Source organism: Lagopus leucura, unplaced genomic scaffold, assembly GCF_019238085.1.
Source record: "Lagopus leucura isolate 7727_CA_CO unplaced genomic scaffold, USGS_WTPT01 Super-Scaffold_100008, whole genome shotgun sequence".
NCBI lineage: Eukaryota > Metazoa > Chordata > Aves > Galliformes > Phasianidae > Lagopus > Lagopus leucura.
Genome location: NW_024962265.1, coordinates 23,315,096 through 23,590,864, shown reverse-complemented (window position 1 = coordinate 23,590,864; position 275,769 = coordinate 23,315,096). Strand labels below are relative to the sequence as shown.

Genomic DNA, 275,769 nt, shown 5'->3' with positions numbered 1-275,769 from the left:
CTGTGAAGATTGAGCTTACCCAAAATTATCCTGGAAAACTAACAGTATGTCTGCAACACACACAGTTCTGAACTGTATTTGCTAGGTATCCTGATATTAATTTAGAGCAGCACGGTTTTTCTAAGATCATTAAAAAATTACTGAGAGAATTATTTTAAAGTATGTTTAAGTCTATATCATAAATCTAAGAGAATGAATATATTCAAAATAAATCTGTCAGCTTACTTGGATAAACAAAGGGAAATCCCTTCTGTTAGCTCTTCCAGGCATCTTGAAATAGGTTTTGTTTCTTCTTAAAATTGAAGTGGTTTGGAAAGAGTCCAGGCAAACTCATTTGGGGTTATCTGTCAGAAACTACAGAGTTCTCTGCAGTACTTGAGGGATCTTTCATCCACCAGAACTGATCTACCAAGTACTTCATCTTCTTTCTTGTCTTTCGTTCTTCATAATCATAGTGTCATAGAAAAGGGTTGAAAAGGACCACAATGATCGTCTAGTTCCAACCCCTATTATGTGCAGTCACCAACCACCAGACCAGGCTGCCCAGAGCCACATCCAGCCTGGCCTCGAATGCCTCCAGGGATGGGGCATCCACAGCCTCCTTGGGCAACCTGTTCCATTGTGTCACCACCCTCTGAGTGAAAATCTTCCTCCTAATATCTAACCTAAATCCCCCCTCGTCCTATCACTATCCACCCTTGTAAACAACCATTCCCCCTCCTGTCTAATATCAGAAACCATCACAATGTGAAGGTTCTTTGTGCAAATATCCATCCAATATTATGGTCTGTAGACAATGCTAACTAGGAAGACAACATCTGAATTGTGGTGATCAATACAAACAGATCCTTATCGGTGGGCTGAACAAACTGATATCAACACAGTACTCCTCCCATGCGCTCTCTTCTGAAGTTTCTGTAGTACTCACCATCATTGCCTTAAAATTTATGTAGTCTTACATTCTAGTGTGTAAAACGTGAAATGGTGTTAGAATAATAACTTCACTGCAGGGAAATTGGTGGCCATGAGGGTTAAGAGCCCATGCTGAAAGCCACTAACAAATGTCCATCCTTAATGTAATGCTTTTTTACACTGTATATTTTTCGTACTGTGCCTTTGCACCACTCTGCTGAGCAGATATCATAAAAGAGACCCACTCATTCATAAAGTACAACATACATGAGCAATACAATGGTATCTTTCAGACAGGATTCAGACTGTCATGTCCTCATTTTAGTGAAAACTAAAGAAGTCTCTACCACCTGAATGACAAACACAGGAACTTTGTTCAACATCCATACATTCACTTACAACCAGTAAATCAGAGACCACAATGTGACCAGATAATTTTAATGCTCAATCTACTCAATGATATTTTCTACAGAAGTTTAAAATCACTCCTCCCCACCCCGTTGCTTAGTTATACACTACCCCTAAGAGCTGGGTCAGATTTTATGAGCAGCATTTCTGAAAGCTGGACGAGCCTTCTCTGGAAAGAAGCCACCTGCTTGAAGCGCTCAGCTCCTTTAGATCTGAAACGCTTCCCAGTGTTTTACTTCCCAGATGTATTACAAATCCCAACTATTTAAGCATTAAGTGATGGACTGGTAGAGTCTCAAGGGAACTTCTATTTAGTGCTAAAGCATGGCTGAGATGTAGACTGTGTCAGTCAGAGACAGAGAGCACTGCTGCTTTGCTTTATCTGCAGTTTGCGATGCCACTGTTATATTTTTCATGTACATGAAAGGTATCCAAAACTTTTGATGTTTATGTTGTTGAATGAGTTTTCTTTAGATATGGATGGAATACATAATGCATCCTCTCACAGATCAAAGCTACACTAGAGAATATGAGCGCTGTTCCTCACTCTACAATATTTATATTTCAAGACAAGGGGATACTGATAAAAGGCAGCTTAAAGAGGCAAATGCTAGTGCTGTGAGCAGCTGAGATAACGTCAGTACATTGTTCAGTGTAGAGCTATTATCCAATAACAGGCACAAAGGCAAACAACTCAAAAATCAATCACTCTGAGAGAGACTGGTTGAGGAAATTAACACCAAAATCACCCATGATTAAGAAACACTGCAATACTGGGAGAATTCCCCAATAGAAATATCATCACAAAAGCCTCCTTCGTCCCTCCTTTTTCTGCTGCTTCTAATTGAACACTGCTTTGTTTAAGCAGCTAGTGGTAATTTTCTCCCACTACGATAAGGCCTAATGCCAAGAAAGCTGACCAGAGAATGAGCAGAAAGGACCGATGTAGGAGATAGGAGCTTCCCTTTGTAACCACACTGGTAAGTATAATAAATACTACTGCCTTGTTTGGAAATTGGATTCTTTTCATCAGTACATTTCAGAGCACTCCAACAGACATGTAGGGCTGGAGGAAATGTCAGAAAATGACTTGGCCCACCCTACGTCACTCAGACCAGATGAATGCACATAAGCTGCTTTAGCAAATGTTTGTCCAGCGTGTTTTCTTAAAAAATAACTGCCCAAGCTACAAGGATTTCAAGACCTCATTGTTTGTGTAGCACTAATGTTCTCCTGGACAGCTTTTCCAGATCTCCCCTGCTGCATAAGGGTTAGGGTCAAGGTGCCAGCTTCTCTTTTGCCTAACTCTGTCTACATAGCAAACAAACAACCACCACATTTGCAGAGACCTTTTGACAAAGTATATCCCATATTAATCTTTTCTAAGGTAAAAGGTTTTCAACTCTCACTTATATGCTGTCTTTTCTGAACAAGTTAGCTTTCTTCTTGCTCCCAGTTTATCCACATTTCTTCAGTGTGGTGCCAAGGATGAACTCAGTACTCTCCATACTTCTCACTGCCTCATAGAGCGATGAGGTCAGCAGCTCTGGTGCTCGTGGCTTAAGAAAACCACCAGTGATATAGCCCAAGTTGTCTGGAAAATCAAGGTGCTACAGAACACGGCTTCTTTAGAAGTTTTGTTCACACATACATACAGATCAAAAACTATTGCAATAGGTGTTAGCAGGGCAAATTAATCATTTGTTTGAGGATCTTTCAGGTTATACAAGTTAGATGGGTCTGTAATTCTCTGAGTCCTCTATTTTCTCTTATTAAATATACATCCTACACTTATCTTGGGACAGCATGCCTTCACCAACTCATTCTTTTGTGCTCACCTCAGTTGAACCATAGCAGGCAGGAAAATTGCCTCACTGGGAGGACAGCTTTCACCAAGGAGAGTGATGGCAAAGCCAAGAGCTGGGACTCAGTTGCATCCCCAGTCCATATGTGCATATGCATTCTGTTATTACACACTTGTTCTGTCTCTATTTTAATTAAGTTTGAATAGCTTGCATAACTCAACCAGCCAGTTGCAGAGAACCAGAGATTTCTGGTTTTTAAACAGTGCTGCAAATCACAGAATTTCTTCAGCACTCTTTCGTGAGATGGGTCAGATGGAGCCCAGGCCAAGGGCGAGGAGCACAGAAGAACCAGGTATACAAAAGAGACACTGACTGTGCTGTAGTAGGATGTTAGAATATTTTGAAAGATGGAATCATCAGCCTTTGGCAGGAGGTGTGCTGGGATTCACTGTTTGCAAGGTTACGCAGACAACATTGCCAATCTCTCCCACACATCAATCCTGACGGGGAAAACATCCATGGGCCCCAGCAGGGGACTCTCATTTGCACTGCCAGAGGCATCAGCTGTGATGGTGCTCAGCAGGTGAGGGATGCAGAAGCAGACCTCTCAAAATCACGAAAGTGAATCGTTCCTCTTTAGTGCCTGCACTGTGATAAGGAGTCATACAGCAACAAAAACTCATGCCCGCGCTCGCTGAACATCAGCTCCCTCTACTGTAAGGAGATCGTTACACGCCACTGTCCCATCCCACCACCTCCCGAAACAGCCAATTTTACCCAACGTTCATTAGAAGCGCTGCTCTGAAGCAGTGGAAAAAATGCATCCTGCAGAACAGTCAGGCAGAAAGACAGCATGGATTTTTTCTTTTCAGATCTTGTGGTTGTAATAATTGGGTTTTCAATCTTTCTGTATGTTGCAAATATCTGTCTCGAGTTCGTCTCAAAATGAGAATAAATTTCATGATCTTAATCTAATATTTTACAAACTACTGTAGACTGCAGTCCATGGATGGCTCTGCTGCAAGAACTGCAGCCTTGCCTTTATTAGTCGCAAGATTTATTGGTGACAGGAAATGTAATGGTGTGGACCCTAAACCCTGCTGATCGTTATCCTACTCAGATGTTTTGTCTTCCTGGAAAGGTTAAAAATCCAACAAGGCTCAGTAGCTGGTGGCCATGCCTATCTGTATCGAGGGCTGTTCTTGGTTCCAGCAGAAATTAGAGATGTTTGCAGTGCAGCTCAGTAACACAGTCCTATTAACTGATAAGATTTACTCGAAAGTAGGACTTGTAAGGACAGAAATTGCTGTTCAGTCCAGTCTGAATTTAATTAACAGTTTAAACCCAAAATTATGAAATGTTGGGTTTGTTCAGAGAACGTTAATTATTTTTTGTATTAATTTGGCTTTATTTTTTAATGTTAGACTGAACAAAAGTTTAATTTCAAATTAAATTATTGGTTTTACTTGGCATGAGATCCAATTAAATGATCAAAGTATCAGTCAGCCAAGAGATGAAGGAAGATGAGGAAAGCAGAGAGGCCCTGAGACTTGCACAAGGATGGACAGCCAGAGCCTCTATGAAATCATAATGTAACGGAGAGCACAGACACCAGATAAGAAAGAATACCAGCAACTGAAGAAGTGATCAATAGCCTATCCATGAAAATGGCCCATTTATTGATTGTAAAATAAAACAAAATAAAATAAAAGGAGCAGGAAGAAGATATTAAATTAATAAGACAGGGATGGAGATCTGAGTGTTGGGACTCTAATTTGTTGGAACGTTGAAGAACAAAGAGAAGGTGAAAGATGAAAGAGAGAACGGATGATAATATGATCAAGACGGGTCAGCTCAGAGACAAGGAAGCATGAAGGGCTGGGCTGAAAGCACTGGGAGTGGAGGCAGCATACATCTCAAAGTAAGGCAGCTGAGAGGTGGTTAGAGCTACCCTAGGCAGAGGAAAGGGACAGCAGCCAGGAGCCCAGCCTGGCAGGTGATCCTCACACGTGGGGCAGAGGGATTTCAGAATCCCGGCTTCTTGCAGCATCCTGCATCCCCTTGTACACAGGATCATAGAATCATAGAATTTCCTGGGTTGAAAAGGACCACAACACTCATCTAGTTTCAACCCCCCTGCTGTGTGCAGGGTCGCCAAACACCAGACCAGGCTGCCCAGAGCCACATCCAGCCTGGCCTTGAATGCCTCCAGGGATGGGGCATCCACAACCTCCTTAGGAAGCCTGTTCCAGTGCATCACCACCCTCTGTGTGAAAAACTTCCTCCTAATATCTAACCTAAATCTCCCCTGTCTCAGTACAGAGGGTCACTGTTTCAGCCCTTTGCCTTCTATTGTCCCTAAAAGCAGACAGTGACTGAAAAGGGATGAAAAGCAGAAAGTGAATTTGATCAATTTCAAGTCGACTTTGTACGATGCCTTCGATAAGAACAGAATAGTCAAAGCAAATAAAGCTGCTTTGAAATAGGAATTGACAGGCCAAAATACAGCAAGTACAGGACAAGAACTTGACCAGAATTATGCCACAACTCATTAATCTGTATAGTAATAATGTTTTAAAGACAGCACCGGTATTTCAAAGCAGAAGGTCGTCTGGATCTCCAGCAGCTCACTATAAACCCCTTACAGCTCATTGGGATCGCTGAAATTAAACTGCCTCCACCCAGTAATTCTACTGGCATTTGATCTGCAATTGGCTCAAAGTTAAAAATTAATTACCCTTCCAACATATTGATTACACGACTATATACATAAAAGCAGCAGCCCAGAACAATGTACACTGACCCTCTGTTGGAACAGCATGTTTGTTTTCAAAGGGAAGCTAATTAAGACAAGTTCCCCAGAAGAGGGAGACAGCGGTAAAAGCAAAACCAACAGTGCCATCTAGTGCATAGCTGTGCTCGTACACGGTGTGCTCCTTTATCGCAGGAATGCTTGGGAAGTGTGATTTTTCAACACGCAGCGTTCAGCTGTGTGAAGGCAGCCGGGCTGGGATTATATAGGCTTTTTAATAGCTTTTAATATAATCGCACATAAAATCTCAATAATTGTCTGCTTGATCTATTCTTTTTTCTTCCCCTTGAAACTGTGTTCAAACTACGGCACGCTCCTTAAATTCTTTCTGCCTTATTTTATCCTGTCTAGGAAATCCAGATTTCAGTTCTTCAGAGCAGGTTTCTCTTTTCCCAATCTGCTGATATTTATCTTCACACCGGGAGTCTTGTGTATTCAGGATGACTTGTATGACTTGAATGGCAAATAACTATCAAACAAGAGAAAATTGGGGAAATGGTTTCAAACTAAAAGAGAGGGGAGATTTGGAGTGGATATAAGAAAAAAGAATTGTTTGTTTGTTTGTTTGATAAGGGTAGTGAAGGATTGCAACAAGTTGCCCAGAGACAGGAGGGATACCCCATCCTTGGAGACACTCAAGTCCAGGTTGGTTGGGGCTCCGAGCACCCAGATGGAGCCGTAGGTCTCCCTGCACTGCAGGGCAGTTGGACTAGATGGCCTTTATGGTCCTTTCCAACTCAAACGATTCCATGTGTTTGATCAGTACTGTTGTTATGAATTGACTGAAATAAAGAGAAGTCCTACATCAACAATAGTTCTCAGATTTCCAGACTGCTGGTGCTTCAAGGCAATTACACTGGAACATTTATTGTTGTCTTTAGATGGTATCTTTATAATATGCTCCAAAATAGTTTGGATAAGAATCTCTGGATATCCTTCATGGCTTTTTATTAGATGCGTATATACAGATACCAACAAGCAAAAATAGAAAGAAAGAAAAGACGAAACCACTTTCTTTTCTGTAGAGTAGCATCTGTTCAGGATCTGCTAAATCCAACATTGGCTAGTAGATCTGAATCACCTTTTAGCAGAGAAATTTAAGCCATTAACGCTTTTCTGACCGTGTGTCACGGGCAAAGCATGAAGGGCTCGCTGGTAACTGTTCACCTCGAGCAGCTGGTTGGTATCCAGCCCTGTGAGGAGTCCTTGCAGCAGTAGCAATTTCACAGAGTCGCTCAGATTTTACTGTCACCTGATTTTATGCTTCATGCTTCATTTCAGACGCGCCGTCTCTCTGACTGATTCAACATTTCCTCTTATTAGAAACTATTTCCTTTTAGGAAGAGGGAACCCTGGCTTTTTTTTCCCAAAATTCTGTAGAGCCTTCATACCGCATCCATACCGGCATTGTTGTTGGCACTCAGTGCTCACTCACTGCATGTTCATTGCCAGCTCTCAGCATAGATTGCCTTATACTACAAAAGAGAGCCTCATAGAGGCCGATGTCCTGCAGCAGGAAGAGATTGAGACCTCCACGCCAATTGCTTCAGACTCCTTTCTGCCCCAAGGACTCATGTTTCGCTGTGGGTTTCTGCATCCACAGCCTGGTGTCTCTGATCTTTAATCCGCATGAAATAGAGCAAGGCACGTCCCAGATGACACTGGGCAAACAGATAGCTACAGCACCAAAAACAGGAGTGTATCTCTGGGATTTTGCAGTTTAGTCAAGACTGAAATTCTTCTCTTTCTTCATCAGTTCCTCTCCTGACATTAGGGGAATTACTTTGCCCACACCCATTGCAACAACTTCACTATTTGTTTTGGTTTTCCTTTTGTTTTGCTTTGCTTGGCTCACAGAAATCCCCATACGTGTTAATACATAACACAAAACCCTCTGGGGCAGCCTGAGACTTGGCTCATTTCACCCTTTCCCTTCCACCTGATACCTGGGGCAGCAGTAGCCTCATGGCATTGACTTGCAGGACTTGCCACAGTCTGGCACTCCAGTAGCTCTTCCATTGCACATGTTATGAAACCCACCTTTGCCAGGCTAAGAGGGCTGGAATAAATTTTGGTTTGCTAATAGCCCATTTGAAAAATCCTTCCTTGGAATACAGCCCATGATCAGAGGTAAGCAGTACTGCCCAGAAACTGCAAGGTTCAATAGGGTCAAAAGAAAGAAAACGGCATGAGATCTATTGCCCCCCCTCCTCCCCACCCACCCTCTCATTTTCCCATTCCTTTCCTATTTCTTGTAGGCTGGCAAGAGCATCCCCACACACAAAGCAGGGAAAAATGGTGGCAGCAGCAACCTGGTGTGACTCAGAAAAGGTTGTGGCTATAACTTAAGGCCAAACTCAGAAACAAATAAGCAGTGATGAAGACTTAAAAACTGACAGAAACGAACAAACATAGGTCCAACCAGCAAGAGCTACATGAGCTAACAGACAAAATACAACATCCAGGATAGTGCTAGGATGCAAGAGGAAATTGGACTCACCTACATCAAGTCTGCAAATACACCCAGCTAGGCTGAGAAACAGCTTCTTATGTCATCGTGTCAGCAAGCAGTACACAAAATAGCACTCCGTGTCCCACCACCTCCTGCCTGTTACCATTTCGTATTTTTCATGCGGTATCAAAGTCCCACATCCTGCCACCAACCTGTCAACGTTCAATTTTCATGAAAGCTTTTTGTCTTCTCCTGCGTCGCACTTTAAACACCTATAAATGCTCCTTGATGGTCTCCATTTTTATTTTTTTTTTTTTCCTAAAAATGACTTTTGATATGAAGGCCACAGTAATTTGAAGAAGAGCAGTCAGAATAGAGATTCCTTTCCCGTGCTGGATAACATTACCTTACAGCTTTGGATATCCTGCTTCTCTTGGTATCTCTTTGTTATCTCATCCTAGTGATCACAACAGGGATAAGATTCTTTTTTTGCCAAATACCTTGATCCAATGTGAGAGACTGAAAAGAGAAGTTCAAACTCTTCCGCTGAGGCAGGAAGTAGCGCACTGTGTTTGCATTAACTTTCCACAGATTGAAAAGAGCCCGAGCTTACCATCTGGAGGGAAAGCACACGAGGCTTTCCTTCAGACTAATGAGCTGTACCAGTCAGGGGCATCATTAGAACAGCAGCAATGGATGTTAAAGCAGGTACAGAAATAGCAAGTATCACTCTCTAAAAATGCGAAAACTGCTTAAAAAGACATGTGAACTGCAAGTATGTGCCATTTCCAGGATAAAAATCTTTTTTTATTTTTTTGGCTCAGAATAGTTCATCCAGATATTGCAAATCTTTAGTGAGGTATTGGATACTACCAAATACAGTTCTGGTTCTAATATTTTCTATCGCTGTAAGGGAACTGTTACGTCAGGGTCGGAACTGATGATTGAGCGCCTGATGAAGGAAGTGCCTGACCCAGGGAGGACAGGTGGAAGCAATTCATCTGTGCTTCACACCTGACTAGGAGGGTCCACCCAACCCCTCCCTGGGCTCATTTAAGGGCTAGCCTCCAAAGGAAGATTGTTGCCTGGATGGAGGCTGTTCCTTGACAAGTAGAGCTCTTTAGAGACCCTCCTATTAGTTGGGTGAGTTAACTTTTTTCTTTGTGTGATTATTGATATTCCTGATGATGTTTTGCCTGGTTTCTTAAAGAAAGAAGATGTCAGAAACAATTTTACTGCTTCCAAGAACCACCAATTGCCAATAAGCTCACATAAAATGCGTGTTAAGGAGCTAGAAAGAGCTGACGTTTTTTCAGAGTTAAGATGTTTTACTCCTGTATGTGTATATTGAGCAGGAAGAAATGAAAACAGCATAATCTGACCTTTAATCTTTTTTTATGTTACTTATATTCTGAGTTACCATTCTTGGCCAAAAGATTATTTCCCGGGGTGCTGCAATGGGATGCATTTCCTCCCGTGTTGTATTAAACTTCTGTCAGCTGGTTTTCTTACTTGTTAAGGTACAGGAAGAAGGCAACTTCCCTACATCCCAACTTACTGCAACAAAAAAGCTGTCATTTTTCTGTTTGTTACATACTTCTCAGGAAGTGATCAAGCTATTATCAAAATGGATTTGTCATAGACATAATCAATAGCGGAAATACTCAATGGACCTTTGTTCCATGTAAGCTGCTGAACAAAGTCTATCTTCATGAAGCCTATGCAGTTGCCCAGGGTGGAGTATGAAAGAAGCATGAAATGCAATGATGAATAGTTCCCACACTGTACTCTGTTATGCCTGTGGTATTACTTGTGCTCTTGCAGCAGGTATCTGCACCACTATATAACTCAATTCGGTGTAAAATGGACCTCAAAACAAGAAAATATTCTTTTTTGGAATCAAACAAGATGTTACCTCAAGACAACATATGGACATGTAGAACTTGCATTTGCCTTTGCACACACACACTCAATTGTAGCCTCCTTCCTTGATTTCTGATGATCTAGTCTTAACCAAATTGGCCTATGGCTATCATCACTTTCAGAATGCAAGTGGGTGAAATCTTTGTTCTCTTACAGTCACATAGAGACCTTCCAATTTCCAGAAAATTGAGAACGATGCAATTATAGTTATACATTAGAGTACTTTAGGTAAAGGACAAGGGAAAGACAACATCCTCAAAATTATTTGTACATATGAGGTGTTTCCATGGCATCACTGTATCGTCCAGTAAGAGGTGAAAGATGTCCCAAGTAAACAGGTCTAGTGCTCTAAAGGCAAAGGTAACTTCTGCTGTGGAGTTTACACTCCTATTATAGGCAACTTGTATCACTCAGTTCTTCTATGAAATGGTGCAGAGAAAAAAATAGGTGCATGAGACTTTACCAATACACAACATGGTTACTGCTTTTAAGGAATCCTTTTCTTATAAAGGACTGGGGTATCCTATGAGATGCTGTAAGAGTTGCTTTTGTTCAAAGACAGTGGTTGGTACTGTATGTAACAATATCAGAGAGAAAACCATTTTAGCGCTATGCGCATTTCATTTATTTTTTTTTAACACTTTTTTTTGTATCAAGCTCTTCCAATGAACATATTTGTCACTAGATGACACAAGATCAAATACGAAGGCCCCATAGTGTCAGGAAGCTAGAAGTAGCATTGTTTTTGAGTGATGCAGGCACAGAAAATCTCAGCCATCGTATTTTCTTGTATGGGTTATCTTAACTGAGATTTTATCATAAGAAATTCATTTCTATAGAGAGGAAAAGAAAAATGAACTTGGACTCCTCTAGTGAATCTCAACCTCATTATACAAATCGGCACACTTACCATTTCCTGTTGAAAGAAAGAATTGCTAAACAATGTCCCATTATAAACAAATCCACTTAGAATACTACACTTCTTTTTTTCAGTAGGGAATAACTAAAATATAAACAGGAACCAGGCTCAGTGAGAGGGAAGGAAAGGAATTTGTGTGGTTTCTCATGGAGCTTTTCAAATCCTGTTGGCTGCTCTACTCCTGTAAGAAGTTTATGGCTGGGGAGAGTAGTACTCCAGCTCCTTTGCTTTCCTCAGTTTTATTTGCTTTCTCTTGGCACCACTGCTGCTTTTTCCTGGACCTCCCTTCTCTTCCCAACCTATCAATGCATAGAGTAAAGACAAACAAATGCTGTACACAAAAGAAAAGCTAGATTAATGTTTGAGAAGTCTGAGATGTTTTCACACATGCAATTAAAAGCCCTGTTCAACTATTATTGAATGTAGAACCCTCATGCTTTGATCCTCCCACCTCATAATCCCAATCTCCTCTTGCTTTGCTAATCCTGCTCTACCTCTGTACTACTCATAGCTACTAATAAAGCATTCCTGATGTTCAAGCAAGAGTTACTCTACAAAGAAAACAAAAACTGTTACAAAGTCCTTCGTGGTTAAACATGGGATTTACCTCCTTGAGCAAGAGTTCCTCAAGGAGCGTAGGGTAATGGTGAATTAACTATCATCTTTTCTCCCTTTAATTAGCCTTGCAAATTCAGCCCTGTTTTGCTTTTCCCTCAGCCCATGTCCCCATTCCTCAGTCCATACCCTCTTGCCCCTAATCTTTTTGCACTGAAAGGGGATTCAGCTCTCATAACATAGGCCCCCATGTTTAAACATTTGCATCTGAACTAGGCACCTCATCAGAAGCAACAGTCTTATCTTAAATCAGGCATCTTAACTAGGTCAAATGAATCTCACCCCTGGCATGCTTATATCTCCCTGTTGATGTGATGGGAACCCAGGGTCAATAGCTCAGACTCAGAAGTTTACAAATGAGGCACTGAAAAAACTCCCCAGATAATCTCATACTCACAGGTCTTCTATTTGACTCTGACCTCTAATCAGTTAATGCCCATTTCAACTTCAGTAACTTCCCTGGTGCTCTTTTTTTTTTTTCCACAGCCAAATCCCCTTTCATTTTGAAGGGTTTGTTGTGCTCCAGCTCTCTTTTTTTGGCTCTCTCGTGGAGCTACTTGAGTTTCTCTCCATCAGTTGTCAAGCTGGAGAATGGTTAACAGAATCATACCCTACAACATCACGTGGGACTGCTTCAGGATCTTCCTGCTACCTTCTTCTACAGCACAGGCCATAGACTTAATTCCTTGCTGAACTATAGAATTTTTCTTCCAGAAAAGCATCAAATACTTGCTCTACATTTGCTAGACCCAGTGCTGTTTTGGCTAAATTGTCCCAGTGATCAACTACTCTGTAAGTGAAATTTATGTCTGTCTGTAGCTTGAAAGTATCCTGTTTCAATATCTGGTCATGTCATACTCTACCAAAACATCCTATTAGCAACTTTCTGATCACATAAAACTTACAAACATTTAAGCTTTTTGTTGATAAACTAACCACATTGAATTGCTCACGTTTTCCAGTCTCTGATTATTCTTTCTGAACCTTTTTCCAGTTTATCAACGTTCTCGACACCCTCTAGCTGTATGTGGAACTGTATGCAGCTAATTTATGTACCTTTGAAAAACAGCATGCTAACATATATGCATGTTAATATCATTCTTTCCAAAGTTCTGTCAAAGCACAAGGCTATAATATAATTTAGTAGAAAATCAGTAGCACAGACTAATGTTTAAATTAGAAACTTTTCCACAGACACTGAAAAAAAATGCTAGAGGAAAAGATTCCAAGTAGTCTTTCAATTTTTCCTGCAAACTTTGATGCTGCAATTTTAAACCTTAAAATTGACTGATATTGGCAATCCATCTGACACCAATAACTGCAAGAATACTTTTAGGATGCCATTTTTCTTCACCATAGTGAAATAGATCATAATCAAATTATTAAGGCATTCTGTAATAAAAGAGGTTTATAAGCAGCCAATAACCTTCCTTACTCAACAGTGCTCCGTTTCTGCATTTCAGAAGGAAATCAGCATTCTGTCTGTCATCAGAGAATTTTGGATGAAGTGCTTTTGCAAATCTGACAACTTTATCACACAACACATTCAAGAAGTCGAAGGGCAGGTGAAGAAAAAGGGGGGCAAGTAGACAACATTTTTAAAAGCTAACACTGTAGGCTTTAAGTGGTTCACACACTAGAACAGCAAAGATAACAAATGTGCTGGGAGAAGCCTACTGACACCTACACAGTGAGTGAAGATTACATGCTTCAGAATCAACAAAACATCCAATTTTTAGCACCTCTAAAAATCAACATGTAATCTGGATTATGTAAGCATTGCTTCTTCTAAAACGTAGCTCAGAGCTGCCTAGCTATTTCCTTGTGCAGCATTTCATCCTCATCATCTTCTTTTTGCCTCCACCTCTTTGCAATTGCTGCTGCCACATAGCCCACTGAGGCTCCCTTCAAAGACCTGCAACTTCCTCTCTCTGCTGAGGCAGAGTAGCAGCCAACAAGACAAAGCTGTACTTCCTTCCTTTGGTTAGCTGCTTTTTGGATGCTCAGCACTCGCTCTTTTTCACCCTCCATTTGTGCATCCCTATCTCCGAATATAGATTCTGTATCACAAATAATCCCACTCTGAATGAGTAGACTTCCTTTGGTACCTCTTGCTCTGGGGATAAGTAAGTCTTGTTGCAAACAAGGAGCTACTGTTATGCGTTTAAGGTGAAGCTAGGAAACAACATGGCTATCAACATTGGTTGCTCCAAAAGTAATGCCTCACATTTATTTCCAGGGAAATTATAACAAAGAGCACAGTAACACTATTGAACAGAGCAAATTCTCAGCAACAAAACATCATTTTTTTCAATACAGTCACCACTGGTATATATTTTCACCAGCAATAAACAAGAGCTTTCATGCCTCACTCACAAAAACCTGCACCAGTGCTGGTGACCCACTGTCACACAGCTGCTGTGATGGTGTCACTGCTGAAACACACCACCCACTACCTCACTGTGCTCACATCCACTGATTTCCACAAACTTATAGCAAGCATTGATGAATGTCAATGGGTTCAACTTTTTTCCACTTGGAGAATCCAATGACACACCTTTGCTACATATGCACTTCCATGTCAAATGCCCTTTTGTCAGACTGCCCCTCTGCTGCCTGCAGGGCAACAAAATGTAACAGAACATTGGTAGAAAGTTTCAACCTCTACTGCCATACCACCACCTCTGGCTGTGGGCCAAACTAACAAAAACAGGAGACATTACTCTCAGAGCAGCCTTCATAATTCCTAAAACATAGATACGTGTCAAAAGAAAGGCAAACCTAGGACTGTGAATTTGAATTACATAAGGCAAGATATATAGTCGACTATTCCTGGAGGGGGTGGGATGGAAAAAGAAGCTGAGAAAGCTCCCAGGAATAGAAGCAGAGTAGGAAGCCACAGAGCAAGCCTGGATCAAATCTGAATGCAATGGTAAAATCGTCCCCTAAAACATAGCAAAAAAAATCCACTCTAAATGTCAAGCCTGTCACCCAGATACTTACAACATGCATAGTCATAAACATAAAATACGATGCGAAATTTTAAAAAGCATTTTAAAAAACATTATTGTTGTGAAACATAATGTTGTGACAATCTTAGAAATGTCACTGAAAAAATCTAAATATCCTCAGAAACAAGACTTCCACAGATGGTGAAGGGCTACTGAGTCATTCTCTTGAATACCTGCTGCAGCCTAAAAGATTGTGTTAGCCAAGGAGGAAGCTCAATCTAAAGTCTGCGCTAGAATTAGACTTCATTATAGCTTTCTTCCCTACGTGGCTTTAAGCATTTAGTGTAAGGATTTAGCATTCAACTCTTGTAGAATAAACCTGTTTGCTTTAACTGTTAAGGTTCTGTAAGGTAAAAAGAGTGAACTGGGAGGTTAGCAAAGATCAGATACTGCTCTCCTCTTCCCCCAAATATAGATGCAAATTGGCAGGCAATTCTCAAGGCCCTGAGATCTAATATGTATTTGGCAACCTCAGGAATTGAAGTATGCCTCCTACCAGCTCACAGTAATGTGAGGATTTGTATTGAAAGATGTCAGGATGAAGGGAAGTGCTTCCCACAGAGAGGGGCAAGTAGTAAGGACAGCCCTGCACCCCATTCCAAGTGCTTCTCCTGCCACATAGCTGGCAGCAACATCTGAGCAGGTGCAAAGCTCAGCCCAAGTCCACCACTGACCTCAGAAGCATCCTCTGCATTAAACAGGTAGGTACCAGGTACACTTCTCATTGATTTGTCTTTTGAGCACATGCAAAAGGTCAGCTATCAATCAGAATAATGGAAATGTATTATTATTTTTCCTTTTTCTGCATTACTTATCTCAGTCTTTGAGGTCAGTGCAGAAGCCAAGAGGAAGTGTGCTGTGCTAACCACTAGGTACCATTGCCCACTTGACAGTCTTCAGGATTGCTTTAGCACAGAAGCTGTTTCTCTGAAGCCATTTTGACTGCCCAGCAAAGAAACTTGAAGGATGGATTGCTGGGCTTTTTCTCCCAGTTCTAATCAAGGGTGGGGGTCTGGGCCTACAGAGTCGCTACCAAAAGAAATGACAGAAGCAGTGCAGCAAAACAGCAAGGCACTTGATCAGCAGCTCTACAGTGTTTGATTAAATTAAGTAGAACTCAATAGCTGCTTTATTTTATTTTATTTTATTTTAAATTGTCTTTCTCTCTTTGCACCAGTAAACCACACACTGCTCATCAGACAGACCGGGCAGCCCAGAGTTCCAATGTGGGATTAGAAATTCATTTAAACGTGGGCTGGCTAGTTAGTAATTGCATGTTTCACTTTATTGCATGTAACTGTAGTGCAAATTAACCTTTGATCGATGTGTAGAGACAGTGGCACGTCATAGCATAAGAGCTAGTGGTTGGAAATTGAGTTCGCTCAAACTAAAACAGCAGGTGAGGAAATATAACTTCAGATAAGATGCAGATAAATTCCAAACTAACTCAGGCATCACTGCTTTATTTATACTGCAGTCACCCCCTGAGGAGATATTTTCTAAGTTACTTTTTAATCTTGGCATCATTAAGCTTCCCATCCTGCGATTTGCTCTGCATCTTCAGAAATATTTTTAGTTCTCCTTCCTTTAAACTCCCTCTGAAGTGTCCATATTCTTCCTGAAAAGACACAAAATCACTTCAAAACACTGAGTCATAAGGCAAGAGCAGTACTTATTTCCACATTATTCTGATTATTCATTTCCCATTAAGTCCTAAGGTCACAGTAAAGCACCTGCCAGTGTAATATACAGAAGGTTCCCACTAATATCTGTGATGACTAAATAGTCCTCTCCTGAATCATTCCTCTCACCATGATAAATTTCTGCAAATTTTAAGTAAAAATCCCTTGTTTAAACACAGCAAAACCAGCAGCTAGATATCGTATCTTATGAGAAAATCAGTCGTTTATTTGCCAAGACCTACCTTCTTGAGTGATCCTCTTTTTACGTTTTAAATAAAGCAGTTTCCTTGGCAATACCCCAGTAGCTGGCAAATCCCAAAATCAACACAGACCTCCCCAGCTGGTTTATTTTAAGACTCCTGCGTAGAAATTATCGATTCCTGTTGCGTGAAACTGAATGCTATGCAATGCTTTCCTTGCTACAGACCATTAACTGTAGTTGTTAACTCCAAACAACAAGTAAGAGATGTTCCCAAACCAAACTACGTCAAGACATACCTTTCTTGTTTTATGCTTCACTGCTTTGCCTCTAGCAAGGACCTCATCACATATAAGGTTTGTTTGTTGTTTATTTTGTTCCCAACATGAACAGAGTACTGTTCATTACCTTTGTCCACCATGGCTACAGATATTTAAAATCTCTCTTCAACTTTTCCAAATCAGACATGTTGCCCAAATTGCACATTCACTGACTTTTTCATTTCCATCTTTTGTTTATATATTGATTTTCAGTGGCATTGTTTTTCCAATTTTCCAACGCCCACTTGACCTGCAACAACTATTTGCGCAGTATTGCTTTCTGTTATTTAAATACAACAGTCCCCTTAGGGCATCTGGAATGCTGCAGATACTGGGAATATTTTGCTGTACAGCACATGACAGTATTAAGCAATTTTATATGGCAGCTGTTGCAACAGAGATGGATGAACCTCAGAGCATACCAAGATCTTTTGCTAGAAGGTGACTGTATCATACCACTAATTATAATTGACTTAGATCTATCTCAACATCTGTACATTTTCCAGTCAATGATCTGCTTTTCCTTGTCCATCAGAGCTTGGGTGAACACACTGTGCTTAACCAAGAAGAAACTGGTTTTTTAATTCTTTTCATAAAATTATCACTGTATGCGAAAGTATGCCCTGCCATACTTCCTTCACTTTGAAACAATGATAAAAACTTAATTCCTCCCAATACTAGGAATAAATCCTTAAGAATTTCACCTTACTCTCTAGCAAGATTAGGTGGACCATTGTAGATCATATTTCATTTAACGAATAAGAGCTTTAATTATCTCATTATTCCAAAACATGGACTTAGTAACAGCTAATAGCCACTCTGGCATAACATACTAAGCCTCTTAGCTTTTCAGTTCTGAGGAATAAGGTATAACCATCAATTCCAACATCCTCATCACAAGACCCTACCCACAAACTTAATTATAATAATTGTGTGATCTTTCTCAAGCTCCAAATTGTCATTTTGGTTTCCTGGTACTAATACAACTGAAAGGTGTACCCAATAAAAATAATGTAATGTTTGGATTCACCTCATAGCACTGAAGGGTTGTCATTTTTCAGAATGTGGAATGAGGATTTTCGTGTTATTTCATGTGCATGTGCTATTGTACCACTCAGGAAACTGGCATCCCTATCAATGAGATGGTGCTTACAATCGTTTTATTCAGCCTTTATCCCAGTATTCCACACAAACCAAGCAGCAGAACTTGGCTGGTTAACTCCCTCATTTCCCATGTTTTCTCTAGTTGTCACTGAGAAACAGGAAGGGTATCTCAGAAATATCATCTGACTCTTCTCAGCCTTCGGCTTCCTTTTTCACCACAGCATTTCAGCTTCCTCAGGGCTTCCTTCCGTCTCTCTGAGCCCGGAGCTCAGACAGTCCCGCCAGGAGGGCGCTGGAGGGAACCACCGCCTGAGCAGCGCCTGACAGGAGATGAGGAGCGCTCTCAGCCACCGCCAGTTCTTCTACCATCCCCTGGGCTCCTGGTAGATAAAGACACTAAATTTCGTGGTCCCCAAACCCAATAGCAGCCCCCAAACCCAAGCGCCATCACTCCCCTACACTCTCCATAGGCTCCGAGCACACACCTCCCACCGCCCTCCCTTCCCGCAACCGGCTCCCGCCCCAGCAGCGCGCATGCGCAGACGCGCCGCAGCCGTAGGGGCGGGGGCGCCCTTCCTGCATGCGAGGGCGGAGCCGCGGGGCGCCGGACGGGAAGATGGCGGACCTGGAGGAGCAGCTCTCAGATGAAGAGAAGGTAGGGATGGGCGGCACGGGGACGCCGCTCCCCGCCGCCGAACCCCGCTCTTCCCCGGCCTTCTGAGTCGACGGGCCGCGGGACCGTCGCCGTTCGGGGCCGCCTCGGCGTCCCGGCCCGTCAGCCGAGGGCTGGAGGAGGGTCCGCGGGCGGGAGGGAGGGCAGGGCCGGCCCGGGGCAGCTCCCGCCGCTCCTTGTAGGGTGCGAGGCGGACGGGAGAGCGGGGCCCGGCGAGGCGGGATCCCGTGTGCGCTGGGGGCGGCGGCGGTCGGGGGACGCTTGGCGGCGAGCCGGGGGTAGAAAAGGCTCCTCCGGCCCTCCTTCCATCTCCGCTTCCCCTTTCCCGGGCCTCCTTTTCTCCCTAGGGATGGGGCCGTACCTCGGCCTGGCCCCCGAGCCGGGGTGCCCTCAGGGAGGAAGGGTGTGGGGTGAGGAAGGCTTTCTCGTTTCTTATTAGGCGGCGGCAACGGAAAGAGGCTGAGGTCGGGGATCAGAGGGTCCGTGCTGTCTGGGTGTGCGTGTGTGTGTGGTCTCTGCTTGTGGCCGTGGGAACTCCTCCGGCTTCAAGCAGGTTTTCATAGGACATTTCTGAAGGAGCAGCGTGTGTTACAAGAGCTCCGTTACCAGCAATTTGTGCCTTCCCCTCAGAACCGGCTTCATGGCAGCTGCCTGCTCAGCGCCGGGCTGCGATGCTTTGTGTGCATGGCTCACATCTTCACATAGTGCACAGTTTTATGCATTTCTGTCCTAAAAAAACACGGACTGTTGTGGCAGCAGAAACTTTGAGGTGACTTAACTGTTGGAGACATCAGAAAAAAGAAATGCTTTAAACTTCTCTGAAGTTAGAAGATAGATGTCCAAAATAAGATAGATTCTCTGTACTTTTGTAGGTTGACAGGGCTGTGTTTCAGGAGCTGGAGAGGCATTGGTGGGCCAGGATGTTGAGTGCATGCATCTCTAATTTCTGTTCCCAGCCACAGGTTTTGAGATTGGTCCTCTATCTGGTTCACATTCACATGTGTTATATGTGGCAGTCTGTGACTGTATTCTTTCTAGAATGTACAAGTAACTTTAATCCGCTTGATAGAGTATATGCCTGAACATGCTGAGTCTGCAAGTTAAGATCACAGGGCTGGAGGATGGCTAAACTTAGCAAGAACCTCAGGGTTCACCTGGCCTGAGCAGGTTACCCGTGATTGCATCTAGGCTGCTTCTGAAGATCCCAAAGGAGGAGTAACCTATGCCAGCACTCGGCCAGAAAGAGCAGAAGTGCTAACTTCCTTGTGCCAAACAGAACTTCCTGTTTCAGTTTGTTCTTATTGCCTCTTGTCCTGTCAAATAACGTAAGGTACAGTGATGCTTTCTTCTTACCTCTATGTGAGCTGAGAAGCACTGCCTGTGCTTGAGTGACTGATGAAATTAAGTTCTGAACTCTCTTTTGTCCTTTAATTGCAGTTTTTTTTCTCCAAATTGGTGCAGGCTTTCCGGAGGGCTCCTCCTGTCTTCTTGTAATTGAATAAAGTCAGCATTTTTCCATTGCAAATTTAAATGGATTCCTCTATCCATTTCAGTCCTTTATAAAATTGATCGTTCTACATGATTGGAGTTTTCCAAGCCTGACTGTATATTTATTGGCAACAAAACAAAGATAAATAATGCTGCAAGCTCATGGAAAAACAAATAAATATCTATGCAGATCTTGTGTTACTTCCAGATTTTAATTTTTCACGGAAGAGGCATGTGAATTCGTTTTCATGAATCTGAACCTCTTAGAAGGTTTACCAGTGTTATATATATCTCCATGCTGAAATAAGCATTCGCTGTGTTCAGTGGCTCTCACTAGTGTTTGGAGAAGCTGTCTACGGACTTATATTTGACTCTGACACGTAACTTATTTTAGGTAGCCTTTTAGCAACGCTTTTGAAAGCACTGATATATTTAAGTTGTGCTGTCATTTTACAACAAAAATGTATACTGCTTAAAAACTATAATCATTTTCTGGTGGTATTAAACTGATAAGTTTGTGCACTCTGAGTTTTCTATGTAGAAGATATATTCAGTTTAAAGCATTTGGGGGATCTGAGTTACTGCAAAATGAAGTGAATAGATTTGCCTTCTACTGAGCCACTAAATGAATACTGTATAAGGAATGAAATTTAGGTGTGCAAATACTTTGTATACATATATATCTTGGACTTAACTTCTTCAGTTTAATTCATTCCTGATGTCTCAACTAACACTTTCTGTGAATGATACAGATTTTTTTTTAAGCTAACATTTATGAAGCTAGACAAGATTTTTCTTAAACACTGAGTTTTAGTGAGCTGAAATAATGCTGCTGGGTAGCACGTGGAAAGCACTTCTCCCTCATCTAACAGGGACTGTAATGTAAATCCAGAAGGAATGCTGCGCGTACAAACATTCATTTTCACAGGGAATAATCATATTGTTTCTTTGTGTAACTTTCTCCCTTTATATGAAACAAAGGGCTTCAAGGGCTGACAGACAGTTGGTGATGCTATGGGAAATTTTGATAGAGATGTGGTATCACTTAATCCCTCACTGTAGCTACAAGTTATTGAATTGTGCTTGGTTTGTGTCTTCCTCTGTGTGCAGACAGGAACTGTAAGTGCTGCAAAGGCAGAAAGAAGTGCTTAGTTTGGGTAAGGGAGCTCTAAAACCAAGGAAGGAGAAGGCCAATTGCGAGAAAATGTCTTTTCCCTGTTCAGGATGGTGTATCATAGGATTGAGTTGGAAGGGACCTTTAAAGGCCATGTAGTCCAACGTCCCCTGCCATGAACAGGGACCACAGCTAGATCAGGTTGCTCAGAGCCCCGTCCAGCCTGGCCTTGAGTGTCTCCAGGGGCAGGGCACCCAGCAGCTCTCTGGGCAGCTGTTGCAGTGCGTCACCACCCTCATCATAAAAAACTGTTCTTATATTGCATCCAAATCTCACATTTTTATGTTTGAAACTATTTGTTGTTTTGTCGCAACAGACCCTGCTATAGAGTCTGTCTCTTTTTTTTATTAAAGCCCTTTTTCAGACACAGGAAGGCGGCTCTCAGGTCTCCAGGAGCCTTCTCTACTGCAGGCTGAACAGCCCCAGCTCTCAGCCTGTCCTCAAAGGGGAGCTGTTCCATCCTAGGGATCACCAGGGGCTGTCCAGTACTAAAGACAGCTTCTTTGAGACACAGTGGTTTGTGGTGTTCTGTAGGTCTCTGAAAGTAAAGAATGTTTCAGTTAGGTGGAAAAAGAAAATATTATGTTTATGTTTCAGTCTGTAAATAAAAATTAGATGTGAGAGGTGGAAATATTGAAGTCCAGAACTTTTAAGAGAGACAGCTGTGGAAAATCATCACTTTCCTTCACTTCAGAAGTAATTTGTCCTCTGATTAAGTCTTGAATAAAAAAATCTATTTCTTTATCCAAGATATTTGAAGTAGGGTTTTTTTAAGCCCAGTAACCATTTTATGCAGTGTATTTATGTTTCAGTTCCTGTACAAATTGCTCTACCTGTGGCTATGTCAAACTGATAAGCATATATAAGAACGTTTTGGTTTTTTTCTATGAGCTTATTAATGTGTATATACAAACTGCAATTTATTTACATGAATGCAAGCAGTGCTTAACAGAAGGGATTATTTTCATTGTAGAAGATGTATTCGTTAATGTAAATACTTATTAATAAATAGCAGCACACACAAAATAGGGCTGCAACTGTTTGAATCCGAAGGATGTTCTGTAGTCAGTGCCTTTTGGTGACTCATCAGGATGTGTTTGCTGTAGGGTTTTTTTTTTGTTTGTTTGTTTTTTCTTATTGCAATGTAAACCCCCCCCCTCACTACAAAGCACAGGAGTTAAATAGCCGTTGATGTGGAGGTAGCCTGAGAAAACAGAGATGTCTTCAGTGAAGAAAGGGGAGAGCATTGATAGGAAGATAGAGAACATAACGATGTTTTTTAATGCAAAAATAGCTCACATTCTTTGAAATGCTGAGCATGGAAGTGCGTGTGTTGTCAAACATGGGATCAGAAAGGAACCCCGCCTCTTTCAGTAAGGTTTTGCCTCAGTGTAGTTCTACTCGTTCAGAGAGGCATATTGAGTAAGGTGGAGTTTAGCAGTCGGCCAACTGGCTGGAGGTAAAACAAAACTTCCCTTCTGATGGGGAAATGGTCCCATTTGTGAAAATGAACCCACTTTGCTACCACATATTTCCAGGTGCATTAGATAACTTGACAGTTTTTTGAACTAGGTGTGAAAAGCTGCACAGCTAAGTATAAATACGCTAGCAAAACTCTGCAGTGAAATTCATAGTAGTTAAGGAAAACTCTTTTCTCTAGTAAATGCTTTGAGATGAGAAGTCTAAACCAGTAAAATGCATTGTCTTGTGTCAAGGCTCTGTATGTCGGCAGCAGAGCTCCCTGTGCAGGGGCAAACCAACCCACCAGCTCAGAAGCATCAGTAGGCTTTTTTTAAAGATAGTTATTCTTTTAAAAATAGTCTGGTTTTTAAATGCTGTTTAGTGAGTCAATTTGTGCTCTAAATCATTTGTTTTGGGAGGGTCTGAAATCTTAACTTTTGGAACTACTCCAAACGAGACTTGGAGACTATAGAAAACGAGGATCAGAACATTTTGGAGTAGAAGCAAGATTTTAATAGTCAGCTATGGATATGATTGCGCAATAATCTGTAACTGAAAGTGATGTTTTGCAGATATTCTAATGTTCGTTCTTTGTAGTTTATAAATGTATACTTTGTAGTATATTAAAGATGTAGCTTTGCTAATCTGTCTTGCAGGGGAATCTTGTGAGCCCTCCCTCCTGTTCTTGAAGCTCTGAAAGGAACTAGGAATGCTGTAGCATGTTCCTGTGGCTGACTGAAAATCTTCTAATAATTAAATGTGAAAAACACTCAAACAGTGACTGTGTTAGTGTTTGTTTAGTTTAGTGTGTGTTTAAGTTAGTGTGTGTTTAAGTTATCACATTGTGGAAACAGTCTCATTGTCAAAGTTAATATTTTTCCATGAGTGAAACAGAACAGATGCTTTGTAGAGGGGGTTGCTTTCCTATAGATGTAAGGTTCAACTTAATGGTTGATAAGACTTTGTGACAATTCTTTAGTAAGAATGAGGAAGTTGAGAGTGCATCTCAGACTGCTGTGTAATTCTGAACGTGGCAACCTTCCCAAGGCTTTTTTATGTCCATAGCTAAGGGAGGGAAATGTGTTAGTGTGACTTAGAAGAAGATTTTCAAAAACGCATCGCTACTCTTGAGATCAAAGGACAGAATCAAAGCTGTAATCGTTTTATCTGTATGAAAATGTTGAAAAATTGATCACTTACTGTATGTATAACTGCAAATAATAGTTTATTTGTGGAGTGGCAAGCTGGAAGAAACTCCTGGAGGTATCCCAAATGCTGCGTTGTCCAGGCAGGCCAGCTCAGATTACGTTGCTCAGGAACTTGCCCTTTCAGATTTGGGTACTGCTGAGGATGGAGGCTGCACAGTCTGTGGGTAACCTATTCCAGTGTCTGACAGCATTCACACTCAGAAACTGTTCAGCGACAGTTTCTCATGTGGCAGCCTGTCTGATCCTTATTGTTTATTTTCACTACGTGTCTCTGTAAAGAGGCATGATGCAAAGCAAACTTGCCCGCATTCTAGACAAGTTAAAAACAAAACAAAGCAACCAACATCTGAGACTTGAAGATGCATACAAATGAAAGCTGTTATTCTAAATCAAAGTGATTTTAAAACTGCAATTCATATTTTCTTTTGTTATGAACAGTTTGAGGAGACTGTATGCTTCCACGCGTTCTGACCGCATTGTGGACTGCGTATGTATGAGTGCACCATCAGGAGCATGGCTCCTGCTTCTGTGCTCACAACAGCTCTTGTGGAAGCTTGCTACCCAGGGAACCTCACCAGTTACATTTATAAGGTTAAAAAGAAAATAACTCCAAAATAGAGAAAAGTAGTAGAACAAGTTACTGGCTGATCTATCAGTACTTGAAATGGGAGAGAATGAATGATCTATGATGTGGTAGGTGAAGCTTTCTATTGCTCAGTAGCAATCATCAACCTACAGTTCTGCTGTGAAATATCATCCTTGTTTGATTTCATTTCTGCAAACCAAAGAGGAATGGTATAAAAATTCTAACCACAGTATATGGCAAATCATTATATTTTTCTCAGACAGAACTGTATTAATCTGAGTTTTAGTTTCTGAAAACGAGGTTTTAAAAAGTTGGAACAGCATAAGCAGAAATGAAAGCAGATTTTTCAGAGCATGGAGTTGCTGTTTCCATTGCTGAGTAACCAGCTTCCAGAATGCAAGGCCCTTCATAACTTGCTGCTTAATTTGACCGAGTGTTAAAACTTCAGAACTGCAGATTAACTTTGAGAGATATTTTTAAGGCACTGTAGTGGCAGGGGTGGATTTGGGTATGGGCAAGGTGGCATCTCAGTCTGGGAGTAGGTGTTCCTCACAGAGCAAGCTCTGCGCTTCTTCCTTTTTACTCCCTGCTGCTCTTGAATCCAGGCTTGGTATCCTTGGAATAATTAATGTTAAATGATGAGCTTGAACTAATAGGAAGGCTCACTTCAGAAAGGTTTTACAGTGGATGAATATTCTGCACATGTAAATGGAGGATTTGTCACGTTGTGATGGATGCTGCTCTGCAGCAGCTGCTGAGAAAGAGAGGCCTGGTTGCTGGAACTGAGGAGTGCTTGCGTTGGGCTTGCAGAATGGCGTGGTTCTGCTTTGGGGAGGTGGAACTACCAAGTCTTTTGTGTAGGTTTGGTTAGCCATGCTGTATGCTTTTAACTTCTCAAACAAAAGTTAAGAACTTTGCTTTACAGTAAGTGTAAGATTTCACGGCTGTTTCAATTCTCTAGGAATGAGTCTTGCAAGGAAATGATGAGATTTTTATGGATCAGATAGATATCAAATAAGCATCAGAAAAATACCTTGCTGCTTGCCTTCTAGTGGTTGCTGGGTAAGAGCTAGCTGTAAATCTACATCAGATCCTTTGTCAAATCATAGGGGGGTTGGGCTAGCTCCTAGCTGGCTGCCCAACGTGGTGTTTTGTGTGCTGGATTGGTTAAAAATGTTCAGGTTTAATACTATGTTGAAGTGTGCAGTACCAAAGAATAAGTTTTGGTGATGTTTTGAAGCATGTTGAGTGCTTTAGAACACAGATGCAGTTTCCTGAGAGCAGGACTAGATGCAAATTTATTGGACACACCTCTGTTTTTCAATTTGCTGTTGTCCTCAGAGATTAAAGAGCTGTTAGAAGCACAATGCATGAATAAAAAGCTGGATTTTGTATAAATTCTGAACTTGCAATGTTCTCAATTTTTTCGGCTGTTTTGGTAATTTCCTGGTTGCTCATATGTATGAGCTTTCAAGCGCATACCTGGAAAAAGGACTACAGAAAAGATAAATTGGAGTAAAACCACTGCAGGAATAATGTCCCAAACTTGTAGTGCAGAACATGTGGTGCCATCAATAGTTCTGGAATCCCCTTTGTATGTTTGTTGTTTTCCTAGCCTGTTTGTTCTCTAGCTCACTGCTGGCAAGGCGCAGGCTTTCAGAGAAATACAGATGCAGGCAAAAAAAGATACATTCCATTCCCTATAGTTTAATTAGCAGCACTTTTTTTTTGTTCACAGATTTTAGTAACTGATGGTGATAGCTGAAGTTTCAGGTTGATGTTGATGGTTTAAGGTTTACAAACAAAACATATTTTGCTAAGTTCAGTACTGTTCTAATGTTTCTGAATTAGTGTATAGGAAGTGGGTGACGTTACAGAGTGAAAGCAATCAACACTTTTCAAGATGGTTATTTTTTGTGAAAATAAATTTCATCATCTGAGTCAGTACTTCAGATAGGGCTATTGCTTGAACTGACTACTGCTGACTGCTATCTGAAGTACCTCATTGTCTCATTTTGACTAGGATTTACTTTTTTCACTACTATTAAGAGCTGGTGGTGTTACGTGCTATTAAATACTTGTGTATTATTTTTAAAAATTCCATTTTTAAGTGAAAGGATTTATCCAATCCAGTATGATATGGCGTTTTTGTCCCCAGGGGCTGACTTAGATTGATACAAGGATCTGTTCCTTTTCTCTTTATTGTTTCAGTTTACAGAATACTTGCTAAATGGATTGAGGAAAATATTTGTTCTACAGATTTAATGCAGCTTCAGGCATCAATATGAAGGAAATGTCTGTTCATTTAAAGCCGTTGATGTGGAATGTGCCCCTCCTTTCCTGTGCCACAGAGCCACATTTTTGCTGTTCTCTTTCTCAGCTCTCCCAGAAGAGAAGTGCATTGAATGCCATAGTGCATTTTTTCAGTTGAGGTTGGAAGCAAAGCAGTTGCAAACGTCATTTTCATATTCATCCCCTCCCTGCCACCAAAGGCAGCGAAGCCTTTGCTCCGTGTCTCTGTGAGATGCTGCACATACCAGAATGCTTCTTTGCTATTTGGAATCATATCCACAGATGTGAATTTGTTTTCTTGAGAAGCTGAGGAGATGGTTTGCTGCCCACTCGGGGTAATCCATTTCTCATGCATGTTCTCAGAGCTTGTCTGCCCCTTTGAAGGCTTATTCATCTCACCAATCTGCTGGCAGCAAGAAGCAGCAGTTCTCTGAAATTCTTACAGTGAAGGAATTGATTGCTGTGTTCTTGCCACCTTCTACAGCCATTTTTTGCTTCATCAGTTTGCTTCTCTGAATGCTCACGTAAGTAGACAAGCAGTGCTGATACAAAGGAGTTTGTAGATTGGGTTCATGGGGCACCCAGGTGAGAGGGGATGGAGATTATTTATTTTGGTGGCAGCAGCACAGCAGATCAGTTTATGCCATTTGCAAAACACCCCCAGATCATTTTTATTTTAAAAGATGTATCATAATTGCTGGTGGAACATTCTGAGGAGTATCCAACCCTGGTATTTAATTAACTGAAGCTAGTGAGTTCCAAGTATGTACCTTTCTAAAGAAAGCCAGTTGCTTTTTTTTGTAGTTGTTTTAAGCATTGAAGGATTCACAATCTCTGAACTCTTCTGATGTTTGCAATGCTGACAGCTCATCAGCCATTGTATCTTGTAAGTGATTTCTAAGGTAGCTGATTGACCCTTGGGCTGTGTTCCATGATATTCTACATGCATCAGTGCAAAGTGAATTTTACTTGGTACCAGATACCAGAGCACTTTAGTTGTTCATTGGGCAGTGAAGGAGTATCATGAGAAAAACTGCCGTGGATGAACTCAAAACATGAGTTCGAATCAAACTCAGAACTTGATAAAGCTGGCTAAGTCTTCTGCTCAGTCCCACTGTCAGTAGTGCTGATCTCCGACTGACTTGCATGGTTTTGTCTGTGAATGACAGGTTTTTCAGAGGATTGAAACTTCTTCACCTACTTGGAAATCTTAACAGTGTCAGCCTTCCTGCAGCTATGGGCTAGCTGTGAGAAGCCCCCCTAGCTGCCTGTAGATAGAGCTCAGTGGGTCAGGACTGAGCCATTTGCTCAGTTGTCTGCAGAAAGGCTTCCTGAGCCAGCGAGAGCCATGCCAGAAGGCATGGCAGTGGGCACCAGACTCTTGGGGCCCTTTACTGCTCCTAGAGAAGGAACAAAGAGCTCCCTTCTACTAAATATGGCGTCTCACCTGCTTGTTTTGCCAAACGTAGATTCACCTGTGAGTATGAGATTTGGTTTTACAGGGAAGTGGAGGCTCTCTCAGGAACATAAAATGCACGATGCGTGATGCCTTATTCATTGTACAATAATTGCTGTAATTGCTGATAAAGGCGACTGCTCAAGCAAACTCCTTTCCTGTGATCAGCAGCAAAGTTGTCATGGCTCTATAGGGTGAGATTGGATTACCGAGGTTTTTTCTCCCACTCCACTGTTTTTGGTTTTTGTTTTTTTTTTTTTATTTTTTTTTTTTTTTTTTATTTTGGTTGTTTTTTAAAGATTTTAGTTTAAAAGGGTTTTTAGTATGTACTCACAGTTTCATTGTTATTGCTGTAGAGCAGTAAACTTTAACCTGTTATGAGAGCAGAGGAAGGGTGGGTCTCCCTGCTGCCATGAATCTGCAGCTGAACTTGCAGTAAGTGATGTGCAGGAAGGAATAATGGCAAAGCATGTGGTTTCACAGCATATTGCTTACTGGTGTGTTCTTCCTCTGCAGTGTGGCTGTTCATTGAAGGAACTGTCAGGCTGCCTGACAAGTACAACTGTAATTCAAATAAGTTAAAGGGGGAAAAAAAGAAAAGCTGACTAAGGTTGTAATGCCTTTCTTCTTGTCAGGTGTACCCTGGCCGATGGCTGGGAATGAGCGTATCTCACAGCAGAGCTGACGCTGTAGCACGGCGTTGTGAGAGCCCTGCGTGTCTGAGCGTGTGTTCATGGCCATATATAGGCACAAGCAGCACAGAAGGTTGGGCTTTTTCAACCAATGTCAGCTTCCGATTTGTCAGAAACAGGAAGAGCGGTTTGGGGGCATTTTAAGTCACTGCATGTGACCTTAAATTCAAACAAAATTCATGGTGGCTCAGTCTGGAAAAGGTGAAGAAGGAGGATCTGTGTGTGTACCTGGGTGATGGTGTGCCTTGGGAGAGATTGGAAACAAAGGCAAAAGGATGAAAGCAAAACACTGTTCAGTAAGTGACTGCTTTGTCCTTGTGTAATCTGAACAAACAGCAAATACTGACATGCCCGAATCTAGGTGCTTGTTTGTATAACAACTGCTTCAATCTCTAACAAGAGAAGTAAAGTCTGATAGCCACACTCATTGCATACAACAAAGCTTTCCTTTTCTCCTTCTTTCATCTCGTCAATCTGAATTTTTACCTTAGCTGCAATCATTTTCTACATAGGAATCAAGCTTTTAACTGATGTGCTGGGCAGTATTTGGTTTCACTTACACTGAGTGATTCAGTCTTGCTGACTCTTACTTACTGATCGCAGGCTGCATTTCAGTCCGCACTGTGAATTCTGATCTACAACTGGAAATAAAGCATCTGCAGCAGGGGTTGCTTCTCTTCGTAATGCTGAAGAAGTTGTGTTCACTTACGATGTGTCTATTGCTTGTCCAAATTAATCCTCAAAGCTGCAGCAAGTTGCAGAAGCCTTTAGGAAGATGTATTTAGATTGGTTTTCTGCATTCAGTTAATTAAATACAATAAATGTGCACTTAAATGCAAAGAATGATAGTAAAAGCTGCCCACAAGAGTTTTTGGGTTTTTTTTGTGAAGCACTGATCATTAGAACTTCTGAAGTTTGCAATTTCTTGCAAGCTGTTTGGAAGACTTCTAACTAAAACAGTGACTGTAAATCTAATCTTGGAAACTACAGCAGGAAAACACTGCTGTGGTGTTTTAGATGATGGTTTGGGAAAAACTAGAGTAACAAGTTGAGACATATAATGTATTTTCTCAGTTCTGGCTATTTGAGATTTTGAAGGAATGCTCAGTTATAACCTGGATTTTTGCTTCTTGCTGCTGTTCATATGAAGTGCTCGTACTTTGTGCCAGCCTGCGTTTCTCTTGAATGAAAAGCGTTTGTCCCTTAGACTTTGAAGTGCTGTGTTCCTTGTGTTCTGACTGTGAAATCAGTTCTGATCAAGTTTTAAGAGTCTCGGTGTCTCAAATGACTGGCATTGCTCACAACTGTCATGCATCCCTCTAGGCTTTAATGAAAGCCCTAATTTCCTATCTGTACTGCATTGCACTTGGTGTTTCTTAGCTTATTGCTGTGTGTTACAAGTAATGTACTTTTGCTGTATCTCTATCCTTTTTTTCTCTTATTATTTGTCTAAATAATTAACTAAACCAGCACTTTTCAGTTGTCTGCTCCAGTGTTGTAACTCGTGCTTTCTGGGGTGGTACCTGAGCCAGTGGTTTCTTGTTGCCAAAAGGGGGAGATGTTGAGCTCGGTGAGGCACGTTGGGAGCACATTTATTTCTCCTTTAGTGTTAGTCTGGCTTTGGAGCACAAAGTGTGCCTTCAGTGTGTCTTTTGGGAAGGACTCTCTGGCAATAGAGAATCCCTAAGTGATCTTCAGTCTTGTGTGTCAGATAAGAATACTGGATAAGTACTGATAATAAGTTAATTTGGTTTAACTACTGAAAAAGAGGTGGGTTAGCTGTAATAGGGCTCCGTTCGCATAGGTAGGTTAGCAAAATACAGAGCAGCTGACTGATAGACAGCAGCTTTCTGGCTTCTGCAGTTATGAGTGTACCTTACATGTCTTGATTTGCACAATGGTGATTATTTAGAAAGTGGTGTCTATGATGAATTGCTGCACTAAAGAAAGTCGTAGTGAGGAATTTAATTTGCTACTCAGTGTTCGCTGAAAGCAATATCTTGCTTAGTCTGTCCTGAGGAAACATGTGTTACTATTGATTTCTTCTGGATAGATATTATTCATACTACAGCAAATCTGACAATAAGAAGAAAAGCAGTTTGTATTGCTAGCAAAAAAAGAAAAAAAGAAAAAAAAAAAAAAGCAAAATCAATGTAGCATTACCAGAACAGCTGAAAACAAGGTATTACTTGGGTTGCAGTGCAGATTTCCTATATGACGTTGCACATATTTGCAGTTCAAACCACATGGTTATTTGAAGTGCAGTTTGAGCATCTGAGTTTTCCTTTATCTTGCCCCTGACTGTGTTTCAGAGCTCAGGCTCTCTGGAGATGTTGCCTCTGAGCATGCCCAGAGCTGGCCCAGCCATGCCCAGGATGAGCAGTTCTGGGGTCAAGTCAGAACCTGCAAACTGCCCCCTCATCCAACACGCCTCCATAGCTGCTCCTCGGTGTGAGCCCATAGTCCAGCCTAATTCCAGGCTCTGGTAATTGGTCGCTTGATTCAAGTGCCCTGGCAGAAGAGCCCAGAGCTCACCTTGCCCTTCTCCATCTGGAGCAGCCCATTAAGGCAGTTCCTTAGCTGGTGTCTGTGCTCTGTGTTGGTTTGGTCTGAGCACTGAACTGCAAACAGTACGGGGTGCCCCTGCTCCTGCAGGGCGGTGGAGCAGCGTGCCTTCACTGGGGAGAAGCACCCAGTCTGCTGGCTGGGGTGATCTCTGGTTTATGCGAATGAGATTAAATTCCTTTGTGTCAAAGAAGGCAGTTGGGTTTATCTGGGTGAGTGCTTTAATAAGCTGCCATAAAACAAGGCACTCCCACCTAGCTGCTGTTTCTCCTTCGATGAAAGAGTAAGCCCTGTGGCACTTACCTCAGTATAATGCAAAATATGCGTTTACTTGCAAAGAGGAGTTCTGACGTATGCGTTTGAAGCAGCAGATAAAGGCTGTCAGCAATCCAAAACACAGCATTCAATTGAGGCAGCTGAGACCTGGCAGCCTTCTCATTTTACAGAATCATAGGGGTTGGAAGGGACCTCCAGAGACCATCGAGTCCAACCCCCCCCGGCACCCTCCCCCCGCCAAAGCAGGTTCCCTACAGTAGGTCGCACAAGTAGGTGTCCAGGCAGGTCTTGAACATCTCCAGAGAAGGAGATTCCGCAGCCTCCCTGGGCAGCCATTAGCATTTCCATTAGCAGCTCTGACTTGCACTGAGCAGGAAGCTGCTTGGCAAGTCGTTTGGGGTCTGCTTGAGTTTGAACTCGGCTGATGATGCAGCAGCCATGTGCTTTGTCAGGGCACTCAGAGCTTGAATCACCTCTCATGAATGTGACTGGAACCTGGCTGAGCACTGGGTTTATTATCAACCTAGACAATAATAGATTCTTACAGGTTGATTCAGGAGCTCATGAAGGCTCAGACAGTTACTTCTTCAGTTTCATATACCCGTAAATGTCTAAGTGTAAAGTGTTTTGTGGTTGTTTAGGTATTTGTCACTAAAGTACCTGCTTCACAGACTTCTTAATTTCAAACAGAAAGACCAAAACAGTGCAGAAGTTGCATCTCCTAGATCTTTATCCCACAGAACTGTAATTGAAGGTGTTAGAAATGGGAAATACTGTTCAAATCGCTAGATTTGAATAGCAATATCATGACAAGGATGAAAGACAGCCTTGAATGCGTCCTCAACTTGGATAGTTGTAAATTAGATAGAGTAGGAACTCTTGTCAAGTTGGGAATCCACCTTTTGTTTATTTGTTCTGCGTGTTCTTAAGAGCTTAAAGGGGAAAACAAGAATGAAAGGGAGTGAGCAGAGGGGCACTGGTAAGGTAAGGTAGTATTTCATTTTCAGGTTGGTTGTTCCATAGTGAAGAAAGCAGCTTTGTGTTCCTTTGGCAAGCACATGTGTGCAGCTGTGCAGTGCAGTAAGCCAGCTCGGGGGGCTGGTCTGCAAAAAAGAAAGATTACCTTTCTGATTTTGCTCACTGCGCAGTTGTGTAAGTGCTTGTGCAAGTATAGGTAGAGAAAAAGCCAGGGCAGGCATGCGTACTTTGAGTGGAAGTGCTGACCTCTGCTGTGTTTTGAGTGCAAAAAAGTTATGGTTCTCAGGTGTTTTTCTTTGGGCTGGGGAGTTGTGTTGTTTTGTTTTGTGGGTTGTTGTGTTTTGTTTTGTTTTGTTTTTTAACTTCTGTCTCCTGGTTCTGTCACTTGTAGCCATCTCTGTCCTGTTGAGATGGAAATCCATCTTCTGTGTTTCTGAAAAAGGGCAGTGCTGCGTGAAGGAACCAATGAAACAGGAATTGTGCATTTTTATGTCTGGTTGTTGAAGTTATCTGGCTTCTCATGATTAATGTGAATAAAAATAATTACAGCTCTATAAAACCACTTATTTTTTTGTTTTTTAGGTGCGTATAGCAGCAAAATTCATAATTCATGCTCCTCCTGGGGAATTCAATGAGGTTTTCAATGGTAAGTGTCTTTCTGCTGCGTGTTTTCATTTAAGGCATCTGTTCCCAAAAGTGTATTGCTGATTGCTCTCCTGAATCTCTTGTAGCTTAGCTTTGTAGGAGCTCACTTGCTGTAAGAACTTTACAATCCTGATTCTATAGCATGGCATACAAGCTTTGCAGTCATAAGGCAGCTTGGAGCTTAAGTGGAATAGTGAGAACTTACCAGTTCTCTTTGTGATGTGAGAATGAGCCTGCTTTCTGTTTCTGTTCAACCATGGTTTAATAGTTGTGTTCTTTTGCAAGGCATACACTCCTACTTCAGCAATTTACAATTATATTTTTCAGTAGAAATCAAACTAACTCAAAATGTCTCTTTGAGTATAATTTTGAATAGCTAGCCTTGAATGTACAAAGGGATACTGCATACAGTGTGGAAAGGGTATTAATCCCCTGCAAACATTTTTAACCCTTAAGTTATGGCATCCTACATTTTACTAATATGTAGGTAAGCTGTAAGGAGACTTGAAATCAGTTTCCCTCTGCTATTAATTCCTAAGCTTTATCTAAGATGTTATTTTTCTTCAAAACTTGTTGCATTTGTCCTGTGCCGATGTGTGTGGACGTACACAAAGTGTAAGAAGGCATACACTGGTAGCTGTAGCCTACAGTAACTCAGATGCTCTTTAGATAAGGAAGTAAGGTGAGTACACTAAACTTCTAATGAGTGACAGGAGCTTAAATTTGTTAAGGAATGTAATGAGAAGTATTTTGTTCTTCAGTTAAACTGTGAGCAGGTAATTAATACCTGAACATAGCTTGTAGTGTACTTGTGAAATAAACTGCTGGTGAGCAGAGATCTCTGAAAGCAAATACAGTTTCTTCTTGCAGTGCTGCTAAAACTGCTATTAAGCCAGTTTGTAGTTACAGCTCTCTGCACAGAGAGCATGCTTGGTGATGACACACAACACATTTGGTCATAGATGTCTAGCCAAAGACTTGAGTGTCAGAGTACTAAGGATCAAAAGCATTTACACGCAATTCAGAATTACTTCTTTGACAAATTCCTTGAGCTGCTACACAGCCTACAGGGTATGGCTTGTATCTTCTTAACCAGAATGCATTGGAAGGAATGCCATTTCAGTAGGGCTATTCTCATTTAGTTCAGTCAAAATTAGAAAATCTGAAGCAATGGATTTTTCTGCCTACTTATCTAAATGGTATGGGATGGTTTGGGCTTTAATTGTTTTGAATAGTTTGTTGCCATTTGCTATGTGACTGGAACAATCTTTGAATTAAGTATACTTCTGTGTTATAAACGTTTCCTTTCAGATGTTCGGTTGCTGCTTAATAATGACAATCTTCTCAGGGAAGGAGCAGCCCAGTAAGTACCAGCTGCCATGTACTCAGTTGCATAAAAATCAGTTCAGTAAGGCTTCCCCTGGCAGTAAGTGATTTGTTGCAAACGGTGCTTTTGCAAATAAAACCCCGTGGTGAGCGTTGTGCATCTTTGATTAAGATGCAACGTTTTGGCAGCGAAGAAATCGGTGTTGTATGCTGATCAGTTAGAACAGCTGCATTTGAAATGGGAGACCTGGATTTTGGAATTTGTCTCTGCATTTTTGCATTTTGTTTTCTGTTTATTGGTAAATGCTGTAGACAGTAGGCTTGTAGAAGTAGGGAAGACCCTACTTTTATAAGAAGACATTATGCCTACTGTATTTCATGCCAGATTTAATTTCCTCTGTAAGAGTAGAGAGGTCTAATTGAATAGGGAGGAACTCAGTGGAATTTACATTTTCTGTTCTTTTGCTTCCTGTGGGTGTCCATACGAGGTGACTTTTGAATGTGAATCATAGTGTAATGATTGGAATAGCAGTATCAGTGCTGAGCGAATCAAGGTGAGCCGTATTTTAGGGCCTGCTGAATAATGAGGCAGTAATAAATTTTTTTATCATTCAGATTATTAGCTGTTGTCTTAAGTCTCTTACTAAGGAAAAAAGATTGTGCCTGATGCAGGTTTTTGGTGTTTTTTCCCTCTTGTAGTGCATTTGCACAGTACAACTTGGACCAGTTTACTCCAGTAAAAATTGACGGTTACGATGAGCAGGTAAGAATACAGTGACATTCCTTACATTTTTAAAGATGTTCTGGTATTGGAACATAGCTTGGAAAGCAAAGGAAAGGAAATATATCTTCTCTACTAAAATATAGATGTTATGGCCCACCAGTGGTACCTGTTTAGTAAGTTAATCAGATAGAGCATCTAAAGAGCTCGCCATTTCATTCTGTGTTATTGCCTGGCATTCTGATTTGGAGCTGTAGGAGCTGTTTACCTGTAGTACTTGAAGTCATTATAGACAATAGAGAAGAACTTCTGATTGCCTTTTGTTTCAGTAAGAGGGTAGTAATCTGGATTTTGATTCTGTGTCAGTGCTTCCTTTTAGCTTCTTCCTCCCTTGATGCACATGCACATGTTTAAAATGTGACTCCTTGAGGAATCTTCAGTTAAGTGTGCACTGAAAGGCACAATTGTACAATTGTGCCTGATATTTTTTCCTTCTTGATTTTATGCTAAAACAATTAACTGAAATTTCATAATACAGGTTTTGATAACGGAACATGGTGATTTGGGAAATGGAAAATTTTTGGATCCCAAGAACAAGATTTCTTTTAAATTTGATCACTTAAGAAAGGAGGCTACAGATCCTAGACCCCATGAAGTTGAAAATGCCATAGAATCCTGGAGAAATTCAGTTGAAACAGCAATGAAGGCGTATGTGAAAGAACACTACCCGAATGGCGTATGCACGGTAAGTACTAAGCTATCTAACCACTGAACTATTGGTGTAGCACAGAATGAAAAGTAAAGTAAAAGTGCTCTCATTAGTGCTGTCATCCTTTACTATATTCTATGAAAAGTATGAGGAAAAACAGAAGAGTACCACCAGTGGCACTGCTGTAGGTATTATACATGACTCTGAAGACAAGATTTTCTGCTTCAGGAATGTGTCTGTTTAAAACTTATGATGCCTTATCTTAGTTTGGTTTCTTTGAATATCTGCAAATTAAATTCCTAACATCAAGTCAATAAAAAAGTTATGTAAATTCATGGTAAATTTTATTCCACTTCCATATGTGTGGATTTTATCTCCTATAGGCAAAATTTTAAATGAAATTGTAACTAACTTGGTGAACCAGGAGCATAGTTGGTTTCAACTGTGAAGAATTAATCTTCACAGGGGTTTGTTATGGAGATCAGAGGAAGCTTCAGATGTTTAATATTTCAGCAACTACCAACAGATAGTTACTAGATAGTTACTATGGGTTATATTTCTACTTCAATCCTTTCATAGAAAAGGCTTGAGACCTTCTGTAGATATCTGCAGATTGGCCTCATTGATCCTGGATACCTGATAGATTACTTAAAACGAAATAAATAAACAAATATTGCATGAGATACAGATATCTGCCATTTGGCTTACTGACAAAACGGTCAGTAAAGCAAACTATCACTCATCCTATATGTAAAAATGTGTAATATGAAAATATATAAAAATTCTTACCACCAGCATCACTGGTTCTGCAGCTTCTTGAAATAAAACTCTAGACTTAAGTAGCATTGTGACTGTTTTAAGTTTGGCAAGCTGATCTGTGGATAGCTGTCCTGGGCTTTGTATTAACCTGATGGAAAACTAATCTAGTAAAGAAATGAATATTCATTTGCTGATTTAACGTGATGAATTGGATTCCTGTGTAAGTCAGATGAGTGCCCAAGTTTCTATAAAGGAAAGCAGATTGCACTTTCAACAAGAGAACTTCTGTATTGTTTGTTTATTTGTTTTTAGGGAGCACAGCAAAGCAGAGAACTAAAGCTACCTTTTTATCAAGTCAGCAATAATCTATAAAGGCTTGAATCACTTTTTAATTAAAGAGTAACTGGTGTCTGAAACTCTTGTAGCAATGACTGCCATGACAGTTTGTATGCTTGAAATTTGTAGTTGAAAAAAACAAAAACAACATTGAAAGCCTTTGCAGGTTATAATACTCAACCTCTAGATTTTGTAATCTTTTCTAATTTTTAGTATATAATCATATTTTATGTGCTGAGTATTATATAAGAATCATACTGATTGTAAAATAGAATTTTACATTGGAATATATACTGGGACTGGATATCACTGAGTTTGAACAAGATAGCTGAAATGCTAACTCTGCTTTTTTCATTTCTAACTAAGGTATATGGTAAAACAATTGATGGACAGCAAACCATTATTGCATGCATAGAGAGCCATCAGTTCCAAGCAAAAAATTTTTGGTAAGTTTTTGTACAAATACAGTGAAATACAGTGCATTGAACAACTGCACTGTTGGCATCACACTGGTTATCCTAACGTCAGACAAGTGCACGTACACCATTCATGTTTCCCTACCAAGCTTTTCTACCTGTACTACAGAAATCATTGAGTGCTCTGGAATTTACACCTAGCTGTAGCAGAACTGGATCTCAGAGTATTGAAACTTTCTTCTTTAAGTGCAGACAAAGCGGGAATTGAAGACGTGGCCGCAGTACCATCCTAACACAGCTTTACTGAACTAACCTTCTAACCCACTAACCTCCTAGCTAGAATGAAAGTGTCTGATTTACAGGGAAGAAATCAGGTGAAACTACAGTCTCCCCATACTGCTATTCAGTGTTTGAAACTCCTTTAAGGAATTATGCAAGATTACTGAATTTGTTTCTACTGGATGGGAACAAGTTACTCTGGAACAGAAATTGTAGAAGAGCTGAAAGATTTAGTTAGAGTTTCAGCACTAGCAGGCAGTCTTGCTACTTTAAGGTTCCTTTTGTTCTGTTTTTTGATAGCCTGCGCTGAAGTGAATTTGGCTGATCCAGCAAATTTTCCAGGTCCTGGAAAGAAAAAAGATTGGTTATATGTGTATACTAATAAAGAAGGAAAGAACACTAAAGCCTTTAGATATTTTCAGAAGCTAAGTCCTGTTGTTAAAAGCTCCTTACTAATAGATGTCCTTGGTTTTCATCCAAGTCTTGGATAAGTATTCCAGGAAACTGTTTTTCTCATGACTGGCTATGGGCTGAATATTTATGATTTGAAAGACATAGTGCACGTGTAGTTCCACTGGGTATTTTGTTTCTTCTGATTGACAGTTGTATATTTTGTTGTTTTTTTCCTCTTAATTTATGAGCTGAAATCTGCTTGTTTTTAATTTTTATTTTTGAAAGGAATGGCCGCTGGAGGTCAGAATGGAAGTTTACAATCTCCCCTTCAACCACTCAAGTGGCTGGCATCTTGAAAATTCAGGTATGTTTATCCTAAACTGTCCTGATGAATGAAGTGTCCAGTTATCAGGAGAGACTTAGCCAATGTGTTTAAATACTTTGAGAGAACTGGGGAGCCCAGGAAGCCAAAGAGAGAGAGCAGTTTAATGAAGTGTTAGCCACTTGGCTGCATGTTTGCCTGATTCTTGCAAAATACTGTAGCGATTCTGTGGACTTCAGAAGATGTGTTCATCTTGGATGGGCATATACCTATTTCAGTTTTGTACCTATTTCCTGTACAGTGAGCCAGTAGAAACTTGAATTCTATGTTACACAGAGAAGCTTCTTGAGGGTAGTCCCTTTCTGAAGGAGGGGTTTTTTCTTCTTAAGTGACAGTAGCTTTTTTTCACATTACTCGCCTTATTGTTTAGAAAGATAGGAACCTTTGGTTTGAGTCATTCTGTTATCTGAAATTTTTCAATTTAGGTCTTTTTCATTAAGAATTCTCCCTTTCTGTTGGCTCTAAGGCATTCAGAAATATGTTTTCCAAGCAGGAATGCAGAATTCTTGAAACAAGAGCAAGTCTGACTGTCATATGGTAGGCAGGCAAACTTGGCTTTCTGGATTGGTTCCCTGGAATGTGTACACATATTTTGCAGGAGGTTATTTAAACAGTTTTAGGATCAGGGACTAGGATTTTACTGCAGCCTGCCTTTCAGTGTAGGAGGGCTTTTTGGTTCATTTGGGTTTTTTTGCCGTTTTTTTTCTTTTACTAGATGTGAGCCAAGTTCCCTCTTTCTGCACCCTCAGTAACTTTTGCCTCTGACCTTAGTGCTCAGTGACTTGATTTCAGAAGGAAGATGTACCAAAATATTCTCAGTGTGAGGCTTAGTATGTTCTTGTGGGTTGTGGTAGCTTTGTTCAGACCTACCCAAGCAGGGGCCTGAGTCTGGTTTCCCACTTGGGGTCAATGTTCTGTAAGCTAGAATGATATTCAGTGTGGACAATTGTTACTCTGTTGTTACATCAAAATGGTCATAGTAGGCACTCTAAGTAACTTCTAGACCTGCTGAGACTTGGGAAGAATCCAAATAAACTATCATTTAAATCTGTCTTGCAACAAAACACTCCTTTTGTCCACAGCATTCACTTCAGGTTAAATGTCTAGGAGATTTTCCAGAACAAGCAGGCAATTATCTCATTCTGGGAAATCTGTGAGCAAACAGCTGTGTGATGCTTAGCTGCCTGCTGGATTAAATGACAACAGAAAGTAGCCTGAACAGGGAATTGAGTTAAATGTGCATCTCAAGCTGATTTTGTCCTTTATGACTATCTTGTATAATTAATCAAGACATTATTTCTGTTTATTAAAGTGCATGTTTTGGGAAGCAATTAAAGGTTTGAGCTTTTTGCTTGCTTAGGGCATTCCTATTTCACTAGGGAATGCTGAATTCTGTTTCAAAGTTTTAGAAATTTTTGTTAAATTTCTGCAATGGATATAGAAGTACCTTGAGTGCTTTAGTTTAAGGAGTGAAGCAGACTTCTGGATTATAAACTTACCGTGACTTTAGTCGACTGGGGAGCCTTTATGACAACAATACTGCCATTGCCTTGGTTCTGATAAGATCTTTCCTAAGTACCTTGGGGGAAATTCCAGCAGCACCTGTGTTCTGGTGTCTTATTTACTGTTAAGGTCACATATACGATCTTTTTTTTTTTTTCTATTAATACATTCCAATATAGGGGAGTCTTAACTGTCTTAACCTCTTTCATTTTTGATTTTATTTTAGTTACACAAGGTGAATACTGTGCAACAGCAGTCTTTTACTAAAACTTAAGTCCCTTTGGTGCTTGACGTGCCCCAGCTGTGCATGTGAAATAATTGATAAGTGTGTTGGTTACTGATTTTATCTGTTAGATTATCTGTTACTCTCATCCCTCCTTAGTTAACATTTCCAAGAGGTTCTGTTCATAAACATCATCCTTCTTGTAGTCTTCTGAACCCAGATGTAGCATTCTAGAAGGATGTCAGCAGTGAGGTATAGTACAGAGCAGTTAATTCTCATATTTCACTTGACGTAAGAAATCTCAGGATGAGATTTGACTTTTCATCCATGTTAAATCCCTGTTAGGTCTGGATGTTTGCTAAGAATGTAACTTGGTGAGGCAGGTATTTGTGCTGATATTGGCTTTAGAGCACAGGGGAGATTTGAGCCCTCTCCAATGGATCATGGCAGAGAAGGCCAGATTATACCTCACTGGGTTCTCTTGTTTCATTGGAAGGGCTCATAGTTTTGCACTGAGTAAGCACTTCTCACCTCCGAGGAACTGGATTGAAAAAGGCTGATAGAAGTTTCAGCCTGTGATGTTTGATTTGAAAATAAGCTAATCTTGTACTTAGGATATCTTTTGTTGGAAAACAAGAACTTGTGAGCAAAATAAGATACAGTGAGTCTTATGAACTAATATTTTCTCTTACAGGAAATGCTTCTTGTGCTTAGGTATAGCTGTCTTGCTATGTCATGTTCTCTCTTTGTGTAAAAGTGAGGGTCTCTTGCATATGTCATAATCATAATGTATATGAAATCATGGTATTTATTCACCATTCAAATGTGCATTAATAACCACATTCAAATGTTATCTTGCTTAGTAGGGTGCAGCATCAATGTTTCTATTTCTCATACCGTCAGTTACAGTGATTGTATTGACTTGATAAAAAATTATAGCAATATCTTTAAAGATACCTGTTTAAATGTCAGAGTTCCATAACTCTTTTGCATCAGTTATTGTAAATGATTACGCATAATTTCATATATGCTTCTGATTTTTCAAGTTCTCTGATAGTTTCATTAGAACCTGAATGTTTTCAGATCCTTCTCTCCTTCCCAACTGAATTTAGAACTAAAGTTAGCTTGAGTAGAGTTCTACCACTTACCTCCTCCTGCAGGATGCGCAAGGAAGCTGTTTGTAGATTTAACATTTCAAATGTAAATAAATTTCATTCTGCCTTACTACCTTTGTCAAACTTTGTGCTGAATTGCTCCTTTGCCTGCATGTATACCTGGTTTTGTTTTGAGCTGTACCTAACAGAGGGAGATATCAAAAACAGGCAGGTGAAGAAAGGGGAACTTAATTTTGCATGATTCCTGGCACACAGTTTGAGCAAAGCTGGAAAGAAAGGGACTTCAGTGTATCCTGAAGTCTTGCCAAAGCTGTTCTCATGTTAAATGTTAAAGTTACCACTTAAAGAAATTTTAGTGAAGTTATCACATTAAGTAGCAAGTTTTCTACTTCTTGTTAATCAAAGCCTAAACTTGTTTGCATGAAATAGTTTTGAGGCAATCGACACCAAACTATTCTAAATTTAGTAGCTTCTTCACTGTTGTCTTTCTAAAACTATGTAATTCCTACGACGTTTTGATCTTCATGTATGATGACATTCTGTGACACCTAATGAGGTTTTTGTCTAATTTTCTGTAGGTTCACTATTATGAAGATGGTAATGTTCAGCTTGTGAGCCATAAAGACATACAGGATTCTCTAACAGTGTCTGTAAGTGGACTTTAGAGACGTTTATGTGTACACTGAAGTGACTGATTTAAAAACAGAAGCTAGCTTAAAAAATGACTTAGAAATGTGAGGGCTAGTTTTCTTTTCTGTGTGAATGAGAATGAATATTCTAATCTGTGAATATTTTATATGTAATATTTTCTACTTCTACATTACAACTACATTTAATAATTTTAAATTACTACAATTACATGTAGTTAATGTTAATTTAAAAATGTTTTGATTAAACATGTGCTTGCATGTGGCTTATATAAGCTAAATTCACTTTGTAGTTTTAATCAGCTTGCTGTCTTGTCTTTCTACACCTGTGTTGTATTTAAATTTTGGTATGCAGAGTGTTTTATAGATTTAATTTTTGAGTATGAAGAAGGTTTGAGTTATAATAATCCACTTTATTAGTGCAGCTTCTAGGAGATCACCTGTAGTACTGCTTTGTTTATGGCAACGTAACTGGTGTGCTAAGAACTAGGAAGCAGATGCTGGCAGTTGAGAAGCAGTAGTGAGTACTTTTCCTCCATTTCCTCCCAGTCTGTAACTGGTGCTTTCAGCATCGTGGCTTCCGTACAAAAACCTCTTTCAGAGATGCTTCAGCTTGAGAAGTATTAACACTTGTGGAGTTTAAAGTTTTCTTTCCAGTACTTGTAGCAATGAGGAGCACAGGGTTGAAATAAAAGTTTGGAAATAGTAGCAGATGTTCTTTAGGAGTTGGTATTATTGCAAAATGAACTGCTGCTTTTGAAGTTACAATCTTCCTGCTTTCTGGAGGTGATACATACAGGTGGTAAGATTTCATCCTGGGGTGTTCCTTAAAAAATTTAAGCCAGAGAAGTTAAACTGGTAAAGTGAGATTTTAAGCATGAATATTAGAAGTATTTTAAAGATAAAGACTAGTAGTGACCCTATGGGTCTCAAAATCTGAGTTCATCAATAGAGAACATTGTTCATTAATATAAAGCAAGGCTTGTTGGCTTTTCAGATGCAATGGCAGCATAGAGAATGGCAGACTGTAGTGCCAGGAGATAACACTTCTGTAGCTGTAGATATAAAATTACTTTTCACCCCCTAAGCAAAGAGATCTGTTCAGTCTTTCATTCAACTAAGAGATGTTTCAGGAGGAACTGTCTGGAAGAAGGTCTCATTTCAGTAGCTTTTGCTTCTCTTTCTATTGGAAGAAACTTAATCCTGTTCTGCAATTTAGAAGACCAATGAGTAGGAAAAACATCTTTTACATAACCTTCCTGCCTCCTAGTAGAACAAAAGCAAGTATGCTGCTGGTTACCAATTTCTAGCCATGGCTAAAGCCTTCAGAGCGCGTAGAGGTTCTTATCTCACACAGGCAGAACGGTAGAAAAAAAGGAGCCCTAATGACTTCTTTTTTTGTTGTTTGGCAAAGAAGTGATTTTGTACCAGCAATGAGCACAAGTGAAAGAAGTGAAGTGAAAAGTTGTCTTGTTGCTGGAACTATGAATAATTGTAGTGAGGGTTGCTTTTTTTCCCTAGTTTTTCTCTGAGCCTTTGAAATCATTGTCACGGTTCGCTGAAAAGTCAAAGCCCTTTCGTCCTGCAGTCTTCTGCTTGCTCTCTAGCACCTTCATCTCTTTCTGCCGTGTTCAGGAACACTTTCACAGCTGCTACCTGCGTTTTCTCTGAAACTCTGAAGCAGTTCTAGTTGAGCCTGCCATAGCTTTTCTCCAGCCATGCAGTCCAGCCTTGCTCTTTTATTAGCACTTCTGTCGCCAGTGGCAATTAAACTCAAAGAACTAAACCTGGGTAGGCACAAGGGATTGCACATTCTACCTTTCCAGCTGCTGCTGCAGATGTCCCTTCAGGAATGTCACCAAGACCCAAGTCGGAGGTTTCTAAATTTTTAAACACTCCCTTCCTTCCTAACACCTCTTTCAAGCACTTTAGATAATTTGCCTTCAAATTGACTGAAGGGTTGTTGTTTATTTTTAAAACAAACAAGAATTTATGTGCTTAAGGATGAGGCATCAAAACACTGCTGTCAATCATGATGAATTTTGGAAATTGAGTTGTTGCACCCTCATTTTTGTAATGTTTACTTGAGTGGTTTTTTTTTAAGACTGCATATAATTTGTGTTTCCTGCCTCTGCTGAGTTGTCTAATTTAGAATACTTGGAGATGAGTCGTTGTTGTTGTTGTTTGTTTGTAGTTTGTGTATTTTTTGTTTAGCAGATGTTCTTTAAGTTGTTCTGGAGATTAAATGTTGATAGTGTTAAAACAAGCAAAGTATTGATGTTTAGAGGCGTGTGTATTTTCATACTTACAAATGTTGTTCTTTCCTTATGTCTTTTTATCAAAACAGAGCTTTTAATCAAGGCATTTTAATGAGCTCTACAGTAATCTTTATGCTTGTTCCAGTTGAAATGCTCTAATTTCTTAACATCATTTCCTACCACAATTAAATCTAGCTTGACTCATGTAAATAAACCAGTACTGCTGTGTACTTAGTTGATTTGTTTCCTCATAATTTTAGTTTGTGCTCTGAACTCGCACGACTAATGAAGGTGTAACAAGAAAGGATGTGGCGTATATCTGTTGGATGAGTGTTGAGTTCAGTTGTGTTTTAGTCACTAAATGGTAACATGTTCTCATGGAGTCTTCTGCAATCTCTCATGATAGTGGAACAAACAAAATGTAAGTAGTCCTCACAGAGCCATGCAGTACATCCAGCCTGACTCAGACACTCTCTTTGTCTAGAACGAAGCCCAGACGGCGAAGGAATTTATAAAAATTGTGGAGGCTGCGGAAAATGAGTATCAGGTGGGTTGGATAAAAGCACCACAGCCATAATCAAACGTTATCATGTATTTAACCAGAGCTACTGTTCTGCAATTAGCGACCTTGATGCTAAGATTATGTCATTTCAAGCAAGTAGATTGCATGCTGCTGTTAAGTGTACCTTCCCTTTCCAAACCTTTTGGTGATTGCACTCGCCTACATAATAATAGTGTAAGTCATTTGTTGAGAGCAGAAGATGAATCTCTGAGGTCCCTACTGTGTTTTAAATATCAGCGGTTCTCATCCCTTTCATCCCAAGTGCATTCCTTAAGTGGAATTTTTGTACAGATTTTGTTTGGAGGAGGCTCTCTTACACAGCTTTGCTGAATATGACTGTAAGCATTATGCATTTTGAGTTAGTCATTTTGAAGTTAGAGAAGTACAGCTGTTCTAGATGCCTTTTGTAGAAGTGGTTTCATGTTCATTTAGGTCTTTAACATAAGGTTTCAGACACCTTGTTCAGTCAGCTTGGAAAGAAATACTCATTAGTAAAATTGTGCTAAGTATCATATGCATTCTATTTAAGTCATGCTGTGATGTTGACTGACTCAGCCATCCCCCAGAAATAACAGTGGGAGACTTTGGTGTGTGCAGTTAATGATGTATGAGCTAACTCTGATCAACATTTCATTCATGTTGCTGAGTAACCACACTGAGGGTTGCTGAGTCCCCTGGCCTAGAACCAGGTTTATTGCATCTGTTGAACTGTCTTTGAATAGTTTCAATCTAGGAGAAACATCTTTTATTCATAAAATATTTCAGTGTATTAAGCCTCTAACAGGCTAGTCAGTCATTTAACTTTCTATGTAGCATCTTTGTTCTGTTTTTCATGCATCTTTGTATGACTTTGTGTTTAACAGACTGCAATCAGTGAGAATTACCAGACTATGTCGGACACTACATTCAAGGCCTTACGTCGGCAGTTGCCAGTTACCCGCACCAAGATTGACTGGAACAAGATTCTTAGCTATAAGATTGGAAAAGAGATGCAGAATGCTTAAAATGAACGTTGCATGACTGGATCATTTTATTGTCCTTGTATAAAATTAAAAAAAAAAAAATACAGAAGGTATTTGGAACTGTCAAATCACCCAGTCAGCATGGGCTTTTGCCATTGAAAATCACTGTAAGTAGTTTGATTAGAGCACAAAGCTTAGCTAATTGATCTTTTTTTTTCCTTTTTCTTTCTCTTCAAAGGGTTGCAACTTCAGTATAGCTGAGTATTTTCCTTTAAAGTTTCTGTTATACCTTTATTTTTTTATAATGAAGAAACCATGCCTTTAGTTTCCGATTACAAGTTAAGAACAGTTTGAAAATATTTTTGCATATGATAACCCTTTCTCTTGCTTTCATGTGAAATGGACAACTTCCAAAATGTGCTGGATTCCTTGTGGAGATCACTAGTGTGTATTTCTAGGTCAAGGTGAACGTGGAGTTAGCTGTTGAAATCTACCCTTCCACTGTATGTCATCTTGGGGAAAGCATTTTCTACCTTGTTTAAACCTTTGAGAATACTTCTTTAGTATTAACAAAACTTTTTTTTTTTTAAGAAAAGTCCAAGGTCTAATGCTGTTTTAAGGTTTTGAAATTAAATAAAAGTACTTACTCCAGAAATCCACTTAATGCTTTGTTCCTGACAGTTACTTAAATGAGCTTAAATTCCATCTGCCCTAAAGTTTTTGTCATAAAGCCACAAGTGTATTATAACAAGGCATATTGTAATATATATACAACCCTGTACTCGTTACTATGTCTGTCATTTTTTTTTTTCCTTGGATTGAAATGTACTAAAATTCAATGTGACATTAAAATGCAAATTTTCTATTTATTTGAGTATCAAATTGCTTCCTGACAGAGCCTATTTTTGGTATTTATCTTTAGAGTGTTGCTTAAAACAGCCACAAACTTGTGGCCTGTTGGCTATTTCCAGTGTATTTGGAGATCTATTGTAGTACTGTCATCATTCATGGTTTCCACCCACATTTTAGAAGCATCTGCCTATGGAACTCTTTTTGAAATGTGTATCTTATAGCTTCATATGGAAGAAACTGCAAGATAAAAATAACGTGGTTTTTTTCTGGAGAATACTTTCCCCATCTGATAGATCTGATATTGGAAATGAATTTTAAAAGAAAAGGCAAAATTTGTTACAAATTATGTATTTCACTTCAGTGAATGCGTGGATTTCATTTTTAGTTGGATGACAGCCTGTTCCAAAAGATGCTATGCAACTCTATGCTCACGATGGAAAAACAAACAGCTTCTTTTTTCTAGACGTTAGTTACTTATGCAGACTCCAAAAAGTGAAGCTTACACAAGGGTTATTTTTGTTTACAGCATGGTCCTGTTAATCACTTTAAACCGTAAGTTACAGCATAGCAAGAGAGAGAATCTGATCTTGTACTGAGTATAAAAATGTTCACCAAAGGTAGGTTTCTATTTGGATTGGAATAGCAATGCCCCTGTATGCTGTTCGTCAGTGTTTTCTTTTAAAGGGGGATGGAGCTGACTGAAGTTCTTGAAATTGCTGCTACTTTACAGTTCTGAACTGTCCAGTAGAAGAATGAGCTTTGTTCTACAACAGCCTTCCTGAAGAATTGTCTTCTTAGTTGTCTTTACAGATCAGCTCTTGAACCATCTTGTTCTTCTTATTTAAAGAAAGCTTGTAAAGTTGTACACGAGCTGATGACACATCCAAAGTCGCAGTCTAGTCAGTCTGTCCATGTTCCTTAAGATCTAAATACGAGCCTTGCTACAGTATTCTCTTCTGCATACTTAAGAAGAATAAAAGGCAGTGAATGGACAGTTAGGAGAACTGTCCGTGGGCAGCAGTGGTGCAGATAACTACTCTAGCTGTCAGAATGTTGTGTGTGATCAGAATCAGCGCTGGCTGGAAGTCAGAATGCTATTTTTCTTATCTGAAATAAAAGGCTAATTTTAAATATATTCCTAATAAAGAGGTATTTTATTGTGATGTACTCCGTGGTTGTGCTTTCCTCTCTGTTCATTCAGTTCCATGGTAGTCTCAATTCCTGTCTTCAAAAAGTGGCATCCCTGTAGGATGTTCAATTCAGCCACAGATTTAGTTGAATAAACTTGTATTGTACCTTTTTATCTCAGACTAAACGTATTGAGGAGTTCTGTGCCTTGCACATCAAATCCATACAGTTAGTGTCAGTAAAGCAATTTACAAGTAAAACAAATATTCCATTACTTTTTCTGGATTGTACCTTATGTCATATTTGGGAGTAATGACTCCCCAGAGGAAGCTGACAGGAATTCAGTTGAGGAAGATGGCACATCATGAGTTCTTAATTTCTCTCAAAAGTTTTGGATGTCACTTGCATTTTTATTTTATTTTCTAATTTGTATTGTTAAATTGTAGAACTTTACAACTTATTTGGTGGGCTTTAAGATATTTTGTGTAGGTAAAGCACTTTCTGAGAAATTTTGCTGTGGCAATTGTGTCAATGTGAACTAATTCTTGTTTATATTCTATTTTTTAAATATAAAGACAAGCTTTGTATTGTGCAATGTTGCTGTACTAGGTATTATGGCTTATGATATGGACTTGTAAAAGGTTTGTGTTTATGAAATGTGTTATCGTATGCATCTCAGTTCCCCCTTCCACTGAGGATTATTTTTAACTAATATGCAAGTAAATAATTGCTCCTTGTGAACACAAGAAACAGGGGTTGCACTTCTGCTTTCAAATTCTCCTGAACAACCTTTTTTCTGTACGACTGTTTTCACACTACAAGTAGAAGGAGGCTTTACTGTCACTGTAATTCAAGTTACATCACTTCTGTTTCTTGTGTTTTGCACACTTTGGCACATGGAGTTCACTTCCTTGTGGAGAAATCTGCACAGCGAGGTGCGCTCTGGCTTTGCACCAAACTCCAGCTCCTCAGAGGGATATGGGGCCATAGCAGTGGTTTGTCCTTCAGACAACGTGAAGCCACCCGTGTGTTGAGGATGTCTGCACAATCACATTCAATCTAGCTTTCAAATTTCCAGACTTAATACAGTGTAGGTGTAGAGGTTCAGCACCAACAGTTTGATTTTATGGATCCTCTCCTCTCATACTGAGTTACTCGCTGATGCAGACGCAGCTTCTGCCACATTTGTTTACTGGAAAAACTGAAATCTTGCATCCTGTGAACTAGATTTAGATTAAACTTTGTTTGCTCATAACCTTGCAGAAGTGTCAGTTTTTGACAGTGGCAACTCCATGATAAATCTGAACAATACATTCCTTTTTTGTAAAAGGTGAACATTTGCATCCAATTAAAAAAAGTCAATTTCTTTGAATAGCTGGAGGAAAGGAGCAGAAGAGTTAATACTTGTCATGCTTTCTTACTGGTAGTGTTGCTTTGATTGACTTATCTGTAATTTGGGGTGCACAACATGGTTTTTACCCATGTACTCCTCACACAAGAGAGGATAAGAGTTGGTAATATTTGCCTCATAAGAATATATACTGTGAAAAACATTTGGACTTCATCATGCATCCTTTCTTGCAAATTAATGCAATTGTGCATTGGCAAAGAAGTCAGGCTTTTATTTTTAATTAGGAGGCACTTGTAGGGATTGTTGCCTGTCTGCTGGTTGTTTGAAGTATCTTGAGCTTTGAAACAGCTTCTAGACTTGGGGCTTTCAAATTTGCCTGCAATAAGGAGTCGGTTGGTTGGTTGTGGTTTTTGTTGTTGGCTTTCTTTGGAGCAGGAGTCAACCCTTATTAATAATCACTTGTAGGAAATCATAGAATCGCTTGAGTTGGAAGGAACCTTTAGAGGCCATCTAGACCAGTTCCCCTGCAATGAACAGGGACACCTACAGCCTCGTCCAGCCTCACCTTGGGTGTCTCCAGGGGCAGGGCACCCAGCACCCCTTGGGGCAGCTGTTGCAGTGCTTCATCACTCATCATAAGAAACTGTTCTTGTATCCAATCTAAATCCTCCCCTCTTTTAGTTTGAGACCATTTCCTGTTGTCCTGTCCCACAGACCCCACTAAAGAGTCTGTCCAGTTACTTCTTGCAGCGCCCCTTTAGATACTGAAGGGTGCTCTCAGGTCACCTTGCAGCCTTCTCTTCTCCAGGCTGAGCAGCCCCAGCTCTCAGCCTGTCCTCAGATAGCTGTTCCATCCCTTGCATCATTTTTGTGGCCCTCCTTTAGGTGAACTCCATCAGATCCACATTTCTCTTGTACTGAGGACTCCATATGAGCACACCGTACTCCCAGTTAGACCTCACCAGTGCAGAGTAGAGGGGTAGGATCACCTTCCTCGCTGTGTTGGCCATGCTACTGTGAATGCAGCCCAGTTGGCAGCAAGGGCACATTGCTGGTTCATGTCCAGCTTGCCATCCATCTGTCCCCCCAATTCATCCTCTTCAGGCCTGTGCTCTTCCCTTACACCCCCAGCCTGAACTGACAGTGGGGGTTGCCGTGACCCAGGTGCTCTGGGCAAATTGCTCAAGTCTGTCTGGGTCTCTCTGGATGGCATCCTGCCCTTTGGTTGTGTCAGCTGCACCCTGCAGCTTGGTGTCATCCACAGGCTTGCTGAGGGTTCACCCAAACCCACTGTCAATGTCACTACTGAAAATGTTAAAGAGCGCAGGTTCCAGTACGGACCCCTGGAGGGACACCACTTGTCACTGATCTCCATCCAGACACTGAGCCTCTGAACACCAGTTCCTCATCCACTGAACAGTCCGCATGTCAAATCCATATCATTCCAAAATGCTCCTTTTGGTTTTATATTTGAATGAACTTAATATATTTCAATGTCAAGTGTGTACAAAGTACAGTTCTGCCGATAGAAGTGAAAGAATTTGGAGCAGTTCTCTGAATAGATATGTAGTTCTCCATTTTGCAAGTCAACGTTTGAGTTACCCTTCAAACTTACTTCAGAAATCACTTAGGAATGATAACACAGGAGGCTGAGGTATGGCTTTGGTGCAACACTACAAATGCAAGACCTGCAGCGTTCACAGCCTCTTGTTGCAGATAAAAATTTTCTCTAATGGAATGCTGGTTGCTGGGATGAATAGGTTGCAAGCCTGCCTGAGGTGAGGCAAAAGTTACCTTACATGGTGCCTGTGGAACATTTCTTAGGTGCAGAAAAGAGTTTTTGTCCATTGAGATAAAGAAGGGACTTCATGGGGTAAACGGATCCCAGGAAACCAGGCTACTTCTTCTTTTGCAAATGAAGCATTTATGCATCTGACAAAAATTACAGCCACGAGTGTTGTACAGCCACAAGTTCTCTAAGTGGAAGAAAACTACTGATTTCCTTGGCGTACGATGACTATTAAATGTTTTCTTTTCAAGTTCTTCAGCCGTCTGCCTGTCCCGTGTGCTGACTTTCTGAAGTACAGCACTGTAGGATGTGTACAATCTAAGAACTGAGCATCTGTTGCACAAGCTGTGTATCTGGACGTTAGGTTTTCAGTGGTAGGAATGTTCAAAACCTTGCTGTGCCATTGAGGTGCCAGAAAGGGCTCCAGCTGCGCCCTTGCATAGATGCCATCATACTGCCTTCTCCTAGGTAAGGCACTACATACAGTGATAATACAAGATATGTCACCAAGATCATAAGAGGTACAAGGGTGTGCTCAACTGTGGTTCTTCCAAGTCTCCTGTTCAGCCTGGAGAAAGGAGTCTGACACTACAGCTCTGAGGAGCTTGAGCTGTTCTTCCTATTTCAGTCTATCTTAATCCAGTCAAAAACAAGGGTATTGTGCCAAAAACTCTGTGAATCTTCTGTACCTGCAGTCTGAATGTTGACCCAGCACTTGTTTCTCCCACCTTTCTAACGACTTGCATTTATAACTTCCATATCATTTCAAAAGCGAGGAAAGAGGTAAGCTAATTACAAAATAAATCAGTGTTCCAAAGATGAACAGACTTCTAAACACTCTTCCAGCTTTGCTGTGACACTTCAGGTTGATACCTGAACAAACAACTGGAGTAGAAATCCGAGCTTTCAGGAGCCATTAGCAGTTTTAAATGAAGTACCAGGAAGAAAAGTCAACTTTCCTTTTCCCTTTCAAATGGTGCTGCATTGTTAAACCAGTTTGCAGATGATGTGAGACCAGTGAACTTAACAAGTCTTTCACTTTATTGTGAAAACATGAACATGAGAAAGCAGAACCATAGTTGGCCAAAAAATGGCTGTGGCAAAGGAGTCCAAAGGTCAGAGACTGGATTGGAATAATTCTGAACAATAGCGCTAGGAGTCTTGAAATCTTTGAATGAAAAGTATATCTTGGTTTTCATTCCACAGTGTGGCAGGATAACACCAAGCTGAGTGGTGCGGTTGACACGGTGGAAGGAAGGGATGCCATTCAGAGGGACCTCAACAGGCTTGAAAGGTGGGCCTGGGTGAACCTGATGGCGTTCAACACAGCAAAGTGCAGAGTTCTGCACTTGGGCTGGAGGAATGCCAGGCATCCATACAGACTGGAAGGAGCAGTGCTTGAGAGCAGCCCTGCAGAGAAGGACCTGGGAGTCTTGATAGATGGAAAGCTTAACATGAGCCAGCAGTGTACTCTTGCAGCTCAGAAAGCATCCCGGGCTCCATCAGAAGAGGGGTGGCCAGCAGGGACAGGGAGGTGATTGTCCCCCTCTACTCTGCCCTTGTGAGGCCCCATCTGGAGTTCTGTGTCCAGGTCTGGAGCTCCCAGTACAGAAAAGACGGGGAGCTGTTGGAAAGGGTTCAGAGGAGAGCCACGAAGATGATCAGGGGACTGGAGCACCTCCCCTATGAAGACAGGCTGAGGGAGCTGGGCTTGTTCAGCCTGGAGAAAAGAAGGCTGTGGGGTGACCTCACTGCAGCCTTTCAGTGCCTAAAGGGAGCCTACAAACAGGAGGGGAATCAACTCTTTGAAAGGGTAGATTACTGCAGGACAAGGGGAAATGGTTTTAAGTTGAGGGAGGAAAGATTTGGGTTGGATGTGAGGGGGAAATTCTTTACAGAGTGAGTGGTGAGGTGCTGGAACAGGCTGCCCAGAGAGGCTGTGGATGCCCCATCCCTGGAGGTGTTCAAGGCCAGGTTGGACGGCCCTGGGCAGCCTGGTCTAGTATTAAATGGGGGCATTGGTGGCCCTGCATGTGGCAGGGGGTTGGAGATTCATGGTCCTTGAGGTCCCTTCCAACCCTGGCCATTCTGTGATTCTGTGATTAAGGATCAGCTGCAGCTTGACTGCACTTAGTAGAACAGAGATCTGTCTGCTCTGAAAGAAACAGCTGACGGTAAAATCTAACTTTCCCCTCTAAATTCCTGTAGGCCTTTAACAATATTATTATTAGGATAAATGTTACATCTTCCTTACTGTGTCTTCAAATGTGTACTATAGCAGACTGTTCATCCAGCAGTACCTTGTATGTAAGCCCTGGTGTCAGTCAAAGCTGAAGAGGTGAAATACACCACCCTTTCTTGTGCCAAATACATAATGACGTGTTTGAAGAGTGTTTCCAGACTGTGCTGCCTTTAGGTTCAGGATTAATACCAGCAATTCTAGTTTCAACATGAAATTCAACACTTGTTGTCATTTCTCTACATCTTGCCCTTTGGTTTCTGCTCATGTTTAAAAGCAAATTGTTTGGTTTTCTCCACATCTTGTTAATGTAGGTCTCTGTGATGCTGAAGTATCACGGTATTAGCAGAGTTCTTGGATTTCCTTCTGATAGAAACTGGCATTGAAGGCTTCATCACCAGTGAGGTTTCTTGTATAATTTTAAAGCTGATTCTAAATGAAATAAGAAGAAAAGAAATTGTTATGTATCCTAATAATGACAGCCAGCAATCATCCTGAGCTGAGGGCATCCTGGAAAAAAGAGCAGAAAGCTGCTATGAACTTGACTGGGCTGATGCACCGGATCTTTATTCTGGTATATTTGTACCGACAGCAGGCAGTTCATCCAGTGCTCTCTTGTAAGCATCGCTGTCAGCTGAAGCTGAAAAAGTGAAGTGCAGCACCCTGTGTCTCACAGCTGTGCGCTGGCTGCTTTGCTGGCAACCAGCAGTTGTGTGACCAGAATTACACTGCCTGAATGGAAAGGATGAAGGTAGAGCATGCCCGCACATAACTTCCAAAAGAGTAAATTCAACTACTGGACATTTCATCCATCTGAAAAGGTTCTTCAGGGACTCAGCAAAGTTGCTGAACCAACTGTAACTGCTGACATGGTGTGGTGACGCAGTGCCTGCTACCCAAGCCAGGCCAGTGATGATGATGTTGAGAAACTGGGCAAGAGCAGACATAACCTTGGCAATCCCAGAACCAAGTTCTGGGGAAAGTCAGTCACTGCCCCAGTAACGGACCCTGTGAATGAGGTTCTGAGGTTATTTGTAATAGTGGATATTCTGAGCAGATGATGGATTTCCTGCAGCCTTGTGGTGATGACCACGGACAACAAAGTTACCATCTATTGCTGAAAACGTCATCCATTGAACATAGAAGGAGAAAAAAACTTGTGTGTGGCTATTTGTGCCTACCACCAAGGTTAGGAAACGCTGAAAGAATGAAACTATATGTAGGTGAAGCTATCTGCTTGCTGACTGGGATTTTTGTTGTGGCCTGTCTCCCTGCTGCCATGCACAGCAGCTGATTCAGTCAGCAGCTGAAGAGGAATTGGCTTTTTGAGCTCTATTGACTGTGACTAAACGGAAAGTGAAGTGAGGTAGTGCGGAATCAAAAGTAAGTGAGGATTCAAAAGATGTACAAATCAGTATTTATTTACTGAGATGGGACATCTCCTGATACAGACCTTTCCCTGTAGAAAGGGAAAGAAGATTGTGTCCCCACAGTCTCCAGGGAGAGGTTTTTGTCACGGTGACATACAGGGGGTGTGAGTAAGTGATACAACCAGGCCAAGTAGGGAAGAGTTCTGTCAGACAAGGGAAAAAGTGTTTTGGTACTCACTGTTGCAAAGGCTTAGCAAGATTCAGCTCAGGAACCAAATCTGTCTGTGACAGGGTGAAATTCAGTGTGCCGTGTGACTGCAGCCTGTTCTGGTGACAGAGGATGTGCTGTTTGCTGTATCTGAATCTGCCTGCAGTCTGTTCCTGTTCCCTGTAGCAGCAGCCAGCCTCAAGCAGCAGTAGTTATCTGCTCACGGCTCAGCACTGTGACTTCTCCATTTCTTTCGCCTGGATTTCTGGAAATGAGTAAAATATAAATGTCAGTGAGTTCCTGTGTTTCTACCAATACCTCACTGGCAAGGACACTGTGTAGGCATTCAGCTCATTACTGTGTTCCGTGCTGGGACCCACAGCATAAGAAGGATGTGGAGCTGTTGGAGTGGGTCCAGAGGAAGCCACAAGGATGATCAGAGGGCTGGAGCACCTCTGCTATGAAGATGGACTGAGAGAATCAGGGTTGTTCCTGGAAAAGGGAGGGTTTTGGGAGACCTTAAGGAGGCCTGCAGGAAAGATAGGAAGAGACTCCTTCTCAGGAGGTAGTGATAGGACAAGGGGTGACAGTTTTAACCTACAATAAAGCAGATTTTGATCAGACATTCAGAAGAAATTCTTTATTCAGAGGGTGATGAGGCAGTGGCACAGCTGCTCATGGAAGCTGTGGATGCCCCATCTCTGGAGGCACTCAAGGTCAGGTTGGAGCCCTGGGCAGCCTGAGCTGGAAGGTGGCAGCCCTGCCCATGGCAGGGGGTTGGGACTGGGTGGTGTGTAATGTCCCTTCCAACCCAAAACATTCTGCCATTTTGCGAAGCGAAAAGTAGACAATGCTATGTGTATACATTAATTGCAGATTTCACATAGAGGAGTCAAGACTTTTTTCGGTTAAGAAGGTTCATTTAGCATGCAGTAGCAGTGCTCAGCAAATTGAAAACCACTCTCAACATCTTAATTAAAAAAGGCAAGATACCGAACGGCAAGAAACTTCAATGCCTTCTCTCCTGCACCTCCAAATTCACCTCAGTAAGAAAAAACAGACCTATCCCTTGGCTCTGATCCAAGGCACAGATCTGAAAAGCTCAGCTGTTGTTGTCCTTCTCAACCTAAACTGGGGAGGGAGAAAGCAGTGCAGGTTCCCCCCAGGCTCCCAGCCGTGTGTCTCTGCCTCCCCTTTTCTCCCACAGCCTCATTTGCCTCTTATGACGTACAGAACATGGATGGGTGTGGATGCCAAACTCTGACTTTGCCAAGAGCTCTGTTTTGACCAGAGGCCAACCTCACAGCTTTTAATTATTTCTTCACAAATCCTGACCACGTAAAATCCTGCGCAAACACTGATGATCTTTGTATGCCACCTGATTTTTATAAAGGATCTTCATAAAATAGCTCAGTGAATATGTGGGTCAGTGTAATTTGTAATAAATACGGATATCTCAGTAGATTTTTTTTCAATAACTTTTCAATAAGCTTTATTAAACATAGATGTGTTTGGAGAAGGCACAGTGCCCTGCACTGACACCTGCATATGCTGATGTTCAGGGTGGAATACCCATCTAATTTCTAGGGAGAAATGTCATTTGTTAGGCAAAAAAAAGAAAAAGAATGAAAACCAGTTGTATTGTTTTATTTTTGTTGTTTTCTAATATTTCTTTCTAATGCTTCCTGAAACTACTGAAACATTGCTCAGAGTTGGACTTAACTATTTGTTAACTCCTTTCTTTGCACCATGTTTGTGCTGACATCCTCTTAACTGAGCCAGGTTCAATTCTGTTTCTGTGATTTGTAGCTAATGCAGTGGGTTGCTTTTCCTGGTAAAAAAAAAACCTTGACTTTCCCTCTAGGCTGCACTTCATCCCTTCTTCATAACTACCCACACATATTCTTCTTTGACCCGGATGGCATTGAGTGCATCCTCAGTAAACTTGCAGATGACACCAAGTTGGGAGGAAGTGTCAAGCTGCCTGGGGGGAGAAAGGTCCTTCAGAGGGATCTGGACAGGCTGGACCGCTGGGCTGAAGCCAATGGGATGAGGTTCAACAAGACCAAGTACCAGGTCCTGCATTTTGACCCCAACAACCCCAGACAACGCTACAGGCTTGGGGCAGAGTGACTGGAAGAATGTGAAGAACAGACCTAGGGGTGTTGCTGATGCTTAGCTGAACATGAGCCAGCAGTGTGATCAGGTGGCCAAGAAGGTCAACAGCATCCTGGCTTGTATCAGAAATAGTGTTGCCAGCAGGAGCAAGGAAGTGATCATCTCTCTGTACTCAGCTCTAGTGAGTCCACACCTCGAGTACTGTGTTCAGTTTTGGGTCCCTCACTGCAAGAAAGACAGTGAGGTCCTAGAGTGTGTTCAGAGAAGGGCAATGAAGCTGTGAGGTCTGGAGCACAAGTCTTGTGGGGATTGTCTGAAGGAGCTGGGATTATTTAGTCTGGAGAAGAGGAGACTCAGGGGGGATCTTACCGCTCTCTACAACTGCCCAAAGGAAGGCTGTGGTAAGGTGCAGGTTGATCTCTTCTCTTGTGTAACAAGCAATAGGACTAGAAGGAATGGCCTTAAGTTGCATCCAGGTTGGATGTTAGGAGAAAGTTTTTCTCTGAAAGAGCAATCAGGTGCTGGAATGGGCTGCCCAGAGAGAGGTAGAGTCACTGTACCTAGAGGTGTTCAAGAAACATTCAGATGTTGTACTGAGGGACATGGTTTAGTGGGAAATATTGATGATAAGTGGACAGTTGGACTGGATGATCTTGGAGGTCTTCCCAACCTTGGTCAGTCTATGATTCTATGATTCTTTATTCTCTTTTTACTGAGTCTTCATGTCCATGGGCACGCCATGTGCTCAGGGTATGTTGACCTTCGCTTTCTCCATCCTCCTGCAGTTTAAACAGATCTTTGGGAATCTGGGATCCATTTACATTTCATTCAGCTACCTTTGCTTTATGCACTAATAAAACTGGGGCTGTTGAGGCCCTACAGAGGGATCTGGACAGGCTGGATAGCTGGGCTGAAGCCAATGGGATGAGTTTCAACAAGACCAAATGCCGGGTCCTGCACTTTGGCTACAACAACCCCAAGCAATGCTACAGGCTTGGGGCGGAGTGGCTGGAGGACTGCATAGAGGAAATGGACCTGGGGGTATTGATTGATGCTCGGCTGAACATGAGCCGACAGTGTGCCCAGGTGGCCAAGAAGGCCAATGGCATCCTGGCTTGCATCAGAAACAGTGTTGCAAGCAGGAGCAGAGAGGTGATTGTTCCCCTATATTCAGCACTCGTGAGGCTGCACCTCGAGTACTGTGTCCAGTTTTGGGCCCCTCACTGCAAGAAAGATATTGAGGCCCTGGAACGTGTTCAAAGGAGGGCAACAAAGCTGGTGAGGGGTCTGGAACACAGGCCATATGAGGAGAGGCTGAAGGAGCTGGGAATGTTCAGCCTGGAGAAGAGGAGGCTCAGGGGAGACCTCATTGCTCTCTATAACTTCCTGAAGGGAGGTTGTAGTGAGCTGGGTGTCGGTTTCTTCTCTCGTGTAACTGTGATAGGACCAGAGGGAATGGCTTCAAGCTGCACCAGGGGAGATTTAGGCTGGACATTAGGAAGTACTATTTTTCTGAAAGAGTGTTCAGGCACTGGAATGGGCTGCCCAGAGAGGTGGTGGAGTCACCAACCCTGGAGGTGTTCATGGAACATTTGGATGTTGCGTTGAGGGATATGGTTTAGTGAGAACTATTGGTGATAGGTGGATGGTTGGACTGGATGATCTTGAAGGTCTTTTCCAACCTTGATGATTCTGTGTTTCTGTGAAAACAGGCAGAACTTCATTCCCCATGCTCTGACCTTCATACCACTTGGAAATTCATAACAAATATTATCTAAAAATTTTTTTTGAGAAATGGTCTGGCACACAAATGAGTATTTTTGTTTCCTAATAATGGCAGCATATTTTGAAATATGACCATCTTCTTTTCAGCTGAAGTGTACTCCTGTAGTAGCATAATATCTCACCCATAAGATACAGAGCAAAAGCTTCAGGCTGGGCACTTTGCACAAAAGCCTGCAGTAAAGTACTTTAGGCATCTCTGTTTTAATGAAAATACATTAATTAAGTTGTTAAGTTTTTTTTTATTTTCATCATCCTAATGGTATTTTCAGGACTGTGACAGAGAACTGCATGCTTTAGCTGAAAATGGACTGTGGAAGCTGTTATACTCCAACTTCTGGATGTCTGAAAAGTGCTGGCTGTGCTATGCCATAACACCCTCCCATTGGCATGCTGTTTGCAAGTATTGCAGATTTCAGTTTAGACTGCCATCTCCAGTTCATCCCAGATATTGTTTAATTAGTGTTTGCATATGTTTGCATATCCATTGTATGTGAGTGGATTTATATCCATGTACACAAGTGTGTAGGTATGTGTAGGTATGCATGGGTGTATATCTGGTTGCTTACCATGTACCTAGATGAAAAGGCACCAGGCAGGGAGTTGCAAGGAGGGTGCTGCTGCCAGCAGGGCTGGCGGAATGTGGGGTGTCTAGGCTGGGACTGGGCTGCCATCACATCACTTCCCAGTGTTCACAGGTGCCTGAAGCCAATGCAGGGACTGCTCGTGCCCTATCTGAGCATCCTCAGAGAGTGCTTCTGGCCACCCCAGGCTATGAAGGCAGATAAGGGCCTAGAGGGCAAGATGTATGCAGAGTGGCTGATTTTCCTTGATTTGCTCAGCATTCTCAGAGCAGAGGAGCTGAGGGGAGGCCTCATGATGGCTGCAGCTCCTCACAGGGAGTGGAGGGCAGCGCTGAGCTCTGCTCTGTGTGACAGCGACAGGTAGGTGGGATTTTAAAACTACCCATTTGTTGTATGCAGGCAGCAACTATTATTTCTTACCTGACAGGACCTACATTCAAAAGTATTCTTTCTTCTAGGAAAAAAAAAAAAGGTAACTTTCTGTGCCTCACGTTTGGTAACTGTCAGTGCCTCTGCTTCCTGATTTAGTTGAGCAAAGTCATCAACAGCTCTCTGAGAAACCAAGAAGGCTGGGCTTGGTTTATTGCACTCAGGCAGCGTTTGCAGAAGGGACTGGAGTGCCTGAGGAGCAATGTGAGGGACCACTTGAGTGAGAAAGATGTGTGCAGGATCACAGCAGAAAGGTAACAGATGCTTTTAAAGTGATTTGTATGCAGTGATCACTTCAGCTGTATGCTGTTAGGTCTTGGCCTAGCAAAGGGGTGAGTGTCTGGAGCCAGATGACACAATAAAATCCTAATAAAATCTCTTTATAGTACTGAAAAGTTTGCCTTTTTGACTTGTAAAATGTGTGTTGTAAGACTTTTTATTGATACTCAGCACCCTTTGCTACCAGAACGGAAAGAGGGGAGAGAAGTGGTGTTAAAAAGAGCCTGAACTGCAAACACCTCTTGCGTGTGACCTTGGCTGTTGCTTCAGTGGCACAACAGAAACACAATCCATCACAAGTGCACAGACACTCATGGCTCAGGATATCCCTCAACAGGTAATTCCTTCATCACCTCATGCAGATTTTTGTTGTTGGACACATTGGTTCCTCTTTCTTGATTGTTTTTAAAGGGAATTGATCATAGTTTTGCACTATAGGCAATAATATTCTCAGTGCTGCAGTATATAGACAAAAATTATACAAATTACAACTATGCTGAATGCTTGTTGTTTTCTGTAACATAAGATAACATGAGATGAATATTTTAGTTTAGAAATAACCATATGATGGGATAATGTTGATTTTTTTTCAGATGTGACATGTCTAAAATATTTATTTCCTTTCTAACTGGAAAAGGAGGCTGAGATGTTTGAAATGTGGTTTTCTATAATTTAACTAAAAATGTCCTTTTAGTAGTTATGGTGAAAGTGCCACCTGTACATTCTAATTTACAAAAGCTTTATGATTATTAGTGGGAAAACCTGTTAGTTCCACAGCAATAGAGCCATGTGGGGGCCACAGTCCCTTAACCAGAAGATCCTGAAGCTGCAGTTGTGCATGGTCCGGCCACAACCCCAACCACTGCACAGTCCATGGAGGAGCACATCTGTGTCTCGCTGCCTCTGCTACCACCAGGAGGTACAGGTCTGTACAAACGCAGATTGATTTTACTGTAATGTCTTCTAGCTATTGTAAACATCCTGGAGAAGTGACCGTGTTCTGTGGGGCCTTTTCAGTGGCAGATTTGAAAATGTCAGGAGAGCGTGGGTATTATGTCTGAAACTTTTGATGGGATTTCATGTCCTTTTGGTATCGCTTACAGATGCACTGAGCTGTGCCTTAAGATGCTTAGAGAATAGAAGGCTCCAGGGAGACCTCACTGTGGCCTTCCAGTACTTGAAGGGACCCTATAAGCTGGAAGGGGAACGGCTGCTTATGATGGTGGATAGTGATAGAACAAGGGGGAATGGTTTTAAACTGAGATGGGACAAATTTAGGCTATATATTAGCAGGAAATTTTTCACACAGGGGGTGGTGACACACTGGAACAGGTTGCCCACGGAGGCTGTGGATGCCCCATCCCTGGAGGCATTCAGGGCCAGGCTGGATGTGGCTCTGGGCAGCCTGGTCTGGTGGCGACCTACACACAGCAAGGGGGCTGAACCTAGATGATCAGTGTGGTCCTTTTCAGGCCAGGCCATTCTATGATTCTATGATTCTATGGTTCTATGTTGGGGAGCAGTGTCCCACTGTAGACTGCAGAAACACTGAGGGGAAAATCTGAGACAAGAAGCTGCAGTGTGTGGCACCTACATGTTTGTAAATGATGTAGCACTTGAAAGTAGGAGCTAGTGATGGTAACCAACTTCTGCATGTCTGTGTTGACAAACCTAGTTTTATGTAGAAATGTGTCACTGAGAGAGCCAAATCAGAAGAAAAACACAGGTCACAAAAGGAATGTTTTACTACTTGGTGATTATGCTTCATACACGCTTTTTCTTAATAAGACATTAATTTCTCTCATTGTGCAGAGCCTTCCGAGTGGGGGTTTTACAGCTCAGGACAGTGCTGAGCAATGCACACACAAACAGACACACGACGCCCAACAAATTGGTGCTGTGTGCCTCTGACACTGCACTAGCAAGAGGGATGGGCAGAGAAACTGGAAAAAAAAAACAAAAAAAAAAACCAAAAAAACAAAACAAAACAAAAAAAAAAAAAACAGACCGTACAAAAATCCCATGTGATCCCGATCTCAGAAAAGCGAGCCCCAGTTAGGGCTGTGAAAACACCGGCTGAAATCCTTGTGCAAACACACAAAACCAAGAAAAAAGTTGCAGTGTGCGCAGGTTTTTTCTTTTCCCCAATCGTTCCCGCTATTAATCTTCCCTTCCCTCCACCCCCCTCAGCCCCCCCGGGAGCCTCCGGCCGTTTCGTAGCGTTTCATCACGCTGCCGGTGCCCGCTGCCGCCGCGCTCCCCCCGCCGTGCCGGGGGCCGGCCCGGGGCCGCCTCGCAGCACGTGGCCGGGCCGGGGCTTCGCGGGGCCGCGCTCTGCCTTCCCCGCCCCCGGCCGGGACCGACCCGCGCTCCGCCGGGCGCTGCGCGCTGCTGCCGGGCTCGGGCCGCGCGGAGGAGCCCATTTTCTCAGCGCGGCGGTCGTGAGCCGTGAGCCGTGCCCCGCGCACAGCGGCAGACGCGCGCTGCGAGCTCGCAGCAGCAGGGAGCGCGGTGCGTTCTTTATGGTTTTCTTTTTTTTTTTTTTCCTTTTTTTTTTTTTTCTCCTCAAAAACATGGCTGAAGCCGGGACAGGCTTTCTGGAGCAGCTCAAGTCCTGCATCGTCTGGTCGTGGACGTACCTCTGGACGGTGTGGTTCTTCATCATGCTCTTCCTGGTGTACATCCTGCGGGTGCCGCTGAAGATCAATGACAACCTGACCACAGGTACGGCGCCCGCCCGCCGCCAGGCGGCCCCCGCCCCGGACGCCGACCCCGCGGGCAGCCCCGGCTCCGACTCCGCTCCGACGGCGACCCCAGCGCCCGGCGCCGCGAGGGGCCGCGTGGAAGGCCGGCGGTCCGGGCGCCGGGACCCGGCGGGGAGCGGAGGCGGGCGCGGACGGCGGGGTCCCGGCACCGCCGTCGGCCGGAGCGATCCCCGGGGCGTCCCGGCCGAGCTGGGCCCCGGGCGGCCGCGACTCGCGGCAGCGGCCCTGCGGGCGTCCGCCCCTTCTCCGCCGAGTCCCCGCCGCTGAGCCGCGGGAAACGAGAGCGGAGCGCGGCCTCGGGGCGGGGAGGTGGCGCGGCCCTGCCGCGGCCGGGCCCATGGCCGGGGCCTGCCCGCCGCTCCGTGCCCCGCGGCCGTGTGGACGGCGGGAGCCGAGGCTGCTGGGCGGGATCGGGAGGTGGTGCGGCCCGCGGGGAGAGGGCGGCGAACGCGCCGAGGGCTCGCGCTTGGTTCGTGGCTGTGTGCGCTACTGGTGTGAATTGAAGCTGGGGATGGTTCTCCTCAGCGTGTGCGCGCGTGTCGGTCAAAGCCTGCTCGCGCAGCGCCTGCGAACAGCTGACGTCTCCCGCTCGGCACCGGAGACCTGCGGGGACGCCCGGCGCGGCAGCGGGCGGAGCACGCAGGTAGCGGCGTGGCGCGCCTCGGGCTGCTACTTTCTGTAAGGGAGCGCGCAGCGTGCAGCTGTGACCTCCCGCCGCACGGCCTGCTTCTGCCCGTGCAGAGGGGCTCAAAAGTGTCGAGTGTGCTTGGCTGAGAGTGTCCTCTTAAATCCAGCTGAAGTAGCGGTGCTGCAATGGGGACAGACTGCGGAAATGCCTGAGTGTGCTCTGCGGCGTGCAGAGAAGTTGCCTGTTGGTGTTTTATCGCCGCGTGCTCTGCAGAACGAATAGAAGTTACTTGCCGGTGTTCTACCGCTGTGTCCTCTGCTTTAGGCAGAGTGAGCTGCTGGAGGAGTGCGGCAAAACACTCGGCTCCTTCCTTGTGCCGCAGACCCGCTGCTGTGTGAGGGCTGCAGGGGCACTGCTGAAGCCATCCCCTCCTCTTGCCCACTGGGAGCGCAGGTAAAGGGTAAAGATCGCCTGGTGAGCACAGGGCAGGCTGCTGCCAGCTGAACTTTGCTGTTGCCTGGAGTTCCTTTCACACGCGCTTCCCACGCCCCTCCTGCCCCAGGAGCAGACAGATGTTTCCATGAGTAAGCCCTCCAAGCAGGGAGTTGTACCTCTGGTGCTCAGGTGTTGGCTGAGGCTATTTGTGCCGCTCTTACTGTGAAAATGGCAAATAACAAACTGCAGCTTTCCTCCCCACCATTTCCTTCTTTTTCTGTACTTTTGAGAATTAACAGAGAATTTAAGTCTCCCGGGCAGAAATGCGCGCAGTGTGTTCAGTTCGACAAGCCACAACAATCAAAAGCAATTTGCATCCCTGTGTGCCTGCTCTCGCCTCATTCCAGCAGCACGTTTATCTCTAGTGTGGAGTGAGAGCGTGTGAATAGGAACCTGCGGTACATTGCCGGGCAGCTCATCCCTTCTGGGTGCATTCTTAGGAGCTCTGTGTGTGTGTGTGTCTGTGTGTGTCTGTATGAGGGCTTCAGGAGGATAACTTTATTTGTGGAAAATTGGTTTCTTTGAAGGATAAAGACAGAATGGTTATGGTGGTGAGTATGCCTGTGGGGTTAGGGAGATACACAAAATGGAATTGATACATTTTCCTGAGCAATTCATGTTATGCATAAGCATTTTTTAGCAGGATCAATTCTGTTTCTGACAAAAGTGAGATATGGGTTGTTCTTCTGAATTGCAAAGATCTGTAAGTGTGCAGTCTGCTGGGTTACCACTTTGCATTGGACTTTGCTCCAGCTATTAAGACTTAAGGCAGTATGCCACTGTTAGAATCAGCATAAGCATCATGGTGTTTGCTAATCTGAGCTGGGCAGTTGAAATTGTTCATTTTTCCAAGGTGTTTTTTTTTTTTTCTCTTTCACTTGAGAAAACTTAAGAAATTACCAGTGAGTCCCAAAGTGTTGATGAAAGTTAGTTGCCATGGGAGAACAATGGGCACAGTATGGCCTTAATGCATCATCTGTTCCTAAAAGCTATTTATTTGAAAATCAGCTCTGGCAATAACACGGAGTTTTTGTTGGTGGTGATGGTGTGTTGGGTTTTTGTTATTGTTGTTTTGAAAGCTTTTGTGAACGAATTAAAACCCATCTGATTCATTGTGGCTTTTCTTTACAACAGCATGCTGTCACTGGGGTAAGGTTTCTCACAGTCTCACAGAAACTCACACCAGCTATGATGCCAACAGCATTTATCTCAGTAATGTGAAAATCAAAGTGTAAGCATTGCTAGCAAAACTTCTGGATGACGTAAAAAGTAATAAGGTGATTAAAAACAATGATTGGGCATTTTCCCAGAAAGATCTGAATCTGTTGGTAAATGGAGGTCAGTCAAGCAAAACGGTTTTCAACACCCCCAGTTACAGACTGAGGCAGCCAAGAAGGGAAATGCAGTCTCTCATTCCTTAGGTGTGGTTTGCACCTCATGGAATAGTGTGTCTGCAGTTGGATGCCGTGTTATGCAAGAGTTCCCATCAAAGGCAGTGTTATTTCTAAGGTTGTCTGTGTTGGTGCAATTTTGTTTTTCTGTGAGTGGTGTCATTTGTATTCAAGAGGAAACTGAAAACCTGGTGAAGGTAGCAAAAACTGTTCAAGGGCTGGGGATGTGCATTAGAGAGAGAGATTCTGACTGTGACATGACTAGATTACTATAAAATGTTACTGATGTGGGGAGAAATAAACTGCCTTTGGGTCATGGAAAGGAAATTAGAACTCGTGGTTAGAAGTAGAGGGCAAACTCAATTTGGTCATAAAAAGTCATTAATTTTTAACAAACTGTGGATCAGCTGCTGAAGAAACCTTTGGGTTTCCAATTTCTGGAAGTCTTCAAATCAGATGGTGAAATAAGAGTCACTGGTTTGCATCCAGCACTAAATTGGTTTTCAGCAAGAACTTGTGCAACAGGCTATGCAGTGTCAGTGGTCAAAGTAATCAGGGGAGGTTTCACCAAATAGTCCAGTGGTCACTTCTAGCTTTAAATTTTAATAAGATCAGTGTGGGGCTACTTCTCTTTTGTTGTTGGGCAGATGTGCTTGCCCTGAGCGTTTTATGGCTGTGGCCAAGCTGGTAGCACAAGTTGGTTATCCTCTGTGTAATTTGCTTGCAGGCTTGGAAATGTTGCAGTTGTGGGCAAGTGTAATTTCAGTGCCCTCTGCAGACTACTGCGATGTAATCAAAGAGAAATCTACTAGGTCATATTAGAGAAGTTTTCAATAAATCTAATTCTCATGTTTCAAAGTGTTTTGAATTTAATTGAAGCTCGTTGCACAAATGAAATCATCAAGTCCTTCATGAATAGAAATGTTTGAGTTTTTATATCTGTGTTACACCATTAGCAGGAAGCAGTTGAGGAGACTTAACATGTCAGGTTAAAATATTAAATGCAGAATAAGTAATTAAGGAAGCGGATGTTACCATCTTACTCCAAAAGAACTAAAATAAACACAATTTCTTTATATAATGAATGTGCTGTATTTTTCTTCCATGCTGGCACACGCGTAAATTCCGAATGCCACATTAATCTGAAATAGGACACACCTCTTATAAAAATGTGCAGCCCTGCTCGTTTTTTCCTGACATAAGTTTGCCGTTTTGTTCGTGTCTTAAGAAGGAGAGAGGCCCAAAAGTTGAAGTTTCTGACTACTATATTTATCTTTCTGAAGAACGGTAGGAGGATGGATTAAGTGCAGCCAGCTATTGACAGGGCACAGAGGAAGGCTCCTCAGAAATTCGCGGGTTGAAGACGGGAGAGAAATTGGGAAACTTGGTTTCCTAAAAATATGAAGAATCTGTGGGAATGAGCTGGTGTAGCTTTGTAGGTGTCTGTATCGTGATACCGAGTTTGCTCAGGACATCCTGCTTAGCTGAAGTGGGGCAGCCCTGTGCTGCTACCAGCTGAGCATCTGAAGGAGAGTGAGAAACCAGTGGTGAGAGAAAGTGAAGGATGTCATTCTGAGGTCAGTAAGGACATGAGGACAGAGGAGCAAGGAGCACATCACCTCAGCTGAGAGCTGCTCGTTGTGACAGTTGGCTTGTGGGGTACACTTGTGTTTTTCTTTCTTCATTCTTTTTTTTGTTTGTTTTTTGTTTTTTAATTCTGATGATCCTACTAAAATAATTACTGAGGATTTTAATTCCAGGGGTTCTGTGACTATGTGTAATAGGATTCTCTCAGAGCCCAGAGCCTGAAACTCTGTGCCCGATGCCAGCCATCTGGAGAGGGGAAGAAAGAGGCTGGTGTGCACCGTGCTGTAACACTAGCCAGCACCAGATTACTCAGTTACAGCCAGGTTTTGTGCGTGAACGGGCAGGAGAGCTGCGCAGACGTGTTCAAAGTGTTCCTCTGTTCTCTGTAAAATTAGGATAGCACTTTCTTTTCATCCAAGAGTGTTTTTGACAACGCAGAACTGACAGCTTTTGAGGCAGCCAGGGTCTGCAGTAATTTGGTGTAGCTACAGTACGTTCACTGATGTGTGCCTAACACAGGCTCAGATAAATAAAATACTTGGGCCACTGTAGTAAATCTGTCACTGAACCCTAATTTTACCCAAGCTATCCAGAACTTAACCAAGCAGGAAAGTTGTGTGTGATTCTGAACGCGGGAATACTGCAGGAGATGAATAGATGAGGTGTGAGCAGATGGAGCACTCCTCTCAGGTTTTGGATCTGCTGCCTTCGGAGTGGCAGTGACTGCTGATGAAGCTCTTGTAATCCTTCTGATTTTCCATTTACTAGTTGTCCTGATCTTACAGATCTGTATTCAGCATTGGTGCAGTATACTGCTCTCCAGCAAGATGTAATTGGGGTTCTGATGGATGACAACAAGTTGAATATGTGTCCTGGCAGCACAAAGGACCAGTTGCAACCTGTGATGCACCAGGCCCAGCACGGCCACAGTGCAAGGGGAGAGGTTGTCCTCTGTGCATGGCATTTTGCGGCCTCACCTCCTGCACTGGGTGCAGTTTGGGTGCCACAATATGAGAAGGACGTAACAGCTATTAGAGAGTGTCCAAAGGAGGGCTACAAAGTTGGGGAAGAGGCTGAGGTCCCTTGGTTTGTTCAGCGCAGAGCAGAGGAGCTGAGGGGAGGCCTGATGGCGGCTGCAGCTCCTCACAGGGAGCGGAGGGCAGCGCTGAGCTCTGCTCTGTGTGACAGCGACCCGGCCCGAGGGAACGGCATGGAGCTGTGCCAGGGGAGGGCAGCTGGGGGTTAGGAACAGTTCTTCACCAGGGGGTGGTTGGGCACTGGAACAGGATGCTCAGGGCAGTGGTCATAGCACTGAAGTACTTGAGTTCAGAGACAGTGCTCTCAAACATATGGTTTGAATTTTGGGTGGCCCTGTGTGGAGCCAGGACCTCGGCTCCTGCAGGGCTGGGGACGCAGGGAGCAGTGATCAGGGCTGTCCCCGTGCTCCTCGCAGAGCTGCCCTGACCGCACACTGTCACCCAGGGTGTCTGCTGCGATAGCATCCTGACGGTGTGATCAGGGGGCATTGTTTCTGCTTGTAAATTTGAGCCTGGGAAGTTAAGCATGAGGATTGAAAAAGATTAACCTGACAAAGGCCAGGGAGTTGCAAATGGATTAAAAATAGGGAACAACTCTCCGTTTAAAAGGAGCAGGGCAGTTTAGGTTCAGGCATTGCTGCTAGCCTTTGGAAGCCAGCTTTCCTTATTAGGAACAAGTTTCCTTGGGTTTCCTTGGGAGTGTTTACGGTGTGAACTACAGAAAGGAATGTGGTGTTGTGACAACAGACAACTCGGAACAAAATTCAGATTCCACCAAAAGTAGGTGGATAAATTATTAACTCCCTGAAAGTGCAGTGTTGATTTTTTATTTTTTTTTTATATGAACTGGACTGTTGAAAATAACTTTTTAAATTTGTGACTGCTTCTGGCAAGGTTGGCATTAATTGTGTGCATAGATTTCACAGAATAGATAATTTGCTATGTACAGCTACAGTTTGCTGCAGTGCTACTTGTCCCCTTGCCCCCAAAATATTGTATTTAATTTCTGTATTTCTCAGAATGTAAGTGAAGTCTTTCCTAAATATTGTTCCTACTTTCCATGCAGTCCTAATGGATTTAAAGTAAATCTTGTTTTGCTTACTGTCAGCTTCTGTCTGCAGCTGCATGGGTTGCAGCCCAGTGAAGGTTGGTAGCTGGTGCACAGTTGAACACCAGGGATTTCTTTGGTGTTACTTTATGAGGGTGTTTTGGGGAATGGAGAAGAAAAAGTTGTCAGGGTATAGGCTAATATGCAGGAGGTTGTTGTACAGCAGATTTAAACTGTTTCATGCCTGTACATTCTCAGCATGGTATGCTTGAAGATTCTCCCTTAAATTTTTGTAGAAATGAATAAAAGCAATGCTATTTATTTAGACAGAATTCTTCACTGACTAAACATGGTATTGTTGCAGTAAAGCAGAGGCGATAGCCCCAACAAAACCTGTTAGATCAATTCCCAATGGGCGCAGCATGAAATGATACAGGAGCACATTGGCTTTCTACAGATTTTGCTGTTTCTTCAGGAATTTGATTTTTATTTGATCAAGGTTACATTTTCAGTCAGTGTCAAATGTGGGAAACAGAGTGAAGTTTGTAACAAACATAAGGTTTTCCAAAAGTACTTCTTTAAGAAATTGGCCACCTGATTACAGAATTTCTTGGTTTGCAGCCAGCGTTTTAGGGGAAATATGTCAGAGCCCCCAGAATAGTTTTTGATAATATCTTGAGTGAGTGTTCTGTAACGCTGCTGGTGGGCGACTGCTGAGTTGTACTGTAAGCTTCTAAATGGAGCCTAATACTCTCCATCTGTTGATGAAAATTTTCAGAAGTGCTCCTTAAACTGCATGTATGTAGTGGGATTTTCCAAAGCACCCATTGAACACCAGTGTAAATTTATCCTGAAAGCACGTAAGCCTCATTGTTCACATAGGTCTTTGGTTCTACTTGTCTGAGCAGCTGTGCAAGGACTGTGATGGCAAATTTAGAGAAAAATTGAAGATAGATTTTTTTTTTTTTTTTTTTCTGAGTTGATTGTTTCACAAAGAAAGGAAGGTGTAAACATAGAAATCTACGTGGTCAGTTTCCATCTATGAAAGACAAGAGGTGCTCAGCGTTGTCAGTGCCTGCCTCTGGTGGCAGGAATGAGGGGGACGCTGTCACCCCCGCCACACAGGCAAAACAGTGTTTGGGGGGAATGGTATGTTTGTGTTTTAAAATTGATTCAGAAATTTGCAGCAATCTCTGAGAAGAACTACAGAGAGTCCATGAAGGACACCTTACACTGATAGACTAAGGAAGCTCAAACTGTTCAGCTAACCCAGAGAAGCCATAGAGGCAACTTGACTGTAACTATGGAGGAGTGGAAGCCAGAACCCTGTTGGCAAACATCTAGCCAGCTTCCAAAGCATTCAGATACAAAATACATATGTTATATTTGGCCAAACTGGGGCCACAGTAATCTGAGGTCTGAAGAGGAAGCCTTGCTGTGAGATATTCTGAGTACAATTCACTAACTAATGGAAATAAAGGACTGGTATGTGGTTGATCAGAGTCTAAGCTACATTGTGGGAAGAAAATAGCAGATACTGATGTTGTCTTTAAAGCAGAAGAGACCAGTGTTACAAAACTGGGTGGCTGCAAGCTGAGTCCAGTGGAATTCATACATGAAGTATGTTTTTAACATGATTTCTCGAAGATGACTGCATTTGGCCCTAACTACAATGGCAAGCAGTGCTCTGGCTGTATTAAGACTGTCAGTGGTGTGACAAATACTGCTGTGCCCCAGAAAGAGCTAACTAAGTGAAACCTCATGGCCTGCCGTAAGCAGAGCTGAGCAGTAAAGATGCTGTCATGTTGAAATAAAAAGAAACAAAAAAACCCTAACATCTGACAGTGGTTGTTGCCTGCGTGCAGGTACACTGTGCTGGTGGCTGCAGTGCTTCTGGGAATTCCAGGGCTCTCATGCCTGGCTGATGCACCCAGGGCCCAGTGCTGCTGGGTCAGCTGCTGGGTCAGCTGACAAATCTCAGCGTTTGAGCTGTGCCTTGTGAAACAGAAAGAGCTGTTTGTGTCGTTGGCAAGTGGTAAAGCAAATAAAGCAACTTAAGTGGCAGCATACATTGAGTGAGCTCGCAGTTTCTTCTGGACTCAAATCTGCAAAAGCAAACATCATAGTCAGGAAATTATGAAGATGCAGTCTTTCTCAACTCGGTGCAACTGCTGTACTATTCAGCCTTTTATCACAAGGCGAGTTGTTTAAGTAGGTGTTTTATATTTAACAAAATGAGGCCCTTCTCCCAGCGTCTGCGAGTATGTCAAATGCAGCTGTATTGAAGTGTGCAGGAAGAACTAAGGCATGGGGAAATGAGACTTTGATCCTGCAAATCTTTAATGACATGATTTGTTCTGCGAGCGCAAGTCCCAAGTTGTATTGAAAGGGTCATAATAATGTGTGTGAAGTCTTACAGATGGGAGCTAAACAGCTTACCAGGATTCTACCAGGAGTGCTTACCAGGAGGCCTGTAGCAAAGCTGGGGGTAGAATCCCCTTCCCCACCCGGAAACGGTTTTCCCCTTTGTTCTTTGGTGATCGCATCTAATTTAGATATTTTTACAGGAGCTGCTTCCATAAAGTTTTCAGGGCATTTGTCAAAGAATTAAAGAGAAGACCTGACTTGGTCCTCTGGCAGACTACAAGGTATTAGTGGGAGCGTTCTTCCTCTGTTAATTGTTGGAGGCCCCTTCCACCTGTTTTTAAATTAGCTCTTTGTGGCATTGGAGGCATCTATTGAAAGATTGTATTATAACCTCGAGCTTGTCCTTGTGCCTGCAAAGTGTCACGTGGCCCAGTGATGCTGTGTAAATACTAATGAGTGAAAGTTGCTTTGTAAGCCACCAGCACAGTCTAATTGGTTTTGTTCTGTTTCTTAGGCTGGCACTACGGAGGGGCAACCGATTTTAGCACTGAGAACACTGCGCTTAAGCAACGCTAACACAGTTAAAGAGCAGAGTTAATGTCACGTTTCCAGAAGGCAGAACAAACAAGTTGTTACTGTTAAGCCTGAGGAGAAGATCTAAATTCAAAGTCCAAATCAAAACTTGCCAGCTGCTAAGAGGAGACAAAGATTTATTGTTGCATAGTCTAAATTGGAGATTTATCACGGGGGTAAGTTCAGTGCTGAAATGATTAAGTGCACTTAAATATACCAATTAGTAGAAGGATAAAAGCTATAGGGTAAAAATTAAATGCAGTCATCTTAGGATTCCTCTTGCGCACAGTGTGCCAGCTGTAAGCAGGAGATTTAATTTCCAGCTCACTTTCTAGAAATAAACTTGGCTTATTAAATGTCAGGCCTGTTAGGCTGCTGTTAGTTCTTATGCCCAGCAGCAAGGCTCTTGAAGATCAAATTTAAAGCGCAAGAAATGTTATTGTTGGTGTTGGTTTATTTTGTAAGGCTGTCATTAATTTCTCAAGAAAATGTACGTGCAACCTGAGACTGTTGTAATTATTGGTTTTTGTGTAAATAAGTGTTTTGGTGGCAGTTCCTGTATGTTTTATGCTGCAAATTGTTTACAGCACAGCTTGGTCTGGTGCGAGTTATATGATCTATTAGCACGCTTGATCTTCCACATGAATTTTCTCCTGCTATTTTTAATTCTGAAGTAAACTCGATAGCAGCATGCCCGCCTGGTGGATATTGCACAAACCTCAGCGTTAGAGTTCCAGACTGGTAATTTCTTCCAGTTTCAAAAAGAAGGTTGACCCAGACCTGCTGCAGGAGCTCAGCTGGTCCCAGCCCCTTGTGCAGGGGACAAGAGGACAGGTGAAAGTCCCTGCACATGGCTGTGGCAGCTCCTCAACCAGGAGCTGATAGGCCCTGCTGGGAGAGGGCAACAGAAATCACTCATGCACAGCTGCTGTTAGGAGACAGCAGGGTATCCAGGACAGGAGGTGGACCGACCTTTTGCATGATCTGATAGTGATGGGACAAGAGGGAGAGGGGCTTTAAATTAAAAGAGGAGATATTCATATTAGATGTTAGGAAGAGATTTTTTACTCAGAGAGTGGTGAGGCACCGGCACAGGCTGACCATGGAAGCTATGGATGCACCATCTCTGGAGGCACTCAAGGCCAGGTTGGATGGGGCTCTGGGCAGCCTGAGCTGGAGGATGGCAGCCCTGCCCATGGCAGGGGGTGGGGACTAAATGATCTTTAAAGCCCCCTCCAACCTAAGCCATGCTATGATATGACAGTGCTTGGCTTTATGGAGGCATCTGCGTGCTCAGAGTGGGCTCCTGCATTGGGTCAGTCCATACAGCCTTGTAGGTTAGGATTGAGGAAGAGTGATACAAGTGCAAGATCTCCTCAGCAGTAGATATTGTCTTCCATATAAATTTCCCTCTAAGAAAATCACCAAGACCCTGCTCTTTTAATCTGCTGACCTCATCTCATTACAGCAGCCCTTATTACAGCTATTGTCATCGTGGGTCGGGGAGACCCAACCCACGAGGAGTTTCAGAACATCCCGAGGTGCCTGGATTTCAGGATTCACCTGGGGCTGGTGAGATGGGATTTGGGCTGTGCCACAGTTAGGACATTCTGTCAGCCAGTCCTCTGGAGCAGGGGTTCTCACCTGTGGGTTCCCAACCCAGTTCCTCTGCTTTCCGTGATTATGCAGGATGCAGGAACTGCACTGTGTGGAAATTAAGAGCTGGAGAGGTCTCTCTGGGTCAGTGACTGCAGTCCTTAGTCACGGTTTATCCCCCTTCCCATAAACCACTGCACTGGGAGATTTTTCCACAGCTTGATTGCTCTGGTGGTGGTCAGAAACCTTGTTCTAATTCCAGCCTAGTATGGTCATGACTGGTTTGTATGCAGTTGTGCTCTGTCTTTTAGCTTTAAAACCTGTGGTGCTGCTCCGAGAATTGCTCCCCAGTGTACCCACATGGATATTTCCCTCCCACAAACTGCCCTGGTCTGCTCTCATAAAATGTCAGTATTTCCTTGTTCACACTAGTCACACCTGACCTGTTTTAGTTTTCTATCCCTTTCAAAATTGGGTAGCAAGCATTGTACCTAGTATTCCAAGATAAGGCTCTGTTAACTGTTTTGTACACGTAATGTTTCTCGCCTGCCACTGAGAATATTTTGCCATGTATTTAAGTGGTTAAACTGCCTTTTTGTGTCAGCATCTCCTTAGAGAGAGGTGCTAATGCTGCGGTCATGTAGTGTATCTAAGTGCTCTTATCCCTGCAGCTGGCCAGCTGCAAGCAAGAGCTCTTGCTGTTCTCCTGCAATTTGCTCTGTAAACTTGTATCCACTTTATTTCACTGCAGCTTGTGTGGCCTTTGTTTCTCCGTGAGCAGCCTTTCATTTCTCTGAGTTGGCAGCTCATACCAGTCTTCTCTTGCGCCCTTCTGGTTTTGGTAATGAAAATATTCAAGAAGGTTCAGCTGACAGTAGCCTCTCCTTGTACCCTGGTGCTTCCTGGCAAGCATCAGTATTCTCTGTTTGCCAGTTCCTCTATGTTCCCCACTTCTGCTTCAACTAACTTCCTATGTCACCATGTCAAATACTTTACTTAAAATCCACATAGTTTGGAGCTACTCATTTTTCTTGTCTGGAAAACTTTTTAATAAGGAAGTGCATCTGTTTGATCCAGAATGATTTATTTATTTTTCATTTTATCCAGTTTTTCATTTACCTCTGTTAATGTATGCTTGATGTATTGTGATCTTCAGATTCTGAAGTTTCACAGACTACTGCACTGGTATCATAGCTTGGGTTCTTGTCCAAAATACAGAAATACCAGGCTTTCTGGTGTGGGCTGGGGGAGTTTCATCAGTTTATTAAAAGTGCCTTATTACTGGACTTCATTTTTCAGATGCCACATCTTTCAGTAAGATCATTTACGTGAGTTCCAGTTCATCTTGAATGTGCTATGCTCTTTGAATTATGCCTCTGTTCCTCTTGTCACGATATTTATTTTCTTGCACTTTAGGTTTTCCTCCATGTACAACAGTTTTGTTCATGTTCAAAAGTGCAGCAGGGATTCCTTTTGTTTTGGAGACTGCTGCACTTGCTTACCTTACAGTCTCATTCTTGATGCTGCTGAAATAATCTTGCTGGCTTGGTGGGTTTATTTTGATGCACAGTGCATGAGTTCGGACAGCTCTTAAGGTATAGTTCTGTCTGACTTCAGCAAATATGAATTTATTTCTGTGCTTTTTGTCCTCCCTCAAAGCAGAGGGGTAAGTTTGAACATCCTGGGTCTTGTGTGCATTATGTATGCAGAGCTGATGTTGCTTTATTTTAAAGCACTGACTCATAGATGAGTATCTACGAGATAAAAATACAATGTAACTTTCCACAGTTATTTTGAGCCGGTCCGTTGAGGTTTTGGACTCTTTGAAGCAGTCGGCAGAGCTGCTGCTGCCTGGTGGTGAAAGGACTGTGTTGCCCCTGTAGAAGTTTTAGACGTTAGGTTCTTCTAGGGCAGTCTGTTGAGCACGAATGACTCCCCGGCACCTCCCCGCCGTGTGAAATGAGCCTGTGCACATTTGCTGTCTTACTGTGGGACATCACAGGTATCACGAAACTGAGAACCGATAGCAGCGCAGAGCAGCTGGTGTTAAATATAGATGGGTAGTGTGCACTGTGTGTCAGGAAAGGCCTGCTTGTCTAAGCCTGAACCGCAGAGTTTCTCTGATGCTTTTATATTTAAAGAGTTTTGATCAGTCGTCATCCCACACGTCTTTCTAAACTCCGTGAGCTTTCTAACAATGTGACAAATTTATACCATCTGAACCAAACCCAGTAACTGGAAAATTACTCAGCTGGAGAGTTTGGGTGCCTGAAATACTGTTCTGCTCTCAGGCAGCTCAGGTAGATCTACAACTCCTAATTCTACTGCAGGCAGTTATTAATTATGGAACATCTTTATTAATTGATTACTTTTATTTAGGGTTCTGATTATAGATCTGTAAGTGCACATCCCTGCAAACGCTCTGTCAGTCAGGACTGCTCCTGCACATTGTTGCTAAATGCATCAGCATCACTGGTTGCTGTACAAAAGCTAGCAGTACAGGGCTGAAATGCATATTCTTCAATATCTTCATTACAAGTCTGTCCTTCCCTAGGTATGGTGGAGTTCCCCTTGCTGTACCACAGAAATGTATGAGTTGGTGCACATTTGTACTCTCACTTTATAATGAAGCTGCTAGATACCAGTTTGGCTGGTTTTCTTGATATAAATCAGGTTAGCCTCCAGTCCATTATTGTAAATTTGCTCAGGAATCATAGAGTATCCTGAGTTGGAAGGGACCCACAGGGATCATTGAGTCCCTCTCTGAGCTTCATACAGGACCACCCAAAAATAGACCCTATGTCTGAGCACGTTGTCCAAGCACTTCTTGAACTCTGTCAGTGTGGGGCTGTGACCACTGCCCTGGGCAGCCTGTTCCAGTGCCCGACCATCTGGTGACAAAGAGCCTTTACCTGATATCCAACCTGAAGCTTTAAATGCTGACCCAGCACAGTCACTAGCAGGGCAGCTGCAACCCTCAGGGCCATTCCTGAGCTCAGGGAGCTAAGGTTCTGTCTGGAGCTATCTTTGCAGTAGACCTTGAGAGCTATGGAGGAGCTTTGGTTTATCCTGGGGTGAACACTGTGAAAGGCAACAAACACAGACAAAAGCAGAAACAGCCAGAGAGAACCCACAGAGATTCCATTTAGCTCTCTTACATACACTGTAAACACTTCCTAACACATCTGCATGTGATCCTTCTGCATAGGCACAAAAATTGATAATAAACACTGAATGAATAGAGAGGTCTCTTGTTTAATTTTGGGTTTCTTTTCCAACCTAATGTGAAATATTTAAGGGAGGCCAACACCAGGAGCACTGTGGCTTCATGAAGCACTTCTCCCCAAGAGCTCTCTGCAGAGGTGGCTGGATGCCCAGAGCCCATGGCTCAGCCCTTTGGGACCTTTCCTTGCACAAGGTGGGATGGAAGATCAGCTGTGTGTTAAGGTGGCGGAGTTGGCATTAATGTGTCTTGTGCAGGATGGTCCCTGCTGCTCCTTGGACGTGTGTTTATTTGCAGAGGGAAGCAGCACCCTGTAGCTTTGTTCCACCAGCTGTACCTGAGCCCACCCCTTGGCTCCTGGATAACCAAGGGCTTTGTTCTCCCCCTTTCCACCTCCCTCCTTAGATTTTTATCAGACTCTGATTGATCTTTGAGGTATAAATAAGTTGGTATTAGAAGTATCTTCCCTGTTCTGTTTTATGGTGTTAATTTATTTGGTGTGTGTATTTTAAATCTACAGTATGGAATTACACCTACAGGATAATGTTTTCACAAGCACCTTTGTGTTTCATTGCCTGTTTGTTTTAGTCAGCCATTGCTTTACTTATTAACACGCACTTGTTTATATGTTTATATAATAGGCACGGTAATAAACCAGAAAGTGCTTTGCTAGCTTTAAGAAAATCATCAAGTAATCTGATACACAATATAATATATACACAGTGCTCTCTTTTACCCGTATGCTACTGTGATTTTGTCCTGTGTGTCTTACTGCTAATTTGCAGGAGGTTATGTTATCAGTTTTGAATAAAAGTTAATATTAATGAGAGATATGAAAGCACCATAAAGAAATACAAGCCAGCTCAAATAAATCTGGTTTTGCTGTGTTACGCTTCTGTGAATCCTAATCTGTAGTTCAATAAGAGGAGCGTTGGCTGATTCAGGTCCTCAACTTTATTTTTAATGTCTGAGGCCCTCTGATATGGGATTGCAACACTTCATGACAGCAGATGAAAGTGATCTGAACTTTGAATTCTGTTCTTAATTCATAGTGAATGAAATGAACTGCATGTTTATTTACAGAGATCACGACTATTTGGCTTGTTGTGGCTGAAGGTAAGTTTGTTAGAAAGGATTTATTTGCTTATGAGGAAGATGAAATTATAGTTTCAATTCAGCAGGTTTTCTCATGCAGTAGCACCCACAGCACTTGCAGTTTGTCTGCTTCCATTCCCTAATGGTTGCTGTTTAGATAGGAAAAGTCAGATGAGCCTTTGTTAAAGAGAAGTTTTTGTAGGGGTTTTCTTTATCTGTGCCAGTTCACTCCTAGTCCTTCCATTAGCAGGGCAGCCTGGAGGGCTCAGCTGCAGTGCCAGTACTGCTTTAAGCAGACTTTGCATCTGATATGCAGTAGTGTGGGCAGAAGTAGAATAGTCCATCTGCATGTTCCGCACTAGAGGGCATCCTGTTAAAGACACAGGAGGAACCTGGTGACATGAGAGGCAGCCATTGGCCTGTGGGAAATGTAGTCTGAAAGAGCTGAGGTCTCCTTGCATCTGACAGTGCCATGTGTTTCTGTTAGCAGCCACACACACACACACACACACGCCATAGTACACCCTCGTGCAGCAGACCTGTCAGTGGGCTGGATCCTCTGTATGCAAGCTGAGATTCTCAGCAGCCACAATGCACCAAATTACCTGCTGCAGATGTGAAGGTAGTTGGGTGCTGACCCGTGGCAAGAAGTAGGGCTGTAAAGTTGTCCTACTGCTGATGTAGTTGTAAGGCAAATGTGATCCATCCTTGTCCTTCAGAAGCCCACCTGTGTGGTGGACCTCTGGATTGCTTTCATAAGATCAGCTGGATGGTGAAGTTCACAAGAGCCAGGTCTTTGGCGAACTAAAGGGACAGTGGTGGCTGCAGTGATGCTGAGTTATTTTAAGTCAGACAGAAAGTGGAAAATGCAGGAATAGAAGGATGGTTGTTGACTAAAGATATCTCAAACTCAGCTACCTGGAGAGGTTATTGCAAAACAAGCTGTGCTGTGAATTTGGATCAGTTGTAGTGATGGAAGCTACATCTGCCTACTATGCTGGGGACTTGAGGAAGGCAGTGGGGTCTTCTCATGGAAGGAGCTGAGGAGATGACAGCCATCTGCCTGCCTTTGAGCTCAAGAAGCACTTAAACAGATTTAAGCTCACTGCCCATCCCACTGAAGATACAGGAGAACTCACACTGGGCAGTTCAGAAAGGACAGTCGGCAGCCAGGGATGCTTTCCCATACTACTACTGGAAGCACAGGCTGACTCCAGCTGACTTATTCCATACAACTAGCTTCATTTTGTGGAGGTTCATCTTCTACTCACTTGTTATTAGGTAGATCTCATGAGTCATCTCTGAGCAATTTTTTGTTTATGTACGTGTACAAACAGATTAAAGGTGGTGGCTCTTATGTATTTATTTATTCTTCTCCAGATACAGTTGACCCATTCAGGCATCTGTAAATACAGACACTGATGCAAGACTGAAAAAATGACCCTTTTGAATCATCTTTATACAAGAAGAATATTTAAGCTGCTCATTTTTAGTGTTTGATGTTTATATCTGAGATTTGCTAGGAAATAATTCAGTATTTCTCTTTTATGCTTATGTCTATCTTGCTAATAGAACTGTTCAGTAGATGGTTTTATATATGTATATATATTTAATGAATCAACCAAGGTCTGTCTCTGTTCATTCAGTTTTGTCTCCATCTGCTTAATGTAGTTGCTCTGGACTGCCTTAGATATTTTGTGTATGCACAATGGCATCATTTGAAAATAGGAGTGTGCAGCTGTTTGCAGCTGCCCAGTTAAAGCGGACCCCTCAATATCAGGTGTCTCTGGAATACAGCACTTCTTTTTCACTGGGGCTGGATGCAGGGGTTTATCTAAGGGGTTTCAACAGGACTGAGGTTCTGATGCTGTGTAGGTTGTGTACTAAATGCTAGCTCTCACCTCTGCCTGATCTATCCAGATAGAACAAAGGCAGGTATGAGTGACAGAAGATGACAGATAGCATTCAGTCACGGTTTAGAACAGGTTGCAAGGTGACAGACAGGTCCCTGTTTTTTAATGCTGGGTCTCACCTGCTTTGTGGCTACTAAGTTGATTTGCGTGTGTGGTGGTAAGTGAAGGACTACCTCAGGAAAGGAGGCTTGCCATCAGGCATATTAGGTGGAAACAGTTTCTGTATTTTTGTCTGCAGAGTGTTGGAAGAGAGCTCAAGAGGCCAACTCTCTGCTAAAGCAAGAACTCTACAATGGGTCGCACAGCTAGGCATCCAGACAGGAATAAAATAATGTACTAATTGGAAGGGCGCTGACTGCTGAAACAGCTTTGGTGGGTGAGCCCTCAGCCCTTCCTTAGCTCACCACATCGTCCCCTGCTGAACAACAGCAATAAGGTCAGAAGAATTACAGTAAATATGTTCATAAAGTAGCCTCCTGAGGAATTACTTCTAACAGTTGAATTTGTCCAATTGCATCGTAACATCCGGAACTGAGACATGAGCAAACATTAAACGTTAGGAAGGCTTACTGCGTATTTTGCATGCTATCTTCGTGTATACAGGAAAAACCCAATAATGCTGCTGTGCCAATTCATTTCCCAAGTGTTATCCAGTATCACTTGAGTGTCCAGTTCCTGTTTGCTCTCCAGATCTTCAGTCAGCAGTAACTTTCTCTCACTCTTCCTCCCCTCCATTTGAATTGCTTCAGCTATGTCACAGAGGCCCCTTGGAGCTGTGCAGCATGTGTAAGAGCACAGGCCATGAGATGGCAAGGATTCAAAATCCATGTGTCACTGTTTCACAATTTGAAAAATTAATTTAGGTGAATTTTTTAGGATCCAGCTCAGTGGGAAGGGGCAGAACATGCAGCTTCCTTTTCATGGTGGCGTGCTCTGGGAAATTCTTGAGGATTTCAGATAATATAAAAGGTACTGCATCTTTGCTAGCATTTATTTTAATTTCCTCTACTCATTCTTTTAAAAGAGCTGTCTGCTTCCGTAGGAAAGGTTCTTTGATTGATCATAAAGAGGCAGGCAGGATGGGGTTTAATTGTCCTGAAAATTAATTTCCCATCAGAAATCAGATTCAGTGTGTTTGGTGGAAGGGAGACAGAGAAATGATGCTTCAGGAGCTGGAGACAGGCACCCACTGGTTACCAGGAAGCAGAGTCTTCTCTACCAACAGAGTGCCCTTTTCCTTTGTCTTTCTCAGCTAGCTTCAGCACATCCTGCATGCTTGTTTGGCTTCCTTCTGGTTTTGGCCCCTATCGCTCAGGCAGAACTTGTCTGCTCTGCTGTTAAGCCCCAGAGCTGAGATCCTTGTCCAGGAAGGGATGCTGGGGATGACAGGCATTCAGGGAGGAGAACCGCTCAGCACCAGACCTGCAGCCAGAAATACCTGCTGGAGCACAGCTCTGCTCTCGCTCAGCATCGCAGAGGTGGAGAGAGCGTGATGGATTGCTCTGCGAACCTGGCAGGAAAGGAGGGTCTCCTGCTCAAATGCAGCACAATGCATGCTGAAGCTTGATCTAGGAATCATCACGCAGTTTTCTATTGTCTGTAAAGAAGTTTTTTACCGTGTTCTTGATGTTTCTGAGTGGGGCAGGGCTGTTGTGCGTGCTAGCAGGCTGTTCTCTAGAAGCCATGCAGAACGTGTGCTGCGACAGATTCACTGAGGGCATGTCTAGTGCTGGTTTGTTCTTTGGGGGTTGGTTTTTATTTTTACTTTTTTGGACGAGCGGTGGTGATGCCTTCTTTTTTGAGAACAAGTAGGACCAGGCAATGTGAAATAACTCTTAATAAGCCAATCCCGTTGTTATTTATCTGGATATTCTCATTGTGATTCCAGCTGTGGGGTTTGCTAGGCTCTTGATTTCAGCATCACCTTTTAATAGTGATTTTTGCAAATAAATTATGTACTTTGTGAAAGCCAGTTTGCTAGCACAGTTCTATGTTTGTCCCTTATTTTATTAAGCAGCTGCTTGTTAGCCATGTTTCTTTATTCTGCATATACCTAAAGTATCATTTCGCCTTTAACTCTTACATGACCTAAACAACACTGATATTTTAGTCTTAGTTTTTACTGCCACTGCAGCATCTTCAGTCTCCTTTTTTAGATAGGCTGGCAGTGCTTATAAAATGCAGGCGAACTGCAGTGTGTGAAAGAAATCGTATATTTCAGATTCTTGGCCATTCCTCACATTGCATTCATTTGTCTGATTTGAGATTTATGTTTTTCTTCCCTTGGCTCTGACTGCAGCTGGTGGCAGAGGGAGGGGTTCTGTTGGTCTGGGCACAGCAGTGCTTGCATCCTCCTTTCAATCAGTTGCTCTGTATGAGGAGAGAAAAAAATGTAGTCATTGTGTTTTAAATTTAGTAACTTCTAGTAATTTCGATGATTTCTAAGATCACTTTTCTGGTTATAAGTAAACCACATGATTTAAAAATATTTTTGACTATACGGAATTATGCCCCTAAATTGGAATAGGCTGAGGCAAGTTTGGGAAAGAAATTATGGTCAAGTTTTTGCATTCTTAACCGTAAATGGAAACAGAAGGGCACTGACTGGCCAGAAGTTTTAATTTTATTGCTCTTACAGCTAATGGAAAACATTATTTACTAAAAATGCTGTCAGATACGATTTCTCGTGCTTTGGAGGTTTCTCTGAAAGTCTCGAGGTGGCAGAAGCTTAATATCTAAATGAGGTGTGAGGAAGAAATTCTTTCCTCAGAAAGTGGTGAGGCAGTGGCACAGCTGCCCAGAGAAGCCGTGGGTGCCCCATCCCTGGAGGCACTCAAGGCCAGGCTGGATGGGGCCCCAGGCATCCTGAGCTGGTGGCAAGTGTCCCTGCCCACGGCCTGAGTGTGGGACTTGATGATCTTTAAGGTCCACTCCATTCCATTTGTGGACAAACTGCAAGCTGGGCAAGGCTGAAAGGTGTGTGTGAATGGATGCTACTTGTTCTCTGGTGTGAGTGAAGGCAGCACTCATTGGTGGTGGACCACGCCAGTAGCTGATGGGCATATGAGAATAACCATGCTCTAGGTTGTTTCAAAGCCAGTTTCAAGGCATTGAAAGCAAAGTCTGAGCAACATAATGTCTTCCTTGTCTAGATTGCTAAAAGGCCACAGAGTTTGACGAAGTAGCAAGACGGCTAGGTAAGCTTGCCAGAAAAAAAAAAAATAAAAAGAGAAAACCAACAAACCACTGCTCCTTCAGCTATGCAGAATCCCTTTACTGGGTGTTTCGTGCTGTGGCCAGTATCTTTGTCCTTGCAGAGACTTCCTGCTTGCTCTTCTTTGGATACATGTATCACCCCTCTCCCTGTGGTGACTCTTGTGCTTAGAAAGTGGAATTGAATCTCCTTCCAGTGTCTGACTATTAAACACAAGTAGCATGTTGGGCTGAAATCTTTGGAAAACTTTTCCAACAAAGCACAAAAGCTGCTGTTTTACAATGTTAGAACACAGCAGATAATTGCAGATGTTGACTTCACCATGTCAAACTTTCAAATATGGGAATGTTTTGCCCTTAATAAGGTCTTGACAGTGTGTTGTGGTTTTAACTGTTCAGTTTGTATGACGCAGATATGTGATTGATTTTTCCATTGCTAAATTTCTTTAAAGGCGAGATTAAAGATCTTTTATGCATGCCTTGCTGCTTCTTTTATGGACTCAGAAGAGTACGTGATAAGATTTCAAATAAGTAGATGTGTTCAAAAACATCCTACTTCTCTGACTTACATCAGTGTATGCGGCTCTACTTCAGGTTAACAGACTTACCCAGCTATTTGTTTTCTTTCTGCTGTAGCTTTGCTAACAATTCTTCATCTGATCATCGTTAACAAGAAACAGCAACTTCAGAAATCACTGTTACTTTTTTCTCTACTTATTACCAGCAAGTGAGAAGCCCAGGAGCTCTCAGGCACGTTTGTGACCATATGTGAAATATCCCCCTATACAATCACTAACTCTGTTTTGGTGTGCGAAGACCATTTATAGCTGTAACTTTTGCTCTGGATTGCAGCACTTAAGTTTCAGCACAGATGTTATGCTTCATGGGCAGCTGGGGCAGAGGAGGTGTCCTTGCACAGTCAGGTCAGGTCCAAACACAAGAGCTGTTCCATACAGCAATGGCAGCTGGCTTCTGCCAGCAAGAGCCCTGGCTTTAGGTCTCCCCTTGCAATTAGAATTGACCGCCCCAATGAGACAATATGGATCTGAAATGCATGGACAGCAAGAAGAGAAAGCCTCTGAAAATGGAAATTCTGTGGGAATGGAGGGTTTTTTACAGGCAAGAATCAGAAGGGATATGGGGCTTTGGGTAAACACAGAGTGTTGAGGTGGCATAAGGTACATCTGGTAAAGTGTGCTGCATTCGCTGCTTTGTCAGATAAGGCATTTATGACTAGAAACCATGTTTTGTTTCTTTGGATAGATTGTCCCTTAAGAGTATGAGACAGGAATGTTGAATGAGTTCTCTAGGAGACGTGCCTATGGGCCTCCGTGGTCCCTGTGGTGTTCTGGGTTCCAGGCTACTGGAGTCTGTGGAAACGTAAGGTGGGAACTTGTGTCCTACAGGGCTGTAGCACAAAACACCCAGACCCAGGGATGTTAGAAGCAGGTGGGAGCAGTGTTTAGCTCCGTTCTTCGCAGGCCAGTGTTCAGCCCAGCTGGGCTGGGTTGCAAGGAGCATTTTCCTCTCAAAAGCAGTGCTGCCACACAAAAAGCCTCACATTTCTGCTTAGGGAAGAACCAACCTATTAGTGATGAAAAATAGGACTTAAAGGGGAGTCTATTGCAAAGATAACATTGCTGATACAGTTGCTTTGCTTCCTTAGCGTCCTGCAGTTACTGCAGTGTAAAATCTTTGAGAGCAACATGGAGAGCATGGAGAGCAACATTCTCTCCTCTGAATGCAGCAGTTACTCACACAGGGTCTGGTCTGTGGATGTGTAAGATGTAGACAAGAGCATGGATATTGCTCCTGCACATGCTTTCTGTCAGGTGCAGAGTGCACACTAAGAGAAATTCCATTCTTGCCATTCAGTAAACCACAGTATCAGCCGGGCAGCAAATGCTATGGGATTATTTTTATGGCTCTCTACCATCAGATATGCTCCAATTCTGCCCATGTTGCCTTCATTAACCTGGCTTTAGAAAACAGTATATTTATGACTCTCTTTAACCTTACAGTGGAGTTGAAAGAAAACTCGTAAACAGGTCAGACCATTGACCATATTATGTTTTGTTTGGGTTTTTCACACTTATTTAATTCCTGTATGATAGTTCAATTGACAGTTCTTTGTGATGTTATCCTGTAACACATTTATTTTGTCAGTATCCTGTGGGGCTCTCTGTGGTGTCAGTAGCTGATTTCTCTGTCTTCAGTAGGTAAAAGTTCATGGCAACGTGAATGTAAGTATGCTTTTATAGTTGGCCATGATGGCTCAAACCTAAGTTGTGTGGTTTTTTTAATAAGTCCATATGGAAAGCAGGAGTGCAATTGTTATTATTTCACATTCAGCCTATTTCAATTTGTTATATTAGAAAGAATTTAAAAGATCATTGTGGTGAACAAAGCCAAAAATGTAATTCATTTGAAGGAAAGAAGAAATGTAGTGATTTAATGGAAATTTATTTGCAGTCATATTTCCTATTTTTTTCTCCTGTCTGCACCCAGTGAGATCCATGTAGTCAGTGCAGTATCTTATTACCTACAGGATCTCTGAGTGCAGCAGAGAGATCCATCTGCTTTTACATTATGTGGCAGGAGCACTTTTGGAACAAAGTGTAGTGCAGCAAGGAGGGAAGCAACGAATAATTCTCGGCTGTGTCTGAAATTACATCCCATATTCATGGGGTAGCTAGCATGGCCATGGGATTTGTAAAAGTTTAACTTACAAAGCCTCAAAGTGTTGAAGCTGACATTACATCTACCCTGCCTGCCACTGAAACCAGTTACCTTTATTTATCAGTGCAGTGGGGAAGAGAACAGAGAGCGAATGAGTTTGTTAGAAGTACCAGAGAAATGACATTTAGCCTCACTTTCTGTGCAAGTCTGAGGGGCTTTTAAGAAGTAACAGTGAGTTATGGTATAGGAGACCTGTTTTCTGTCTGGGGTGAGGAGAAAAACTTATGAGAACAGGCCAGTTGGGATCAATGAGAGTTTGTTTATGAGGAAGTCAGTCAGCCTATCTCCTGTTAAATATTAAACCTGAAGATGTGGAAAGTCTGTCACGTTTAACATGGCCAGCAGAATTTCAGTGCTCAGTAGCAGCCCAGCTGTGTGCCACTGAAATATGGTGTACCTTGAGACAGCTCTGCGGTTGTTTATTAGGGCTGTTGTGAAGAGTTGCTAATTATCCAAGGTTTTATTAATGCGGTTTAAATGATTGTTCAGATTTGAGTCTAAGAGCTGTGGACACTAACTAATAGAACAGCTTTGGTTTCTACTCTGCTGCTGTTCTCTTCTGAATCATATTTCCCGTGAAGGATTTGAAATATTGTGGAAATGATGACTAAGAACATTTGTTTTAAGCTATATTATGCTGCATTCTTAGCCATTGATTTAAAAATAAATTGTCTACTGAGGAAAAAAATGTTGGGCATGCTCCAGTTTCACAACGAAAAGCAGGGGTGGGGTCAGATACTCTGTGCTTGAGCTGAAAAGGAAAAGTGTAGAGAGATTGGCTGAAAGGCATTTCACGTAGAGCTGGAGGAGATGTCCAGCTGGCTGGGCACATCGTGCATAAGGGAAAACAAAAGTCATTCTCATTGCTTTTGAAAGTTGGCCCGTATAAATAACCAGGAAAGGAGAGCTGATGCATGAAGAGGGTGGAACTCTACTGTTAGATTAATTCTTTCAACTTTTTTTTTTTAAGTTGCTGTTTTGAGTCTAAGCTGTTTTGTGTGCTGAAACCATGGCACAGAAAATGGATTCAGCCTATGGATAGAAATTCATAATTTGACATGTCCCATGTCAGGTATAACATTTCCTCATTCATCTATCAGTGTTTTCTGTACCAGTTTTCTATGCCAGCTTTAGTATCAGGCACTTCTAGCTTTTGAACGTTGTCCTTCAGCCTCCAGTTGTCATCTCAGCCTTCACAACCTCAGTGCAGTTTGAACAAGCGCAGACACACAGACCTCTTCAGGCTCCTCAGCGTTCACTGGAGTACCAGCAGTGAGAAACTTTGGTAACAAACAATGTAAGAATGGGTCAGTGATAATACAGGTGAGCTGTCAGGCTGCTTATCAGCTCATATGAAACAGTTTTGAATTTCCTTCCAAGTCATCATGTGTCTGAATCCTATTTTCAAAAGTGACTTGACTTTTCCAGTAAAAATGGTAGTTGAATAAAAAGGTTTCTGGTTACCTCTTGAAAAGGACACTTGGGTTTCTAAGAGTTTCAGTCAAACAAGTCAACCATTATATACATAATTTCATATAGGTAAGGCATGAAATTGCTCTTTTCAGAATCATAATTTCTTTCTGTCAGCAATATGGACTTTTCTGTTGTTGTCATTTTCAGTAAAAATCCAGAGGCAGTAACTTGGGTGAGGCAGAGATCCATATATAGATTGTGCTGAAGTAGAAAGTACTTTGAGTGGTGTTTTCAGACTCCCTGTGCACCCAAACAAACCACTGAAACAGTGCTACGATAAACAAGACCTTGCCAGAGGCTGCATTGGCTGGCCTGCATGCATGCCTTCATAGTGTGGTAGCCCTGGTCCTCCAGCATGGGAGACCCATCTTCAGCCCTCTGCTCTGTCTGGCCTACAGCAGATTTAAGCTGATTGGAACAGGGGCAGAAGCTTTGACAGAAATCTGACTGGGAGTTATCTCAGGTGAGAAAAGTAAATTACATCCAACTGTTACGAGATGGTCTGTCCTGCCCCAGGCCAGTGCTCAAACTGGTCAGCTCTGTTCTTCTGCCCTGCTGCTCTGTCCTGATCTACCCAGTGAAAGAGCATTGAAATCCTTGCACTCCCATTAAATATTTGTTACAACTGAAAATACTTCCAGCAGAAACATCCCCAGTAGCTGTTCTAGAGGAACATTGAATAGAAGCCTACTGAGGGATATTTATTAGAATTAGCCTTATAAAGCTGTCATAGCATAATTTATGTTTTCCTTTTTGCGTTGGCTGAAGCTTTTCTGTTGTAATGATTGTGAGAAAGCTCAGAGTGCTCCCCAACCAAAAGGAAAGCAGAGTGGCTGTGAAATCCTGTTCTGCTCGGAATGTGAAGAAAGATTGCCTTAAGAATGTGTAAGAAGAAAAATGAGTGACCATTAAAGATAAGAGTCCAATTCTTAGAAGGGCAGAAACTTTAAAAAACCAAACAAAACCCCAATCCTGAAATTGATGGAAATTATATTAGTTTGAAATGAACTATTAGTTTTTGAAAAAGAAGTGAAGCCAGTATTGTTGTCTGCATAGACATCACCATGTTCGCTTCCTGTCGATGATCTGTGAGATTGTACAGGTCAAAAAAAGCACTTTGAGTTGCTCTACACTGTTTATTTTCTTTTTAATTTTTTGGTCACGTGTATCCATAAGGCTCAGGCACAGGGCATGGTGATGGTGGAAGGAAGGGCTGATGGGAGCAGGGAGGCCAGACAGGCCCTGTGCTCCTGTGGTGCTGTGGCCACACATCCCATGTCAGCAGCATGGGCACCTTGATGTCTGTTATGAAGCAGCAGGTGAGAGACCATTCTTGCCTGAATGCTCAGATGAGGCTTCTTCCCCCAGCCTGATCTGTTTTCTGGCCTTTTTCAGCTTTCCTTTGATTTTATAGGTAAGGTAAAGCTTGGTTGCTTGATCATCGACCTTTTGAAGTTTATTAAAATCCGGGCTTATGGGCTCCAGTTCTCACTTGAGTTCACGCCGCTGTGCTTGGCTATGTGGTCAATATGTAAAAAGTCTCCCATGTAGGACAGCAGCCAGCAAAGCATTGTTCTTCATTGCTTTAGCTGCTTCTTGGAGCTTTCTTATTGAGGTTGAATGTTTTTTCTTATGTCTGCCAGAATCCCAAGACATTACAATGCAATATTGTTGCTGGCACAGAACAATGAATGTGATCCTTAGTGTGAGAAAAACCCCTCTGAAAGCCATGCTGGTTCAGAGGAGGTTCATTGTTGGTGTTGCCTTTGGCTCTGGGATGTGGCTCACACAGTGCTGCACAGAGGTACCACCTTGTTCCCAGTTATGGTCTCTGCCATTTTATGCTGTAAATTTTCTCCCACTTCCTTCCATTTTTCTGTTCTCTAGAGTGCACTCCAGCCTGTCCTGGCTGTGCCAGTGGCTCCTCTGACTTGCTTTGATCACAGTTCTCTGGCTTTCCTGCACAGCCTGCTCCTCACAGAGCAGCTCCACATTTCAGTCTCAAAAGGATTTTAGATAAAATTGCTGTGTATATCAGTGCATTCCTGCAGCAGCCGAGGCCCTGGCTTACCTCTGCAGTAACTGGTCTGTCATGTTCATCACCGCCCCCAGTAGTCCAGTAGTATTTGCAGATGGTCCTTCACTGTCCCCTAGGATGGGCTCTGTTACCCTGCTGCAATGGCACTAGAAAGTCTCTTATGCAGTGCTTCCACAAGCATGTCAGCTATGTCTTTTGTTGTCCTTTGAATGATGTAAAGGTGGGTTTTGAGGGGAAAAAAAGCACACAGATTTTTTTCTTGGTGGTGGTGGTTTTGTTTGTTTGGTTGTTTTTTTTTATCTCTCCATCAAAGCAAAATCAAAGAATTTGCTTTTTCTTTCTTTCTTTTTTTTTCTTTTTCTTTTTTTTTTTTTTTTGAAGAGGTAGAACCAGCTAACAGGGTGGGTTTGGCTGGATGTGGCAATCCATAGGGGATAGCCAGTTCCCCTTGCCAATGGAATTTGGGGTGTGCTGTGGGATTCAAACAAGGACAGGGGATCAGCATTGTGTCTGTGCCAGAAAATAGGGCTGACTGAGTGCTGGAGTGACTGCAGGCTCTTGGGCAGGGGAGATGGGCTTTGTGGTGTACAAGGATGCTCACGGAGTGATCTTGGGTGAGTGAAAGGGCTTGATCGAGGTTCTCTAGACCTTGAGTGCATGTGCCCCTTCCCTTGAATTATCACTGGTTCCTTCCCTTGGTCAGAGAAAATGTGTCTGGACTAGAAATCAGTGAGGAGCAAGAGCGAGAGGAGGAAAACTTTTGCAAAGCGTCGCTCATGCCTGCGGAAAGGACCGGTGCTCACCATATGGGAGAGCTGACATGTATTGCTGCAGAAGTGCACTGTGGTTTGGCATTTGACAACCCAGCTCCTTCTGGTAGGGTGTGAACCTTTCAGATAGTACTGGCAATGTGGGGAAGCCCTTACCAGGGCTGGCAGCTGTAGGTGTAGGAGATGGTGGGAGGCTCACAGTGCTCTGCTGGCTACCTCTTCTGATTTGCTGTGCAGGATGTAGGAAGGGTGTGAGAGGTGTGGGATAGAAGCAGAAGGAGAAATGGTTTCTTTGTGAGAGTAGGAGCAATTAAATGAGAGTTGGAAAGGGTAAAAGCCATGCTACCAGTTTGAAGCCAGCAAATTCATTGCAAAACCCATTCATAAACAAAAAGGCAAAAGAGTTAGAATGAGTGAAAAGTGCCCTGTGCACTCTCCTTCTATGATGAGAATTCAAAGACTGCACTAGATCATCTTTGTGGGGCCTTTGTTGTTAAACAGCATCTTTAAAACTAGAGAATCTTCAGTTTCTTTTCATGCTTTTCTCAGAAATTACTTCAGCCATCTTTGAACTGAAAAATGGTGTTCTATATTTCTTACAAGAACTATCTTAAAGGAATATCTTACGTCTGTAATCTGTTGATATCCAAGGATTATTTTATCCAAGGACTGAGCTCTGACTGTTTAGAGAACATTAGAACTGTTGGTGTGGGGGCACAGAAGTGACCAAAGGCCATACATTTAGCTAGATAGATCATGACCACATCATTTGCTGCAGTAATAGTATTCTACCAAAAGGTCAAGATATGCCTCCTATAAAGATGTGGTTTTGCACTGGAATAAATGGGAATTCCATGACCTCCGGGGTTGGTAGAGGTGGCAGATTGCTGTGAGTCACTGGTAACTGTGCTCTATTAAACATGCATGCATGGGCAGTCAGTGGCTGTGTGGGGTTCCCAGATCCGTCCCCAGGCAGTGGGGCTCCCCACATGCTACTCTGGAGGGAGAGTACCCAAAGGTGGCTGTGAGGAGCCTGTGAGAGCGTGGCTGCTCGTTGTGAACTAACAGTCCTTGGGTTACAGCCATGTGCTGCCAAAGTGCATTGCGAACAAGTTCTAGTGGAGATTGATTTGGGGAACTTCTTGTGCTAAGAAATGCAGAAAATCATAGTTGGCTGCTGCAGAAACAATGAAACTATGGCTCATTACCGCCAGCAGAAGTATGGAATCATTTGATTGAGAAAGAAAATTAAACAATGGGGTTTTCCATGTAGAGCCTGAGCTAAAGTTGATGTATCTTAAAGAGGATGAAGTTTTGTTTGTTGCCGACAGTATGTTAATTTGTTAACTGTATGTTAATCTGTTGACTGGAGGAAAAAAACACAAAGATTGGATTGAGTAGGTCCTGTTTTCCTCTGTGGTCAGTCATGCCTCAAATCAAAGCCTCAGTTGCCTCTTTCTGATTTTCAGCAAAGGCAAATAGCCAGGGAGCCAAGCTTGGCCATGGCTGGGTGGGTGGAATAAGGACTGACTTGTGTTTTGGCTTGAATTGGCACAGCTGTCTTGCTCTTGTTTCAGCCTCTCGTTGAAAGTGATTTATCACTTCACCATGACTTTCTGCAAGAGAACTGTCCACAATATCCATCACCTGGCCCTGCAGGTTTTTATTTGATTAGTTTTTCCTTTGTGTTTACTGCTGGCTGTTGTGAACTAGTGAATCACTCTATTTTAAGTAGTCAGTAATAAGGAAAAACACGAATGATTAAAAAGGCACATTTCAAAGGAAATAGATGTTTTAACTCTAGCTTGTTAACCAGGAAATTGCCCTTCAGAAAGCTCCTGCCCTGAAGACATCTCCTGGCTCTAACTTACACTGCATGTAAATCAACACTGTGGCTGAGCAGAGCTTTTAGCATGGCTCTTGCAAGTAAAATGTTCCAGTTCCCTTTTGGCTTCCACAGTGAGTGTGCAGCACATGTCTGTCTGGAGCAACCTGACATGCGTCAGCATGGGCAGTTATCAAAGTACATAAGTACATTTCAACAAGCGGTGCTATGCAGCTCTCTTATTATTAGTTTTTTTTCCATCTTCTGTGTTGTTTTAAAGCAAAGCAAAGTTACTGACATTTGCTTCATGACAATGAAAGTTGGTGAAGGGTTAGTTTGCCAATGAAATACAAACTCACATATGCATTCCTTTCATTTGCATTGGTAATGCAGAGCAGAACTTGAACAAAGTGAATTATTTTTCATAGAAAATATGTTGCAAAAAGAATTGCTCTGGCAAGAAGCACTTATTGTATACAATGAAAGCAATGTTCCAGAAGAGCCTTAACTCCCTCTGCACAGACATGCAAAAGGTATTTGGAATAAGGGGCATGTTGAGGACATGATTAAGACATAGTTGGTCTTTCCACTGAGGTCTTTTCTTGGGACTGGCACCACATGCCAGAGGAAGCTGTATGCTCATAATTGGACGTTGGATATCGTATATCCTTATTAAAGCACTCAGCCATTTGCTTTTCCCTGCCTATAATGTGTTCAGAAAGTTATCCTTTTGTTTCAGTTTCAATCAAGCAGATAGTTAGCAACAAGAAGAGTAATAAAGCCTCTAAGTCTGTTTTTACTGGTTTATAAACAGATGTGAGAGCAGGGAGGAGGCCATACTGGACCTCATTCATCCAATCTGCAGTATTTCCAGTGATGTTTGCTGCAAGCTGAAGAAAGGTACAGTAGTCCATGTAAATAATTTAAAAATACATTTTCTTCCAGCCCTCTTGAGAGTTTTCAGAAGCTATGTGCACAGGATATATTTCTCATGCTGTTTCTCTTAAACGTAAAAGCAGGGAACATGCAAGCCCTGCCCTGCAGGTGCCTGCTGGGCCCCGTGGGGCGGCCAACCAACCTCAGCCCTGGTGCAGGGACAGATCGTTCTTTCTGCTTGGGGATTTGTTTTGGCTGACAACCAGAGTGCGTTCTACTGAGGATAAGTGGTGTCAAACGCTACTTGCCTATAGTGTAAACAGGGCCAGAGGCTGAAGTGGGTAAATAATACTGACTGACAGCACGCAGTGCTAAGAAGAGCCAACACTGATCTGAAGACTGATCTGCTATATGGAGAATTGAGGCAGCGATGTACTCACACTACCGCCGGTGGGGGAGGGGGGGGGGAACGACATGTGGTATGCGCATGCTCTGCTACTGAAGCACTTCTATCTGGTTTGACAACTGATTAGGTAGGCTGAGTAAATAAATCCAGTATGTGAAAAGGGCTACAAAGCCATCAGCTTGAAAGGAATGTGTCTCTGTGCTTTAACTTGCAGAAGGAGGAATGTCTGATTGCGAGGGAGACTGCTCTTGGGTGAAGTGACTGTTCCTGATTTTATCTTCATTGTGTATCTGCAAAGGCTGTGCTCGCATGGACTTCCTGCTTCAGCTGATAAAGCTGATAAACTCTCCTTGCCACCTATTACCGGGCACAGGCCCTTGAATCTTTCATGATGCCGAAGCCAGAGAATATACTTGGCACAGTGCTTCTAAGTGTCAAGATACTGTTAAATCAATGGCGTCATGGATATTATGCGGCTGAACACAGCAGAAGGTGTCTTTCTCAGTTTAATACCTGCTCTTTGGGTGACTTGGTCGTGCTGAAGGCTGGGACCAGGTTTCAGGAACCTTGCACCAACAGCAAATGGCACAGCAAAGGCCTGACAGGGAGCTGCAGGCTCGCTGGACCTGCACAGTGCAGTCTGCTCATGGGGATGCCCACAGTTTGTTTAGAAACTTGAATATGGTTAATGTCTGGTCATTTAGCTGCTGCTAAATTGCCATGCTGCTAATTAGCACAACCATTTAGAGTCCTGCTTCTACCACGATGTTTATGTATCAGACCGTCACTGGGCAGTAGTTACTAAGGTTTCTCAGTATTTTGGCAGCAGGGTATTTTTGCTGAGGGAACCCTCTGAGCTAAGAGGTGCTGCGAACTCCTCACGAAGGCAGTCCTTGCAAAGGCAAGCTCCCACGTGAAGCAGGATTTGGGAGCTTCTGCAGTTTTCCTTCATGACTGGTGTCTGGCAGGAAGGGTGCTGGTGCAGCTGGATCTGCCACGAGGAAGGCAGGTAGCACCATTCTCTCCAATGTTATTTTCCTCTACCTATATAGGAAAGCCTTCTGTTACCATGACTAAATGCCTGACATTTTCTCCAGTGCTTTTTTGTTGACGAGAACATTTCCAAGGTGTTCATCAAGTTTAAGAGCCTACTTTCCTTCAAAACTGGTGGGACAACGCTTAAGCACTATGGGGGAAGATTCTTCATCTGATGTGTGCTCCTCAGGTTGACACTTATCCAGAAAAGTCTTTTTTAGTTTGGAGAATTCTGTCGTTCCAGGAAGGTTTTTACCATTCTGCTGTTGAGTGTAAATCAAAAGAGGCTGCTGCGGCGAGGTCCAGGCCTGGAGCCTGCAGTCTGTGTGAGGTGGACATCTGGGCTGCAGCAGTGTGTGCAAATGGGATTTCTAAAGCAGCTGCTTTGACTGTTTGATCGGCTCCTACAAGAGGCTCTTCTTCCTCAAGAAAACCTCAGTTTATTGAGTTATTCAAGCATGTACCTATCTGCTAGACTCGCAGTGCCTGGAAACTGACTGGAATTCATGGAACCAGAGGCTGTGACGCTACCAAAATCTTGTGCCTTGGGAAAACCAAAATCCTTAAATGCCTGGAGGTTCACCCAGTGGCACTGATGGAGCTTGCTTTCCAGCGGATTTTGTTTCCTAACTGACCGTACAATGCATTATATTTAGGGCTGCAGTGTCAGTTTAGCCATCATAATGCACACAGATATCCACATAGGAAAACAAGAATAAAACTCTGAAGTTTTTCCCTGGTTACACCATGAACTCTTCTATGCAAGATACATGTTCAGCACAGCACTCTCTCATGCAGCAGAGACTCTATAAGTCATCTCCTCCCTACCTAATTACTTGCTGTCACTTAGCACCCAGGATGCTTGGTTTCTCCTGCCCTTCTGCAAAGTGGGGTTGCCGTGGATGATGCTTCCAGTTATTAAGCAGGGACTTGTGCACACAGACAGCGTGTCCATGTGAATCTTATTTCCTTCAGAAAGCTGTGCTAAATAGCTCACACACCTTCTTCTACTGTCTTGTGGGTATTCCCTTGTAAACTTAGAAGTCCTTCTTAATTTTCCCTGTATGTGCAATTGCTATTTGTAAGGTCAAATCTCACATTTTTCCCATGTTTATTCAGACTGAGAATTAATTTAAATTTAATCTTCCTGTCTCAACAACCAAACTTAGTCCTAGCTGTGAAGTTTTGGCATTAGATCAGTCACCATTATTAATATGGATCATAATGCTGTGTTGGCAGTGTTTACTACTGTTCTAAACCTTCTCTCTGTTTCACTATTTTTGCATATAAATTAGATATTTTTGTGTTTTCTTTTTCTGGGGCACACATGTTCTCACTGATACCAGTTTGCATGTGGTTTATTATGAATAGGCCTTAATCCTAATCTCTCATCCCTCAGAGTTGCATTAAAAATGTTAGTTTGTTTATAATCTATTTTTAATTTGTTATCCACCTCTGCTCACTCATACATTTGAAGCTTTTGCACGTACATATGTGCAGTCCTTTGGCATAGATCTGTGGAAATGACCCTAATTTTAGGATGAAAAAACAAAAAATCCCACGAAATATTTCAGGCATTTCCCTCAATGTAGAAAATGCACACTCTTCATCTTTATTCTTCTAATATTTTACTACTTTAAAAATGCATGTGAATAGCTGTTTAATGAAATGTGTTTGATTTAACCACAGTGCTCACTGGTTGCTTCCTTGGCTTTCAAGCTCTCCTGGCTCATTACAAAAGCTGGTGTGTTCTGCTGTACATTTTTCAGATACAGCCGTGGCCCTGTTTCACCACTCAGTTGAATGTGTTTGGGACAAAACTGGCTCTCAGAATTTAATGAAGTCATGTTCTGTTCAGGCCTGGGACTTGATCTTATTGAAAACTAATGCATTTAATTTAGGTTTGAAATGTTGTTTGCACACAGTGAGCAGGTAGTCCCACTGTGTTGGTAACTGTCTACATATTTTTGGGTATTGTTCTGTGTTTAAAACAAAACCGACCAAACTGAAAACAAAACCAACAAAACTGAAATAAAAAAGAGGTGAGTCATCATCCTGATCTTTTGACAGTATTGCACAGAAGATGAGATATATTCTGCCATTTATTAGATAATACCGCATAATTTTCCAGTCTCGCACTGATTACAGGAAGGGAAGTGGTTGTAGAAAATGGCAGACTGAACCTGTATCATTTGCTGTTAGGGAATAGGAGTACCTTTCTACTCTCTTGTTCTCTTCAGTGGACCCCAGCTATTCAAGTATAGTCCAGGGGCTACTGGAGGAAAATTAGATTTTATTGCCTAGGGTCTCAAGGCTTTATCACCTGCAGAAGATAGGGGCCTAAGATTTGAGATTTCCTTAAGATAGTGATGCTAATGAGGAGCAAACAATGAGCCATGTGAAGAGATGCCTGTCAGGCACCCACAGCTTCAGCCTTACCCTAGCATTAAATGCCTGCGCTGGGCTAATCCTTTCTTTTTTTTCTTCTCTCTCATTTGCAGTATTCTTTACATAAAGCTCTCTGTGTGCAGAGCACTGCCATTTCTTAACTGCCAGAGCTTTGTGTCCATTAGGAGTGTTCCGGAAGAGTGTCCTGGGGGATGCAGAGCACAGGGAGCTTCTCTGCTGATTGCTGAGCTCTTCCCATAAAAAACAGATTGCAATGATCATGTAAAGAGCAGCGCTGAAGCTAAGGTTTTTTTTTTAGAATTAAAGTTGAAAAATACTACAATGATCTGACAGTGCTCTATTATGGCTCATTTCATATCTCTTTTCAAAAATGAAATCTATCAGTTGGACTTTCTATCTCAGATTATGACCAACACAGACGTAAGAACATTTTTGGTGGAAAAATGAAATATGTATTCTTCACTTCTTCTTGTCATTTGTGTGTGTGCATGCTCCAAAAACTTAGTCTTTGAGGCATTAGTTGGCTAAAATTGCTGCAGAAAAAGAATTATGTGAAATGGGGTTGCATAAACACGATACGGACTATACAGAAATATCTGAAAAACCAGCGCAAGAGCAAAAAATAATAAAAACAGTCCTGTAGTCAGGAAGCCGTTCTGGTCTAAATTCTGCTTTGTATGTTAATCAGTTTAGAGACCTTGGCATTTCTTTCTCTGCCAGCTCACTCCTTCCTCTCTGTGCCAGTGAAATAAGGGAACTGAGGGAATGGCTCAGATATCCAGGAATATTTTCCACCGTGCTGCTGGCCCAGCTTTCTGGGCAGTCGGCTCCTGGTGTGGTCTTGCCTCTTGGGAACCAGGCACCTCTGCTCTCAGTTGCTGGCCTGGGCACTGGGAGAGTTCCTCTGTTTCCTAAAATGACGAATATCAGATGTTTCTTCACAGTGAAATTGTACCGGTAATGAAGATCCTCCCCAGTATGCTCGTGAATTATTCACCAGATATGTTTACTGCAGCTAATGAAGTGCCAGAAAAGTTGAGCAAAATAAGGCCATAGAAACTCTGAAGTCACCTGCAGCTCAGTGATGTGTGCTCTCACTGTTGTCCGTTATTCTCCATAGCCTGGAAAACACCCTTGCAGTATTTTGTTGGTGTATCAGGCTTACATGGCAAGGTGTTGGTAGCAGTGCATTGCCCCATGCCAGAGCAGAGCAGAGCAGAGCAGCTCCAGCTGCTCCGACAGGGCCCAGCCGCTGCCAGAGAACAACAGCTGCACAGCTGGGAGAGAGGGGGGAGAAACCAGAGAACAGCTGCCCTGTGGCACTAAGTTTAGGGCAGGAGGGGGGCAGGAGGTGCTCCAGCAGCTCCATGCAGCCCAAGAGGGGCCCACGGAGGAGCAGGCTGTCCCCTGGGTGGTGTGGCAGTGCATGCAGCTTGGAGGAGGTATGGCCCTGGATACCCCCACAGATGGGGACCTGTGTGGAGCTGCCTGCAGGGTGAGCTCCATGGTGTGGAGCTGCATCGGAGCGGTCCTGGGACCTATAGGAAGGCCATACTGGATCAGCTGAGGAAGGACAGAAATGGGCAAACATGAGGTGCTATGGACTGACTGCAGCCCACTCTGGGGGAGGTGGTAGAAGAGGATAGATGGGAGAAGGCGTTTTTAGATTGGTGTTAGTTCTGACTGGTCTGTTTTGTTATCAGTGGGCCATAAATCACATTCATCTTTCCATACTGAGTCTGTTTTGCCTGTATTGGTTATTGGTAAGTGATTTCCCTGTCCTGATCTCAACCTACAGGGTTTTTTTTCATTGTATTTTCTTCCTCTGTCCATTTAAGAAGGAAAAGAGAGCAGCACGGTAGAACTGAGCTGCTGATGTGAGGTCGCTACAGTTGGTGTCACACAGATCGATAATTGCTGTCAGCTGCTGCTGGAGGCAGCAAAACCTGCAGAAGCTGCAGGTGATGCCTGTAAATTTAGGAGAGAGCTGACTTTCATAGAGGCGAAATAAGTTCAGTGGTTGCTGGACGTACAGATTAATTGCGTAATGCCTTAAATTTTGTAACATCCTAAAAAAACTGACAGTGCACGGTAGCTGGAAAGTAAGGCAGAGTTTAACTGACAAACCTTGCTCATCTTTGAGGCCAGTGAAAGTTATGGAGGTGGGTGGGAATCTCCCATGCAGAGATGCAGTGGATTCCTCCTCCTTTCCTGAGGTTTCTCCCATGGAAAATGGAATTAAGCTCAAGAAGAAATGTTTCTCTAGCAACAAGAGAGAGCAAAGGTTTCTATTGTAATGGATCAGAGTAAAGCACATATGAGTCTACCTCTGTTAGTAGCTTGCACTTCCCTGCCTCCACTCTTCTTAAGAGAAGTGATTCTGAAGCCGAAATTTATGTCCATATAAAATTGACATTTAATTTTTCATCTTCTTTATTAAAAGTCAAGCTATTGTTTAATGTTTAGACTCTCGTATTAACAAAATAGATACTTTCATTCTCTGTAATGTAAATTGAGAAATAAGGAATATCTGTTCAAAATGTGCTAGTAACTGAGAAGCACATCCCTTTCTCTGGAAAATATGAATGTACAGCAGAGAACTTCGAATATATATTTGCTGCTTTAAATATAGCTAGCTCGCGGAGAAATGTATGGAAGTTATATTGTAAATGAATCAAATGCTTGAACAATGTCTTGTGCATATTGTGAGAAGATCATAACAATGATAATTCTTGCACATTTCCTTTGACATTCTCTGCATGCTAGTTTACATCATCTGAACAGCTGTGTAGGATAGATAGACTTTCTCATAGGAAGAGGTGAAAATTGTTAACCCTTCTTTGCAGAATAAACCAACAGCAAAATCAGGATGGGAAATAGAAATTTTAAATTCTACTAGTCAACTAATCTAACTGTATGGCTGTCATTATATAAAGCAGGAGGTAGTAAAATTAAACCTATTTCGTAAGTGCTCTCGGTAGAGTTGATAAAGAATTTTGGTGCAGGTCTGTCAAGCATTGCTTCCTCCACAATCTAAAGCACTGACCTAGCAAAAGTAATGCTAGTGAACCGGAGTATGATGAATATCTTACCCAGGTGCTGTCAGGGTGGTTTGGGCCTTTCAGCCACGTATGCAGTGAGAACCTGGCAGTGGGCCTGGCTCCCTGACACCTGCATGGCTGTCACTGGCCAGCCCTTAGGTTTTGCACCTTCTTTGGACACAATGCTGTGGGAAGGTCAGATTTGCTCATCAGAACTAAAATTATCCGTAAGCCATTGTACATTAACACTAGGGGTTTTGTTCCAGTGTTTGGTGTTTAAAGACGCTGGGAGCCTTAGGCATGGCACGTAATAGACATGTTGGCTTTGTGAGCTTACCTTGGTTACTTGAAAGCTGAGCCAGAAGGCTTGCTTCCTCCACACACCACAGCTTTTTGTCAAGCTGTTGCAGTTAAAGGAGGTGTTACTGGCCCTAAGTAGTCAAAATAACTGCTTCAGTTCTGGGAATAGCCAAACGATGGTCCTGTGCCACGGATAGCTTTGTGAGCAGGAATAATTTGGACATGCCTTAATGGTGCTGAGCACCCACACTATGTCTGGAAATGTTAATTGCGATTCAGCAGCCAGGTCATTACTTCAAGTGCCAGGTCATTACTTCAGGTGTTTAAGAACAGATTGAAGACATCTGGTTAGTCATTGCCTGAGGGTTGATCTGAGTCACCATGCTCAGGTGTCCATCTCTCAGTGGGGAGATGGAGAGTTGCCCGTTGCACAGTGTTATGAGATGATGTCTCACCCCAGGGTATAGCCTCTCCCATCGCTCTGTTCCAGTTAAGTGCTTCCAGAAGCCTGGTAGGACTAAGTGTTCTTGGGGTGTGTGCTGCACACACAGAGGCTGTTTGAGGAGCTGAGTGGAGAAACAGCCAAGGAGCAGTCTGTGCCAGCAGAGGTAACCATGAGAAGAGCTCAGAGCACCTTGCCCCCGACCCTTTGTACAAATACAGCAAGGAGATGGGGCTTGGTAGAGCTTCTTGTTCTCCTTCCTTGCACCGCTTATGGCCCAGGGCTGTAGGGAGGAGCACACAGCCGTTACTGGGCACTGGGCCCACACTGGCCTTCCTTGAGAGCAGAGAGGTGCCAGTGAGCTCCTGTGGTTCTGACCTGTGCATTGTTTTCCAGTGTGCTCTTAGGGCAGCAGTGTCTGCCGATGACTAGCAGTTCCCCGGCGACTTGAATGTGTTGAGATGTTCCAATGGAAGGTGCCTCCAGGGTTAGCTGTTACCCATTCTCCCTGCCTGCTTACCACAGTGACATGGTGCATTCTGCAGAGAGCACAAAAACCCCTGGCAAACAGAGCGGTGGGAGCATTTGGTAATGAGTAAACTGCAAAAGATCAGAAACAGGGGTAGCCTTTCTTTAAGTGCTTTGCTTAATGGACTTGCATCTATTTCCTATTTCATGTTGGCCACTGCAGCACTTTTCTGTCTTTGCCATGGTTGTAGCTGCGTGTACTTGCTCAGTGAGACTCATTAAGAACTCCTCATTGTGCCCCATCTGGACTCCCGTGCTGAGAGACGACCCCTGGTATCTGCAAGCTTCTGCACATCAGCTTACTGCTTTGCTGCTCCTGCCAGTGCAAGGCATGGAAGTGCCTTTTGTCTGCAGTGGGACTGGAAGGAGTCAGCTGAAGCCTTTGTTTCTACAGTTTAACATTTTGAAATTACTGAATATCAGAAAAAATATGCTCAATATTCAAAAAATATACCAAAAAAAGACACTTGCAGAGGCTAAGAAACACAAAATCTGAATGGCTTAAAGGAATAAAGAAAAAAGTAAAATAGTTCTTTGGTTGCTAGGATGCTTTTTTATCACTGATAGCAGTGTGATTTGGGTTTTTTTCTTCTTTTAATGTAATTTATTCACTATGGTTAGAGCACTGCTACACTGTGTTTTGACAATAGGTTTAAGTAGATGAGATAGCTGGCTAGTGCCACGTGAAGAGGGTTTTTGAAGTGCAGATTGGCTCAGGGTTTTCATTTCTCTTTGAAGGAAAGATAATGAAGAGCATTAGCAATGGCAATTTGTGATTATTGTGTATTGAAAATGCCATAAATGGCATTTACTTGGACATTTGTCCCCGGAATTTGCTCTGCATGATGTGTTTGCAAAGAAGCACTTTGCATCTCATGCAGCTGAGCAGAGAAGTGTGAATTGATAGCAGATATTTCAGTTAGAGTTAAAGGCGCAGGTCGGGGGGCTGATCATCGAGGAAGCAGATAGGCGTCTGCTTCTTTGTCTTTTGTATTTGGTGACAAAGGAATCCCCATCTGAATTGCTTCGCTCCATCCGAGCCCCCTCCGAGCCTCTGGTTAGCAGCAGTCAGTCTTTGCAGTGTCCTGACGTCATCCAGTGCATGCATGAGCTATGCTATTGTCTTACCGAGCGCAGGGCTGGGGATTGCAGTATCTGGTGTCCGCTACCTATCTCTGCCCGCCGCTCTCGCGGGAGCGACGCCGGCCTTCCCTTATCTCTTGGATTTAACACAGAGGCTCCTGCCTTCGGCTGCCTGAAGAAGGACCTTCGCTCTGGGGGCACGTAGAGCTATCTGCAGCGTGGAGCAGAGGAGGGGAGAGGAGGAGAGAGGAGAGGAGGGTCTGGCAGCTTGGATAGCTCGGACTGCATTGTCTGCCTTCATGACCCCTGCTGTGTAGCGGTCTCATCCCTGCTCTCATACACTCCCTCTGTCTTCCACTCTTTCTTCTCTCCTTTTTAAAATAGCAGCATCTGGGGCCAGCCATGTTTGGCACTGAATCGTCATGTAAGTAAACGCATCCTGCTTGCATCCTCTTTCTGTTTGCTCAGGGCCGGTGGTATTGTTTGCTGTGCGCCGCGGTGCCAGCCTGCTTACAAAGGGACGGGGATGCAGGAGGGTGGCATCCCCTCCGTGTGGCTGCATCCCGGCTGGGGGCTGCCAGAGCACCGAGGGGGGAAGGCAGCCTCCTTGAAAGTGCTAATTGATAAGCTCGTCCTAATTGATAAGCTCATCTGATGGTCCTTGGTTGTGAGCGCTCCGGTGAACCCGCTGCATGGATGGTACATTGAGGGGTTGAGATTGCAGCAGCGTGAGATGGGCTGAAGATGGGAGGGATGGCTTAATCTGACAGAAAAGATGGTCTCGTTGGCTTTGGTTCTGTTTCTGGGAGCAGGGAGGCTGTCTTGGGATCCTTCCTGTGTCTGGAGAATCCAGAATTAAATCAGTTGAGTGGAATGCTAAATACTAGAAGTGGTTCTAAATGGCTAAATGGGTGAAAAATCCAAAAGAATGGCTTCGCTTATTTGTTTTTTTGTTGTCTTTTTTTCCTGATCTCTGTGCTGGAAAATCGTAGCTGAGCTTGCCATGTATCAGCAACACAGACACATGCCTTGGAAAACAAGGAGCTTTTCTTCAGTGGGAGCAGTCGGCTCCCTGCAAAGCTGGCCATGGATGCAGCCCAGGGTTTGGGTGGAAGTGGTGCTGGTGCAGCAGTGGGGGGGACCTGTCTTATCTGTGATTATCCGCAGGCTGAAAGATGCGGCACTGTACTTCATGCCCAAATAACACTGTGCATTGCAAACCGACCCTGGCATGAAGCAGAGCATCTCCCTGCAGGCGGTGGTGCTGCATCCCCACACTGCTGGGCTGGGGCTGCTCTGCAGCTCAGCTGCTGCCAGGCAGCCGTGAGAGCGTGGGGAGCCCTGGGGACCCACTCCTGGTGTGAGGCTGGGCTGGGGATGGGCGGCTGCTCCCTCTGCCATGCTGTGCCTGGCCACGGTCGGGCAGAAAAACCTGTGCCTAGTTCCTATCTGCTTTAGAATGGTTTTTCATGGGTTGCACTAAACATGCTTGAAGCTCTTGGTAGATGGAGCGCGAGCAGAAATGCCCACTGCTGTGGCTGCGCCTGTTGATGTTGTGGCTGTATTGATAGAACACAGGCTATGTGTATGGGGAGGTGTGTGCCTGTGCACACTGCATATGAGTGTGCGGTGAAGTACAGTCAGTCCTGCACCTGCCCTCCTGCAGGCAGCACATGCTGCAAACTTGGGAAGTCAAGAGTACTGGGTGTTCATTTCCATGCTGCTCTCTTGTTTTATGACGTGCACCATTAAATGGTTTGCCTGACACATCTGGATGCAGCCACCAGCGTGCTAACTGCCTGTTTCCATGGCTCCCATGTATATAGATTTAGGTGATGGGAGCTTGTACAGTCACTGTCAGCTTCCTGGGGGTGGTCCATCAGTGTTCATTCACCTCAGGTACAGTGCAGTGCAAGCAGTTGCAGAAGATCTGACCCACGCTGTGCCCTGCCCTTGTCCAAATGTACCTCTGTACTCGGCTGGGGCACAGAGCCGGGACCTGGCACTGGAGGGGCTCTGTGCTACTGACAGTGCCCTGACCACTGCTGCTTGGTCCAGGAACCGGTGGGTTCAGAGAAAGGAAATTGAATGGGAATTCTTCTGGTCAAAGTGGAGTCAAACTGAGGGTTTTTTAGCCTCCCCTCTGCTCCTGCCTTCATGTTCCCGTTGCCGGATGATCAGTGCAGCCATCTGGTTCTTAATATTTCAGTCCTGCCAGAATGGTGCTGGGTCCACCAGGCAGACTTTCACGGTGCTAAAATGAATTCATAAAATTCAGCTTTCTCTGTTCCTTTAAAATCCTACAGGAGCTGTTTCCACAGCTGTTCAAAGAGCATAAAACGAGCAGATTGCAGTTTGTTCATCCTGCTCACTTACATATAGTATTTAGGAATTGATTAGGAATTCTGTCTCCCAGTGACACAGATACTTCAAATGTCAAACACTCCACAGTTCTGCTTTAGCTTTTTCCTTCTGACAGCACGAGAAGGGCAGTGTGAAAGCGCAGCCGTGCTTATCACTGCCTGGGTGCTGGGAAAGACAAACATGGGGCACGGTGGTGTGGCGGGGAGCTGAGATGCACTGTGCTAGCAGATGCCAGCCCTGCGGCACGCTGCGAGCTGGGAAAGGGCAACGCAGAGCTGTCTGCAGGGAGCTGGGCTGCAGCGCAGCAGCTCCCGTGCGGCCATGCTCAGTGCTTTCCATCAGTCACGTGCCCTCTTTGTCATCCCCACGGGGAACACGTGTGCTGGAAATCGTTCATCCTTGGTGCTTTTGTCCTGACCTCTTCCACGCAGCACGGTGTCAGGCACAGCAGCTGGGAGAGGCTGGGGTGATGTGGCTCAGCTGGAGCTCTCGGTGCGATGTAAAGGAATGGGGCAGGCTGTGGTTCGGAGCTCATACAGCTTACGAAGAGGGAGGCTGGTGTGTGGGGCTGCTGTCCTTGGGGAAATGGGCAGCTGAAGGCTGGAGTGGACATACTGGAAAGAATCCATGGAATGGCCACTAAGATGAGGAAGGGACTTGGAGCATCTCCAGTGATGAAGCTGAGAGAGCTGGTTCTGTGCGAGCCAGACTCTTGTCAGTGATGCCCCGTGCCAGGGCAGGAGGCAGCAGGCACAGCCTGGTTCCCTCTGAACACCTGGAAGAAGCACTTTGGTGTGGTGCTGCAGGTGGTGGATCACTGGCACAGGTTGCCCAGAGGCTGCGCAATCCCCTTGGAGATGTTTAAAGCCTCCTGGTCATGGTTCTGGGCAACCTGTTCTGGGCAACCTGTTCTGGGCGTCCCTGTTGGAGCAGGTGTTGGGCCACCAACCTCATCCATTCTGTGTGGAAAGGGATGCCCTGCCCACTTATAATCTTTGCTGCTCTGTGTTATTCTGCTTCAGTGTTATTGTTCCTGGGCTATATTTTTTTTTTCCAAACTCCTAGCCAGAATGCATTAAATGGAAAAGGTTGCACCAAGATAATTGATTTTATAGCATGAGGAGAGTCTTGTAAAACTGCATAAGAGCAGCAGTTAGGAATGGAGAAGTGAGAAACCGTAGTGCTGGTTATTGAGAACAATTTCTTCTACCTTAAAAGAGGCACTCTGTGAAGTGGATGCCCAAGTACTAGAACGAAGCTGAAGTCTTCAGTTCATTAGCGATAGAGTGCCTGGGACCCTGCTCCAGAGTTGTACAGTGTGATGGGTGTGGGTGCTGCTGTCCTGGGCCAGAGTACCTGCTTCCTTTCACCATCCCAGTCCTCAGGAGAACCAGCCAGAATCAACCACTGCTTCAGCTAGTCAGCTGTGACCATGTTAGCTCCTCAGGCTGCTTTGTTGGGAGGTCAGATGTGCAGTGGTCCAAAGGAAGGTGGGACCATGGAGCTGTTGAAACTCTGCTGGGGCAGTGGCCCTGGGGAGGGTGGGCTCCACCAAACCAGCAGGTCACCAAAAGGCTCTGTTTTTAAACACAAATAGCCCATTGCCATCCTGAATTGCCAGCAACACAGCAGTAAGTTCACAGGGATGTTGCACTGGTTTCTTAGGCAATTTTATGTAGAAGAGAGGCTACAGAAATTTATCAATTCAAACAAAAAGATTTGATTGTTGAGATTCTGGCTGCTCCCCAGCCAGGGGAGCTTGTCTTGATCTCCCATCAGTCAGGGCTGTGGAAACGCTGCAGAATCAGGTCAAAGAGAATGGCTTAGCTACAGCAGCTTCAAATACCAGAGTAAACCTGGATTATGAAAGGGATTGAGATTGTAAAAGTTGTAATAAACTTGACAAATTCGACAGTGAGAGTTCAAGATATTTGGAGGGAAACGCAGTCTCCCCTTCTGCTTTACAAGGGATTTTAAATACTTAGTGAATTGTCACTATTTTCTTTTAATAAAGGCTTTTTAAAAAATAATGGTCCTGAGATAAGAGAAGGTCTGTAGTTTATGTAAACTCCATTGCTGTGTTACTTCATTAGCTGCCCAAGGTGCTGTCTCGAAGCACTTGGCTGTGTGTTCGCTAAGGAGGGCTGGAAGCTCAATTCAGCTTTCTCCTCCAACAGTGCCAGTGCGAATTCACTGTGTTGAGCTGTTTTCAAGCATGCAGCTGTTTGAGAAGTTTAAGTGTGAGTTGGTGGGGTGAATGGAGACATGTTGGAGGCTAGATTTGACACACTCATTTGACAATCTGAGACCTTCTGGTTCTTGTAGCCCTGAATCAGCTTTTGTGTCAAAACTCATCAGTTTTGAGTTCGCTAATATCTGATAGAAGGTGCTGAGTGTGATTCTAACCTCTGCTGCAGTTGTGTCCATAGGTGAGTTTCTGGAACTGGCAGGAGATCTGAAAGTGCAGGCAGTGAATGGAGTACCATCTTTCTTCCCCCCATACTGTCTCATTACGGTTGATCCTTGCCGTAGCTAAAATCCTAAGCTGTGGTCAGCAGTGAGGCCCATGACTGGCTAAAAGTGATAAGAGTTCTTTTAGATTAAATATAGAAATCACAGAATAATTTTTGTTGGAGGGACCAGCACCTCCTTCTGAGCAGGACTGATCTCCAGGTTACATCCATCTCCATGGATGTATTATATAGATATTATACCATCTCAATCCATCCGCATGTTTGCAAAATGATGGGAGATCAAAATGAGCTTCAGCTGTGACCAGTTTGATTTACAGAACCAGAAATAAGGATAAATCTTTAAGCCCAAGGACAGTTGAAAGGCTATTAGAGTCCCTTTGGACCACGTGACCCAGATAGGAAGTGCAGTACGTGCAGTGGGGACTGCTATGAGCCAGGGTAGAAGCACTGGGGTTTGAGGTGATTTCTGGGGGTAACTAATGTCAGTGCCACTCTAAAAACTTATCTGCAGAACAGTCTAAGCCTTTTGTTTCCATCTGAGCTAGAATCGCCTGCTGATCACTGAAGCACCAGGGAAGGTCTATGGGAGTGCAGTGAAGAAAAGAGCACTGTAAATTCATGGAGATGGAGTATTCCAAGTTTCAGGATCAACATATATCTTTCCTGTTTGTTAAAACACTGTTAAAACACCAGTATTTAGACCCTTGCATATGAAGGTAGCTATCTACAGCAAGGACTGAAAGAGGCTTAGAAATGCCATTATGTTCACTGTTATAAAGGATAGGACATCTGTAATAGGGAATAAAGATGTAAAACTACAGAGAAAAACATCCAGAAAACATCCAGTGTAACTCAGTGGAAAATTGGCTGGCTGTATTATGTTTGGCCAACGAGAAGCCTATGCTAAGAGATCAAATTATAATGCTCAGAAACCAGGATTCTGTGTGGACCTACATTCTGCCTAGGCCAAGAAATTTGCCACTGCTTTCAGCATTGTATGGAAACTACTTTAGGAGTTCCTAAAGCTGTTTGTGGATTTCATTTTGAATTGGCATCTTGAGTTAAAACGAGTATTTCAAACAGTACATGGAAATCAGAAGGGAAATTCTTGTGAGACTCTTGGGCAGTGATGCAAAATTAAAGTCTCTTGTGTATGACTTCCTTCAAGAAATATGGTGGCTGAGAAGGTCTTTCCTCGGTGCAGAGAAGTGAAGGATGTGGAAGTGGCCCTCAGACAGACAGTGGTTGAGCCAGAAGCAGGAGCTCAGAATGAAAATGTACAAAACTGGCAAGCTTTTATGAGAAATATGTAGCTGTAGTGGGGACTTTCCACATTTGTATAGTTCTTAAATAGCTTTTCTAAAGAATTGACCAGGCAGGGAAGGGATGAGGGTGATGTGAATGAGCTCTGAAAGAATGTAATTTGTACTCAGAAGGTCTGTAGCCTAAGATGCTCTGGGAGGTTTTGAAGATGACAATATAAAGATTGTCCATCTCCTTTTGCCTCTCATCTTTAGCATGCTACTCATTAGCCCAATGATTTTGCACATACAGTGAGAATGTGATTTCATGTCTGTCATCACACCAGCAAATGCTGGCTTCCATGTTGCTGCTAGAACTGAATCTTGGAAAGCTGCTGTGAGTGTGCCTTTCCTGCTGCACTCACCTGACTGTGGAAGAACCCATCTTGTGGTGCATCAAGGAATTTTAAGAGGTTGTGTTCTTGATGTTGATGAGTTGTACTTATGAAAGTGCAGCAAAAAGAAAATGTACTCACTCGCATGCTTTAAAGTTCCTGGATGATGGTAGTAGAAAAAAGAGATTGCATATTTTTTGCTTTGTATGTTCTCTGCATTTTAAAAAATAGCAAGGGACCTTATTTTGAGATCATAACTGGAAAGTGAATTATGACACGTACATTGCAGCTCTGTGGAGCACAGAAAATGGCAGCTGACTCCACCTGTAAGAGCACTGCTGCAAGATCAGGGAAAACTACCATAAGCAGACAGCAGCATCCCAAGCAGAACCTGAAGTGTATGAATCACTGGTCATAAATTAAAATACAAGTAAGTGTTATTATTCGCAATACTGAAACATGCTAAAAAGGTGTATTTATCATTCACAAGAGCTGAATGTGGAAGCTGATGTCCTCACTAACCTTTTCTCCTGGCCGCTGCCTTCATTGCAGGCTCTAGCAAGGCATCCCAGACTTCTCAGTGGTAGCAAACCATGCTGCTGTGTTTGCAGCATGTAGATGCATTATTGTAGATATTGTAGATGCAATAACCCAACTCAAATTATCCATCTGCTGATAAAATGCTTTCATGCTTCAATTTAAATAATCAGAGGGAATACACTACATCAGAAATGCAGAATTATCTGGTAAAGAAACTTGTGTGAAGATCCTATATGGTGCTTTGTCATCTAGAAAGAAACCGAACATTTCATCTAAAATGGCCTGGAAATTTCATAGGCAGCTGCTGGAAGGCAAAGTCTGTGAGAGGGTTAACTAAGCTGGAGGAAGTGTTCCTGTAGCTCAACAGCATGTATCAGCCTGGTTATTCTCTGCTTGCGTGGTCCACAGTGATAACTGCAGATAAGCTGTTATTATTATGAACAGAGCGTGATAATCAGTCTGCCTCTGCAGATGGATGGAAAAAAGCTCCAAGTGGTGGAAATAAGCAGCCAGATAAAAAGCAGCAAGATCTGAGCTGCAGGGCTCTCATTCAGGAGTGGAAGTTCCCTCAGGAAACCTCCCATACACTGAGAGACTTCATGCATTCAGATTATATGAGGGAAATAGGGGAATATAGTGTCCTTATTAACAGAGCAGAAATGTGGTTTCTGTGACCGTAAAAGTGGGAGCGTACTCCTGACTTACCAGTGAGTTCATTCTGAGGCCTCGGGCCTCAGCTAGAATGTAATGACAGTACAAGGAGACAGCACCAGGATGAAGGAATCCTCAAGCGTGTAAGATAAGACATAGGTGTGAAGGGATAGGATAGCATGCATCCTCAGCAAATTTGATGATAGTACAAGGCTGGGAGGAGTGGCTGCCATGCCAGAAGGCTGTGCTGCCACTCAGTGAGACCTGGAGAGGCTGGGAAGTTAGGCAGAGAGAAAAATAATGAGGTTCAACAAGGGCAAGTGCAGAGTTCTATACCAGAGGAGACATAACCACGTGCAGCAGTACAGTTTTAGGAGATGAAAGGAGCTGCTACTGAATGGGAACACTGCAGAGAAGGATCTGGATGTCCTGAAGGACAACAGGTTGGCCGTGAGCCAGCAGTGTGCCCTTGTGCTGTGTGCATTAAAAAGAGCACGGTTAGCAGGTTGAGGGAGGTGATCCTTCCCCTCTATTATGCTGTGATGGGGCCACATCTGGAGTACTGTGCCCAGTTCTGGGCTCCTCAGTTCATGAAAGATGGGGAACTAGAATCCAGCAGAGGGCCACAAAGATGATAAGGGGCCTGGAGAACTTCCCTTATGAGGAAAGTATGAGAGACCTGGGACTGTCCAGCTTGGAGAATACTGAGGGGAACTCAAACATATCTGAAGGGCAGGAATCAAGTAGATGGGGTCAGGCTCTTTTTAGTGGTGCATAGTGACAGCACAAGGGGCAACAGATGCAAACTGGAACACGGGAGTTCCATCTGAACATTAGAAAGAACTCTTTTGCTGTGTGGGTGACAGAGCACTGGCACAGGCTGCCCAGAAGAGAAGCTCTGGAGTCTCTTTCTCTGAAGATATTGAGAATCCACCTGGATGCTTTTCTGTGCACTCTGCTGTAGGGAACCTGCTGTAGCAGGGATTTGGACTAGGTAATCTTAGGAGGTCCCTTCCAACTCACATAATTCTGTGATTCTGTAGCATCATCTTTAATATCATTTGCCATGCTGTAGTGGGACTAAGTGCATGTTGCCCTGCCTGTGGGGGTGCAATAGCTGCAATGATCAGGAGATTTAATTACCTGCCCAGGAGCTATCTCAGTGGCTATACATATTTATATACTGTATTATGTTGTACATAAGTATTTATACATATTGCTATGCTAGGATATACCTGCATGCCAAAGAAGGTGTTCTTGCTGTGGGCATTGTGAATCACAGCCTGCAGTGACCCATTCTGATGCGAACAGACATCAGGTTGGCTGTTTTGGGGCATTGCATTTATGCTAATGACTTACAGTCTCTGTGGGTCTTGGCTGCATTTCAGCGATGAATGAAGCTGTAGATTCAAAATCAGTGCCCTGTGCTGCAGGAGTTTTGAGCTACGTGTCTGGCATTTAGCTGTGCTTTGTCTTGTTTGTCTCTAGCAGTGTTCAGTTAATTCTTGCATAAAATAAAGTGCATATAAATAGTCACACAGAACCATGCAAAAGGGCAAAAAGAAAAGGCACATGTTGGGGCTTGCCATCCTCAGTAGTATTCCCTTAAACATCCACACTCCCTGGGGTAACAAAGCGATGTGCATCTGTAATCTAGGCTGTCAATGCAGTCACTGTCCTTGCACAGCAAGGTACGGCTTGCAGCAGCTCATGTCTGCAGTCTAACAGTAAATGCACGTTCTCAGTTATTTCAGAAAAATATTATTTCAGAAATCTGCATTTTCAGCTATTCTCCTTCTGTTCACTGACAAGTTGTACTGTAATTCTGATTTGATTTGTACTAGAAGGAAAGATGTGGCTTTTTCACAGAATGACTTGAGTTGAAAGGGACCTTAAAGACCACCCAGCCCCAGCCCCATGCCATGAGCAGCGCTGCCACTCACCAGCTCAGGCTGCCCAGGGCTCCATTCAACGTGGCCTTGAGTGCCTCCAGGGATGGGGCATCCACAGCTTTCACGGGCAGCTGTGCCACTGCCTCACTGCCCTCTGAGTAAAGAATTTCCTCCTAATATCTAACCTAAATCTCCTCTCTTTTAATTTAAAACCACTCCCCCTCGTCCTGTCATTGTCTGCCCATGTCAATCTCACTCACTGTTCATAAGCCCCCTTGAGGTACTGGAAGGCTGCAGTGAGGTCTCCCTGGAGCCTTCTCTGCTCCAAGCTGTACAACTCAGCTGCTTCAGCTTTTCTTCACATGTCACTGAACAATCTAACTGTGGGCAGAGGTGTTCAGAAAGTTTTTATTTATATTTGTACTTTATATATATGCATACATATATATTACTTTGTAAGCTGTTGTGAGTAAAAATTGTAGCTGCCTTGTAAAGCATTGTAAAACAGGCTGAGTGACCAAAGCTAAGAAGGCTGCTTTTTCCTAAGCGAAGGAAGAGTCTAAAGCCATCTCTCTGTATAGCCTATGTTGCTGCCATGAAGCTGTACTCTCACTTCTTCCCTCCAGGAACTGGAAATTCAGTACCCTGGTACCATATCTAGTTTTCCAGCATTAGATTTGCTTTCATTCTTTTGCAAGGAGATTGGAGCTATGAGCAAAAGTAGAGTTAGCTTCCTTTTTCTTTACAAAGTTGCTTTTTCCAGGGGCCTCATACCTGAGCCCAAGGGAACTGAACTTTTATCTGATTGCCCCTCTTTAATTGATTTCACATCAGTTATTGCTGGTCTGATGTCCAAAACTAAGCCAACAGCAGTTGGCATATGGTAGGAGTCACTGCAGCCAAGTCTCAGCATTGTCCATTTGTAGCTGTTCCCCTTCTCTTTGGGAACCCATGTCAATTTGGTAGGGAGCAGTGAAAGACTTATCCCAAATAGATGTCAAAACCTTTTATTCGGGGCTCTTAAGAGCTGAGTATGATTGATGAGATTAGCCTTTTCTGTGAGTACCCTTCTCAGAAATTGTAGGTGATCCCTTAGAAGGTTTATCTGTAAATGTCCTGTCTCAGGTTTAAATAAAATTGTGATTTTTAAAAAACAAGGTTAATTAAGCTGGCATAAAACAAAAACAAAAACAAACTACAGAAATTCTCAAGTAGGACTACCCTGAGTTAACAACGTGCAAGTTTAAGGTTAATTGCAGTAAACTTTCTTAGAAAATAGGATGTCTGTGAAATACATTGCATAAAAACATGAGTTCAGACAGGTCAAAAAGTGCTTTAAAGTAATATTTGTGTAAAAGTGATGAGGTGATTTCTTGGTTTTGTTTTAATATCCATCATAATACTTTTTGTAGCTTTCAGAAACCTGAAATATCATTTTGTTTGTCGTAATCATAGATTAAGCAAGATTGGAAAAGAGCTCCAAGATCACCCAGTCCAACTGTCCACCTACCAGCACTATAGCTCCACCAAACCGTGTCCCTGTGTACAGCAATTAAACGTTCCTTGTATGCCTCCAGGGATGGCGACTCAGCCACCTCCCTCAGGCTTCTTAACGTGCATGAGAATGAACTTTGATAAGGGATTTGAAGTTCTCCTCTGCCAAAGAGGAGCTGCAGTTTCCAAACATAACAAAGGAGTAACTTTGTTTTCTTTGATGTTGTTGTCAGCCCTTTGGTGATGTTTCTGCAAAGCCGATGTTACATTTTTGGAAGACACCAAGAAAATGGCTACTGGCTTTTAATTGCCCTGCCAATAAATTTGGCCATGCTTCCCTAGAATGCTGGCTTGTAGGGAAGCCTGGGTATGTTTTATTGATCCACAGTGGCTGAGCATTAGCAATGAGAGCATGAGGTGGGCAAAGCCTTCTTAAATTTATGACGTCATTATCTGCAATAGTTCAGCGTTTAAGCCATTGTGGTGTATAAAAGCTTGTATAAAAGCACTGTGATGGTATAAAAGCTTGTCTTTACACCAAGTGCCCTGCTAGCTATATTCTAGTTTGGATCTAGCAATTAAACTTCAGCTGGTTTGGAGATTTTTACAGAAACAGAAATAGAGTACGGTGTGTACTGTGTGAACTGTTGCAAAATCAGGTTTTGGCTAGATGGTTCATCTGTGGAGGTTGAAATAAACTGAAGAACAGTTGGAATCTTGAAGGAGGAGGCTGGGTCAACTTATTTCTTGAGCAGCTAAATCTGGGAAGTGTGATGAGCTAGAGGAGAGAAGGAAGTCTTATAACATGGAAGATCCTGGAATTTTCAAATTATGTGTGATTTTTTTTTATATGTAAATATGTAAATGTCCAAGTGTATCATCCAAGTGGAGGCAAGTGGCGAGTGGTGTTCCTCAAGGGTCAGTCCTGAGGCTGGTGCTGTTTAACATCTTTGTAGATGACATGGACAGTGGGATTGAGTGCACTCTCAGCACGTACCAAGCTGAGAGGTGCAGTTCACATGCTAGAGGGAAGGGATATTGTCCAGAGAGACCTGGACAGCCTTGAGAGGTGGGCCTTCATCAGCTCCATGAAGTCCAAGTGCAAGGTTGTGCACCTGTGTCAGGGAAATCCCAAGCACAGATAAGGTTGAGCAGCGAATGGCTTGAGAGCAGCCCTGAGGAGTAGGCTTGAAAGTATTGGTTGATTAAAGACTCAGCAGGAGCCAGCAGTGTGTGCTTCAGCCAGCAGTGTGTGCAGAAGGGCCAACTGTATCCTGAGTTGCATCAAGAGAAGTGTGACCAGCAGGAAGAGGGAGGAGATTCTGCCCCTCTACTCTGCTCTTGTGAGACCCCACCTGGAGCACTGCATCCTGGCCTTCAGCCCCAAACACTAGAAGGACATGGAGCTGTTGGAGAGGAGCCAGAGAAGGGCCTCGAGGATTATCAGAGGGCTGGATCATCTCCTCTGTGGAGTCAGGCTGAGGGAACTGGGGCTCTTCAGCCTGGAGAAGAGAAGGCTCTGGGGGAGCCTTATAGTGGCCTGCCAGTAAAGCTGGGGAAAGCTAGGGAGGGATTTGTTGTAAGGGCATGTAGTGAAAGGATGACGGGAAATGGTTTTAAACTGGAAGAGGACAAATTTAGACTAGATATTAGGACGAAATTCTTTACTGTGACAGTAGTGAGACACTGGAACACATCCAAAGATCTCTGGAAGCATTCAAGGCCAGGCTGGATGGAGCTTTGAGGAACCTGGTCTAGTGGGAGGTATCCCTGCCTATAGCAGGGGAGTTGGAACTAGACAGTCTTAAAGGCCCCTTCCAAACCAAATCATTCTGTGATTCTATGATATGAAGAGAAGCAGTAGGAGAGATGGATACGAATAGGTTAGATGGTGGAGTCCTCCCCACTCTTTGTTAATTTCCATAAAGAAATCAGAAGACATCTCTGAATTGTAAAACTGAAAAAGAGAATCTGGAAATGCTACTGAAATGATTTTAGTTAAATGAGGCAATTTTAGAAATTGCAATCAAGACATTGGTATCCTTTTACTCTAATATCCAGAAGAGAAGATGATCATAGTTTTGCTGTAGTACATGTTGTTATCCTGCTGTACGAACAAGAGTTAATCATGTCCATGAAGCCAGTGCCCCTGCTCCTGCTTGAGCTGGGAAAATCAGGCAGTGTCTCTTGAACTGGGGTGAAGAATCAGTGATACCAACGACTATCCAGTGTGCAGGGGGTTGTCACAAATCTTATTTATTTCCAGATCTTTTCAGAGCCTGGAGCGTAGGCAGGCTCCTTTTTCCTTCGCTCACTTCATGATGGCTGCTTTTGTTGTTTTCTCTAGGTCTGTCAATCCTGACTGTGCTCTATTTTACTGAAAGCGCCAATTAGAAAGCCGAGCATTTGCTCTTCCTCCCAGATGGCTCCCTCTGCAATACTGTGCTGTAACAAAGCGGGCACAAGCCCCATCTGTAATCTTGTGCACAGAGCAGTGCAGCCTGCCGTTTTAAAATGAATTGATAGAGGGATGGGAGCAAACGGTGTAGTTAGCAGGAAGGAGCTGAACTGCGATGGAATAGCAATAGGGGAAAGGAGAAACTGCCTGCTGCTGCTTTGCATTAGCCTGACTTGCTCCTAATCCTGATAGCCATCCAGTATTGATGCTAGCAGTAAAACTGAGTACCAGTCCCTATGTGCTGCTGTGTTATTTTCAGCTCCTGTCAATATGAGGCATTTCTATTTAATTTGCATCCTTTTTCCCCCTTCTCATTCTCTAATGAACAAGTGAGTACAGCAAATCCATTTATGTACTTCTTAGCAATGCCTCCCCTCTCAGCTGCGTCTACTGTAAGATCCCTTTCAATTCACTGCTCTCTATAGATCTGTCAGCATCTTGTAGTAAGGGAAAATAGCTGAATGTCTCTGCTTTTTGATTTGATCTTCTGCAGTTTCCAGCTGCTTCATGGGCATTTTGGTTCAGAACTCAGATTTCTGAGTCGAACCTATTTACCCACTTAGTATTAGCAGTTTGGCCACGCAGAGATTTTACTGATGGGTACTTTCCCTTTTGCTCTGAAGATCTTGTGTTTCAGAATATATATTGGGAACGTACTGTCAGAGCTACCTACATTTTCTCCCCTATTTTTCCCAGCAAATTGCACAACTCTGAAGATGATGCTTGCTGAGTTTGACTCTGGGGCCCACAGCCTTTAGAAGGACATGGAGCTGTTAGAGTGGATTCAAAGGAAAGCCACAAGGATGATCAGAGGGCTGGAGCACCTCTCCTACAAATACAAACTGAGAGAATTAGGAGAGTGTTCTATCAGTTGGGAGAGGAGAAGGATCTGGGAAGACCTCGTTACAGCCTAGTAATACCTAAAGGGCACCTGCAGGAAAGATGGAGGGGACCTCTTTATTAGGGAATTTGCTGGGAACAAGGAATAATGGCTTTAAACTAAATGAGGAGTGGTTTAGGTTAGATATTAGGAAGAAGTTCTTCACCCCCAGGGTGGTGAGGCCTTGGCACATGCTGTCCAGAGAAGCTGGGGATACCCCATCCCTGGGGCAACATGGTTTTGTGCATGGTGTCTCTGCCTGTGGAAGGGAACTTGAAACTGGGGGATCTCTAAGGTCCTTTCCAACCCAAACCATTCTATGATTCTCTGAATGTCACTGAACATTTCACTGCTTCATGCATTTTATGATCACTTCCAAGGTTGGACAGGCAGTCAGTGTTTCACATTGCCTCTGGAAGCTTAGGGTGTGTTTTTTTGTTTTGTTCTGCTTTGTTTTTTTCTGGAAGTTGATATGCTCTGTCTGCTTAGCTGCAAGAAGCTCAGTGTCCTGCTGTCTGCTACAGCTCATACAGCATGCCAGATAGGGCTGCCTGAGCATAGAAAGATACACTGAATTAAATCAGTAAATCTGCAAGGCCATTTTTCAGTCTCTGGTAAATAGAGCAGTTTTAGAGAGCTCAGTCTGCTATGGAGAGGTCTTTGGCATGAAGAGGAACTGGTAGCTAAAAGTTCTGCATTCATCCTCAATTTACAGATCTTTATTGAGTGTTTTGGAAGTGGACAGAAATCAGTTCTGAAACTGAAAGATTTTTGTAAATGGAATCCCTAAAAAGGTTAGAAATAAGTCAGCTGCTAAACAAGCCTGCCCTACTGGAGAAGGGAGGCAGACAGACAAACAGAAAAGATAGCTATTGTTATCTGTGACATGGCCTTCAGTGATTTGGTCTGGAGGAGCCTCTCATATTTTTTGCCTTGAATCTATTTGTTTTTAATTTATTGCTGGTGGTGTGTTGTTTTCTGCTCAGCAGGATTTGATGTTCTTTGGGTGGACACGTAGAGGTCATCTCTAACAGGTAAGGAACTGTTTCACCCATGTTTCACCCAAATTTATCTCTGCACAAAGCAGCGTTTCTTCCAGTTCCTGTCGCTGATTACATCTTTGAGCAAGCTGCAGGGGCTGCTTGGCAGCAAATGCCTATTGGAGCTCCAGCGGCTCTTGCACTCCAGGGCAGAGCAGCACAGGCTTGAAGCAATTACAGAAATTTATGTTGTAGTCATTTATATCCCTACTTTTCTACTCTGTATCTGAGTTTGTGGCTGTTGCTGAGTAGTAGAATGAGAGCTTGTGTATGCTTATGTGATTGAAAAGGTAAACCTCACCTTTTATATTGCATCTTCCCTATAACAGTGAGGAAGTTAGATGTTGGGTTTGGAGGTTTCTGTTGTTAGCTTTTTTAATGCTAGGATATACATGACATGAGCTTTGTCAAAGATACGAAATTTAGTAAATTTGGAAGTAAAAATAATGGCTTCAAAAGCATTCATTGCCTGAGTAAAGGTACTATATTCTCATTCCTAACAAGGTATAACATTGAGCAGTTTTCATTGTCGAATTCCACTGTGATTATCAGTATCGTTTCAGATGGAAGGCAGATTGTGTTTTTGTCACTAATTAAGTTGGAGTAAAACAGTGAATTGCAAAAATAATGAATTTTAAAATGGTTGATGGTTTTAGATCAATCAGCCATTACAACATATCAGCAATGCTTTCTCACTCCTTTTATTCCTCTGTATTTCATCTGGGCACTCAAGTAAAGTGAAATCAGTCAAAATTGAGGTACTGTTTGTATATTTAGACTACAGATTTTCATCATACCTTAAATTTTATTTTGTTGCCAGTAGGCAGAATCCTGGAAACCATCAGTGTCAGAGGGCTGAACCGTAGAAAACAGCCTATCTTCTGAAAAAAACTAGTTGCTTTCTGAAAAGTCACTATTGAGGTAACAAACATTTATCAGAGCATTCAGATAATAAGGCATCTCTTATGGACTGTGGGTGCTGAGATCAACTGTCTAGATTCATCCTTGAAATAATATCACAGATCTTCATGGCCCAGGCTGGAGTCATTTAACCCTGCTCACCTGTGGGACCTCAGTCTGAGTTTGTTGCTACACTGTTGTCCTCCAGCAGCAGCATGCATTGGGATGGGGACGCAACTATCCAAAGTCTCCAAATATTCTCTTTCCTGTCATTTTCCCTAACCATATCTTTCATTAAGTTTGAGCACTGTGCTCAGAAGATGGTTCTTGTGGGGAAGAGTCTTCAGTATCTGCTTGTAATCAGAAGAAATAAATATTAGATTTTGAGTCTTCTTAAGTGATTTAAGATGGGCTCCCAAATGAGCACACTGTATATATTTGATTGCACTACTAAGCCGTTTCTATTGATAGTTCTAATGGTAGGTGGCTGAAAAATGCAAGGTGTGAAGGGGACATTTAAGGCTCAGGTAAGTTGCCTAAATGAGGCTTCTAGAGTTGGTAATACTAATACTCCGGGGGTATTCTTTCTGTGTGGTGTGTCAGTGCTTCAGAGACTGCCTCATCTCAAACAGCTTTGGATCCATGTGCTTAGGCAGCTCTTTGTCATAAAGGATTGCAGTTGATGCAGTCCTGAAGAAATTGAGTCACATTAAGTATTGTGGGTTTCTCAGATTCCTGAGTAACTGTGGGGGCCTTGGTTGCTTTTCTTTAGTTTAGTTGTATTCTTGTTTTTGCTTTTGTTTTGAACGGTAGAGAGTAGAAGTCAGTCACAGTGATGATGATAAACTCGGCCTCTGGCAAGGCGCCCACGTCAACTGTTGCAGTCATTAACCCTGGCTGCTCAGTGGCTCGGGCACAGGCTGGAACATGCTGTACTTGAATTATCTGCTCCCTCCATTTGCCATTTACAAGCAGGGACAGACAGAAGACAAACATTTCTTCCCCTAAATATGGGACTTGTTATAGCTCAGTTGCTTGGCAGTCGACTTGACTGTAAATTAAGCAGACTATTAAGCAATGCTACTGGTTTCCTTCCTTCTATGGCTTTGTGGGATATTCTGTGATCTTTGTACCGTTACAGCATTTGCACCCACCTATTTAACTGCAGCAGGAGGTAGGCACTGCTGTCATATGGCTGGCTTCTGTGGAAAGAAACTCACTGTGTTTTTAGGTGTTCCTCCTGCAGGTTTTTTTTTTTTTTTCCCATATGACACTGCATTCGTATTCCTACCACTTCAGTTTCTCCTTTTAAGCTTATTGGCAACATCTGTTGCTGCTGTCTATAATTCATGCTGGTAGAAGGGGAATAACAGCAACTGCCTGTGCCTTCCACGTAGGTATTCAGAGTCATTTATTAATATACTGGCACATCTAGATTCCTTCATTATACATTTCCCCCAGTTCAAAACAAATTATTCTCTCTCAACCCTACATGGACCGAAGCATAACTCTACCTCCTCCTCATTGTAGAAGAACAAGACCAGCTCCTGTCAGGAAGAACATCAATTTCCATATCTAGTCATGTTCCTATGGTTTTTCGGTGATAAAAGTAGCGTCAGCAACATGGAAAGCACTGACAGTTCCCTGAAAGATATCTGTATGTGTTCGATCCCAAGTAGACACTTGTATTCCTGTAATCAAAACAGTGACGTTCATTATTAATAAATGTTAATAGACTGCTACTAAAAAATTTCTGAATAATACTGATGAAATATAAATACAGGATTCCAGTAAGCATGGCTTATCTCAGGAAAGGGCTTTTGAAGATCTGGGTTTATGTCTGTAGAAATTACTTTAAAATTCTGGCATACTTTGTTTTGATGTGCCCTTTTCTTGCTGTCCAATTTAGTAACGCATTCATAATGAAGTAAGTAATAGCACTATGAAAAAGGAATCATAGAATCATAGGATAGCCTGGGTTGAAAAGGACCACAATATCTCAACCCCCTGCTGTGTGCAGGGTCACCAACCACCAGATCAGGCTGCCCAGAACCACATCCAGCATGGCCTTGAATGCCTCCAGGAATGGGGCATCCACAGCCTGCTTAGGAAGCCTGTTTCAGTGCATCACCACCCTCTGTGTGAAAAACTCCCTCCTAATATCTAACCTAAATCTCCCCTGTCTCAGTTTAAAACCATTCCCCCTTGTCCTATCAGTATTCACCCTCATAAAAAGCCGTTCCCCCTCTTTTTTATATGCCCCCTTCAAGTATTGGAAGGCCACAATAAGTCTCTCTGTAGCCTTCTTTTTTCCAAGCTAAACAAGCCCAGTTCCCTCAATCTAATGGAATCTAATGGAAAAAACAAATACTCTATGTAGGATGAAAAATGACAGTCTCATTTGTTGAAAACTTATGGGACATTCTTGTATATTTGACATTTAGAGATGAGAACTTTTGTTTCAGTATTATTCCTTTTATATCATGTCATTTGACTTTCTCAGCCAATGAGCCCTGAAATGTAATTACAGTAACCGCAGGAAGTGCTAAATGAAAGAGCATTCAAATATGGGAATTAGTAGAGCTGTGGTTACCTAATGACTGCAGTACATTTTGTAAACAAGACATGCAAATTTGAACAGGGCACCACCTTGAATCTTTTCCTAGCAGGGGGGAAGAAGCCCAGTTCACCATTCCTAGGTTGGCAGTCCCCATGGTGGTAAGGAATCCGGGCCGTCTGTGGCCAGGCCAGCAGTTCCAGGGCTAGGTGCAAATGGAAGTCTGAATGGTGGTGAAGGAATAGATCTGGGTAGAGCTCTGAAGAGTGTGGCACCTTTCAGCTATGAGTTAAGGAGCCATAGAATTTCAGAATGGCTTATAATGGAGTGTTCCTTAATGACCACCCAGTTTCAACCCCATGCCATGAGCAGGGCTGCCACCCTCCAGCTCAGGCTGCCCACAGCCCCATCCAACCTGGCCTCGAGTACATCCAGGGATGAGGTATCCACAGCTTCTCCGGGCATCTGTGCCACTGCCTCAGTGCCCCCTGAATACAGGATTTCCCTCTTACATCTAATCTAAATCTCCATTCTTTTAATTTAGAAGCATTCCCACTTGCCCTATCACTGTCTGCCCATGTGAAAACTTGGTCTCCCTCCTGTTCATATGCCCTCTTGAAGTACTGGAAGGCTGCAATGAGGTCTCCCTAGAGCCTTCTCTTCTCCAGGCTGAACAAACACAGCTCCCTCAACCTTTCTTCACAGGAGAGGTGCTCCAGCCCGCTGATAATCTTCCTGGCCCTCTGGACAGCTCTGGTGAAACAAGCCATAAAATAGACATTAATCAACTCTATGGAATACAAAATCCATGTAATTCACAGACATTTATTGTGTCATGTATTGCATACATTCAATTTACATACAAAATTAATGTCATCTTTTCCTGCTTCAATATGTTGCTCTTCAGTACTAGAAACAGATTTACTGTCAGAAAAAGTTAGAGGAAAAATGTATGCGTGCTCACTGTCTACACATATAAAATGCACAGAGGGAGCTCTACATTAAACAGAATTATAGATACCACGTTTCAAAAGAAACCTGATTTTAATGAAATCTGTCAGACGCCAATTGTAGAAAGATGCTTTGATTCCTTTAAAATGATAGATCATAATTTTTTCCAGAGGGGAAAGCATATATGGAACACAAATTTTAATTATGCCTATGAAGACTGGAAGTTTTTGTCATTTCAAATAAGAATGGATGTGACATTTCAACAGAGTTCTTTTAAGATTTGGATGCAGGGCTTGTTAGCTTGAGCAGATGCTTATGGCATTCTGCAAACAGTGGTGTATGTATGTCCAAAAAGCTGAAGATAGAACTTTAATGTAAAAGTTGAAGGACAAACCAAGTCAGCAGGGGTTTTGCCACTTAATTAATGGAGCTTAGGTTTTTGTAGGAAGGGCATGCCTATGTTGTGCAGTGGAGAGAGCTTCAAGTAAGCTACTTAAGTAATACCGAAGCAGTATTCTTCTTCAGCACTGCATTCAAGCGGATCAGTCTTTCAATTTGTTTAATAGGGTTTTAACTCCGCTGTGGATGGAGATGAGTATCTTCAAGAACCTCGAAGACTTCTTGAAGCTATATAGAGTCCTTTAGAGTGCTCTGTACCACTCTTTGTTGTGTGGCTGAGGTGTTTCCTGCATCTTTTTTTCAGACCCGTGTTAAGAGTAGGCTGAAGAAGTTTTTCTTTGTTTTGTTAGAAAAGGTAAATGGATTTTCCCTGTGATTCTAATTTGCTGTTTACAGTTGCTTTTCTGTATCTTAAGTTCCCCTTTTGAAGTGTGAATTTGAGGCACGCTCTGTAGTTTGATATCTACCATGGAAAAGACACTGAACTTTCAAGCAAACTCTATAGGAGTAATCTCCTTAGACCAACTGTTGTAGGTTGAAAAAAGAAATAACCTTTGAGGCATGCAGGCCTTTCTGAAGCAGAAGTTATGTCATGTGTTCCATCTTCTTTATCCTTTGGACATCAGATTTTGGTACTTTCCATGTTGTGGTAGCAGAACATTTGTGGTCTGATGGCCTGGAGTCAGAAATGAGGTGAGATTTGGAAGACTTTGTTATCGTGGAGGGATGGTTACACAAAGTGACAGCAGCAACTGAAGTGCTCTGATAATTCCCAGGAGTCCTGGGCTGCCTTGCCAGGTGCGTGTTTCTGCACATACAGCTTCAGTAGTGAAGTCATTTTCATTAGTTCTCCAGAAAGTATTCTTCTATTCGTTTTTATATTTTATATTTATATACCAACATTGTGTTACATTCCACCAGCTGCGGTAAATCACACTTTCTGGGCTTCAGACCAGACTTCAGATGTTGAAATAGGACATCTAGATGAGCTCAGAGAAAGGAGTAGCAGGATTTCAGGTTTCATCTCTCATTTGCACCTGTATTGAACTGACTGATCACATCCATTTGAGCATGGACATAACATTAAGCTATTTTTTCAGAATTAGGAAGTCTTAATTTCTCTTTGTATTGTGCCAAATTGAGACAAAAGATGTAAGTGCAAAAGGTGTTTATTAACATTTTATAAAGCCCTCATCAAAATGACGATTTTCTTCATTTGCTAGAGGTTTTCACAATGTTATACTTTACAAATTGAAAAAAATACATATGTAGGTGGAAATTAATAACAGTAGCTTGTCAGAAGATTTTTTTTATTTTTTTTTTTTGTATGAATGACAGACAGAAATTATCTGGCCAATAATATTGATCTAGAAGAGATTCAAGGCAAACAAACTGGGGGAAAAAAATGGCATCATCAGTAAAATCAATTGTCTTTGTCATTTAGCATCAGTTGTTCTCGATGCAACCTTAAACTGATCACCAGGAGAGAAAAAAAAAAATTGTTAAATGATTTTAGATTGACCAGAATCCCTTTACCTTGAAACAGGGTGATGGATGATCCCATCTCTGGTAATTCAGAAAAAGGCTAGAAGCAGTTGAGCATCTGCACAAAATAACATGTCTGTATGGCTGGGCACAGAAGTGTCCTGAAAATGTTGCTACTGAGCAAATAGTGTTGGAGCAGCTCCTGAGCTGGATCAAACAAAGAAAACGTAATGAAAACTCCCAGCTTAAATAATAGTGTGGGTAAGCACTTGGTGCTGCACACCAAAGTGCAGCTGCTTGGCTGCTCTTACGATTAATTACAGGTGGGAAGCTAAAACATGGGGTTGAAAATCCTCCCCTTGGAGTTCATCTTAAGCAAAATTTAGTGAGGAGGCTGTCTTGAGTCTGAGGCTCAGTATGAAAGACAGAAGTGGGGAAAAGGGGAAGGAGAGCTGAAGGGAGAATAACAAATAGAAGTGACTTTTGTTTTGTTTTTTTTTTTCTGAAGTATATTCCAACAGTTATTTTGTCATATTAAATAGATCAAGAATCAAGCCGTACTGTTTTACTCCTTGAATCATAGTCAGATAAAAGTTAGGTATGGTGTAATCATCAGGTGTAATGTATAACTTGAAACAAAGCATTGAATTTTGCCTCTGCCATCCCAGTGCAGACCACCTTCATCTCCAGCCATCCCCTGGATGAAAGGTGTTGTGTGCTGGTTGAAATGCAAGGGAGCAGAGTTAGACCTTCAGCACTGACCTGTTTTTAACCCTATCTCAGTTCATCTTTTTGAAGAAGAAAACCTTTTAAAATATATGGTGAAAGAAGGAATGCCTGTGTTTTGACAGGGCTCTGGTGCTGTGTCCAATGTGGTTTGGGGGTCATGGCACCACAAGCCACAATTCAGGGTGCCCCACGCTATACTTCTTGCTGGATTTTGGGTGAATCAGCCCTGCCTAATGGCTCTTGTCTGATTGGACTGTTCAGTCCTTCTCTAGGCTAGGCAGATAGCACTGGCATAGCACCCTGGCATTGCAGAAACTGATGGTGGATTCTATTCATGCGATTGGGCTGTTGCAGTGAAACAATTTCCATTTCTTGAACAAGATTATTTTCCTTCAAGGTCAAAGGAACTATTTAATTCGTCCCTTAAATAAAGTAAGCCATGGTATTTCTTGTTCACGCTTCTTTCTGTGTCCAATCTGTCTGCTCATCAGCTGCTTTCTTGTAATGCGTTTCCCAACTTTTTGATTGAACTGTGGGGAAATTTGATTTTAGGAAAAGCTTTCAAAAGGATTTACTGAGGAAAATAAACTGTTCGATGTCATCAGGGACTTTGACTGGAGTTTATGCCCACTGGCATTAGATATGCATTTGGCCCATCACTGTTTACCTTGTGATGCAGTTGCATAAGGATAAGTGGCTGAACTCTGCAGAAACAGGTGCTGCTACCAGTCCTGGCAGAAAGGGCGTAGGCAGATGTTTTACATTTCCAGATCCTACTCCAGTCTGAGACCATTTCAGTGCATGCTGATGGGATAGGAAGGTATATCTGCCTGTTTTTTTTAAATGACATTGCAAGTGGAAATTAAATTGGGCCAGATGGCAGCCAGGATGGATAATCTAAAGCTCAAAGAAGAGGAAGGAGCTGCCATAGAGGCAATCAAATTGGCGTATGCTGCAGAAATGGAGTCAAGAAGCTTTGAAGCTGGGCAGTGTGGAAGAATATGAGAATGGCTTTTTGAGCTGGAGTTGGTGTGCTGAGGAGTCAGCTCACACATCACCACAGTTCAGTCCTTGATGTCTGTATTGCTGCCTGAGCTGCCCTGGGTTGCTTGAGAGCACTTCAGAGCATGCAAATGCTGGCCTGCAGCAAGAAATCTTATTTAGCCCATCTGCAAGCAAAGCCTCTGTGCTTTCCCTGTCAGCTGCATGAAGGGTCTTGGAGATAAACATTTTGAAGAAAGGGAGCACAGCAGTGGTGGAAAAGCGTCTGTCTGCTCAGGGCAAAACTGGGGAAGAAGCTATGTCTACACGGAGACAGCAGAGGCTGCTACTGAAGAATCCAGGCTTGTTTCGTGTATCAGTTTTCTTCTTTTTTTCTTGCTCGTTCAGTTTCGTGGCGCAGGCTTGAGAAGAAATAGTGATGCTCCTCATGAATGAAGCATGGCACATGGAATCAGAGTGGTCACTCCCCGTGGCAGCCCAGTGAGGAGGCCTTGCCCCAGCTGCTCTGGGCCAGGTGCCTGCAGCTCAGCAGGGCCTGCTGCCATTGCTTGTTCACGTTTCTGTGCTGCCTGTTTACCTGTAGCTTTGCCTCAGCAATGCTTACCCAGAACAACTTTCTCTGGGTTATTCACCTGCGTTTCCAAACTCGTCGGTATGTGGAAGCCATCTGCTGCGTGCTCGTTCCGTGGCATTTCAGATCTGATGTGTGCCCACGCATTGGCATTCTCTGACAGCACTGACAGCAGCAGAACAGGCAGACAGTGCTGAGAGCGCGCTGTACTTCTAGACAGTGTCCTGTTGCCTTCCCTTTTTGCTTTGCCTTGCTACATCCATATCTCTCCACAAAGTGCAATGTTAAAAATACTAGAAATGCTATTTTTTTTTTAAACCAGTAAGAGCAGCATACTGAGAACCCTAATGAAACCATTGGAAGAATCCTCATGGTTTCCAAGCTGTGGTTTAAAACAAACTAATTTATGAAGATCTACCTGTGTGACAGTATTGAACTAACTTGGAAAACAGTTTTAAACCATTCCCTTGAAGGGAAGGCACTGCTCTGCAGAAGTCTAAAAACATGTTATAAGATTCCCACCCCGAGAGGTGCATTTCCCCACAAAACCGTGTTTATAATTCCCAGATAATTTAAAAAAAAAAAAAAAAAGAATTTATTTATTTATTTCATCCCAAAATTGAACATCCTCAGGGCATTGGCCTTAATGGGGGAAAAAAAGTGAGTTTTGAAAAGCAGGTTTTTTCTTGCGTTATACTTGTAAATACTTTTGGGAAAGGATTAATGTAATAATTATTTACTGGTGTATTCCTGCAGAAATCAACAAATCTTTCCCCATTGCATATCAGCAAAATACATTTTTAATACAGCTCTAAAATGTAGCATCTCTTGATGCCATCTCAGGCTCGCAGACCTATTGGCATCTCTCACTTTTGGCTTCTGCTGCCGGCACTCCCTCAGTGCGTGGCTTTGCTGAGCTGTGTTCAGGCATCGCTCTTTCCTCTTGTCTCCCCTACCTGTTTCCTTCAGGCAACAATGTCTTAACATGCTCAGGTGGTTTTCCCTGCCTTCCTGGGCTGATGACGTTTCTTCCTGAGTTTCAGATGGGATCTTTGCTCAGTGATAACTCTTTGGTATTAAGTAAAATATTGATTGCATAACATAAAGAAGGAGCTCTTCAAGAATCCATTCCTTAAGAATGTGGCTGGAACTTAAGATAAACTATTTTCTTTTTAAAAAAGTAATAAAGAAAATAGATGGTAACCATTTTTTGGGAGATCCAAACCCAACATAGTAAGCTATCTGTAGCATTCACTTTTTCTGCTCAGGGGAGTTTTTAAGGCTGAAAAGCTATGTTATTTTTTTGTTTTTATACCTCTCTGGAGCTTTACTTCATCATCCATCCCCTATATATAATGCTAGCTGGCAAGTCTGCCTCATTGACTACTGTAGCGCTGACTACCGTGCTGTTCTGAGACAAGTGGACCAAGATCAGCTCTGCTGGAAAGCACTAAATGAAATACCTTTCTTTGAATGTAATCTTCTGTAATGCCTTCTTGATTCGGAGAAGGTCTGAGTGATTTACTTCACCAGCATTTTAGGAAGCTACTCCGTGGAAGCAACAGGGAAAACAGCAAAAGAGAACTTCTGATTCAGCACACAAAATGTTACTGAAGTCCTTTTCCAAGGCACTTGGAAGACTGAGCCCCAAAACACTGCATACAGAGATTCACAAACAAGTCAGTTGTGAATATGGAGGCAGAACCTAAACTTTATTGCAAATTCTGTCTTGTTCTGTTATCATACGTATTCCAGTGTTCATCTCTCTAATGGGTGCTTCCAGTCAGAAAGTCAGTGGCCCTTCCCTTGGTGGTATTTTTGTTCTTTGAACAGTGAGCAGTAAGGGGTTTTTGAGTGTCCCAACTCCAAGCACTTAAACACACTTACTCTGCTTTTGTGCCAAGTGGCATTTTGGAAAGCATTAAGTTAAGGAGTCTGCCACAATAATTTTTGTTCCCTCTTTGAGTGTTCTGTAGGATACATTACTTTGGATGTATTACTGTACTGATTTTGGTATTCTGCCATTCTCAGTGCTTTCTTCTGGGTTTTTCTGATGAAGCCATTGCTCATTTGGACGTGTGCATTCAGAGGGGAATCAGTTGCAAGATCTGCACACTCAGAGACCACTTTCCTATTGCCCACCCTCCAGTGCCAGATGGAAATGGTTCCCAGACACGCATGTAGAGAAAATCAGGGAGTGGAAGTCCCCCAGTTGCTGAATCCTTTTGCTGGAGTCTCCCCACTCCAAGAAAAAGGGAGCTCCAGTAACTTCTACTACTGCATTAGGAAGAAACATTGCAAGTTTTATCTTCAAAGACAATTGTTCAAAGCTGATCCTTGTATATTAAATTAAAGAAGAGCTGAAAAAACTCCCAATACAGTGATTATCACAATTAACCACCTGTGTCTGAGGATTAATGTGGCCATGGTTACTAGTCCTAGATGAACTAATATGAACAGAAGAGAAGCAAAGTGGTTGTGACGAAACCAAGCCATTTTTCACTGCCTGTTTTTGTGCATGGCCTTCCCAGGTCACTGAGCACATTGGTCACAGGTTACACAGCCTTCAGCCATGCTTGGAGATGGGGGCAGGCAGTGGGCTCTCGCTCTGTGCTCAGGCCCCAGGCTGAGATCCAGCAGCAGCTCTCACCTTTCTGACTCACTGCCTGCCCAACCAAAACCATTCTCTGGTTGCAGGCATTCAATTTGAGCTGTCTTGGCCTGATTTTTGAGGAACTTGGAGTTCCCATAACTCATGTCAAAGCCACGGGAATTCCTGACCTGCATCATGAGACCCAGTGTGCACAGCAAAAGATAACATTGATGGCCAGCCATGCTGCAGGTGTGCTCTCCCTTCAGCAAAGCATCTAAACAGAAAATAGCCTGCTAAGCACAAAGAGAAATACTTTTTTTGGCTTCATCTGCTTTCTGCATCTTGGCATCTACTGTTACTTGCAGTTTGATGTGGCATGACATGCAAATATTTCCGGAGTTACTTTCTAAAATATGTGAGGATGCATTCTTCACCTGCTTGATATCTTCAGGGGAATTCAGACAGGTGAATATATTTGTTTTCACAGGTTGCAGGCTGTAGCTAAACGTGGGAGCTTCCAGACACTGCTGAATGTTTCACATAGGCTTTGAATTTGCAATTTAGAGCCAGTGCAGCATCTGACTGGGACAACTGCAGAGCTGAGAACACAGTGTATAGGAAGCCCTGTGCTGTTTTTATTTCTCATTTATCAAACATCTCATTTATCAAACACACCTTGTTGAGCTAATTCAGTCGTGCCTTTTTCACTTCTGTCTCCACACCAACATAACAGGAAATGAAATTGGAGGAAGAAGCTGTGGATCAGTTGAAGGCTGGGATCAGTGTGCTGGACTCCTGATGCATGCCCAGTGCCTGCAGGGTGCTTGAGCAGCCTTGCTCCTGCTGTGTCCCCTCCGTGTGTGGGAAGAGGCCCACCTCTGAGCAGATCTCATGCTTTTAACGAGAAGAAAGGAAAAGAAGACACTATTGTGTGGAACACAATTTGACAGTTATTTTTAGCCAAGTCATCCACAGCTCCTTTCTGGAATTAAAACCATCAGATATTCAGTAACAAAAACTGTGGGTGTATTGAGCTGCCTTTACTCCTGGGATTTCATCAAAGGCTAAATCAAGTCACATCTTTATTGTTCATGCTAGTGACATAATCTAAGCACTGTTTTATTTGTCTCTCAGAAAATGAAGCAAGCTTTAAAACCATGGCCAAACCAGTTCTGTCTGATGTCCCACACCTCTGGAGGAAGCAGCATTTGAGAAAGACTTGCTGTCTGCAGGGACAGAGGATCTCCTGGCCACCAGCTGATAGTGTTTTAAAGGTCTAACTTAGCACTCTGCTTCCCTGCAGCCCATGTGAGCCCTCACCAACCATTTCCTGTGGTTTTGTGTGGAAGTTGTTTCTCTGGAGCTCATTCTGTCGAAAATTTTTATTATACAAAATTCACCACCAAAGTTGGTCTCTGCATCACCTGGGACCTGAATGCAGATTTCAGTTTTATCTACAGAGTTGCCAGAGCCTTTTATATTTTAATAAGTTTTGGGTGTCCCAAGAGAGTGCTAGACAGTGGAAATCATACTGCACTTGTCAAACTTGGTGCTGTGCTTTTTGTGAAAATCCCCAAAAGTGAGGCAAAGAGCTCCAAATTGTCTACTGAACTTGTCTTCTCTTCCGTTTGGTATGAGTGTTATGTGAGTCACTCAGCTTGAAGAGTGCTCTGAAAGGGAAAATTGATTATTAAATACAGAACCATAATGAATCACACTTGCTTGAAAATTTTCTTTTTGTGCTCTACTACCCATGCCATCAGTTATTGGAAACAAATCCCTGCTGCATGTGGAAATTTAAAATAGCTAGGTTAGAGACAAATGGCACGAATGCCCTATTGATTTTGTAAGTAGGAAGCAAAGATGAGTTTTCAATGACAAAATATTAGCTGTTGTGGATCTCTGGGGAATTTTCATGAGGTTACTGCCTCTAATTACAACATTGTTTTCCAGTTACCTCTGTTCCAAGAAGCACCTTGCTACTTCTTGTGTGCAAAGAGATTGGAATCTTAGAGACTCTTAAAATAGATGTGCTATATATGGAAGCTGTCAAGGTTAGGATAGAGATGTCAGGAACAGAACATTTCTCCAGAATTTAAAACAAACAAACAATGAAAAAACGTGTCTGAAAGATTCATTACATGTACTTTACAACCATACTTTCTGATTATTTTTTTTTCTTTTCTGAGACAGTGTTTTAATGCATAAAAGATGATGATCCTCATCTTTGTGCGCATATGGATGCAACACACAAGTCAGGGTGGAAGATGCACACTGCTGTGTCTGTAGAGTTAGTGCTCATATAGAATTCTGCCCGGCACAAAAGGAGGCTGCAGGGCAGCAGGTGTTCTGTTCATGTGCCTCTCCTTTTAGCATGGGAACACCTACTCTGAGAGTCCCTGAATAATAGGAAGCCAGGGGTTATTTTGGCTTTTGTGGAAGGCCAGTAGCTGGTTGTGAAAACTCTTGGCACGATTTGTCTCTCCAGAGTGGATTAGCCTTTGTTATCTACAGCATTTAAATTAGTCACTGTGGCAAACTTTTAGTTAAGGGTGCTCTTAGGCAGCTAATGAACCAAAAGCAAAGAGCCAATGCAGCTGGTTCTTCCCTGGGCGTTGCTACAGGAGAGGACAAAACTTAGGCTGTGAGAGAACTGTGCTAATCCATTAATTGTCTTAAATGACTCCAGTTAATGAGGTTTAGTTAATTGGCTTTTGTTTTAATACAGCTTTGAGAGGCTAAAGAACATAGATCTGTGTAACGCCTCAGAAGGAGGGACAGTTAAGGTAAACAGGTAAGTCTGACTTCACAAACAAAAACTGGATATAACCATATCATTTCTGTTATACCAGTGGTAGTTGATGTCTAGAGAAATTTTGAAGTGCAGTGTGAATTTGTTTGAATACTTTGTGGTTGGAGTGGAACACCACGAGCTGCCCATGGAGGTGTGCAGAGCCAAAGACACCGTGTAACATTGCGTGTTGAAGGAAATACCCCTTCACAAATCTGAGAGCATTCTTCCACATGCAGTACATCACTTACATAGCAATTAGGACCAGGACTCTTACGCTTTTTGAAATGTTAAAATATGCAGGGGAGGCGTTGGCAGTGTTTCAGATCAGCTGACAAGGAAACTAATTTTAGAAGAATAAAGGTTGAAAATGTTGCAAGAGAATTTAGCTAAGAACCGATGAACAACCAGATGTTACATGCACACATCTCTAAAAATCCAAATATCAGTACTTTTGCACAACATATCATTCTTCATCCTTCGTGTTTCATTCTTAATTGGTCCAGTTCTTCCCCCCATTCCTGCATTATTAGTAGCAGCAGCTTGCTTTTAGCAGCAGGGCACTGTGCTGGCCATAAAGAAATGCATGGCACAGTTTAATCCCTGGCAGATGAGGGCTGTAAGGTCCCAGGAAATGTTTTCTCCCTCATTTTTCTTTTACTTAAATGTAAATGCTGGGGTTGATTGGTGGTGGCAGTTTTTTTAAACAGAGTTTTTTTGCTGCCAATAATTAGCAAATCTGGGTATTCAGTCACCGTGCTCTACAATTAACAGGAGCTGTGTAATTACCTCATGTCACCACTGCATTGTGAATGCAGGAGGAAATGTCCCCCATCCTTTGGCAGGGAAAGCAAATGTAGCAGCTACTTTGCATGACAGTGGCTGCTCCTGTGAAGGAAAGTTGATCTTTTTTTCTTTTTACTTTGTTCTTCCCAAAGGTAAAAAGGTCATGGTCTTAGACAAATGGAACAGCAAAGTACTGTGATGGAGCCTGCCTATCCTATGTTGATTTTAGTATTTAAATTCATACCAGAGAATGGTTTTGGGGGGTCGGTATATTGGGTCCTGTATCTGTGCGTAGCCTGGGGGAAAGTGCATCAACTATTATTAGCAGCTGCTGAAGCACTGATGCACCCTGTGGCACTGATGTACTGTGATGTGCTGGGCTCTGGGCTGTGGCCGAGCAGCGATTGCTGCTGCTCCTCCATGGGAGTAGGAAATTCTGGGAAGATACATGAATGGTGACAGCAAGCTTGTGACAAGGCTCTGGGTATATTTAATACTGTAGAATAACTTGTTGACAGTACTGCTTCCCAAAATGACCAAAGCTGTTAGCATTGACAGCGTGGTTTCTCTCCAATGAAAGATACCTCTGATCACAAACCAGAAATAGCTTTTGTTTACACTCGTGTTACATCTGTAATTTCTCATGTGCATTTTTTGCTTTTGCTGTTCTTGACTCTTCTACCCTTCTTTCTACACGCTATTCAGAGTCCATTCGTTATCTGAAGTAATAGATACCTTTTGGCAAAGCACCATTTATTCTCACCTGGGCTGTGGTCCAGCATTCCCAGAGCGATAGATCACTGGCCATGAGATGAGGCTCCAGATGTCTGAATGTGACTCCTGTTCAGCCTCATGCCTTTAGGACAAGTGTGGGTGGTTGAACAGAGTGAGTGGCATCTGGATTTCCTCGTGCACAGCACAGAGGTACGGATTGTTCCTGCCTGGAATGGCCACATGTCTGTTTCTGAGTGTCAAAAGTTGTCAAGATTTGAAAACAGACCGACAAAAAAGGTCTTAAAGAGGGAAGTTGCATAGAATTTACGACAACTCAAGTAAAAATAGTCCTCAATTCACCAGATTCTTAAACTTTTGAATGTTCACTTTCTTCAGTCTGAAGAAGTGGGGAAAAAAAAAATGCAATCTTTGTAGCTTTCCCAGGGAAAACCCTGATAAATGGTAAAGGTTTTGTTTGGTTTTTCTTGTCTGTGGTTTTAGGTTAGGGGTTGTTTTTGTAATTTTGTTCTTAAGGCAGTATCCCATGCTAACTTTAAATCTGATGTGGTTTGTAGCTGTGTTGAACTGGAGGCCTTCACAGTATGGAATGCATAATTCTGTGTGACCTTAGCATGGTTTCCCATATTGCCGAAATTCTTCTGAGATTCAGCTTGAGCCTTCAAAAAGGTTATGTATAAATAGTTCAGTTAGTGCAGAGCATGCAGCGTTTCCTACTGAGAGAGGAGGATTTTATACAGGCATTAAAATAACTGAAGTCTATGTCACTCTTTACTAACACTTGGGTAGATCAGCTCTGCTCTGCTGTGACAGCTCTGGACTGGGGACTCCATTAATCCACATGGGGCCACTGTGAAATAAGCTGGCCACCATGAACGGCAGCTGGAGGGGAGTGTTGTAGTGAAAAGCAGCTGAGCTGAAGTGCCCCAGGCCTTCAACAACAGCATCTTCTTAGCTTGTCATCCTGGCACTGGCAGTGGCATTAGGAATTCTCATTGTTTTGCATACTAAGCAAATTCTGTGGAGGGGGAGAACAGTGAAATTTCTTAGTGACGTGGAAATTGTAGCCATGATGACGTAAGGACAGCAGTGCACAATAAGGGCTCTGTGACTGTAAGCTTCTCTGTTTCTCCTGATTATTCGTGCTCATAAACGTTGCTACTGTACTGAGAAACTGTGTCTCACCAAAGAGCATGGAGATTCCAGCACAAAAAGAGCTGTGATTTCATGCATATTTCAATATATTTGGATTTTTTTTCGGCTTGATCTTTAATTCTGAGTCTACAGTGCATCTTCTTATTTCTTCTAAGTCATTGGTGTTTATTTAACTCGTTCAGAATATAACATTCTGTCTAGGTGATGATTTTTCCTCTTAAGTACAACGAATGATGAAGTCTTTGCTTTGCTTTGGCTGTTTGTGTGTATGATTTGTTGTAACACTGCTATTAATTGTTTATTAGCACTCTTCAGGGCAAACAAACTGGTCTCAAATACAGAAGTAGGTAACAGCATTGCCATTTTTTGTCCTTCTGGGAATAGCCAGTAGTTTGCAATGCTCCCACCCCTAAGGAGATGGCATCAGCTTTAAGAACATTTCAGTCTCCTCTTTTATCAGCCTCAACAGCCTGCTGCTTGAGTGCTTTATTAGCCTGCCTGCCAGGAATTGAATTGGGTCTAAATTCATCTGTGTGAGCGTGCACAGTTAACAATGACATAATAATCCTTCCCTAGATGTTATACAGAAGGATGGAATGATTTGTCAGTGTCATGCAGGCAATGCTGGAAATGTAAAGAGTGCCTTATTCTGAATGAGTCAAGCATGATTAAAATGAAAGCAATAAAGAGATGGGAAGAAAGGCAGGGGGCTTATTTTTATGGCCAGGAGCCTCTCATGAGCAGGCATGCTTAGTTTGTTTAGACAGTGTTTATAGGTCATGCTGGTTTTCTTTACAGAAACACAGGCCCTACTGTATTCCATCATCTCCACTAACACACCTAAAATAAATCATTCATCATCAAAAGCCAATGGAAATTGGGATTTAACCATAGATTCAAATGAGTTGACAGTGAAGGCACATCAGGCGTTTGTTAAATATAGGCAAGGTTTTCTTTCTGGATACTAGCTATATGCCTTTTTGATGCTACCAAGTTGCAGATGAAAGCTGTTAATCCATGCTGAGTAAGTGTGCCATCTTCCCTTCCTGGACACAAACAATTGGCCATAGGATGCATGTTATGAATTCCTAAGGAAAGACAGCCACCTGTGGTGTTCTCCTTGGCTCCTTTGTTCTGCAGTCATCATTTCAGCTCTTGCTTCTCAGAAAATTCTCAGGCTCTTCATTCCTGCTATTTCATTATGGGGAAATAGAGATAAAAAAAACCTGCTATGCAAATTTAGATAGATGGACATTTAGCCTTATCTGATGGTATCCAGTTTACAGCAACACATTGGAGGAGGTCTGGGTTCAATGTAGGTGCAGGAAGGGATGTAGAAATTAGGTAGCTAACACAGATAGTGATTTCTTCAGTGTCAGAATACTGTATATGAAAAAATATTCTTTTTCTCTTTTTTTAATAAAGATGCACATAAGATAACCTCAAAAGTGAATTGATTTTTACTTCAGTGATTAACATTGCAATAACTAGAACTTGATATATTTCCATTAAAATGATGACTAGATTCTCACTGACTTCAGCATTAAAAAAGTCTGACCACAAATCCTCCAGTGCTTAGTTTTACTGTTTTGGAAATGTGTTTTATATTAGAAAGTGTTTGCTTTGGTTAATAGTATTTACAGAGACAGAGGAATGAGGAAACTGGTTAATAATTGGCAGAAGTTGATAGTTTCCGTAATGGAACAGAAGATTCTTTTATTAATCAGTGGGAAGAACAGTAAAAGGATTAGAGATACAGGGAAGATAGGAGGCTCTTGTAATTGCGTGTAACTGTAGCAAATGAACAGAGCTGGTCTGGTGAGCAGGGAGTCTGGGCTGTGCAGTCTGAGAGCATCCAGTTTGCACCTGCTCACCTTGCCAGCTCCCAGAATTAAGCTGTAAAAGGGAGCAACTGCAGCAGTGTGAATGGATGCCCCTGTACAGTAAGCAAAGTAAAGCAGCAGTACTGGTGCAAGCAAAAGATAAATAAAATCCTGTCTCCATTCAGATCTGATTGATGTCTATAAATCAGTATAAATCGCTTGCAGCAGATGTGGTGACAGACAAAAACTACCAGCGTTCTACTCACTTCGCTCTACTGATGAGCACCTTGGAGTTTAATTTGTGGGGAAGGCTTTTCCAAACGTGGATGCATTTCTCAAAGTGATTTTTATTGATGACAGTTGGTAATGATAAGTGAGTATGTTGTCACTGCTTAAGCTATTTTATTCTCTCTGCAACATTTCTTAGTGAAAGAGGTGATAGAAACTTAAAGCAAATATCCAATATCTATATTCATTGCTACCTTTGTGGAATCTTCTGTAACGTGACAGGTGTAGGTGGCTTCACAGCTTTGGTAAATTTTTGAGGGTTTTGTATTTAATACTCTTGGAAATCAAATTTCTTCCAAAGTACTCTTTCCAGTTTAACTGGAAATATTCCAGTATTCCACGAGCCTATGGCATAGGAACAGAAGTGAAATCCCCTCTGTAAGGACTCCTGCTGCTCAGCTCTCCACATTACTGCAGGGTATGCACAGCCATGCTCCTCACAGGGCACTGTCTCCTGGGAATGTCTTGACTTAAGCAGAAGAAACAATTTCACTGGCTGTCTGAAATATCCCTGGGGACACTGACTATGTCTCTGCTTTACATTTGCATTCCAGAATGAGCAATGTTTCTTCCAAAGGACTCGTGGGTCATTTGTAGATGCTGAAGCTATTTTGGTGTTTCTCTTCCTCCTCTTTCTTTATGGATGTTGGGACTGGGATAAGCAGGGACTGCTATTTCAAAGCCGATTTGTATCAGGCCTTAAAAAAAATAATAAGTGGGAACAGGAAAAAAAGCAACGAGATGTATGAAAATCCCAACTGTTGAGCCAGAGCTGGTATAAATCGGTATAGCTGCATGGCACATGTTAAGATTGGGAACGTTGTGCAGATCTACTCCAGCCAACAATGTAGCACCATTCTCATCTGTGAAAGAAAAGCTAGATGGAATTAAAACCCACAGACTAGACCTTTGCTGTGTGCTTAGTGCTATTCCTGTGAAGCACAACATGATACATTTTAATAATTTATGGCATCTTCAAGGAAAAGGAAAAAAAACAACCCTAAAACCAGTACATAGCTGAAATCCAGGCAAAGCAGCTGATTTGCAGGGTTTCAATCACTTTTAGAAAACAATTTTCTATTTTACTGGTCATGGAAAATTAATTGTGTGTTTGATGATTTGTATCATGCTGTTGCTGTCTTCTCATTTTTTGGCTCCGTTTTCATTGATTTCAGCAAGTGTCATTTCTGAAGGGAACAGAATGAGCTGGGGGCCTCCTGCCCACATATCCAACTCTGTCATCATCGTTTTTAAATGCCTGTTCAGTAATCTGCTCGAAGCCTTTAAACTTACCTGCTTACTGTTGTTTGTTCTCTCCTCAGTCACAGATGCAAGGGTGTTTTGCCTGCACACACACGCACACGCGTACAAATATGTATATATGAATGTACACATGGGAGTATATGAGAAGTACTTCAGGATTGGTTAAGGGTAAGACTAAGTGAGGTTTTTCACAGATGGTGCTCTAACCTCCTGTGTAGTTTAATGGACAGCACTTTCATTCATAGAAGATGGAAGTGATGAACTGATGGGTAGTTGAAAAGTTTTCTTAATACATCTGGGATTTAGCAAAAGAACTCTAATGCTCTCTAGCAGCTTCTGTAAGAGTATCCTAAAACTAATAAAAGATTATGTTATTTTCTTAAACCCATTGGGATTTTCCATGAGGGGCTGAGCAAGACTACGTGATGATTCTCTCAGCAGCTTCCAAAATGACTTAAAAAGTTGCTTGAATTTCCAGGAACGCGTACAAATGGATTTGTTATTCCTTGCAGCTCGTTGGGCTTTGCTTCTGCCTTGGATTTCAGATTATCTGTATAGTTATCCTGGGTTGGTTTGTTTGTCAGTTGCTTTTGTTTGTTAGTTTTGATGGTGGTGCTGGTGGTTTTTTTCATAATTGTATCAAAAGATCTGCTAGGTCTTTTCATAACCTGTTTTATGCACTTATGCACTATAGCTGTACCATTTGAGTGGTCCACAAATATTAATGCAGAGGAATGGGTTAGGGAAATGCTGTTATCTCCTATTTTCCAAGCAAGATCATGAAAGCAAATGGAGGCAATGAAAAGTAAGAGGTTTTAAAAAATCTGTCTTGGTGGTTTCACCAGGATCATGCAGGGTGTTGAAACAAGGTTGAAGGCAGCACACTGATGCCAACCTTGGCATGGATCTCTTCCATGCATGGTGGGGAATCCTGCAGTCCGTGGCAGTGGAACGCTGACAGGGATGGCAAAAACCCATCTGTGTGTGCAACTGTTTCACACTGCCTTCTGATTGACTCTGCAGTGAAAAGAAAACTCAGCATGTGGCAGTCTAATGTTCAGCTTTGCTGTGTTGGGCTGATGAAACAGGATGTTCTTTAAACCTTTTTGTCAGAATTAAACTCATAACTTAATTGGAGTGGGAGAACAGCTGGGAGGAGGAGGAGACACAAAAGGAGAGCATGTCCTGCTCTTGTACTCATGGTTTCCTCTCTTTTTCTTTTTCAGTGAGTATGTTTTTGAACACGTTAACCCCCAAGTTCTATGTTGCCCTGACGGGCACTTCCTCATTAATCTCGGGACTTATTTTGGTAAGTACTGGATATATTAATACTCCTTTATCAATGTATTTTATTATCCAGAATGGGATGTTAGACTTTGTGGGTGTCATTAGTTTTTTTTTAGACCTTTAATGGGTGCCATATTTTTTTTCTAATCTAACATTTCTGCAGTGCATACATTTAGCACTATTTCTGTGGGGAAAATAAAAGGAGAAAATACTTCATCACAATATGCCTTAGGAGAAAAAAAAGCTTGAAGGACACTGTGTCCCACTAACAAACAACCCTGTAATAAATCAGAACAAGTGCTTATGCATTAAGCCTTTTTGTTGACAGGTACTACAGAAATAAAGAGAGTGGTGATAAGAGGAATGGGAGAGGCACCATCTCTCTCGGCTTAGCCTGCTCCTTTTAGAAAGCTAAGGCAGGATTTACTAGAGGAAAAGCAAACAGAATGGTAGCAATGAACCTACTTTTAGGGCAAAAATTCAAAGGGATGATTATTTTAGATCTTTACTATTATAATCTTTCTCAATTTATGTCTGCCTATTTGTTTAAAGGTCTAATGAATGTTTTCAAACCCCTTAAAAAAAACCTTCTCCAGAATATAATACCTGAGAGCTTCAGCACACATAGCACAGGAGTACAAAACAAAGCATTTTCTCTGGATTTTGCTCAATATTTTCAGAGAAACAAACTGAAATTAAAAATAATCTTAACAATCCCTAAGGTGTACTTAGGATATTGTCCTTATATTGGGCCTGGATACTGAGTGCTGCCTTTTAACTGACAGAAGGGAGTGTCGTCTTTGCTTTATTTTACTTTGTTCTATCAGCCTTAGGTCCTGTGTCTAAAACCAAGTGCATGCTTTTAAAAACTGCTGGATGAAAGCTGTAGACCTTCCCTCCCCGTACCAAACTAGGCTCTTAATTGTAAGACCAGAAGGCCAGTTTTAGGTGTTTAGTTACTGTGGTGGTAAACGGAAGAAGGGAAACATCACCAGGAGCTGGTTAGCATCACTGTGTATCTGCTGACCTCAAACGATTTCTCACTTACTTCCACGTTATTTATTGTAGATGTAGACAGAGAAATGCCATCCTTGATTCCTAAATGCCAGTGAGACTCATCACTTATTTGATTTCATGTATAAAGCATCAGGTGCACTGCTGCTCTGCCTTGCTCTGGGACTTATTTGTAGCAGAAGGCAATTACTTAATGTTTGTACCTTGGGCATTCATCAAGATTATATAGATTGAACCCCAAAGCACAGGACAGAGCTCTGGAGACATCAGTTGTTTTAGAATGCGAACACTGAGGCTCAGGAGGCAGGCCTATAAGACTTGGGTTCTGTTCAGTGCAGTTCACTTACTCATATGCACAGCAAGAGGATACTGAATGTAAAATTCAGTAATCTCAGTAATCTCACCCAGAAGAAAGAAGGATTCAAGAGGCCAGGTCCCAGCAACAAGATGCTGAGGAATGAGGGAAGTACGTGGGTTCCACAGGCACAATTCCGTACTTGCTGTTGGATGGTGAAGGCAGCTGGAGGAGTCAGCAAGAAAAAAAGAGCCTGTGTCTGTGGAGATCAAGAATCAAACAGGAGCTAAGACCATAGAGAAAGACTAAATTCTCTGTAATGAAATTCCCTGAGTATAGCATGATTACAGGTGTAGTACACTTTGTGCTGTGGTCATGAAGGCAACCTCTGAAGAAGGAGCTCAGTAAGAGACTTGTGAGCAAGAAATTTCTAAGTGCGATACTTTGATGGAAAGTACAAGAAGCAGGTAGGATGCAGTGATGATATGATGAAGGGGGAAAAGGGCATCTATAGAAGAGATGAAATTGAGTGATCCCTAGCCAGAAAAATTCAGTAAGTGGTGTATGGCAAAGTTCTTTATGAGTAAATTAAAGGAGCAGTGAAGTGATAGACGTGTAGACAAAGACTTAAAGAAAACTAAAAGCCTGTTCTGTGCTGAAAGCCTTTTTCTTGGGGCTTTGCTACTACTGTCAGTTTTTGTCTGATGCTTATATGCCACCATCCTGTACGTGCAAAAGATAAACAGGCCAGGTAGCTGACAGCCAGTAATCAGACTGTAGGGACCAGTGTCTGTGCTGAGGGGAACGTATGGTCTGTAAATTCAGTGCTGGAAACAGAACTCAACTGAGATGGTCATGGAAAGAAGAAACTGCAACTTGAATAGCCCAGGCATCAGGAAGGACAGCTGGGTAGATGCTGGAATGGTAGTGCTAGCTAGTCACTAGCCCAGTTATGCTTCAGATTTATTACTTCTTCATAATCTTGCTGTTTAGCAATGGCCTTGTAACAGACTGAATTGCCCACAGTACCACCACCCACTTATCTGTCACACAACGCAGCATCTGCAGTTCTAAAGATTCGTAGTCCTGCTGATAGTATAAAATGAAACCCTTCATAAAATAAACATTCTCTTCACAAATCTACATTGCTAGGTTATCTGTCAGACTACATGTTCTAATATTCCTTGGAATTTTCCACCATATGGGCTGGCTGATTTCTTTCCATTATTGGTTGGCTACAGTTCCTAATCAGAAAGAGAAATCACAGCTCTGCAGGTTCTGAAATGATGGAAAATTCCATCATTTCAGAAGTGTGGCAACTGATGGGAAAGTGAATGCTTTTCCTATTCCATGTTTGGATCATGAAACAATGACTCTACAGAGTTCAGTTTGGGGAATTGCATGCTACGTGACTCCTTTGAAAAACACTCCTCTCCTGTCTTATTTTGTCTCTTACTTTGTTTTCATTGTTTAGGTAAAAATCTGGCCTAACTGTAAGCAAAGTGATATGGTGCAGGAATTTCAGATCTCTTGTCTTTTCTGGATAGCACAGAACAATAGCACAGAAGTCTTTTCTATTTCAACTCTCTTCCATAATAATTACTTTAGAGCACGTAGCTTAAAATGAACAACTTAGCAGATATTTAATTCATCCCTGCACTGTTTTAGATGTTAAAAATAGAAATCAAATTAGGTCCCAAGCTGCAGTTTAAAATATTGCATTAGAAACTTGATTCCACCACAGTTACTTCCAAATTAGTAAAAACTAATTCTGACTCACAGAATACAACGTAGCTGTATTATACCTGGTGTCTTAAGAAAAGCTGAAGTTTTTCACAGGTAGGGCAGCATGAAACACAACTGTTGTCCAGCAAATGCTGCAAGCTGGCACTGTGTTTCTGCATGCCACTGAGGTTTCCCAAGAAGGCTGCATATGTAACGTGTTGGCACTGGAGTGAAAGCTGTGTAGCAAAATAATGGTGGCACTTGCATTGCAAACTGATAGTCTCAGTTCTGACGAATCACAGCAGCAATGAATCTCAGTCTTGAATGTCAACCAAGAATGCTTTGTTTTTCTACTCCAGGGATAAATAACCTTTTTCTGCTACACAGTGAGAAACATTCTGCAATAAACTCAACAAATACCAGGTTTTTTGGAGATAAGAATTAGCAAGGCAGTCAGCACAGGGGTAGAGCATGATGCTGAGGCTATACTACCTAGTCTTGAGCAGCTGGGCTGTCTGCTGCAGCCCAAGTGCAGGCACAGTCTATGTGAGTCCCTATCGCAGGTGTGCTAGTGAAGGATGTCTCAAAGAGGACCTAAATAATGCAGAAAGAACCTGTCTTTTATATATATATATATTTTAGATATTAAACATTCTTCTGCTTGTTTCATTGCCTTTGTGTAGTCTGCTGCAGAGAGGCAGAGGTGACTGAGTTCTGGGCATTCCCAGTAATTCCTGAAAGTCTGACAATTGTACAAGGACAGTCTTTGGCAGTTGAAAACTGGCACGTGGTAGTTGTTCTAAGTTTCTGACTTGCTCAGTGGATGCTGACAGGTCAAGAAGGGCAATTTGTCCATGGGAGAGAGTGCCTAAGAAACTGAAAGTGTTTGCCAGCACATGAGACAGGAAAAGTCTGTAGGAGTACAGTCTATACCTCAGTCTACAGACAAGTAAGTGGAGCCTACCCAGTGCTGAGAGAAATATTACACATAGGCCATATATTTCCAGAGGTGGGTAAAATATAAGTACAGAGGTATTTTGAATAAGCTGGTTGTTAGCAATGTATGTATCTACTCTTTAAGGAATCCCAGAACCAGCAGCAGAGGTTAAGAAGATGCTCAACTGATGAATTTCATCCAGAAGGAATAGGGCTGCATTGCCTTCAAAACTGCCATTGAGGACACTAAGGGCATGGTCAGAGGCAATTTTTTTCTTAGAATCAGGTTGGATAGGACTGTAGGATCTGTGTGTGTCAACTGGCTATCCCTAGCAGCTCAATAAACAGATTTTAAATAAACAGCCAAGAGGCTTTCTTTGTCCAAGAGCATTGTATAGTCACATCCATATGGATGAACACTCTTGCCTACCAAAACAGGGATCTTTCCTTTACTGTCTACTGGAAACAGCCCCTGGGCTGTGATATCCCTAAAACATGCCCAGTCATTGTCTGGGAGAGTTGGCACAGTCTGGGCAGTGTGCTAAAAAGCAGCTTGGATGACTGAGCCAGTCAAGCATGTGCTGCTCTCCCATCTTTTTTATCTGAGAGGCTTAACCATTGAATCTTCTGCTATCATTATCCTATTCCTCGAGGGAGTAAGCCTCAGTTAGATCCATTAGATTGGTTGTTACCAGCCCTCAGATTACAAGAGTATTCCAGCCCTTACTCCTCGGAGACAGAGATGCCTAATTAGAAGTCTGAATGAGAACTCTGAGCTGTGGAAGTTGCCTGCAAGGGATCTTCCTACTGTTTTGGTTGAAGACTCAGTACACACTCTGGGTGAGGACTACAGAGAGTATTTGCTGTATAAGAGAGGACTCCTGTCTTGGATATGATAAACAGGAAAGCATAATTCATATCACTGATAGACATCGCTATTTAGTCCAGTGAGAACAGCCATCAAAAACATCCCTTGCGAATTGATGCATTTCTGGTGGAGTATAGGGTCTGAAAAATGAGGCAGGAAGATCTGATAAGCCAAGTGATGCAGAATATGTTTGTTGTTACACAGAGAGATAAAGCAATCTGGGATTGCCTCCATGTGAGAGCAGAGATATGAAAGAGAATGGGGTTTTTTTTCGTAGTGCAGGGGGAAAAAAGTACTTGCATAGAGAAGCAAAGGCAAAAAAAAAGTCCATAATAAGTATCTGAAATGCATTGAGACTTATGAGTGATTAGCCAATTCCTATTTTACTTAAATATCTCTGTTAACTACCAGCTGTTTTTTCATAGCCATGCACTTCTAGAAATCATTACAGCTTTCCAAGATCAAATATTCTTACATTAGGTATGATCTCTACCAGAATAAAAAACAAACTCTAGATTTGGATTTCTAAACACACAAACCTGGAAATGCTCAGAACAAGATTTTAACTTGGCCTTTATGAAGGCTTCAAAGACCCCTTGGGAGTCCAGAGATATTTGACCCTGTTCTGATTTGAAAGTATATGTATGTATATGAGAGAAATGTATGATGGAATCACGAAAGAGTTTGATTCAAAGGGACTTTAAAGGTCATCTAGTTCCAAGGCCCTGTCATGGGCAGGGGCACCTTTCACCACCAGTACCTTTTGCTAAAGGGACCACCTTTGCTTTCAGAGTCAGTTCTTCTCCCCACTTTCCTCTCTGATCCAGATCTCTTTCTGTGGATAAGTAATCCTTGTAGCTAGCTATTATTATGCCAGATGATCTCTCATCTGTCTGTCAAAAGCTTGTTGGATTCACATTGCTTTTAAACTGGCTGGTATAGCTAGAAATCAAATTTGATTTGTAGAAGTCAGGTTTCAAAACTGCTGACACTAAGAAAGGTGCGAAGATTCTATGCAATTTATTGTTTTGACTTCAACATCAAATTAGAGATTATCCTCTCATATACCCTGAACAAATTACTCCAAGCAAAGACTTATTGTGATGATGCTTTATGGCTTCATTTTCTGAGAGACAGTATGCACTGAGATCTAGTTGACATTCCCTAGCTCTAGATTCACTCAACAATGATTCCCTTTTTTTAGCATAATTAATATATTTTTAAGTCTAGGGAGAAACTTGCAACTACAGCAGCTTTGACAAGTTTCAGTCACTCAGCTGCACCGTAGCAGTCGCCTTCATACATACATTCTTTCTGCTTGTATCCTGGGTTCATTGAAATTCAGTGTGACAGTTTCCCAACTTGTATACATTTTTGCAGTGTAAATGGGGTTAAAAGCACTCTCTCCAGGTTTTGTTGACTTTTTATGTAAAAGCTGATTAGGATCGAAATAACAATAATGATGATGATGGTAATAATAATAATGTAAAGGAATTTAGTACATTATGGTTTTTTATTATTTTTTTTAAAGGCAGATCTCAAAGGATGAAGCTCTGTTGACAGTCTATAGCTGAGTAGTTGAGAGTAGCTGCTTGGGCAGCTGTACTTTGGCCCGTGATTTTGTTACAGATTTTGTTATTTTGTGATCCTCTTACTTGGTGTTCTGTGTCTCTGTACAAAACTATGATTTTTGATTTGGACATGTACAGCTGTGGCTTGACTTGTGTTCAAGCTTCAAAGTTTCCAAAGACAAAACAAAAACACGTATTCACAGCTGAACTGTTACTGTATCTTATGGCACAGTCTTTCTTTGATGATTGGGTTTGTGTTGGCTGCTTAGGCTATGAAGTTCTCTTTGATCACAAGATTTAAATTCTAAACCCCTTAGGCAGTGTTAGTAAGGGCACGAGAGCAGCTAAAACCAAAGGTTCTCCTTTACCGCCTCCCCAGCTGCCACCTCTAGCATCTGGAGAAAGGCAGGCAGCGCAGTGATGGGTGCCTGAGAGGTGTACAGGGCAAAGCAGGAACCGTGAGATTCCCTGACAGTTCTGCCCCCGGCTCACAAGCTTCCCACCATGGTGCTCCTACAGGTTTATCCTAGGGAACAAGTACAGTGACAAACACGCTGTGAAACCTGAGCAGGAGCGACACAGGCTGTGGGGCTTTTGTCGATTTGCCTGGAATGCAGAGTTCACAAAGATCTGGATGCGTTTATGTTCTGATTTCTCTGTGAGCATCTGTTTAGCTTTCCAAATGACCTCTGTGTGTTCGCACAGCCCTTCTGCCTTCTCCACAGACCGAAACCACCATGTCTAATTGGGTTGTGTTTCTGTTGGGACGCAGACGTTTTGCTGGGGGTGGGGGTGCAGCTGCAGAGCCCGTTAGGTGCACTCCTACCGGCAGACTTTACAAAGCCGTTTCCCTATTTGTATGAAGCAGTCCCCATTTCCAAAGGTTTGCGTGGTTTCCTGAAGATCCGCTCTTATCCAGGGATGTAATACCTCTGTGAAAATGCAGCATGTTTAGGCTGTGATTTTCCAGGTGGAGCTACGTGAACAATCTTCTGGTGCGCTAAGCCGGGGTCGGGAATAAGACAAAACCTCAAAACAAACAACGAAGCTTTAAAAGATACAGGATTGCGTTCCGTGGGATTTGTTACCGAGGTTTTTCACGTCCGCAAGCCCCTTTTCTGAAGCTACCCAGGAGCAGGGCGCGGCGCGGGGCGGGGCGGGGCGGGCTTTGCCGGCGGTCACGAGCGGCGCGCTGACGTGCGTGTGTGTGTGTTGCAGATCTTCGAGTGGTGGTACTTCCGCAAGTACGGGACGTCCTTCATCGAGCAGGTCTCGGTGAGCCACTTGCGCCCTCTGCTGGGTGGGGTGGACAACAGCGCGCCCAGCGCGGCCAACGCCGCCAACGGCGAGGCGGACTCCAGCAGGCAGAGCGTGTCAGGTGAGCGCCGTGCCGCGCCGCGCCGTGCCAGGGGGCTCTGGCGTTTCTCCGAAGATAAAAATACAGAACTGCCGCAGTAATTGCTCACCCTGATCCCTTCTTTCCAAATCAGTCCGCTGTGTGTTGCACAGTTACCAGCACGTCTTCCTGCTTGCTCTGAGACCCGAGGGGTCGCTCTGCTCCTCTGCTGCCCTCTGTGCCTCTCTGGGCAAGGCACAGAACTGACAAATGGGGAAATGTGTGCAAAAAAGAAGATATTCAGTTAAGGAGAATGTGTTGTTAAGCAGCTGAGCTATTCCTGTCTGTACCTGGCAACTTTTGCTTCAGCGTTCCTCATGAAAGCAAGCAAGGAGAAATTAGCTTTGAACTCACGAGTTAAATAAAGTAAGCGGCCTCAAAACCCCTTGCACTCTGCTGGGTATTTCCATTTAGGGAAGACTTGGTATAGCACTGCAAAGTCAGCTGCTGTCATTCCCATCTGAGGAGAGGCCACGAATAGCAGCACTGCGTGGTGCAGGATATTAGATTTGGGTGAACTGGCAGAAAGCATGGGATGGCTTGGAAACACCTGTGTGCACTCATCAGTGCCTTCAGTCATGCTTCAGCAGCTCTGAAATAACTCTGGGCATTTTAAAGCAGAAGGCGCAGTATTTTGGCTAATGAGGCTCAGCCAAGCATCTCGACTTGCTGATATAAAGAAGCAGGCAAGGAATGGCTCTGCCTTCAGTGCACAGGCACACAGTGCTACAGATCCCTCAAACAGTGTCTGTGTGCAGCGTGTCTGTGAGAGCTGCTGTTCGTGCAGATATGGATGCTCAAAACCAGACCATTGAATAGAGAGCTCAAAAAGCAATATTCAGTAAATAGGTACAGTGTGTTATTAAGTTGTAATGGAACAGAAAAAGCAGCCTTCTGAGCCCATCGTGAATCCACGCAGGGATATTTCTTTCACTGCCAAGCAGAGTGAAGATGGCTTTTGTACTTGGTTCACCATGTTTCCCCGTGTAGATGTATGACTGCTGTAGAATGCTCCAGTAGGTGCCTTTGAGAACACTGGAAGAACAGTTGTACTGAAACCACAGTACCAGCAGATACCAAGACAAAAGCAGCAAAGAGCACATCATGCCTAACTAGCCAGGCAGGTGCCAGACCTAGGACAGAAGATGGTAATATGCCTTCTGAGCTTCCCCTTCTTGTTCCCCAGCTCCCCTACTACAGTGCTTCTGTGCTCCATTAGAGTACTGTTGTCTCAGTCTGAATAAGGTGAGGGAAAAGGATGATCAAATAGCTGTTGCCAAATACTGTTTGTTGCAGAGTAAGCCAAGCCTTTGAACTGTAGCTCTGGTTCTGAGGAGGCTGATATTAATTTAATATTTACTGTGTGTTGAAAGTTCTATTATGAAAAGCTGTCAGACTGAAGCTTGTCAAACAGCCATACCCTCTGGCTGCACAACTGAACAGCAGAATTCTGATTGAGTGCTTCTGCTGAGTAAACCAATGGAGCTTTCCAACACTGGTTACCCTGGAGTGGTTGGCTGAAAGGCACAGACGCATAATCAATGCTTTTAGTCTTGCCAAACAAATTCCCTTCCCCATGTCAGTGCTTGATGCACATTACGCAGTGCAGGGACCTGCCACCTATGCTGCCTGACTTTTTGTGTAGCTGCAAGTGGTTTTATATTATTGCAAACAGTTTCTGTAAAATACTTTCTCTCCTTGACACTCGAGCCTCATACTCAGAAGTGCCAGGTCCATAAAAGCAGAGGAAGGCTTTGCCTGTCATTTTGTCTTGTACTTTAATGGACCTGACATAACTTATGAGTGTTGTATGAAGTAGGGTACATGTCCTGCTGACTCCATATACTTCCTGAAAACTGCTGCAGTGATTTGTTTAGAAATGATGTTATGGAACCTCTTTGTGAAAAATGTGCTGGTTGACATTTGGTGGTGGAGGGCAGCCAGCAAAATGCTGCAGGTTCAGTTCTCCTGATGGGATTTTGCAGAGCAATGGATGAGGGGTCATCCACTAACATGGCAAGGCAGCACTGGGTTTCACAATGAGCCTCTTGAGTCCCTGTTGCAAATGCTGAGTTCATTCTGGCCTTAGCTTTGCTTAAGTGAATTGTCCTCATTGAAATCAAGAGAACAAATCTGGTGTTTAATTAAAGCAACAGAAGCTGTAATTAAGAGCTCAGCTTTTCAAAAGCTATAGAAGCTAATTGTATGATTTTTTTGGAGTTCTAAATGACTTTTTTTTTATCCCTTCCTAACCTGTAGCATTAAGAATTTGCAGTTATTATTATTATTTTTTTTCCCCTGAGAGACATGGATGAAATACCAAACCTTTGCAATGGACTTTTTTCTGCCAATCAACTTTAGACTACTCTGTCAACCCTGGGGTGCTTATAATTTAAGTAAGGTTAGCAGATGTTGCCATGGATAAGCTAAGGAAGGATTAAAATTGGCAGTTGTAGCTGAGGTTTTCAGTGATTTACAGTATCAACTAAGCAGTGAAGTTCTTCTATAGGAATAACAAGTCCATGGGGATGGAGTTAATTGCTGTTTTTCAGTGCAGTAACCCAGTGTGAGCCCTTTTCAGATCTGCCTTATGGGAAATGTGAGTCCCAGCACTAATCGGTGTTGTTTTCACCTGGCATTTGGTGCTTTGTTGGATGTTATTTGTCTGGAATGATGTCATTTATTAACACTGACTTGCAATGAAATTGTCATTTTAAAAGAAAAGAGCAATCAGTCAGGTTGCCTGCATCTCATGCTCTTTATTTTTTCCATTTGTGCCTATAGAAAATAAAGTGGGATTGTTAAGGCTCATTAGAAGGTAACCAATGTTTCTGATAAACCTCAAGTTTTAATTTGGGAGAGATACATTGTTGTGTGTTTCTGTTTATCACAGAATGCAAAGTCTGGCGAAATCCCTTAAATCTGTTCAGAGGAGCTGAATATAATCGGTAAGTGCTGTGATGTTACAGGTATGGATTTGGGTTAAGGACCTTAATTGAACATTTCCATTAATCTAACTCAGCAACAGAAAAACTGTTGTGGATGCTTTTGATCATGCCAGGCTCTCCTACAATTTGTAAAATGTTTCTGAAGGAAAAGGAAATTAAATTCATACACATGCATTTCATACACATGCACCTGTCAGTTCTGTAATTTTTGGTGCGTTAGAAAAACTGGAAAACCTAAGTGCAGTATGATGTGGCACATTAAGACGTGGCAGTAATTCTGTTCAGATCAGCTACAGCAAATAAACTGATGAATTATATCTAGATTTCATGTGATATTAGCGTTTAAATAGGTGTGTTAGCCACTGCCAGTAATTACCTCCCACCATCCTCGCTTATGTTCAGCTACTGTAGCTCCATCACAGGACAGTGAAATGCAGTGTGTTTGTGTTAGGAGTTTGGCTCCTTAGTGGGTTATGCCTGTCTAACAGCTAGGACTCTTCTTTCCTATATGTTTTGCTGATTGTGACTTCATTAACCAAACTGTCTCTTTGTTGGCATGCTTGCAGGTATACATGGGTAACAGGAAGAGAACCTTTGACTTACTACGATATGAATCTTTCAGCACAGGACCATCAGACATTCTTTACATGTGACACGGATCATTTACGACCTGCTGATGCTAGTAAGAGACTTTGGGAACAACCATTTTTACCAGTAGGTTAATGATTACTTTGAACTGCTGCAAGAAAAGTACAGTCAGACATCAGTTCTGTCAGGCAGATGGAGGAAGACAAAGTTTGGTCATGCCTGGAAAGCTGTTGCTGTTCTATTGCTAATATGCTAGATTTGTGCAAGACTCTATGTAGGTATAAGCTCTCAAGTTTGTGTCACTTCTATGTTCTACTTTCTTTCTGGAGTCGTTCAAGGTACCATTTAAAAGCGTAAATAAGGATTTATGTTTTCCTCCCATTTCTTGCAGCAGTTCCAAACAGATATAGCTTCATTTGCCTCCAGCTGTAGTGTAGTAAACTGAACTACATTATCCAGACTCCACTTAGCCTATGCTGACAGAAGACAGCTTACGTAAAATCCGAGTCCTGTACTTTATTCCCTGTTGTAGTTAGAAGCTGTGTAAAAAAAAAATGAGAGCACATTTAGAAACTAATTTCATATAAGCAGCTTTAGTTGTATTAAGCCTTTATTGTTAAGTCCACATGCATACTTCAGTTCAGCTTAAAATGTACAACAAATATTTTAATAATCAGAATTTGCATCTGAAGAGACAAATCTTCTTTGTCTCTTAGGACAGAAGAAATACTGACAGTTGGGCACTATATTCTGTGGATGTAATTACAAAGGAGAGCATACTGTGCTTTTTTTGACACAGGAGAAACATGAATCCTATTTTCTGAATACCATGGGCTGGTTATGAGGTCATCTTAATTAGCCTGAATGTTGTCTCATTTAACATACTCCTAAAGCAACTGCACATTAAGGAGCTGGAATAGGAACCTCAACTATGCTTGTATTCTTTTGTGCCCCATGGAATCTACCTCCCCAAGAAGGGAAAGCTGCTTGCTCACTCTGCGTGTAACAGTGCAGATGGCACAATCTGTCAGATTTTCCCTTGGAAAACAGGTGATTAAATGAAAGAATAAGGCTCAGCATTTGGTTGTATGTCTTTTGACTGATTGCTGAGGTCTTTGGAATGCTATGCGGTGAGTCAGGCTGAGAATAGTAAATTTTGTTGTTGAAATGCAATAGATTTTCCTTGTTAATGCTATAATGACTGATATGCCCCTTTTCTGCTTGGTTTATTGAATAGTAATGCAAAAAGCCTGGAGAGAGAGAAACCCCCAAGCCCGAATTTCTGCAGCACATGAAGCTTTGGAATTGAATGAGTGAGTGACAACAACATTAACATTTATTTTCTGTCATTTAAAAATCCATTTGATGATAGCTTAGGGCAGGGGTTTTACTACAGTAATTTTTAACCATGATTACTGGCCTGCCACAGGAAGTCCAGCAGTGGGAGGAAAAGAAGCACAGCTGTATGTGGTGCTAGCCACCCAGAAGATCCTTGGGCACTGATGACAATAGGGTGTTTTCACATTGATGTCAGCAGGCTTTGGATCAGGCCCTGTGTTAGCACAGAAAAGTGTTAATTATGTTGCCTCCTGGTGAGTCCATGATATGTTTATTTATGGGATGGAGACAGAGAGTTCCCTTTTGGATTTCTCAGTTGTCCTGAACAGAAGCAAGAAAGAAGGGACTCGTAAACACTTCCTGAAATATTCATTTGATAGTGTGAGGGAAAATGATGTAATATTTTGGGACTTTTGTTTTTTTCAGTCTGTTATTTATTTTCCCAATGAGAAATGTAGCATTCTCAGATCCCACAGTAAGCTCAGTGCTGTGAGGCTTTGCTGGCATGGCATACTGTACAAATGTTGCCAAAGTGCATAAAGTGGGGAGACTCCCTTAGGTTGCTGTCAGAGAGTATTGCATTGTAGAATTGCATAAACTGATGCCTTACAGATTGTCCTTCACTAGTTTCGTTAGAAGGAAAAAAATAAATGTTTGTTCCTGGGCCACAATTTAACTGAGAGAGCATATAGCTTAAAAGGCTTTAGCAAGCAGTGAGCTATTCACCTATTCCATTCCACTCACATATGGAGTCTTATTTTCACCCAGACTTGTTTTTACCACTTCCTCAATAGATGACTGTGTGAAACACAGCTAGAGGAGACAGCAGCAGCCTGATTCCATTTCTGTATAAACAAGGATCTCCTTGTATTAGCTGTTTGTATCAGAAAGAAATCAGCATGCTGTATCCCACCTAACTTCAGCTGTTAAAATTGTGTCTGTCAAATCCAAAGTAGTTACCTCAGCTCCTTGTATAGCAATGACAGAAGCTTCTCAACTCAGCTTATCATCATGCTTGTAGAGAGAGATTTACACAGGTGAAATGAATGGCTTTGTGAAGATGCTCCTTAAAGGAGGAGGAACACAGATAGTTCTAAATTAGACTGTTGAAAGATGAGTGAAGTGATTCCCCCCTGCATTTCACCTTTTCCTGTATTCCTAAAGTAAATTTCCCAGTTACCATTTTATGGGGGGTCGGGGAGGGGACCTCTACAATTACATTCATGATCTGATATTTGAAAGTGCTGTAGATCCATGGGCCAGCAGTGTGTCCTTGTGGCCAAGAGAGCCAGTGGTACTCTGGGGTGTATTAAAATGAGCATGGCCAGCAGATTGAGGGAGATGATCCTTCCCATGTACTCTGTCCTGCTGGGGCCTCATTTCGAGTACTGACAGAACAAGGGGCAACAGGTACAGGCTGTACCACAGCAGGTTCCATCTGAACATAAGAAAAAACTTCTACTGCAGGGGTGACAGAGCACAGGCACAGGCTGCGCAGAAAGGTTGTGGAGTCTCCTCTGGAGATACTGAAAATCCACCTGGATGCTTTTCTGTACAAACTACTGCAAGGAACCTGCTTTAGCAGGGGGATTGGACTTGATCTCCAGAGATCCCTTCTTTTCATATCATTGCAATAATGGAAACATTTTATGTTAAAAGAGTTCATTAAACCAGTCTTGGTCTCCAATGAGTTTTAGTCCATATTGCTTAGTGAAACAGTGTTTTACTTCCTGGGACATATTTCAGTAGGTTTACTAGGGCTGCTGCATGATACAGTATCAACATGAAAGTCATTATCTACTTGCCTGACTATTTACAAAGGGTCAGGAGAAAGATGTATCACTAAAATCTTTTGCTTCCATATTCAATACATGCTTGATTGTCTGCATATCTTTGTACAGTTTCTACTTCTTGCAACTTTCTCGTGGTTCTTCTGACATTTCTGCAGATGTGCCACTGCCTATATTCTTTTGGCTGAAGAGGAAGCAACAACTATTGTGGAAGCAGAGAAGCTGTTCAAGCAAGCTCTGAAGGCTGGAGAGGGCTGTTACAGGCGCAGTCAGCAATTGCAGCATCACGGTGCCCAGTACGAAGCCCAACACAGTAAGTTTCTGTGGAAGAAATAGCTGTTCTAAAAAGGGAGAAATTCTGGTAGTGGTAGCTTATCTTTTTTACCTCTCAGAATGATGTACTCGATATTTCATGTTGGCTACAATATGGCCATAGGCTGCATTTTTTTTCATTGTTTTCGTCTGATTCTGTTACTGAGTTGGCAGTACTCAGAATACAGATACATCGTTTCTGTCATGGCAGAAAATGCAAACCACTTACTTAACAGAAAATGGAATGCTGCATAGCCAAAAGAGATTTGATATTCGGAAGATTCTGGAGACTATGTTAGGAAGTTGAACTAAAATGCCATTAGCCATTTTGAAAACATAAGCTCATGTGAAAAGACAGTAAAGAATAGCAGAAACAGAGGTGAGTTGGTGCTTTGCCAGCTTTTTCCATCAGCAGTAATGATAAATAAGTACAGCACACTGTTGTGTGAAAGTTGATGAGATCCATTTGCCAGTGTGACATTTGAAAAGTTAGGTGCATACATTAAGAAAGGTCATGGAAACATTAACAACTGGAATAGCATAGTGCTGCAATTGATGCTTTTTTGATGTTTTTTGCAATTGATGCAACTGATGTTTTTTGCTTGTTTTTTTTTAATTTTTTATCGTTGAGATTTAGCTGCTGTAATGATATTTGCTAGATGCTTCTTAATTCTAAGAAAATGCATAAGGTTACAGTGCGAGTAAAAGAACAGAAAGATAAATAAAATGAGCAGATCTAGGTTAGTTCTAGTCTACAGTGACTACCTCAGGCAAAAATAATACCAATGAATTACGTAAGTACAAGCACTGACATATTTTGGGCATCTGTAACATTCTCAGGACTTGAATTCATAGCCTCTGGCTGTGTCACATAATTCGAAGATTGCAGATAAAAATTGTACAAAGTGAAATTGTCTGTCATCTCTGGTTTCAAAAGTGCACACAAGTCTATACGTGAAAGCCTGAGGTTTTATAAATCTTGGAGGTGGTATTTTAAACATTTGTTGGATATAAAATGATATTTAAGATGATACATTTATGATTATTTGCTTTTTTTTGGAGAAAAACAAATGAAGAGCAGCTGAGCCCTTGAAGCAGTTTTCAGGTTCTAGCAGGCTGCCCATGAAACTTTAATTCGTACACTCAATCCATTTTAAGCACAGAAAAATGACAGCAATTCTGTGAAAACTACACAAAAAGACTGTCACAATTCTCATGCTGGTGAGCAAGATGTCCAAAATATGTTAAGTTTGTGCAAGCAAATGTAAGTGTGGTATCATCTTAACTGATGTGTGTTATAATATGTGTCACTACCGTCATCATCAAGGTTGACATCCTGAACCTTCAGATGTACAGCAGAGTAAGCAGTCAGCTGAGTCTCATAATTAAGAATGCTGCCATAGAGTAAGAAGGGCTGAAGGCTGACTGCCGGCTCTGACTGTTGCTTGGTAGAGGGTCTAGATTGTCCCACTCCTCTCTGCCTTCCTCTGGTAATTTCAGCGTGCACCCTCAGGAGTTAGAGAAACTCCATCTACAGAATGTGCCTTACACACAAGGACTTCAGGTAGAAATCTTCTGATTATATGCTGCATTTACATGGTTTTAAAAGATGAAGACCTCAGGTTTCTTTAGGGAAGAAGGACCATGGGCACACCATGTCTGTAAGGAGACCACAGTTCCTCTCCCTCTTTTGCAGTTACTCCTTGGTTCTGAAGTCTGTTCCATTTTTAATCCTTCAGGCTGACATTGGGATGAAAAGTGGGAGAGAAGATCACTGTAACAACAATACATTGCTCAATTTTTCTGTATGTTAAGGTGTTCTGTCGTTCGTTCAGTGACAGGCATGAATTTTAAGTGTGGATAATGACTTTGGGCAGTCAGTTCAATCTCTTCCAAAAGATTCCAGTTATAGAAGGTGAAGACAATTTTGTTTAAGGTGGCCCATACTAGTCACCCTAAATAATTAGTCACCTCAGAAAATGGACTGAAAGGTTATCTTGATTTCATAGTAAATAAATGCCTTTTGACCGTTTTTTCTGAAATGTCTGGAAAGGAGCTTGGCCTGAAATTTATACCTCTTAGTTACACTACATAAACATGTTGAAACAGATGTAACTAATAAATTGTTTATTAAATAGAGAAGAAACAATTCGGAGATAAGAAATTACATAATATAAAATACAGCTAATGAAATTCCTTCCCTCCCTTATTTTTGTTCTAAAGTCAGACCTTTCAGCCTGCTGTTGGATCTGTCTGAAAATCATAATCACAGCTTTAAAACAGTTTGTAGGTACTTGGAATGTTTTCAGCGCACATCTTGTTCTTATTATGAAAGGCTTGAAAATGTTAGGAACAGAGCAATCTTTACAGACTGCATACGTGAAGATAATTTGTAGCAAGTGTCTTATATTTCCTTGATATGGTAATTTTATAGATGATTGCCTGTCCACACATTTTCTGTTGGTCCAGAAGTATGTTAAAAGTTCACGTTGGGATTGTGGAGAGAGAATGAGAAACCAAGGATCAGTGAAAGAGTGAGGGTAATTCTAGAGATTAATTACTGCAGCTGTTTCGTTTCTGTCTTGGTCGGGGCACCTTCCAGCACACAGGATTGTTATGTCTGAGAGATGCAAATTTGCCATCCATAGCTGTGAGGAACTTGAAGGTGGTGGCAAGGTAACAAGTAAAGGCTCAACAAAAGGAAGGTTCAGGTGTATTTGTAACCAAAAAGTAAGATAACTGTTAGAATAAAGCTGAGGAATTAGTTTACTGAATCTCCTATTAACACGTGTGCAACTTAACTTACAAAAACATAAGGAAAGACATACTGGAGTTTTCATGGATACTGCTGTTTAAACCAAATATGTGAACTGGTAAGTAATTGGATGCTGTCTGTATAACTGCACATTTTTGTGTCAGTGTTAACTTCATAGGGGTTCCACTCCCCTGAGCATTACTTGATGGTCTGTATCCTACAGAGCTCTCCATGCCTTCAGATCAGCTTATATTTCACAGGTGTAAGGCCAACATATGGGTCCTTATTTGTACCACTGTATATCCAGAGTAATTCCTCTGGTTTTAGTGATATCATCTCTAAGTCAGCTGAATTTGTTGAGAGTTTATTGGAATTATTGTGAAAGCACTGATGATAGTGAATAACAAAAATTATATAGAAAACTTTCTGTTGGAATATTAAAGAACTTCTTTTTTTAAAAAAAGTCTTTTTTTAATCTTAATTATGTTTCTTTTTCTGCAGGAAGGGACACTAATGTGTTAGTTTATATTAAGAGAAGGCTGGCAATGTGTGCAAGAAAGCTGGGAAGGACCAGAGAAGCAGTGAAAATGATGAGAGATGTGAGTTTGTATTTTATTTGCTTTTGATACATAGGTAATAAATAGTAGCACAGAAATGATATATACCAGTTACAAATTAATATCTGCTCTTAAATCGTGCAGTTGTACTGACAGTCATTTTGTATGTGTAATGTACATAAAGACTAAGTTAACACATCCCTTCTAAGGTTGCAAAAGGAGCACTAAAAAATCACAGAATTCCAGATGGATGGTTGTATTTCCCATCCTGGTATGTTTGCGTTAGAGTGCTGCCTTTGGTTATTCAGTCATGAAGTTACATAGCTTCTTTTTCAGAAGACTTCCTCTGTGACACGTAGTGAGTTTGGATTTGCAAAGCTGCATTTTGGCTCCTTTCCTTCTTTGTGACACTGCTGAGAACTGCAGACAGTGTTATTTATTCATGCAAAACTTATTACCGAGACGTCAAAAGAAAGTTATTAATCTGTAGTGAAATAATTTCCCTCTGAGATGGGGGATGATTTTATTCAGTATTGGTAGGCTACAAATTTGAAACATCAAACAGTAGCAAGCAGGGGAGTGGCAGTAAGTGCATCAGTCCCCATGAGGCTCTGTATAAGTTTCAAGTGCATAAAAGGCTGAACTTTAGAGATAGCTGTGCATGCCTGGCACTACTTTGATGGAGATCTCCTGCACGCAGGTGAGTAACACGTAGTTTGAGGCAGTGACTTACCACACCCAAGGCAGCAAGTCTGTGTCTCGGTGATATTTCTGAAAACATTGAACAGAGTTCATCATGGTGCTAGTCCTCATCCTAAATAATCTACCAAATGGCAAGTGGGGAGCAATTTTGTTTCCTGTCTCTGGTTGAGGTTTTTCAGGCATACAACTCTTGCTTCTCAGAATCACTAGGCTGACAGATAGAGGTGTTGAAAAAGGACTTGTCGAAACCCAGCCATTGTACAGCTATGAGTGTGAGAAAGAGGAACAAGGAGGAAAAGGTCTGTTTTTCCAGCCCCGTAGTCAACAAAGTCAGCTGGGAGAAAAAATTTTCAGTCCAGCCAGCTCCACTGATTATTTATCAATTTCATTACACAGGCACACCGGGACAAACACTGAAATGCTGGTGGAAACATGGAAATTCTAAGTTCTGGCACTAATATACAAGAAAGATACAATTTTGAATTTCACGTTCAAATGTCGCACATCATAACTATGGCAACTTGTGGAGCTTGATGTGAGCTGCTGAATGTGTCTTATGATTTGTAGATAGGGCTGTGCAGAACAGATCTTCCATGGGCCTTTCCTCAGTTGATGTCAATACATCATTTGTTAGACGTTTGGAGGTCTGAAGACCCCTTCCTCTGTAAAAGCATCATCCTAAACAAAAGGGCTGGATGCAAGACAGCAGAGGCAGAAAGACAGAGTTTCAAATTTCTAGAGCTTTAACACAGATGAATGCATTCTGTATTTTTCCACATGCAGACACTTAGCCAAATCCTCCAAACTGAATTTAGATGCCTCTAGAGCTCTTTGTTGTGAGTGAGCAGAGCTGAGAATTAGCAGGTCCCTAGATGAAATATAAAAGCAACTGTACCTCTAGGTCACAACTCCAACACATTAAGAGCAAGAGTAGCATCAAGTCAGCTTTGCAGATGCTTTTCTTGGACTGACATGGAGCTATTTATTTCTGATGAATGCACACCACTATTTATTCATGGATGACATAAATAATATATTTATGAGGAAGTTTGAACATGAATGTGTCATTGATGGTTTCTGTGTGATTGATGAGGGAGGAGATGAATTTATTCACTCTGAAAAGCACATGAAGAATATGTTGGCTGGGGACTGCTGAGTCTAGCATCATGGAACGGAGGGTGGAGGCCTTGTTTGTGTTTGAAAGATTGAAAACAGATTTCTCAAGGCATGGAACATGATGGAAATGAAGTGTTAAGAGGTTCATGACACCATCTGGGAAATATGATTGGGATGTAGTGAGTCTTTACCACTTTGAAAAAATAAAATATTTGAGAGTGTTTAATTCATGGCAAATACAAGGCCATCTTGAGGAAATTACTGATGGATTACACTGTCTTACTTCAATTTTATGTAAGAAAGAGAGATCCTGCTTAAAACACCTTAATGAAAAGAAAATGAGTTGCTGGTGACTTTAATAAGATTTTGGGTAATTGGTTTTATTACACTGTCAATAGAAAATCATATTATTTAGTACTTACTGAGGATATTTTAATTATTTCTTCTATTGTTGAAACCAAATAGGCATCTGTCACTTCTGTGATTGATGTTGAGATTGCATCATTTTGTTGATTTTGCTGCTCTGATTTCATTCACTTAGTGCAGTAGAATTAATCAGAATGACTAACCTGTAATTTTCATGGAAACTTGTCATTTAAGTACACATAGGTGTTGGTTTTGCTTATATGTCTGATGATAACTATTTACTATGTTTCACTATAGAAACCAGCAGCTGTCACTATTTGTATATATTGAGTTAACTTGTGAGCTCATTTTGATTAGCGTGTTGTTGGAATAGCTCCAGCCTAGTCACCAGAGTTGTTCCAGTTTTATTCCTCTTTATATAGAGCATGATATGGTTTGTGAGGGAACCAGCTCTCTTTTACCATCCCAGAGGAAAAAAATCTTCAACACAACAGTGCTGGTTGTTTCATTTGTTAGGCTGATTGTGTTAGGAGGATTTAAACTAGCATGTTCCAAACAATGCTGGAAAATTTGGTATGTGCAGAGGAGAAAGGCTGTAGTGGTGACTGTGGGAAATCTTCAGTATTTCTAATCTTTACTTGGGGATGTTACTGCTTTCAATAAGAAATAAGACAAGAAACTAGGTGCTCAGGAGCAAGGATTGCTTTTTGCTGTCTGCTGATTCCCTCATCTTTACAGAAGAAAACTATGCTGGGTGTACATTTTATGTTTTCATTGATTGGAAGCCAAGATGTGTGGAGGGTATGCAAAGGCTCTTGCTGTTCTTTGGCAGGCACTGGAGCAGTAGTTGTCTGTGCTATTGAATTTCCCTTGAGTGAGACACTGAGTATCCAGGTGGAAGCACACAGTGCAAGAAACTGAACTGTCAAATTAGTTCTAGCTTCGTAGGATTGTTCTGGAGAAGGTTTGGGCTGTGGAACAAGCTTTCATTGAAGGGTGATGAGTGTTTACAAAAGAGAAGGGAGGCAGGCAGAAGGCGTGCTAATGAATGGAGTGAGCAGGTCTCAATCATTTTCTTTTTTAGAGAGATGAAACAAACCTGTTCTCCTCAAGATGTTTTTATCTCCTACACTGTGGCCCTGCAATTCCCTGGAAGCTGCTCTGTAGTCTTAGCAAGTATATGTTTCCAGGCAGTAGTGTAGTTGCTGCTTGCTACATCCTTTGCAGCTTTGTTTAGCCACAAGTAGCATTTAGGAAGACACTCTCCAGGTCTTTCCTCAGCACTGGAGGCTAGAAAACCAAACACTCTTTGGGGGTCAGAAATTACACTTCATTTTATTTCTGGCATCAGTCCTGTCTGCTGAGAAATAGCTCTTACTATTATGGACCTAGCTCTGAGAATCTTGCTAGAGATATTTCACTTGGGTATGTTTGTACGTTTGTCTCAGTTGTTGGTTACAACTGCAGCATCTAAAATGCATATTTTGTGACACAAAGCACAGCAAGGAACTATCAGTGCCAGTGCAGCTTGCACTGTTAGAGAGCTGAGTGCTTATCGGTGTGCTGCATGATAACTTCTTTAAAGACTTGTGCAGCCCTGAACTTTTCAGGTGTTTTAAAAGGTATTGTCACATGGAGACATCAACAGGGTACTCAACTGTGCTGAGTCAACTCTGATGATACGGGTAGCTTGGGCTTTTATCTTTTTATGACCAACAGCATTAGTGGTTTTTGCTGGTGTGCCAGTTCTGTAAATCTAGCATGCTTCCTTGGCAACCTCTTGTATTTGACTTTGAATGCTCTTTTCTATTCAACATTCTCTTGAATTCTGTATTTCTGTGAGCGTTGCTGATTGCTCTCGGGCAAGGGGAGCACAGAACCAGAACAGTGTTCTGCACCGTGTATTGTCAAGCTTTGTGAAAGAAAAGAATCCTGACTGCTAATAAAGATGTTATGATCCCTAGCAACTTAACAATGTAACTTCTGCAGCTGCTTGCATCCGTGCCTACTGTCTGTCCCAAATTCTTCTGTGCTTTAGGCAAGGATTAGTGAGTCAGTCTTTGGCATGTGTTACACGGGTCAGGCAAAGCAAGCTACTTTGCCTTGAATGCAATGCTAACTTTATTAAAACCTGTAGCATTTGTTCAAAGTGTCATTTATTAAAAGTGGAAGCAAAAATTCTTCTGAGTTCAAGAGACTGAGAGCTACCTTTTACATTTTGGATAAGCTCTACTCCTGTGAATCATGACATTTGCCAGTCTCCACTACATAAGAGTGTCTTCAGTTAATTCTTGTTCAGACACAGAAATTCTGCAATAACAGTAGAATATCCTTCATTCGAATGGACTCTAAAGTAAAACAGAGATGCCTGGGATTGCCCTAATGCTGTTTATCCATTCATTTTACCTGCATGTGAGTCAGACCCCTCACTTTCTGTCGGCAGTGATCCTATGCAAAACCCTCAAACCTAGAAATTTGGTGACTATCACTTAAGCCTGATAACAATGCTTTTCATATAAACTGTGTTTCAAATTGTTACAGCTGGGCAACTACAATAAGAGATGGACTTTTTAGCATGTGTCGAAAATACGCATTTTTCCAGCAGAACATTTGACCTTTCTCACAATATTTGTCTGATACACTTAAGGGCATCTTGCACCCAAATGGAATGAAATGCCTGTGTGTTGAGCATATGTCCCGTAGAGCAGAATACCTGTTTCCTCTGCTAAGGCCATACTGCAGTGTCAGTTTTTTCTGACAGTTTGTTGAAATGTGTCTTCATCTTGCTGAGCATATAGTTTGCATTATCAAGCCCTGTGTGGAACAGGCAACCACATTTGATTTTTCATCATATGTAATGCATATATCCAAGGGTTTCACAGAATCGTAGATTGGCTTGGGTTGGAAGGGACCTCAAGGACCAACCATCAAGTTCCAACCCCCCTGCTGCAGGCAGGGTTAGTAACTGCTAGAGCCAGTACTAGGCCAGATTGCCCAGAATCCTATCCAACCTGGCCTGAAACACCTCCAGGGATGGAGCATCCATAACCTCTCGGGGCCAGCACCTCACCACTCTCTCAATAAAAAACTTTCCCCTGACACCTAATACAGATTTTCCTCCTTGAGGAAACCATTCCTCCTTGTCCTATCACTATCTACCCCTGTAAAAAACGTTGATTTCACTCATATTTATAAACTTCCTTTAAATATTGGAAGGCCACAATGAGATCTCCTCGCAGCCTTTTCCAGGCTGAACCAGCCCAGTTCCTTCAGTCTGTCTTCATAGGAGAGGTGCTACAGCCCTATGGGAGTGGGCTTCTATGTACAGAGTTTCCAACACTGTGATTCTGTTAAGGCAGAGTATAAACTCAGAACATAGTCACATAGTCTTACAGGGACTCTGCTAATTTGGACTCCTTTTTGTCAATCCTTTTGCATCACTTCTTGTCCAAGGGCTTTGTATGTCCTTTATGTTCATCCATCTCTCCAGAATCTCCTAGCCTTTTTGAGCTACTAGATCATTTCCTTCTTTTAATTTCATTTCAGAGTCTACCTCTAAAATTATGAAAATTTCTGCAAAGTACTCGAGGATGATGTCAGTGAAGTGTTTTTTTCTGAAGAGGGCTATGAGCGATGACTTCATTTTCATGCTTTATGCTGATGGTTGATGTAACAAAAATTATTAGTTTCTCATACTGCTTTTATGCGATGTGATTATTTAGTAGTAAATGTACATCTGGAGCAACTTCTGCTCTTCTGGTTTCGTGCCACATCTGCCTTTAAAGTTCTCTTAATTCCTGGAATGTGCATTTTTACTACATAGTTCAAGTAAAAGCATTTTCATAATTATATTCCTTAAAGTGCTGAAGTCTTACTCTGAAGTCTTTAATCCTCCAGTTAAGAGAGAACATACAGGCCTCGTGTTCTAGCACATTTCCTTAGAGTTTACATAGTGGGTAAGATATTTCTCTCTTTAATATCTGATCCTATTTCAAACAAAAGACACATTGTCCATAAATATTTTGGGACACTAGAGCTAATTTTGCATTTGCCAAATTAGAAGTTGAATATCAGCTGAATTTTATAACTATTCCACCCCAAAGTTAATGTGAACTGGAGCCTTTCTGCGTGCTAACCTTTGCTGACATTTCTTCTCTCCTTGCCAGGTGAGCTGGCCAGGGGTTTTTGATCTCCATTCTCCGACTTGGCAAATGAGCTCTAGTGTGTTTGGTTGGCTGTCAGATAGCTTCAGTATCAGAGTGTGTACAACAACGCTCTTTACCAGATCATTTTTAGCTTGATGTTCTAAGAGAATAAAGTTTATATAATCAAATCTCAATTTCTATAGAAGGAATGTTTGAGCCATCATTCAGATTCAGTGAAATTTGAGAGCAGAACAGAATGTTAAACATAATACATTTCTGCAGCTTTTGTGGGAAAAGTAGCTGAATAAAGGAAAAAGATCATGTTGGTCAACTGACCAGAGAAAACCTTAAACATAATTTTTTTCTATTAGACATCATTGAGTCCATTTGGAGTGACATGTCTCAAATGCCTCAAGCCTAGGGCAAGCTTCAGACAAAGTTTAAGACATCTAAAATTTCAGCCGTAGGTAATAAAGTCCTAGAAAATTAGGGTTTCTTTTTCATCTGCTCAAAAATGGCTTGATCTTTTGCCTTTTTTGCTTTCTTTGGTTAACAGCGCTTACAGATTGTAAGTCATATACCAGAAAACAGCTTATGCAAAGTACTGATGAAATTAACAATACTGTCAGTGCTGTGTGCTTGTGTTTTCAGTGGTGGTTGATAGCCACACCTGGAAGATGGCAGCTTCAGTCAATCCTCTTTTAGGAGACAGATTTTACCATTTCAGATAGACACGGTGGTAACAGATGGGAGCTAAAGTTGAAGTAATTTCACTGTTTCCACTGAACTTGTTTGTTGCTGTTTCTTCGTTTTAAAGTGCATTTACTTTCCATATTTATGAATGCATTCACTTGAAACCATTGATTTTAAAATATTTATGTTTGTGAATGTATGAGCATAAGCAGCAATGAATGGTTGTGTGCACTGCCCTTAAAATATGTGGCCATCTGTAAGCCGCAATGCAAATAGAGAATAAATGTGTCAACACCAGGTTATGTATAAGATCATTAATTTATCCACCTCTGTATTCTCTCAGGTCCCATGGCTTACTCGTAGGCATAAACTATAACTTAAAGCTGTTCCCTACACAAATAATGTGCCATTGCTAATTGATACATGAGGTTATTGTCATCACAGGGAAAAAAAAAAACAAACAGATATAGCAGTTACAGCTACATTCCTTTAAAATGTTTTAAAAATTATATCTAAATGAGAAAATGCTGATGATGGAAATTTTCTCAGGGAAGGGAGTCCTCTTCATTAAAGTCTTCTTTGGGCGATGTAACTTGTTCCTCATCCAGTAAATCAGATTGGGATTTCCTCATACCGTAAAGCACTTTTTGTCATCATCACTCTTTCATATCCATCACAAAATCACTGAACCTACACCCTGCAATATGGATTGGGGTGAGTCTGGAAATACAGCCCTCCTGGGACTTGTGATAAGATCTCCAATTGTGTCAGTCTTATTTCCAGAATTTTTCTGCAAACTTATACTCCCAGAATGTTATTTGTCTACAAAATAAATATTAATAATAATGAATTATCTGTGAAAGCTACCATTTGTGTGTATTTGCAGTATAGCTAATGAATCTTTCAAATAAGTGTTTCACTACTGATGTATTTATTTCCCCCCAAATTCACAGAGCAATTGGAACAGAATATGGGTTAATGCACTAGAGAAAACATTTTGACCAATGCAAGTTCCAGATAAAATCCTTATGAGCATATATTTAGTATGATATTTGATATCTGTTTAATCATCCTATATTTTAAGGATTCGTGGCCATGCTGTGTTGGTTTTCATATGGTATGGAAACAAGCTTAGCTCAGAGAAGTGCAGCTCTTTCATACTGGCCAAGAGTCCAACTAACTCAAGTATTAGAATGACATCTTCAGTCCTAAGCAGTGTTCAGTGGCTTTGGTGAGAAATCTTGAGCACTGAACTTGGTGACTGTCTCTTGAGATAGTAAGGTGCAGAGAAAAGTGACAGTAGAGCCTTTATCTTGTCTTCTGAGTGTAGTGGTTGCCACCAAAATGTCGACATTTGTCTGTTACAGCAAGGATAGTAAGAATTAAAATTGATAAGCTGCACAATTCCTCCAGTTTGTAACACCGCAGAAAATACATCTTTGGGTTCAAAGGCAGGTGTGTGCCTCAAACTGGAGTCCAAAGAAAAGCCCAGTGTTGCGAGGGTTTCTGGAACATGAGGGTGCCTTCCTCACCTCACCCTCCCAGATGGCGTGCCCGTCTTTAATGCTCTGTGTGGAATATGGGCCAGCCCTGCTCCCCATCTGTGAAGGAGCAGCGGGGAGCCGGCCCACAGTCAGCTTTCCATTGCTCCCCAACGTGACGCGGTATTTGGCCTGCCCTCAGCGCCCAGCAGGAGATGCTGTCACCTCTGGGGCTTTTTATTTTTAACTTCCCCAGCGTTTCCTCTCACCATGAGGCCTAAATCGTGACCTGTTGTGCTGTGCTTCCATCTAATTGGCTTTACTTTCTGGGAAGCTTCTCAAAAACTAGGTCTTCACCATGACTGAAAATCATTTGCAGTAAAAGCTATATACTGACATAATGAGCTCATCCTCTACTTTATTTATTTTTTTTTTCATAACAGTTGTGTTGTCATTTGTGCACAGTCAAGTTTAGAATAGTTGAGTGGCTATTTAGAGTTGTTTTAATTCTGTAGCTTGAATTTTAACTGAGTTCATTTTGACTCAGACTCTTAACATTCGACCTTTCCCAGCTGAAACCCCTGTTAACACGTGTAAATTCAGAGGCCTTCTAGTCTAAGCGGTGACCTTTACTCCACTGCTGTCTTAGGCGAGGTTTATCACTCTGACAGAACCAAAGTAGAAAAAAATCAGTGAGTGATGTCAGTGAGAAGCAAAGAGAACCAGAGTAGGAACTTTTACCGGCCATAGTACGTCTGTAACTAGCTGCAGCTCTTCCCTTTTCTTCACTGATGGAGGGAAGATTGTTCTGCCAGCCATTATTCATTCCCAGTGAGCAGGGATAATCTTTCTTAATCCCTTGGAGGGGCTTGTTTGCAATATGTTCATTCTGTACTTTAAATCACTTTTTACGTAGGACCAGATTCTGTCATGATTTTTCCTGCCAAGTAGTAGTTTCGACTGTTAAATATGCAATAGTGAGCATGGACAAGAATGAAAAGAGATAAACGGCGTGCTGGATCCATAACTGTGGAATCCAGCTATGTGAATTTTCACCTGCAGTTATTTTTCTTCATGAGCAAGTATACAAACTTTTTAATGGTCAAAATTCTTCATAAAGACAAGCGAGCAGTAAGTCCATTATTTGGAAAACTGAAGAAGGAGGAAAGCCTGCAAACTGTGCAGGTTCATCGTCACAGGTTCATCTTCAGCCATTAAGACTAGGAGCACTATGGCCATCCATAACATACATCACATAGACAGTACTAATAGAACAACCATAAAGAAGACGTGAGGAAGCAAGGCTCTTGTAACATTTCAGTTCTTTGGAGAACCATTCTGATAATAAATATACATATGTTTAATCATGTAAGCAGTAAAAATGATGCTCCTAGTAAGTGTGGCTTCAAAAAGGAGATGCACTAGAAAATGACCTTCTGTCATTTGGAGCTGTGCAGACTTTGAAATGGAAGATGTCTAAGAACAAATTCTTGATATTCCTCAGACATTTCACAAAGTTAAAGGCACTTACATGGAAGAGGATTACATTAATTTAACTACTCTATTCATTCAGCTTGCCATGCAAGACAGATTCTTTACTCACAGTGTTAGATTTGTATATCTATGCCTTTTATATTATTGTTGGTTTTTTATTTTATTTTTACTGCTAGTATTGGCTATTATTGTAATTGTTTTTTAAAGTATCCATGATTACAAATCATAATGCACTTAATAAATATAGCTGCACGTATGTAAGCTTCTGTCATTTGATTTTGTTCTGATTTTCTTCAGTGTAATTTCTATTTTTGCTACTGATATGCAAGAGAAGTACTGGATTGCTTACTACTGATATACCAGAGTTATTCTGGGGAAGATTCTTATCCAGTGCAATAAGAAAACCCATTTTCATTTTGAAGAACAAAGCCTGTTAATAGTATGATAGTTGCATGTTCAGACAGCAGAACTTGGGTTTGACTAATTGTGTGTTATGCATGTCTTGTCAAGAAACCTGACCCAGTGTCCATTTAGAGCTCAAAAATTTTTGAGATAATAGTGAACTCAGGGAAAGAGACAAGAACACAGGAAGCAGAGGGGTTTTAACTTAATGTTAGTTATTTCAGTGCATTTTGAGCAAGAAATCATTTTCCATGTTAATAATCTAACCCTTTCATGTGTTACTGATTTTAGTTGATGAAGGAATTTCCTCTTCTCAGCATGTTCAATATCCATGAAAACCTGCTAGAAGCTTTGTTAGAACTGCAAGCATATGCGGATGTCCAGGCAGTCTTAGCGAAGTATGATGGTAAGTCCATATATATGTATATATGTATACATTTATTTTTTCTATCTGTATTTTTTTCTATTTTCTAAAGCACACAAAAGCATTATTCATTAGTCAAGCTTTTAAAAATTAAGAAATACTGTAATTTAGGTGATTCACACAAGCTTCCTAGATCCTTTTACACTGCCCTTATTCCAAAGATTATGCATTAAATTTTTTTCCTGCCAACCCTGCTTTATTCCTTATACAAAATAATGGAATTCACTTACTAGAAGCTCTTCAGTGATGTTTAAAGAATGACTGTTTAGGTTCAGCAAACTCTTCATTGCATGCTGTTCAAACATTGTCTGAAGACAGGATTATCTGTTCCCACGTGGACTTCTTGTGAATGTTGACTAAGTTGCATACAAGTACTTTACAAATATTAATTGATTTCGCTTCACAGCAGCCCAGTGAGTAGCAAAATTCATATCTTAGGGGGAAAACTTGGAAAGCTCAGTGGACTTGGTGAACTTTTCACTCTCATGTCATTTTCAGTATTTCTGTAAGCATTGGCCTAATGCAGTATGTGTCACTTTCTTTGTTTAAGTCACACCTCTTCTTACAGCCTAAAACAGAGAATGGACTGGGTAAAAATCACCAAATGGCATACTTTGTTAAGTTAAATGGGTTTTCTTTGTATTGTGTAGAAACTTTGGGACAGAAACAGGAATAGAATCCAGTTATCTTGAGCAACATTAATCATCCTTAGCAATGTCACTCTTATTTTCCCCAGTTTACTCACTGTCCACTTGGTAAGTTCTGCAAAAATTGAGTCAAGAATGCTGCAGCCATCAATTTCCTGTTTTGTTCCTAGATGGTCCTCAGAAAAGTGTCGTTCTATGCACTGGAATATGGCAAGGAAGATTAAGAAATGAGTATTATCCAGTTACACAACTGAAAACTAGATGATAGTATGCAAAGTGACTGAATTAAGTGAAACAGTATAAATCTTGATATTAACTCTCTAGCTATATCTTGCAGCCTTTAAAATGTTTTTAATTATTAGATCTTACAGATTTTCATGTGTTCCTTAAATATGACTGCCAGTATGGGCCCTGGAACCTATACTCACAGTACTTTGGCCACTCTATTTGATTCTTCTGAAAAACCTGCCATCCTTTTCATTCTGTCTTTAGCTGATCTTTCTTATTTGTCTACTGAACTTCTTTCTACTTCAGCTGTTTTGCACAGCAAGTTTCTGCATTCTTTTGCTCCCAGTTCCTACCAGAAGCTCCTTGTTCAGCCAGTGCTACTCACTCTTAATTTCATCTCTACCCCATGTAGATGTACCTGTACAGGTTGGCTTTTCAGGGCAGTGATGGTCATAATATATCTTCTCACCCACTTTACAGTTCCTGTCTTAGCCATCTTTTCTTTTTCACTTACCACCTTTTCCACTTTCCCCTTTTTTTCTGTGGCTTATGTCTTCTCTTTGTTGAGCTTTCTCTGCTTGAGTGCCAAAATGTCAAACAGAATAAGAGCCCATAGAAACAGAACGTTTTCCCTGTGAGCTGCACTACTTGGCCCCATATAATTACACGGAACTGTGGCAAGAGGATAATGTGTAAGTTCATCATAATACTGAGAAGTACAATTGATGAACAAAGAATCTTTAGAGGGTATAAATGAAAAAAAAAAAAAAGCCAAAGGTTCCATTTAATATGTACTAGCTGCTTTCTTCTAACATTTTATAACTTAGTAAACTAAGATAAATTTTAAGGAGGTTAGCAGTTGACTGCTGACTTGCTGCTAACATGGTCAACCTGCCAAATTTCAGCCTATGGCTGAGCTGAGGTATTTTAAGGGAAGTGTTTGCAACTGTTAGCAATTGTTGCTACCAGTCCAGCATGGAATGTTTTCAGCTCTTTCTGGAGTTGAATCATTCTAGGCAAAGATCAAAGTGTTACTTGGGCTTTTAAGTACTGCCATCCAGCAGCAGTAGCAACTCCACTAGAGATCTTGGTTATGCTTAGTTTGGTTGAAAAAATCTGCAGTAGAAGTGGTAACATGGTATGCGATGCAGATGTAGTTCCCCACGTGTTTTGGCACGTTAGAAAGAAAGTAAATAGAAATGCCTATTTTTCTGCCCCAGGTACAGTGGGACTTTAACACCTCCTACTCTTTAATGTAGTTCTCTAATAATAGCTCTGGGACATAGCAGACCTATGGCAGAACAGGGAATTAAATCAGCCTTCCCAAATTTCAGATTAAGCTCTGTGCTAGGTCTACTTTTGCATACTGAGCTGATCTCTAGTTTTAAACAATATCATGGTAGCACTTTGTGTTATAAAAGGTGATAAAACTATGCAAGGTGAATTTTGTTTTCTCAGAAGCATCTGATGTTAGTCAAAACTGAGGTTATAAATGTATCAGATGTGTATTTTTCAAATTAAAACTCTTTTTACTTTATCTATTTGCATTTTCATCTAATTCTTTGCCTTATATAAGCAGAGGTATTTGTGTATGCTGGTATACACGAAGACTCCACAAGCACAGGCTTAACCAGCATGACTCTTACAGCTCGTGAGTCTCAGAAGGCTCATCTCACGGAGTCTCAGCTCATTTTAGAACTCATCAGCTTCACGTGTTGTAAGATTTATTGGATTATAAAACAATGAACTCATTTATGCTTTCCCATCTACAGTTTCTGTTGGTCCCACTCCACTGTCTTTTTTTTTTTTTTTTGACTGGGACCAAACTTGACTTATTGTATTTCGATAACATGTGAACAAATTATTTTCTTGAGTGGCCTGCTCCCACCCTGAGTTAAAGCATTAGAACACATTGTGCAAAACCTCAGCCTCTGCAAGCAGACACACTGCTTTACCAAAAGCTGTGTGTTAAATAGTGTTTATATTATGCACCTGGCAACAGAGCTGATGTCTATACTCATTATTCATGGAAAAAGGGCCTCATTAGTGGGAAGTCATGCACTGCTGCAGAGCTACATCATTATAGTTTCAGAGTTCAGTGCCTGTCAATAGAATGCAGATGACCTAAATACTGTTGAATTCTAAAAGAAGTTTTGACTCTGTTTTGACACACATTCATGTTATTTACAGCAGAAATAGTTATAGATGCTGAAGAGACTCATGTTGATGGAATAAGCTTCTGGTGTTCACAGTAGATAATGTTTATCTGCTCTTCCCTTGCTTTTTGAACTGATTGTTTTTCAGTGGAGTAGAGCTGCTTGTTGTGATGCTTAGAACAAACGGTTTGTTAACTTCCTTGGACAGCCAGGTCCATTGATTGTTATTCTCTGGTAACTTGAGCGTTGTGTGACAGCTCAGACCTTCCTGATAATTGAAAGTAAAATTTAGAAAGGATAGAGGCCTATTTATGTAGTTGTACTGATGCAGTGATCGCTCCCTAAACCACTCCTTGTTTTATTTCTTTGAAGTCGGGCTTTACCAAAGAGACTATAAGCCTTCTGGGTTGCAGGGGGAACATCTTATCGTCATTCTCCTTTCACTTAAACACTTGCAAAGGAGAAGAATCACATCACCATATAGACAGTTCTGAATTCGGATCACTAGAAAAGAGAATTTAGAACTCAGTATACATAGAAATTAAGTGTGAGGGTTTTGATTTGTTTGTTTGGATTCTGTCTTTTGTTGTGTTTTTTTTTTTAATTATTATTATTATTATTATTATTATTATTATTATTATCTTTTTATTTAAAGAGCTCTCATTCTACTCCACACTATTACACTTCTATTTGGTAACTGCTTACTTCAAACAATCCTGCTCTTAAGTTACTGTGAAATCAAAATGCAAACCTTAGAAATAAACAATTAGGAACAGTCGTATTCGCCTTGGAATATGCATGATGATCAGGAATTGATCGTATTCTTATTCAGTCTAGGAGTATAGATTGCAGAATTATTTTGTTTGACAGATTTTCCTGTGAAAGCCAAGCATAAAAGGAATTTGGACCTTTACTGTTTCGAAATCCAAGTAGTTAATGTAGAGAAATAAGTTTTCTAGAATGCAGCACATTCAGGGTTATTCTACTTTTTATAGTCTGTCCTTTTTGTGTCCTTACAACTTATGAAATATGTAGATTTTAATTACATCAAACTTCACACCATTTCTTTTGTAAATAGATAATCAACTAATTAGATGGAGTATTCATTTATATCAGCTATGGTCTCTAGAGCTTTTGTGTATATATACATATTTGAGATCACAGCTGCAGGCCATCAGTTTCGTTACTCACCATGATAATGTCTGATACTACTGAAGAGATTTTCTACCTGGTGGAGCTAACTCGATGTTTCTTCTTCATTCTAGTGCAAGAAAGAGGTTTTTTTTCTGAGTTAAAGATATAGCAAGTGGCAGTATGGAAGCAACCTTTCATGGTATTTTGTAATAGTTCAGTTTATTTGAAAGAGAGATGTTAAGTTCCTCTTAGTTGAAGTCAAACCAAGCCTACTCTACCATCTCAAATGCAAATCAGGTAACACCTCCAGTTTGGATAACAGGAGTATCAGGAGAATGGTTTGTCCTTTTTCCCCTTACGTTTTCTTCTTCAGTTTCTGCATCTGAGAACTGGTTTCTTTATCTCAAAATCACTTGCTACCTGTTACTTGGTCTTTCTATCAGTTTTATGTCCTTACCAACTGATTGGCTTTTTAGCTGTATGATTACGTTTGAGGCTTCTGAACTAATTGCACTGATCTTGATCTTTTAAATCTTCTGTAGGATAAACGGTTCCTTCCCCTTTAGATGCATATAAGATTGAGCACAGTAAAGTCAAGGGAATAGACACCTGCTCTGGCCACCAAGATGTTCATCTCAGCTATGACATATTTACAACCAGCAGTGACTTCAAGATATGTCCTTATCTGAACAGTTGAAGAGCTAGTTGTGCTCATGGCAAAATAGAACACTCCTCATTTGTGCTGAAATGCTTTTCCTGTTCTTTCAGGGAATCAAAATGAAGGCCTTACTGTACACTGTGGCTAAGTGTTTGTTTGATTGGGATGTTTCCCACCAGTGAGGAAGAATGTCAAAGCTACAGAAAATCAGAACTGCTTTTTGTTGCCAGCCCAAAGTAAACATTATATTGTTGTGAGCATAGTTTTGCTCCTTCCAACATTGTTTCTAACATTTTTTTTTTGCGGAGAAAGGGCCCAGGCAATGACTGTTCTTGTAGGAGATAATGCCACAAGACAGCAGATCTTCTGACAAAGTGTTTTTCCCCTGAGGTTCAGTTAATATTTTCCATTATTGAATTCTATCCCATTGCTATTGTCTTAACCATTTTTATCAGCTTAATTCACATCCTTACATAATACTTGTGTCTTAATAGATGACTGCATCTCTCTTTTGTCGTCACTCATCCAGCTGACACATATTTATTTATCAGACCACTTTCAGTCTTTCCCACAAGGAATTCCTTCTACCACCTGTGCAAGAGCTGACAATCTAGTCTGCAGGTGGAGAGATCTGGGGGAGTTCTGTGCTGACAAGGCAAGTGTTGGCCTATCACTTAAACACCAGAGTCTGCAGACAAGCTGAGGGAGAGAAAATCAGCACTGGAGTTCACCACCGAGCCATAGCACGATACCTGTCTTTTATTTCATCTTTTATTTTGTTGGTTTGTTTTTATGTCTTCACAAAACTTTTTCCGGTTTATTAATATAATTAACAGTTACGTTTTTAGAAATGTATGAATGAATCTGGTAGCTTAAATGTAGACTTCAGTACTGTACAAAGAAGGACTCACAGTTTGACTGGAATGCTCTTAACTATGCAAAATATGGTCAAGATTTGTGGCTTATTTCAGTAAATTTTTAAGGCCACTTGACACTGATAAGACTACTCACCTATCCAAAGTTAAGCCCATAGGAATCCTCACTGCTGACTTGGGAATAATGTATCCTTTAGGATAAAAAAATAGGGGGGGAATAATGGCTGATTAGTGACTTAGATTTTTGATTATTTACGATTAAAGCAATTGCAACATGCTCATCTTTTCATACTTGGGGCTTTCTGGTGACTTGACTAAGGGATGCTGCCCTAGTCTGTATTCAGATTCATCATTTCTAGGTGTATTTGCTGTTTTATGAGAATCATAAACCCCAAGACCTATGTAGATGATTTATGGTATATTCTGGATATCATGATCAGGGAAATAATGGTGTTATGGTTGCAGGTCTCTATCCATAGTATTTTTCCATTAGTTCACTCTCAAAAACAGCCACTTACGAAGCAAACAGCTGGGGAGGATTCACTTTTCCAGCCCTTCCAAAAGCTGACTGAGGCTAATTCAAAGAAATTGGTTGTTAATTAAGTCTAGGCTATTTTGTATTCAGTTTGAAGATAAAAACAATAAAGAAGAAGGAGAGTCTTTTTTTTGAAGATTGTCATGTCAATTCTGACTAGGCAAAAATGTCTTGATGGTTTCAACAACAGAATCACAGTCACATATTTCAGCACATGGTGGGAACTCCACAAGTAATAATAGAAGGGTGGAAAATAGTATATGTGATGATATTTTCCCAGGTGGCTCGAAGAGCTGGACACACTCATTTATGAATACCTTCACTTTAGTTCCTGACAGGGGACTTATCTCCTAGGGCTAATTTAGACTCGATTCCTTTGCTAAGTTCAAGTTGTAACCAGGCATAATTGTTTTATGCTGTTTTCTAAAATATGAGAGTGCAATTTAGGAAATGAACCCTAAATTATATGAGGAATTTAAAGTATTACAGTAATCAGGCCAAGATATAGAAGAACTAAATATACGTAGTCCAATATGGAGCAAGCAAAAAGCATAACGCAGGAGTGAAGCAAGCATGGACCTAGCAAGGGTGATCACTATCTCCACAGCAACATAAACATGGACGTTTGTATGTATGTATTCTATTGCCAAGGGACTGTAGGTATTATCCTCAAATAACTGCTGCTTGCTTATTAGGAGCACAGTTCTGGAAGAGCCCTCCTGGGGAAGTGAGGTTGCCTGCTGTTGCATTCACTACATGATATTACACTTCCCGTGAGCTGAGAAAGCTCCATCCTAAAATTATAGTGCATATAATTTTATAAAATGGTATATAGGTATTTTGTTTGTCCCATTATTCTACCTGCAAACCTGCCTACAAACTTCATTTCCTAGAAACTTTTAATCCCCAGTTTAAACTTCACGTTCAACTGTTTGTCCTTGTGCCAATATTGCCCTTCACCTAAGCAGTTATTCTTCTCCCCCAGTGTTCTTTGTGGATGTGGACAGGGAGCAGATGTATCTTTTCTCAGACTTTAATTCATTTGGATTGTTAAAATAACAATGTATTTTATTCATTTCTGTTGTTTTGAACACGAGTGGTCAGATTTAAACACAGCATTCTCTTGAAAAATCCCATTGCTTTGGCAGGAATTTGCTAGGTTTGAACTGACGGAGGAGAAAATATTTTCTGTGAGATAACAGTGACCTACTGGCCCACAGAAACACTTCAATTGTAAAGGGAAAGTATGATATTCTACTGAGCAATTTTAAAACTTTTATTGAATTTTAAAACATTATATGAATGACTGCAAATCATTGGAGTATCTGGTGGGTTTTTTTTGTTGCATTTTGTATTTTGTTTCCTTTTGCACTCAGAAAGATACCTTTCAGTCCATTTATGATTGAAAATGAACCTTCAACTGGAAAATAAAGACTGGTGTATTTGGGAAAACATTGTTTCTGTTTACTGGAAATGGCTTTTAACTCCTAATGCTGAGTAAAACCTGGTATAAGGAGAGCTATTGGAGGTCCTTAGAAACATTTTCTCCTGCTGTCACTGAAGTTGTTCTATATGTGTTTTTAGCCAGCTTCTGTTAATGCAGTAACTAACATATCCTTCACCTAGTCTGCTCTGCATGCTGTCGATTTTAATGATTTCAGTTGTACTACAGTTAACTACAGTTAAGTAGTCCTGTGAAATTAAGTTGGAGTGTATCATAGGGTAGCCCCCAACAACTTTTGTATGCCTCACCTTTACTGACAAACGGAGGGACAGGTATTTCCTAGAGCAGTAGTCTGATTCCACTCTTACAGTTGGCCTAGTCCAGTGCCTTGTGTTTTCAGTATTTACTGTAGGAAGCTCTAGTATTATTTCTAGGCATAATGCTTCTGATAACTTAGTACCCAGTTGGGTTTTACTTGAGTAGACAGTGTGCTGTGTGCAGAATCCAGCTCTAAGCGTTGGGTTTTATTGTTTATTTGTTTTGTTTTCTTTAAGCATAATCTTTAACATTTTAACACTGGAATATTTTCATCAGCATATAGTATGTTTGTTAGGTAGATTATTAGAGTGACAATTTTTCTTGTATCTGTAAGAAAAAATATATGGCTAAGATTTATTATGCAGTATTGATTACTACTCTTTGTATGCTTTGTGCCAGTCTGCTGGTAGAGAATAAATAAATAAAGTTGTACTAATGGGTTTTGTCAGGGTTATGGCTGCTTTTCATATCTGGGACAATATAAAATGGCCAGAGACTGATGAGTATTTTTGTTCAAAATTTCTTTAAGAGGCAAAACACCTTATTTCTTGTTGATCTTTAACTAATAGTTTTTAGTTGCATGTAAAATCCACTTAGATGTCTGTATTAACTTGTATAGTTGCCACGTATGCATATTAAACAACTGCTGCTTGGTGAAAACAGGAAGGAAAAAAGAGCCCTCATGTATTTCTTAGATATTTCATAAACTATGGAAAAAAATCACATTTTCCAGTTACCTTTATGTTTATAAAATAGAGTATGAATTCTTTCACTATATCTCTGTCATGTCACTCTTTGTGACATGACATTTAGTTCTCTATGGCCTCTTTTGCTAATTAAATAGCAATTCACTATTGTGAGTTTTAAAGTGTATATATTTAACTTGGTTGGAAGTTTGAAATCCATGCAACATGGTAGTACGAGTCCCAAGGACAGAATGTACTCTGAATTCACTTAATAATTTTGTACATCCCATGCATACTTTGAAGTATCAAACACTTTTTTTTGTCTGCAGACTTTTAAGGGTTCCGATATTTACTTTTTTCTTTCTTTTCCACAGATATAAGCTTACCAAAATCAGCAACAATATGTTACACAGCTGCATTGCTCAAAGCCAGAGCTGTCTCTGACAAGTAAGTGCATAAGAACCACTCTCCAGCGAAATTCCTGATTTAACTCAAGATTTTTCTTAGCTGAGCCCACACCCTGACAATCTGCTGAGTAAGCAGGATAGTTCAGTCCTGCAGAAATTTATAAAATTGGTTTATATCTGAAAAAAAGATGCATTGAATAAACATTGCACTTCAAATATTAGAGAAGAAAAGAAGAGAAATAGCCTTCATGTTTCACTTCTGTGTATACTACCTGGGTGAGCTTTAGCTTCCTAGGTAGTATAATGAATATACAATTAAAGATGCTGTGGTGGGTGTGCCTTGGCTTTCTAGTCAATATGATGAAAATTCAACTAAAGGTGCTGTGTGGCTGAACATCTTCAACTTTCCATAAACCTGATCCCAAAAAGGTAATAAATAAATGTGGATACACTGACAATAACGTCATTTTACAAAAGCTGTCAGAAGACTGCTTAGATAGCGGCAGGTGCATTTAGCATTACTATGTCAGGGATTCTGAGAGGTAGATGTTGTTCATATTTTTAGACACACAAATATCTGCTCATTCCTGTTATGGTTATCTCTTGGGTCTCAACCTTCCAAGGTGCTGAGCACATCTACTTTTTGCCTGTGGACTTGAGAGCACCAGCCCGTTCCAAAAGTGTGCTCAGCTCTTTGTGAGATGGAGCTCAAAAATCCCAATTCCGCTCTCAGATGCCTTCACACAAATCCCAGGCAGGAGTTGTGTCTGTGCACCTGAGGGTCAGAATGCCTCCCTAAAGTTGGAAAGCAAGTAGAGTGGAAAGCCATTTTCTTGACTGACATCCTGACAGTTTTTGCTTTTAAAGTGTATGTACACATCAAGATCTAAGTAATTTTCTTTCATTCTTTTTATCCTGTAGATCGCCAGTACCTACTGCAACATCTTTCCTCCCTACACAGCGACTCCAGCTTGGGAGGGCAGGGCTAAGGTTGTCACAGCTTTCCCTGTGGTGTCTGCCTGCCAAGTACAGCTCTGGAGTTAGCCGTGGGGTGTGAGGTGAGAAAGAGATTGCATGGTCTGGTTTTTCATTCACTGGGGCAGATGATTCGCCCACAGTTTGGGCATGCTACCTTCAATGGTGCTGCGGCCAGTAGACCACCTGCTACTGCTGCTGCATCGTGCTTCCATCCCAACCTGACCCAGGGGCATTGGGTTGGGACCTCCCTCAAACCTCCCCAAACCTGTTTTTAATAGAAACCCTCCAACAATGATTTGGCATTGGGTTTTTTCACTTTTATTTTTTTCTGCAACTTCAGCCTTGAATATGCCCCTTAGAAAAGGTACCTAGAGCGAATTTAGATTAGTGACAGAGAAAGAACTGACTGTTTCAACTGACTTCCTGCCATGACTAGCTACAAACATGCTTTCCACTTCTGCTGGGATTTTCATTGTCCTTGACATAATAGATCGTTTAGTTTCCACTTACTGTAGAAATTTGGAGAGCCCAGGAAATTGATTCAGTTTGCTTGTATGGGCCCATGGTCTAATTCCTTTTCTGTCCTTTTCCTACCAGCATTTCTGACCCAGTGTTTTCTTCTTTGCTTTTCTAGATTTTCTCCAGAGGCTGCCTCAAGGCGAGGGCTGAGTACTGCAGAGATGAATGCAGTAGAAGCTATTCACAGAGCAGTAGAATTTAATCCACATGTGCCAAAAGTGAGTATGGAGAAAGCACTGTTGTAGCTTTAAAACTGCTGAGATCCTATCTCCTGTCTTATTGCGGTAGATTATCAAGTGATCTAGTGGAAAGGGGGGGTGACAAGTGGGAGGGCAAATAAGATGATCAGTGTGGTTTTTTCTGGTTTTCAACCTTGAAGTTTCTTCTACTGTGGACCTTGAAACTTGAAATTTTAGCTGAAGTGAGTCTTCTTTGTGACCAAGAGTTGTATACTGAGTTGTAGTAGTAGATACCACCAAATGTTGTGCTGCAGAGCAGAACACATAGGGACAGATGATTCTTTACACAAAAGCCATGAAAAATCTTCTAGTTTAAAATAGAGTCATTTTTTGTTTTGATGGCTACCTAAAAGAATATATTTTTATATGCTATACGAAAAGCTTATTTTAGGGTTTGTAGTATGCTTCAAATTACATTAGTAAGTTACATTAGTTATTCCTTATGTAGCACCTGTCATTAAGCTCTGAGAACACACAGGTCAGAGATGAAAAATCACTGAGAACTACAGAGTTCAGTAAGAAAATGGATTTATGTTGTAATTTCATAATTCTCTCCCTAGATATGTGTCTCAGCAGTAAGAATCTTGCCTGTGGCTACTAAAAGCTAATGTACTTTATTGTTTTTCACCTGATACTCAATATTGCAGTCTAGAAGTTCATTGTAAAGGCAAACTAGAGGCAGATGTTTTTTGGCCCTTGAATCACTGAACCTCACCCTGCAAAGCTTATTTGAACCATATTGCCCTGTGAAAGCAAGCAGCCTTGCTGGAGAGCAGAAGACTGGATTATCTTTATATAGGGAACCCCTTAATTAGCTAGAGTTGAACACCAAGTCTGGTCAAGCTAAACTCTGAATTTCTCATGTGTACACATATATAGTTTTTTTCTCATGCATTTCAGGAATTATTTTCTCTGTAACATGTATCTGTTATGCCATCCACTAAGTAGCATAGTTCAGCTGTCAGAAAGTTAGGCCGCTTAATAAAGTCACCTAGACATTCTCTACAGAAAGTGTGGTAAGAAGGGACTGTGTTAGACATCTCTAGATAGACTTTCTCTCCAAAGTGCCTGTTTCTGCACTGGCTATGAAAGAAGCAACTATTTTCCAGTAAGATCCTGATCTCTAAACAGCAAGATTTATGTGAGTTCTTTGTATTATTGGCTGATATTCTACTTTTGTGCCAAGCTATACAATGAAAACATTGAAGTTTGATCCCAAGATTATTGCTCCTGTGGAACTCTTCACCTTCTTTCATCCCAATGGTTCTTGCACCAACACAGCCATTAATATTCTCTTCTACTTGTTCATCTGTTTACTTCTCTATTCTAATCTTGTTATGCATGAAACTTTTAGAATGCTTTACTGAAGCCCAGTTAGAGAGTTATATCCTTGTTGTCTAAAAAAACAGGTATCTTGCCAAGCAAGCAGTTTTGCTTGTCACAGGCTCTGTTTGTGAGCCTGTTCTGTTCTCTGTACTTGTCTCCTTGCTTCTGATCTTTTTTATTTTTTCCTTCAAAGGCTATTTTATTGCATCCACATTGTTTCCCTTCATTAAATAAGTGGTACTCCATTTATTATTCTCACTACTGGATCGCTTGATTCTGAATGGGGATCTTTGTTTTAAGCTTGTAATGCAAATCTGGCAGTTTCCTGGGCCAATTCTTTCACTGCTCAGGAATGGAGGTTACTGGCTGCAATGGTTTCCACTTCTGTACATGCTCTTAATATCCAGCCTGCTGTTGTCCCCTTGCTCAACGTTACTGTGAAACTGAGTCTATATCTTCACTTACTACTTTTTTGCTTGTTCTTTTTTTGTTTGTACTTGTGCATTCTTTTCTTTGGCTTGATTTCCATTGCAAAATGTAATCTACTGTAAGCTGTGGCAGCTGCTCCATTATCTCTGCACTTCCACCCCTGTAACATGCTGCTGTGCTTGCAGATCAGTGCTTTACTCATTGCTTGTGACCCTTGTCTCACCTACCATCACCTGGCTAGGTAGCTTCTATAAAAGACTGAAACTCCCTTTCTGACAAGTATCTCCACACATGAAATACAAACTGCATGTTATTCTCTGTCTCTAATGTAATGAAATTCTAGTCCTCATTTAAGTTCTCAGTCTAGTTCACACTGTTAATTGATTCCTTCAGTTTGAATTTCAAAGTCAGTTACTTGGAAATTAAAAACCATAGTGAAAAGTATAAATTATCAGGATAATGAGGTAGTAATGGCAGCAGAGTTTGGGCTTTTTTAGTTCATATTTTCACATTAAAACAGCGTAGCCCATTACAGACTAACAATTTCACACTCATTTTCTTGGCTATTATAACTCATATTAACACTCATATTCTCTTTGCTTATAGCTAAAGGCTATTAAGGTGTCAATAACATATATGTGATTATAATTTTATGGCAAGTATGGATATTACACCTCAATTTCCACTCAATTATGGTTGAATTCATATCCATTTTGCTCTTAATGAAATGGAAATAAGTTTTAGAGAGCAGCATCACAGAAAATCTAGCAGTGCTACAAAACTAACGTGTCTTCAGAAGCTTCTTTAGGATTTAAATCTAATGAGTCTCTTGTTCAGGTTGAGGAATAAATAAGTAATAAAACTGATATACTATTAAAAGCATTTGCAAAGATCTCAGGAGAATCTTTGAAAGAGGCTACACTATTACATAGAAAAAAATGTAAATGTTTCAGTATATCTATGGTCTCAAAAGATAATTTTACCATTCTCAGTGCAAATCATTAAAATTTAGAGTTATCACAGAAAAAAAGATTGTTATTGGATATGCATTTTTGAGCCATTTGACTGGAAATAGCAGACTTCTGCTAATGAGATGATGACACGAGGAGGGAGCAGGGGACACAGCCTGAACGCACTGAGAGATGTTGCTGTGCTTAGCAACAAAGGGTGAGCAGGTCTGCCACTGGCCTGTTACAGGTTTGTGGGCTTCTGTCAAACTTTGGACTCCTGTGGTGCTGCTGATTTTCCACAGGAGATGCACATCCAGACTCCAGTCCATTGTTCCATAACGATACTGCAGAGGTCAGATTTAGTTTTTACACTTCATTTCAAGTGTTCAAAGAAGATACAGGAACTCTTTGAGAAGAAGGAGTTTCTAAGTCCCAGATTCTTATCTTTACACAGAGATAAGAAACGTAAGCAACCTTGCAAAACCACCTATCTTCTGTCTAGGGGCCAGTGTGTGCATAAGCCTTTCTTTAGCCTTCCTTCCAGCAATTAATATTCTTCTGGCACAGGGCTCTTCCTTTTTTTTAAGTATGTTTTGATGACAGTTTAATTCCCAGAGATCTGTCCATTAAGCCTCAGCTGCAGCTAACAAATTGCCATTGTTTTTGAATTAGGCAGGAGTCAAGATGTGACACGTGAAGGTGCTAGGTTTTTTGGTGAACCAAGGCAATACAGAGCTCAGAGCAATTTACCACGTGTATCCCGGAAGCTGGGCAGCTGACCTGGCTGACCTGATGAAAGATACTGCCTCTGTCTCTGGAGGTTGTCTTGTTTATGTTGCTGAAACAGCTCAGCTTCAGCAAGATGCACTTTTATACCCTGGCAGATGTTAACTTTCTAAACAGTAAGCAGTTAACCAGGAAGAATATTTTCAGGATTCATTTTAGTGGAAGAAAAGCATATCAATAGCCAATATAAGTCAGCAGTACAGCAGGAAAGATAACAAAGCAGAGAGCTTTGATTTCCACTAAGAGAAGAATCATGCCAAATTGTATTGCTTACTTGTCTGATTTCCATCCATTTCTGTCTTAAGAGAGATTCTGTAGTCTGATACCTTTGCTTTAGTACAGCATCCTGTATGGCAGTGTTGGTCCCAGGGAAATGTGCTGACTGTGTCTGACAACAATGCTGCTCAAAAAATCAACAGTAAAGCAAAAAATGGTTTTAGTGCCACAGTTGAGGTATGATTGCCATTCTAGAGGGTTCTGTGCAGAAAAAAGAGGGTCATGGCAGTCCATAGTCTGTGGGATGTATGAAAAAGTATGTGTGTATTCACAGAAGACTTCAGCATTATTTATCTGTTGTGTTTGGATCTTTCCCACTTATTTGTAATGCAGCAATCCAAGTAAATGCTAATAAAATACAACAGCTGTTTATGAGATGTTTCTCACTACTGGAACACCCTTCCTCAGTTGATTTGCTGGGCTCCCTTCTCTCAAGCTCATCTTTATAACTCCCTTCACACCTCCCAACCCAAAAAAATCTTATGTGTTATTGATAAGATCTTTGAATCTAGCAGGGAGAGAAAACAAGTGTTGGTTTGTATATATGATTCTTAAAACTGAGTCAGAACTGTGCCCTGCACACAGTTGTGTGGGGTGGCCATGTAAACCAGGGCCTGAATTTGAAGATTCAGACTGTCTAAATGTTACTGTTCCTTAAAGAAATGCCACTTTTGTGTATAAAGTGTTTCATAAAAGAATATAACCAACCAATTAACCTGAACACTTCTAAAGATTTACCTCTTCTCCCTTTCATTCTTTATTATTTATTTCTTACCTTCTTTATTTTATTTGTAATGAGGACTGTGTGTCTTTGAATGCTCTGTGGTTTCTAGTAAGTTGTAGTTGCTAATAGAAACAAATAATGAAAACAAATTTATTTAGCAGATGGGAAAGGAATCCACTCTACACACCCCATGATATTACAGAGAAACTATTCCAGATATGTTTAAAGAGGGGTTGTAACTGTTCAGTGAGACAGTGATTTGTTTTTGTATCTCCAGTAAAAAGGCCAGTCTTGTTAATTACCATCAATCCAACGTGAACTTGCTGTGTGACCTACAATTGGCTTCTCTGGGCATGTAGAATCCAGTATTTCTGAGCTGTATGAAGCTTGTGCTGTTCATCCCAAAGGGAGGAAGAGAGTTCCTGTTCAAACAATGTTAAATTCTCGTGTTCTGGCCTGGAGGGCTGCTGTCACAGGTGCAGGAGTGACTATTGCCTATTTACAGCCTGAGCTGTAATTTCAGAGGCAAGATGCAGGACTGAGGAAAAACCTTCCTTAGATTGATTTCTTTTATATAGATTTATTTTATAAATGGGCGCTGAAGTAACGTATTAATTTGGAATGTTAAAGGCAGTCCCAGCAGAGAAATAGCGAGAGTGCAGTCAATATTATGAAACAAATAATGTGTATTCAGTCAATTCAAGTAAGAAAATACAAACTCCACCTTATTACCCTTCACACAGACAAGAAAGTGCTAGCAGAGTGCTATCACGATGTTTGTACCTGTAGGCATTATAACAATGAAATTAGCTTCCACTGCCATCCTCCCAAGGCTCATTAAAAGGTATATTCCCACTTGTGCCCAGACTGGCTATAGCTGAACACTTTGGTTCATGTTTTTGCTTTTACAGTGTCAAGTAACCTGCCCAGAAGCTATGTGAAAAGTACTGTTCCCCTTTTAATTCCTAACTGACAGCTTTTTGACAGGAGAAGTTTGGAGTGGGAAAAGAAAGTGCAGGAAAAAACGAAGAAGAGTCACAAAATCCAAACCAGCACAGTGTGGGGGAGAAGGGCTGGGTGACATCTGATGGTGACAGAAATAGTTGGGCACCACAAGTATTAACTCACATTTTGGTTAAGGCTAGATTGTTCTGGCTTTTATCAGTTGTCTTCTCTGAGCTCATTCCTTTTTTAAAGGAAAATGATAACTCTGTAATGATGATAATGTGCATTATTTCCTGTTCTAATTAAGCTTCTTCCTTTGTCACTGAAAAGAAGCGCAGATGGAGATGTGCAGGGCTTGCCATCTCCGTGCTCCCTTTGTGCTGAGAGCTCTTTGCAAAGTTTCTCTCTTAGCCTATTGCTTAACGCTTCCTCTGCACAGGAACCACACTTGGGTTCAGAGCCATGTCAGGACAACAGAAGTTTCCTGTCTTCCCTGTGTACTCAAAGTATTGAAGATGTCGTAACGTTTTGTTGCTTAAAATGTGAAGATCATGGTTGTGTTCACAAGTCAGTGTATCAGCAGGCACAGCTCTGTGAGGAATCTATCCAGAGTGTTGGTTGTCTCCTTGTAAGGCCCAGTGGATTTCTTACTGCTATGGCTTTTATCTGTATGCTAAGTTCTTGTACCTATACTACTATAGAAACCTAGTTCCTGTAAGTCTGTGCTCTGGACAGAGCCTTCAGAAATGCGCTGTAAAAAGCCAATTTACTGCTGAAAGGGCTCTCAGTGCCCATGAATTCTCCTTAAAAACACAGCAACACAGGAATTGATGACATACTCTAGAATATAAAATCAATTCATTTTTATGGGCAGTCATGTCTCCTTCTTAATGATCAAGCTCAGTCTAGCTAGGTGCTGATCACTGATCATTAATAACAAGCAATGTGTTACAACAAAATCTGCATGTTTTCATTAACACTCCTCAAGGTAGGACATTCATTCCTGCTTTTCCCTTATAAATAGTTTCATGGCTTTTATGTTGTTTTCTTTTCCTTTGACTGAGATATTTAAATATTGAAAACTTCTCACTCTTGCAAAAAAATACAGAATTGGGAGTTCTGTTCTAAATTAATAGAACAGATATCAGTTCTGCAGCCATATTCCATTCTGGTCAACAAGTAGGCATGGGATTTTAAAAGGGTGGCAAGGTCATGTAGGCAGCAAATAAGAAAATTTTCTGTATATCTGTAAGCTTGGCAGCTCCTTTCCTCACATCAGATCTTTATACCATTCTTTCTTCCTCTGTTCATCCCTTCTTATACTGCCCTGCCTACTGAATTGCATCTTCTACCTGTTCTACAGATTTCCCAATTTTTTTCTGAAAGGCTTTATAGAAAGTTGAGGTATCACACACGATACTCCCACTGCTAATTTAGTTTGCCCTCCTTTAATAATAACCTGCATCAGAAATGTGTGATTTTTCTTTCCTCTTTGAATCACTTACCTGTTTCCTGGTGCTGTCAGTTAGTTCTCAGCTTTGATCTTGTTCCCTTCAGATCTTGAACCTGCTTCTCCAGCTCCTTCCTGGCTTCTGGCAGAGAGGAGTCTAGTTTTAGGATGCCCTCCATGACATCACGCCAACTTGATTCTCAGCCCCCTCTGGCCTTTCCTCTTCCTTTTTTCAAGGATGGTTTTGAATTCTCATTTGTTCCCTTTCTCCTTTTCTCCTCTTTCACACATCACAGAGCCAGTGTGCAAGGATGCCCTGGAGTCTCCCATTCACAAATCTGTATCTGACAGCAGTGTGAAAAGATTACTGTCACTTCTGTGTGCCAAGTTGCCTTCCAGCCTGTGCTCAGTTCTTGGCAGTCCTTAGATTCTGCAGCCCTCATTCTTCCCATCCAAGGCAGGGACCAGTATGTAGACAGAAAGACCTCTCTAAAGTAGAGGGGCTGCATGCTTATTCTCTTTTTGCTAGTGATTGTCCATACCTTTTCTTTCATACCTTCTTTTAATTTTGCCAATCCCTGTCTAAAATCTGCAGCCTTTTCCTCATCTTTAACTCCATTTTTCTACTCCAAAACAGCCAGCCTGTCAGTAAGTATTGTAGATTTTTTCCCTAGAAGTGCTGCAGCCTTATACCTTTATCCTAGTGGCTAAAGGAGCCATCTCATCTCCCTCCTTTCTCTGTAATCCTTTCTGCCACAGTCAGTCTCTTGTAATTCATCCCATCTCCATGTCAGGGTCTGCCCATGTGGTGTGTGACCCACCTGCTTCTTGTTGCCTCTTGTATTAAATAGCCTTTAAGTAGCCTAGTATTAAATAGTAGTGGGCAGAATATTTGCTTTAGGGAGTCCTGGAAGAGAGCAACAGTTTTCCTGGAGAAAAAGTACTGCAAAGGTGGGAAATATTCTACTTCATAGAGGAGAACTGACAGACAGCAATTGATTCAGCAGCCTCCAATTTCTGTCTGTCATTCTTTCCCCTTTAAAGCATGCCAAAACAAGATGTGTCTGTTCCCCTCCATTCTATCTTTCCCCTCCATTAGCAGGAAGGAAGAAACACCAGCAGTGAGGTGAATTCCGACCTAGCAGCAGTCTGACTGGCAGGGCAGGGAAGGAGGAAAGTCACCTGCTTGAAGAACATTCAGGAGCTCTGTCTTCTCCTATGGCATGAATCCCACTTGTACTTCGTTCACCTGCTGTTTTAGGGGATCCTGTAACGGGGAGAATTGTTTGTGGGTTTGGTCACTGGTGCATTTCATTTTCACTTTTTGTTTTCAGTGTTTTGGTTAGCTAACTTAAACATCAAGGACTGCTGTATTTATTTTTTTCCCGGAAATCTGATATTTGTTCCATTGTGTTGGAAGTAAATGGTGTTACTTTGTAAAATGCTGGTAGCCCTGCTGTCTGCTCACCTTGTGCACTTGCAGGCCTGGTAACCTGATGATGGCAGTGCATTAAAGCAGCCTGTGTGCAAAGTACTGCCTGTTTCCTCAGAGAAGGGCGAGGTGCTTCAAACTGCTTAATGTCTTCTTCATTATATTATAAATGCTTCTAATTTAAAAAGCTCTTGTAATTAGAGCCTCTTTTCTGCTTTGAGCCTATTTTTTTTTTCTGCCCCTTTGATAAGAGAGACATTTCGTTTTGAAATCCTCCACAGTCCTCCTACTGCAGCTGAAGAGCACAACATGAGCCATCTGTCAGTATATCGTATGCTTTGGCAATAATTCAGTAATTATCTTCTAGTGCAGTTGGTGATGTTACGCATCTGATGAAACGCTTATGAAATGAAGCACTTCAGGGAAACAGACCTTTCAGTACTCGCTGTAGAATTGCAGGCAGCTTTTTTATTACTTCTGAAATAACTGTCCTCTGCTTTTTTATTGCAGTACCTCCTAGAAATGAAAAGCTTAATTCTGCCCCCCGAACATATTCTGAAGAGAGGGGACAGTGAAGCAATAGCATATGCTTTCTTTCATCTTCAACACTGGAAAAGGGTAGAGGGAGCATTGAATCTCTTACACTGTACATGGGAAGGCAGTAAGTAATCCTTTTTCTTACAAAGAAGCTGATCGATTATTTTGATTGAGTGTCATGAGAAAATAAAAGCATTTTGTAAAGCATAGAATGAGGAGGATTTGCAGGTCAGTTATATTTCACTAACACTGAAATATTTGAAATTCAATCAGAAAATATACGCCTCATTTAATGGGAAAAAAGTTTCTGAAGTCTTGGATTCTGTTTTTTGTGTAACACCAAACATATTTTCCCATCTTCTTTGTGACATACTTTTTTACTCATGAACAAGGGCTTAATAACTTACCTTTCTCATCCTGAAGTTGCAGAAATTTGTTTGTCACTAATTTTGATTTTGGCAAATTATGGACGTGCCTTACAAGCAAATAAAGACTAATGTGTAGTATAAAACAAGATGGTATTTTCGGATTTCTTTTCTCTTTAAATAGAGTGAGTCCAGTGGAAGACAACTAGAATGCCTGGGAAGCTGACGTAGGAAAGACACTGAGGGAGCTGTTTTTAGCCAGCTTGGAAGAGACTTCATGTAGTTGAAGAACACTGTGTCTTTAACCACCTGATAGGGATAGCATGGAAGGTGGAGTCAAAGTCACAAGGACACAAGGAAAGACAGGAGGCAGTAGACACGAGTTTTGGCACAAGAAATTCCATCTAGACATGAAAAAAGTATTTTTAGAATAAAAGTGGTGATGGATTGGAACAGGTTGCAGATAGGTGGTGGGATGTCCATCTCTGGAGATACTCAGAGCTCAGCTGGACATCGCCCTGAGCAGCCAGATCAGCTTTAGAAGATCACCCTGCTATGAGTAAGAAGTTGGAGTGTGACCTTTGGTCAGATCTAATCCTTGTCTTTTACACATGTTCTTTTCAGGTTCCAGGGAATTAAAAGCTACTATTTAGAGTCAGCCTTTGTAGGCTCTTTTAATGCTGATTGTTCGTTCCTTAATCCAATCCATTTGTTTCTGCTGCACTTTCCACTGCTTTCTTTCAGCCTTTTCATATGTTATTACACAACTGTTTTTTCCTTCCTCCATTTGCTGTTCTCACTTAAGTTTCTTAGAAAGATACAGTTTGTCACCATGATAATTCCCACTGAAAGGAAGTTACCACTTGAAACGCAACTTAAAAGTTGTCATAGCTTCCTTCCCAGTGCTTTTTTTCACTAGCTATCCTTCTGTGGTATTACTTCCTTTCCAGATGCTTACAGAAATTATTTAGCTCAAGTCCTTGTTATGCCATCGTTATTGAACAGTATTTTAGAGGGAATCCTGAATAGAATCATAGAATCACAGAATTGCTCAGGTTGGAAAAGACCTTAAAGATCATCGAGTCCAACCACAACCTAACCTTACTACCCTTACTCTAACAACCCTCCACTAAATCATGTCCCTGAGCACCACATCCAGAGCACACATCCAGGGATGGTGACTCAACCACCTCCCTGGGGAGCCTATTCCAGTGCTTAGCAACCCTTTCTGTAAAGAAGGTTCCTGATATCCAACCTAAACTTACCCTGGCACAATTTGAAGCCATTTCCCCTTGTTCTGTCACCTGTCACCAGTGAGAAGAGAACAACCCCACTCTCACTGTAAGCTCCTTTCAGATATTGGAAGAGAGCAATAAGGTCTCCCTTCAGCCTCCTTTTCCCCAGACTAAACAGCCCCAGTTCCTCCAGTCTCTCCTCACAGGCCATATTCTTCAAGCCCTTCACAAGCCTTGCTGCCCTTCTTTGGACCTGCTCCAGCAGCACAATGTCCTTTCTGTACTGAGGTGCCCAAAATTGAACACAGTCCTCAAGGTGAGGCCTCATCAGTGCAGAGAACAGGGGTAGGATGACTTTCCTAGTCCTGCTCACCACACCATTCCTGATACAAGCCAGGATGCCATTGGCCTTGGCCGCCTGGGCACACTGCTTCCCAGTGCTGGTGGGAATAGACCTTTGTTAAACTGAGGAGTGCCTAAGGGGTAGCTTACAGGAGCAGCTTTTGGCACTGGAGGCTGGTTACACTGCAGTCATCCTGCCAAGTACGAGCTCTTGTCATCTGTGCCTGAAGGCACAGTGCCTGAAGGCCTTCCATCTAACTGTTCAAACTGATTCCTCTCTTCATTGCCTCAGCAATCTGAATATGTAATTCATTATGAAATATTTGTCTGTTAGCTAGCCTGCAAGATGTAAATTACTGTTATTGCATAACCTGTAAAGAAAAATCCATAATTTCTTTTGCACAGTAATTTCAGTGAGAGAAGTCCTTAAGACTGTTTTTCAGGTTTCCCTCATGCATGAAAATGGCCATGGATTTAAAGTTTTCACTCAGATTTAATCAAATAATTATAACTTTCTATTCATATCTTAATATGAGTAATATTTTTCAAGGATGTACTAAGCTATTTATGTCACTCTTACGTCCTTTCCTTGACAAAGATTTCCTTATTATCTCTGTCTGATTCTAAGCTAAATCCAGTGGAAAATGACAGAGGAAATGAATTTAATTAAGCACGTTTGTACCAACAGCCTGCCATATATGGTCAGCTGCCATCACATTCTTTCTAGGTGTTCATGTCTTTAAATTGAGCTGTTCTGACTGTATTCACCAGCAGCTTGTGTGTAGGAAGTTAATGCCCATACGTATGTACCCTTCAGTTCTAACCTTGTAGAAATCAGGTAGAACTAAGTGCTGTCTTTAAGCCAATCAGTCACTTAGGGGTACATTATGAGTGCTGCTAAGGTGACCCCTTATGGGAGGTCACTCCTAATTAAGGCAGCCTCTAGCAAGGTCATGTTCTAACAGTAAAGAAGATCGCCCTAGCTTCACAGCTACTCACTAGCTACATGGAGAGGTTGTAGGTGCTTTCAAAGAGAGTCTCATAATTCAACAGTATTTTGCACTTCTTGTTGAAAAAACATTATTAGGTAGGTAGTTTTATTCCACACAAGCAATTAGAAGCGTGAATCTTCCACTTACAGAGAGCTAAGGAACAGCATATCTTTAGTTTTCTATCTCAGTTTAAGAAGTTTCTGACAACAGGCAAAAATGTGTTAACATCTATCTCAATAGTCTCCCACAGAGCAGTGACTGAGGTTGATTTGAGTCATACGCCTGTTGTATAGACTGGCTCCAATCCAAATATTGAAATTGGAAGCATAATGCTTTTATTTTATAACAATATTCAGTCGTATTCAAATACAAGAATGCCATGTGCCAGCTGGAGGTGCACTGGCATACTGTAACTGTGCTCTGAGGATTTCTGCCGTCTTTCCTCCTGCTTTAAACAGTTATCAAAAACAAACATGGGTAGAATTGCACAAAAATTATGGCTAGTGTTATTTCAGATGCCACACACACAACTGAAAACATTGGGGTTTTATGTATTTTAAACCAATTCTTCTGTTGTCTTGTGAGCAATATTATCATGTAGGGGTTGCTGTACCTAATATCTAAACTATACAGTGCTTCTAGGACATTTGCTGAGGAAAATATTTCTGCAGTGACTGATGTTCATAGGAATAGTGAGAAAAACACATCAGTTACACTTTAAGAGTGAGATTTATATATCGGATAATGGAAAGGGATGCATTGATTGCAGAGCTGTAATTCAGTCAGGCGTATAGATGTTTCCATAAACCACACGAGCATCACTCAGATGGCCCATGACATCATCACAGGCCAGACTGAGTAATGCCTTTCCCTCCCTCTCTGTTATTATTTTCAATTTTAAAAGTTTATAAGACTAAGTATTGTTTTATCCATGACCTGAAGATTTATATCAGAAACCTGACTTTATCTGGTCAGAATGCATTTGAGGAACCTGGTTTTAATAATTCAGCATTAATCTTTGATTGCCAAATACAAAGTGGAAACATGACTGCGTTGGAAAGCTGTTTCCCTGGGCTTGTCTGATCGGTATTACCTGTCTTGCTTGAAATTCTATGACAAAATCTGTACATTTTCCTACAGGATTTTAAGCGTATTGGGCTAATATCTTGCAAACATGTATTTATGCACCTGTAACATGGTCTGACTTTACACTGCCAAGAGTAAAAGAATTGTGTCTTCAGGATTAAAAGCTTTCTGACATTTAGCTAAGCAATATACATACTGGTTGCGACCAAATATAATTTTTTTCTGTTTGTTCTTCAAAAGTGTAATTACAATTACATGTCTCCAGTGAGTACCACAATCACAGTCATTAATGCACGGTGTTTTCTTTCCAGCTTTCAGAATGATCCCCTATCCACTGGAAAAAGGACATCTTTTCTACCCTTACCCTATTTGTACAGAAACTGCAGATAGAGAACTACTACCGTGTACGTTCAACTTTTCTTATCACTGACACCAAGGAATTGTTTATCTGAATCATGCACTACTGATTGCTCCCAATGACTTTCAAGTGGGGAGTAGAGCAGTCAGGTGACAGCAAACCTCTGGAGCTCACAGTTGTTTAAAAGGCAGTTTCAGGCCATCAGTCATAATGATCAGCTATCTTTAGTGTTGTCAGCAGCGTGGAGATAGGGAGTGAGATTACCGAGGAGATGTATATCTGTTAGATCTTGCTAATTCTCTCTTGCCAAGACGGTAGAAAAGATGTCTGATCATTTACCTAGGAAACACCACATCAGACCAAGAGCACGACTGCACAGCGGTGTTAGTTTTGTGCATTCAAATTAGCTACTTACATTCCAAGGCAAGATCAAGCCTGTCTGAGGACTGCCAGATCATTAGCACGGCTGTTATTCTGACAAATTATTTTGACATCTTCTGAAAAGCAATCCGAAATAACAAGAAAGGATTCTCTATGTGTAGTGATGTGTGTGCCATTCTAAAGAGACTGAAATTACCTCAGTCATTTATCATATACATTTATGGCATGTATTAGCAACGTGCCAGCAGAGTTCCCCGTGTTCGACAAGATATGGCTATAAAGGCAGGCCCAGCCCTCAGCAAGTGTTTCAGAGCAAGCTAATGGAACTATTTGCAGTGCTTGCAGTGAAGTGCAGGAATGCAGAGGAAGAGCTGAAGCAGTCCTTCTTGCAAACAGTTACACTTCATTCCCACATGTTTTCTCACTGAAGTCAGTGGGACTTTGTGTGAGCACACACGGGACACGCACAAGGGCAGAGGGGATAAATATGACTTGATCCAAGGAAGGAGATTCCTCACTCACATTCTCTGCTGGGGTGAATCAATACAGAGAAAGATTCTTCTAACAAAAAGTGAAAGTCTGCTTCTGCCGTGAGCACCGATTTTGAGGGCATTTGCACTCTTTGTCATCTTTCAGTCATAACCTCTCTGCTTTGGGCTAAAAAATGTGTTGCCACTTGTAATGAGCCTGTCTGAGTACAGGCAAGGTGAGAGGAACAGGGCTGAAATCCACCCACTCCGAGGCTCTCCTTCCCAGTTCATTCTCACTGATACTACGCAGAAACGCTTGGCAACCAACAGCGTCTCCCCACCCCATTATAATCAGCCTAATTATAACAACACCTCCTAGAGTGTTTTGCCTGCTTTACTCAGAGGGATACTGAGCAGGGGAGGGTGGAGTGTCAGGAGATTTAGGAATGACAAAGTCATGCAGAATAGCTCAGCGCTCCTTCTAATTGCAAAACTCATTTTTCTTTTCAAATTCTAGAAGTAAGGAATTCTTTTAGCAATGTACACAGCGTCATGTTTTGCTCTTGCAGCACAGGAAATGCATTTCACTGCAGAATGGTTGGCTTTGAGCAGGGAAGGGTTTAACGTACTGTGGCAGATAGAAACCTGTTAAATAGATTCCTCATACCTGTCCACAGCCTTTAATTGCATACAATTAAAAGGACAGTGAGAAACTGAGATCTAATAGGCTTTCCAAATTAAAACATCAGTCACATAATGTTAGTCATGACTGTGGCTGTTTAAACCAGGTAAGAATGTTGTTTTTTTTTTTTTTTTACATACAGTGCATTCTTCCTTCTTTTTCCTGCAGCATTTCATGAAGTTTCAGTTTACCCCAAGAAAGAGCTTCCCTTCTTCATCCTCTTCACTGCTGGCCTATGTTCTTTCACAGCCATGCTGGCTCTCCTGACACATCAGTTCCCAGAGCTTATGGGGGTCTTCGCAAAAGCAGTGAGTATCCCCTTTTGTGTAGAGGTGCCATGCTTTCCAGTGCAATAAAAACTCTTCACATAAGCAGAAACACAGCGTGTTGTTAATGAGGAGAAATTTGCATTCCTTCCCCAAACTGCCATGAAAAAAGCAATCTCAGTATTTCCTTCATAACTTTTCTTAACTACATCCAAGGAACTGTGTGCTAATTCTGCTTTTATAATCCACCAAGGATTAGTAAGAGTTGGAGACTGAGGGGGAAAGGCCATGAATAGTGCTGATATGCTTTTCTCATTGCAAAGCCAAGGATATCATTGCCCTGGTAGGATATTCTAGGATATGAAAAAACATCAATTTCATGAAGAGTTGCTGGATGTCAAAATTCTGTCTGCTCCTTCAACAAATATGGATTATCCTCTGCAATAATATATTTTCTCAAACATATTTGTACCTGATGTAGGTCTTGTGTCTCTGGTGCTTTTGATTTTGTGGGGCTCGGGGCTGAAACATGATTACTTTCTCCTGTTTCTTAAATGTGTATGTATGCACTTGGTAGACAGTAAGTATGCAATTCAGGCATATGTTCTTAAACTTCTTTGTTAAGCTTTTTTTTCCTCTCCTTGAGTCTTTGCGTGACCTGTTTGAGGGCTCTTTCCATGTAATCTTCAGTTTTCTGAGATTGGCAGTTGATGCCTGTTGCAATTGTCCCTGTACTTTTCAGCCCTGTGTCCTGAATCAAGGGCTGTCTGTCAAACTGGCAGCATGATGAGGTTTTGCACTTCATGTGCCTGCAACAGGCAGTTGTAGGCTACTGGAACAGACAAAACTTGGCAGTGTGTTTGTGTGAGCTTGACTCACCTGCCTGTGGTCTCTGAGTGCAACCAGACAGAGGTATGAGAAGTGACACAGGTGCTGTGCTAGCTATTGTTTCTGAATTGTGTGAAGCCTGCAAGCTCCAAAGCCATTTCAGGGGTAGAGTCAGACTAGAAGAAGACTAGAAAACTCTCTTCATTTTTGTATGGAACAGCTGCCATTGATATTAATAGAACAGATACCACAAGACTCTGTATGTGACTGTTAAGCTTTGCCTATCAGAGCATATAAAGCTTCTGACTAATAACGTAAGCACAGACAGAATCAAGACATGGGCTGCACTGTGTGTGTAAAATTACTAGATTACCGAAGATCTCTGAACCTGTATTGACACAGTTGCTATGTCAGTTAGCAGCTATAGTGACTGGATTTAGGTGGATCTCCATCCTCATAAATCACCGCAAACAGCAGATTAGCTTTTCTTTTACATAGGAAGAGCATGTGACATTCACTCAGTGACTCACAAAAAGACTTTAATTCGGAAAGGCTCACAGTGCTGTCTGCTCTGGGAAAAGCAGCTGAGGGACATGAGATTGCAGAAAGTCATGGCAGATATCTCTTTGAAATGCAGTTGTATCAGAACAGAATAACAGGGGTTTGCCAGCTGTAGCTCTTCCCTTTCAGTTTTAAGGAAGGTAGTTTCATAAGTAACTGGTTTTCTAACTAAAAGAGGAGCTATTTGTTGGCTATTGCTGTGGTTACGAGCACTGAGGTACCTATTCCAGTATGCTTGGTATTCACTGCTATGTGGTATATTACAGACAGCATTAAACTGTGTTTTAGTAGCTCAAAATTATTCTTTCTCTTATGCTGGCCAATCTCAAAAGCATTTCACAGAAGTAATATCATCATCACACTCCAGGCTTATTTTACAGCAAATTGGTACTTACTGCATTTCACAAAAACTCAATTTACTGTATTTCACAGCCACCAGTTCTGGTGACTGAGTGCTGGGAGCTGACATTGGCCTTTGCTCATTCTCAAGGTAGTCAACATTGCATATTATTTTATGCTCCTGTGCCTACACAGAGCCCCAGAATAGCTGTATGTGACTACTTCTGTTCTCAGGTGCACAGTTTGCAATATTTTTTTTCCTGTGCTAAACTGGTCTTTATTAACTTGATTTTGTCATGTCTGTCATGATGTTCATGTATTGAAATTTCTTCTGTTACTGACTGCACCACAGTAGGAGGACATGGAGATAAATCCCAGTTAATGACGCCTCAGAGAACCATTTCAAACCTGAAGACACACATTTTGTCTGTGGCAGGTCATGACAAATTCTGCAGTGATGGGAGAGCCTTTCTCTCATGCTTCAGTTGGTTTGGGGTTGAGTTTTCAGTGGATTTAGTGTGAGCCCGAGCCTGGGATATGAGATGTGGGGGACTTTTGTAGTTCACCGCTTTAAGTTTTGTAAAAATGGGGATCTCTCTTGCCTGGCTGCAAAACCAAGAAATCTGGGGATGCACAAGGCTCAGAATTTGGCATAAGGGCTTTATGCTTGAATTACTTAATTTTGATCGTGCTTAGAGGGTTTTACAGAAGCAAACAGCAAGAGCTTGTCATGTTGGACAGCTTTGCATTGAGTATTGTCTCCAGGATTTTGATCTGAATGTGTGTCTGCTTTCTTTGCAGTTTCTCAGCACCCTCTTTGCCCCTTTGAATTTTGTGATGGAGAAAGTAGAAAGCATCCTGCCCTCCAGCCTGTGGCACCAGCTGACGAGGATCTGAGGGAGCACCCGCTGACTGACTGCCACGACATCTGCTGTGCCAACATTTGGTTGACCACAAGAAAGCATGATAAAAAAGGGAAGCAGTTCTAAGACTGAAAAAATCTTCATGGATTGTCTGTTCTCATATAAAAACTGTTTCGTTGTACAAAATTCATTGATGTTAGGTTCTATTATATTTTGCCTTCAGAAAAGACAAAAATAAACTTTTGTGTATTGCAGCATTGCTGTCTTTTGGCTTCTTCTTCAAAGCTCACATTGTGCTTTGTGTGCTTAAGTGTGTCTGGAGCATCTGCTTCACCACAACTCAGTTAATGAGAAAGCACTTATTCACAGTTTAAGGCACTGAGATATGTTCGTTTGTCAGTAAGAGCAAAGATGAAACTCCCATTGCTGGAGTTGGTGTAAAAGGAGAGTATTCCTTAATGGTTGCTTTATTTTTGCCCTTTGATCACACATTCTCTCATCTACACAGGAGAAAGACTTTTGGCCAAGCGAGCTGTGTTAAAGTAAACACTGCTGTATGGTGAGAAACGTGGCAGCCCCGTGCCAGGAGAAACTGGCTGTAAGAGTGAGATTTGGGAAGAACACAGAAGGCAGAGAGCCCCATGGCTGGCTGCAAAGTAGTTTGCTGTGATGTCATAGAATCATAGAATGCCCTGGGTTGAAAAGGACCACAACGCTCATCTAATTTCAACCCCCCTGCTGTGTGCAGGGTCGCCAAACACCAGACCAGGCTGCCCAGAGCCACATCCAGCCTGGCCTCGAATGCCTCCAGGGATGGGGCATCCACAGCCTCCTTGGGCAACCTGTTCCAGTGCGTCACCACCCTCTGAGTGAAAAACTTCCTCCTAATATCTAACCTAAACCTCCCCTGTCTCAGTTTAAAACCATCCCCCCTTGTCCTATCACAATCTACCCTCGTAAACAGCCGTTCCTCCTCCTGTTCATAGGCTTCTTTCAAGTATTGGAAGGCCACAATGAGGTCTCCCAGAGCCTTTTCTTCTCCAAGCTAAACAAGCCCAGTCCCCTCAACCTTTCCTCATAGAAGAGGTGCTCCAGTCCTCTCCTGTGTCATAATTAGTGTGGCTTATGTTTCATGTGAGATGTGGCCTGAGATAGCAGGAGGAGGTTTGCTCATGAACATGTGGAAATGTTCATATTCTTGGTTTTGCATCTGAATTGCTAAAACAGCCACAGGGAACACCCTCAAAGCAGGCACACCTGCACACGAGCAGTGGTAAAACTAAGGGTAATTCATGCACCTGTTGTCTCACAGCAGTGCTGTGGAACCAGAAGGGGCAGGCACAGTCTGCTTCTGGTGGCTGTGCTCAGTCAGCTCTCAACTGTCCTGTGGTTTTGTGTCACTCATCCCAGCCTTCTCAAAACCTTTTGGAGTTAGTTTATATAATGCCCTACATTTCAGAAGAAGAAAGTGTTGTGATTAACAGTCCTAATAGAAGTGTGTTTGCATATTGGTGTCTACGTAGCTATGTACAGATGCTGATGTTTACCAGCAATCAAGGTACAGGTTTGGCCTGCTGCTAGGGGAAGAGGTAATGTGAACGACTGTCTGTGTGGAAATCATTATTTTAACAGACGGAGAGAAAAGAATGCTTAACTCTTTGGAATGAACAATCAGAGCCTTCACTTGAACTACAGGAACTTAGAAGAACTCAAAAATGTCATATATGATTATTTCTGCTATTTCTAATATCCACCTCCCTTAGCAGCAAGGAGCGATGGATTTAATCTGGCACGTACCTTTTGAGCTGTAATTGGAATGGTGGGCAGCTGAGACCAGGCGGTCAGACTGGGGTTCTTTGCCACTGGACAGAGGCTGCAGCCTGGGGCTCTGCTGCTGGGGAGCTCAGCACAGCTCAGATCAGAGGTGCAGCCTGCGCTTCTGCTGACAGATGGAAGCCTCTGCCTTAGTGCAGAGAGGAGCACTCTGACTTCTGGCCAATCTGAAATGGCAGAAGCTCCCAGGAGTGCTTTCTTTGTGGAAGAGGCAGAAGAAGTGCTGATGAGAGTGAGCAGCCCACACAGTGACAGCAGCCATAGTGCCGAGCATTCAGGAAGTGCAGTTTCCAAGAACTTTTAAAAACCCTCTAAGATGAAAGCAAATTAAAAGCCCCAAAGCAGTCAGAAAATGTGTTTTTAGAGGTCATTCTATCTGCAAATTCATCATTACATTATTCATGCATTATTTGCCCCCTCCCTGGAGACATTCAAGGCCAGGCTGGAGGGGGCTCTGAGCAAACTCGTCTAGGGGCAGGTGTTCCGGCCTATAGCAGAGGGTTGGAACTAGATGATCTTAAAGGCCCCTTCCAACCCGAACCATTCTATGATTCTATAATTTCTACATCATTTCTTGTATAGGTGAAATAAGGGCTTAAGTAACAAGATGTGTATCTAAGCCACATTTCCCAGTAAGGTGTCAGTCTTGCTCCAGGCTTCCCAGTATTTCTTCTGCCAGAATAAAATTTCTGGCACCTTTAATACAATGATCCCGAAACACTTTACATGGGGCTGCAGAACTCAGGTGCATTCTCCTGCTGTTGTTGTAGGTGGATGGTTGGATCAAATGCTCTTAGAGGTCCTTTCTAGCCTAACGATCCTGTGAACCAAAGGATGAAATTAAGAAGCAGGTGAGGCTGATCTCATCCTCTTTTATTTGACTTCCCAGGACAAGTTCCCTCGCAGAACTGAGGCGCCCTTTTTTCCAGAATATCAAAATACTTCCAGCATTATTACCTGCTGAATTTGTACATCACTCAGAAGATCCCTGAATCTTTCCAAACACGTGGCACACACAAATAATACTGTACTGCTTCTAGGTTCTTTAAGTGTAAGGCTTTGCTCAGACTACAAACTCCATGCAGATTCAATTTCACAGTGAAATCTGAATGAAAGTTCTCCTTAGGGCTGACCTCTAAATAAAATCAGGTGTGAAATTTTGCTTGTCCAACCTACAACCAGAGTTTTCAGCAATGAGGCCAATATCATAACCACTGACCTTAGATGTACCCTGGGGTACGTGTATCCCACTGCACACATGTATGCATGGGCTGTTCTCAGCAGCGCTCGGTTTGTACCCAGAGTCACAATCTCCGTCCACAACAGCCCCCAGCATCTCTCCAGCGAGGCCACGGTCCCAAGGCCTCGTCACCTGCAGCCACTGTTGTCGCTCAGCTTTCTGTGCTGAGCCAGGCAGGACATGGGCCCAGGCAGTCTGCCACTGCCACCATCAAAGGCCAGCGTGCTCCTCATCAGCTGTGGGTTTGTGTAGTGTGGATTTGGAGCAAGCCTCACTGCACCTGAACTGTATCAGTTTAAGCACACTGAATAGGTTTATTAAATTTAAAACAACGTGAGAGCTGATAGACTCTATAGAACAAAACCCAATTATTAAGATAAGGCATTGCCTTCTCCACCAGCTTTCTGCATGTTTTCCTGTTTATTATGTAAATGACAAATAGGAAACCCTATCCCTGCGTAGTTGAGCATCCTGTTTCCAGACGTCATTGGGCTCAGAAACAAAGCTATTTTCTTTGATCCTTCAGATCAGTGGTTAATATTAATGACCTTTAACAAGCTCTCAAGGCAAACTGTCACAAATTTATACCAAAGGCATTTGCTTTCACTCTTTTATAGCAGATGAGACTGTTGCAGTTGAATGCATTTCCTGTTCTCTCCTTTTTGCTATGGGCCAGTCTCTGCCCAGCACAGCTCATGCCCCAGAGGGCCCCGCAGCGCACACACAGCTCCGTGTTGGGTAGATGGACAAATTCAACTCCAGCAGAGCCGTGGAATCATCCTGGCCTCAGAGCTTTCCATGGTGGGGCCCCTGACCAGTGCCCAGCCCCGCAGCCTCACAGGCTGAGCGTCCAGACAAGCAGGTCCTCTGGAGGAAGCCACAGCCATGGCAGCGGGAGGCCCGGTAGGATAGGCCTCATCCTGGGGCCCCACCGTGCTTGTGGTGGCAGCAAGAGCTTCCGGTGAGGAGATGGGGGTCTGTGTCGGATGGGAGGCCCAGTGGTGGCAGCTCCTTCCAGCACAGCTGTCGGTCCACACAAATTGTGCAACAGCATGGTCCTGCTGAACCGTGCAGTGAATGCTGCAAATTCGGCATGATCAGTGGGCAGCTTCTGTGTAATGAAAGACAAAACTGGCGTAAATGTAGCAAAGGCCTCGGAAGCATTCCCTGCGCAGACCTGCACCACACGTCATGTCCGGGAGGCCCAGCCCGCAGCCTTGGGCGCCTTGCATGTGTGGATGTCCACCTCCTCCAGGCAGTCCTGGCAGCGCACCGCGCAGCACCAGTGGAACTTGCACTCGCATTTGGTCATCCTGCTGACACGCAACGTGTCGTAGCCACGGCCGCAGCACATCACCTCACAGCTGTCCATGCCGCGGGAGGTCTGGTTGCACACCCGGCCAGCCGTTCCTGGAGAGCCTGCAGGGGAAAGGCAGCGGCCACGTGAAAAGGCAGGGTGGGTTCCAGGAAGGACAGACAGCATGAAAATAAGGAGACACAATCTGCTATGCATTCGGTCCTCCAGCATCACATTGCTGTGGATTATTTGTCAAATGAGAAATGCTTGTAAGGCAAAACTGGCCTCATATTTTGGGCAATCTGATTTCTGGAAATGAGCCTTGGAAAGGAGGAGTACAAGTGACCAAATGCTGCAGGGCTCTGCCTGACCCCAAGAATGCCACAGCCCTGCATTCAGCCCCACGGCTGTGCAGCACAGCACTCCATTCTGCAGCCACTGGGCGGGCACACAGAGCAGCACAGGGTGGGCAGGGCAAGGCTGCTGGGCCCCAAACTGCTATAGCTGGTGGCTGTGACCTTGCTGCTGGCATTAAAGTCTGCAGAACCACAGCACCCAGAACACCTTCTACCACAGCTGCAGTTCACAGTCCCTGCATTAGAAAGAACTGATCTGCTGTGGGCAGGAGGAGGACAGGGAGACGGCCTGCTGCTCTCTGCACATCCCCAGGGCTGGGACACCTCTGCTCACACCCAAGTGGCACAAAATGGCTGCAGTTACCTCCTCAAGGCATTCCTGCCTGGAGGCTGCTGTGCCACACAGGAGTTGGTGTTCAGCTGATGATAACTTATTCCAGAGAACACTACAGGATCTATGCCACAGCTCTTGGCAGACCGTTTTCCATCTGAAAACCTCTCTGCCTACCTAATTTCTTAGCTATTAATATTCCAGTGAATTTCTGATGCAGCCTTAAGATGAACATTGCTCCAGCATTGCCTTTAGACCAGATAATAGCTCTTTTTGTCTGTTCTTGGCCAAAATGAAATCCCCTACACAGTGAGTATGATCACTAAATTAACTGGGAACATTCTACAAAGCATATCTGCTCAGTTTTGTTACTAGTATGTTATTTCTCAGGTGTACACAAAAATTCCACCTTTCTAAGGAATAAAACGCATGCGTACAGTAATTCAAATCCGTGTGAAGTGGGACAGCAAATAAATCTTAATTAATAAAAGCCCAAGCCATAATTTTTAATTATTATAAAATCAAGCTGCATTAATTCCTATTTTCTATTGCTTCTCCCCACGGTGTACTTGGAATTATGTCCTACCACTACTGTATGAAGCACTTCAGCACACAGCAGCATGCACTGTCCACAAGGTCTCCCTGCCTCCCAACCTCCCCAGCACCAGGCAGACATCAGATCCCATGTCTCATCACCCCAGCACTCAGGCAGCAAGTGATCTCACACCTGTGAATGAAGCCACCTTCTCTTCTGCCAATTCCCACCTGACCAATGCATGATGAGCATAGTGTGGGAGATTTTGCTTTTAGCCATGTTATCAGAAATTTTACTCTTTTTATACCTAATCAGGACAGGCTTCAACTGTTGTTCCAGCTGCTCACCCAGCCCAAGACCCTCCTCCAGCATGCTGCTTTGGCCAGCCCTGAGCTGAAGTGCCACCTCAGGGTGGAGGAGGCTGAAAGCAGGATCATGTGCCCTGTCTCCGGGTCATGCTGCTCTGCCTGGCTGAGCTCTGCCATCCCCAGCTCAGCCCTGTCCCAGCCTGCCCAGCTCTGCCTAGACTGGGGAGCTCACAGGGAGGCAGCTGCTGGGCAGAGCTGAAGCCCTTTCTGTTTGAGCAAACAAATAGCGTTGATGTGGAAACCAGTCACAGGCTGCACCAGTTATGTTCTACACTGAGAAACAGCAGCAGCTCCTGGTGTCCCATCCCCTCCGTCTATACAGGGGCCTGGATTGCAAGTGGGGAACCTAAGGGAGGGCAAGGTAGCACCAGTCCCAACCCTTACTTTCCCAGGTCCTGTTTTCAGGGATTGCTCTGCACATAGAGGCCCTGGCACCACTGATTTGGGCACAGGCAAGGACCCACAAGGACACAGAGCTGTGCGACCTTTCTCGTGGTCACATAGGAAGCCGGTGGCAGAAACCAACCAATCCTACTTTCAGACTACCAACTTGATCCATGAACAGTTGGAACGGCTGTGCCCAAGCCAGCCCCTGGAATCATCTATCACATCCCAGACAGAGCAGAACACCTTTAATTGAAGAAGTGTGTTTGTAGGGCCTTGTCCCTCAATCTCCACTCGGACAAAATAAAGTCACAAAGGCCAAGCTCTTGACAAGTATGATTGGTGTTTGCATTAGAAATTTGATTTGAATTCTCCCATGCTTCTGCCTCCCAGCCACCCACACATGTGGTTGTACTACGCTGATGGGGCCCAGTAACAAAGTCCTGGAATGCCCAGGCTGTGTGATGTGGCATATAGAGGACAACAATCCATAATAACTATGATTTGGATTAGATTCAAACTGCCTGGTGTTCTGCTATGGGAGGAAGGCCTCACGTCAACCTCTGCATAAGGTCAGGTGATGCAATATGAACGCTGTGATGAGGTGTGGGAGCCTTCCCGGGAAGGTGAGCAGCATTCCTCAGCCAAGACACAGGTTATTTCCCAGCCCAGAAGTTCTGGTTTCCAGATGTCTGGGGAAACTGCACAGCAGCCAAAGAGAATCTGAATGGGAAACTCCCACTGATTTCAACGGGAGTTTTGTACTGACTTCAACAAGAAAATGATTTTATTCCCTAATGGGGAATCTTCCCTAAGATAGTCAAAAGTCAGTATCATCTGATGTCACCCACAATACAAAACAAACATCTACTGTGCCATTAGGGAGGACCTAGATTATCCACAGAATGTGGCAAAAGACAAAATAGTGCACACAGAAGCTTAGCTCCTGAGCACAACTAACATTTCTGAGACGTTCAGAGAGCTTCTTCAGCATTCCTGTGGCTCTGCCTGAGCTCAAGGACAGTTGTTGGGCACCAACCTCATTGGGGAAACCAGGGCACACACATCTCACGCTGGGCTCCCCCTCTGGAAACAGACATCTCAGCACTCTGACAATATTCAGCATGCAAATTTAGCTTGCCTTGCTCTTGCCAAACTCAGTTCACCTACAACGCAGAAGAAACATTCCCCTCACGAGGCAGAAAATGAGCAATAGCTGACAGCAGTCACACACATCACTGTACCTCTGGAGGTGCTCAGGCACTCAGGTGAAGAGGACAGTAGAGGAAACTAAACAAAAGAAGGTAGAATTTTGTAGTCTCACCCTGCTACCTACCGTGCACCTCTGAACCATGTGAGAGGCAGGAAATTGTTCTGACTTGCAGAAAGTTTTAGCGCAACATCTTTGTTTTGATTTGAGTTTCAGAATTGCCATGCCAACACACAACGTTGTACACGCCAACATACCCACAGCTCTGAGCACTGCCAGCTCTATGGCCTGCCCATCAAGCCCTTCCTTTCTTCCTGCTTTGCAGTCATTTTCTTGAGCAAATGTGGAAAGTTGAGAACTATCTTTTTCTCTCATTCCTAAAGAACGACAGTGACATTATTTCTCTATAATGCGAGATTTTCCCTTCTATTTCTATTTAAAAATATGGCTTCAAGCAATGAACTTCATTACTCAACACTTGCCTAAAAGAATAAAAATGTATTCACAGAAAATTAGTTCTGAAGGTAATTTTCAAATCAAGAAATATTCAGGTGGACCTACACACAAGGCAAGTGTGAGAGGGCCTGAGGGAGTGGGCAGAAAACAGCCATCTCTGAGAGAGCTGGGATTGAGCAGACCAGCAATGGAGAGACAGAAATGTGTTGACAAAAATCAGCTCATTCAGAATAAGCTGACAGTGCGCACATGGCCGACTTCTCTCTCTGCAGCCACTGCCAGCTGTCCTGGTCCCTCAGGCCCAGGAGGATCCCAAGTTTGCTGGCATCTCCTCAGTCCCTCGGGAGGATTCCAAGTTTGCTGGCATCTCCCCAGCCCTCAGGGCTGGCCCTTGCTCTGACTGAAATCATTGCGAGCTCAGCATCAGCCCCACGGGTTGGGACCTTGCCTCATATGTTCTCAGTGCGTAAATTGGGAGATGGAGGCCAAGTAGTCACACAGGGACTGACTGCGTAGGGCTAACCTTAGCGAAAAGTGTCTAACACAGATCAGCATTGGTTTCCCTCCACGGGTTACATACTTGAAGTGCTAACACATCTTGCCCAGTGCCAATACTTTCCAGGCCACAATTTAATTTCATGTTTCTCTTTCGCTTCAAACTTGGCCTTCTTTATTCCTCTCAGAAATACAGCAGATGGCTTATGTGGAGCAATAAGGGAAAAAAATGACAGGAAAGTAACCCTGTGAAGGAGTCCTCAGACACAGCTGCTTGCTGGAGACACATAACATTGTCACCAGTCTCCCCATGTGCAAGCAGAGGCAGCAATGCTGGCTTTGATAGCACCAAAACGTGACCAGATGGTGTCAGGAGAAACCTGTGTGTAACCCAGAGCAGCCTAAGGTACATCTCACATGGGTTTTCAGCAGGTCCTGAGGGCTGCCTGAGACCACCTGCACACGGACACGACCTGTCCCTTCACCCCAGCACCACCTTAACACAGCCAACACCTTGGTGCTACCAAAACATCTGCAAAAAGTCAACCCCTGCTCACCAGTGCAATCCTGCCATCACATCTAACTGGGAGAGGTCAAGTAACTTGGATCTCAACTATTTTTTTTACAGGAATACATTACATGGCTTTAACAGACTCCACAAACAACAGCCCCCACTAAAGGATCTGCCAGTAAATCGATGATGTCTATCATATGGCTGCTCACACATTTATTCCCAAAGCATTCTTTATTTTTTCACCATTCTGGTCAAAATGTGATAAACTTGCTTCAATTTTCAATCATCCTATCCTGCATGTATGGTTAAAAAGCAACATTTTAAAAATTGAAATGTTTTTACCAGAAGCTTACAAGCAGACAAAGAAGGCTTTAGAGCCTTCTGAGGTGAAGCTACGCATTTGAGGAAAGCCAGTACAAAGCTGCACCCGGACTGCCATCGGTGTAACCTTCCCTCTATTTCCTTTTACAGCATTATCCTCTCTGTACAGGGGATGCTTATATTGAGTTTGGCAGCTAGCAGTTTTTGTTAATATAAAGGAAGCCCATGCAAAGTATGTCAAAATATGAAAGTTCACCGTAAGGTCTTCAAAAGCCCTCTGGGATGTCCAACCTCTGCTTCTAGTGAATTATGATTAAAAAATATATAGATGGGCAAAAATTGTTCTGGCTTCCACACAGCCAGAATCAAGTGGATTCAGAACAATTCTACAAATCTTCCTTTGGTCCTTTTCTAAAAGCCTTGAAATCTTAACGCTAGATAGAGGTGGTTGGCTTATTACACTCTCTTGCTATTAAGTGAGCTGCTATTTGTGGTTTCCACAAATTATCTCCCTTCTGAAAGCAATGACTCTTCTTCTCCTTCTAGGAAAGAAATAATAACTCAACGTTTTTCCCTCTGTAGGGGTGAATCATGTATATATGTTCCAGTGCCTCCCCCAGACAGACTGTGGGGTGTATGCAGTGACAGCACCCTCAATGGCTGCCTGCCACCAGCAAACAGCCAAAGCTGCAAGCTCCAACAGGAGGAGGTAAGACATGGGGATTTTTGGAAGGATCATTGATGATACAACTCCAGAGCACCTTTCATATACTGGGGTTTATGCATTAACACACCCAAGCCACAGAGAATACTGGCTCTGTCATTTCACAGTTTGTGAAGCTGTTGAGTTGTGATGCTTCACAAAACGTGCTATGGGAATCCTTCCCCCAGCCCCAGTTCTAATCAGTCTCTAGGTGCACAGCTTTTCTGAAGCATTACACTGCTGGAATTCCCCAGAGGCAGAACTGTATTCAAGGGCATAACAAAGAACCGTGGTATTGTACTTAGCTGACACTGAGGTGCTGCCCGCATATTTCCAAACTCAGACTTCCATAGTCTCATTTCATTTAACCTCCAATCATCTAGCAGGCTAATGCTCTGGAGTGCTCAACAGGGCAAAATAAAACTAATCAAGAAAAAATGCTGCTCAGCTGCTGATGTTATCTCTGCTGAACTCGGATCAGCTTGTGTTTATCTTTCCTCGCTCCACGAGAGTAGCAGGCAATCCCACAGCACTGTTCCTGTTCCCACTGAAGGCTTATTGCAGCTTTCCAAAACCGCACTCTTCCCAACAGCCGTATCTTCAGGCTGCTGCACGGCACAGAAACGCCTCATCAGGAGTGTTATCTGGGGAGGAGCGGGAGCGTATGCCAGGCTCCGGGTGGGGAGCAGGGAGAAGCGCTGCAACACACGCCCAGCATCCTCCACCAGCAGCTGGCTGCACCGGATTAGGCTTGCTGCAAAGGGCTGTTACATGGCTTCCTGACATAGAATTGGGTTGTGCACTGGCTCTCTGTCTAGGGGGAAAGAAATCACACACTTCACAATGAAACAAGCAGCTCTAAGCAATGAATATCAAATACAAATTTCAAACCTATTCTGCAGAAAGTTCAGTAAGTCCTAGTCTGTGCACAGTGCCACAACACGCCCATTTATTCACTTAGATTGAACTATTAGACCTTATGGTACTGGTCACTACCCAAGGAACAGCACGTTCTTGGGCAGGTAATAAGCACCATCTGCAAAAACCATAAATAACTTTTAAAGTTATGTTGACTACTTAACTAACCAGGATCAGTGCACAACATAAGCATACTGGATGAAATTCCGGGTTTGCTGAAGTCAATAGTACATGAGAAGGATTTCACATATTGTTCTTATTTAAGTACAGTTGTTTTGCAATGTTTATTCCAAGTAAACTTGGATTGTAAATACACAGCAATGCCAAAAAGAACTAAGCTGCTTTGCTATCCAGAGACTCCTATGGATGTGTCATAGCGGGTGCACTCTGGTACGTTATACAACATATTCATCAGTTCCACAGCATCTTTCATACATTACTCAGTCTGGCTCTCTTCTCCACATTTCTGTTTTTCAGTTGCTCATTGTAAATTGCCACATCAGGAAATGCTGCACACTGGTCAGGAGCTGTTGGCACGATTAGCACTGCTCAGTAGTGCCTCAAACCCCGTAACATTGCTAAGGGTGTCCACAGAAATCTCCGAAAGCAGAACACTTTGGTGCTAACAGCAGCCCTGCAACTCCACCTCTTCCCACTGGGGCTGGTATGACTCTACAGAAAATGTGATAGCTGCTATAGACTGAGCCAATGCCGGCTCACAGAAAGAAATAACCACAGTGAGACCTGGTGCAGCATGCTGTGCCCCACCGAATTGCACCCCTTCAGCCACCTCACACCCTCAGCAACCTGTGCCACAACACAGGCTGGTGCAAGCGGTGCACAGAGCTGCTGGCAGCCTGCCTGCAGGAGAGGAGTGTCTGCAGCAATGAGTTGTGGGGAAAGAGCAAGTAAAGGCCACCCAACTCTTCAGAGTGTACAGCAGCAGCATAACAACATGGAAAAGAAGTGGTGTTAAGTGAAGGCAGCACCATGGGGATGCCACAGGACTTGACTCTGCTGCAGAGACACGGGGTGGCTCTGGAGGCTATGTGGTGTGGGCCTGCCTCCAGAGCACAGCTCCAACTTGTCCTAAGGACAACCTTTGCCCTGCAGAGCCTCCAGGGCTCCTCAGCACCTGGAAGAAACTGCTGAATGACATCAGAACAACTGGCTATCACACATCTGGTGACATTGAGGAGCTATGGATCTTGTACAGAGCCGTTCTTCCAGCACATCTTTCTTCCTGTTTCCTGCTGGTTGTATGCTTGGATTTATATATATACACTTCAATAAAAATGATATTTTTTTACCTGTAAAGCACAAAGGTCTGAAATAAAACCATTCATGTGTAATGATAGAGGCTTACCTACATCCCTGTCCCTGATACAGTAGTCTGGAGAGCTTTCAAAGTATACCAGGTCATTCTTAGTTGGCTTCTTAAATCTCTTATTAGCCACAGTGAAACCCGTGCCATCTTGATTCATGACCACCTGAATCGCTCCATTGTATTTCTTCCACAGATAATCTCCTGTTTTCCTAAAGTCTGCCATGGCCAGCCAACAGGTCCTTAGAGTGCATGATCCACTCACACCGTGACATTTGCACTCCTGTTTCAAAAAACGCTTCACGGCCTGTTTAGAAACGCAGCAAAATATACACAGGTAAAACAAACTGTAATCGAAGCTTCTCAAACCCTTTCCATTGATCCTGCCATGCCAGGCTTGCAGTGGGCCTTGAAACCACGGTCTGTAGTGACACCCACTGGTAGCACCAAGTCATCCGACAGGGCTGGTCCGATCTGCTCGTTTCTCTCAACCGCACCATCTTCCGAGGTTTCCTTGCCTCCCCCCTCCTGCTGGTCATCCCAAAGACCTAGAGCACACAATAGTGCCAGATACAGTTCCAGCAATGGGAAATAAATTGGGTAAGGGACACAGTTGCTCAGCAGCAATAGGTGAAGGTGCTCCATGTCACCATGGCTCAAGCTGAAACACTGCCAGACTGCATGTCCCTGCTTGGGCTTCATGGAGCTGCTCCTGGCTATGAATATTTTTATTGTATATAAATAAAAGAACTGAGAATACTGTGACATTTTTACTGCTATGTTGTTAGTGAACATTTTAATGCAATCAGGTTTAAATTTACTGTGAATAATCTAATAGAACTGTCTAACTTCCTCAAATTGCTCTTAGGCATGGTGTCTAGATTCCTACACAAAAGTAGGCAGTGTTTCAAACACTGCCGGGGAATTAATAAGCATTTCATGTTAAATGATTTTGCAGAGACTCCAAAGCATCATACCTGGGCTGGGGCACACAATTTAAAAATGGCATTTGTAAAATCTTACAAACAAACATTACAGAGTGAGGCCTTGATTAGTTCGCACCGGAGAGATCACCATCATTAATTTAACGTCTGGGAAGCATTAATGTCTTTTCAACTTCATCTCAGACCTAGAAGCTATCTGCAAGATGTTAGGGAAAAACAGGTTCATAAACAATAAATAATTTACTCTAATTCTGAAGATAAAAATATCTGATCTGTTATGCCTTAAGGGTTCATATTTCATGAACATATTAGAGTTTGTATGAGGAACAGCATCATGGGAGGAAGATAACAGACAGAAGAGGCACAAGATCAAAGACTGGGGTGCAGCAGAGCAGCGCTCTCCATTCAGGCGCCTGGTAATAAGGTGAGGATGTGTCACACAGGCGAAGTATGCTTAATTTTCTTTCTAATCTGGGTGACTGCTTCAAAGAACAAGTAGGACTGGGATTCTGCTCAGACAGGGGCTTAAGTGTGTGCTTGGTTTTAAGCATCTGAGGAGCTGTTTTTAAAGGAACCTGGTGGACCCAGGCCGACAACACCTGAAGAAGCACATCAAGATTCAACATTGTTGGTGGTGTCCCTGTACTGATACACAGCAAAGCAATATGCTGTTTTCTGATTCCTATGAGATTACTGTGAATACTTCTCAGTGTATTTCCGAACTAGTAAGATCCAGGCAGTCTCCTTTATAAGAGGAATCTATGGACATGGGCTCAGAGCTGGGGGTGAGAAGAGTTTGAGGGCATGGACCCCGCCTGTGTGTGCAACCTGGGAGCAGCTGAGGCAGTGAGGGGCTGCAAATTGAACCTGCACTGCTGTACGGAGCAGCACTGCTTCCTGTGGAGAAGGCCCTAAAGGATAAGGGAATGTGCAGGTAATATTTAACAAACAAAAAGCCTACCTGCTTGCCAATAGTATCCTACCATTTTGCATGTCAGTGTTTTTAAACTTACAAAGATACCCAAATATTCCAGAAAGCACTTCACAGCATGGAGCCAAATTACACCTATGAAGTGTTTCCTTGTGTTGTAGATGGCAGCCTCTTTTGCCACACAGACAGCTGTATTAACTTTCTTTGTTCCCCACTAGGCATACCATAACTGTGCCTATCACACTGATAGCATTACACATTAGTTACATCTGCTGCTAGAAAACAGATGAAATAGAGATGTTGGAGGACAAAAAACTATTAGGAAAACCATCTGCTTTCAGTACAATTAATTAATGAAAATTGGATCTTTTCTTTCTAATAAAGCTACTTAATATGAAACAATTCCACAATATGTTAAGGGAACTTTTTAATACAAAAAAAACAAAATAAATCAAAAAAAAAAGGTGAGGATATGAGCAATGAATATGCTGCTGAATATGTGCTAAGGAAATCAGAAGACAAGAAGAAGTCTCTTCATGCCAGAAGTGGTTGGTGAAGCTCTATGAAATATCTTCCCGTGTTATTTTGGATGGCAAGAGTGTAGTGAATTTTGAGCACATTCTGAATAATGAAAAAGTACACTCCAATCACGTGCACTACTCTCACAACTTATTGCCACTACCCTCAGATATCAGAGCATGCATTCTGCAGCTCTTGCACCAGCAACAGCCAATGTGCCTGCAGCCACTCCTGCTACCTGCAACAGCCAGCTGAAAACTTCCCGTGGACATTGAACAGTGGGATTTGTATGCAGTATATAGAGATGCGTTTTTCTTGTCGAGGCCAATGTCTTTTGGAATTAAATGCAATGTGACTTCTGTTTTCTAAAAAGTGAAGTCATTGCATTTTCTCTCTGCTCGTTCTGTTTCAGTTTACCATACACGCAGAGGAATGGCCGGTACTAGTTTTTCTCCAACACTATTTTGAATTTGCTCTCTAATAGCCCAGCCTGAATCTTCAGCCTCCTGTAAGAATTTTTACTTTTCATTAACCAAAAGTAGTAGAACTCCTCCATGCATAAGGATGAGACTCAAAACAAAACCTCCATCCACCTGACCCTGCAAGGGCTGTACCTGCGCTCAGCTCCTACACAAAGAATTGCTGGATGGACCCAGAGGGGCACTGACAAGCAGTAGCACATGGCGTGCTGGGAGCCCTGCCACCCCAGCCTTCAGGGCAGATCAAATGGCGCCTTGCCCTCCCACTCTCCCCTGCTTTTCCTGACCTGAGGTTGCTGTGAGAGCCGGCCCCACCGCACCCCACGAGCACAGCCATGACACCCACCTTCCTTCCTGCGCGGTTGTTGTGGAGGTTCATCAGCGCCCTGGCGTCCTTCCCTTTCCTCTCCTTGGCATCCACGAAGGCCCTGGCGAACTTAACGCCATAGTCGATGTTGTCGCTGCAGCCGCCCCAGTCAAAGCGGCCCTTGCTGTCCTTGGCAGAGCCCTTCTTCTCGGGGTCACAGGAGCAGGACTTCAGCTCTCCCTGGCTGCACGCCCTTGTGATGGCAAACACAACGCCAGCAGAGGAGATGGCGTGGACGAACGCAGACTCCCGGCTGCCTGCAATAAGAAGCAGGCCTTAGACATGGCTGTGGTGCTCAGTGTGAGCAGCTGGCCTAGTTCAATAGCCCAGCCTGTGTGCTGAGCGACAGGTTAAATGGGCTGGAGCCACACAGAGGCGTGTGCCTTGCAGTCAGAACTGGCCATGTCTCAGGGCTGGATCCCTCCCTGGTACAACCCCGATGTGGGTTGGAGTTTGTTCCTGACATGGGTGACCATCCTTCCATGGCTCAGTTGCTCTATGGAGATGCAGGGAGAGGGCAGCTGGCATTTCTGCCACGTTCCATCAGCTAAAAGAAATACATAAAGTGCTGGGTCGGAGACTATTTGGGAAATCACTACACAGAGACACGGGAATAGCATCTGCGCTGCAAAATACTGCAACTAACTTCTCAAGCCAGCTTTTCCTCTTCAGAGGCATTTAATCTTGCTAATTTCAAAGGGAGTAGTGAGAAATCTTTGGTGCTTTTTTTCCTGAAAATGAGAAAGCGGTGAACCTGGCGGCCTTCACTGATCCAGGTGTGCTTGGTGCGACCGGCAGCACCGGCCATGTGACGCTCTGGCAAGCCAGGACAGTGACTTCCATACATCACAGCCCAGGCACAGTTCCTTCCCACTAACGATGTTAATTCGTTACACCAAAGACCAGCTGTTTTTCTAGACTATGCCTACTCCTCAGTGCATATTCCAAGGCAATAATTGCTTAAGTTTACTTAAAGATGTAGTAATTTACAGCACGGAGTTGGGTTGTGTTGATACAACTCTATAGTAAGGGGCTATCTTCAGACTCCAAGAAGTCCTGAGTTTCACACGAAAGGAGTGAGCAGCAGCTTCTCCCATAGTAGTTGGGGCTGGTATCAGTGAGCCACGCCTGTCCCTTATCACACCGTTATCACAGTGTGAATCCAAAGAGTCCATGGCGCTATCTACAATTTCACACTGGGGGAAATTGGGCACTTTCATCCTTAGAGCTGATAGAACAGCCACGGAATAATGCTGAGCACTTATGTCACGGCAGCACCTGGATGCTTCACCTGTGCCACCCGCCCAGGCCCCCTCCTCAGCCATGCCGAGCCCCTGCACCCACCGCCCTCTCCCCGTCCCCGCCCGCACTCACTGCGCTGCAGGACGCGGCCGAGCAGGCGCTGCCCCCGCTCCAGGGCGCTGCAGTCCCAGCGGTGCCGCCGGAACTGGTGCTGGCACTCGGCCGTCCAGGCGGCCACTCCGCGCCCGATGGACAGCATGGCCTCGGGGTGCCGCCGGCACAGCTGCCGCTGCCGGCTCACCAGCCCCGGCACGTTGTCGCACATCACCCGCGACGAGCCCACGGCCCCCATGTACCTGCGGGAGGCAACGGGAGGGGCAGCGACGGGAGCACCCGGCCGGAGCCCTGCGTGCACGGGGACATCGGGAGGGGCGCGGGGAGGGATGGGGAAGGGATGCGGAAGGGACCGCGGGGCAAAGTGCCGGGAGGGGTCGTGTTTGGGAAGGGGCCGCGTTTGGGAAAGGCTGCTTCGCTCTGCTCCCCTCGACTCCGACTTCGGCTCCGCACCCACTTTTTGTGGAGAAAACCTTTAAAAACCTCCCGGGCTGTGTTTTGTTCAATAACTTCAAGAGTTCAGACTTAAAGAACCGCCCGGCCAGAAATTAAATTACATCATCTGCACCCAGATGTTCCCGATTAAGCCCTGAAATGCTCCGAAAGTGTCTTTTATCAAACCCAAACCGCAATAGGTGTCTCCTGAAGGGACCTAACACAGGAAAACGTCCTTTCCACGGATTTTCATTATGTCGAACGATCGCGAAATCTATAAGGCGCGACTTCCAAGAGTGACATTTCAGCGGCACCACAAAAGCCTTCCCCAGCAGCAGAGCCCGTACGGACACGGTGCGGCCACGGGCGGTCTCAGCGGCGGGGACGCGCTCGGTGCCGGATCCCGACCGGGATCCGCCGCTCGGTTCGCGCCCAGTGCTGCGCTGCTGGTCCCGTCCCGTCCCACCCGGGTCCACGCGTGGGCTGCTCCCGGTGCGCTGAGCCCGACCGCTCCTTCCCCGCGAGCACACGGGGCCGCCCGCACTTACCACCACGAGGAGGCGACTCGTGGGGTCGCCCACAGCAATACGAGGGGAAGAGACCACCACCAGATCCCGAAGAGCGAGGCCATGGCGGGGGCGCGGCGCTCCGCATCGGGGCACTCGCGGGGGGCAGCGGACATCCCATGGGACAGCGCCGGGCGGCGGCGGTGCCGCGGGGCCCTTCCTTCGCTCCGCGGGGCTCTACCGCTGCCCCCCCGCGCCGGGGGCGCTCCGGGCCCCGCTCCGCGCCCCTTCGTCTGCGCCCCGCGCCGCCCCGCGCCCCTCCCGCATCCCTGCCCCGCTCCGGCCCTTCCCCGCGGCCGCAGCAGCGCTGAGGGGCGGCGTGGGCTGCGCGCTGACTGGGTGGGTTCTGCTTTTTTTTTTTTTTTTTTTTTTTTCTTCCCTTCTCTGAAACTCTGATGGATGAAATGATGTCAAGAGACACTAGGGAGAGGAGGAGGTAACACCTCTGATTAGGATGGAGTTCCGAGGAACGGCTGCTTCCCAATGACCCCGCACGCAGCCGCCCCGCGTACCGTTGCCGGGCCGACCCCGACCGCCTCCGAGCGGCAGCGGACCCCCGGCACCGGGCGAAGCCGCAGCCTCACGTCCCGCGGGGAGTGGGTGGGGAGGTGGGGCGCGGGCGGCGAGCGAAGGTCCCGTCGCGGGGGGCGGCCGAGCCGGGGCTGCGGGACAGAGCCGTGGCCGGCCGCGAAGCCTCTCGGGCGCTCCCCGCCGCTCCCGTATGGCAGCGATCAGGCGGAGCCCCTCCCGCCCCGCGGCCCTGCCCGATCCGCTCAGCCGCTGCCCCGCCAGGCAGGCCGCCACCCGCGGGCAGGGACGGAGCCTGAGCCGCACACACCGCCCTCCGAGTCTTCGCGTGCGCGCCGCTCCTGCGCCAGCCCTGCGTGCACCTCTGTCACCGTCAGCTACACAGGTCAGATACGGGAAAGCAGACACAAAAACCAACACTGCAAAACGTCATTAAAAGAGAAATGCCCTGGTTCAGGCTCAGCCCTTAGGGTTTGGGATGGCTGCAGTCAGAGCATCGCTCTCCTTTTGGCTGTCAGTCCCAGGGGAAAATCCTGGAAAAGAAAACCCAGCAGTTCCACTGGGACCCAGTCCTTGATTCATAGAATCATAAAGGTTGGAAAAGGCCACTAAAGTCATCCAGTCCATCCATCAGCCCATTGCCACCATGCCCGATAAACTACATTCCTCTGTGCCACAGCTCCATGTTTCTTGAGCATCAGCAGGGCGGTGACTCCACTACCTCCTTGGCAGCCTGGTCCAATACTTCACCACTCTTTCTGAGATTTTTCTTAATCTCAGAAAGAAATCACCCTGAATCTCCCCTGATGCAACTTAAGGCCTCTTGTACTATCTGTTACCTGGGAGAAGAGACCGACCCCCACCTCACTGCAACCTCCTTTCAGGCAGTTGTAGAGAGCAATAAGGTCTCCCCTGAGACTCCTGCAGTGTAAACAGCCCCAGTTCCCTCATCTGCTTCCCGTAAGACCCTTCAGAACTTTGTTGCCCTTCTCTGGACACACTCCAGGGCCTCAATGTCTTTCTTGCAGTGAAGGGTCCCAAACTGAACTCCTCAGGCACAGAGGACACAGCTGCAGTCCGTGCCATCAGGCCTCAGGCTGGCACCCAAAATGAGACCACGGCCAGGGGAAAGTCCTGGGTGCTGCAGCAGGAAAATGCTTAAGCAATGGCTGTCAAGATGTGAGAACGTCCACCTGCTTCTCTTAACTTAAACAACAAACCCCAAACAAAACCAGCAACAACCCAACCACCCAACCGCACAGAAGGGCTTTCAGGGCTTTGGGCTGCAGCAGCAGGATAGGGGCAGGTCCAGCCCAGCACAGGGACAGCCCCACAGCAGAACGGCTGCACAGGAACTGTGTGCCCATGGAGCTGTGCCAGGGCCTCACGGCAACAGAAGAGTAGGCAAATCCATTCAGCAAAGCACTGTCAATGTGCCTAAAGAAATACCTCAATTTTCAGCCAACTTCAGTTTCTGGTGTTGAAGGAGCACGCACCTTGGTTCAGTAACAGAAGGAGAAGGTGGGGACAAGACAGCAGATCCCAGCAGGATTTGGGACCTGAGGCTGCAAGCCCCATGGCCCCCTCTGGAGCTGCAGCCAGCAGATGACTCACTGGGCTTTTCCGAGGCACCCTCCTCAATCAACAGCTTCTTTGCTCTCAGATCCCAACCGACAGCAGTAGGACACTGCTGCCATCAGGTACCCGCACACACAGACATCCCCCTCCCCGGCTTCTGCAGCCTCAGCTTCCTCAGCCTCCCCTCAACTCACTACCCTGAGCCCTCAGCATCCTCACGGTGCCATACCCACACCATTACTCATCCAGACAAGAGATTATGCCACGCGCTATGCAAGTGGCAACACCAAAAGCCCAGCTTCATCAGCACATACCTTATGGGGCTGAAGTTTTTCAGCAAAACAGTGAAAATAATGTAGTTAAACCTGTACTACTACATTCATGGAGACTGTTTTCAGAAATTCTGGAGGCTTGGAAAGCTCATCTGGGAAGAATACTTAAAATCAACTCCCAAATCCTTAAGTGGTCATCTTTCCACACAAACCACAGCCAGGGACACATCTCAGAACTCAAAGTCCCTCAGAGGGAGCCCCCAAGTCTCATTTGTGAGGACCTGGGCTCCATGTTATGTGAACTGCAATGTTTGTGTCAGGATAAGAAATGAAAATAATTTAGCAGTTATTAGAGCTGTTAAGGACAAACACCCTATTATTCGCCCGATGCCAGTACTACTTCATCCATCTCATACCTTAACACTCGTAAGTCCTGGTATATAAAATCCAGAGCTCTGGTAAGTAGAAATTTCCCAGGATAGGCAATGTCATTTCCAAATGGAATTTTTAGCAGAAACTAACAGCTCTGGGGAATGCTGGGAGAGACTCAAAGAAAGCAAGAGGAGAAGGAGCAAACCACACAGCTCACGTTTACATTTTGTCCGTAACAAGGCAGCTGGACAAGGAAAAAGGAAAAAAACGCAACCAAATGAATGCAGCATTTCTCCAAGTGAACAGAGAATGTGATTAAAGAAGCCCATTCATTTCCCATTTAAGAATGCACATACCTAAACTTACTGTCTACTCTTTGCAACTAGAAACAATCAGGAAAAAATGGTTATGCCTTAGTACAGGCTAAGTACTCCACAAGTCAAAGAGCAGAGAAAAACCCAAATCCCAGAGACAGAAAATCTCTTGTTCACATCCTACTCCACGATGAACAAGGTAAATGAGAAGTAGAATTCTTTAGGCCCCTTCTACAGGCTCACCCAGGGCCCTACATTTTACATAACTGCCCACAGATGCAGAAAAGACCATTGCCTTGATGTTCACCAGCATTCAGAGCAGTTAGATATCCAACACATGGCACAGCCAAGTAGGTACCTCACTGCATCTTTAAGCAACTCTGTATCTATAGGGCTTGGCCCCAACTACAACCGGCTCAATCCTCCTGCTTCTCCATTTGCACTACTGTAAGAGGAAAATAACCCTTCCCAGGGCTGGGAGGCTTACCTGCCTAATGTATGCAAAGCTCTTTAGCATTTTCCTCCCATCCCCTCATAGATGTGCAAATCACTGTACCATTACTATTCCAGGATAATGACTTTAATGTGATGACTTAAAGAAGAAGGCCTCTCAGCAGGGTTATTTCCATCTAAAGGCTGCCTCACCCCGGTGCTGGCTGGGGGATTCAATTTGGACAGCATGGTTTAGGGGCCAGATTTTGCAGTAATCTCTTTGTTTCCTGCCCTATCTCAACCATACTGTGATACCCTCTCAAACAAGGAATTTGAAAAAGGCACTGGAACAACATGAAAGTGAATAAAAGACTTTGAAATTCATTGTTTAAGCCCGAGTCTGGAATCTGGAGAAAATACACTTTTTTTTCCCCCCTTCTCTTTAATGGTTGAGTTAGAATAAACCTTACTTATTTGGCTCTTCACGTATCCTACTCACCCAGCACAATTCACTCCTGACCAATGAAATGAGACACAGATCAAACCGCTTAGTCCAAGATCTTCACTTCTCATGTGTGATTTATGCCACTCTGAATGATGTCCTTGAACACTACAACACAGCAAAGATGCTGACGACACAAAGCCTGTATTTATCCTGGAAGTTGTCTACATGGAAGTGTCACAATTTGATGATAAACACATAAAATAAGCAATGTTTAGGACATCTTAACAAGAGCAGCTTCTCTCAAATGCAGCTTAGATTACTGGAGAAATGCACAACCCACTTCATCAATGAAGCGGTCGATTCAAGTCACTCTAAAACAAAACAGAAATCATTTAAAAAGAGATTTTTTTTTTTTTTTACAACCTAACAGAAAGAAAAAAAAAAAAAAAAGCTGTCTTCTCCTTCTTTCAGTTTTAGATTCATGACATGAACTGACAGAACCAAATAATGAAATGGCACGCACAGAAGTGTAGTAGTAAAATGAAGACGTCTGGAATTTAAGCTATCATCTTTCTCCTGACTTCATGCATTTAGGAGTTCAGTACAACATTCAGACCCATGACTCATTTCTGCACAGATTATTTTATTGTAACTCTCAAACTAGAAAACATTTATCAATGAATATTATGTATTATTCTCTCCCTCCCTAGCCCCAGCATAGGTAAATTTACACTGACGACACCGTTCACGTTATTATAATTCAGTTAAATGCTGATAAATCTATTTTCTGGAGCAGCTTCCTGCAAGGTCAGCTTCAAAGGCCTGCATACAAGTGGATAATTTTTTCAGACTTGCATGAAAAAAAATCATTTTCATTACTGTCTCCGATGGCAAAATGTACCAGAGGCAGGAAATGCATCTCTGGAGTGGCAGCTACTCGCAAATCTTCACTGAAGTGGAGAAGTGAGGAGCACCAAAGCTAAGAATCAGAATCCTCTCCAAGGGCTGTACCACACACACCATGTGAGTGGCTGAAATAATTCCACTTGCATAACCTACACCTTGCAAAGACAATGTGAACAAGCTTCTGACATGTAACACAATTACAATAGCAAGGAAACATACTAACACCCAAGGTAGTTTTCTCAAATCAAAAGCAGGAAACAACTGTGACAGCAGTAACTGCCTGTAGCAGCACTGGGTTTTTACCTTCTCATTACTATTCTCCAGAGGGAGCATTCAAGATGATGACTGCACACATCTCTGGGAGCAGAGCATGCTAAAGCAAGGCACACCCACTGAGTCTAATGATGGTTTTTCAGACTGCTTCTGTTTTGACTGAAGAACATCCCATCACAAACATGCAGCACTTTTACAGACATTCACTGAAGTCTACAAAAATGTGGTTTTTGTAGATGACTTAAAGCAATTCCCTTTTTCTTTTCTTTTTGCAACACACTCAGTGTGGAAACTGGCTGTAAAAACAGATATTAAAGTTTTGCTGCAGAATTACAAACACCTCTAAGTGATGAAAACCTTAAGAGGAAAATTAACATGAAGCTACTGTAGTGAAAGTCCAGATCAAGAAACACTAATATTCCTTCTAAGTTGCCTGCATTCCTATAGCAAACAATTGCTATAAATCCTGTTAGTATCCTTACAATCTTTTGTAGTGATAAAACTGATACAAGCAGACCTGAGGAAATATATCTCAGGCATAATGTGAATAGCACAGTTCAGTGGGAAATGACTTTCAGACAGGGTATCTGCAGTCCTGTGGCTGTGACAAATATACCTCACCATAAAGTTTTTGATAAGAATCTATGCCTGAGAAAAGAACTTCTTCAACATAAAAATCACACGATACTTAATGTTTAAAAAAAGAAACAAAGCAAAGCACGCCTGCATTGCCAATTTATTTACAAGCATCCAAAATAAACAACAGCATTGCTTGCTTACGCTTACCTATGTGAACAACAGCTGAACAGGTAACAGTTGTTATAACCACAGTTAAAACAAAAACTTGTGATCATTAAGTAATAACTGTAACTTTAGGGCAAAAAAAAAAAAAACAACAAAAAAACCCACAGCTCTGATAAGATTTTGTACTTATAGTCTATACCAGAAATAACTTTGAATCTAAAGCATTAAGATACGTTAATGCAAACAGATTTTGTTCAATCATTTTACAGCTAGATCAATGTAAGAACCAAACGTAGATGTGACAGATATGATGAAACTACACAAATTTTCACGTGAATTCAGCTCTGCTACATACACTGAGCACAAGTTATTCACAGAACTGAAAGAGTCAGCTTTTCTTTACCGCTAACTTAGTTATAATAAAGAAAAAGCCAAACCCAAGCAACGTTACTGCTCCCATTTTTACCAATCTTTTTTCCAAGGTGAGTGATTTTTCTGGAAACACCACTAGGCTGAGGTCACTCCTCTGCTCTTCTTTCTGAGGCAGATGTTAAATCATGAAAAAAACACAACAGAAAAGGTTAGCGTGAAGGTTTCTGAAGTGTGTGATAAAGTGTAACTCTGGATTCTCAGGTCTGAAGTGCCCCTTTCTAACTGCCTTAATTACCTGCGCCTTAATTCAGTGGAAATAAATATGCACAAACCTTTATTTTATCTGATGCTCAGTGGCTCTTTATGTAACACATTATAGAAAACAAAAATCATTTACAAACTGAATTCCTCTGGAGTGAAACATACTGCCAACATGTGCTAAAAAAATCCAATACCAAAACACTTAAGCTTTAATCATCCAATATTTAAACCTTTTTTTTTGTTACTAAAATATTTTTTTTCAATTTAATTACAAGAATAACTGTTTATTGAAACAGAAAGTTAAATATGTAACACAGACCGAGCTTTCAAGACTTTTTAAAATTGAAGTGACAGGAGAAGTATCTCACAAATGCCTGCCCAAATATCTACTGAAGTTGAGTGGAGCCTTGCCATGAAGTGCAGCAGGGCTGTCCTGCTTCCCTCCCTTACTTCATAATGCTTGGCAGGCCATCCCACTTTAAACATCACTTACAAAAATTGCATGTCATGCACTTAACACGCATTGCAAAGAAGTACTGTTATGACTAAGCTCAGCAAGTGTATGTACATCATTTTAAAAGTAATGCCTCTTATTTACTTCCACGGAAACTCCAAAAGCAACAAAGAGCACGGTAACAATACTTGATAGAGCAAATTCCCAGCTACAAAACACTATTTTTCAACTTAATCACTGCCAGTAGCTGTGCATTTTCACCAGAAATGAACAAGAGTCTCTATGCTGCACTCCTAACTATCCACACCAGTGGAGGTGGCCCAGTGCCACAGTCACCACTGTTGAAATGCACTGCCTCACTGTGCTCACATCTGCTGTTTGGTGTCCATGAACACTCAACAAGCAACAATGAACATCAGTGGGTTCCATTTTTCCCCACATGGAGGAATTCAGTGACACAACTTTGCTTCATGTGCCCTTCTATGTCAGATGCCATTCTGTCAGACTGCCCCTCTGCTGCCATCTGTCACATGGCAACAAATGTAATGGGATACTGGTGGGAAGGTTCAACCTCTACTGCCATCCCACCAACATCTGTCTCTGACTCAGGGGCTGATACAGTAAAATATTACTAACAGAGCAGCTCTGTTACTACCAAAGATTTAGATAAAGGGAATTAGCACATTGCTATACAAGAGGTTTCACAGTTTCATTTAAATTCACAGTTTTCATAATAAATGTTTCAGAGCTCTCCAGTGATTCTGAAGCGGTCCATCATAAATTAAGAAATACCAAAATGCTTTGGATTGAAGTCCTCATCAGTGGAATAAATAACACGCTACAGTATTTTAATAGAACAGGAATTAGATTTTTGAAATAACTGGAAGGCTAATGTTTGTTGTCTTTTTAACAGAAGGTACAGAGCCACTATGCTACATCTTGGCAGCTACAGAATCTTAAGTATGTATGAGAGTAAGTGCAAGTAGCACCTAAACTTAGGCTCACCCCACTCCCTTACAACTGGCCTGCACCCACAGCAGGCAGATACATACATGCAGTTGACTTCTGCATATGCAAACTAAGGAACACAAACAGCTAGAAGTTCTTCATTGCAACCTCTTAAATATATTTGGTGTTAAGTGATTTATTAGGAGAAGGCTGTTACACTATGTTAGATTTACTTAAACTACAGGAAACTGCATTAGAAGCTTTATACTCAAAGTCTGAGTTCCACATGGCTTCATTTAGTAACAGATTCCTTTCTGACACTGATGCTCCATTTACTCTATTCCAGCAGCCATTCATTTTACTAGCCTATTACTTAAAATGACCCCATCTGACAAGAGCATATCATTGTGTTGGTCTGAGAAAGACTGATGTGGTGCTAACATCTAGCCTTGACCTCTCCCACCCTCTTCTTTTGTCACTCTGTGAAGTTATCTGGGATGCCTCTGATTCAATCCATAAAACTGTACTATCTTCCTTGAGAGTCAATAATTCCAAACAAAAGATTCCTTAATTAAGAAGTATTCTGAGTGGCATTTATGCCACAGTGGCAGTCCAAGTGCACAGGCGCATTTCCCACTCAATTACTTCCTGTGATAAAAAGATGGACTACACCTCCCTTTGGAGACACTCCACAGTTTTAGAATACTTCAGATTATTTCACTTTGTTACGGAAAGGTGGAAAGCCAGACTGGGGAGTGGGAGTTGCAATGTTCAGATTGCAGCTGGTAGAAAAAGGTATCAGACATCTCACCAATGAACATCACTTTCAATACCGCACACAGAAACTTATGTACAGTAAGAAATAGCTTCACTCCTCACACCCACCTTTGCCACAAGTTCGTTCAGCCTCTTAACTTCTTCTCCCAACTTTTCAACATTGCAAATCAAGTCTCTGCAAACTTCAATATATCTTTCGGTTGGTGCCCACCGCAGTACCATCTGTCAGGAGTCAAAGAGTTATTTGCCACAATGACTGTACATCATAACTTAATACGAGTTGATGTAGCAAAAAAGGCACTGTCAGAAAAAGTTTATAACTTCATTTCTGTCAGGTTTTCATTGCATGATTTATACACGACACTGATCTACTATCCTCTTTAAGCCTTTCTGGAAACTTGTCACTTGAATCACTTGAATCAACAGCAGAAACACTGAAAAGCAGATTTATATTTAGATTTAACTTTTTGAAACAAATTTTCCAAAAAAGCCCCATGCGTTAGAGATAGAACATTGGACAGTTCTATATAACTAAAAGTAATCAAGACAGTTGATTAGCATACACATTTGTCATTTTACAAAGGTAGGACAATGCTATTCCCCCAAACTCTAAATCATTTTTCCCCTTTTGTTGAATACCTTGTGAGAATTTTCGAGGAAGTGTTTATTTATGGTCTGCACAGGAACAGTCAGGTTGCTACACTCTTTATTTAACTTCTGAAGAAACTTGAGGCATTCATCTCCACTACCAAAATAAAACCATATGCCATTATTTGTAAAACGTTATGTCTTCCTGCAAGCTAAGTATCATCTATGCATTTTCAACACTGGCTAGTGAGTGAATCAGACATGCAATTTCACTACAGTAAAAAACCCAGTCTGTTTAAGAGGGTAGTTAAACACTAACATGTAACATCTTAGCAAGCTGCACACTTTGATTGTCCACACCAATGCTCCTTCTCATCTCCTCCAGCTCCTCCCTCCCATTCTGGTAGGGCAACAAACTGTTATGCTACTCAGAATATTTAGCTACACATAGAGCTGAAAAACTATCATCCTAAAGCATTTTGGAAACATGCTGTTAACCTCCACTTCTACTTCTCATTTTCAATCCTATTTTTATCAACGAAAACATCTCACTACCCACTACAAGTGGTGTTTTGTACGACATTATGCATAATAACCATTATTCCTGTGCATGTGAGCACAGAGATCACAGTCTTGCAATACCAGGAACAGACAACTGAGTCAACTTCATACTGATATAGCGGAACTTATGACTGAAGCTTGTATTTTTGAGGTGGGAAAAAAAATAATCCTGGTTTGTACTTTGGAGCTGGGACTGAAATGGCTAGCCTACAGGCATTCTGTCTCCAGCACAGCTGAACAGTGAAGAATCTGATAATACTCTCTTGGGCCTAAGATGTGGAAATGCTTGCCTTAAAGTCTAAAATATCTGATGTTATCTACTATGAAGGAAATGTAAAGTCAATACACTCAAATATAAGCAGGAAGATAACTCTGAAAATCAGTCTCCAAAAATTGGAGGAAAGGATACAGAAACTTAATAGACTTAATTTCAATGCTAAGTTTTTAGAGCAAGCTATAAGCCATCCAGGTGAATAACATCAGGACCAACATAAAAGACTATTTCAAGTGGATGTTGCCCTGTCACAGAACCTCATTACATTTACTGGAGAATCTGTGTAAACGGATTCAAAGTGCAATGCTCCTCTTCTACCTACTGCCATCTGCTACTGAATCCAAATTCAACACACTCACACCCTCTTACCTGCATGCCTCCTCCAATGGCAAAAAGGTCTAAACCCAACGTGCCAAGCACCTAAACTAAGCCACAAACCTGCGTGGTGCAGGTGCTTAAAAAGAGGCTGGATTTGGCTCACAGAGTCTTTTCATTCAGCTTTCAACTTCTTCCCATGACAACGCACGTCATGACAACTCCAATCAATACTGACCTGCTTGGCAAAACACTTCCTAAAAACAGCTAAAAATTTGGGGCCTGATATACTGTAGTATCCAGATAAGCAGAAACAAGCAAGACTGGAGACTCAACTCTTAAGGAACGACTCTCCATCAGGAAAGAAGTGTGTCAACAAAACCAGAACAAAGTTCTCACAGGGCATCATCCACAGCTAGGACTGCACTTTTTTTTTATAACTTGTTTTAGAATAATTTATTTCCTAAAATTTTCATTTTATATTTGTTGAAAGTATCTCCACTTTAAGCAGCTGTTCCTTTGTTCTGGATCTCATCTTCCAAAGCAGAGCCAAACATTCTGCCAGCCCTGTGAACAGTCTACTCTGCACCTAAACCTCAGCACCAAGTTCCAATCTTCTAGTTTTTCTTAGTGGAAGATGCAAACATCAAATCCAGCTCCTGCGAATTCACCACCTAATCAGTCTGCATAATGACAGTACAGCAAGTTCAGGCAGAGAAAAATGAAAAGATGTAATGCTTCACAAACACAGTAATCCAGTATAAAAAAAACCACAGAAAATTAAGATAACATAAAGCATTCAATAATTTTGAAAACACACCCTGTAAATGTAAATCTTTTCCTACATCATATAAATCAATCGGGATTTCAAGAATGAGCTTTTAATGCATCATTCAATTCTGGTGTAAGACGATTGCGAGCAAAGTCTCCACTGCTGCTCAGAATGTCTGTGATCTGCAACAGTGCCCAACAACCAAGACCTCACCACTTCAAACAGAAGCATCAACAGGGGTGCTGAAGACTGAAAACCAAGATTGTTCAGAGTCTGACATGAAGAATTGGAAATGAGAAAGCCTACTATTTTTATATATTAAATTACTATTGATTTCAGAACAATATAACAATTATATTTAAAACCAACACTAAGCAAACTAATCACATCTAGAGGTAAGAAGTTTCTCCCGTGTTACTTCAACTGAGTCACTCATGAGAACTTTCTTCTACTTAGAAAGACAACTTATTAGCAAGATAGAATCAGTTATGGCACCTTCTGTCTTGTCAGAAAAGGAATTATTTTTGTTGAGAATGGTTCTAGAACTCCTACAGTAAAGCACTGTAAATATTTTTCCAACATTACGCCTCATACTTCTTTATTATACAAATAGAAATTCCATGAAAATATATTTAAGAACTATCTGCTGCAGTGATGTTGTTTCCATTTGGAAATATCTGGAAACAAAAATAACATTTTCAAAAAACTCATCACTTTTTAAAAGAATTAATGGCTGTCAAAATATCAGTGGCTAAACGCTGCTGGACAATCTGCGAGTTTATAATCAATCAGTTCAACATTTTCTACTATGTTAGTTTTTTTATGACTTAATGACTGATCTTCCTTCTCACAGAATGACTTTGAACAAATGGCAAGTAAAATCTTTATATAAGAGCAGGTAAACAGAGTATGATTTTAGTCTCAAGGTCAGATTCCTGAAATACATGTCAAGCCATTTTTTAGAAAGCTATGCAGTACTCGCCTGAACTGAAGTGCTGTCATATTTTTTTGTATTTAAGTCTTCAATTACTTACTGGTTTTGTGATCTATATAGGTTTCAAGATTTTTTGTGTGTGGTATTTTGTGTGGTACTTAGAATTCTATAGGATGATCATGTTACTGGTGTGTAAGACTGTACCTGAGTGTTTGCTTCCACTCCCTGCTCCTCATACACGCCCTGAACTATTTTTTTCTATTATTCCACTTATTTCCCATTTGATCTTTTTTAGCTGTCCTGCTTGAGCGTGTAAACTAAACACCACTTGCTATTGGCCAATGTAAAAAAGCATACATTTCTAACATAAAACAACGTGTGAAGCTTGAACTGGTCGTCTTAAACTGAAACGAATGATTCCTTGATGAAGAATCAAAATCATTTTCCAAAAGTGCCTAACTTGGACACAGGAACCCAGATGACCAGTCTGCTTTTTCAGCTCAACAGCAAAGCCTCCATTTTAACAGGAAAAACCCAGGTGCTGCCAGAAAATATGGATGTTATGATGCTTTGTACCCTCTCGCATGCCAGAACTTTAGCTCTCTGGTCTTGTAGCACACGTGCTAGTTTGCACCTTAATTCTCTTTCGGAAGTAAGTGATTGCTTTGACAGAGAAATCTCAGAGACAAGTAGGCAGTACCAAAGTCCTGCAATAAAACATGAACACCTGGCTCTCCCAGCTCATCTTAATCTTTCAAGTGTTTCCCATTTCAAGAGCCTTACGCGTCCTCTCATCCCACAGTTCAAACTTGGTATCACGGCACAAAAATCTAACTCAAAAAGCCTGCAAAGACTTTTTTGTATGAACACAGTAATGGTTACAGAAACAGGCAGAGTGCTAGCGTCAGAAGCAATCAGTATATTTAAGAGTGATTAAACAGGAGTGGAGAATGCAGTAGACAGAACCACAACATGAGGGCTAAAGCACAGTGTCACCGTGATTCAGCTGCCTCCAGAGGATGGATGGCGACATATACAGAAAGCACTTGAACCCTAGCACATTCTTCAGTCCAACTTACAATACAATGTCAAGTTTAGCCTCCACATAAGGCAGACAGGTCTCTCCAGAGTTCTGGAGAAGGAAGAAATAGCTAAGAAAACTGTCAAGCCACTACTCAAGACACAAGATGTGGGCTTCAAGCACTTTCCTATACACACACTTTAAAGAGGAACTGCACTCACTTTTCTAGATAGAAGAAAATTATGTAATGAACAGATCAGATACGAGGAGGAGTTTGTCACAAGTCCTGTGCAATGAAGATGATAATGCCACGCAACTGGTGATGAGTAGGAAGAGAGAAATCTAGCACACAGAGCCTAACTCGTGAGGCAGCTACAGCATGGGGATGGTGCAATATCTACTAAACAGAGCAGTCTGACCCAAGCTGAACAAAGATAGTACAGCTAACAAAGGCTTCTGAAAGGCAAACCACAGTTCTGTGCTGAGGTCTGTTTTCTAAGTATCCAAGTGGTCTCACACTTCAGAAACAATTCTATGGCTCTGGAAATTAACATGAAAGAAGATATGAACACAGAATCTAAATCCAAATCCACAGCTCTCTTCTAGATAAAACATTCACACAACAAAACAGAAGGATAAGAGGTTTAAGAAATCTTAAGACACCTCTACCCTTACTACACTCTTCTTTTTGTGGCAGACACAGGAACTGCTCTATGAGCACCTAGGAGACAGGTAAAATTTAATAATACTCTAGAAAAACAAGGAATCCAGAAATCTACATGAATTAGATGGACACAGACAGGTAGTTAATTAATTAATCAGTTGAAAATTAAACCCATATGCAGAAATAATATACACCTCTGCCTCCTACTTTTTAATTGCATTTTACTCTCATATTTGATAGCAGTACTAAAAATCTGTCTTGTCTACAGACACAATGGAGAATTACACAGGCCATACTGTTTAGAGTTTGAAAGTGTCAGTGATGCTCTTGAAGCATGGGTAAGCAAACAGAGCAAGCTTATCAGAATAACTAAAGAACAAGTTAATATTGGAGCCAGAGAAGTCGCTTGATAGAAACACACCTATTGAAACGTGCACAGCAGTGCAGGTCTGAGATACAGATAAAGAATTCATCACTCAAAGATGACCAAAATAATGGCATAAGAATTGCAATATAACTGATAAAAAGATTCCTACAGCAGGAAGCTGTGCTTTTAATTTTCTTTGTATAAAATGCACCTACTTTCATTCCTCACGATCCACTAACAGGCATCCCATGAATGTTTATGCATAGGATGAGGTGCCAGAGAATCTAAATTTCATGCTATAGAAAATATTGCAGTTACCTTAAATAGTTTGCATTCCAGTTTACTTTCCATAGAAACATGGTTATTACCTGACTTCCAGATTTGCTAATTCAGAAAGGTCTCTAAATCTTGTGTCTTCCACTTGCAGCTCATTAATGGCATCTAGGAGTTTCTGTTGATCTACAGGATTTGTAATACCTATCTAAATTCAAAAAGTAATTTCAGACATATGATTTAGTTTTAACACGTATTAAACATAAAACAGTTCAGTTCTGCTCATTTTATGAATTTATAATTAATAGTCAAAAGAAGTTACATTTAAGTAATCAACTATGTATGTTATTTCCAAAGGAAATTAGAATTAAAAAAAAAACCATGATAATAACAGAAAATAAGACAAGAACCAAGTAGGAGCCAAACTGATCTTGCACAGATACTCAAAAATCTGGGTATTAAAAAATATTAGCAGCAGTTTTGATAAGCACCCCCATGCTAGGATCTTATGCTTCACTAATTCAGAATCATCTAAACCATCTTACAGTAAGAAACAACTAATCATCACAACAGTGATACAGTGTTAATAGTTTGCATTATTTTTTTCCTGAGCTAAGTCTGCATCAAATTGTAAATTAGAAAGAAAGAGTCCAAATTACAAGAAGGCTTTTATGTGCTTTTGGACATGTATTTTATTTCTCCTCTGTTTAGGGAAACCTGTCTTGCAAAGTATCATACCTCTTTCAAAAACCTTATTTTTTCAAGAGTTTTGTTGTACTATCTAGTATGAATTAATGTTTTCTTACTGTTTACAAAACAAAGTGAGATCTAACAACAGCCATCTCATGACACAGTAGTAAGCTGATCTGTGAGCAGCAAATTTGAGTACAATTAGAAAAATCAAGTGAACTCTTCCAAGGTCAGAGCAGGAGTTACTCCTGAACATTAAATCTGGCCAAAGCGAGAACTATTACGATTGGAACTGATTTTGATTCATCTTCTCGTTCCTTGAACAAGCAAATAAGGATATACCTTTCTCATCAGTGCAGACACATGTTCTAATTTGGGTTCCTACAAATAAAAGATAACTACATCGTTCTGTGAACAGATCAGTTGACTGAGCACTCACACAACACCTTGTAGATATGCCTTGTGAAGAAAGAACTGTCAAAGAAACTGTCAAAAGTCTACCATTAGCACAGCACTTTTTGAATTGAAAAGTACTAGGTGCAGAACTTGAGAAGAAAAGGACCAGTCCAAACCTCTTTCCAAAGCAGACAATTTTCTTTTCCAGACCACTTATGCTGAACAGGAAAATTTAGCCACAATCTGACCATTCATGCAATGATGAAATGGAACAAGACGCGTGTATGAATGGAACGTAAACAGTCTGTGAAGCCCTTCTTCTTCCTCATGGATGAGAAAACTTTTAGGCTAGTAATTGTTCAGTTGTACTCTGCAGCCTACACAGTGCAACTACTATTTTTTAAGTGGCCATATGTCTAAGAAAGAAGTGTTGTATATGGATTTACTTATATCTGTAGAACAGACTACACATAGTCCAGATTTTTATTTTAGGTACGTAGACTTACTTTGTTTTTACTTAAGAATAAAGTAAAATGAAAAAAAAAAAAAAGCTAAAAACTTGCATACCAGCATTAACATTCTCTGTCATCCTTCAGACAGAAATAATAGAAGGTGAGTAACAGATTGCCTCAAGTGAAAGATGGCACGCTTCTCAGATAACATACCAGTGAGGTTATATATGAACTCTTTGTCATGTTGCCCAAATGGTCACTATTTTTTATTCACTTTATTTTCTGCCAAGTATAAAATGTTTTTTTGTGTGTGGGAAGGTGGTCAGAGGAAGGAGAGTCTTGGCACTGTGATACAGAAGTATGCAGACTAGATAACTCTCCAATGATGAAGTTAAACTCCTGGCTTATATTTTGATGTGTCAAATTTTTACTACACATTCTCTAATCTGAAGAGGATGCCAATTTCTCATCTAATAAGCTAACAGACAGTGAGACAGGAATTTTGTCAGTTCAAAACACATCAAGTACTCACGGCACTGCCTTATGAGACAAATACTCAAAAAAAACATGCCTCTCCTCCAGTAAAAAAAAAAAAAAATCAAAAAAAAAAAAAATCTAAGTGTCACAAGAAGAACAAGCAGACAAAAACCTCCAAATGTTGTATAGACTTGTCCCAGTATACTGAGCAGACATGTCTCAGTATGGAGCAGTTTATAACTTGAAGGAATGCAAGGATTTCAACTTGAAAGAGTCATTGTTTAGGCTCTGTTGTAGAATACAGATAAAGATATTTACAGAGAAAATATCTTCCCGATATAGTTTGATGGAGGAAAGTGTCTCATGTTAGTGACAGGATTTTTTCTCCAGCTCCTTGGATAAAAAGCAGCATGGTTCAGAGGCATCCATCAGAAGTCATCGTTAATCTTTGCAGTAATAAGATCCAGGCTATTTAAAAGAGCTGGCTGTTAGTGGAAGATCTGCCATCACACCAAAAACTTTAAACTCTGTTATGAGAAAACAGATTAAATTTTTTTCTACCAGCAGTAAGGGGAGAAACTGTTAGCAGAGCTCTAAAACTATAATCAAGAATTGATGATAACTTATGAAATGGTAATAAGCCAGGTGTGCGATGTTATTTTTTAAATTCCAACTTGAAGACTAATTAATTTACGTCCATGCACAAAATATGACTTATTTTCCAGGCACTGTTTTCTGCTGTTGCCAAGACAAGATGCAAAAAAGAATCCTGCTCCTAGAGAAGTTGTCTTCCTGAGCAAGAACAGCCAGCCCAAGCATCATTCCAGACTGTCCTTTGTATTAAGGAATTCCAAACACATCTGAACACTGAAAGAGAAGTTATCAGTTTGCGTGAAAAGTATTTTGTCTCATCAGTGAAGCTGAAGTATTTTAAGTAAGGCTCAGCTATCCATTTCAGTCTATAATACTCTCCCCTCCTCCAACACACCCTGGACAAAACAAAATAAAAATGATTACATCAAAACAGGTGGTGAATTTTAATGCATACTCCATCAGATTTGCAGTTCAGTGCAGACATGGGAGAGAGCAGTTCACAGTCATGAGGAGAAAGCCACAAAAATCTCTTAAGAGTGAAACCCTGTAAAGGGGGGCTTTAAGGAATCAAATAAAGCCCACACTGGGATGCTATGATCCACACAGGTGCTGATATGCCTTGTAATATTTATGTCTAAGCCAACTCTTAAAAAAAATCTTGATTGATAAAACTCCCTATACATGAACCCTCTGAGAATACAGGTATTTCTGAGCTCTGTCAAAACACTGAAAATGCTAGCTCGGTGACAAGACAAATCTCCATGCAGGACAGCCTAGCGACATCAGCTCTGAAGGAACACCAATATCCGCAGTTACGTTTTGATCGCTGCTGCTGGAATACATGCCTCCTTGGTACCACGAATGTTCTGGCACTGTTCCAGGGTAAAACAACTGGTTATCCAAACCAGAATAGAGGGGAAAAGAAGCTGACACTTAGGATGTACATAGACAGCATGAGTAGCAGGTCTGAAGGAGCTAACTGAACAAGGCCTCTCTGGTAACCCGGACCGGGTACAGACTGCTCAGAAAAATGCTGCAGCCTGAAGTACCTGTGCCGCACCAAGGAGACTCTATAGCACAATTTCATTTTGGCCTCTTCCTTCAAGTGAACAAAACCTTTCATCTTCCAGAGCAGTAATTTCAGTGAGGAGTTTAAGGAAAAAGCAGCTGCCCTATTTCTATTACAAACTAAAACTTTATAAAAACGTATCAATTTCTCCTGGACAAATATGAAATACTGAGCTTCCCAAATGCAGCAGGCTGCAAGAAAGATTTTTTTTTTTTTTAACTTAAAAAAAAAAAAAAAAGAAAAAAAAAGAAAAAATGACCACCTTTAAAATGGATACATAGGATTATCTGCTGCTTATCCTAGCACTGATCTGCATTCAGGGAAAACACACATCATAACAGTGGCAGCAGTAACTAAAATTCAAAATTGAACTATTTCCCACTCACCCCAACTCCCACTTCATTACAGCAAAGAAACAGAGGGAACCTCCACAGTCAGATGTAGGCAAAGACGACCTGGGAATTCACCTCACAGAATTGAAGGCAGGTCTGTCAGATTACACAAAACAGTCGTCTACATTTACACAAAAATTGAAGAATTTGTCAAAGATTTTGAGAGCAGGTCTTTAAAGATGACTTTTTATAATGGTTAGGTATTAATAAAGGTAACAACTGAAACCATTTCTGAAAAAGAAGAAAACAATTTTCGAATTTTTTTAAACTAACCTTTATCATCTCTTCTTTTTGCATGGTCAGAAGCTGCCATAAGTATACATCTCTGTCCTACATAAATTAAAGGATTTTCTGTCACCAAAAACAGTTTCAAAAGAAAATAGTGTTTTCATTTTTTTTTCACATACACTTTACTTCAGTTTTCATAAACAAAAACAGTGACACCATATAACTAAGAAAAACAAGTGTCCTCCAGTTCAGAAATATCACATTGTGACTTATGCTCAAAATCAAAATTAAGCAATCCAGTCCACTGCAGTGGACCTTTACACTTCAAAGGTGAAATTTCACTTAATACATTTACTTAAATGAATGTAGAATTTATTTTGACATTTATGGTATGTTTCACGAAATTATAGATAGCAGACACATCATATCTTACCTTCAATAATCCTATTATGTGTTCTAGACCAATACCATGTAAAAACACTTCCATGGCATCTAAAGTTGAACAGGAACTGTAAATACATTCAATAAAAGTTCAAAATGAAAACAGAGGAAATTAAAAACAAAGCAAAAATACACCCAAAACAAAATGCTACAGAAGAAATCCTAGACTGACACTGACAGATCTAAACCTCTACATTTTTACTGATAGTCTCTTGTAAGCATCATAAGCGTAACTTATAAAATTTTTTTAATTGCATTTTTGGTCTAGTGAGTAGAATTGACCATAAACAGAACTGCTATTATAAATGAAAACCAATAAGTAGAAGAACGTTTCAACGTTTGAGCAACACGAGGACCTCAAAGTTGCTCACAAAAGCCTGAAAAATCTGGAAGTGGTGTTAAGGAAGATAAAACTGTGCATTCTTATCAGCCGATCATCATATAAACTGGATTCAGCCCAAAGTTGCTACTCTATCAGTTCCATTTAAATAAAAAACAGTTATCAAAAAAACCAGGAATGCCTATTTTGAAGACAGCAGAGATAAGTCTGATAAGAAATTCACTGTCAGAAGACTACTGTTCAGAAGGTAGACAAAAGAAACAGCAAAACTCATTTTAAGTTCTGAGCTCAACATCAGGTAAAACATCAGTCTATTCTTCAACCTACTAAAAGATAAAAAGATGAGAACAAAGGTCCAAACAATCAGATGAACAATTGTAATGAACGTAAGAAAAAAGTAGATCACATAAAGTGCAAAAAAACTACTGCAGTTGCTATAACAAACCTTTGCCAAAACCAAATTAAGAAATAGTTTGCTCTCTTGTTGTAGGCCCCCCCAAAAAAATCAAGGTTTGCCTTCTTATCCTGTCAAAGACTAAAATAAGTTTCTACTCTCAAATTGGCAGAAAACAAAACAAATAACATTAAAAAAAAATCTTTGAAAATAGTTCAGAATGCCTAAGAAAACATTTCAGGTTTGCACACTGAGAATCTTGAAAATTCCAAGGATTTCTGCTATTTCGGTACATTTAACCCTTCACAAGGTATAGGCATTCTAAATCATCTAAGGAAGAGTTAATGCAGCTTCCACTTCATAGCAAGTCAATAAATCTTTGAGCGTAAGGTATGTTTCAGCAGAAAAATATGAGTTTAAAACTACTGTCCCTTCCATGAGGTTGTGCAGAATCATGTTATCCTCTTCCCCTCAACACAAACATCAACAGCCAGCCTCTGGTAAGCAATTGACAGACACACTCGCACAATGTACAACTGACACCCTCATACTGGGGAGAGGAACAGTATGTATGAATATAGAAGAACTACAGTGATCAGATCTTTTTATTTAAGCATTCAAAGCATGTATTTTACAAAGCCTTCGGGAGTCTTCTGGTAACTCAAGATCGCTGGTGCAAGCAAAGGACATTTTTCTTTTTGTGAATCAAAGAGAGCTATTCAGCAACTACATGTTTACTTGAAAGCCTCTGAACAAGAGGACTAGCCTAGGAGTCGAAGAAAGCAAATTCCTTACAGATACGTTTTCCTCCTTTTAGAATCCAGGCATCTGGAGTCAGGACTGTTGTTCCACTAGATAGCAGAAGTCAGTGACTGAAGCCACCCTCACTATCCGATGTCTACAGAAGGCTGACACAAACATCTATGACAGTGGGGCAACATGCTGACACCCAGTACTACACGATGCATTAGGAAGGAGCAGATGAGAGAGGAAATGGAAACTGAGAAGACAAGTGGCAATGCTTGCGATGAAAACTACAAGGGCCAATGGTAGGCAGGAGGTATCCAACTCAAGGAGCTACACTGCTGGAAGATCTCATCACAGCCAACAGCTCCCTCACAACGGGAAGTGGAAGGGCAGGCGCTGATCTCTTTCTGGTGAGGGTAACAGGGCCCGAGGAAACTGCATGAAGCTGTAACAGAAGAGGTTCAGGCTGGATATCAGGAAAAGGTTCTTCTCCAAGAAGGTGGTCAGGCACTGGAACAGGGTCTCCAGGGAAGTGCTCATGGCACAGAGCTGCCACAGTTCAAGAAGCATCTGCACAATGCTCTCAGAGATCTGATTGGTCTTGTGTGGAGCCTGGAGTTGGACTCAATGATCCTTGTGGGTCCCTTCCAACTTGAGGATATTGTACCTCTTGACTATCATTACACAAAAAGAACAAACACATGTATGTGTGTGTTTTCAAAGCTTATCAAGATGACTAAGCCTGACAGAACACCCTCTAGCCAGCATCAGGCTTCAACAGGACAAAATTCATTTGAATAACTGCTGCGGAGGGTTACTTCCTTATATCACTAGTAATACACAAGAACAGAGAACAACATAGATAATTGACTTTACCATGCAAAGTCTTCAACCCTCAGCTTCAGAAAGTGCCTCTAAGATGATTGTGGTTGAAGTCCCAGAGGAAAAAAAAAACACCTGATGTAAACATTATTCTAGCAACAGAATCTGATTAGATTCTGTCTGAGACTACCTGAAGTCTGAAGTGCTAATTAATGAACTACCATCAGCCTCATGATACGTAATTTAGTATTTCAAATTCCACATGACCTGGCTAAGCAGGGACACAATATTAAACTGACTAATCAGAACACACCACACAGAGCCTACGGGCACTGAGGATTGTTTTCTCAAGGCTATGCAGCTCAAGGAAGAAAATGGATGGTTTGCTGAGGACTTCTTAGCTGTATGTTCAATGACAAAACAGTACCAAAAACCTTCAAAGCAGGTACTGAAGTCAGCCACGGGACATCTGCATGCTTCAGAGTTAGAAGCATGCTTATAAAAGAAATTCTGGAGCTTAAATGCTGTTCATATTTTACTTGGGGTTGCTTGGATGTATGGCTCTCCTCAAGGCGATGCAAGTATCTGAAAGCACGTGGAAAAATGGGGCACAGCTCTTCTTGGTGGCATGAATATGAGAACAGGCATTCAGTAAAAGTATCTGAAATTGAATATCAAATGAAGATAACCACACAACAAGGAGTATCCAACAAAGGAGCATAAAAAATTTAACAGCACTGAAACACAGGTAAGTGCCATTGAACCCTGCCTCTACTATACTTTATGCCAACTGAGAGGAAAGGAAGACCTAGAGCATGCTCATAGTTTACAATGCAAAGGAACCATGCAGTCCTGAAAAATGAATATTAACATACTTACTGTGAGCTCTTGGTAGTGCTTCAAATGATACACAGTGCATTTTAGTAAAACTTATTATGAACAAACACAATCTCTCATGAATGTTTATAAATTAAAATTACACCATGAATTTATTTACCTAACACTGTGGTCAGAGGCAGCTGTCAGAAATTTGTACATAGTCTCTTGCTTCACTGTCCCACAGTATTTCCCTTGCAAGTGATTTACAGTCAAAGAGAGTAAACTATAAATCTGAAAGAGCCAAAATGAGTTAGTTAGCATGCATAAAGAAATACACAGAAGTCAGACTACAAAGACTTATTTTATGAATTACTACACTGGGGGAACATGAAACATCTGCCATGTCTTTTCTAATTCAAGTACAGTAAGGAGTTAAGACTAAGCTCTAAGAGTTTATCATCAGGAACATTTCTGGATGCAAAGCAAGTTTATACACAACGCAGTCATAAAGGAGTTAGCAACTATTATTTCAGAAGCAGCAATACTCCAACAACTATTTTCTGTTGTTTGTAGACAAGAGTACCACATACTCAATGGAGTAAGTTTCCTAAGAAGCTAAATGTATAAAACTATTTTAACACCTCAGTTTCCAATGCGTATACAGACCCAACATTTAGCAGTTTACATCTAACAATTGAAGTTGATTATATTTGACAGACAAGGATTCTTTCAACTGATTAAACAAGGAAGACTTCTACCAGATATCACTACACATCAGTGATGGATTCAAAAAACCGCACTGCCCTTGCTAGTTACTAGAAAAGCTAGCAAAGCAAGTAGAATCCTAGTAAAAGTATAAAAGTAAGGGACTGGTGAGATCACTTTTCTGAAATTCAGGTGACTAGCCAGCTTTTTGTCTATACACACACAGTGTGGATTGACACTGGATAGCACATAAGTCCCCACTTAGTTGCTTGTCCATTCCTTAAAATGGGATAGGGCTGAACAGGAAGAATAAATGTGAGGAAAAAAAAAAAAAAAGGTTGGTCAAGATAACAGTATTTTAATTAGAAATGTGTACACACACACACACACACACACACAAATTCCTAACAAAAAAGCGATGCAAAGGCAAACACACCATCTCCCAGTTGCAAACTGATGCCCAGCCAGGCTCCAAGAAACAGCTACTTAACAAAAATCCCTCTGCTCCTCCCATGTTTTTACTGCTGAGCAAGGCTGTTATATACCAACATGGAATAATCCTTTGGTCACTTCAGCTGTCTCAGCTGTGTCCCCTCTCAGACCCTCACCTACCCTAGCCTGCTTGCTTGCAGGGCTTCCCTGACAAACACAGCAAAGGCCTTGTTGCTGCATAAACACTCAGCAACAGTTAAAATACTAGTGCATTATCAACACTGGTTTGGTCACAAATCCAAACCAGCACCACATAAGCTGCTAGGAAGAAAACTTCCACCCCAGCCAAACCCAGTACAATATGCAAGGAAATAAACGTTCCCTCATATAGTTTCTGTTGCCAGAGCCTTTGACAACGCAGAGGGGCTGTCAATGGGCTGAAGAGCAGACAAGCAGACTTCCAAGCTGGAACAAGCTCACAACCATTAAATATCACAGTAACATCTGCATGAGTTTGCAGTAACTGTGCGAAAGCTAATACTTCACAGGTCAAGAAGCAAGACCCACCTCTCAAGTGCAAGGAGCCTGTATTCCCTCTATGTCAGACAGTCATGTTGTAAGACTATGTGGCCACAGCCTGCTGAACAAGTCATTTATCATAGACAGAAAGCATGTGGAGCCCCTTCCAATAAGCTGAGTTGACAGACTGCTGAGCCTCAGACACTGATCTTGCTAGCCTACGCTCTGTGCATAGTTACCATTTTTGCTCCTGCCTAGCCTTGTAATATGACAGGAGGAAAAACAGGAGAGGAAAGACAGTAGAAAAATCACTAAAGTGAATTACATATTTTTAAAGGGACACTAGAAAAAACACTAAGAAGTTATTGGTAAGAGCAACTCAAAGCAAAACACACAAATCTGATTTGATTGATCCACCATGTACCATTTAGTACGGGCAATTAAAAGAATTATTTTAGGAGTATGTGTGTGTAATGTCTTCAGCAGCTTTCTTCAAACTGGTAATTAGTGACCGCTTTTCCAATGACCTGATGTGATCCAATGATCAATTCACATTGTTTTAAACTGTCTTCTGTCCAAAGAATCTGAGAATAGATTTGGAAAATGGCCAGTACATACCACTGAGTCTCTCTGCCCCTTTAGCTTTGGCTTTTTCACTTCCAGCTTCAATCAGAAACTACAAACTGCCAATTAGTTTGATATCTGCCTTCTCTCACACAGTTGGGCAGCCAGGAAAAAAGAAAACAAACAAAAACGAACACATGACTTTACTACTTCTCACGTCACCGTTACTTACATTACTAATCCCTTGCTCTACATTTCAAATCTGAAGTCAAAGATTCTAAAAAGAAATAAGCCAAAGAAATGACAACAACAAAGCACAAAAAAATGCACAACATTTAAAAGCGTTTAAAACTGTGGAAAGTTGGCAGGTGTTCAACTCGCTCCTGTATTGTAGTTACTAAAGTAAAACTTCTGCAGAAAACCATACGATTAATAGCAGAGATTCTAATGTCAAACTCAAAAAACAAACCAAACGCTCCAAAATAAACACAAAAAACCCACAGAATTCATATTTGAAAGAGAAATGAAATTAAGTACCTCTGAATGTTCATTGATTTTTGCTATCTCTGCTGCTGTTTTCTTATCCTTAGTCTGTAGATTTTTGTCAGCTCCAAGCTCAAGCAACATAAAGACTACATTTTTATGTCCATGGTGTGCTGCCCATATTAATGCCTGCATGAAAAGCAACTTTGTTTTATCAAGCTTGCATATAGAGGAAAAAAAAAAATAGAGGTTCAATGAATAACACAAAATTTATAACTTCATAACTTCTTACATGGCAGAATCTGAAGACAAAGACACGCAGTGCAAAACAATCTCAAGGTAGATGGGTAGATGCACAATAAATAAGCTTGAGTATTTGTTTAAGGAAAATATATTTAGAAAATAAGCCTATGGGCTCCTGTTTTTTTTTTTTAATACTTTTAAATAATTAGTTGAAATATATACATAAGTAAACCACTTACTGAATATCCATTTTCATCTTGAGCATTTATGTGTGATCCATGAGCAACAAGAAGACTAACAACATGAGGACAGCCTTTTCTAGCTGCATACATCAGTGGAGTCATTTGTTTCCTGGAAGGAACAGTGACAAGCATGTCAAGCTGTTAAAATCCAGCTGTATGATCAGACAGGGTACTTCAATTCTGCAAACACTCTCTTCTGTAGAGCCATTTTCACCGAGAATGAAAGCCCATGGCACAGTGTTTATGCTTTACCACAAGGTTCAATTTATCAGAACATAAGATTTAGTAACTGATTTACATCAGTTAGCATTTTTTATACATTTTAAGAATTGCTATTTATTTTCTAACTGAGAAGAAATCAAGAGCAAATTACTGCCCTCTGCACTTAGAGGACATTCCCAGAAGATAGAGAAAACTTAGAGGAATCATTCCTGGAGATTAGAATATAAACTTATAGCTTGTACTTCTAGGAGAAGAAGTTGAAAACTATTTTATCACTTTCAAATTCAAATACTGCATTACATCAAATATTCTTAACACTTCTCAGCTATGAAAAGCTTTCTGGTTTAGAAATACATGAAATCTGTTTCTCAAGGTCATCTCTCTTGTTGCTACCACAGACCCAAAGGCAGGCTCTCAATGAAAGCACGTGAAGCAGCTTCATAAAGGAATGCGCATAGTCAGAGATCACAGTTTCTATGTTAATAAAGCAGAGAATATCAGCTTATCACTCATTTTAAAATTCAGTTCAGAGAAAAAAAAAAAGTGGCAGAGCATTACTTTTCACATTAAAAAAATGTAAAGAACACAGCTTAAGTGATAAATTCTTCACACAGTTTAACTGAAAGTTCTGGAAAGAAAAGACGTATTTTTGTGGAGGACAAGTTATAAAACATAATATAATCTTGTTAAATCTTGTTATAAAACATAATAATCTTGTTAAAGAGAAATGAACAACTATATACATATTAACAACTATATACATGCTTGCAAAACTCTGACAAAAACATTACCAGCAAAAAAATCACCGGTCACACAACTATGGATAATGTACAAAATAAGTACAGTGCAAAACCACAGCGTGCACAAGAACAACCAACATTCAGAGCCTTCCTGAGCACACCTGAAAGAAGTCATCAGGGAATTACATAGAAATGCCATACTAAAAATGTTTAGAAATACTAAAAGTAAACGTACATCAAAATACTTACGTCCTTGGCCTTTTCCTAATTTTCCATTCCCACAAGTATGCTGACATTTGCTCTTTTACACATACAAAACTATTACTTGTGACTGCTTAAGTAGAAATTATAGACACCACCTTTCCCATTATTCTATTTATTTTGTTTATATCCCCAAATGTGATGACAACAGTCTATTATGCTTCCTCTTAGATGCTTGTAAGATGAAGCCATAGCGAACTGGCCTGCTGTTTTTCAGAAATATATCTAAATTTATCTAAATATACATATTGCTCAAAAGATTCTGTTCAGAAAATATCTTTTTAGTAGCCTGATTGTTTCTCTGTGGTGTAATAAGACTAAAGACTGACAAGCATGTAGTATTGCAGGAGAAAGCTGTTGAGTTTCTGGGTGCTATGAAGTAAACAGTTATAAGCCAAAATATTTTACTAACGGTGTTCAATTAAAAATGCACCATATCTTAAAATGAGTTTTTTTTTTCCCTAAAAAAAAGCATTGCGTATTTCTAACGTATGGCTCTGTAAAAAAAATCTGATGTAAAAGTTTATTCTACAACAACACCCTGCCATGAATGCAGATCTAGAGATAACTCCGTGACAGGAAGGTTGTTAGAGTTAGGGTAGTATCGTTAGGTTGCAGTTGGACTTGATGATCTTTAAGGTCTTTTCCAACCTGAGCAATTCTGTGATTCTATGAATGCAATTTGAGACGAGAAACGTTTTCTGAAATGGTTTCTTACCAGTAATTTCAATGCCGACCACTAGAGGGACCCCGAAATACATGTGCATACCTAGTAGATTTCATCAAACGCTGCCTCTCTATAGCTACCACTACGGCTTTGCTCATTCTTCTTCATTATTTCTTACTCTCAACATCTGTTATTATCTGTCAGGATAACGTGGTACAATACAAGTGTCGTTAAAAGTCCATTGCAAAAATTTCAGACATACACAAAAATGGAAAGAATTTGACAATGTCCCACACGACAACTGAATCACAGAATTAAGTGAATTGGAAAGGACCTTAAAGATCATCCATTTCCAATCCCCCTGCCATGGGCAGGGCTTCATCCACTATGTCAAGTTTTTCTGAATATCTCCAGGGATGGGGCAATCTGTTCCAGTTGTTTAAGTTCTCTAGACTCTAAGTTGTCTAAATTAGAGACACAGATTCAACAGACAGATGACTCAGTGGACAAGAAATTAGCTGGATTGTGATCAACAGCTCCATGCCCGGGTGGAGAACATTGATGACTGGCATTCCTCAGGGGCCAGTATTGGGATCAGCACAATTTAACATCTTAGTAAATGACACAGACAATGGAATTGAGTGCATTCAGCAAGTCTACAGACAACACCAAGTTGTGTGGTGCAGTTGGTGGTGCTGAAAGGAAGAGATGCCATCCTGAGAAATCCTGAGAAGCTTCAGAAGCTTGCCTGTACAAACCTCATTAAGTTCAACAAGACCAACTGCAAAGTCCTGCATATGGGTTTGGGTAATCCCAACTATCAATAGAGCCTGGTGATGAACGGGTTGAGAGTTGCCCTGCAGAGGACTTAGGTGTGTTGGTTGATAAAGCTCAATGCAAGCCAGCAATGTATGCTTACAGCCCAGAAATCCAACTGTATCCTGAGCTGCATCAGAAGAAACAAACATCAGGTCAAGAGAGGTGATTTTTCTCCCCTGCTCTCCTAAGAACCCATGTGCAGTACTGTGTTTGGCTTGAGAGCCCCAGCATAGGGCAAACATGGAACTAGTGGAGCAAATCCAGAGAAGGGCTAAAAGGATGATCAGAGCTGGAACATCTCTCCTACAAAGACAGGCTGAGAAAGATGGGGATATTTAGCCTGGAGAAGAGGCTTCAGGGAGACATTACAGTGGCCTTCAAGTACCTAAATGGGGCCTAAAAGAAAGCTAGAAACAGACTTTCCCCCCCCCCCCCCAGAGCATAGTGGTAAGGATTATTGGCTTTAAAATAAGTGAAAAGATTTAGGTTAGACCTATGGAAGAAGTTCTTTACTCAGAGGGTTGTGAGGCAATGGGACTGGTTGACCACAGAAGTTGTGAATGCCCCATCTGTGAAAAGTGTTCAAGGCCTGGTTAGATGGTACTCTGAGCAACCTGATCTAGTGGAAGGTGTCCCTGTCCGTGGCAGAAAACAGACTTCATAGGTCCCTTCCTACCAAACAATTAGACAATGCAAATGGGAATGCATCTTGTGATAGTGAAAAAAAAAAAAAAGTATATTATTCAGAAATAAGCAAAATATAAGGTAACTATGTCATCTCAAGACACATAGACAGTAAGGGAAATGAACCTAGTAATAAAATGAAGAAGAGGTCTACATTGGTCTGTAACTAAATCATTTTAACCTGTCAGCACTTCAACTGAAGTTGTTCTGATTGAATAAAAGGAAGGTGAAACAGTCTCTTTCTTTGGCAGCCTCATAGACCAAACGGTAGTGTGATGTTTAAGCTGATGCATTTTTAAGGCAATAGTTGGAGTACAGATATATGTGGAGGTTCTTTCTTCTTTCACTGTTATTTTTATGAAACTTGCACACTACTACCACCTCACAATTATCTTCTGCTTTTTTTTAAAAAAAACTACCAAGCAGAACTCCAAAAGCTACAGAACAGTCTTTTCTCTGGAGCACAACATGCAGTGGTGACAACTGTACAGTACTGCAAAGATGACATCTGAAATCAAGGCACTGAGTCAAACAAGCAGTGAGAAAGCATCACCACTGCTAAGTAAAATCAAATAAATGTGATGTTTAAAAGGTCTGACGATATTAATAGGCATTATGACTTCAAGCACCCAATTTTACATATGTTTTAATTTAAAGGGATAGAGTCTGTTTCAAGGTAGAAACATTTACAGTGCTGAATAAATATGCAACTGTATTTATGCAACTCTACCTATGCGAGGGCACCATTTCATGCCTTAGTCCCACAACCAATGCTTCAGAAAGCAAGATACATCTACATGCAAGTCTGAAAGAGGGAGATTAGAGTAAGAAAAACAAACCTAATCCATCAAAGAAACCAAGATTTACGATAAACAGATAGATATAAAAAAATAAATCCTCCATTACTTGTTAACGTTGAAGAAAAATTAACTGTACTCATACACCTTACTGTAATCAGGAAAAAATGTACACAGAAGTTTTGTTGTAACTACTCACAGTAAAAGATTTGAAGAATCCTTTCCTCATTTTGAGGAGCCCTGCAGACACTGCAGCCTCAGTGTCTTGTGTCAAAGGCTTTGCTCAAGTCTAGGTAGACTACATCAATAGTCCTTCCCTCATCCACCACGTGGATTACTCAACCACAGAAGAAGGTCAGGTTGGTCAAGCAGGACCTGTCTTTTATGAATCCATGCTGGCTGGGCCTGATCCCATGGCTGCCCTGTATATGCCATGTGATCTCTCTTAAGATGATCTGTTCCATAACCTTCCCTGGCACCAAGGTCTATCTGACAGGACTGTAGTTCCCTGAATCCTCCTTAAGATTCTTGTTGTAGATGAGAGTCACGCTGACAAGCTTCCAATCCTCTGGGGCCACTCTGGTTGACCAGAAACACTGACAGATGATGGAAATCGGCTTGGCAATCACTTCTGACAGCTCCTTCAGCACCTTCAGGTGGATCCCATCCAGCCCCGCGGACTCGTGGCAGTTGAGATGGAGTGGTAGGTCTCTGTTTCCACCTGAACCATGGGGGATTTATTCTGCTCCCCATTCAAGACTTCCAGGTCAGGGGTAGAAAATCACAAGGATAATTGGTCTGACTTTTAAAGACAGATGCAAAGAAGGCACTGGGAACATCAGTGGTCACATTCCCCACTGCATCCAGTAAAGGATGGAGATTCTCTTTAGCCCTCCTCTTAGAGTTAATATATTTGCAAAAACACTTTTTGTTCTCTTTCACTACAGTGACCAGGCTGAACTGAAGCTTGACTTTAGCCTTTCTAATTTTCTCCCTGTGCATCCTAACAACTTCTTTGTATTCTCCCCAAGTTGTCTGTCATTTCTTTCACAGGAAGTACTTTCTTTTCTCCTGGAGCCTCACAGAAAGTTTCCTGTTCATGCACACTGGTCTTCTCCCTTACCGGCTCATTTCGCAGCACAGACACAGCCTGCTCCAGTGCCCCTAAAACTTCCTTCTTGAAGAGCCTTCTTAGACTCTCTCATCCTTCAGGACTGACCTCCAATAGACCCTCCTTACCAGTGTCCTGGCCACTAGCATTTTTGCTGATCCCCCTCCTGACTTCACCAAGAATAGAAAACTCCTAATATTCCGTGGTCGCTTTGCGCAGGACAGCTCCCAAAGCTCCCTACCTCCACACCTCCATCAGTCCTTCTCTGTGAACAGCAGGTCTAATAGCAAACCTCCCTGGTAGGCTCTCTTACTAGCTGCAACAGTGGAAATAGCCCTTATGAACAAAGTTCTCTGCTAAATATAATTCAGTATTTGATGGGGGTTTTTTGTTGCTTTTTTTTTTAGAATAGATTTCATTCCCCTGTACTGACATTTGACCAACATACAATGTCTTTCTGAGTTTATGACGCTAGAATAAGACTTTCACAGTAATGAGGTATAATATAATGAGATATAAGATCATGAAGTATAATATCACGAGATAATTTTCTCTTCGTAGGTCAAAGACATTTACTCAATTGGTATTAAATGCCCTAGTTTTCTTGCCTTTGGCCATAAAACACACCCTAATGCATTAATTTTTCCCAAGCTATTTTCCTTTACTAAAATGTATTATTAGTCATTTGGTGTAGTTAATTATCACACCATGATAATGTCAAGGTCTTTGAAATTATTATGTGGCAGTACAGACTTACTATCTTATAAATGGCAATAAATATCTTGCTAAAATTGAAGCATTACACAATTGCTTTATTCTGACTGTGCAACCTGGAGACCCACCTTGTGAACTCAGCAGTACTGAGACAAGAATTAGATACACTCACTACCATCTTGCCAACAGAGCAAAGCAGGCAAAACCTTCCATTGTAAAACTTCCGTTGTGTTTTTTTATAACCTTCAAAACTACTCAGTGTAAGCAGAATTGAATGTATGTAGGCAACTTAACAACAGACTTCAACAGCAATTATATTTTAATGCGTACGCGCTCCTGTACCTAACAGTATGCTTCAGTCTCAATCTACAAGAGAAGTTTAGTTTTGGAATACTCATACTTTTTTCCACTTCTCCCTGCCACCCCGAAATACCTAGGACAGCCCTAGTCACTGACCAGGCACATCCATCCCCTATTCTTCTTGTAAAGCCATTAGGTTTTTTTTACTGCACTTTACCTAAATAAGAACTTGTAAGATGCCACCATTAAGATCCAAAGTTTACGAAACACAACCTCAGTGACAGTTCTGTTAGCTTAGTTGTCAGTTCATCATACGTTTTCCTTCTGTCTAAAATAGTCAAAGGTTAATTTTAATAAAATCAGTGCCCCTTTAATAAAGCACTGCAGGTTAAAAGAACTTTAAAAAGCAAGTAAACAAAATCAAATAAATAACAAAGAGCCTGCTCAAATATTTCCAGGATTTACAAAAAGCTGAAGTACACAATTTATATGCTGAAGCAAGAGGGAAGTAAATTTCACAAGATAAGCAGAACACATTTTTCAAGCTAGCATTCATTTAAATGAAGTACTGAGCACAGTAACTCCACAAACACCACATAGAGCAGGTCTTAAAATATCTTCCCATCTCACCTACCCATTACCTTGCTTCTCGTCTTTCAAAACTCCTCAGTTTGCACTTACACTTTCTTACATTACCTCCTCTACAAACTTTCTTGTTTCCTATTTTTGATTCAGCAAAAATATAAATTACTCTTAGTACATTCTCCTCAATACTATTCTATTTCAAATAAACCATTCACCTACAGACTCCTACACCCATATTCATTCTTTGATGACATTTCAAATGAGTTTATCTCACCTACCCCTACACATTTCATGAATTAGACAAAAAAAAACAACAAAAACAACACAACCCAGCAAGTTTCCATTTATCAGCTTCAGATGATGTGAAACCAAAAGGCTTTCCATACCAGCACTACCCACAGATCAATAGAGAAAGGTTTCTATTCCCTGTGCATTAGTACTATGATTACAGTAAGGTTTGGGGCCCAACACAGTATGAGTTCTACTAATAAGAGCCAATAGACTTCCAGTGCTTTTGCATTGCTACATAGTCCACATATCTTAAGTACTGTGGTAAAGAGGTGAAAGAGCTGTGGTGTAAAAAGTGAATTTCAGTTAACTGAAAAACAAGCAATTATAACGCACCCCAAACAGAAACTGTCTTCCAGCAGAGGGATGAGAGTTTATCACAGTCAGACCATGAGCTTTCTTTACGACGTAAAATATAAGTTGCATCAGACTATGCAACTACATACAACTTACAGTGCATTGCTTCAGACTGTTTAGACATGACATGGTAATCCAAGAAATAAGCTGTCATTTTAACAAATAAAATAACGCATGCTTGTACTGGAATAAATGTATTCTATTTACAAAGATTTTTACTTTCACCATAGAAATCTTGTTCATGAAAGGAATACAGCTAGACATGCACAAAAAAACTCAAAATCAGGGCATATATCACATATCTTTATACTGAATAAGAAATATGACCTGGGAAGGGCAGAGGACATTTCCTGTAATTACATTGTGGTCAAACAAAAGATTAAGGTTAGTTATTATCTTAAGAAAAGAAAAAAAAAAAAGCACAAATTAAGTTTGATAAAATTGGTCATACACATACTTACTCAGATAAACTACTATATTAGGAGAAAAAACACCTGCACATTTATCTTCCTATATACATACAGTAGAAGGTAATACAAAGCTAATGAAGTAGACTTAACTCATAACAAGCACATCTAAAAATTTCTCTACAATAACATTAAAGTTTACACTACATATTTTTGTACCTGCAAGCAAGGTTAGGGTCAACATTCCTTGACAGAAGTAGTTCTACGGTCTTCAAGATCTTTTTCTCTGAAGCATCAGCAGCACAGGCTGCCATGAGCACCGTGTACTTATCTGTTTTGAAACTCACAGTTAGAAAATTACATACATAAATTTAAATACCATGCAAATCCAAAAGTTTCTTTAAAAGCCTTAACATTTGCTAGAGCTCTTAATCAGGTTCTGATAAACTAAGATACTCAGAAAAAGGTAAACTTGTTTTTCTTCCAGCAAATGTCACTAGAATTATCATTTTAGATGGAAGCACCAAATAAGAGAAGAAGACTGGAGTCAATGAATGTAGCAGAGCTTCCATCTCTACTGAAGGTGAGGATGCTGCTTAGCTACCCCCCAAAAAAACCTGCTGAAGCTTAACTTTAGGTTCTTGTTTCTCACATCTTGGTCTACACCAGTAGCTTCATTATTCCCTGTTCCTCCCCACCTCTTCCCAAAACACAATCAAAGAAGAAACAATTTACAGGAAGTCAAAAAAAACAAAACACATAGCAATGTAAATTTTAGGCAGAATAGAGATCCATCGAAAGGGCAGTTGAAACAATAAGGTCTTTATGAAATGGCTTAAGGAAATCAGTTTAAGAACTTTGACGGCTTTTATGCAGCAGTGACAGGAGAAAGACGGCAAAAAAGGAACGTTTTTTTTAAATGTTCTTTAAATTCACATCTGTATAATACATGAGATTGAACAGGAGAGACCAGCGTATTTAATCCAGCTCTGAAGCCAACAGGGCGCCACAGGATCACTCTGCTCATGAAGCAGAACTGCACACCACCGCCGTTTGTCCAGAGAACAGAGATCATTTTTCCTACAGTCTTCCTGCAGATGAACCTCAGCCAGGACCTCAGTGAGCTCTCTGGCTCTAGAGTCAGTTAGGAGACCGCTGTTTGAACAACTGCTCATTTTGCTTATTGCATAAACCTGCATACAAGTTCAAACATGCCTCTAACAATTTAACCAGCATAATGTTGACTGCACATACTTCTGATCATACCGTGAAGCGTTCCAATGTATTCTCTCTTCCCTGTTAAACCTGAAGATTGTGTATGCACTAACACCTTTGTCAGATGAAATCAGATTTTATTTGAGACGTTTCTTCTGTGCTTCACCTCAATCTGCTCTACTTCTCACGATTTCTTGTCCCTCACTACTCCAATCTAAGACCTTGTGTTCAAATTCACCTTGGTTTTTGTACACAATCTTGTAACTTTCAACTATGTCATGTAAAATTGTACCACGTATAAACAAAAACTTCAGCATGTTACACAAAAAAATCAAGTTTCATGGAGTTAAAGTCCTGAACAAGTAATTAACATTTCAGGAAATTATATAATGCACTGACAGATTCTTAGTCAAATGTTTAACCCATTATCAACAATAACATGAACTGAAAGGCTGGCAGGACTTCGAAAAAAAGACAGCAACAAACATTATTAATTTGGGAATTATATTTAAGAGGAAACTGTAGTTATATTCATACTCAGTAGTTCAGAATATGAACTACTCTCCTTGCACAAAGGAGAGGAAGTTGATTCCTGTGCGCTTAACTGTAGCTCATGCAACACACAGGTTTCTCTTTTGTGCAGAAAAATTAGTAAGAGACTGCAAAAGTATCAGTCTGTATGATTAGCTGAAAAATCCTGAAGACATGGTGAATTTACACCTCAAAGACACTACATTCTGATCTCACTGCATGTGAGTATTACATCCAGTTCCTTGTTCTTCATGACTACCAACTCATTCTACTATTTGGGTAAAATTAAGCAACCAGCTTACAAAGAATAACCGTAATGCAGCGAGAGTTAATTAACAGTATAGCTACTATTAGATTATAAGGTTATAGGACTGTTAGTATAGAATCACTGCTGATACAGAACAACCAGGACTGGCAACACTCCGTACATCAGGATGGCATAGCTTTCTCAAACACATTTGGATTTATATGTAACAATGACTGGCAAGACTGCTCCCGGCTGGACAGTATTCCATTGTGCGTATGCCCTAGCTACTGTTTCCCCGCACAGACAAGCAGGGAAACCAGCTAAGAAACCTGATCCCAACTGGTCACACACTGAAGAAACGCCACATATGTTGGTTAACTGGCTGGCTGAAACTGCTGCCCAGTTTCTGCCCAACATTTAGCTTTCTACAACCAAAAATACTGAACAGGTATGAGCTGCAGGCAGCCACACGGAAGCCCTCTATTGTTGACTACAAGGACATTTAGAAGCACAACTGCTTTTTGTGCAAGCAATCAGAGTTCATACTCTGATCAGCTCCTAAGAAGTTCAAGAAAAATTTAAAGCCAGATATCTACCATCTGCACTGCAGTTTACTACTTCTTTTACAAATGCTGGCAAGCTACTGGAATGTAAGATCACTGTTTTATGTACTTCACAACGTTGCGTCCTTTGTCAGCATCATCTGTATTGTGACGTCCTTTCCTGATCTTCCAACACAGTGAAACAGAAAGAAAATACTGCAGTTGAAGTAGGAAAGCCTTATTAATAAGCTGTAAAAACTGACAGAGGAGCTGGTATTACCTAGAAGTTCCACTGAACTCTTGCAGAAAAACCTGATCCAGAAACACAACGAAGAATAGTTTTCACTTAATATAAAACTTGTCCTCTAGATTTAAAAGTCCGCATTTGTTCCTTATTAATTAGACAGCTATTCCAGTAGACAGTTTATTTCTTCAATTACTGCCCAGAGGAGGAGAATTACTGTTCATCATCACCTTGCAAAACTCACATTTGACCTGCTTCTGAGACTGCTAGGGTGCAGTCAGTAAAAAATAATTAAAAAAAAAATAATCCCTATTAACTATTAATCTAAAATCCACTATGTATTTTTACTTTAGTCTGAAAGAAGACACACTGCACTCATATGGACAGGTCACCTGGCATGTTTGAAAGGGCAGTGCTGAGTGGCTGGAGAGCAATAAACTGGTACAGTTGAGCAGAGAAGAAAAGCACATGTGGCCTTAAAGATGAATCCCTAACTCATATCCAGTTGGAAAGCTGAACAGAAGAATCATTACATTTTTGAGTAAACAAAAATTTGTTAGATTTAGAAGGGATGAGATAACGTAATTGTGATAAATTTAAAAACAGTGGGCACCAATTACAATTTGGGATTCCAGCTGTTTCCTGCAGTACGTACTACATAACAGGACATTCTAACTCTAAAACTTCATGGGAGAATTTTTGAACAAGTATTTCCAAGCTCCATTTTTAAAGAAGCACTTGGGGATTGAGAGGTAGAAGGGAGACAGAGAAAAAAGAGAAAGAGGGAACAAAAAAAACTCTATTAACTGAACCAAGAACAGATCCAAGAACAGATCCAAGAACACATTTTTTTTAATTTAAACCTACTACTTTTAGTTCAAAATTAGGAAATTTAGAGTGTGAACTTGGATTTTTTTCCTACATATATACAAAAAGAGAACAAGGGTAGGACAGTGTTTGTTACTGAGAGGTATTGGATGCTAAGTTTCATTTATATCTTACCTATTTCAAAACACGCATTAGCACCTCTGTCCAGAAGAAGACGTACTACTGCATCATCAGCCACACTGGCAGCATGCATCAGGGGAGTCCATCCAAACCGAATGCTAGCTTCTATGTTTAACCCTGTCAAAATTAAGATGCTAAAATTTTAAAACTACACCAAAACAAAGATGCATTTTGTAATCCTCATTCCAATGTGTTGTTATCAAAGTTACACTCCTTTTGCACACAGACCTAGTGAGAGGACTTGCACATTATGTTTTCATTTTATATATACAACTTCACCTGGAACATCAAAAAACAACTTTCAGAACTGACCCTAAAGAAGCCTAGCTCTCAATGCAGTTAATGCACAAATAGGAAAATTACATTGAACAAACACATATGTGATAAATCTAGCTGCAAAAATAATTCCAGATTAGTACACACTTACATTCTACAGCTTTACCTCAATCAACCCCTTCCCACCATTATTTTCATTCTTACCAAGCTGTGGTAGAACCAACTTGCTTGTCATACCACTAGTACCACACTAAGGTTTTCCTACTTCATAGCTCCTTTTAGTCTCTGCTATCCAACGTAGCTAAGCAGCAAATACCAGTTTTTTGCATTCCATACTAACAAAATATGAGCTTAACAGAAGGAAACAGAGGATAATGCCAGATTCAGTCAAAATCACAAGTTCTGTCTGTCAATCAGTATAATGGCAAGGCCACAGCTTCTCCTGGGGGTAAAACTAAGCTTGACAGACTACCCTCCCAAATTCATCAAAAACTAAGTGCCAGACCCAGCAACTTATCTAACAACTTTCAAATAAAAACCTCTGTAGACATTCATAGTAAGACGAATCACTCCTTCAATAATTCCTCAAATATTATTTCCTCTATAGCACTTAGTTTCCATCTGCTGATTCCATGTTAGTCAAACATTTGATTATGAACAATTAAAACTACTTTTTTTTTTTTTTTTTTACAGTAGACAGTTGTGGGAAAAAAATGCTATCCTAAAAAACTTCTGGTAGTTGAGCTATCTGCATATTTCTTCATGCAGGATGTGTATTTACTTTCCCTGCCTTGGTGGCTTGTCAAAGATGCAATCAGTGTAAGCATCATGAAGTCATTAAAGCTGAGGAAGTAAAAAGTCACTGCTCTAGGATTGATTCTTTAACTGTTCAAGATAAGGAGTTGTATAAGGAATCAATAAGGAGGAAACATTCAATGAATGCTAGTATTGAACCATTTTTACTCCTGCTAGCCAGATAACCTATGACCAGATACATATATATATATACAAACTACAATCTTCACTGCCATAGCATTACAGTTTGTGTGCAGTACACAAAACATTTCATTGTTCTCCACATCCAAGTTCTATAGGGAGAGCCAGTAAGTCACACCTGAACTTCCCTTTAGACAAATCACTTACGAAGTTAGGAAGTTTGATATCCAACAGTATCAGGAGTAGAAAAGGAAAATGGAAAACTGGCACTCATAGCATAAAGAAGCCACTTTCCCTCTTTTGAGGAAAAGTAGTCCAAGCAACTACAACTCCCATCTAGAGCTTTTTATTTTAATGTGTTTTTAAATAATAGTGACAAAATATCTACCTGGCAGCCATATAGAGACTTGCTAAAACACCTGTGATAGTGTTTTCCTCATTGCTTTATTTATGTATATAGCAGACAGTATTTGCCACAGTGCTTTTCCCAAGTCTAGGAATGCTCTCACTTGCAATTGGACACCAAAGCCATCACTATGCTATCTTCAGTTGATGACACCACTGACAAATGGGCACCCCAGCTCATAGACTCAGTTTATTTGAGGGACAAATTATAAAACCTGCCCAACCCTGACCACTGCAGGAGGTTCTGAACTTTTGAACTTTAAGAACCTAAACCATTCCACAATTCTTTGAAAACAACTGGTACAGCAAAATTTCTCTTCTGTTAGAAATACTCATTTCTTTGAAGTCCGTCAACACTTAGCACTGTGGCTCCACAATACCTTAAAGCTGAGCGAATAATCAAAGCTGCTGATGGCTCTCATGCTGGGGGAGCTATGGTTCCCATCTGACCTGGGATTCAAGTCCCAGACTGGCTGGAAAACTGTTCATTTTTTCTCCCCCTACACAGCTTGCTATTGTTTATTGTCTGAACACCCTTCCATGTGGACAGATAAGCTCAAAGACAAATGCAAAGACAGGACTGGAAGAGACTACTGAAAAAGCAGGAGTGACTGTAGTTCCATCTTCAATCAGTTTGATCTGCTAAAAGGTCCTCCTAATTTTCAGCTCCATTTAAAAAAAAAAAAAAAAAAAAAAAAACAACTTATGGATTACACAGTACTATTTTACTTCCAGAGCAGATTAAAATGCCAGAGTCATCTTTGCACCTTCTACTTCTTTGCATTAATTTTTGACAACATACACTTCAGAAGACTGTTCCCAGAGGGTTACCATTTTAAAAGAGGGATAGGAGAAGACATGGCACTTGTCCATCTCCTCAAGGAGCTCTATGAAACTCCCTCAGCACTACTGATTCTTAGAGCTATCATTATGCAAGGCAAAAGACAACATGTTCTTGTTCTGCCTGAAAGAACATCCATAACTGTTGCTAGGATATCCCCTTCAACACAAACCTGGAGTCAGAGCACACCTTGCAAGACTCCTACAAGCTTTACTGAACATAAACTAAAGCCAACTTCAGACGCAAAGATTTCATCTGACTAAGGACTGAACCTCTAAAGGACGATGTTACCTTCCTTCAGAAACACCTCCCTCTCAGAAAGGCATTACGTTGTACTGCTCAGAAGATCCTGTACTGCACACGTCAAAACTACTGTTAATTATCATCGTAGAAAATGCACAGATTCTCTTGTAACACTCCACTGTGTATTTTAGGGGACAGGACACCAGACTACAGGGATCTCTGTCTTGACCTTACGTTCCTGTAATCATCTTCCAAACTGACAGCTCATTATGTGGCAGGCATCAATGCAAAGGTTTGATCTGAGCTATTATTATTTCTCTGATGTACGAGCAGTTAAAAATGGCCAAATGTAGCAAAACAGTTATTCAATCTAATGCACAGATATCACTAAAAATTCTAAATAAGAACAGTTTTTTTTCAGTGTAGGACTGAAGATGTATTTCAGTCACTACTATTAGCTTTGACTTAATACTGATGTAAACAAAAATTACTCCAAAAGGCAAGTAACATCACTGCTTTAAAACTCAGAAAAAAAGTGCTAACTAAAAACCTACTTTTCCCCAAGCATAAGACATTTTCTAAGAGAACAAACTCTAGGCTACTATATTCTGCTTGCTTGCTGAAGCAGAACTTCCTGATAATTAGCACTAGGCAGGTCAACTCAGTTTCACAGCTACTGATTGCCCTGGATGCTTCAACTAGTGATCCAACTCTCTTAACACTAAATAGCAGAAACACTACAGAGAAATACTGAGTAAAAGAAAAGGGAAAAAAAAAAAGGTTTTAGAGTTAAAACAAACAACCTTTCACAGGCAAATGCCACACAAATGCTATTATACCCTCAGGAATCACAAAAACTTTGTCCAGCTGATGTTGCCAAGACAGCAGCATTACACATGGCACGTACAAGCAATGTAACAATTTTGTGAGTAAAAAAGACATGGAATTCCCAAACTGAAGCTATATGTTTTTTTTAAAACTTCTAATGTCCCACTTCACAACACTCAAGGTAAGAAAGAACACGCACTGAACTCTGAATATCAATTTAAAATACCTCAATTTCAGTGTTTGTAATGGATTTTTCAGCTAAAGATATGCTTGAAAACAAAGAAACACTGTATTTCATTGTATATACACCATAACTTTCCCAGTTTTCAGGACTCCTGATTGACTAAGTAAATATAAATTAGAAGGAACCTCCTGAAGTATATCATGCTGATATACTGAAAAAAGTAATTTCATTCCACATTCCATATTGGAAACATTCACATATTTCTACATAAATCCCAGACATTGCTTTGAAGCAAGGAACTTCAAAGCTTTAGAATTCTTTCCAAGTTCAATTAAATATATTCAGATTCCTATTTGACTTTCATCACCTGAGTTTAAGAGTTCTTCAATAAGCAACACATCACCACTTGTCAGAGCTTTCTGAAATGCATCTTTCTTGTCTGCTGGCGGCACCTGATCCAGCTGCTAGACAGAAAAAGAAAAATTAAGTCAAAATATGGTAACTGTTTCAAGGTAAAATTAACAGCTGAATTTCAGTGTAAAAACATTAATGATCTCTGTGAGCACACAGGAGCAGGGGTTGAGCAGTAGAGAATAAAAACATAGTAAGAGTCTCCTTCGTATACTTCTGTAGACCTGCTCTACTAAAAAAAAAAAAAAAAAAAAAAGTTTTAGGATTGCATTTTTTCAGAAAGGCTCCAATTCTCCGAAAATATAACTAAATTGCTTCTCAATGGATGAGCTATCCTCATACAGCACACTAAGTTTTTCTCAAAGGCGTTTCATTTTAATTAGGACTCCTTTTGTAGAATCATAGATCCTTACAGCTGGAAGGGACCTCTGAAAGCCATCTTCCAGAGAGTCCAACTCTCCTGCAATGAACAGGGACACCACAGCTACATCAGGTTGCCCAGGGCCTGATCCAGCCTCGCTTTGAAAGTCTGCAGAACAACACCGCAATGTCTTTACTTTTTTTGCACATCTCACATACTGCAAAGAGCACAAAAACCAAATCCACTACAAGCAGACATAGACGTAGCAATCTGAGGCAGTGCAGCACAATGGTTATCACAGAATTGTAGGGGTTGGAAGGGACCTCCAGAGATCATCGAGTCCAACCCCCCTGCCAAAGCAGGTTCCCTACAGCAGATTGCACAGGTCGGCATCCAGGCAGGTCTTGAACATCTCCAGAGAAAGAGACTCCACCACCTCCCTGGGCAGCCTGTTCCAGTGATAGGCATTGGCTTAACCCAGAGCTGAATCCGCTGCTAGAAAAGTCACTGCTCCTACTGCTGTGGGGGCTGAGGAATTTGTGTTGCTGCGTCATAAATAACTCACCTAAAAAAGGATTTGACCAAAGGTCCAGTTTATGAATCGGACTGTTGCCTGATTTATGTCCCTTTCACATGCGTGTCACACTGTTTGTTTTAGATTAAAGCTGCAGACGCAGATTGCTGCAAGCATCACCCAAATTACCCACTATTAATACAGCAATAAATTAAGGATAACTCAGTAGTTTCTTTGCAAATAGGAGACAAATTTCATAGATCGTTCTGAAGGTGTATTATGACAGGTCAGAATTACTCAACATACTGTCATAACCTCTCCCATAACTTCTATAAAGCGATAATTATTAAGTAATTAACGTCTACCAAACTGATGACAAGAACCAAGCAATAACATAATTCAGACCTATTTCCAATCCACTTAACCAACAACTTCCACTTCCTGCATACGGCCGGATGGGAACCTTGCTGTAAGACCAAGGCCAAAGACCCGAGGACAGCCTGCAACAACGACGGCTCATTTCCAGCACACGCCCAGCTCCAGCGGGGAAAAAAAAAAGCCACGCATGTCTCCCCGTTCGAAGCCCCGCCGAGGCCGCCCGCGCTCGCTGCCTCCCTCCCCACAAGCCGCAGCCGGCAGAGGCGCTCCGCCCGACCTGCGTCCCCCGGCACGCCACGCCGATATCCCAGCAGTCCGCATCGTCGCTGTCGTAGTCCTCGTCGCCCCCCGCCGTGACGCGGCAGCCCCACACCGCCGCGCACATGGCGAAGCCGCCGACCCAGCACGCGCCCACGGCACGAGCTTCACTGACGTCACGGCGGCGCCGAAGGGTCACGTGGCCGCGCCGTCTTTCCGCGCGACGCGAGCCGAAGGCTGTAACCGTCTGCGCGCTGCCGTGCGGGCGAAGCGGGGGGCGGGACCGAGCGCGGTGAGCCCAGTGTTGTGTTCTTCCGCCTCAGTGCGTGCTGCTCGTCTCAAAAGCGTGGCTATGCTTTTTAGAGTGATGATGACACGTTGTCTGTAACAGGGTTCACGGGAATCGCAGAGTCGTAGGGGTTGGGAGGGACCTCATTGAGAGGATCATTGAGTCCGACTCCCCTCTAAAGCAGGTCCCCTGCAGTAGAGTGCAGGAAGGCAGGTTCTGAGTATCTCCAGAACGGGATACAACCTGTGGGCTGTAACATGAAGCTGCTTCAAAAACGGACGAGGAGCCATATGTTATATTCTACCCATAAGCACAACAGTGCTTTGAGCTTGGTGCAGAACTTGCCTGAATCTGAAGCGAGTTTGGTCTTCCGCTAAAAGACAACAGAAGGGAAGAAGGCAGGGCTTGCCAAAGAGGCATGTGATGCTGTGCAGGACATCACAGTCCTTGAGCCTCACACAGCAGAAAAGTTCATTTTCGGGAACTTGTTTTTAACCAAAGTGTCACTTAGATAGAAGGTGGCTGCAAAGTGCTTCTTCTTACGTTTTGTCTTTCATAAAGAGCAGTGCAAGGCGCTGCCTTACTTTGTAAGTGCCTTGCTGTGTAAGGCAGCTTTCCCCAAAACACAGATTTGTAGGTTAGCTAGAACTTTCTTACAACATACAAAAAACTCCCCAGTATTCAAAATAATAATAACAATAATCATCTAATCATCATCATGATATATGTGTTCCGGTGTTCCACTCATGAATTCCTGATTTTTTTATTATTATTATTATCATTTTTAAGTTGCTTTTCTCTAATATGAGAGAATAGTTGTGTAACTTCTTTGGAGCTGTGCAGGCCTACCAGTCTTCCAAATTATGGACTCCAGACCCAGAATGAGGCTTCTGTAATATTTTTTCTTTGGCTCAGCTGTGTTAAGAAATAGGAGCTTGCTAATAAAATTTGCACCCCTAGCTGCAGAACTTTAGAAACAATGGAGGATGCCTTTTTACTACTGATCTGATGAGTTTGAAGGGCAGTTCTAACAGGTTATGTTACTATCTGTAGATTCCTTATCTTTTACACTGCTGCTTATTCACTGCTGAGTACTTGATGTGATGTGTTTGTCCAGCTTCAGGTTTCAAAGATTGAGTTATGTTGCTTTTTTCACCCATTTTCTATGTGCCACCTCTGGTATGATTAAAATGTCACAACACTTCAGATGCAGCCTACGTGCTGCTTCATTGTTCAAAGGCCTCCTCTTTTAAAAGGTCAATTCCAGTAACAGCCCTGATGGTCCCTAATGCTACAAAAAATAAACCCTTTTGAAACATCGGTGTGCAAGAGCCCTGCAGTCAGTGCACCTGACAGCTGATTCAAGTATGAATATTCTGATAAAGCAGAAACTTCTGTCAGATAACCTCTCGCTGTGTGTCTGCATGGAGCTGTGAATCAAACATTGCTGAGGATGTGGATGCTCCCTCTTAACGCTCTTCTTGCTCTTGTCCATTTGTGACCTTGAAGCCTGTCTTCAGTGTTTCAGCAGAGCAGACTCTTCATTGTGGTTTCCAGTGTGGTAAGTCCTGGCTGCCATCCATGTTTGCCAAGTATCAGTGAGTTTTAACTTATTTGGTGAGAGCAGTTCCCAGCATCTTTTCCTTGTTGCTATGCTGTACGCATTTTACATGCAGGAGGCAATTACAAAATGGTTCCAGCTGGGAAAACATCTCAGGATAATTTCCTGTATCACGCAGGGCATCAGAAAAAGCACAAAAAGCCAACTCTTACAAAATGAAACCATCTACTCTACATTCAGCCTAGCTCCATGTACTTGTATGTTAGCCTATATTACATATACCTCTTAACATTATGGTTGGTGGTAAGAATTGCAACCACTGGATGCAGTAAATAGCATACACTGTTACTCTAATAAAGAATTTCATTAATATACTGTCAGCCTGCTGCCACCCTTCTTGCTGGCCATACTTCAGCATGTCTTCGTTTATCAGCTGAATTCTTATTCCATGACCTGTTGTTGAATAGATTTCATTCGTTGACTGAATTTCTTCTGTATTTTTTCCTGTTCCTCGTGTTTTGTCTCACACTGGACTGATGTACGTATAGATACTCGTTCTAACATGGTTGCCAGAGTATTTCAACTAGTTTAATTCCCTCAGTTTCAGACCAAAAGGTCTAAAATGAGTAAATGTTTAAAGACTTTGATGTTGGGAAAGTAGCGTTCTTGAGAGGAGAATCAGAATTAGTAAATGTTTAAAGAGAATGACTCTGTGAACCTTAACTGCTGCAATAATGTTCTACTAACTGCACAGCAGCTAACACTTTAGAGATTTAGCAGCAATTGCATTTTAGTGGCATTCTATGTAATATTCTCAATTACAGGTACTATTCTGAGTAAGACTATGCCCCTTCAGAATTATTCTTACATAATTTCCATCTGCAGTAACACTACAATACAGAATCACTGAGTTTTTGCAGAAAATAGTGTTAGCTGGATATGACTCTAACAAAACCTAATTGAACTGTGGAATAATTGATAAAAGGTCTTGAACCCATTCCTTTTGTGTTCTACCCTAAGGTGAAGTGCATCTAATAGGTTGGTGCAGACCTATTAGTGCTATTTTGGTCTGCACCAAAAATTAAAATACTGGATAACTGTAATGTTCTCATCCCACAGAGGACTAGCAGTTCTGGTTCTAGTGGACTGACTGATTTTGATTAACTGCACAGCTAGGGGTTGGTGAATTACTAGCTCTAAGGGACACTAGTGCTAGTTCCACGATTAAGGGCAGAGTGTCATACAAGAATTTACAGAATCTGCAGTAAGTCCTAGGAGGTAGCACAGTTGAGTCTGTCTTCACAAATCGCATTCATAAAAATTGCAAAACAAAGTACTTCATAGTAGCTTAGGTTTTCCCCATCCTTTTAAGTACATTTTATATATATATATATATATATATATATATATATCTGTAGCATCTTTTCCTCTTAAGGTACTTCAGGTATAAAGGAAGACTAATGCTACAAATATTCTCTTTCACCTCAGACTGGAAGGCATTTATTCTGTAAAAAACACTTACATGTCATTTCTTTGATCTGTGAAATCAACCTTTGCATTAAAAAGTTTGAGTTTTGCCATCCTGAAATTTTGTTATTAGCTACTGCACGGCAGCAAATTGAATTATTCAGTTAAGTCGTTGCTCTAATAGACTTACAATAGGTGGAAAGCATTTTATTTCAGCTGTTTTGCTACTTATTACTGATTTTTTACAGCTGTGTTCATTCTGTCCACTTAGCCAAATCTCTCTGGGTAGTACACGATATACATTTTTTATCTGCTGCCAATAAATTGCGGACTGTAAATTGCATGCCAACTGCTTTCCTGCTAACAGAACTTTTTTTTTTTTTTTTTTTTGGTAAAAGCATTAAGCCAGTGCCAAAATAAAACTACATAAACTAGTAAGTGATGGGGAATTTGTAGGTGCAGTGTAAACAGGAGTATTTTCAGGACCACCTTGGTGCTTGTGTCATGAAATGCCTCTTTTTACTCTAGTAAAGCCTAAAAAAAGCTAGAACAGGAATTGAAATATTGAGTATATGTGTATATATGCAAATATGAAAAGTCAGGTAAGTTTTAGTTTCTTTCTGTAGAAGCTTTGGTCTGTATAGCAAGTCTGTGTCAGAGTGGTTCCTGGTGCAACTGGGTGCATCCTGTCAATCAAAAATTCCTAGTTCCTCCATTATCTCTAGTCCTTTCTACACTATTTCTTCCCCTTAATCTGAACTGCCTGTCCTCTTGCTTCATTATCACGTGGAGGGTGAGTAACTTCTCTGTTTCAGTCTATTCACTTCACTTTCTGCTGACCCTCTGGCAGCCGTTTGTATCATATAATCTCGTAGATGTTTACGCATACTAATAGCTGCTTAATGATAAAGTAAGTGGTGCTATGAACTTTCTGTCTCACCTCACCGTCTTGCTTTTTATCAAGACTGAAGGTTATTCAGATATTTCAGTGTTTTCATTAATGTAATATTTTTGCTACAAACTTGTTTTACGCTTGATCAATTAATCTTAATGCCCACACAAACGTCCTCTAGGCAGTGACAATAGGAATGTATTGAAGGCTAGATTAGAATAGGAAATGAGATTGTCACATCAGGCAGTGTTTTTGTATTTTATATAGTTGTAGTCCTGTGAATATTTGAAGTAAGCCAATTGCATTGTGGTTAAACATAATGAAATATGATGCATCTGTCATTCCACAATAGATTTTTCTAGAATGTCTGTACGTAAGTCACTCCCAAAGTAGGTTGATGGTCACAAGAGTATTAGTATTATTCAAAGTATCTTGTGGATAAATTATAACTTTACTTAATATTTATTTAATATTCATGAGGTTTTATCAACTTCTTGATACTGACATCTATAAACATGTTGACAAGGTTTTATTGCTCCAACACATATCCTGTATCTGCAGTAGAGGGATAGGGCTGAAGGTGGTGATGATAGAATGGAGGGACTTGCTCTTAAGAGGATAACTGGAACATTTCAGTGTTGCTTGTAGTTGGTTTATTTCTTTTTTCTTCTTGTTATGCCAACAAGTGAGAAGCTATTATGTGTGTACAAGGAGTAATAACTTAGGGAAATGTTGCCACTTTGTTGGACTTTCAAGAGTCTGTGGGCTGAAAGGGCAACAAAAGAGAATTGCTTTGGGTGACAATGATAGAAAGTATTTAGGCACAACAATCAACTTCATCCTAAAATGTGAACGGTTTCTGCTTTAGAAAGTGAGTTTTGATGGTTCAGAAATGAAGTGTGAACACAAGTGGTTTGAGATCTTCCATCAGTATGACACAGAACACTGGATATTGGCTGCTCAAGGTTTCAGGGTTTCCTTTTGATTAATTTTCCATATTACTTGTTTGGAGTTTATTTATGTCTTTTATTGGAAACCACTGGGAAGACATTTATGTGTGCACCGGCAACTTCTTGTCTTGTTGTCTTGTCTAAAGCAGAGTTTTCTACAGAAGCATGCAGATGGTGATATGCCTCTGTGCATATTGCTTGTGAAGCTTCCTTCATGTGTTTGTAACAAAGCTGTGTGTGTTATAGGATTTTGCAGGGTCAAGGCCATACCTTTGGTAGCAAACAAGGCAGAGTACTTTGCTGCCACTTGTTTTTTATTCAAAATAAACGGAGGTCAGGAAGAATCATTATGGTTTAATGAACGCAGGTATAATTAATTTATAGGTGGGTATAGGCATCACAGGGTTATCACTGGATTTTCAGAACTTTGGGGCAATGTGTTTTTTTTTTTTTTTTTCTATTTCAAAAGTTCAAAAAGGCAGTCATTAAGCTCTCATGCAGCTCTCTAGGCATACACTTTAGCTTTTCTACATAGCATATATGACAACTGTCTTGTCAGGACTGAATAGTTCAGTGCCTGTTTCACTGTTAAATCCAGATAAGCCATTCAAATGAAGCCATCTTCATGCTCTCTTCTCATGAGCTCAGCCCAGCAACCCTACTCTAGATGCTCTTTCTTTCCAAACCATAGAAAAAGATAACTTGCCACCTTTTCATACAGCTTGCTGTCCAGTGGTTCTAAGAACAATTTGATATCATGAGAATAGATGTAGTTTGCTCCAAAAGTAATGCTTCTTATTTATTTCTACAGGTGCTGCAACATTTACTAAGAGCACAATAACATGATTTGATAAAGCAAATTGCCAGCTACAAAACACCTTTTCTACATAGTAAACATTACTAGCTATCCATTTTCTCCAGCAACAAACAAGAGCCTACATGTCATGCTCATAAAAATATGCACCAGCAGGGGTGCCTCACTGTCTCTATTGCCACAGCTGAAGCACACCACCCACCACCTTGCTGTGCTCACATCCACTACTTGGTCTCCATAAACTTTCAGGAAGTGTCATTGAGTGTCAGTGAGTGCACTTTTTTTCCACATGGGGGAATTCAGTGGCACACCTTTGCTTCATATGTACTTCCATGTCAGACTGCCCCTCTGCTGCCACCTGTCACACAGCAGCAACATGGAATGGGATATGGGTGGGAAGGCTCAACCTCTACTGCTGTACCACCATCATCTGTCTCTGAAGTGGTAGGCCAACATAATAAAGTGGGAGGCATTACTTTCAGAGCATCCTTCATATATGTCATACTTAAATTGTAGTGTGTGTGTGTGTGTATATTTATATATATAGTAAAACTGTAGTAGGTAACATATAAGTTAAATATATACTCTATGTACTTAGTTGTGGTCAAAGGACACAAGCAAAGTGAGATATAGGGAGAGGAAAAAGAACTGCTGTTTCCTGAACAGCTGCTTAAGCCTGCTTCTTTAAAGCCACCTCCAAATTCAGGCCTTCCCTGTAGCTCTAAAACAGCACTTGCAGATTGCCCAGATCATCATTCATAAAACATCAACCTGCTAGTCAGGGAGAGCTCAGAAGTGTTGAGTACCAGTGATTGCTGTGTAAGGAAGTTGTTGTGCTGTACGAAACCACCTGTCATTGGTTACCAATATTTTACATTAGAATTTCTATATCCATCTAGAAATAATATTTGAAGCCTTGAGTTTCTGTGATGGAGCTATTTTGGTTTTAGCTTGCACATCAGAAAGGACGTTTTATTATATATTAGATCACATTTTTGGGGAGGGGGGGCTGGGGGGGTTATGTTGAGCACAGTGCTTGTCCTTACTTTATCTTACCTGTTTACTTTTGCAAAGATCCTCAAGATTAAAGCAAATATATAATTATAGGACACGAAATTGAATGAGTAGAATCTGTAGGCTGCATAAATTGAAGCGTTACGCTTCAGAATAAATCTAATAAATGTCAACACATTCACTTCTGGGAACTCTTGTTTGTTTGTTTGTATTAATAATTTTCTTATTTTTTCCTACACTGCTTAGTTTAACTGTTTTTAATGTTGGACCCATTCCTGTTACAGTCATATAACAGAACTTAGCTGCACTGCTTTACAAATTGGCTTCAGTAAAAATTATCTAATTTGAAGTTTTGCTTGTGACTAAGATAATCAGTGCAGTACAACTTTCTAAAGAAACACACTACTACTTAGGCCCCTTCTACAAAACATGCCTCTATCTGAAGTAAGTGGAAATTTGTTTGCCAGTCATGGAGGTGGCAGCAGTTGGCACAGCTGTAATCCTCACGCACAGACTTGTTAAAAATCTACAGAAATGGAGACAAAAAGAGGTGTTCCTGTTCTTACCCCGAATCTGGATCCCCAGAGTATTTTTCACAGAACTGCCCAGTGAGGTATTCGTGCTTCCTGTTTGTGACCTTCGTGTTTTTCCTTCCAGCTCTGTATATCAGGCTGCCGTGTGTCGGATTCATTACGTACTGGTTTCTGTGCTATGATCAAACAACCTAAACATCTGGCTGTGCTGCTGAATTGTTAATCCGGTAATTTTGTGATCCTGAATTAAAACAGCAACTATCTTGAAATGCTATTAAGGATTTTCAACAGGTGATGGCATAAAAAAGATATTTTTTTTCCTCCAGAACACCCTGGGAATAGGGAGGAATATCATACTAAGGCTTCTAGAAGCAATGACTAATTATTAAACCACTTCCAGTGATACAGTTAATGATCAAAATGGCAATGAGAAAGTACAATGAGAACAGCGGATTAAGTATAAAAAAGAGGCTGTGTTTTCCGTTTGGTGATGTAGTGTACAGTTAATAGTGCTGAAGGAGCTTTCTGCAAATAAATGTAGTTAAAGCCATGGTGTATGGGAGTGGTAGGTGTAATCAATCCAGACTAAAGGCTAAGGAAGGTTTTCTATTGATTAGGCCGAGTGTTGCATTGTGACCTCAGCTGTTACTGAGTTTCTTGGGAAACTTAAGAAATGTCCTCTTTGTTTTGGTTACACAGGCTGTTGTTTACCTTTCTCTGCCTTCGTTCTTTCAGTACTAAATAAATAAATAAATATTTTGCAGGAATAGATAAATTATATCTGAAGTCTTCTGAGTTTTGCAAGCCTCTGATGGGTGTGGATCCTGGCTCCAGTTAGACTGAATGATTCAGAAAAAAATGTCAGTCTCCTAGAAGAACACAGAAGATATGTTTAAAGGGAAGCTCTGTGCCTGAAAGTCATAGATCAGACAGAGGAATCTCACTTAGTTGCTCCTGTGTTGGGGCAGCACTAACCTGTACCTGTTAGGTAACTGAATTTCTCATGTTATTTATTCCTAGGGAACGTGCCAAGTAGAAATCAATAGGTCTCTATGCTTTTATAACTGATACTCCTCCTAAGGAAATTTCAGCGTTCCCTTCTCGTGAGCTTTGTTATACAGTGTTTTGTAGATCAGCTTTTTTTCCTAGCATTAATATGGCTCATTCTGAGGGCTGGCTATGTCTGGAGAATGGTAAGTTACACTTTCTGTGTGTGCTTTCAAAAGCCAGCCTCCTTTTTGCAAAGGAATCTGTTTGCTGTTCCTGTCTGCTGAAGCAGGATATTTATGACAGACTATCGTCTCAGGTTCATTTGGTATAGAGAACATGTTATACTGAGTTTAGACACTTGATGTTCTAGCCTTTATTTTAGGAGTGAGTTTTTCCCCAGGCATTTGTGTTTAGAATACAGACATTTGTAGTTAAACAAGAGGGTGCTTGAATGGTAAGGAGATGTTTCACATCTTAAGAAAGCCTCCTCCTCATATTTTCGTATTCAGAATTCCTGTGATGTTTTTCAAGAAAGATATATTGGTTTCAAGTTTGTAGTTGGTATTTTTCTTTCTTTCTTTCTTTCTTTTCTTTCCTTTTTTTTTTAATGGTACTTTTGCCCTTGATGTATACATGATGTCAGGTGTCTTAGCCACACTAGTAGAGTTTTAGCTGTATCTTTCAGCACAGTATCTATTTTAAAATTCTCTTTTCGTTGCTTTCCTGGCTTAGTCTTTGAAGAATAAAACATGAAGTTAACTATTTCTGTTACTTCCTTTCTTCTCACCTTCAGTGTTTCTACTCTCCCCCCAGCATCTATATATATTTCAGGGAAGACAACCTTCAACAATTTTTTTATAACTGTGGTATTTTTACTGATTTTTCTCAAATATCTCTTTCTTCTGACTCTTCTGATAAGAAGTCACACTTCGGTTTAAACCTCTTTCTAAAAATCACAGATGTCTACTTCTCTTTCTGGCTTCTCTCTTCTTATGCATCCCAGGCATTATTCACCTGCCCTCCCTAACTGGGTGGACCTGCTCTGTCAAAAGCACGTTTGGCCTGCTTTACTCAGAAGAGCAGAATATTTTGGCTGGCTGAGGCTGGGGAAAGGAGGAGCTGAAAGAGCTTGCTACTGCTTTCTTCTTCTACAAGTTTTCTAATGATCTGAAAGCTTTTCTAACCTATTTTCTTATATCTTCTTTTCAAACCGGAAGTAGTATTAGAAATGAGAATGTCATTTTCTGTATTTTTGTGTACTTCAGCGTAATTCTGATTTTTTTGACCGCAGATAGTACTATAGAAATAATGAAAATTACCTATAAATTATGAAAAAAAAACCCTCTTGTTTCTGATTTTAAGAATTAAACTCTTGTATGGCCAGTGGATACATAAGTATACCTGTTCTTCATTTTCCTTTCTTTCTGGTACTCAGATACTGCTTTTTATTTTTCAGCTTTAGGGGAGTCTGAAGGTGGTACGATATTTTTATCAGAATCAGATTGTCTTAACTGTGTTAATGGAAACTTCTTTAGTTTCATGCAGCCCGATGCATGTGTCAGGCCAGTCAGGATCCTGTGCAGGATGGTACGTGGTAAAAGGTACAAGCACAGTAAAAGATTGGTTCTTTGATAGACTTCATATCCAATGTTGCCTCCTAAATCCATGTAAATAGAGATTTTCTTAAGGCAAAGGGATTTCAGATTTTGCTGTAAGTGTATTAAATATTTCACTTTCTGTGTGAATATCTGTTTGTGTAACAAGTTTTCATGATCTCAACAAAGCCTTAGGTCATAGACTTTCACGGTTCACGTTGAATAATGAAAGAAGTTCCTCTTACTTAAACGTTATGCAAAAGTGCAAACATAAGTGCTCGATATTCTTTGTATTTCCTGTATAGTATTTCAAATACATGACTTTTAAAATTGTTCTCTAACTTCTGTCGTTTTATGGCTTCTGTGAAAGGATGGCTGAGATTGAAACAAGTATTTGGTTGAGAATTTTTTTTTTTTTTACATTTCTCTATATAATTAAATATTTTAATTACTTGTTTCTGTCTCATAAAGTAGGTTTGCAGCTTGTGAGTTGTCTGCTCCATTTTCATTTTGCTCTCTGTAATTAAACCCACAGCTGGTTCTTTCCCTCAATGGTTTTAGTAATTTATAACCCATTACAGTGAACTAATAGATCATACTGTTCCTTTCATACTGGTACAGGGAAGTGTAAATTAAGTTTCTGTATGCCAGCAAGGAAAAAATTCTATAAAAGGGTAGAGTAATAAATTACTATTTTTAATCTCTGCGACAAATACGTTTAGAGATAAAACTGTTGTATCTGCAAATATTTTTATTTTCTTAAATCATAAATCAAATGTGTCAATTGCAGTTATTTTTCAGGTATACCTGGCTTCTTCAAACTCTACTTTGAAGAGTAGTGGAAGTATTGTCTTTTTTAAACTATTAGCATCTTTAGGTAACATTTAGCCATGCCAACCAATATTAAGGAATCATCCTTATTGTGGCTAACTAAATATAGAAACCCTTGGGAAGGAAAATAAAAATGGCTTTTAAAAAGTCCTTGTAGATTTTAGAGTCTAACATGAAAACGCTTTCTCCCATAAATTGTTTAGAACTACTTGCATCTGTTGTTTCAGTGTTCAGGGCTGTGAAATTTATCCTTTTGTCCTGCTTCCTGTCAAAACCCACTCTCACCAGCTCTCCTCAGTCTTATATCAAAGAAAACAATGAGATTATGCATTCATCCTTTCCACTGTGGAAAGAAATGGAGACATCCAACAGGATTTTTCCTTTTCTTCTTTTTTCTTGCTTCTTTCATCAAAGAGCACCTTTCTTTTCAGAAAATAAAACAAAACACCATTCCTGATTTGGGTTCCAGTAAGCAGTTCATGATTGTGAGTGCTCAGTTGTCTTGCACTGAGTGAAACAACTTTAGGAGAGCAAACTCTGGAGTTCATGATCAGAAGTTAGTAGAGGCAGATTTCACCATTAGTTTGTAACATTTCTTTGCAAACCTCCTTAATCTGTGGTTGAATTGCGTTTTACTCCTTTGCACATCACTATGTGAAGTTGATTTCTTTGATAATAATAAGTGAAAAGCTGGGTCTGAGTTACCTTCTATGATGTTAATGTCCTTTGCTCTCTTATTTTTGCAGTGTAATTGTGGTAGCCAGTAAGCCTTAATTTTCTCAGAGCACAAGGCTGCAGCAGCTGGAGGCGGGCAGTACTGAATTGCTCTGCTGTTTACTTGCAGCAGCAGGAGTCTGGGCTTAGTGATCAAGTCTTAAGTTCTTTAAGAAAGCATCATAGGGATTCTTAAATATCTGGTTCCTTCGCAAGTACTCCAGTGAGATCAGTGGACAACTTCTTGAAGTCTAAAACTATTTTGGTATTGTTATCATTGTTTCGTATGATTCTTACCTTTCTGTAATGTAAACTTTAGTAAATGCACAAACTATTTTGTAAAGAAAATAAAACAGCTGCTTTTTCCAGAACTAATGGTAAGTTTCTCTTACTCTCATTTTACTTCTAGAAGAATACCAGGTGTAAAAAATTTTACACAAGTTCAAAGGTCTAGCTTTTAGCCCTCAAGTATCTTAACTGTCTATTTAAAATATGGCTATGCCTGTTTGGCTTAGCACAAGTGGCTGCAAGAACCCATTATGAGAAATAGGTTTCACCTCATATAAATTTTCCATTGTGTCCTATGTGAAAGGCTTTTAATTAAGCTCGGTAGTTCACAATATTCTGCTGTCAGCTGCCATGTTCAAGAATAACAACAACAAAAAAGCCATTACTTCTCATATTGGCTAGATGAAAACCTTCATGAAAATGCATCAGCAAGTCCACAGCAAGGCCAATCCTTGTAGTTTTGTACTTGAAAACATCAGGTTTCTGAAGCCTGACTAAATATTGGGCTATAAGGTAATAACTTGAATGTCAGCTTTTCCTCTAGAGATAGTATCATAGAACCACAGAATATACTGAGTTGGGAGGGACCCACAGTATCACCCAAAAATCAAATCCTGTGTCTGAGAGCAGCATCCAAATGTTCCAAACTCTGGCAGACTTGGTGCTGTGACTACTGCCCTGACGAGCCAGTGCCCAAGAGCCCTGAACCAGGGCTGAGAACACTATGGGAAGTGCATGGAGAAAGGGGAATTATATGTCAGCTCCTTTATTTTCATGTCAAACATCATCTGCATCCTTGTTTCCCTCAGTGAGCTCAGTGCCCTTGGATATCCTCAGAGGTATGGCTATTTCTCTTCAATTATGTTTTAAAATTATTTTTATGTTTACTCAGAGGTAGAACTTCCTTACTGGAGAGATCTTCTGTGCTCGTTTGCAGAAGCAATTTTAGTTTTTTTCAGGACCAGAGAAAAAATGCTAAGACTTACTGTTCTTCTATGGCTTGAGTAATGGCACACTGTTTACTTCAAATTTGTTCTATTAAGATGAGAAAATGTTGAGACTCACAGGGAATAATTTTAGGCAAGAATATTATACACAAAACCCACTTCTAGAAAGCAACAAATTAAGGATTCATTGCAACATGTGAATTCACATGGCAGGATTTATACTGTGTTATTTTTTGTGGTCAGATTTCAGTATAGAAGATGCTAATTTCAGAGCCCTGTCAGGAACTCAAGCTCTTGCACTTTTAATCAGTTGTAAATACTTAGGAGCCTTTTCCTATGGGCTAGCTTCAATAATCTTCGTTGTTCAGCTATTTAAGACAGCAGATGTGCCTTTTATTGAATTGTAGTAAGATACAGTCTTGGACTTCTGCCCTTCTAACCTCAATGATACCATTGTTCTAGGATTATTACATGACAGTGAGAAGAGGAAGAAGTTAAAACTATCTTTGGAAACATAAACCTCGCAAACTTGTCAGGCTTGGCTTCTCAGGCTCATAATTCCTTTCACATTTATTCTTGACTGAAAACAAACAAACCCTGAAGTCTTTAGAAAACTTTCTCCAGCTCACTTTCTACTGCAGCTTCAAAAGAAGTAAATACGTTCTGCAAAGTCTGAAGTGCAAGATTGTGCCCCCAACATCTGATAACTGTTCCTTTATACTGTTGAATCAGCTTAATTCAAAGTTTTCTCTTTTTTATTAGCTTTATTTGTGTGTGTCTGTGTGTGCGCGAACAATTGTTGCTTATTTTTCTTTTTATTTAAATGCAGATACCCTGTCCACCAGAACATTTCTCATTTCTGATTAACTGTCCTAGCTGACAAAACCTTTCATGAATCTTAGTATTACTCAGGGTTACTGCCAGAAGAGTGTTCATCATTTGAACAATTCTTTTAGCATTTGTGCTTAAAAATCAGTAGCGTGAATTTGTTGCCTAATCGAGCCCACAAGTCTAAACTTCCTCTTCTCAGATTCTAGTTCCTTCAGGACTGCATTCAGCATGACTTTAGTCAGCAGAACCTCAATGAGTACATTGGGACTTCATGTAGCTAGGCAGATCGAGATTACTTTTCAACAAATCTGAAAGTTTTTACTGGTTTTGATGCATTGGACTTTGACAATACAAATGGAAGTGAGTTGTCTCAAAATTGTGTGCTGGTGGATGAAATAATCAGTTTATATTTTCCTTATTCTTCATCAGAATGCTTTAAAATAACTTCCAGTTTGAAAAAGATACTGCAGTTGTTGATAACTTCATAGACCAAAAAGCAACATCTGAACACATCTGACTTTTGTCTGTTGTTTCTTTCCAGTGTGATGTTAAAAATTTTCATTGAAAATTGCACGTAATTTCAAATCTTCTGAATAATCTAGAATGGTTTAGGTTGGAAAGGACCTTAAAGATCATCTGGTTCCAACCCCTCTGCTGTGGGCAGGTTGCCACCCACTGGATCACATTGCCCAGGGCACCCTCCAACCTGGCCTTGAGTGCCCCCACAAATGGGGCATCCACACCTTCTCTGGGCACCCTGTGCCAGTGCCAGGAGTTTATCTGGATCATCTCTATAGTCAACCTCTGCAAACTCAGTAGCAGTCGAACTGGTCTTTGGTCAGTGTTTCAGTTAATCTTGTGAAGAAGTGCATGCACTACCCTAGAAATGTTAACTTGCACTTTTTTTCTTAAAAGTTGTGGAGAGACATTGTATTTATTCCCATAGCGTTATCATTCCCTTAAGAACTTACTCAGTTGCTATTATCAGTAACTCAATACACTCCTATAAAAGCTTTGCTGCTTCAGATCCCTTGAAGGTGGACAATTATTGGTTGATTTTCTTTTTCCATCCAGATGCAGTTATTTTCTGTATTTAGACAACTTGGTTAAGTTTTCCTCTTTTGTGTGATAATGTAAACTTTTCCTCTTTGACTGATACAGGACATGCAGTGTCCTAACAGATCTGAAAAAACCTAGAGGGACACCAACATCACTTCTTCTGTTTTTATGAACAGTGGTGTATCATCAGTGTTTTTCTTTTCATAATTTCCTTGGAAGCTTTTGAAAAATACAGTCTTCTGCCCATTTTGCCTCTCCAGGATAAGATATATACTAATTTCACAGTGCTTGACCTCCCAGCTCTGTACCTTTTATCAGAGAAATATATACCTGGTAGAAGGTCCGTGTTGTCCACCGGGAGTATTAAGCTGTGTTCAAGACTTACAGAAACAATGTATTGAGTTGCCTTAGATAGGTATTGATGATGTAGTGTGGGAAAGTATACGTGACTCAGTTTGCCAAGAGTATCCACTGCACTTTGATTAAGAATATTGATCTCCAAGTGTGGAAAGCATTGGTTGTAGCAATTCTAGCAGCACTAAGACAATGAATTGGGATACGGGTTTTGCTGATGTGAATAGACCCAGGAACTATCAGTCTGGCTTCTGCATCTGAAGATAGGGCTCTGTTCATCTGTAATACTTCTGTGTTGCAGAAGTATTACTAAAAAACTATTTGCCTGGTAAATACCTGTGAAAGCTGCTGTAGCTTTTGTCTTGTTTATGATCCAGTTTTCATTATATTTTTTGGAAATGGAGAAAGTCCTTGGACATCATAGTACTATATGCAAAAACTGATAAGCAAAATGAAAAATGTTGTCTTGCTAATTTATCCACAAGGAGAGTGCTTTGGGGACTTGACAACGAAAAATAGATATTAGTAGCTATGGTGAAGAAAGCTTTTTTGGAATAGGGTAGGTGGATGACAGGTGAAGGCAAACCATCTCAAAAGGGGTACTGAGAAGCTCTAGCTGACCCATGTCTTATGGGTATTTATATAAGAAGATTTGAGCCGAGGCTTCCAGCCATTCTTGTAGTTGCGTGGAATGAGGAAGTGAGCTCAGGTGTGTGAAGTCCAGCTGGGCACAGGAAGGCCTGAGGGAACAGCCATTGTCAGGTTCTGGATAAAATCCTCTGCATTAATTAAAGCATATTTGATTATTAGATGTGGCTTCTTTGGGCTGAATGAATTATTGCAACCAAAACAGTTTCCAGTTAATTAAAAGATATGAAAAAATTGAGTTAGAATTGAGTTAGCATGAAATTGATTTATAGATCTGATTGTTTTAACTACTGGCCAAAGAAAATAAGCTTTATCTTGATACCTGATTTCTTTCTCCCTATCTGTGCAGCATAGGACCAGGTTTGTTTATTTGTTTGTCTGTTTTGTCAAGGATGTTTTAGTTTTCAGAATATCAACATTGCAAGAATTATCAAAATACTTTTCCATTTTAAGAAGAACAAAAAGTCAGAGACTTAGAGTGATACTTTTGTCAGTTTCTCAGTGTTGCTTTCTAGGAAGATGATATTTAATATGACAGTGCTTTCTCTTTCTTCTTGCAGCTTCCATCCTTTTGTCCAGTGATGTTAGCTAATCAAAAATTCAAATATTACTAATTTCCTCCTCTTTTCTTGAAAGTGGGCCCAGGCTTCCTAAGGTACAAGCTGCATATAAGAAAGGGAATGCAAAATTCAAGTTTGTGATTCTGTGATAGATAAAACTAATCTTCCCTCTGCCTTGTCTTCCTTCTCTCTGACCTCTTGATACAGTGCTATTTTTTTATTTCTACTGAGTTCAGCATCTGCTGAAAATGCATTACTCTGGTGGGGTCTGAAGCCCAATGCAGCTTCATGCTCAGTCTGGTGTTCCTTGATGGGAATTGGGCCGGGAACATTTACCTCAGGGCAAGGAAGAAGCCAGAGTTGCAGTCCTTGGAGAATGAGCTTTCAGTTGCTGGCAAGCCAGCCAGTTTGCTTCCCACTGTTACTTCAGGCTGGCCACTGCACATTGGGTGAGGAAGCCTTGCCAGTCACTGCAATGGTGGCACAGCAAGATTTTACTCATTTTCCCCTCACATGCAGCTTGCTCAGTAACTCAGGCTCACTACATTTTCTTCAGAAAGGCAGATCGATGGTGGATGTGGATGCGAGTCAAGAGATAAAGTAGATGTTGTCACACCAGGCTGTATTTCTGTAGAAGTGAAAGATGGTCATATTAATGAAATTCATAGGTAATACTAAATTTGGAGGTATTTCAGTCACCAGGGAGAACAGAAAGAATACAGTTTATTCCTACTCACACTAGTGCTAATGACAAGTTTCACATTCATGTCAGCTGGAGTATGTTCAAGATTAAAACTACAAAATGTTTAAAAGAGAAAAGCAAGGAAATGTATCAGTGGAAACATTAAGGAAGCATTCAAGAAAAATGGCAAGAACAAATTCTGTAAAATGCAGGTAGTTAAGACTGTGCAGGGTAGGGGCTAAAGTAGTTGACGTGTTTGCAGAGCTAAACAGGGCAATTGCTGGTACTTAAGGAACTATTCAAAGTTTCAAGAAGAATTGTTCAAAATTAGAGAGCTTGTCATATAAAAGGCAATAGAATTTTTCATGTAAAAAAAATGACATAATCAATAACCACTAAGGGGATGTCTTTGTCAGTCCCATATTTACTACAAATGCCCATAAGTCATCTTGGTTGGTACCAGCAAGAAGGGAGATACGTTTATCCAAAATACTCCATCAGCCACTGACATTTTTAGTAGTTTAAACTTGATCCACAGAAGGTTTTACATGACCAACATATCTCACTTTCTAAAGTAAATTGCAAAAAAAAAAATCTAACCCGGTGTGCAGCTTCTGCTCTATTCACCTGCACCAGAAATCTAGAGGCTGAAAAGACAAAGAGTCTGCAGCAGAGTGTTTGTATATTGCTTGGACTGGCTCACAGTGTCCAGAGGAAAATAATGAAGCTGGTGAGGGGTCTAGAACACAAGTCTTATGAGGAGGGCTGAGGGAGCTGGGGTTGTTTAGTCTGAAGAAGAGGAGGCTCAGGGGAGACCTCATTGCTCTCTACAACTGTGTGAAAGGAGATTGTGGTGAGGTGGGTGTCAGCCTCTTCTCCCAGGTAACAGTGATAGGATGAGAGGTAATGACCTCAAGCTGCACCAGGGGAGGTTCAGGTTGAATATTAGGAAATATCTCTTCAAAGAATGGTGAGGTATTGGAACAGACTGTCCATGGAGGAGGTGAAGTCATGATCTCTGAAGATGTTCAAGAAACATGGAGATACGTTTTATTGGGCACGATGGTGATGGGCTGATGGTTGGATTAGATGATTTTAGTGGTCTTTTCCAGCCTTAACAATGTTGTGATTCTGTGATACTCCAGATTCTGCATCTTAACCTTATTTCCTAGTTGAGTATCCTTGTCACCGAGTGCGGAGGAGCAGGGAGGCCGACCTGCTGTCACTGCTCCATGCCAGGCCCACTTGCAGCCCAGTGCCAAACGCGGGCGGGCCGGGAGAACTGTGGCGGGAGGAGCGGCTGCAGAGCGGTGCGGTGCGGACTGCCGGTCCGGGGCCGGCTCCGCTAGGTGGCAGGATGCCGAAGGGCTCCGCTCTACAGTCCTCAAGCCCGCCTAGACTTGGTCCTGCCTCTCCGCATTGTCTGAAGACATGATAAAGTGTAGGCAGTTTCCTGGAGCCCTGCCTGCTCTGGGTTTCTTACTGGTTTTGTCATTAATAAAGGAGAGTCGGGAAGGATCCATGGGAGCTCTTGAGGCACAAAGGAGTCCGGTGCGATGGCAGGGAAAGGGGTGCGATGGCAGGGAAAGGGGCACCTCTCTGCTGTCTGCAATCTGTGAGAACT

The 275,769-nt window shown here is 41.7% G+C and overlaps 4 protein-coding genes across 12 annotated transcripts; 2 read left to right on the top strand and 2 right to left on the bottom strand.

The window, feature by feature from the left end:
- The first annotated feature begins 18,713 nt into the window (after positions 1-18,713).
- CAPZA2 (capping actin protein of muscle Z-line subunit alpha 2) lies at positions 18,714-48,266 on the top strand. The gene is made up of 10 exons (XM_042872594.1): positions 18,714-18,817; positions 33,594-33,657; positions 34,968-35,019; positions 35,682-35,745; positions 36,242-36,448; positions 37,874-37,953; positions 38,881-38,959; positions 42,397-42,468; positions 45,208-45,270; positions 46,149-48,266. The coding sequence occupies exons 1-10, from the start codon at positions 18,743-18,745 to the stop codon at positions 46,287-46,289; spliced, it is 897 nt and encodes a 298-aa protein (XP_042728528.1). The 5' UTR covers positions 18,714-18,742; the 3' UTR covers positions 46,290-48,266.
- Positions 48,267-62,822: 14,556 nt separating this feature from the next.
- Positions 62,823-196,630, top strand: ST7 (suppression of tumorigenicity 7). 9 transcript variants are annotated; one of them, XM_042872480.1, is made up of 18 exons: positions 71,238-71,975; positions 72,209-72,443; positions 131,617-131,682; positions 137,786-137,894; positions 138,953-139,035; positions 146,641-146,800; positions 149,712-149,766; positions 150,333-150,448; positions 151,592-151,667; positions 153,641-153,795; positions 157,051-157,148; positions 167,797-167,911; positions 176,985-177,057; positions 178,630-178,732; positions 187,582-187,732; positions 191,940-192,032; positions 193,688-193,827; positions 196,315-196,630. In XM_042872480.1, the coding sequence occupies exons 4-18, from the start codon at positions 137,849-137,851 to the stop codon at positions 196,408-196,410; spliced, it is 1,560 nt and encodes a 519-aa protein (XP_042728414.1). In that variant the 5' UTR covers positions 71,238-71,975; positions 72,209-72,443; positions 131,617-131,682; positions 137,786-137,848; the 3' UTR covers positions 196,411-196,630. The 9 variants fall into 9 exon arrangements, with proteins under 9 accessions (XP_042728413.1, XP_042728422.1, XP_042728414.1 ...); XM_042872481.1 differs by lacking the exon at positions 131,617-131,682; XM_042872485.1 differs by lacking the exons at positions 131,617-131,682; positions 137,786-137,894 and having other exon boundaries at positions 71,242-71,975.
- A 2,469-nt stretch (positions 196,631-199,099) lies between these two features.
- Positions 199,100-214,374, bottom strand: WNT2 (Wnt family member 2). The gene is made up of 5 exons (XM_042872616.1): positions 214,241-214,374; positions 213,276-213,499; positions 211,881-212,158; positions 208,704-208,968; positions 199,100-200,868 (listed from the first exon to the last, which is right to left on the bottom strand). Exons 1-5 carry the CDS (start codon positions 214,372-214,374, stop codon positions 200,639-200,641), a joined length of 1,131 nt encoding a protein of 376 aa, XP_042728550.1. The 3' UTR covers positions 199,100-200,638.
- A 5,886-nt stretch (positions 214,375-220,260) lies between these two features.
- ASZ1 (ankyrin repeat, SAM and basic leucine zipper domain containing 1) lies at positions 220,261-257,253 on the bottom strand. The gene is made up of 13 exons (XM_042872793.1): positions 257,146-257,253; positions 255,572-255,668; positions 251,486-251,608; positions 247,924-248,035; positions 239,750-239,861; positions 239,322-239,456; positions 236,743-236,855; positions 233,435-233,510; positions 233,047-233,103; positions 228,799-228,911; positions 223,574-223,679; positions 223,043-223,156; positions 220,261-220,660 (listed from the first exon to the last, which is right to left on the bottom strand). The coding sequence occupies exons 1-13, from the start codon at positions 257,251-257,253 to the stop codon at positions 220,511-220,513; spliced, it is 1,416 nt and encodes a 471-aa protein (XP_042728727.1). The 3' UTR covers positions 220,261-220,510.
- Between the last annotated feature and the right edge of the window lie 18,516 nt (positions 257,254-275,769).

Coding starts and splice junctions, on each gene's coding strand:
- WNT2 (XM_042872616.1), bottom strand. CDS start 214,374: ATGTCCGCTGCCCCCCGCGAGTGCCCCGATGCGGAGCGCCGCGCCCCC. Junction 212,159..213,275: donor CGGCCGCGTCCTGCAGCGCA/GTGAGTGCGGGC, acceptor TTCTTATTGCAG/GCAGCCGGGAGTCTGCGTTC. Junction 200,869..208,703: donor TATCAGGGACAGGGATGTAG/GTAAGCCTCTAT, acceptor TTTCCCCTGCAG/GCTCTCCAGGAACGGCTGGC.
- ST7 (XM_042872479.1), top strand. CDS start 62,899: ATGGTTTTCTTTTTTTTTTTTTTCCTTTTTTTTTTTTTTCTCCTCAAA. Junction 150,449..151,591: donor TTTACGACCTGCTGATGCTA/GTAAGAGACTTT, acceptor TTTATTGAATAG/TAATGCAAAAAGCCTGGAGA. Junction 178,733..187,581: donor TTAATCCACATGTGCCAAAA/GTGAGTATGGAG, acceptor TTTTTATTGCAG/TACCTCCTAGAAATGAAAAG.
- ASZ1 (XM_042872793.1), bottom strand. CDS start 257,253: ATGTGCGCGGCGGTGTGGGGCTGCCGCGTCACGGCGGGGGGCGACGAG. Junction 255,669..257,145: donor TGGCGTGCCGGGGGACGCAG/GTCGGGCGGAGC, acceptor TTTTCTGTCTAG/CAGCTGGATCAGGTGCCGCC. Junction 220,661..223,042: donor TGAACGAACTTGTGGCAAAG/GTGGGTGTGAGG, acceptor CATCTGCCTCAG/AAAGAAGAGCAGAGGAGTGA.
- CAPZA2 (XM_042872594.1), top strand. CDS start 18,743: ATGCGAGGGCGGAGCCGCGGGGCGCCGGACGGGAAGATGGCGGACCTG. Junction 35,020..35,681: donor CTCAGGGAAGGAGCAGCCCA/GTAAGTACCAGC, acceptor TCCCTCTTGTAG/TGCATTTGCACAGTACAACT. Junction 35,746..36,241: donor TTGACGGTTACGATGAGCAG/GTAAGAATACAG, acceptor TTCATAATACAG/GTTTTGATAACGGAACATGG.